The sequence below is a fragment of the Sus scrofa genome, chromosome 4 (genome assembly GCF_054392235.1).
Source record: "Sus scrofa isolate SSC_HxYL_T2T_F1_AM1 chromosome 4, Sscrofa_HxYL_maternal_Yorkshire_Landrace_v2.0, whole genome shotgun sequence".
Lineage (NCBI taxonomy): Eukaryota > Metazoa > Chordata > Mammalia > Artiodactyla > Suidae > Sus > Sus scrofa.
In genome coordinates, this window is record NC_139386.1 from 129,146,906 (window position 1) to 129,378,528 (window position 231,623).

The following is a 231,623-nucleotide window of genomic DNA, read 5'->3' on the forward strand; positions in this document are numbered from 1 at the left end:
AGACAGGGCAAAAAGGAGGGCTTCTGGGATATTCATAACACTGTTTCTTAATCTGAGGGCAGGCAAAATAAGTATGTTTAATTTCTGAAACCTTTATTTGTGTACTCTTCTAAATGTATGGCGTAATTTTAAAAAATCGATGGCTTTTCAACACTTATTAATCTGATAGTCTGCTGGAAAAAAAGACATAAATTCAAGGAAGTGGGGAAAATACTTACTAAACAATAACTTTATTTCTCAAGAACCCTAAAGATTTTGTTTCTCTCTCCAAAAGAGTTTAAAAATTCAACAACATAAAGAATATAATAGTGACTTTTAACTACTAAAAATTAAGCTAAAAGTAAAACACTGCTTAATTAGCTTTGTTATGCCTGCATCCTAGGACTGTAAATTACAAAAATACAAGTAAAACCACATTTTCTGAAGTAACGGTAAACAAAGGAGAAGGTCAAATACTACATACCAAATGATCAAAATGTCTCTTGGACCTAAAATTCTTGAAACTAGTAAAAATGGTAATAAAAGAAATTTCATGCCATTAATCTGTATAGATCATTAAATATAAAAACAATTTATAAAACACATCAGATTTTATTGCTTGAAGAATACAGCATATGAAATCACAAGGATGTCAAAATGAAAAGTCACTAGAATTCAAACATATAATACATTATCAGATGCAGTAAAATATTAATTAACCTGAACTCTGCATCAGGAAAAAAAAAGTATGGAAAACTGCCTAAGTTATTTAAGAAACAGATATACTTAAAACAGAAAGTATAAGGATGTTACAGTACAAATTAGAAAAGTCAACACTTATTAACTTATTTCTTAGACTAGACTACCTTTGGTACTTAAACTTTAAAAAAAAAAAAATCCCTTCTATCTTGTCCAAAAGCACTTCATGGATACAATATCAACTTCAACTCAAAACATTCAGCAAGATTCACCTATCTGTGGCATGGAAGAAGTGTATTTAATACATATATGACAATATTTCACTTTTTCTAAAACTGTAAAATATGATTAAGAAATCTAATACATGTAAACTCTTCAATTTATTTTATTAGCTCTTCAATTAAAATTGAAATCCTGGAAGCTTCAATCTATCTTTAGGCTTGGTGAATATAGAAATTTAAATGTTTGGCAAATGTTACATAGAAATTTTGATTACTTCATACTATCTTAAGTGGTTTTTCCATTCTGTTTCCAAAATGCAAATAATAGGCCATTTCTTCAACACCCCGGATTTCTATAAAAATCACTACCATACTTTATTTATTGGAACCAAATTAAAGCTTTTCCCTTTTAACAAGCAGTTCAAAATTAGGGCTGATCAATTAGGACACACTTCCTTACACAAAACAAAACCAATCATTTTTAAAGGATCACTCAATTATGATGGAGACAATGATGCCATTTCAAAAGGAAGCATTGGACACACTAGGTCATCTAGTCAAGAAATCGTAAAAGTAATGTTAAAAACAAACGAGTAAACTATAACTACAAGTTTAATTACAAAAAAAAAAATCCCTCTTTTATAGCAAGCATGCTCATTAACTTTCGTTTCTTTCCCCCAGCAAATGTCTGAATATTTATGAACTTCAGTTAAACCAACGGAACCTAAGCAACTGTTTCACGAGTTCCAATAAACATGGATGGGCTAAGCAAGTAATACTATTAATAATTATTGAAGTGAAATACTAAGAATCATGACAGTCCTCAAAATAGGGCAGTCTATGAAATGTAATAGTGTAGCTCAGGATGAATTATTCCATAGTAAAACTGTAGTTTTTACTTCTACATAAAACAAAATCAAAGTCAAAAACATAACCTACCAAATTTTACAACTACTATTAAACATACTCCTTCCCAGCTTTTGAATGCCTTGTTTTGAGATTTTTTTTAAACAAGTATATTTACCCGAGCAGAAGTGTTTATTGCCTGCATATATACTCCTTTTAAAGACCAAAAATCCCGATACTACAGAACCGAACTCTTTTGTCACCAACCTGACCCGATGTCTACTGCATCACAAAGCACCTCCACCCTCAGTCATGAACAACTACAGATTTTCAGTGTAGCTAAAAGGGCAGAGGAAATGCAAACGCAGATTTAGAATTTCTGTATAAATTTCACTGTATTTTTATAAACTTGAAGTTTTCTGTAACACTGTTTTATTGACCAAATAAAGGACTCACCGCTATCTAAAATTTCATAAACACTATTAAAAATTCAAAATTGATATTATACTGAATCTTAAATTTTCAATAGTTCAAAGAGACAGTTTTTACATCAACAGCACACAACAGATGAAACTTAACGGCAGACATCCCTAGAATACCAATGGCAAGTCCACCAAGAAGCATACAAAATTACAGATAAGCATTTCGTTCACTGTTTTCTTGTGCAAGGAAAAACATTTATAGAGGAAATAGAAACTCAGCTGGTGAATTTCAGATATCATCATCATCTTCTTCATCCTGAGAAGATCCTGCCTGGTTGGATGCACTTGCTGAGGCAGCAGCAATCTGTGCTTGCTGGGCAGCTTGCTGCATTTGAAGCCATTCCTGTTGGGCCAATTCTGCTTGTTGCTGTCTAGCCTAAACACCAAAAACATCACACACACAAAAGTTAAAAAAAACCTACAATACGCACACTTTGTGTATTAAGCCAACCATAAACTTAGTCATTATCAAATGTGTATACCTCCCAAACACTACACAGTTGTACATTAGGACAACATAAATTCTCTAAGAAAATATAATTAGAGATTGCTTCTCTGACAACTCTTTTTTTTGGGGGGGTGGGTATCTGGCTGCATCTGCGGCATACGGAAGTTCCTGGGTCAGGGATTAAACCCACTCCGCACCAGCAAATGAAGCCACTGCAGTGACCACACCAGATCCTTACCCACTGCGCCAGAGGAGAACTCCCTCCCTGTCAACTTTTTTTTTCTTTTAGGGCCACACTTGTGCAGCATATGTAAGTTGCCAAGCCAGGGGTCAAATTGGAAGCCTCATCCTTAACCCAGTGAGCAGGGCCAGGGATTGAACCCGCATCCTCATGGACATTAGTTGGATTTGCTATCACTGAGCCACAATGGGAACTCCTCTGTCAACTCTCTTAAGGAGAGTTTTCAAGTTTCCATAAAAGCTCCTTTTTATGCTACATAATGGTTCAACTGAAGAACTTTAAAAAGTTTACAGAAAAACAATATTCTCCCTTTAATTCCTTTTTCACGTGTTTCTCTTGATTCTTCTGTCTTAATTTACAATTCTTTTTTTTTTTTTTTCCTTTTTAGGGCCACATCCACAGCATATGGACACTCCCAGGCTAGGACTCGAATCCAAGCTGTAGCTGCTGGCCTACACCATAGCTCATGGCAACACCAGATCCTTAACCCAATGAGCGAGGCCAAGGATCAAACCCACGTCCTCATGGGTACTAGCCAGATTTGTTTCCACTGAGCCGCAACAGGAACAACTACAATTTTGACATAAATATTTTCCATCTAGGAGTTCCCATCGTGGTGCAGTAGAAATGAATCTGACTAGGAACCATGAGGTTGTGGGTTTGATCCCTGGCCTCGCTCAGTGGGTTAAGGATCTGGCGTTGCTGTGAGCTGTGGTGTAGGTCGCAGATGTGGCTCGGATCTGGCATTGCTGTGGCTGTGGTGCAGACCGGCAGCTATACTCCAACTGACCCCTAGCCTGGGAATCTCCATATGCCGCAGGTGGGACCTTAAAAAGCAAATAAGTAAATAAAATAAACATTTTCCATCTAAAAATTATTTCTGTAGTTTGAAAGTTCTCTAGTACTCTACCTCTAACTGTTAGGGGAAAAGGACTAAATGTAAAGGCAATAGCTACCGTGACTATTTAAGTTTCTATCACAGTTCTGTATCCTATACTTCTCTCTTCCTCTATCCCTCTCTTCCATCTCTATAAATATATCTGTGCACTCACGCACGCGCGCGCGCACACACGCACACACACACACACACACACAGAACATATCCTTACCCCATACACACTTGTGAATACTCATACAGTACTGAATTTAAGTGGTGTAGTTAAAATCCATTCATTTGAAACATCCTCTATAAAAACTACCACAGAATTTGAGAAGCCAAGATGCATACATCTGGGTCACATGCCCTATTGCATGAGATAATTTCATCTATTACCAGAAAAATGAATCTGTTTCTCCATTTCGGCCTTTTCTCAGAATTATTTAAGCCTAGCTCATACCCTCCTTTATGAAAGGCTGATTGCTAGTCATCACTTCAAACACAATCAGTTTTTCTTCATCTTTCTAGGTCACATTCTCTGCTTACCTGCATATTCCATAATTCTCTATGCATTCCCATATCTATCCATTTTGTTCTCTGAGTATATATCTTTTTTCCCCACTAGATTTTTTTTTTTTTTTTTTTTTTGCTATTTCTTGGGCCGCTCCCACGGCATATGGAGGTTCCCAGGCTAGGGGTTGAATCGGAGCTGCAGCCACCAGCCTACGCCAGAGCCACAGCAATGCGGGATCCGAGCCGCGTCTGCAACCTACACCACAGCTCACGGCAACGCCGGATCGTTAACCCACTGAGCAAGGCCAGGGACCGAACCCGCAACTTCATGGTTCCTAGTCGGATTCGTTAACCACTGCGCCACGACAGGAACTCCCCCACTAGATTTGAGAACAGAAACTGCTTCACCGTTGCCTTTCCAACATATAAGCACCCCAGTAGTTTCTGAGTGAATGAATGTTTTGTGGGAAAACTACCATGCTCAGTATAATTTTAAGATTAGGATTTTACTACAAACATTCCTACCTTTTCTTAATAATCTGCCATGAATTTACTGTCCATTTTTGGAAATTTTAATTAAAAAATTTATCTGTTACCAATTAAGTCCAAATTTCTCAGCCTAGTGTTCAAATTACTGTCTGTCCCAATCTATTTACCTAATCTTCTTTCATAACATTTATCTTCAACTCCAAAAACAAAAACCTAGAACATAAAATGTTTCCCAAACATACATCATACCCCCCCATTTTACTACCTTTACTCATGCTGATAGTCATTCTATTTGAATTCACCTGATTTTTATTTACTGAAATTCTACTCTTCCTTCAAGTAAAACTGAAACACTGTTTTCTCCGTTAAGTTTGTTACTGATTCCTTTCAGTATCATTCTGGTCTAATTAGGAGACAGAAGTCATGCTAGTTACAAAAATAGAAAGAATGTAATCTAAAAGATTATTAACCCAGTATAAAGTTGGTAACTAGGTAACTGAAAAGGCAAGAAATGAATGCTAAAATATGTGGGTGGCAACTACAGGAAGCAGCCACCAATCCTAAAACTGGGGGGACAGGGGAAGAGGTTTAAATTTTTAAAACTTAGAAGCTTTAAGTGAGCAACCCACTGAACTGAAACTCAGACTTCTGAAGGAGGGGCACAGACCAGTTGGTACTAGCATCTCTGAGCTTAGAGGAGCGCGCCAAGGATTGAGACCCACATCCCTGAGGAAAAGGATGCATGTTCAGTCTGGTTCTGTAAGTACTGGAGAAACTGCAAACCAAATTCAGTTCCTGCTACAGGAAAAAACTGATGCAGCCAGGGTGAAACACTGCTGGGTTGCTCAAAGGAACCTGAAGCCAAGTGGAAGTAAAAGAAAGGAACAAGTGCCTTCTTCCACCCAGCCTTCTAATCTCCCTCTGGAGCCCCTTAGTGGCAGCGGAGTCTAAGGGAAGCCAGCTAGAAAAGCAGAAACATGGTTTGCAGAGGCCTGGGCCCACCTCTAAGCAGGGCATACAGTGAAGTTTCATGCTGGGATAACTGCTTAGTAACTGGCACACGGCTATACCACTAAAATCTAATGTGATGTCTCTGTACTTGAGGATCTCTTTTTATCTTCCTTGTGAGAGTAGTTAGCCTCACACTGCAGTTAATGTCACTGTACTATACCTCCCCTCTCTTACAGACAAAAAAAAAGTTTTGTCAAGAAATTAAAAACCGGGTATTCTAATAACTACCTCCACCCATTTTTATATAGAAATATGGAAAACCTTTCCATAACACACAAGCATATTTACTTTTGGAATACCGGAGTTCAAAACAGACTGTTTCACAGGAAATACTTGAAAATTATAGGACAAACCAAATATATCAATTTAATCAACTTAAGAACCTACTCTGTGGCCTAATCAACTATAGGTAGGTATAATTTCATGGCCTGGGGAGTTCCCATTGTGCCTCAGTGGTAATGAACCTGACGAGTATTCTTGAGGATGTGGGTTTGATCCCTGGCCTCACTCAATGGGTTAAGGATCCAGTATTAACCTAAGCTGTGCTGTAGGTCACAGACGAGGCTCAGATCTGGTATTGCTGCAATTCGACCCCTAGCCTGAGAACTTTCATATGCCACAGGTGTGGCCTTAAAAAGACAAAAAAATCATGGCCCAGGGGAAAAAATAATAATAATTCAAATAATTTCAAGTCTCTACCCAGGTTTTTACTACAAAGTTACTTATCTCAGGTTATTTAAAAATCTGCAAAGACTTGTACTGGTTACATTTAAAATTTAATTGACTTTCAGGTGCCGTGGTCTCATATCAACATTCATACTTTTTTCTCTAAACTTAAAAGCATCCCAATGACTTTAAAATCAAGGTTGACTGGTTAACAGTATTGTACTCATTTCGACCAATTAAAATTTTCAGTGGCATCCATTCTAATTTCTTTTTTTTTTTCCCTCTTACCTCTCACCCCACCCATCCCAGGTATTTTCCTTCTAAAATGGAAGGGAGAAAAAGATGTAAGTAGGCATATACTTTCTAATTACTTCTGGAGATTTTCGTTACGTGGGAAATGAAACATAATGTTCCCATAAGATTCCCACTCCCACATACTAAAATTAATCATTTAAATGTACAGTTAACTTTAATCTCAAAGTATTAGCGATTCCTCCTTTTCAAATATTTGCTGCTTAGCAGTGAAAGACAGCTTCAAATGAGGCTGCCATTTTTTCTGGCCATGTCTACTGCATGTGGAAGTTGCCAGGTCAGGGATCAAACCCGCACCATAGCCGTGGCCCAAGCCACAGCAGTGACAATGTCAGATCCTTTGCCCACTTTGCCACCAGGGAATTCCAAGGCTGTTATTGTGTTAGTATTTAAAATAAAGTCTAAATGATTAAGTGAAATGAAAGTGATGGAAAAGACGTCATAATAACTAACCAATTCCTTCTATATTTAGGACTTTGTTCTCTAGGGGAAGTACTAAGCAGCTGCTAGAATTTTACTTCTTTTTTTTTAATGGTTGCACCCACAGCATATGGAAGTTACCCAGCCAGGGACTGAATCCAAGCCACAGTTGTGTCCAGAGTGGAGCCTGCGACAATGCCAGATCCTTCAAATCCACCGTGTGGGGCCAGGGTTTGAACCCGTATCTCCACAGTGACCCACACCGCTATAGTTGAATTCTTAACCCACTGTGCCACGGCAGAAACTGGTCTGCTGGTTTTTCCCACAAGAGCAAAGAAATAATAGGGTATTTTCATCTATAGTTTGGGGCAAAAAAGGGAGATATGGAAAGGGGGGAAAAACAGATGACAATGGTAGAGAGGTGAAGACAGATTTGACAGGGAATCAATATTTCTTTCATTTGCCTTTTTGCCCTGGAAAGGATAAAGCATGTTCGTACCATTTGAAAGTTCCAAAATAAATTTACGCAAACAAAATAATGACTAGAGTATCTGCATGGTATTGTAGAAAGAACACAGGTTTTATAGTCAGAAGATAAGCTTGGATTTAGACTCTAACACTTTCTAACTGTATGAACTTATTGTTGTTTAAGTCAATCCTTCCCAGTAAACTAAGCTATATAAAGACAGGAACCGTGTCTCTTTTTTATACTATTATAAGCCTGGCACTATATCTGGTAAATAGTGAAGAGTTCAATGACTGTCTGTAAAACAAATGATTTCACGCAAGCTTCTCCATCTTTGAGTCTGTTTCTTAATGTGTAAATAGGTACAGTAAAATCTATATTATTCATGAGAACTTTGCAAAGTACGTCAAGTGCTTAGCAGAGCACCTTTTTCTTTTCACCAAGTATCTACTTTGGCACTCTCCAGGTGATCTGTACTAGTAGAGAGTCGATAAATAATAGCCATTTACCTTCTTTTTTCCCTTGCTAAAATGGGCCGCACCCGAGCATATGGAAGTTCCCAGACTAGGGGCCAAATCGGAGCTGCAGCAGCCAGCCTACGCCACAGCCAGAGCAACACAGGATCTGAGCTGCATCTGCAACCTACACCACAGCTCATGGCAATGCCAAAAACTTAACCCACTGAGCAAGGCCAGGGATCGAACCCACATCCTCATGGATACTATTCAGGTTCGTTACCACTGAGCCACAACGAAAATTCCAATAGCTGTTTACTTTTTTAAAAAATTATCATTCCTCCTTCAATCCCTCATTTTCACATGGATATAACATTGTTTTCATGTGCTCATGCCTGCCTCTACCACCTATGGCTTTTCCTTTTTTAGCACCTATCTCATAGGCTGTTGTGTAGATTTTAAATGAAATAATACTGGTAAATTACGTGCAACGTGATTAACACATGGCTGGAACTCAATAAATGTTAGTCAGCTTTTACCTTCCTTATTAAATGTTATCTGGTGTCTAGTGCTTGATAACATTTAAAATTTAAATGCTTTTTAATATAAACCAAACTGGTTGTTATAACTGCAATAGATCAATTGTGGTGCTAACCTGGAAGAGATGCTCTAAAATGATATTTCTTAACTTTAATGGTAATTACAACTCCTAGCAAATCTCACCTCTTCTATTCAAACCAACCCTGCCTTACAATTTCAAATGTGAAGCCAGAACTTTATATGGAAAAATTAGCCTCACCTCCCTGCCTGCCCCGCCTTTTTTTTTTTTTTTTTTTTTAATGGTGAGTAGGTTCTTTAATCTCCTCAAACCTCAGAATCATAATTTGAAAGATCAAGGTTGAATTAAATGATTTCAAAAGTCTCTTCTACATCTAGAGTTGTGTGCTTCCTTTTCTCATCAACTCATTCAACAAGTATTTACTAAATACTCCCCCTGGGCTAGTTACCATGTTAGGCAGATGCTAGAGATACAAGTTACAATGAGTCCTGCCCTCAGGGAGCTTACAGACATTTTATAAATGACCACACAGCTCTACTCTCATGATAAAATAAGTATCTCTCTGGAACCAAAACACTTCATATTTCATTTCCTTTTTCCCTAACACAATGATTTAGGTCTAATTTTCAGGATCTTCCCACTGGAAAGTGAGTCAAATGGTTTATTTCAAAAAACTATTTTCATACATGGAGTAGATTTTTTTTTTCTTTCTTTCTTTTTTTTTTTTTTTTGCTTTTTAGGGCCATACCCATGGCATATGGAAGCTCTCAGGCTAGGGGTCGAATGGGAGCTACAGGTGCCGGCCTACACCACAGCTGAAGGCAATACAGGATCCTTAACCCACTAAGAGAGGCCAGGAATTGAACCCACATCCTTATGGACACTAGTCAGGTTTGTATCTGATGAGCCACAACAGAAACTCTCCAAATGGTTATTTTTTAAGCTGTTATCATAATTTTTCAAGTTCATAAACCCTTGCCCCTGTCTTTGCAGGGTAGGTGGGGAGAAGATACAGAGAAGAGAAAGTACAAAATACCATTAAGATATCTCAGCCCATGCTAATAAATTTAGCCTTGAACCATGATTTGCCTTCTTAATAATTGGGTTATTAAGCTATCAGTCTTATGTGGAATAAATACTCAGTAACATTCAAGAATCACTGTACTCTGGAGTTCTGCTGTGGCTCAGCAGTAACAAACCCGACTAGCATCCATGAGGTCGCAGGTTTGATCCCTGGCCTTGCTCAGTGGGTTAATGATCTGGCGTTGCCATGAGCTGTGGTGTAGGTTGCAGATGTGACTCAGATCTGGAGTGGCTGTGGGGTAGGCCAGTGGCTATAGCTCCAATTCGACCCCAGTTGAGGAACTTCCATATGCCGTGGGTAAGGTCCTAAAAAGACCAGAAAAAAAAAAAAAAAAAAAAGAGAGAGAGAGAGAGAGAGAGAAAATCACTGTACTTTGCAATTATCTACTGCCCAGCTTCAAGGAACCAAGCAAAGAAGGGAAGGCCAATCTTTCTCAGTTTCTCCCTCATGTTCTTGCCCTACATGTGTGTGGGTATTCTGTGCCCAAGTCATGCCATGCATGAGTAGAAAGGAGTGATGGAGAGCCCTTTTGTGTTGGTCTTTGTCTTCAACACAGAGTATGTGTGCATATTGGCTGTGCTGTCTATCCACTCCATGCGGAAGCCGTGCCATGTGGGCTATTGCGTCCCCTTATCTTCATCCCTTGGTGTTTTTATTAAGTAAATGAATGCTGTGTCTTTGTTGACTCTGCTATAACACCAAGGGATAGTGAACTGGGGCGAACCCAAGGAGTGAGAGACACTGTAGCATTCATCTTTGGAAAACCAGAGCATGGTTCCAAAACAGGTTACAGAGCTTGTTCTATTTTGCCACTGAGGGGACCTGGAAGGGAATGAAGAAGGTATCCGGGACTCTGAGGACGGGCTAAGGCAGGCCCAGAAGATGGCAGCAGTAACATCAGGGAAAATCTGAGAGGCTAAACACAAACTCCACCCAGTCCCACCCTGTGGTCCCTTCGTTTTTTTTTAAATAGAGGGATAAAACGGAGGGGTATTAGCACTCACCGCTCATCCTTCACAGACTATAACAAGTAAGAAAGCATGAGAACTATAACAAGTAAGAAAGGAGAAAAGTTTTCTTCCTTTCTCTGCTCCACTGGCCCTTCAAAGTTTTTTAAGATTAGAGTGTTTAAAAGGTGTATTTAAAGACCTAATTTAACCACAAAGTAGATGTTTCTACCTCAGATTTTTCTTACATGCTATTCCTCTAAAAGTATGATACAGTATTTTCTCACCAGACCATCATTTTAAATCTTAAGAACGTTTAGGTATACTTTTCATGCTTTTATGTGACCATTCTGTCCGAAAAACCATCAAAGTAAAATCTCAGTAGTTATTTGGAGTTGTTCTCCTCAGAAAACAGGTTGCTGCAAATATTTACTTTTATATGAAGTAAATAACTGGTCAAACAGAATCAATCTGGCTAGATCTAACATCACATTACATGATTAAACAATCACCCACAGAAAGAAAGTCCTCTGGCTATATATATTAACTTAGGTAATGATTTCGGGAACTAGTACAGTTAGCAAAAAGGGTTGGATTTAGATGAAAATAATTTAAAACACATTACTTACTTTTGCAAATAGTTCCTGTTGCTGTCTCAATAACTCTTCTTCAGGAATACCAAGGTTTTCCAAACGGGAACTGGCCTTTCTTCTTTTTAACGCCACTGTCTTGCACTCTTGTAAGACTTCTTTTACTTCGCTGATATAAGAGCCAAAGCCCAAACTTTCTAGTGCTAGGGAAATGAAAATTTGAAAAAGTGATAAAACACTTTTCCCTCATCTATGAATCATTGTTTTGTGGGGGTTATTTGGGGATTTTTTGGAGGTGAACATTGTTTTCTAATAATTTTATCTATTTTACAGCTGTATAACAATTATTTCTATTGCTAAGACAATATATTTTATCAACCTTCTTAACACTAGATTGCAAATTAGTTAAAACTTAAGGAACATTTCGAGGCACAGGGCTTCATTTTTCCTTTTCTTTCTAATTTTTTAAAAACCAAAGAATTTCCTGTGTGTGGGGGGGTTTCCAATGTAAGAACACATGGTTTTAGTAAGAAAACATTTTCCCTATACCACTCATAGTAAATCACTCATCAAATCAGTCACTTTCTCGAAAGATACCAAAAAAGCAAATATTTGGAACATACTTATTAATAACACATTTTGTGCCATTTGGCTTAGAAGAAGTAGGCTGGTAACACACGCTTTAATTTTCAGTAAGACAGGATGGAAGAATAGGTAAGTTCCTTTGTCTAAAGTACCAACAGGAAACTATTTTTAGCAAAAGACACTCAAACTGCCAAGTTTAAGAAATATTGGTGGAAATAACTTATGAAATTCAGCATTTATATTCAGCCAAAGTTTCCCTTGAAAATAAAACTTAAGAGGAAAACACTATAAAAATATTTCAAGTGATGTGGCAAAAAAACTGGGATAAAGGAAGACTAGAGGATAGGAGAAACATTAACAAAAAATTATCTCCCTTTATTTCTTTTCACATTTAGAACGAAAAATTTATAAGAAAATAATGCACGCTCCAAATGCCTTCTGCAATCCAAAAAGACAAAGCATAAAATTTCCTTTTGGCTCATGGTATTTAAAGTTATATTTTATAGTTTTCTATATACTGGCTAATACCCTTACGTCATTTTGTTTTCTGAGCCAATGATGAAATACAGGTGGTGAAAAACACATTACATGAACTTAAGTTAGTTCATCAGTTCTTGCAGTCTTTCAACAAGTACGATAAACCAAGTAAAGACACCCTAAATTCTAACTTTGGGAATTTGCTCTTTGGGGCGGAATACCAAGTATCTTTAAAATTCACATTCCCATGTAGGCTGTGGTTTTTAAGACATTTTGAACAATTTACAACTTTAATTATTTCACATGTCAAGCTGTTTTCATCAATCATCTTTAGGAATAATCTGATGCCAAAAAGCAGAGTGCTATTATTTGAATTTTAATTAGCTTACCAACCCCTCCTCTGTCATCCCCCCAAACTCTGATAAGACATTATTCTGAGTTCTGTTTACCAAATTCACCACCATATAATTCCCAGCCTCAATAAGCTTGGGGTACAGGAGAAGATTAAGTGAAAATTAGGCAGCCTGAATTTTTTAGTTGAAATGACAGACATTTTTTAAGTGTCAATGTTAGAAGCCAAAATTTTTGTGTTATCTTTTCTTTTTAAAGGAACAAGCATAATAGCATATTTTCGATAATATTGGCTGGAGACCATACCAAAAGAAACCAAGTAATGACTTACATACAGTGTCCTGCCACATTCTAAGTCTCATTTCCTTAGCACTACAATAAGGTCCTCTAGGATCTAGTCCCACTTACCTCTCCAGCTTTATTTCTGCCATTAAATCCCCACATACTCTGCTAAACCTGACTCTTCAATGTTTCAACAGGTACCAGCTTCCCACAATCATGCTGACAGCAATTCATTCAAGGCCCAGATCATCAAATTCCATCTTCAAATTAAGTCTGCCTGACCCTCCTAGACAGAAGTAATGTTTTCCTTTTGAAATCAGACAGAATTTGAAACCTGGTTGTCACTGTATTTGCATAACTTTGGATATGTTGCTTAATATCTCTAAGCTTCAGTCCTCCATCTCTAAAATGAGAATAGCATCTATTTCATAATATATTTCTACAACCAGAAGCACTAAAGTGGTTAAGCATGTAGCCCCTAGGCTGCCAGGGACTGACTCCTAGCTCTGCCTCCTATTAGCTGTGTGACTCAGGATAAGTTCCTTCAGTTCTGTTCCTTTAAAACAAGAACAACTGTATCTGTATCTCATCAGATCAGGCTGCTGTGAAGAATAAATTAATATAAACAATGAGCTAAGAACAGAGGCCAGCCCATAGAAGGACCAAATATTATTATACATTTTTTTTTTTTTTACTTTAAGAGTTGTAGGAATCAACAAGCAGTTTAAAGCATTTAACACAGCATCTAACACCAAGAGTCACATAACTAACTTGGACTTCGTATTATTCATCTTTTTTCTCTTACATTTGAAAGAGTACTCTATTAAACATATAGGACCTAAATAAACACATTATCACACCATCAAATTCAAGCTGAACAAGTATATTAAATTTACAAAATTAACAAATCAATACATGGAGAGACAACTCTTCAAATGTCAAGAATTACCAGACTAGATATTAAGAAACATCAATCTACCTTAAACCACAGAGGGCATGAAATAAAAATTTAAAAAACAAAACAAAACCAAAAAAGACATCACCTTTAAAGACATCTAAGGTTGAGAACACTGCTTTAAAAAAATTTGGAAGTAAATCCAAGGTTAATATTTAATATTATTCAAAGAGCTGCTATATACAAATACTGTACTCTCAATAAAATGGTTCAACAAGAGCAGCCATAAATTTAATTTCAAAACTGCAATGACTTTAATCCTCATTTTAAACACATTTTGGCTGACAGATATGAATAACTGGATACAATATTTTCTGAGTGGAAACATCTCACATCGTTTATTTTCATGCAGTAGTAATATTCCATCTTACGCCAATGAGAACATTGAAGGATAAGGGAAACAGCTTCTAAGCACGGTCATGGCCACCGGTTAACAGGTGTGCAGGTTGCTCAGTGCACCCCAGTACCGTATCCGAGGAGAGCCATTCATACCGTAAACATGAGAGATTTGTGTGTTTATTTTACAGGCACTTTTCCTGGCAGATGGTAGTAAAGGTTTTTAAGGAAGGATTGCCTTTTTCTAATTTGTATAAACAGATTTTATGGACTCCTGATAGCCCTGGCTCAAAGGATCTCAGAGTAAAGGCTGAAGAAATAAAAAATAATTTAAAAAAACACTTTGTGGGTAAAATACCCATCACTTTTTCAGAGGTCTATCTATACTACCCTGTGTCATCTATCTTAAAACTGTAACTGGAGTTCCCATTGTGGCTCAGCGGAAATGAACCTAACTAGTATCCATGAGGACGTGGGTTTGATCCCTGGCCTCACTCAGTGGGTAAAGGATCCAGGATTGCTGTGGCTGTGGCGTAGATTGGCAGCTGCAGCTCCAATTCAATCTCTAGCCTGGGAACTTCCATGTACCGAGAGTGTGGGCCGCCCTCCAAGCAAAGACAAACAAACAAACAAGAAACCCTGTACTTAGCAGTTCCCTGGTGGCCTAGTGATTAAGGATTCAGTGTTGTCACTGCTGTGACAGGGTTCGATCTCTGGCCAGGAAACTTCTGCATGCAGCAGGTGTGGTAGAGAAGAGAAGAGAAGATTTGCACCCAGAAAAGGGTATGGCATATTAGGGGAAAAAATACTTAGCACATTTTTTTCAATTTGAAAGATATTAACAAGACAGCCACTTTAAAAAAAAAAAAAAAAGTATGTACACCTAACAATTTTAATACAGGTGTATCTTATATTTTGCAAAATAATAATTTGCTCCTCAAAAGTTTTGTTGTAACATAAATTTGTGTGAATTACTTTATACTTCAAATGTATCATGCATGCTTTTCACTTAAAAATCTAAAATACACAAAAGAGCATTCCCAAATTTATCTATTTTCTTTTGTTTACACGTCGGGGGAGGGTGGTGATATAGATCACTTAAAATTCATTAAGAGGATGTAGGCCAAACTGACTTCTTGGCTTACTGGCTTGGCAAAGACCCTTAAAAACCATGTCCTCTATTGTATCACTACTCCTGGGAATCTGGAACAATGAGAGAAGCATGGCAGAGCAAGAATCAAATTATCATTCATTTATCCCTAGCAGTACCTAGCACAATGCCAAGAACATAGAAGATAGTAGTATTCAAAAGTAACTGTCGGGTGGCAGAAGGAAGAGAAAAACAAGATATATCAATTTTAAAGAAAATAATAAAAAATCCAACTTGAAAAGCATCTGGCTGTGTGATAAACCGTGCAATGCACACTACATGTGTCCCTTCAGAAAAAAACATCAGTATGGATGATTATTTACGTGATACAACATCATTCTCATTATTTTTACAACTTTTCTGCAATCACTCAGATCCTCTGATTTCAAAACTACTTCACATCCACTTTCCAAAACAGACTGTGGTTTTTAAGCTTTAGAGCAAGGATACTCAAAATGTGGTCCATGAACTTGTGCCAGAACTACTTGTCATGGTCCACAATGAGTTAAGTACAGAAATTCAGATTAAGCATTTTAAGAACCTTCACAGCAATACACTAACTATGTGATGTGATGGCTAGGTTAACTAATTTTATTATCATTTCATAATATATTCATATATCAAATCATTACATTGCAAACTAACTTACACAATGTTGTATGTCAATTACATTTCAAAAGCTGGGGAGAAAAAGAAACTTCATAGCAATATGACAGAATAATTTTATGTCTGTTGAATCTAATATCAAAATTTTTCATTTTTACTGTTCTCCAGTGATCCATTTTTACTGTATTTTACCAAAGTTACCACTTTGAGAGGGATCAGAATTTTGTTTCAAAGTCCTTCAACATAGATAGCTTGGAGCAATACAACTGCTTAAGAAGTGAACTCTCAAAGACTTTTAACCTTTCACTACTTTCAGTTAACACTATCACTTAAAATATTCTTATTTTCGCTTTGGCTTTACAAATGGCATCAAGATGTAAAGTTAAAAATAAACTTTCAGGAGTTCCCGTCCTGGCGCAGAGGTTAACGAATCCAACTAGGAACCATAAGGTTGCAGGTTCAGTCCTTGGCCTTGCTCAGCAGGTTAAGGATCTGGCGTTGCCGTGAGCTGTGGTGTAGGTCGCAGATGCGGCTCAGATTCCGAGTTGCTGTTGCTGTGGCTCTGGTGTAGGCCGGTGGCTACAGCTCCAATTGGACCCCTAGCTTGGGAACCTCCATATGCCACAGGAGCGGCCCAAGAAATGGCAAGACAAAAAAAAAAATACAATAAAAATAAACTTTCAGCTTTGTATTTTAAACAGGATCACTATAAAGTTTTAAATTATTACTTAATGTAGCATATTTCAGGTAGGTTTCTCAATTCTGATTCTCAATAATTGCTAATTACACCTGAAACCATTAAGTATTATTTATACATAAAAAGGGAAACCTTAGTTAACAGATTTGCCTAAGGCCAAAGACTTCTCAGTACAGAACCTGCAGCTCTCAACTTTCAATGTCAATTCTTTCCCTAATGTAACAGAACATGTTAGAACTCATTTTAAGAACACGTGTGCACAGAAACCCAGCAAGAAAATAAAAGGAACATCTTTTATACTTAGAAGTCACTCTATTTGTGTATATGTAATCTTTGATACCAAGTTCTTAAAATCAAAATAAGCAAAACATTTAGAAAAAAATTTTTAATTTTAACCAGGTTACATAATTTCAGATTTACCAGCAATAAAATTGTTAAAACTTTAGCTTGCATTTTACAGAACTGCCTCAAATGCTTAATTTGCTCTGAGACAAGGTAAAACAAAGTGCCAAGTGAATAAATGAAACTTCCTAAAGCAAGTTCATTAAATAGTTCATTAAACTAAAATAATCCAAACTTCAACATGTGAGAATCAAACCACTTCAAAATGTACGTTACCTTTCCACTTGGATATATCTTACATTCCTAAATAATCAACACTGACAAAACAGCATAAAAAAATGTCATACCCACCTTTCCAGTTAGTCTATAAAAACACACTATAAACACCTAAAAAAAATACACCTTACTAACCGAAGCAAGTCAGAGAAACACAAATATCACATGAGATCACTAATATGTGGACTCTGACAAAAAGTGATACAAAAGAATTTATCCACCAAACTTATGGTTACCAGGGGAAATGTTGGGGGGAACAATAAATTAGGAGGCTGGGATTAACAAATACACACTACTATATATAAAGCAGTTAAGTAACAAGGACCTATTGTATATCACAGAGAAATCTACTCAATAATGAGTAGTGACCTATGTGGGAAAGGAATCTGAAAAGGAATGGATATATGTATAACTAATTCACTCTGCTGTACACTTGATATTAACACAACATTGTTACGTCAACTATACTCCAATAAAATTTTTAAAAATTACACACCTTAAGGATTTCTTTTACTCACTCAGGACAAAAATTTATTTAAATGATTAAGCAATATGAAATTAATAAAGAGATTATAAATGTATAAAGTATATTCCCCTAACTGGTGAAAATTCTGGGTTAAAACGTAGATTCTTATCCACTTAACAGCAATGTTACAAGAGAAAAAAAAAATCTGTAGGACTGTAACAGGTCAATACACGATTTTGAAAAAATAAATCATCTTTAGTGCATAAGGAAATTGCTTTCACTGGAACTTTCTCTGACTCATACATTAAACTGAATTTAGCATATTCCAGAGTTGAGCTATTTAGCATACTGCTAGCTACAGCTGCACTTTTCTTCCATCATGTCAATCAGATATCTAAATATATCCTAGAAAAGAATAAACTCTACCCAAGAAGACAGATTGTGATGTGTTATTAGATTTTTGGAATGATCACCACGTCTGTGGTGTAAACAAGTGTTTAGGCAGATCCTTCTGAAATCTTTTGCAATTTTCATTGGAAAGGCAATGTTGATCAAAGATCCTTTTTCTCTTTTATAAGCTGTAAAAGGAAATTATAGCTATCTGTGTTGAATAATCTTGTGAAAGACTTGTGCCAACAATTGCACATACAATGTAAAAATAAAACACAAGAGGAAAAACAGACAACTTTTGCTTTCATTTTACTTGCCAGAGTACACCAAACAAGTAGAAGAATATTCTAGCTTTAAAATCAAATAAACTTTTCCCTAGGGATTTTCCTTCCTCCATAAGGAAGTACTGAAATGGAAACAGCAGAGTATGTTTTAAACCTACTTTCCACACATCATTAAGGATCAAAAGTGACTCATTTAATCCTTTTGTCAATATTGACAGTGAAATACTACATATGGTTAAGTATGAGATGTGTCCTCTACTTCAGAATAACAAGAAAGTCACCTTTTAAAAAATCGAATTATAAAAAAAGTTGAATTTTATATAAAAGTTGAGTTTTATATAAAACTGTATATAATTCAAAAAGTTGAATTATAAAAATAAAATGGTAGACAACCACCTGCCTACCAAAATTAACCGTGATTTTTTACTTCAAAAGCAATCAAGAAATTGTTAAAAATTTTAATTAGACTATTATAAAAGGTAAAGTCTCACTTCAAATTGAATGCAGTCTTTTCATAAGAATACATGTACAAGTCACAGAAAGTAATTCCTAAAACATAATTAGTGAATGTCTCTTCATTTTTGAAACGAACCATCAGAATACAGTTCCCCAACTCTCTATTACTGAACTAAATCCTTTCCAAGAGAAGAAAGAAGAAACTGTTACACTTCCAGAAGCGCTGCTCAAGAAAAGGTTGCGTGTGTACATCCAAGTGGGGAGGACCGCAGGAAAGGGCAGCGGAATGTCCCGCGAAAAAAAATCTCACAATCTTTCCATCCAAGCTTGGAAAAGCTACCGCCACAAAGCAAAGCAAGTTGCAGAAGAAAAAGGAAGGAAGGAGGGAGGGAAGGAAGGAAGGAAAGAGAAGGAAAGGAGAGGAGGGAGAGGAAAGGGTGCCTTTTCTTACAGAATAGAACTTGAGAGCTCTGGCAACTTGTTGCTGGCCGGCAGGACCATTTTCAAAGCAGAGAACATAGACACTCTCTCCATCCAACCCTAATCCACCGCGCAGCGCTCAACATCCACGTTCCTCCCACTCTCCCCGCGTTCTCAACACGCGTCTTTTCCTCCACACCGGGGCAGGGCTCGGGTGGGAATGAAGGTCCCGTCTGCATTCAAAGCCTCCGCGGGACAACTTCTGGGTTCCTCTCCGTTGTCACGCCCTCGGTCCCCCTTCCGCAGGCTCCTTCTCGCTCCTCACGTCCGGGTTCCACCGCAGGCAGGCAAAACTCCTGCCGCTTCGGCTGGCCCGGCTGTAAACTGAGAGCACCCCTCCCGCTCGAGCCGGGGGCACGCCAGCTGGCCCCGCCGCTGGGCAGCTCTTCCACCATCCGCTGCTTGAAAAGGGCGAGAACCCGCCACGGGGATGTGAAGGCGCCGGCTGCCCCCACGCCCGCGGGGCCTTGTCAGCGACCAGCACTAAGCCACCAGGACCAGCCTGAGGGCTGGGACATGACGGCGTCGCCCACGAGCACGCCGTCCCCGGCCGGCTCCTCTTCGGCAGCAAAAGCCCACAGAGACCACTTACCTTGTATGACGTGCTCCGGCGAGATGGTCTTCTTTTCCGATTTGTTGCAAATCTCATTGGCTTCAGAAGATACAAGGTGAATGAATTCAGTGCAGCAGTTCACCACCAGCTCCCGGGCATCGTTGGCCACCCGGACATTGGGCAGAGTCTCTTTGATCATCTTATTAATAGCAGCTCTGGGTATAGTGAGATCATCGTCGTTGCCAGATGAGGAGGCCATCGTACCTTCCTACCTCTCGTGCCCCGACTTGTAAAAAACTCCCCAGCTCTGGTCCACACTCCACGAAGCTTCTTTCAAAAGGGCGCCTCGGAGAGTGAGCCCGGCGGCGCTCTGAGAATAGGGTGCAGGAGATAAAGGGGGGGGGGTCAAGAGGGCAAGAAACACCCGCGTGCGTGAGATTCAGGGCGAGGCTGGGAACAAAGTTGGGGGCTGAGGATCCTGGGGACAGCACCGCCCAGGTCAGCGAGGGAAAGCAAGGTGGTGCGGAAATCTAAGCCCGGAGAACCACCTTCGTGCCTCCTCAGAGGGGCGTGCGCTGTCGCCTAACCGGTCCCCAACGGCGCCGGAGCAGAGGCAAGGTCCAGGGGCACTGGCCTGGCCGCGGTACCGGGCGGACACCCAGCGGGCCGGGCTCTACAGAGCCGGAGCCCCCGCTGCCGCCGCCAGCAGCCGCTGCCGCTGCCTCGGCCAAACCATCCTTCAGACACCGGCGCCGCCGCCTCACAACATGTCGGCCGCGGCCGCTGCTGGAACCCGGGCGGCCGCCGGGGAACGAAGACGGACAGAGCCGGCACAGGCGAGCGGCAGGGGCGGCCGCTGTGGCCGTTCAGCCCGAACGCAGACCGTGGAAGCCGAAGACGCGGTAACGGTGGTCCCTCCAGAGGCCACAGAAGAAGGTTTGCTGGAAGTCTCTCCCGATACCCTTTGCGCTACCGGAAGTCTCGCCCCCACACGTTTCCCCCCCCTCCAGCCCGACTTCCGGGTGTGGCTGCAGCCCTTCCCCCACCCGCGCCGGCGGGAACCGCCCGTCCTCCCCGCCAGCTGCTTCCGCTTGCCGTGGTCCCGGCACGCGCCTTGGGGTCCCGCCCCTTCCCGGGGCCGTAGCGGCCGGGCGCGCGCCCCGCGGTACCGGAGCGCCCCGGGCAGGCGTCGGACGCGGGCCGGGGTGGCTGCGTGGACTGGCGAAGATGGAAAGCCGCCTCTACCCTCTCAACCCGCTGAGGCTCGGAACCCATTCCTAGCCAAGTTTGCAGACAAAGGGGCGCTGGATTTCGTTTAAACAATTCTAGTTGCTCATCCTAAAGCGCCCGAATTGAGATTGAAAGGAAGAGGAAGGAGGCCTGGGCTCGGCCGTGCAGTATGGGGGAAGTAGAACCCGGTGTGTCTGTATCGTCCACAGGAAGACGCTTTGGATAGTACCTCATAGACGTTATTCGGGTGGAAACTCGGGCGCCCCACCCATTTTCTGGTTTTATGGGAAACATTCAGAAAAGTGACTTTCCCTCGCGGTCACTGCTAATACCTAAACTGGAAACTAGAAATAAGATCCATCGTAGTGGAAACGCCTAGTCTACAATGAGCCAGATTAGAAGGTTCCGATTTAGACATTTTGGATTTTGATGAAGCGAAAAAGAGTGGGCTCTGATTTTTTTTTTTTTTTTTTTGCAAACGTGTATCAAGTTCTTAAGAAAAATTGCACAAGAAATAGCAACAACAACAAAAAGACAAAAAGACCAAAAAAAAAAAAAAAAAAAAAAGGAGTTCCCGTCGTGGCTCAGTGGTTAACGAATCCGACTAGGAACCATGGGGTTGCGGGTTCGGTCCCTGCCCTTGCTCAGTGGGTTAACGATCCGGCGTTGCCGTGAGCTGTGGTGTAGGTTGCAGACGCGGCTCGGATCCCGCGTTGCTGTGGCTCTGGCGTAGGCCGGTGGCTACAGCTCCGATTCAACCCCTAGCCTGGGAACCTCCATATGCCGCGGGAGCGGCCCAAGAAATAGCAACAACAACAAAAAGACCAAAAAAAAAAAAAAAAAAAAAGAAAAATTGCATTATTTCTAAAAGCTAAGTTTGCCATACTGTCATTTTGAAGAAGCAGACTATATTATAAATAGGGAGGTGCAATTTCTAAAAGGCAAACCGGATACCGTTTACATGAGTTTGGGCACTTTAGTTAATCAGCTAAATTGTTCTTAGATTGGACAGCAACTGGCTTGTTTGAAATGTTTTCTTAAAACCTTTTGGTGTATGATCCTAGGTGTAGCACTTTAGGAGACCTTAATTACATTTTTTAAAAAAATTTTTCATTTAGCATTTTCGCCAGTACACTTGCAGGTTTTTTAATTTCTCTAGTTTAGACCCTTTTTCTCAGTGTTACTAAGTTTAGTCGAAACAAAATTTATTTGATAAAGTTTTTCTTTAAAGTGGGAATGTGAAACTCTTGGCTCAGATGTTGGCTATTAAGTATTTTTGTAGGTCAAGGTACTGTTGCATTAAAGGGTTTTATTGCCTAAATTTATCTTGGGCTTACCAAGTTTGCAAGCCTGAAAAAGCTAGCTAGCAAAAAAGGTCCCCAAAATGATCACATTGTCACTGACCCAAAACTTAATATTCTTGAAAAAAATGTAATAATGATAATTTTGCCTTTTCATATAACATTTGTGCTACATAGGCTTGTAGGGTTATGATACATAAAGCAGTAGAGCACACATGTTGTTACTCCAGTAATTTATTACTACAGAGTTCTGTGGTAAAAGAAGCAAGAAATGTGTAGTAAAGAAACTTAGGTTCCAGTCCCAGTTTTTTGTTACTTTAGGCAGGCCACCTTCCAAGTCTCCTTTTTCCTCAACCAGAAATGGAAATATTATATAACTCAGAAGACGCAAAGTCGAATGAGACTGTGTGTAAAAGCACCTTTAACATTATGAATTATTATATAAATGATGGGGTATGGCTGTCATCTTTACCAGGTCTGGGTAGTCTTCAGCCACTGATAACCCATACGTAGTATGGCTGAGGGAAATTTTAAATATAAATAGCAGAGAAATATGTTAATCTGGAGCCCACATTTAAACATTTATAGAACAGTAGATCCCTATTATAAATAGACTTTTGAAAAGACAAGGATAGCATCTCTTTAATAAGCTTTAAGGGTTTTAGAATGCTTGTATATGAAACATGTTTTTCATGGTATCCCAAAATTCATATGAACAGAAACAAAATAGAGCTGTTTCTTAGGATGAGTTAGGCTAACTCTGTAGTAGTTATCTTAAGATGTGTTAATTTGTAGATGCCCAAGCTTTCAGCTAAAATTGCTGACAATAATCTTATACCATTTGTAATTTGGAGCTTAAATGTTTGAAAAAACAAACAAGTACTTCCCATTATGCTCATTTGTTATTACTAACCTGATCGTACCCAAGTACTTTCACCTGTATTATCTCATTTAATCCTCAAGAGCAACCGTATTTTAATCTCTACAGATTAAGGTGCTGATTTAATCTCTACCGATAAGGAAAGCGAAACGATGAAGCTAAATTACTTCCCTGAACTCAGTATAACAGTGGGGATAGGCTGGATTATATTGCAAGAGCAAATAACCCCCAAATCTCAAAAGGTTTATGTTAATGGGTTCATCATGGGTCAGCAAGAAGACTTACCACATGGTTATGCCTCAAAAATCCATTGGCGCTGTTGAGAAGTAATGAAGGAGCTTTAAAATACAGGCTTTTGACTATATTTTGAGGTGGAGAGAAAATAAACTGTCTTCAAAGTAACAACATGAAGTTGTGGAGGCAGAAATTGTTCTGGAAACAGGAGATGGCCGTAATTGACATAAAGCATTTGTGTTGTACAACAGCTCAAGAAAAGTGAGATGGCCAAATGGGTGAGGCAGTGGAACTCACGAACAGAGGCCTAGAGGGTGAGGAGAGAGAAGCCAGTCAGTTGGAACAAGGGCCTTGGAAATAAGCAGAGAAGCTCTAGAGCCTCAAATGCTCGTGCCAGAGAGCCCCCCAAATACCTGGATCGCTAGAGTGTCAGTGTATTCTGCTTTTGCAAAAGACAGAGGGCTTCCATGAAACAGTTTCCTGTGCTTGTTTACTTCCTAAATCCTCCTTTTGTTCTATACAACTTGAAAGAGTTCAGCTCTGGGCTTTAGCTTCAGATCTGGATTTGATCCCCACTCTGACACTTAATTGCCTCTAACCTTGGGTAAAGTATGTCAGCTGTGTCCTGATTTTTCTCATCCATAAAATGAGTCCTTGCCTCCCTGGGATGTTAAAGATTGAATGACATGATGTATGCAAAGTATTTAGCCCAGAACATAAATGCTCAATAAATGGTGATAGTTGTTAAAAATAACCGTCATTACACTGATGGTTATTAATTATTGGAATAGAATAATGGGAGTGAAAAGAAAGGTGGATCCAGTAACTGTTTCACAGAAAGAATTGGAAGAACCTGATAGTTTGCCTCCTTGATGGTCAAGAAAACAAATTAGTCAATTGTTTAGATTGACTAATTGTAAGATTTTTAGCCTCAGAAACAGATTAGGGATTCGGTTAGTATCAAATACAGCGAAATGGAAAAGGAGCAGTTTAGAGATGTAATTGCTTTTGCACACGTTTGGGTTTGAGGCAGCAGCAGGCCCTTAAGAAGTGATGTCCCGCAGGCAGCAGAAAAAGAAAGGCAGCACTGACATTCACTCAACAACCAAGTGTCTCCTGTCCTAATTATGAAGTGAGAGAAATAAAGAGGAATAAATACTCAGCCTTCTTGATTTCAAAGCCCCTACAATCTGTTGGGAGAATCAGGATGTAAACTAGACTGAAAAACAATACTGTGATAAACATACAAGCTAAGAGTGCTCAGAGGAAGGAGCCATTGTGAGATACAGAGGGCTTTAGAGAAGACTCAACATCTCAGCTGAGCCTTGAAGACTGAGTAGAATTTTAATAAGGAAAGAGTATGCAGCTGAGGAAGAAACACAAAAGTGCATCATAGGAACTGAGAAAATCAGGAGGCCTGAAGTGGTTTAGGGGTTTGTGAAGAGGTAGGGTGGGATATGATGTAGAAAAAGTAAATTAGGCCCAAAGGATAGTCAGTCAGTGCCTATGATAAATTATATGCTATGCTAGATCTTTTCATATCCACTATTTCATTGAATTTTCAGATAGCCATACAAAATGGGTATTTTGATAGGTGGGAAAACAGCTTTAGAGAGGTGTACTAATTTGTCCAAAGTCTCATTAGATTGAAGTTCTCATTGTGGCTCACTGGGTTAAGAACCCAACACAGTGCCTGTCAGGATTTGGGTTCATGCAGGTTTGATCCCTGGCCTCGCTTGGTGGGTTATGGATCTGGCACTACCACAAGCTGTGGCATAGGTCTCAGGTGAGGCTTGGATCCACTGTTGCTGTGGCTGTGGTGTAGGCCGGCAGCTGCAGCTCTGATTCAACCCCTAGGCTGGGAATTTCCATATGCTGCAGGTGCAGCCGTAAAGAAAAGAAAGAAAAAGACAAAGTCTTACAGATAATAAGTAATAGAGCTGAATTTGAAAACAGGATGTTGTTTAACTCTGAAGCTCAGTCTGTTTTCAGTATGGTAACTATTTCTAAATAAAGAAAAAAAGAGTTATATTAATTCCAGCACTTTAAAAATAGAGAGCACTTTTAGGAGTTTCCTGGTGGCCTTGTGGTTAAGGATCCAGCATTGTCCCTGCTGTGGCTTAGGTCACTGCTGCGGCTGTGGCAAGAGTTTGATCCCTGGCCTGAGAAAGTCTGTGAGCACAGGCATGACTGAAACACACACACACACACACACACACACACACTTTCATGTGTATTTAGTCTTTATTACCAGTCAGTGATCCCATCCTATAGATGGGAAAATCAAAACACGGCGAGATTATTTAAGGTCACCAAGTGAGTAAGTGATAGATTGGGACTATAATCCAAGTTTTCTGACTCCAAAATCTCAGGTCTCTCCAACATCCTGAAGGAGTCTAGCCTTTCTTCTGTAGGCGGTGGGAAGAGCCAGTGAATGTTTTTGAAAGGGGATGATATAAATGTTTAAAAGCTTAGTCTGGGATAGCATGTGAGATGGACTGGAATAGAGACAAGGATGCTAGTTATGAGGCTGCTGCAAAAACAAGTTAATGATGTAGACCTGAACAAAGAGTATTCAGTGATAATAAGATGGAGGGAACAAATCAGTTATTTAGAAACAGAATTTATGTAGAATTCTCGCTGCATCTGCAAGTGAAAAAGGAGAAGTATTGCAGAGCCATTGAGTGTCTGGCTTGTTCATTTTGTAGCCCCAGGCCTGCACAGCTCTGGGCACATGTAAATACTTGTTAACTCTGGAAGCGAATGAGCACTTTTAAGGAGAGTAGAGTCAAAAAGAAGCCCAAAGACAAAAAGCAAAAAGAAGAAAGTTTGTCAGAGGAGACTGGGTAGAACTCAAGCAAAGCGAACCCTGAGGGGAGACCTGGAAGAGTGTGAGACGCCACAGGGAGCATCGCTGGAAGGGGGTCGAACAGCACTGAAGTAAAAGGTCAGCAGCCGAAGGCAGACGTCAGCGTGCAGAGAGCTAAGGAGAGGAATGCAGGGAAGCACTGGAGCCAAGAGCACAGAGCACACTTTGAAGAAGCTCAGTGGGAAAGGGAAAGGGGCAGTGGCCTGACAGCTTGGGGAAGAAGCAGGGTCAAGGAAGAGCTGCAAAGGCCAGGAGACATGTAGTTCAAGGAAAAGAGGCAGAGGTTGAAAATACAAGCACAAGAGGGTCTTAAGGAAATGGAGGTGGATGAGTACAGCGGAGTGATCAGGATTCGATACACAGATCTGTGCATGTTTCGAAGAGAAGAGAGGCTGAAGACAAGATTGTGAGTGATTATAGGCAGTGATCGCAAAAGGTGGTGGACAGAGGACAAAGGATATCTGGTGAACAGCCACTGGTGAGTGCAAAAGAGGGGTCAGAGAAATAGCAAGAAGGTTGTATAAATTCACTATCACATAAACTGATACATGATGGAGTTTAAGAAAGAAGTAGCCAGAGGGGCTAAGTGTTCCTGAGAAGCGAATAAGGCCTGGGAATAAATGATATTCATCTAGTGATATTTGTATAAGCACTTCATGAATAAAAACCTTGGGATTCCTTCTTCTGTCTACTCTAGGGGTCAACTTTGTAACTAGCTCAACAATTTTAAGGTGAATAGCAAATTCCTTTGTCTATAGGTGATAAATTTAAAATATGATGCAAATAAATTTTTCCTTCAAATGATATGACCTTTACGTCTAATTCAATTAAGCTAGTTTAAAAAACATTTGAAGAAGAACTAGGAAGTCTGTGTAAATCCCATTATCCATTCATGCATTGCATTCATCAGAAAATGTTTGTTGGGTGTCTACTGTATACTTTGCTAGGTACTTGGGATATGGCAGCAAACAAGAAAGACACCCATCCTAGCCTTCATCCCTAGAACAATAACATCAAAGAAAGAAAAAAGCTGTACTTTGCCACCTTTATAGGAAAAAATAAAAGCAATCTAACTAAAATAATAGAGAAATAATGTGTCTATCAGATTAAAGAATTATTACGTAACTATTTAAATAACTATGTATGAATATGGTACTTTCCCTTTCATATTAAAGCAACATACATTACTGTTACTAGAACTATATGAAAATATATATTATGCGGATAAATGCTGGATATAAACATTCAGAAGTTAACATTGTTGTGTTGGAACAGAAAAATTATGGGTGACTACTTTTGATTTCTCCTTTAAATTTTTTAAAAATTTTAAATTAATGTCGTTTTTAACGTCTTATATTAGCAAGTAGCAAGAAATTTTTTTTCTTCTGACTTATAAATGTATCCATTCTTCATATTCACAATGGGACTTGAAAAAGCCGTCCTTATATTTTATTTTATTTTTTGTCTTTTTGCTATTTCTTTGGGCCGCTCCCGCAGCATATGGAGGTTCCCAGGCTAGGGGTTGAATTGGAGCTGTAGCCACTGGCCTATGCCAGAGCCACAGCAACGCTGGATCCAAGCCGCGTCTGCAACCTACACCACAGCTCACGGCAACGCCGGATCGTTAACCCACTGAGCAAGGGCAGGGACCGAACCCGGAACCTCATGGTTCCTAGTCGGATTTGTTAACCACTGCGCCACGACGGGAACTCCCGTCCTTATATTTTAAATCTTTTGTTTAACTAGCAAAGCTCTCAAGCCGGTAATCCCCAGGTGAAATCTAACCCACAGATACTGTGCCAATTATATTTCCCACAAAAAATTCTGCCTAACAAGCTACTCCAAAGGTCAATGGATTAAAACACTAACCATTTATTATTCTTTAGAAGCCTCTATGTTAGTTGGGCAATTCCTCTGGAATTAGCTGGGTTTACTCACTTTCTGAGTCAGCTGTGAGTCTTCCAACTTTGGCTGGACTCCCAAATGTTTGGGGACCAGCTGTCATCAGGTCTAGAAAGGCCTTGGCTTTTTTCCATCGTCTCTCACATTCTTCCAGCAGGTAAGTCTGAGCATGTTCTCCTGATGCAGAAGCTGTTTATTCATTCAGCCATTTACTTCATGGCTCTCCTATGTGCCAGACACTGTAACAAGAAACTGGAGAAATAAAGTCAAATAAGACGTTGCCCCTTCTATCAAGGAGCTTGCCATCTAATGAGAGATGAGGCAAATAAACCAGGACTACTGTGCAGTGTGATATGTGCCTTGATTGTGGCATGACGGGCCCTAAGGGCAGAGTGGAGGACCTTCCAAACCAAAGCAGGTAAATATGGGATGTTGATTGAAAGTGTTAGAGAGGAGGTAATCCTTGAAGAAGTTTTCAGGAAGAAGGGGCCCAGCAAAGGCTCAGTGAGACAGAACGATGGCATTCTTGGTGAGCTGTGATACTTTGGTGGAGGCTGAGGGAAAGGAGCCTGTGAAAGACCAGCATGAGCGAAAGATACTCAGAGAAGCGTCATACTAAGGCTCTCCCGGTTGCAGTGAACAACTCTAGCCACTTAAGCTGACTTTACCAGAAGGATTCTGGTGTATCTCACAGAATCTTGGGAGCTGTTGGATAACCAGGGAAACGCAGCAGTAGGAATCTATAACTAGTCCTCCTCCTGGGCTGGAGGCAACGCCCCATCTCTATGCATCTCAGTTCAAAATGCCAGTTTCCCAAGAGAGCAAGTCTGTTTGGCAGGTTTGGGTCAGATTTCTAGCCCTGTGTCCCGCAGCCATGGCTAGACTCCAGGTGATGCGTGTGGATGTTGCTGCTGTTTGACCCTCTGCAGGGCAGGGAGACGTCCCTGTGCACTGTGTGTGGCCTAAGAGCTGGCCTCTGTGTTTTATGATTTGGTTCCCTTTCTCCACATGTACATGACAAACTGCTTCCAGCCCATCCGATGCGGCCCCTGCGTGCGCCCCTTCCAAGCCCAAAGCTACATCCCCCTGGTTATTGTTCTCTTAGTCCCGCCCTCTGGAGGTCAAGTGGCCATTCTTCCAGTTCCGGCGCAGTCTCATCCAGGTGTGGCTCCTCATGGTCTTGCCATCTCAGCCAGCTGAGAAGCTTGCCCACGAGGGTCATATAAGCCTTCATTTGCAGAGGTCTAAGCCTCTGGTGATCTTCAGGCCAATGGTAGCAGGCAGAACAAAGGCAGTGTAGCAGATCGGAGAAACTCTGAGGTGGATCTGGGAACCAGTGAATGTTTTCCAAGAAGTGACCGCTATTTTACAAGAATGAAACCGAAGCACAGAGAGTTGATTAGCTCACAGCGACGAGAGTCAGATTTAAACCCATGCCGCCTGGCTCCTGATCAACACATCCGCGTAGTTATGTCATCCTGCCTCTGCACTGTGAGTGCGGAGACCGCGTGTGGGCGCTGGCCTTTCCAAACCCGGGATTAGGTCATGTTTTGGCTCTTCAATTTTAACTAGCCTTGTGATCAGGAACATGTTATTTTTCTAAGTTTCAGTGTTTTCTTGAAGAAAATGGACATATCCTTTGTGCATGGCACAAGACCTATCATTTGATAAGTAGAGTTATTAAATGATGGCTATTATTGTTAATTCAGTAAAAATATACTGAGCATTCTGTGGTAGGTACTGTGTGTACACTGGTGCACAAGAGGGACTTAATTCCTGTGCTCGTGGATCTCCCAGTTAAAAGGATCTGCACTAAAGCCGTAAAATGAAAGTAGCCATGTGTGGCCCACACAACTGCCTCCCTCGCCTTGGATTATAAGCACCAGGACTGACCTGGGATAATAATAATGATGGTGCTTGTGAGCTGAAGAGGACAGATCCGGAAAGCGAACAAGCTTAGAACAATCAAGAGTAAAGGGAACGAGACAAGGATGGGGCGTGAAATCAGGAAAACTCCTAAGAGAAAGAGTGGTGCCTGTTTTTCTAGCTCGGAGGTCTGGATTTTACCAAAAAAAATAATGCAGGAATAGAGTAAGAGTTTCTGATGGAACAGGAAGTAGGTGGAATGATTTAGGAGCGACCTGTGGAGATGGAGTGGTAAATGTTCTCTATACACTGGAGAACTCGGGATTAGAGAGAAGGAAGTGAGTTCCCGTCAGGGAGCAGTGGAAACGCATCCGACTAGGAACCATAAGGTTGTGGGTTCCGTCCCTGGCCTCACTCAGTGGGTTAAGGATCTGGCGTTGCCATGAGCTGTGGTGTAGGTCACAGATGAGGCTCAGATCTGGCGTTGCTGTGGCTGTGGCTGGCAGCTGTGGCTGTGGCTGGCAGCTGTGGCTCTGGAGACCCCTAGCCTGGGAACCTCCATGTGCTGTGGGTGCAGCCTTAAAAAGCACAGAAAGAAAAAAAAAGAGACAGAGAAGGAAGTGAGAAACATTAAAAAAAAAATTATCTCCTCTGATTTGGAGAACAGCCATACTTTGTAACATGAGTCAAGAGAGAAAATCAAATTTGTCTCTCAAGGGGGATAAAATAAGCCTTTTTCCCAGGCTAAATTCCCTTGTCACCTGGCTTGTTTTTTCATTGTAAATGAGCACTGGGAAAAGAAGAGGCTTTAGAGATTCTGCACAAGCAATTCATAGACCAATTTCTTGGTAATAACTATGTAGCTCTTTTTTCAGTCAAGCTCACACACAGGATTTAATCTTGGGGTTTTTTGGTTTTGTTTTGTCTTGATTTGTGCTTTTCAGAGCTGCACCTGAGGCATATGGAAGTTCCAGCTTCCATATGTAGAATTTGAGCTACAGCTGCAGGCCTACGCTACAGCCACAGCAACACAGGATCTGAAGCGCATCTGCAACTTACCCCACAGCTCAGAGTAAGGCCGATTCCCCAACCCACTGATGGAGGCCAGGGATCGAACTCACATCCTCATGTATACTAGTCAGGTTCATAATCCGCTGAGCCACAATGGGAACTTCCCAATCTTGGTTTTTTGATAGCAAGTATTTTTTACATTTATCAGATGTACCAAAATAGCTCTAAAAGTGTCTTAGAAAATATGCAGGGGAAGAAAAGTGAATTATGTATCTCAAGCCTTGGAGTGACCTAACATAAAATTCTGCAGATTTACCCTTATGGTTGTGGTTATGTAATGCGACCTAAATATATCTGGGTTAAGGCCAGCATTCATCACAATGAGATAGGAAATGGATTAACTAACCAACTACGGTGTTTTTAGGAGCACCTAATGGTAGGTGGCTTAATTTGTGGCTAAATTATAGGCAAAGTGGTTGAGAAAGTCCTTGTTCCCAAGAAGCTCCTGTTTACAGAGTTCACCATCAAACCTTTAATCTTTACTAAAAGTAGTGTTATTGCTCAGATTAGAAATATATATCTTTGTGATTTTTGTGTTTAGGTGAAAAGGACATCTAAAGCACAAAGATAAATCCATTTTTGTACACAAATGTTTTTCTATGTGTTTGCAGCTTTGATTTAAAGAATTGCAAAGTTGATTTTAATTTCTGTGCTGTAAATATTTTGATAATATTGGAAAAACATGAACCAATATATTTAACTTGAAGATCTGTGAACTTGTTACAGTAAGTTACCCATGTATATGAAATTTTTTAAGTATATCATAAATTCATAAATAATATTTAGCTTCTGAATAGTGATAATATATATTTATGCATATATTACACATAATGCATTAAGATTATTGGCTTGTTGAGAAAAATGTGATCATAAAATATGTCATTACATCCCAGACACATAGAAATGAAATATTTAGAATACCTAACAAGTGTATATTAGCAATAAGAGTATTATAAAATGTGTATAACATTCTTGATTTTTTTTTTTTTTTTGTCTTTTTGCTATTTCTTGGGCCGCTCCCGTGGCATATGGAGGTTCCCAGGCTAGGGGTTGAATCAGAGCTGTAGCCACTGGCCTACGCCAGAGCCACAGCAACGTGGGATCCGAGCCGTGTCTGCAACCTATACCACAGCTCACGGCAACGCCGGATCGTTAACCCACTAAGCAAGGGCAGGGACCGAACCCGCAACCTCATGGTTCCTAGTCGGATTCGTTAACCACTGCGCCATGACGGGAACTCCTGATTTTTTTTTTTTTTTAAGCTAATGATTCACTCAATATCTTTCTGGCATTTGAACAGACATCTCTTCATTTTCCATAGAGCTGCTGATTGAAAAGAAAAATGGTTACATCTGTCAAGCAGTTTTATAGTTTCACATTAAAATTCAATGTTATTCAGACCCAAGGAGCTAGATAATAACAGTGGCATACCTAATCAGCAAGTAAATTATAAATTATACAATAAGTGAGGGAGCCACTGGCCAGTTGATTGGAGGAAAAAAAAATATGCCATGTGCCAAATTAAATTCCTGGTGGATTAAAGATTTTAATATAAAAATGAAACCATAAACTTACTAAAAGGAAATATAGAAAAATAATTATATAATTTTCAAAATGGGAATTATATCACATGAAATGTAAAGCCAAGATTGATTTTTAAAATACATAAAAAACTAAAAAGTGTTTTAGAAATCATCAAAAATTAAAGGGCAGATGCTAAACTGGAAGGGAACAAAAGGGACAAAGAGTTATGAAGTCTTACAAATCAATAAGAAAAAGACAGGAGTTCCCATTGTGGTGCAGCGGAAATGAACCTGACCAGTATCCATGAGGACACAGGTTTGATCCCTCAGTGGGTTAAGGATCTGGCATTGCTGTGAGCTGTGGTGTAGGCTGGCAGCTGTAGCTCCAGTTCGACCCCTAGCCTGGGAACCTCCATATGCCAAAGGTGCGGCCTTAGAAAGACAAAAAGAAAAACAGCCAAATAGAAAAATGGGCAAAGGCCTTCTGCAGGTGAGTCAGAAAAGAAGGAACAAAAAGTGCCAATAAAGATGGATTTTTCGCTTTCATCAGTCATACAAATGCAAATTAAAACAATATCAAAATGCCCTCTTTGCCTAATAAGGATTATTTTCAAAGACAAATCCAGTGTTAGAGAGGGTACTACGCCTGTTCTCAGTTGCTCTTTGACAAAACATCTGAAAAACAGATATTTTTAAAGTAGAAATTTCACGACACTATAATGATGAAATACACGCCAAGGGACTTACTAACGATGTGTGTCACAAGGTATCGGTTGGGGTCTCTTCCTGCGCTCTCCCTCTGCCCACCCCTTTCCCACTCGCCATCTTCTTTTTCCCTTTTGGTTTGTGTTTGGTGTTGGTGAAAATTTGAAAAAATTAAAATGTCCCACAAAAAGAGGGATTGTTACATAAAATACAGTAAATCTGTTCAATAAAACATGTATATTATTCGATCAATAAAAGTGACACCATAGTATAATATTTGAAAAATGTTCACAATAAACTGTTAAGTAAAAAAAGGGGAGGGCATATAGAGCAAAATATATTGGGAAAGAGTCTTCTGTGTGTGTCTGTGTGTGTGTTTGTGTGTGTGCGTGTGTCTGTGTCTCTGTGTCTGTGTGTGTGTCCATGTCTGTGTGTCTCTGTGTGTGTCTGAGTGCGTGTCTGTGTGTGTGTGTGTGTGTGTGTGTGTGTCTGTGTGCATGTGTCTGTGTGTCTCCCACTCCACCACCACAATACCCACATACACAATTACCAGAAAAATATAATAAACTGTGGGGGAGAAGGACTACTGGATTGTTAAATGTTTTTCTTTTTTCCTGTCATTATTTTTAAACTTTGCTACAATGAACAGAAGTTATTTTTTTTGATAAACCAAAATATTTCAAAATTAAACATATAACATTACTTAGTGGTTGCCTTTTCAAAACACATAGGAATCGTCAGTTAGCCACTTAGTTAAGAATGTTTTCATTCCAACATCTTGATAATTGTGATGTAACGTTGAGGAAAAAAATTCTGAGTCTTAAAATGCTGTAGAATTGGCAGACGGTTCTTCATTTCCTAAGGTGTCACTTGTAATCACTAGTTTTTATTGTTCCCATGGCAATGTTGTATAACAAGAATGGCTGCGGTTAGGAATCTGTGCCCTGCAAAACATATCGGGATATAAAATCTGAAGTAAATAATAATTTCCTCCTTTAAATATAACAAAAATGTGGGAAGAAGTGGTAGGCAAGAAGTCTCTGCATTACCACGGGGGTGGCACAAACCCCTCGCTCAGCTTCAGGGTCAGTGACTCACTGGCTCACGGGGGCGTCAACAAATGCTTGAGTGCACACCTACAGTCTGCATGAAATATTTTCATTACCCAGAGAAGTGCTCTGAAATGCTATTCAAACAAATAAGGAGATTCAATCTAAATTAGTATTTTAAAAATTCTAATTGGGGAGTATTTAAGATGCATGAGAAGACAAATTTTTATCCCAGGTCATTCCAGAAACATTATGTAACAGATTAAAAATTGATATGGATATAATTAAAATCATTAAAGCGAAATTACAAAACACTTCTCTTAGTACTTCAATTATTTTTTTTAAAAAATCATTTCTTAAAATGATCCCTGAGATAATCTTGTATTTGTTAATTTTAAGGATCTGTATTAAACTCTGGGGCCAATCAAGCGAACCAAGAGTCTAGCTGAGGCGCCAAGAGAGCCATTTGTCAGGTCATTCATTTGTTCGATAAAACATATTGAGAACCTACTATATGCCAAGCAATGTGCAAGGCATTAAGCATTAAAGGATACCTAAAACATGCCTCCTACTGTCCAAAACACACACTGAGAAGGAGAGAGAAATTTGTAAATAAACCACCAGCTAAGCAAATCTCAGAGCTGGCCATGTCCATTGCTCCTTCTAGCAAAACTCTGGCCACGGCCCCTGATGAATGAACAGTCCTGGGTGGCCATGTGCTGCAGAGAATAACCAACACGCCCTCCTTTTCACCTATTTTTCCCTGCCATAGCTAGGAAAAGAGATTTGGCCCCTAAATTTTCACCCAGAGAGAGACATGGTAGAGGTTGGTCTTTTAAAGTGTTCCAACAAGAGGTACTGTGGGCTAGTTGGTAATTTAAGAGTAGAAACTGAAGATGAAAAGATTCTGAGAGACCATTAAAGGCCGTCAGTGGGACAAAGTGATGAGAAGGCAGAAGACTTGCAGTGTATATTCAAGGCAATGGGGCGGGAGTCAGTGGTAGCAGCAGATGAGGGAGGAGAAAGGAAGAGAATAGTGGTTCCCTTCGCGGCAAACGATCAATGAAATGCAACTGAAGAAGAGCCAATGATGTGACCCAGTTCCTAGGGCTGTCTTGATTCCTGAAGGCTTATTTAATACAAGACAATCCTTATTATATGGCATTAAGGGAGGAAAAATGGGATTCAAAATTTCACAGAGCCTTTTGGTCTGGCCATGACAGAATACATAGTACAAAGGGGTTGGGATGCTAACTCCCACGGAGTCAAAAATCCGCGAATAATTTCTGACTCTCCCAAAACTTAACTTCTAAGAGCCTACTGTTGACCTAAAGCCTTACCAATAACACGGTCGATTGACATATATTTTATATGTTATATGTACTGTATGTACTATATTCTTATAATAAAGTAAGGTAGGGAAAGAACATGTATTAAGAAATTCATAAGTAGGAGAAAATACATTTACAGTTTGTACTCTCTTTATTTGTTTTGTTTGTTTGTTTGTTTTTAGGACTGCATGTGTGGCATATGGAAGTTCCCAGGCTAAGGGTTGAATCAAAGCTGCAGCTGCCAGCCTACCCCACAGCTCCAGTAACGCAGGATATGAGCTGTGTCTGCAACCTACACCACAGCTCATGGCAACACCCAGTCCTTAACCCACCAATCAACACCAGCGACCAAACTGGCATCCTCATGGTTTCTAGTTGGATTCGCTAACCACTGAGACACAACAGGAACTCCAATACTGTATTTATTGATAGGGTAAGTTTGTTGTGTGTTTACAAGATGAATTGTCTGTTTGTCAGTACCTACATCAATAATGTCTTACACGATACAAAACACTGTAGATGTTATATGTATTGCTAACAGTAGACACCAAAAATGAAAAGATAATGTGAAAAAGAAATTCATATTTATTCATAGGTATAAAGATACTTGCATTGATAACAAAGAACACAGTATTGCTTTATGGTAGCCTAGTATAACTGATAGGACTGCTTCAGCCTAGCCTATACCCAATGAAGGAATCTTTTCTTTTCTTTTCTTTTTTTTTAGGGCTGCACCCCTGGCATATGGAGGTTCCCAGGCTAGGGGTCCAATCGGAGCTGTAGCTGAGAGCCTACGCCACAGCAATGCCAGATCTGAGCCGCGTCTGCAACCTACACCACAGCTCATGGCAACGCCAGATCCTTAACCTACTGAGCGAGGACAGGGCTCAAACCTGCATCCTCACGGATGCTAGTCAGATTCGTTTCTGCTGAGTCATGACGGGAACTCCCAATGAAGGAATAGTCATAAAATTTTTATGGCATATGGTATTACAGTCATATTCATAATATAGTATGGAAACGTGGGTATATTTTTTTTAAAAAACCACTTACCTATAATTATAGGCTCATATGCAGTTTCTCCAATTATGAGAGAGAGAGAGGCATACTGTATGGTAATGTATTCTTTAAAAGCAAAGTTATAAAACAATAAGAAAACTTACACATTATTAATTTTATAGTAGATAGCATTCACTTTATGCCTATGCAAGGACAGACTAGTATTTGCATTTATTTTGTGCATTCAGGGAATGTTTCTACACTGTTGGTGGGAATGTAAATTGGTGCAGCCACTATGGAAAGCAGTATGGAGGTTCCTCAGAAAACTAGGGATAGAGTTACCATATGATCCAGCAATCCCACTCATGGGCATATATCCAGACAAAAACAATAATTTGAAAAGTGCATGCACCCCTATGTTCATAGCAAACTATTTACAATAGCCAAGACTTGGAAACAACTTAATGTCCACTGACAGAGGAATGGATAAAGATGCGATACATATGGAGTTCCTGTTGTGGCTCAGCGGAAACCAATCTGGCTCGTATTCACGAGGGCGCAGGTTTGATCCCTAGCCTTGCTCAGTGGGTTAAGGATCCAGAATTGCCGTGAGCTGTGGTGCAGGTCACAGATGCAGCTCAGATCTGGCATTGCTGTGACTGTGGTGTAGGCCAGCAGCTACAGCTCCGATTGGACCCCTAGCCTGGGAACCTCCATATGCCATGGGTGTGGCCCTAAAAAAAAGGCAAAAATATTTCTGAGATGTACATACATATATGTATGTACATATATGGATAAAGATGTACATATATGTACATCTCAGAAATATTGCTCAGCCATAAAAGTGAAATAATGCCATTTGCAGCAACATCAGTGGACTTAAGAGTTTATCATACTATGAAGTAAGTCAGAAAGAGAAAGGCAAATACCATATGAAATCACTTATATGTGGAATCTGAAATATGACACAAATGAACCTATCTGCGGAACAGAAAACAGACCCACAATCGTAGGAAACAGACTTGTGGCCACTGGTGGCGGGGGGAAGAGCTGGGGGAAGGGTAGAGTGCAGGTTGGGGTTAGCGGACTGACGCTATTGTACATGAATTGGAAAACCCCCAAGATTCTACCGTTCAGTACAGAGAGCTGTATTCAATGGCCGATGATAAACCATAATGGAAAATATTTTAAAAGAGTGTCTTTATATGTATCACGGAATCATTTTGCTGTGCAGCAGAAATTAATACAGCATTATACATCAACTCTACTTCAATTTTGTTTTCTTTTTTTTTTTTGTCTTTTTGCCTTTTCTAGAGCTGCTCCCGCGGCATATGGAGGTTCCCAGGCTAGGGGTCCAATCGGAGCTGTAGCCGCCGGCCTACGCCACAGCCACAGCAACGCCAGATCCGAGCCACATCTGCGACCTACACCACAGCTCACGGCAACGCCGGATCCTTAACCCACTGAGCAAGGGCAGGGACCGAACCCGCAACCTCATGGTTCCTAGTCAGATTCGTGAACCACTGCGCCACGACGGCAACTCCTCTACTTCAATTTTTTAAAACTTAGAACAAGTTTTTAAGACTTTGAACAAGAGGAAAAAATGGTGTGGTTAGATTTGAATTCAGTGCTGTGCGGTTCTCCCCACTCTGCGTCCTACCTGTGTTCTCCTCGACCTGCCCAGCAGGACTGAGCCGCTAGGGCGGCTCGAACATCACAAGGCCACTAGAGGAAAACCATCTCACCAGGTGTGTCGGGGCAGAACACACAGCGCTCAGGATTCATCAGGCTGTTACTGTTTACGGAGAGTAGAAACTAACTTGAACTAGGATTTTAAGTAGAAAGAGAGGAAGCTCTGAGAAGGTAGGGGTGTCTCACTGAGCTGAGGGCGGGCGTGTAAGCCACCAGGCGTCAGGAGCACTGACGTGCGAACAGACCGGTCAGCAGAGCCCAGAGACTCACTGTTTCTCGCTTCGTTGTTTTCCTCAGCATCGGGCTTTCTCAGTTATTCGAGCCACATGGCAGCTGGCAGATGGCAGCCACAGCCCTCAATTTACTTTTACAGTTCCAGCCACACGGAAAGAAAGACTCACTCTCTCCTCTCTTCCCCACTTCAGAATTCTCTGGGAGAGAACTCTGGCCTACCCCCAGTCCAGCCTCTGTGGCCAGGGCCTGGGTAATGTACACAGCCAATTAAAGGTTTGTTTTGAGCCACCAAGATATTCCAAAGTGCATCCACTACACAAGGGCCGTGCTATCGCCCTTGTGGACCCTGGCAGGAATGACCTCCCTCCCTTGGAGAAGGCAGATGAGCCGAGGGGCAGACAGGGATGCGACTGTCTGTAGAGACGCAGACATACCTTCTTGATGCATCACTCAACCTTGAAGGTCAGGCAAATGAAAGGTGAGAGGGATGCGGGTATTTTTTTTAAATCTGTGACAACATTCCCTCGATAAATAAGCAATTTCTCTCTCTCTGCAAGTGACAGTGATTGAGTCTGTTCAAAACAATTGATTTCACCGCCTTAACATCTTGCCCAAGTGAATGGATGGTAACAGGTTCGAATGCTTATAAATAGGCTGATTAAAATAATCTATTTACTAGAATTATAGAAGTATATTCTGGCATTTTTATTACTACTCAATGAGAAGTAGTAAAGGTTGGGTTCTTTTTTTTTGTTAAAACAAACAGCTGGCATCCTCACAACATACGTTAGTCAGAAATAGCATTGGAGAAATAGCTTTGGAAGAAAGTCAGAGAAGGGCAGAAGAGATGCAGAGGAGAGGTGGGCTAGCCTTTTAAAAGCCCTTTTTTTAATCCAGAAAGCACTCGACTTAGAGGATATACATAAATAATTCATCCTGAAAATTATACCACCAATAAACACATTGCGGGGCCTAACTGGATATGGGCGTGCGTAGCGAAACCTTAAAACCTTGAGCTGCTCTAACCCAGAAGGGGACTGTATCGGAAGGACACTAATCAAATTACCGAGGAAGTTACCTGGCGGCCGTTTTCTGTCAAATGGGGAAAAAGTGTTTCTGACTTAAACTCTCATTTGAAAGTTACTCTTCCATAAAAGAGTTTAAAAGCACTTCCCTCTATGAGAAGAACACTTTGGAGAAAGACAATGGCCACATCCCAAGAATGAAAGAAGGCGTTTTCCAGAGAGAATTGAATCCTACTGAGCAATGTCGTTGGTATGGACTTGCTGCATAAAGCAAAGCTCACCTTCCGGTTTAAACATCCCTTCTTTCAGGAAGTCTTTTCTCATTTCTTTAGAGTAGATCAAAAACACCTGCTCTCAGCTTCCATGGAGTTACAGGTAACGCGGGATAAACGCATACATTATAATTTATCTGAAATTCAGATTTCACTGAGCGTCCTCTATTTTACCTGACAACTCTACCTATATTCCATGTGGCCTTGTTTGAGCACTGACCGAATTCCACTGTGACTGCTTCTTGAAGAGAAGAGTAACTGTAAGGGCAGGGACTCTTTTTTATCTGATTTACTTTGCATCTCTAGGGCCAGACGTGGTGCTGGTCAAATAACAGGTGTTAGATACAGACACACGCCGTGAAAGAAAGATACTGCATATGAATCCAAAGTAGAGAGCGAGCATTTTTGGTAAATGGTTATTAAAGACTCAGATTCGTCAAGGTACACACAGCAAAGTGGAACAACTGGAGGTTACGCAGAAGAGGATTAACTGAACCTGGATTTGATTAAGGCCAAAAAAGAAGATATCATATTAGACTAGGCTGAAAATTAAGACGCTAGCTTTACTGCCTCCTCACTGAGGAGAAATATAAACCCCCCACTGAACAGTAATTATGATTTGTTGATATATTCTGGAACTGTGCTGAAATGGTCTAGTGAACGGTTTCTAATTTTCATTCCACAGTAGGGATTCAGCCTGTTTTCTGGTCATTGTTGCTACAAAAAGGCCCTCCCGGTGTTGCGCTACATGAATAGAGGAGGCTGCATCAAACACACCTAAATGAGTCTCGAGGTTGGGACTCCCACAGCTCTGAGTCAGAAGACTTGGGGAGCAGCTGACAACAAGCCTCTTCGGTTCAGTGTGGTGTGTTACACGTTTCACTTGCAAGAGGCAAGGGCCTGGCTGTTTCTCAGCTTTCCGGGTGAACATTGGAGCCAAATGAATTGCTCTGATTCCTCAAAGATTTCTTTAGTATATTTACACATCATGTAATTCCAAGCACTCAGACTTTGTTTATGTTGCTCCCTCTTCCTTTCATCTGTGGTTAAAGTCAACTCTGACTACCGCATGCTTCATCCCCAGCTGAACACATACCACGCTCACTGGACCCACTCTATTTATTTTTGTCTTTTTAGGGCTGCACCCACGGCATATGGAGGTTCCCAGGCTAGGGGTCCAATAGGAGCTGTAGCCGCTGGCCTACGCCACAGCCACAGCAACGTGGGGTCCAAGCTGCATCTGCGACCTTCACCACAGCTCTCGGCAATGCTGGTCCTTAACCCACAGAGCGAGGCCAGGGGTGGAACTCATGTCCTCATGGATGCTAGTCGGGTTCATTAACCACTGGCCCACAAGGGGTACTCCTGAACCCACTTTAAATGCATATCCCTTCGTGCTGCCCACAGCCTGCTACGTTTCCTTAATCCCCTCACTCTCCTGCTCCTGCACGCTCCCCCTCTGCTCAAACTTCCAGCACCTCCTCCCCAGCCTCATTCTCAGCAGATGACCTTGCTTCCTATTTCACTGCAAAAGGAGAAGCCATCGGAAGAAAACTGGCACAAAAAGGAGAACCTACAATGTTCTTTTTGGACCTAATTCCTGAAACTCTTTGCTCATTTCCCCTTCACCTTAACTCTGACCAGACTCCTGGTCACTTTGGCCTGAATCTGTTGGACCAAAATTATTCTGATAGAGGAATAGAGAAGAAAAACAATGAAGAACAAATTATGAAATAACAGTACATTTGTTATATTTGTAGTTTATTTCAAACAGCTGATGTGGTCCCCCAGGCTTCCGGGAGATTTTTCTAACACGGTTTACAGGCCACAGGTGAATAGTGCTTTCATTTGAAGTGTGGCAGAATCGTCGTTCTCATCCACCTCAATTCCGAACAGCCTCAGACTCTGGCTGACAGGGCCCCCGAGGTAAACCCAGTGTCATCCTAAGACTACGAGGTGCTCTCCTTTCTACTGTGGCTTTCGGACTTCTTGTTATTTCCTACCGTAAGAAATGTGTTTTACATCAAGACTTGGTCCACATACGCACACAGTCACATACATGACTGAAACCAAAGTTTCCCTAGACGGTACTTATCTTTACAATATATGATGCACTCCTGGAGTTCCCAGTGTGGTGCAGTGGGTTAAGGATCCAGTGTTGTCTCTGGGCAGCATGGGTTCAATCCCCAGCCCAACGCAATGGGTTAAGGATCTGACATTGCTGCAGCTGTGGTGTAGGTTGCAGCTGTGGCTCGAATTAGATCCCTGGCCCGGAATTTCCATGTGCTGCAGATGCAACCAAAAAAAAAAAAAAAAAATGCAATGCGCTATTATATTTTCTAATCTGTTTTCCAAATGCAGGTAGTGATATAATAAATAGATTTCATTACTCACTAATGAGTCAAAGCCCACGGTTTGGAAAATAATTCATGAAGGGATAATTAGAATGTGAGTAGACAAAAGCATTAAGATTTCATGAACAAGTATGTGAATATTAATCTAGAACCCATTCAGCTATCGCCAACTCCAAGGGAGTGGCCACAAGATTCACTGCTTAGCTAAGAATAAACGACTCATGTGACTATTTGTGTGCAAAAAGCAAAGCCGACATCAGAACAAATAAGGAAACTCAATTAGCTCTTTCCTATTGATCTTTTTTGTTCTCTACCAGTGTGAATGCCACCTCTGCATTCCAGGGGGGCTGAAAATAGAGCCCTGGATTGGGGTAAGGGTCTAGACAGATTAGGTGACTTCTAAATTACTTTCTATTCCTAAGACCTTACTCCTTCAAAAAGTAATGACTAATTGCCTACTATATATGCCAGGCACTGTACCAGGAGATAGAGACCCAGCGGTGAATAAGACACGCATCCTGATGCTGTGGAGAAACTAACATTCAAGCTGAGGAGACAGATAATAAACAAACAGATAGACAGGATATAGCTAAGCGATGAAGGAAATGACAACAATCCATGATGGAGAATCTTAGGGGTGACCTGCTAGTCTTCTTACCTATTACTATTAATTATACTACTGCTGTTACTACTGTAGAGGTAGCAGCAATGTAGTAATTATCATTATTGTGGTCAGGGAAGGCCCACCGGGGAAGGTGACATTTAATCTGAAACCTGAAGAGTGAGGCAGGAGAACAGCCTTCTGGGCAGTGGAACAGCAAGTACAAAGGTGCTAATTCAGGAAAGAGCTTGTCAGGTCCTGGCAACTGACAGAGGACTGCATGTTTGAGGACAGTGGGCAGGAGGAGAGTGCATGAGATGAGTTTGGGGAAGTAGGAAGATGAGGGCCTGGGAGGCCAGCATATGGAGTTCAGATTTTATTCTCTGTCAATGGGCAGCCATCAAAAGGCCTCAAGCGAGGAAGTGACATGGTAAGATTTTAAAAGAACACTGGGAATCCTGTCATGGCTCAGTGGTTAAAAAATCCGACTAGGAACCATGAGGTTTCAGGTTTGATCCCTGGCCTTGCTCAGTGGGTTAAGGATCCAGCATTGCCATGAGCTATGGTGTAGGTCACAGATGCAGCTTGGACCTGGGTTGCTGTGGCTGTGGTGTAGGCCGGTGGCTACAGCTCCGATTAGATCCCTAACCTGGGAACCTCCATATACCGTGGGTGTGGCCCTAGCAAAGACAAAAAATAAAATAAAATAAAAGAACACGGGCTATTGTATGGAGAATGTGTTGGAAATAGGGAGATCATTCTAGGAGCCCATGCAAGAGATGATGGGCCTGGATTGCGGTGGTGGAAAACTCTAAAATCCTGTTTTATTTGCAATTAATAGACAATAAGAAGGTAGTTCTGCTTATTTGAAAGTGTTCCTTATTTTGGCTCCAAAGCAAATATTTTTCCATCTTTGCTAAATAATTTAAACCCAAGGGCCCTAAACATGTGTGCGTGTGTGTCTGTGTGTGCATGCAGGGGAATGGTGGTGGCTGTTTTCTGATGGCTTCGTCATCATGGATGTGTGGGAGTTGGCCAGAGAGTGGCAAGACGGGAGTGACCTGAGACTAGTGGAAAGTAGAGGCTGATGCCAAGGGGTGTGCAGAATAAGGCAGAGGCACACATAATAGATCCTCGGGAATTCCATCAAGCCTGGGAAAGTGTTAAAGATGCTGTAGCGGGAGTTCCCATCGTGGCGCAGTGGTTAACGAATCCCACTAGGAACCCTGAGGTTGCGGGTTCGGTCCCTGCCCTTGCTCAGTGGGTTAACGATCCGGCGTTGCCGTGAGCTGTGGTGTAGGTTGCAGACGTGGCTCGGATCCCGCGTTGCTGTGGCTCTGGTGTAGGTCGGTGGCTACAGCTCCGATTCAACCCCTAGCCTGGGAACCTCCATATGCCGCGGGAGCGGCCCAAGAAATAGCAACAACAACAACAACAACAATAACAACAACAACAAAAAAGACAAAAAAAAAAAAAAAAGATGCTGTAGCTACAAGGCCCACCTTGGTCAAACAGGGAAAAGAAAGATGTATAGTCTTCAAATTCACCTGGGAAAGTCTAAGATATCAGATAGAAGCGTCTTATTTGTGTAAGGGTCTCAAAGCCTCAAAGCATCCTGGAGGAAAGGATGTAAGAATTTGAGGCGGATGGTCACTCGCTTAGCATACGGTGATTCCATTTCCTAAACCAAACAATAAGAGGCTTTTCCTAACAATCGTCAGGGGAAAAGGATGGGGCTGCCTGGGAGGACAGGAAATCCATCTTAAGGTAGCAGAAGACCAAGAGACACGCCTGTCTGCCTATAAGAAATCACTTATTATGATGCATATTACTGTTTTTCTGGCCTAGTCTTTGAGAACACCTGTTTTAAATTCTTAACAAAAATTTAAATTCTTGTTTTAAACTCTTAACAATTCAGTGATGCTGAATTTTAAAAGATGACTCTTGGAGGCTTAAACTGTGTTAGCCCTTTAGCCAGTTTGCAGCTAAAAGATCTGCATTATTCACCAGAAGGAAGGGCTTGGGAATCCCCCACCTCATCAGCTTTGAGCCCCAAAACTGGAGTAGCAATGAGCTGCAGAGCCCTGGCTGGAGCACCAGCAGGAGGCTAATTCTGAGCAACAAGAAAAACACTCCCAGAACCTGTGACACCACCTGGGGCCCATGAAAATGAAAAAAAACTTAGGAAGTTGGATGCCTTATGAAGAAACCAGAGTAGGACCTTAGAGCCAGATACCACTGATTTTGTCATGTGCCTAATTAAAAGCCTCCAAGTATGGCCTGAGAAAATGAAGGTTACATTTAGCGGGTTGGAGTAAGCATTGCTGCATCCTAATGCAAACTGTGGAATCTTCTTCGGAAATTCACAATTAATTAAGCCAGTATTTAGTCTAGGAATAGTTTATATCCAGATCTGCTTGGAGGTGAGAAAATAGATCAGGAAAACTCCCAGCTCCGCAACAGCTTTTCAAAAAGAAAATAATCACAGACACACAGAGAGATACTGTGTCCCTTCCTCCGGCATACGTGGTTCACCCAATGTAGACAACTCTGAAAGCAAACTCCCTAATCAAGTTTCCAGATCAGGTGCAGGCTACAAGAGGCTGGAGCCACATTTAATTTCTTCAAGCCCTTTGCTCTGTCAACACACGTATGAGTAGAGGCTTGTTCTTAAAAGTCTGTGTTTGGACAAGGTGCAAGGGCCCCATAGGAGTTTATCTGGCTGCTGACCAGTTATGGTTGCATGTTCAGGTCCATTCTGGTTCTTTTTGTTTTGTTTTTTTGTTTTTTTAGGGCCACACCCGAGGCATGTGGAGGTTCCTAGGCTAGGGGTCCAGTCGGAGCTGTAGCCACAGTGACAGCCACAGCCACACCAGATCTGAGCCGTGTCTGCGACTTACACCACAGCTCTCAGCAACGCCAGATCTGTAACCCACTGAGCGAGGCCAGGGATCGAACCCACAACCTCATGGTTTCTGGTCTGATTCGTTTCCGCTGTATCACTATGGGAACTCCTCCCATTTTGGTTCTTTACTCACACTTGTAAATGGCATTTAGGTCTTTGCAAAAAGGCTAAACAAAAGCTTGCATGAAGTTATTAACATGTGATATTCCACAGAAACATATTTGGCTTTCTGAAATGCCTCAGAAATGACTCACACATGTTGCTTTCTACTTTTGGAATAGACTAGAACTGGTTCAGCATGTCCAGCACGTTCATCTGGTTTCCAAAAGCTGTGTTGTTATGCATATGTGTGCATTTCTCTAAGGAAAAATAATTAACAGTGCTTTCATCTGTCAGAAGTTGTTCTTGGTTTAATGACTCCTTTTATCACCTTCATAAATTCATATTTAGTTCATAGCAACATCGTGGAGGAGTGGTATATATGTGAGCCAATAAAAATGAATTAATGAAAAATGTTTATGAGTCATTTTAAGAAAGCATCATTTAAAAAAGTTGAGCAAGAAAATAAATTTTATCCAGCTATACTTTGAATAGAGCTTTTTGTTCAAGTGTAGAAAATGACAAACACATTTAAGAAAAATATGCCTCGCAAAAGCCATAGACTGCTCATGGGAAAAAGAGAGAGAAGCATGGATACCAAAACATGATTTTTTTTTTTTTTTGTCTTTTTGCCTTTTCTAGGGCCGCTCCTGTGGCATATGGAGGTTCCCAGGCTAGGGGTCTAATTAGAGCTGTAGGCGCTGGCCTACACCACAACCACAGCAACGCCGGATTCTTAACCCATTGAGCAAGGCCAGGGATCGAACTCGCAACCTCATGGTTTCTAGTTGGATTCATTAACCACTGAGCCATGATGGGAACTCCCAAAACGTGAATTTAATTCTTGTGAAACATCTCGGCTTCAGTGAAGCGAAACAGAGATAGGCGTGTGGCATGGGCACATGTGAGGACTCACTTGCCACTATAACGAGAGGCCACATGAATGAATGAAAGCAAGCATTCATACTTACGCTTTTCTGAGTTTGGTCCTGTTTTTTTCAGGGCCAGATAGAGCAGATCCTTTAAAGAGAGGGAGGAAAACAAAAAACAAAAGCAGTGAATTAAGGGAAATCAATTCTAGGCCAGAATTGTAAAAGATGTGAGACTGGTGTTTTTGAAAGCCAGTTCTATCTATCAAGGTAAACAATCAAATTCTTTCTTCCATAAAGTTACTTTTTAGGAAACATTCATCAGCATCAAAACGATAAAGCTTTCTTTTTTTTTTTTTGTGAGAATTTGTAAACCTTTATCAATCCAAATGAAAGTAGGAAAGGTGGGTCAAAGAAAAATTAGGGTAAACTCGATAAAGCTTTCAACTATTGATTTTTTAAGAAAAAAGCACACCTGGAGTTCCCTGATGGCTCAGCAGGTTAAAGATCCAGCATTGTCACTGCTGTGGCACAGGTTCAATCCCTGGCCCAGGAACTCCTACATGTTGTGCGTGTAGCAAAAAAAAAAAAAAAAAAAAAAAAAAAAAAAGAGAGAGAGAGAGAGAAGAAAGAAGCACACCATTTGAACAATGAGAGAAGACTCTAGAATGATTCATTACCTTTCTGAAATTCCTGTCCCATGTGTTTCTAGCGGCCAAACACTTTATGCTCTATACCACAGAGGAAAAGAGGATTTCCCCTCCTCTCCCCACCTTCTCTCAACCTACTTGCAGAATAAAGAAATAGCCAATTTAAATGAACATTTATTGTGTGTCTATTTTGTGGCCTCTATTGTTCTACCTACTAGAAAATCAGCTGTGCATGAGACAGACAGTGCTACCGCCCCCACAGAGCTTATGTTCTAGTGAAGGAGGACAAGCAACAAACACATAAAAAATAAACAAATAGAAAGATTTGGCTCGGAGTTCCCATCCTGGAGCAGTGGTTAACGACGAATCCAACTAGGAACCATGAGGTTGCGGGTTCAATTCCAGGCCTTGCTCAGTGGGTTAAGGATCTGGCGTTGCTGTGAGCTGTGGTGTAGGTTGCAGACGAGGCTTGAATCCCGAGTTGCTGTGGCTCTGGTGTAGGCCGGTGGCTACAGCTCCGATTCGACCCCTAGCCTGGAAACCTCCATATGCCGTGGGTGAAGCCCTAAAAAGACAAAAAAAAAAAAATTGGCTTTTATCATGAATGAAATGGAAAGTCACTAGAGTTTTCAGTCAGAGGAATGACTGAGCTGAATCCTGTTTATAAAGGGGAACTCTGGCTGCTGGTTGAGAAGGGACAAGAGGAAGAGTGAGGATGGAAGCCCAGAGACAGGTTAGGCAGCAGCTGCTGTGACCCGAGGCACTGACAGTCCCTGAATCAGCATTGTAGAATTAAACGTGAAAACCCACACACTAAGTCTTCTAAGCTAAAACACACGCGAAAAACCACACAGTCCCTTGGCACAGACAAAGCATTCTTGGCAGAGCACATAAAGTATTAACCATAAATGAAGAATCGGATGTTTGACTTTATCAAAATTTAAAACTTCAACTTGTTAAAATATATCATTAAGAAAGTAAAAAAGGGGAGTCCCATGGTGGTTCAGTGGGTTAAGGATGAAGTGTTGTCACAGCTGTGGCTCGAATGGCTGCTGTGGTACAGGTTCCATCCCTGGCCAGGGAGATTTCTGCATGCTGTGGGTGTGGCCGGAAAAAAAAAAAAAAGTAAAAAGGCAAACTGCAAACCAGGAGGAAATATTCATTGTGCATATACCTGAAAACTCATATTCAGAGTCCTACAACTCAACACCAAAAAGTGAAAAACAAAACTATAAACATAGGCAAGATTTTAAACCACCATTTCACGAAGAAGATATTGAAATGGCCTAAATCCTGAAAGTGCCAAACATCACTCGTCATCAGAAAAATTCAAATTCAAACCACAGTGAAATCCCACTCTACACCCACCAGTAGGACTCAGATTTGAAGACTGACTCCATAACTCCCTTGGAAAGTTCTAGCCCTTCAGCTCAGTCGTTCACAAGGAGATTGAGGGGACCGGCTGGTGGGACAGAAAGGAGGCCCTGCCCGCTCCATTAATACACGGTGGCAAGAAGGGGGAACAGTCGCAACTACCGTGTGATGCTGGCGGGAATGTCAAGTGGTTCAAACTGCTTGAGGAAAGTGTGTGGCGGTTTTTATTTACTTTTTATTTATTTATTTGTTTGTTTGTTTGTTTGATTATGTCTTTTGTCTTTTTAGGGCCGCACCTGTGGCATATGGAGGTTCCCAGGCTAGGGGTCCAATCGGAGCTGCAACTGCTGGCCTACACCACAGCCACAGCAGTGCCAGATCCGAGCCACCTCTATGACCTACACCACAGCTCACAGCAACGCCAGATCCTTAACCCACTGAGCAAGGCCAGGGATCAAACCCGTAACCTCATGGTTCCTAGTCGGATTCATTCCGCTGTGCCACAATGGGAGCTCCATGCTTGGCAGTTTTTAAAATAAAGGTAAACACACACCTACCTTATAACCCAGCAATTCCACTTTCAGACACTCAAGAGAAAAGTGTCTATCAGCAAAAAGGCAACTGTTTTTAGGAGCTTTATTTACAGAAGCCCAAATCAGAAAACAACCTACCTGGCCAATAAGAGCAAGGAAACAACTGTATCACGGTCACCCAGTGGAATACTACTCGGCAATGAAGCAGGACAAACTACCGATACCTGCAACCACATGGATGGAGCCAAACACCAAACATGACACAAACGGTACAAACTGCATTACTCCCTTTATATGGCATTTCAAGTATAAGCAAACTCCTCTTTGATGACAGAATGTAGAAGATTGGTTTTCTTCGGGTTGGGGTGGCTAGAAAGGGGCACAATGGGACTTTCTGGGGTGATATCTTGATCTGAGTGTTATTTACACTGGTATATACACGTATTAAATATCAGACATGCACATTTTCCTGTTTACAAATTATACCTTACTGAAGAATGGAAGGCATTAAAGGAATGATTCTATAACTCCCTTTTAAAGCTGTCCAGCACTTCAGTCAAGTGGTTTGCATGTACTTTTTGATCTGGCCTAGTGACCTCAGGGGAACTGAGAGGACAGAAGAAAGAACACCAAGAGGGTGCAATGTCTCTGAAGTCAAGCGAAGAAAACATTTCAAGGAGCAGGGAGTGAGCAACTGTGTGAAATGCTGCTGCTATCTCAAGTAATGGGGGATTGACGCTGGGATTTAACATGGAGACATCAGTTTCCGGTGATCCTGACAAAACCAGTGTCAGAGGGATTGTGTCTGAAACGCTTTATTACAGTAGGTTTAGAAAAGAAGGAGAGGAATTATATACGGTGAATACGGACAACCTTTTCAACGGTCTGACTGCTCAGTGCTGTGTGCTCAGTGCCTACCATAATACCTGGCATATATTTAAGAAGGGTTCAAAAATATATTATTTTGAATGTTTGATTACAGAAAAAAACCATGAACCCACCCTAATTTATTTAAAACATCACTCTCGAGTATATGTGGCTTAGTTATTGACCATAATAAGTTACTTTAGAGACATCTCGTAAGTCAGCAGCCTTACCATACACCGAAATATTTGTATATTCAATACCTCCCTGGCTGGTAACACCACTCTCCTAGCTGCTATTGTTGGACCCAAAATATTTCTGTCTTGTTAGGACCTGGATGAGAGGATTAAGGATTGAATGAAATAGTTAATAGGTTAAGGAAGAAGTTTCTGAAATTAAGTTTCCATAAGCTAACCTGGTGCTCTCCTATAGCAAATAAAAAGCTTGATGTGTATTTCAGCTACTCCTAAGAATGTTTTCATTTTTTTGTTGGTGGGTTTTTTTTTTTGCATTTTTTAAAATGATTTTATTTTTTTCCCATTATAGCTGGTTTACAGTGTTCTATCAGTTTTATACTGTACAGCAAGGTGACCAGGCACATTCATATATACATGCTTTTTTCTCACATTATCATGCTCCATCAAGAGTGACTAGATATAGTTCCTAGGGCTATTTTTTTTTAAGGGCCTCACTTATGGCGTATGGAAGTTCCTGGGCTAGGGGTTGAATCAGGGCTACAGCTGCTGGCCTATACCACAGCCACAGCAACGCGGGATCCAATCCCCGTCTGTGACCTACATCACAGCTCACGGCAACACTTGATCCTTAACCCACTGAGTGAGGCCAGGGGTCGAACCTGCATCCTCATGCATAGTAGTCGGGTTTGTTTCTGCTGAGCCACAATAGGAACTCCCTTTTCTTGCATTTCTGATAGGCAAGAAAAATGCTTCTTCTTTTAGGAAAGACACAGCATAATTCTTCTTTTCACCCTTGCTGGGTGACTCTTCAGAGTGGTTGAGGACTAAGTCAGCAAGGATTTCAGGAAGAAGGAGGCCCATGAGTGAGGACTGGGGTAGAGAACAAAAGCAGGAGACGCATGTAAGAGTCTCAGGCAACAGAGAAGATGGACAGTTGCATCAGGAGAGGGGCTAAGTCTATGCATCCTTCAGCGTGTCCTCAGGAAGCAGCTCAATGTCTGGTAGTCACTTAAAAGGCACAGACGAGACAAACGGCTAAGATGCGAATGATAAGGCGGAACTGTCTTTTCAGAAGGATTTAAGACCTAATCAGTGGGAAGCTGGATAAGCCTTGGTTTATGGAATTTATGGGCAGAGGTTAGGGCCTAGGTGTTATCTGATTTTGGGCCTCAGAGCTCTAGAGTTAGCTCCCTGGGGTCCTGCTGTTTAGCCTCTAGTCCTTTTATTTAGAGATTCTTGGACCTTTCCCCTGTGGGACTTGGTGGGACCAGACAGTTTGTGAAAGCCCCTAATTACTCATGCTCTTTTTTTTTATTACTAAATGAACTAATTACATTTATGGTTGTACAATGATCATCACTCATGCTCTTGACAACAAGTTAAATCAAGTGTAGGGTGATTCGTTTAGCCTCAGAGGTTTCTGCATTAGAATGATCCTAATAACTGGACCAGTGACCAAATGTTGACATAGAGTATCTTCAACAAACGGAGAAAAAAGTTACACAGATGCTAACTTTCGTAGGCATAGTTTTTGTTTTTTTGGTTTTTCTCTTTAGGGCTGTACCTGTGGCATAGGCAGGTTCCCAGGCTAGGGGGTGAATCTAAGCTACAGCTGCTGGCCTACACCACAGCCACAGCAATGCTGGATCCGGGCCTTGTCTGTGACCTACACCACAGCTCATGGCAATGCCAGATCCCCCACCCAATGAGCAAGGCCAGGGATCAAACCCAAGTCCTAATTGATTCTAGGCAGATTCGTTTCCACTGGGCCACAATAGGAACTCCTAGTAGGCACGGTTTTGAGGCTTTTTTTTATTTTTTGAAAACTGAAATATCATTGATGTACAATATTATATGTTACAGATGTATGATATGTGAGTCACAATTTTTAACTCATACTCCATTTACAGTTATTATAAAATATTAGCCATAGTTCCCAAGTTGTACAATCTATTCTTATAGCTTATTTTATATATAATACTTTGTACCTCTCAACCCCTTACCCTTATCTTGCCCCTCTCCCATTCCCATTCCCCACTGGTAACTACAACTTTGTTCTCTGCGTCTGCTTCTTTTTTGTTATAGTCACTAGTTTGCTATGTTTTAGATTCCACATATAAGTGATATCATGCAGTATTTGTCTTTCACTTAGGTTATTTCCTTACCTTGACAATTACAAACCTTGTTATGAATCTTGGGGTGCATGTGTTTTTTCGAATTAGTGTTTTGGGGTTTGTTTGTTTTTTAATATACATCCAGGAGTGGAATTGCTGGATTATATTATAGTTGTATTTTTAGCTTTTTGGGAAACCACTACACTGTTTTCCACAGTGGCTGCACAAATTTACATTCCCACGAACAGTGTATGAGGGGAGTTCCCTGGTGGTCTAGTGGTTAGAATTCGGTGCTTTCACTGCTGAAGCCCCAGTTCAATCCCTGGTCTGGGACTTAAGCACATCAAGGCCATTGCACAGCATGGCCAAGAAGAAAGAAAGAAAGAAAGAAGAAAAGATTCCTTTTCCTCCACATTCTCGTAGAAGGCATAGATTTAACTGTCCACCCCATCTATAGCCCCAGCTTATTGGCACTAGACTGTGTGAGCCCTTAACTCTTACCCACCTCTGCCATTAATGACTGGACCCAGGCTAACACTGCTTCTAAGCTGGGCCATCAGAGTCCCTCTCCCTGGAATATGGAGTTAGTGGTGGAAAAACCTAATGGAGTACATTATCTTTGGGGATAAGAAATGTTCTAAGCACTTTGCAGAAGATGGTCAATAATTTTCCACCTGAGATGAAATGCTTTTTGATATCATAAATTACCATAGATCTAGGACACTTACAGGCTCTTCTTCAATTCTGTAGACAATTACTCAACTGTGAAATCTAGCAAATGCCAGTATTTGTGGTTTAGTTGAGCCACAGAAGGAAGAATGAAAAACGATCTTCCCTTGAGATAGAATTGAAGACATTCCAAAGAGGAGGCTCCTTTAGGATGGTCTTTTCAAACTTGTTTGACCCTTACTTACAGTCAGAAAATATTTTACATTGCAACACATACATACACAATTGAAACAAAAGTTTCACAAAACTATTAATCCCTAATATATATGATACATTCTGATATTTTCCATTCTTTTTTTCCCTCCTGTTTTTAAAATGCTGGTCACAACATAACACATTGATTTCACAACTCACTGATGAGTTGCGTCCTTGAGTTTGAACAACACTGCTCCAAGTGTATGTCTTAGTCTGTCTGGGCTGCTGTAACAAAATCACATGAACTGGGTGGCTTACAAACAATAGAAATTTGTTTCTAAAATTCTCAAAGTCCAAGATTAAGGCACTGGCAGATTCAGTCTCTTGTGAGGGGTCACTCTCTAGGGATAGTCCTCTTTTCACTGCAACCTGACGTGGCAGAAAGGTCAAGGGGTCTTATGTGTGGAATCTAAAATCTGATACATAGCACCATGGCTATGAAACAAAAACAGACTCGTAGATGGTGAGAACAACTTGTGGCTGCTAAGGGGAAGCGGGGATGGAGGAGGGGAGAACTGGCAGTTTGGGGGATTAGCAAGGCAAACTATTACATACAGGATGGATGAACAAGGTCCTACTGTATAGCACAGGGAACGATATTCAATATTCTATGATAAAACATAATGGAAAAGCATACGAAAAAGAATACATGTATGTAAAACTGAGTCATTTTGCTGTATGGCAGAAATTAACACAACGTTGTAAATCAACTATATTTCAATAATTTTTTTTTAAAAGAGACATTCAAACCACAGACAGTAAGATTAGATGGGTCATGTCTATTTTGAAAGAGATAAATATCATATCAAAGCCCTCAAGGCTATGATGACAAGGTTGTGGCGCTCTGTGCACTGCCGAAAGCACTAAAAATAGGAGTGAAAACTACCCGGTATTTAACGAGACTCAGAATCCACGATGCCAGGAAAGCAAAAACACAGTGGAGGTAAAACAGGACGTTGAATACCACCTCCATCCCCACCCACGGAGCAGGAGACCGGAGGCCCTACCCGACACGTCTACGTTGTTAGTGGGATTTTGGCTTCTGACAGCAAGAGCTTTGGAAGGAGCTGGCTCTACTACCATGTGGAAGTACCAGCCATGTGCCTTTCACAAACATCTCTAAACGTTTGACTTCTAGGGTGAAAAATGGGGATAATGGCAATAACTGCATTGCGATTACCTAAGGTTATATAAGGTAATGTATTAAAAGCTTTAGCAAAGTTCCTGGCATAGAGTAAACATTCAAAACACTAGCTCTATTATTTCTGAATCACAAAACAAACACTGAGTGGTCGGGTGTCCGAGTGCAAATGTGGTGGGAGGAGAAGGGAGAGCTAAGCAAGGAAATCAAGCAGGTTTAGAACACACGGGGTCAGTGCCTGACGATGGTGGCTTCCACAAGAATCAGAGTGTGAGGGCACATTTCCCACAAGAATAGGGGCTGCTGTTATGGGAAGAACTAACAGCAAAGTCCACAGCATCTAAGAAGCAGCGAACAGCGAACACTGTAATTCATCCATGCTACTCTGGGTCTAAAGTTTGTGTCCTGAATTACCGTATTATTCCATCTTGCGATTTTAACTGAGAAATTGAACACACAATAAAGTGTGTGAAGAGAACCAAAAAATAGATTTGTGAGAGCCTATGTAATTATGTTTCAAAGAGCTTTCAGTAAACTTGCCCTCAGAGCCTTTCTAAAAATAACAGAAAGTTCACACTCCGTTCTTTTACCTGCCCTGTTATTTCCCCTTCAAAAGAAAGCCGAATCTTATTCACCTTAAAATCCATAAGCACATCGAAGAAGCTCAATAAATATGTATTTAGTGAACCCGAGCTGTCTTTCAGAAAACCCTATTTCTGGATATAATATCTCAAAATATAGTCAGAACAGAAAGATATAAAGGAGCAAACAAAGCATACTGCAGTCCCGTAATGAAATACGACTCAGCAATAAAAAGGAACAAGCTACTGAGGCATGCAGTGCGAATGAATATCAAAAGCATTATCCAAAACATCAGAAGTATATATACGATATGATTCCATTCTGGAAAAGGAAAAAACCTAAAGGAACAGAAAACAAATCAGTGGTGGACAGGGGACGGTGGAAGGCGGCTGATTACCAAGACACAGGAGAGAACTCTGAGGTGACGGAGATGGTCCGTAACTTGACTGTGGTGGAGGTCACATGACTGTATCACCCCAATTCATGGACCGGTATATATAAAAGGCGTGCATTTTACTATGTGTAAATTACGCCCTCGTAACCCTGACTGTAAAATAAAAGAAGACCTAAACTATATGATAGTCTTTGATAATTTTCTTAAAATACATTTACTAATTTTGAGGTGACTATCGGGGTGTCCATAGAAGTCTTGAAAACAATTGTCTTGCAGTTAACAAAGTGCAAAACATCACGTAACTATAGCATCTCAAAGATACAGATCATTCCAACTATTCATTTGTTATTGTTTTTGTGAAGAATATGTTGTATAAGACAGAAATGGAGGTGAGAAGTGAGATATGAGCCTTAATTTGGAAAAACCACACGGAGCTGAAACGTAGAAAGGACTTTTTTTCCTGTATGAAAAGTGTTTGCTTTAACTATCTTTAAACAGTCAAGATCTGAAAATACAATAGGGAAAAGACAATCTCTTCAATAAATGGTACTTGGAAAACTGGACAGCTACTTGTAAAAGAAATTAGAACATTCTCTATCACCATATACAAAAATAAACTCAAAATGAATGAAAGACCTAAATGTAAGATTGGATACTATAAAATTCCTAGAGGAAAACATAGGCAGAACATTTCTAACAAGAATTGCACCAATATATTTTTTTGTCTTTCTGTCTTTTTAGGGCTGCACCCATGCCATATGGAGCAATTTTTTTTGCTCCATCTCCTAAAGCAAAGGGAACAAAAGCAGAAATAAACAATGGGGCCTAATTAAACTTAAAAGCTTTTGCATAGCAAAGAAAACTATTGACAAAACAAAAAGATAACCTATGGAATGGGGGAAGATATTTTCAACTAATATGACTGATAAAGGGTTAATATCCAAAATATATAAACAGCTCATACAACTCAACATCAAAAAAAGCCAAAAAACTCGATTAAAAAGTGGGCAGAAGAACCGAACAGACATTTACCCAAAGGAGACATACAGATGACCAACAGGCATATGAAAAGATGCTCAACATTGCCAATCATCAGGGAAATGCAAACCCAAACCACGGTAAGATGACATCTCATACCTGTCAGAATGGCTAGTATCAAAAGGACACAAACAGCAAGTGTTGGCAAGGATGTAAAGAAAACCCTTGTACGCCATTGGCGGGAATGTCAATTGGTTCAGCTTCTGTGGAAAGCAGTGTGGAGATTTCTCAAAAAACTAAAAACAGGACTACCATATGACCCATAATACTCCACTCTGGTGTATGTCTGAAAAAAACAGAAACACTAATTCAAAAAGATGCATGCACCCCAATGTTTAGAGCAGTGTTATTTACAATTGCCAAGGTATGGGAGCAACCTAAATGTCCATCAACAGGTGAATGGATAAAGAAGATGTGGTATAAATACAGTGAATACTACTGAGCCATAAAGAAGAATAACATTTTGTCATCTGCAGCAACATAGATGGGCTCGGAAGGCATTATACCAAGTGAAATAAGTCAGATAGAGAAGGACAAATACTGTATGATATCACTTATATGTGAAGGCTAAAAAATACAGCAAACTAGTGGATACAACAAAAAAGAAGCAGACTCACAGAAGTAGAGGACAGATCCGATGTTTACTAATGGGGAGATGGAAGGGGAGGGGCTACATCCCCCTTAAAAAGGGGTTATTATGGGATACATGAAATTACATGTGTGAAGTTTTGAAAATTGTAAAGCACTGTACAACTTAAAGAATCGTTCAATGGAAAGTTTTTAAAAAGATCTGGACAATAAACGCAATCTTACATTTTCAAGATGTATACACAGTATGTAGCAATTACACAGTTATTTGTCTTCATGGATCATTTCCTTGAGTGGTCCTGCCTGCCACAGTTCATATCACTGGGGGTAGTTATATGTTTTCATGCCTTCCCATTCATTCATTCATTCATTCAACCTTTTATTTAATAATTGTGTGTTAAGCATCTCTATATGCTATATACTGGGGATGCAGGGGTGAGTGAAAGACCAGAGAGCCCTTCCTTGTGCCTTATAGTCTAGTGAGGAGAGAGATCAAAAAGTGTGGAAAATAAATACCTTCAGGTGGTGGTAAGCCTTATGAAAAAATAAAACAGGGTGATGGGGTAGAGAATAACTCTGGGGGTAGGAAGTGGGTGGGCAGAATACTTTGGATGGAGTGATGAGGGGCTCCGAGGAGGCGGCATTTGCAGCGATGGCTCTGGGGAGTGAATGACAAGGAGTCAGCCACGGGAAGAGATCTGGGGGAAGAGTGTTCAGGCATAGGAAACAATCAGAGCTAAAGCTCGAGACAGAAATGCATTTGGCATCAAACGAGGGCTATCCAGCAGGCCCATGTGGTCAGAATGCAGTGACCAAGGTAAGAGGGGTAGCAGATGAGTCCAGAAAGCTTTGCAAGTCTCGGAGGCTTTTGAAAGGCGTTTCAGTTTATTCTAATGGCAATGGGAAGTTGTCAGAGGGTTTTCAGTAGGGCAGTGAAGGGATTTTCTTGTAGTGTCTCTCTGGCTTCTCTAGTGGTGGTCAAGAAGGTAGACCTGGAGAAAGGTCGGATGGCCAGGGCAGTCACCTAGGCCAGAGACGAGGGTGGCCTGGATCAAGATGGCAGCAGCCGTGGTGGTGAGAAGTGGATTCAGGTTCCGACGAGCAGATGGGGCTAACAAGACCTGCTGACAGATGGCCTGGAGGTGGTGAGAAGAACCCCGGGGTGAGCGGGGAAGACGGGACAGGAAAAACATCCTGGAGGGGGACCAACAATTCTGCTTTGTTCCTGCTCTAGTTCAGATACACTAAGAGATGCAAGTGGAGATGTGAGAAGGCAGCCAGATGCTCAAGTGCGGCGACCTAGGGAGAGATCAGAGTGGGACAGACACATGGTTCTGTCATCAGCATACAGACTGTATTTAGAGCACCGAGACTAGACATAACTGCTTATGGAATGAGCCCAAGTGAAGAAGGAAAGAAGGCCCAGACTAGACACTGGGCGCAGGTTAGTATTTAGAGGTGGTGTAAAGGAGCCGTTCCGGCGATACAGGAGGAAAACTGAGCATGTGGCTGAAGCTAACAGTAGAAGGTGTTTTAAGCAGGAAGAAATGGTCACCTCTGCCAAATCCGGCCAAGAGGTCAAATTAGAGAGCGCTGCGAACAGATACTGTATTTGGCAAGGTGAAGCCATCGGTGGCAGATGTGATGGTCATTTCCACAAGCGCAACGAACATCTGATTGGGGTGCACAGAGAAAGAGAAGTGAGAAAGTGGGCAGATCAAGTACAAGCACTGGTGGGGGAGTTTCACTCTGAAGATACAGGGCGGAGGCTGGCGAGGATGTGGACGCGAGGGGGAGTTACTTGAGGCCAACGCTAAGGCATGACGCAGAAAAGAGGTCAGATAATGGCGAGAGGGAATCTTCCACCAGGCAGGCATGCCATCCAGCGCCCGAGAGGGGAGGGTATGTTCTTCACGGTGGGAGGAGGGAGCACAAGCGGTCCCCGTTAGGTAGGTTGGTAGACTTGGCAGAGAGAAGATGAAGTAATTGCTGCCTGATGGTTTCTGTTCCTTCGACAAAGTGTAAAGTGTGATCGCCAGCTGAGGGGGAGGGAAGAGGACGTGAGGGAAGTTTAAGGAGAGGAGAGATGTAAAATAAACAACCTGGAGAGTCAGAGGCAACATCCTATTCATATCTGCATCCTAGCACAGTGCCTGGCACATTGCAGACACATTGAAAAGCGACTGAAGCTTAGAATCAGAAAAGAAAGGAAGAATGGTTATATGCATTAAAGACATATCTCAGAAATAAGAGTGCAGTATTTGTAGATGACTTTGGTTTACAAATGGTATAGAGTCTGCTTACTTATTCTGTAGGTTCTAGAATATTAGAGGAAGAAAGCATCCTTGCAAAAGGTAATTTAGGGCAAGATTATTATTTTATACTTTATTTACAAGGCCATCTTTCCTACTATGCTAATCTTTTCAAGGTTAGGGGATTCTATCTTTTCATCTTTGTATTCTCAGAATGTATATAAAACCATTCCTGGCATGAATTAAGGGCACAATAATATTTTTTAAAATAAATGAATGACTGAACACAAGGAGCTTCTAATCCCTAGAGGATTTGTAAATTGAAATGGAAGACTTGCCAAAAGAATTTTAATACTTCAGGGATGAAAAGCTGTAGTGGATTTTGGAGTTCCTGTTGTGGCTCAGTGGTAACAAACCCGACGAGAATCCATGAGGACTCATGTTGGATCCCTGACCCCACTCAGTGGGTTAAAGATTCAGCGCTGTTATGTCGGTGGTGTAGGTCAGCAGCTGCAGCTCCAATTCAATCCCTAGCCTGGGAACTTTCATACTGCCAAGGGTGCGGCCCTAAACCAAAAAACCAAAACACGAAACAAACAAAAAAAAACTATCATGGATTTTAAAGACCGATGGATGCTTTGGGGACATTTAGAAAGAGTCACAGTATGCAACTATACATTCCCACAAGACTTTCTTTGTGGCATTATTTCAAGAATGAAAAATAATCTTTTTTTAAATGGCCACACCCATGGCATATGGAGGTTCCCAGGCCAGGGATTGAATCTGAGCCACCCCCGCAATCTTTGCTGCAGCTGTGGCAACACCAGATCTTTTTCAAACCAATGCACCTGGCTGGGGATCGAACCTGAACCTCTGTTGCAACATGACCCACTGCAGTCAGATTCTAAATCCACTGAGACACAGCGGGAACACCAAAACTAATATAAACGGATTTTTGGTCTCACCAATGTGGCAGCCCTTGTATTTGCCTGAGTTACAGACTCTTTGGTCTTTTCCTCTGTGACGGTGATGGCTTTGTCTTAGCTAAATGCTGTGCATTATTGTCACGCGCATGCCCAGATGCTGTAGAGCCACCCATCTGCTTATTCTCCTCTGGAAAGACCTGGAGAAATTTCTTTTCTGTTGGGACAATGAGGTACCACCTGCGCCTGTGCCTGCTGTGGGAGACCGGCCTCAAAGGAAGCTGTATCTACCAAGCAGGCCGTTTCTGGCTGCACTTCATGCCTATGTTAGGCTTTTCTTAGTCCTAGAGTCGTGTATGACATGACCTCACCATTTCTTGTAAAACTGCTTTCAGGGGTAAAATATTAGAAAAAATAAAAAAATAAGAGAAAAGTATGCTTCAGAATATATGAGGGGAGGGAGAAAAGCGGGAACAGAGAAAGGGGGGAAAAAAGCTGATCACTGTGAAGTCGGTTAACACACTGAGAGTCATTCAGCTGAGAAAGGTGATGAACCTCACAGCTGAGGGGGGGAGAAAACACTGCAAAACAGCAGGCAAAGAAAAGCTGAGAAAGATGGAGTTCGCTGATGGCCCAGCAGATTAAGGATCTGGCATGGTCCCTGCAATGGCTTGGGTCACTGCTGTGGTGCAAGGTCGATCCTTGGCCAAAAAAGACAACAACAAAAAAGCTGATAAATGTAAATCTGCACCGGGCCTTTTGCCCCATAGTGAGGAACACAGAAGCAATTTTTATGCTGGGGAAAATATACGTGTGGCTATAACTATCTCTTTCTTCATGTTTATACGTCAGTACAAATCACAAAGAACAGAGACTATGAACACATCACGTGAGACTTTTGCCAAGAAGACTTTTCCAACTTAGAAATAGTTCAGAAGGGGAATGTGTTATTTAGTCATTGTGTAAGTGGCTGGCGCCCTCTAGTGGTTATTTTGATTCCCTGCATATGGACCCTAAAATGCCCGTTAGAGGAAGAGAATCTTAGGAAAAAAATAACTAAACATTTTAGGAAGTATTTAGGGAAAACATTTTAGGAAAAAGAAAAAAACCTTCATTTTAATATCCTAACATAGAAGATCTTTCAGGGTGCTCTGGCGGCAAAGGTAAATTTTTTTTTTTTGTCTTTTTGTCTTTTTGCCTTTTCTAGGGCCGCTCCCGCAGCATATGGAGGTTCCCAGGCTAGGGGTCTAATCAGAGCAGTAGCTGCTGGCCTACGCCAGAGCCACAGCAACACGGGGATCCGAGCCGCGTCTGCGACCTACACCACAGCTCACGGCAACACCAGATCTTTCACCCACTGATGGAGGCCAGGGATCGAACCTGCAACCTCATGGTTCCTAGTCAGATTTGTTAACCACTGCGCCACGACAGGAACTCCCAAAGGTAAATTTTTTTAACTGGGGAAGATAATATTTGTCTATAAAACAAATTATTGAAAATAAGCTAAGACTTTGACAAAATGAAATGGCGGTGGACAAAACAATAGCAATTCGTCTATGGGGGAAAGTTTCTACACATCTTAAATGAAGCCATGAGAATGGATGAGGCATTCAGATAAGCCCATCAGAAAGAAAAGAAGAGGTTCAAGGAAATCACAACTTCTAAAGCAATGAGGGAACCCAAGATAAGAAGAATTACCAAAGAAACAAGAAGACCTCAGACAATGGTATCTGATAAGTCAGAGAGGATAGACCATCAAGCCATGGTTGTGAACAGGGTCAAATGGAACAGAGAAGTAAAGCCGACTGCGACGAAACCCAGCCATTGTGCAGCATTATAAGTCAACTGTACTTAAATAAAACTTTTAAAATTAAAAAAAAAAAAAACAACAAACAGCCATTGTGGGGAATGTGGCCCAAATGGCAAAGCAGGAAGCCCCTGAACTCAACTCCTCTCATGGGCACACCACAATTACAACTACTGACAGGGCAACTACCTATGAGAACGACCTGAAGATGAGCAAGAAAGATAAGCACAACTGAAGATATTAAGAAGGAACCACAATAAGATGGGCAGGAGGGGCACAGACACAGTACAGTCAGGACCTGCACCCTCAGGTCAGCAACCCACAAAGTGAAGGGCTGTCACAATTGCAGAAGTCCTCCGGAAGGAGACAGGAGTCTGAGCCCTACTTCACGGCCCCCAACCTGGGGGTAAAGTACCAAGAAGATGTGCCCTCCGAATCTCTGACTTTGAAGGTCTTACCTTTGGGAAAGCCTGAGGATTACGGGAAACAGAGATTCTGTTCTCCTAGGGTGCATGCGAAATCCCACATGCTCTGAGTCCCAGCACACAGGCAGTAGTTTGAAAGGAGATGAAGTCAGACCCACTTGCGGATCTTGGACGGGAGGCACTGGGACTCTGCCTGGGGACGGATACACTGGCAGCAGCCCATGATGGGAGCTCATTCTAACATGAGGACAATGGTGCTCACAAGCACCACCATGGACTACCACCTGTAACCTGTTAGCACTGGGGGCTTACCCACACATCCGCAGGCTGGCAGCAGATTTGTGCCCTCTCAGATTGCAAAGACAGTGCTCAGGGATCTGGTCCCACCCACCGGCACGCCAGAATTAGCCCCATGCCTTACCCCAAGCTATGCATACATCCACTTAGGCACCCTGTCCCACCGTCCAGTGAGCTACCACAAGCTCCATGAGGCTCGATCCAGCCAGGCAGGAAACCTACACTGAACCCCAGCAGGTCCACAGCCACCACATGAGGCAGAACCTTTAGCCAAATGGGCCAGGAGCCAGCCCCACCTACTAACACAGACATAGTAGTTAGCCCTGTTGCAACAGAAGGGCACAAGCATCCTACATAGGGGGTACCTCTAGTGACCAGAGGGGAGTGTGCTCCGAGTGTGTCTCAAAACATGTCTCCCACATGAGACCACAGTTACAAAATCAGGAAAAGTACTTAATCTATGATATACGTGGAATTAAGCAGGGAATTAGGCAAAATGAGGAGAGAGAGGGATATGTCCCAAGTGAAGGACCAAGACCAACCTCAGAATAAGAACTAAATAAAGTGAAGATAAGAAATATACCTGATAAAGAATTCAAGGTAATTATCATAAAGATGCTCAAATACCTCATGAGAAGAATGGATGAGTACAGTGAGAATTTCAACAAAGAATCAGACAATAGAAAAAAGAATCAGACAGAGCTGAATAATACAATAACTAAAATTGAAAATACACCAGGAGGAATCAACATCAGATTAGATGATACAGGGGGAAGGATCAACAATCTGGATGACAGTAGTGAAAGCTGCCCAAGCTGAATAGAAGAAGGAAAAAAGGATTTTAAAAATTGAGGATAGTTTGGAGTTCCTTGGTGGCCTAGCAGGTTAAGGATTTGGCATTGTCACTGCTGTGGCTTAGGTTGCTGCTGTAGCATGGGTTTCATACCTGGCCTGGGAACTTCTGCATGCCATAGGTGCAGCCAAAAAATGAAGGTATGTCAAGAACACTCTCACTTGCACTATAGGGATCCCAGAAGGAGAGAAAGAGATGGGGCAGAGAACTTATTTGAAGACATATGGTTGAAAATGCCCCTAACCTGAGGAAGGAAACAGACATCCAGATCCAGGAACCATAGAGAACACTAAATAAGACAAACCCGAGGAGGTCCGCACAATAACACATTATAATTAAAATGGCAAAAATTAAAAATAGAGGGGTTCCCGTCATGGCACAGCAGAAATGAACCCGACTGGCTACCATGAGGTTGCAGGTTCAATCTGTGGCCTCACTCAGTGGGTTAAGGATCCGGTGTTGCCATGAGCTGTGGTATAGATCGCAGACATGGCTCGGATGTGGTGTTGCTGTGGCTGTGGTGTAAGCAGGCTGTTGCTCCAATTAGACCCCTAGCCTGGGAACCTCCATATGCCACAGATGCGGCCCTGGGAAAAAAAAAAAAAAGAATCTTAAAAGCAGCAAGAGAAAAGTGAACAGTACGTTCAAGGGACCTCACATAAGATAATGTGCTGAGTTTTAAGCAGAGACTTTGCAGGCTGGAAGGGAGCAGCATGATATAGCCAAAGTAATGAAAGGGAAAAATGTACAACCAAGAATACTTTACCCAGAAAGGTTATTCAGATTTGAGGGAGAGACACAGTTTTACAGACAAAGATTAGCTGAGTTCAGCTCTACTAAACCAGTTTTATAAGAAATATTAAAGGGATTGTTCTAAGCAGAAAAGACCGTGTTAGAAATAGGAAAATTATGAAAGGAAAAGTCTCATTGGTAAAGGCAAACATCAAATAAAAGTAGAAGATCGACCATTTATAAAGCTAGTAGGTAGGTTAAAAGCCAAAAGTATTAAATCATCTATATCCATAGTAAGTAGTTAAGAAATACACAAAGCAAAAAGATATAAAACATGATGTCAATAACATTAGACACGAGAGGAGGAGTAAAAATGCAGGTTAGAACGTGCTCACACTTGAGAGGTCATCGACATACACATGTTGTTTACATGACCCTCACGGTATCCACAGATCAAAGATCTATGACAGATTCAGACACAGCACAAAAGAAAAAAGAATCCAACATAACACTAAAGAGAGTCATCAGATAACAAAGGAACAGAGCAAAGGAAGAAAAAGGAACAAAAAAAAAATTACAAAAACAACCAGAATACAACTGACAAAATGGCAATAACTGCACACTTTAAAGGTAAATGGACTATTGGAGTTCCCATCTTGGTGCAGTGGAAATGGAGGAAATGAATTCAACTAGGAACCATAAGGTTGCGGGTCCAATCCCTGGCCTCTCTCAATGCGTTAAGGATCCGGCATTGCCATGAGCTGTGGTGTAGGTCACAGACATGGCTCAGATCTGGCCAGCAGCAACAGCTCTGATTAGACCCTTAGCCTGGGAACCTCCGTATGCTGTGGGTGCAGCCCTTAGAAGACAGAGGACAGAAAAAAAAAAAAAAAAAAAGCAAATGGACTATTAAATCAAATCAAAAGAGTGGTTGACTATGGAGCAGCTAAATGGATTTCAAAAAAAAGATACAGGTAGTATGCTGCCTATGAGAGAGTCACTTCAGGAGTTTCCATCGTGGGGCAGCAGAAATGAATCTGGCTGGGAACCATGAGGTTGCAGGTTCAATCCCTGGCCTCAATCAGTGGGTTGAGGATCCAGCACTGCCGTGAGTTGTGTGTAGGTTGCAGATGCGACTCGGATCTAGCATTGCTGTGGCTCTGGCATAGGCCGGCAGCAGCAGCTCCGAATGCACCCCTAGCCTGGGAATCTTCATGTGCCGTGGGTGTGGCCCTAAAAGGACAAAGGACAAAAAAAAAGGCTCACTTCAGAATCAAAGACACACACATACACTGAAAGTTAAGGGATGAATAAAAGTATTTCATGCAAATAGAAACAAAAAGAGAGTTGTGGCAGTGATACTTAGACAAAATAAACCTTAAAACAAAGACTACAAGAACAGATAAAGAAGAACATTACATAATGATCAAGGGATCAATCCAACAAGATGATATAACAATTTTAAGTTTATATGCAATTAGCATAGGAATACCTAAATGCATAAAACAAATATTAACAAACATAAAAGGAGATATTGACAGTAACACAATAACATTAGGGGACATTAACACCCTACTATTTACATGAATGTGCAGACCATCCAGACAGAAAAGCAATAAGGCAACACTAGCTTTAAATGGCACATTACACCAGATGGAATTAATATATTTATATGACATTCCATCCCAAACCAGCAGAGTCCACATGGAACATTCTTGAAGTGAGATCATGTACCAGGCCACAAAACAAGCCATAGTAAATTTAAGAAGATGGAAATCATACCAAGCATCTATTCTGACCACAGTGGTATGAGAGTAGAAATCAACTACACGAAAAACCTGCAAAAAACACAAACATATGGAGGCTAAACAATATGCTACTCGAAAACCAGTGGGTCATGGAAGTAATCAAGGAGGAACTCAAACAATTCCTCAAACAATTTAAATGAAAGTGGAAACATAAAATTCCAGAATCTTGTATGCAGCAAAAGCAGTTCTGAGAGGGAATTTTATAACAATAGAAGCCAACCTCAGGAAACAAGAAAAACTCAAATCAACAATCTAATTTTATACCTAAAGGAACTAGAAAAAGAACAAAGAAAATCCAAAGTTAATAGAAAGAAATAATAAAGATCAGAACAGAATAAGAGATTAGAGATTAAAAAAATAGAAAAGATCAATGGAACTAAGAGCTGATTTCCTTTGAAAAGATAAATAAAATTGATAAAATTTTAGCCTAATCAAGAAAAAAAGAGAGAAGACTCAAAAATAAAATCAGAAATAAAAGAGAAGTTACAACTGACACCACAGAAATACAAAGGATTATAAGAGATTATTATGAATAATTATATGCCAATAAAAGTGAAAACCTGAAAGAAATGGATAAATCTCTAGAAATGTACAATCCCCCAAGACTAAATCAGGAAGAAATAAAAATTCAAACAGACAGATGATCAGGAATGAAACTTAATCTGCAAAAGTTTTTTAAAAAATTCCTAGAGTTCCCATTGTAGTGCAGTGGAAACAAATCTGACTAGTATCCATGAGGACACAGTTTCAATCCCTGGCCTTGCTCAGTGGGTTAAGGATCCAGTGTTGCCGTGGGCTGTGGCATAGGTCTCAGATACATCTAGGATCTGGCATTGCTGTGGCTCTGGTGTAGGCCACTGACTATGGTTCCGATTTGACCCCTAGCCTGGGAACCTCCATATGTCGCAGGTTTGGTCCTAGAAAGAAAAAAAATTCCCAACAGGAGTCCTCTGGTAGCCTAGCAGTTTAGGATTTGGCATTGTCACTGCTGTGGCTCAAGTTTGATCCCTGGCCTGGGAACTTCCACAGCTGCAGATGTGACAAAAAAAGAAAAAAAAAAAGGAGTTCCCGTCGTGGCGCAGTGGTTAACGAATCCGACTAGGAACCATGAGGTTGCGGGTTCGGTCCCTGCCCTTGCTCAGTGGGTTAACGATCCGGCGTGGCCGTGAGCTGTGGTGTAGGTTGCAGACGCGGCTCGGATCCCGCGTTGCTGTGGTTCTGGCGTAGGCCGGTGGCTACAGCTCCGATTCAACCCCTAGCCTGGGAACCTCCACATGCCGCAGGAGCGGCCCAAGAAAGAGCAACAACAACAACAACAAAAAAAAAACAACAACAAAAAAGACAAAAGACCAAAAAAAAAAAAAAAAAATGTAAAAAAAAAAAAAAAAGAACTCTAACTCCCAACAAACAAAGGTTGGGACCAGACAGCTTCACAGCTGGATTCTACCAAACATTTAAAGAAGAATTAATACCTATTCTCCTCAAATTATTCCAAAAAATTGAAGAAGAAGGAACTTTTGTGAACTCATTCTATGAGGCCAGCATCACCTTGATATCAAAGCCAGACAATGACACCACACACCAAAAAAAAAAAAAAAAAAAAGGAAACTACAGGCTAGTATCACTGATAAACACAGATGCAAAAACGCTTAGCAAGATATTAGCAAAGCAAACTCAACAATACATGAAAAAGATAATATACCACACATCATGACCAACTGGGATTTATTCCAAAGATGCAAGAATTGATATCCACAAATCAATGTGATACACCATCCTATAAAAATCTGAGATTAAAAATCATATGATTATCTCAACCAATGCAGAAAAGTCCTGGCAATATTTAACATCCATTTCTGTTAAAAACAACAACAACAACAAAAACTCTCAACAAATTGAGTATAGAAGGAATATTTCTCAACATAATAAAAGCCATATATGACAAATCCATAGCCAACATCATACACAATAGCATTCCTCTAAGATCAGGAACAAGGCAAGGATGCCCACTTCTACCACTTTTATTCTACATAGTACTGGAAGTCCTAGCCACAGCAATCAGACAAGAAAAAGAAATAAAAGGAATCCAAATTGGAAAGGAAGAAGTAGAACTGTCACTGTTTGCAGATGACATAATACTATATTTATAGAAAAATTTAAAGATGCCACCAAAAAACTATTTAGAATTATGAATTTGATAGTTATAGGATACAATATTAATATAGACACCTGCTGTGTTGCTATACACTAAACAAACAATCAGAAAGAGAAATTAAGAAAACAGCCCCATTTATGGTTGAATCAAGAAGAGTAAAATACTCTAGGGATAAACCTAACCAAGGAGATAAAAGATCTGTACTTGGAAAACTATAAGACATTGATAAAAGAAATTGAAGACAACACAAACAAAAGGAAAGACACACCATGCTCATGGATTGAAAGAATCAATACTGTTAAAATGACTAAACAACCCATTGCAATCTACAAATTCAGTGCAATCCCTACTAAAACACCAATGGCAATTTTCACTTAAATAGAAGAAATAATTTTTAAATTGGTATGGAAGCACAAAAGATCTCAAATAGCCAAAGCAGTCTTGAGAAAGAACAAAGCTAGAGATATCATGCCTCTTGATTTCAAACTATCCTACAAAGTTAAAACTATCAAAACAGTATCTTATGGCACAAAAACAGACATATAAATCAATGAAACAGAATAAAAAGCCCAGAAATAAACCCATACTTATAAGGTCAGTTAATCTACGACAAAGGAGGCAAGAATGTACAATGAGGAAAAGACAGTCTCTTCAATAAATGGTGCTGGGGAAACTGGATGGCAACAGACTCAAAGTGGACTGCTTTTCCTCACCACATATAAAAATAAACTCAAAATGGACTAAAGGCTTAAATGTAAGACCAGAAACCATAAAATCCCTAGAAGAAAATACAGGCAGTACACACTTTGACTTCATTCTTAGTATGGGGGGAAGGCAGAGGGATATATCTCCTCAGGCAAGGGAAACAAGCAAAAATAAACAATTGGGACTAAATACAACTATAAATCTTTTGCACAGAGAAGGAAATTACCAACAAAACAAAAATACTTGCAAATGGTGTATCTGATAAGGGGTTAATATTGAAAATATACAAAGAACTCATATGAATCAACATTAAAAAAAAAAAAAAAACCAGCCTGGGAGTTCTGTGGTGATCTAGGGGTTAGGACTCAGCACTTTCACCACAGTGGCCCGGGTTCAATCCCTGGTCTGGGAACTGAGATCCCACATCAAGCAGCTGCACTTTCTGGAGAAAAAAATCTTAAAAAAACAAAAACAAACCTGATTTAAAAATAGGCAGAAGACCTGAATAGACATTTTTCTAAATAAGACATACAGGTGGCCAATAGACATAAAAAGATGCCAACATCACTAATCATTAGAGAAACGCAAATCAAAATCATGATGCGATACCACCTGTCACCTATCAGGATGTGAGGATGTGGGAAAAGGGAATCCTGTATACTGTTAGTGGGATTATAAATTGGTGCAACCAATATAGAAAACAGTATGGGTGTTTCTCAAAAAATTAAAAAGAGAATTGCCCTATGACCCAGGAATTTCATTTCTGGATTTTTACCCAAAGAATACAAAAACACAAATTAGAAAAAATATATGTATGACTGGATCACTTTGTCATACAGCAGAAACTGACAGATCATTGCAAATCAACTATAATAAAAATAAAAATCTTTTTAAAAATGTAAAAAAAAAACCAACAAAAAAGACATATGTACCCCAATATTCATTGAAGCACTTTTTACAATAGCCAAGATATGGAAGTAACCTACATGCTCAGTGAGAGATGAATGTATAAAACGTGGTATACATAATATCTTACGTACAATGAAACACGAGTACACAAATAAGCAAAGTGAGATCTTGCTATTTTAGACAACGTGGTTGGATCTAGAATGTATTAGGCTAAGTGAAATAATTCAGAGAAAAACAAATATCTATGTTCTCACATATAGGTAGAATCTAAAAAACAAATCAAACAAAAAAAATGAAAACAGACTTATAGATACAGAGAATGAGTAGTGGGTGGCAGGAAACTGGTGAACTGGAGTAAGAGGTACAAACATCTAGTTATAAAATAAATAAGCCAGAGTTCTCCCTGTGGTGCAGCAGGTTAACGATCCAGCTTATCTCTGGGGAGGTGCCCGCTTGATCCCAGGCAGAGTGCAGTGACTTAAGTCTGGCATGTCAAATCACTGTGGAGTACACCTCAAACTAGCAATATTGTACACATATATTTCTTTCTTTTTCTTCTTCTTCTTCTTTTTTTTTTTGGTCTTTTTTTGCCTTTTCTAGGGCCGCTTCTGCGGCCTATGGAGGTTCCCAGCCTAGGGGTCGAATCGGAGCTGTAGCCGCCGGCCTATGCCAGAGCCACAGCAATGCAGGATCCAAGCCATGTCTGCAACCTACACCACAGCTCACGGCAATGCCATATCCTCAACCCACTGAGCAAGGCCAGGGATTGAAACCGCAACCTCACGGTTCTTATTCGGATTTGCTAACCACTGAGCCACGATGGGAACTCCTTGTACACATATATTTCAATAATAATTTTTAAAAATATGTTCAGAAAAAGACTAGAAGGACATAAAACCACATATTAAAAGTGATCTTTCGGTAACAGCTGTTGTGCAATGAATTCAAAGGTTAAAACAAGTTCCATTCAAAAACAGGCAAACAATACTGATTTAAGGTAATGCAATACAGTTAAAACCTAAAAGTGCATCAAAAAATTTTTATTGTCCTAGAATTTAAATATATCAAATACTGTTTGCATGAGCCCATTTTACATACTCACAGACATTTTTCTAGTAACAGAATTTGATCTGTATTCTCATTAAACAGCTTTCATTTCAACAGAGGAAATGGCTTATTGAGCTCTGTATTAAAGGGAAAATGACTTGAATGAAAAGCTTTGTGTCTTCCTAACTACTTTAGACAGAGTATCTATTGTAAAATGCTGAAGCTATTAACTTCTCAAATGAGTCACAATGTATGAGGATATTCAAACTTATTGAGGTAAATGGAATTATGGCCAGAGTACATAAATATTATTAAGAAATATATTTAAAGCATTAAGTATTACCTGATTTGGTTATTAGGTTAAAATGATCCTATTGTTGAAATATTTGTTTAGTCTGTTTAAAGAAGAGAACATTAGCATGTTGTACAGGAAACTACTGAAATGCCTACATTGCAGCAAAACTGTGGCATCAAGAGAGATTTGACTCAGGTTTTAGATCTCAGTTGGGTAAGTTTTGTTTTACAGATTTTTATTCCCTTTACCCCAAATTTACTGAGACAGAGAATTATTTTACATATTGGAAAGAGAGGGTTTTTGTTTGTTTGTTTGTTTGTTTTAAACTGCTAAACTATGATTTAACAGTTAATACTGTTATGCATTGGGATTGTGGGATGGAAATCCTATAAAATTGGATTGTGATGATCATTATACAACTATAAATGTAGTAAATTCACTGAGTAATGAAAAAGTCAATACTGTTAAACTGACTAAACCCAAATAATATGTTTGCTTTATTTTTTAAAATGATAGTGAATAGAATAGTTTTGAAGAATTGGCTAAACTCAAATTATACAATTAAAGCAGTGTTTTAAAACAAATTTTACACAAAACCACATTCTACACAAAGGTTTCTTTTATGGCAGCCACCTGAAGGATTGGCCCCCAAATTATCTCACTCTGAAAGCCAAAAGGACTCAGCATTCACAAGTTCCATGGAATCACATTAAACTAATAGGCAGTTTTACACAGACACACAAGCATGTCTATACCCCTAGGCTGAGCAGAGAGGGAACAGGCAAAAACTCAAGGTTCCCCGTTCTGCCTGGAAGGGGTGGGACTGTGCACTTTCCCAGATGCTTCCCAAGGATCGGGCTTCTAATTAGCTTGCACCTGGGAGCTGATGGGGCATGCACTCAGGAGTCACCTGGGAGCCTGAATGGGTGTGTGGGAACTTCCTGCATCTCCCCCACCCCGCACCCCCACTCCCCACCCTGCACCCATTAAGCCCAGTGATGAAACCAAGTCTACAGCTTCCCCTTAAAAGAGTTTGGACTAAAGTCTAGCAGCCTATATTCTATGGCTGCCACCCAAGGAAATGGCTCCTAAATCACCTAGCTGTGGGACTTGTTGAGACTCAGCATTTGTAAGTTCTTTGGAACCACAGGGAAGAAAGAGGTGGTTCTGTATGGGTGCACAAACACTTCTAGGGGATATTCCCCTGGCTCAGCACAGATTGGTTAGACCAAAACCAACCAGATCCTGATTTTGCCCCAAGAGAGGCTAGACTGCATGCATATCTAACATCCTAAATTTCTCAGCTGCAGCCTGAAGGTCAGGCTTCCAATTAGCCTACATTAGGGGAGCTGAAGAGGCAGGCAATAAAAACAAATTCTCTCAAAAGTTAATTTATCTTTTTTTTTTTTTGCTATTTCTTGGGCCGCTCCTGCGGCATATGTAGATTCCCAGGCTAGGGGTCTAATCGGAGCTGTAGCCATCAGCCTACGCCAGAGCCACAGCAACGTGGGATCCGAGTGGCGTCTGCAACCTACACCACAGTTCACAGCAATGCCGGATCCTTAACCCACTAAGCAAGGGCAGGGACCGAACCTGCAACCTCATGGTTCCTAGTGGGATTCGTTAACCACTGTGCCAAGACGGGAAATCCTCAAAAGTTAATTTTAAAAACTCATTTATAATAACACCAAAAAGAATAAAATACTTAACGATAAATTTAACCAAGTGCAAGATCTGTATGCTGAAAACTACAAAACATTGATGAAAGAAATTGAAGACACAAATAAAAGGAAAGATGTTCAGTGTTCATGGATTGGAAGAATTAATATTGTGAAAAATGTTCATACTATCCAAAGTGATCTACAGTTTCAATGCAGTCCCTACCAAAATTCCAATTGCATTTTTCACAGAAATAGGAAAAACAATCTTCAAATTTATATGTACCTACAAAAGACGCCAAATAGTAAAAGCAATCTTGAGCAAGAAGAGCAAAGTTGGAGGCATCTCACTTCCCAATTTCAAACTACATCACAAAGCTATCGTAATCAAAACAGTACAGGACTGGCATAAAAATAGACAAATAATTCTGGAACAGAATAATGAGTCCAGAAATAAAGCCATGCATATATGGTCAATTAATTTTCAACAAAGGCATTAAAAATACACAATTGGGAAAAGAGAGGCTCTTTGATAAATAATGTTGGGAAAACTAGATATCACATGAAAAAGGATAAAAAGGATAAAACTTATCTTATACCATACATAAATATCAACTCAAAATGGATTAAAGAAAAACTTTGAAACCACAAAATTCCTAGAAGACAAGATAGGGAAATGCTTTGTGACACTGGTCTTGGCAATTATTATATTATTTGGATTTGAAAACAAAATAAAAGGCAAAAAATGGGAGTTCCCATCACAGCGCAGTGGTTAATGAATCCGACTAGGAACCATGAGGTTGCGGGTTCGGTCCCTGCCCTTGCTCAGTGGGTTAACAATCCGGCGTTGCCGTGAGCTGTGGTGTAGGTCGCAGACGCCGCTCGGATCCAGCGTTGCTTTGGCTCAGGCGTAGGCTGGTGGCTACAGCTCTGATTAGACCCCTAGCCTGGGAACCTCCATATGCTGCTGGAGCGGCCCTAGAAATGGCAAAAAGACAAAAAAAAAAAAAAAAAAAAGGCAGAAAATGTATTACCATTTTGTTAATTGCTTTCTGACTGTTTTGTGTTTCATGTTTTCCTTTAATCTTCCTTTACTGTTTGTTGTTGTTGTTGTTGTTGTTGTTGTTGTGTGTGTGTGTGTGTCTGTGTGTGTGTCTGTGTGTGTGTCTGTGTGTGTGTGGTCTTATGCTTTTACTTTTTTCTTTTTCTTTTTTGTGTATCTACTAGAAGTTTTTTTCCTCGTGGTTTACCATAAGTGTTACATAAAACATCCTATAGTTGTAAGAGTCTATTGTGAGGCAGTAACAACTTACCTTCAGTCTCATATAGTGTCCTCTCATATTTTATGCCATTAATGTCACACTAGATTTGTTAATATAGTACATCAGTTAGCAAGTTATTTTGACTGTAATTATTTTAAATACTATTGTCTTTTAACGTTTATACTAGAGTTAAAAGGGACTTGGGCACCACCATTACAGTATTCTGAATTTGGCTACATATTTACCTTATATTTTCACAAGTTTTCTGGTTGCTAATTAGTAGCCTTTTGTTTCAACTTGAAGAACTTCCTTCAGCATTTCTTGTGCTGAACTTGTGATGAACTCTGAGCTTTTGTTTAGGAAAACCTTTATGTCTCCCTCATTTCTGAAGGAAAGTTTTACTGAGCATAGTATTGATTTGGCTTTTGTTTTTTTTCTTTCAGTACTCTGAATATATCATCCCACTCCCTTCTGGCTTGATAGGTTTCTTCTGAGAAATCTGCCCATATCCTTTTGGGGTTCCCTGGTATGGGATGAATTGGTTTTCTCATGATGCTGCTTTCAAAATTCTACTGTCTATGACTTTTAGCAACTTGATCATAATGTGTCTCAGGGTAATCTTCTTTGAGTTGATCTTGCTTTTGACCCTTTGAGCTTCAGGTACCTGGGTGTTCATATCTTTCTCAGGATATGGGAAGTTTTCTGCTATTAGATTTTAAATAAGCTTTCTGCCTCTTTCTGTCTCTCTTCTCCTTCTGGAATCCCAATGATGTTTATTTTCATTTGCTTGAGATTGCCGCATAATTCATGCAGGCTTTCTTCACTCTTTTTCATTCTTTTTTCTGTTTGTTCCTATAACTAGATAATTTCAAACAAGCAGTCTTGGAGTCTGCTGATCATTCCTTTGTATAATCAAACCTGTTGTTGAAACTCTATATTGAATTTTTCAGTTCTGTCATTGTACTTTTCAGTTCCAGCTCTGTTTAGTTCTTTTTTATCTTATCAGATGCTGAATATTGTTTATTCCTATAAATATTATTTATTCTTGAGATTCATTTTTGAACATGGTTGAGTTACTCAGAAACATTTTCTTTTATCCTTTCAGGTCTCATTTTTAATATCTTAATTAGTACCAGGGCAGAATTTAGTCTAGGATCTATTTCCCCATTACTGAGACAAAACTCTTGAGAATTCTACCTGATGCCATGAAAATGAGATTTTTCACTCACTTGTTGGGATAGAAATTATTTTCAGAGCTATCTGAGCTACCTCCATTTAGTTCAGGTGGTTCTTTCCCTGTATTTGTGTAGTTTCCTCACATATATTCACTGATCATTATTTACCTGAAAACTGGATAGGGATCCTTTGCAGATTTCAAGAGCTGTCTCTGGCACAGTTCCCTCCTCTCAGTACTCTTCTGTCCTGTGAATTCCTGGGAACAAATGCAACATAAAATAAATGCATTATGTCATTCTTTTTTATGGCTGAGTAGTATTCCATTGTATATATATACCACATCTTCTGAATCCAATCAACTGTTGACGGACATTTGGGTTGTTTCCACGTCCTGGCTATTGCAAATAGGGCTGCAATGAACACACGGGTGCATGTGTCTCTTTTAAGTAGAGTTTTGTCCAGATATATGCCCAAGAGTGGGATCGTGGGGTCATATGGAAGTTCTGTGTATAGATTTCTAAGGTATCTCCAAACTGTTCTCCATAGTGGCTGTACCAGTTTACATTCCCACCAACAGTGCAGGAGGGTTCCCTTTTCTCCACAACCCCTCCAACATTTGTTATTTGTGGACTTATTAATGATGGCCATTCTGACTGGTGTGAGGTGGTATCTCATGGTAGTTTTGATTTGCATTTCTCTTATGATCAGCGATGTTGAGCATTTTCTCATGTGTTTGCTGGCCATCTGTATATCTTCCTTGGAGAACAGTCTATTCGGGTCTTTTGCCCATTTTTCCATTGATTGATTGGCTTTTTTGCTGTTGGGTTGTATAAGTTGCTTATATATTCTAGAGGTTAAGCCCTTGTTGGTTGTATCATTTGAAACTATTTTCTCCTATTCTGAAAGTTGTCTTTTTGTTTTCTTTTTGGTTTCCTTTGCTTTGTTGTGGAAGATGTGGTATATATACACAATGGAATACTACTCAGCCATAAAAAAGAATGGCATAATGCCATTTGCAGCAACATGGATGGAACTAGAGAATCTCATACTGAGTGAAATGAGCCAGAAAGACAAAGACAAATACCATATGATATCACTTATAACTGGAATCTAATATCCAGCACAAATGAACATCTCCACAGAAAAGAAAATTATGGACTTGGAAAACAGACTTGTGGCTGCCTGATGGGAGAGGGAGGGAGTGGGAGGGATCGGGAGCTTGGGCTTATCAGACACAACTTAGAATAGATTTACAAGGAGATCCTGCTGAGTAGCATTGAGAACTATGTCTAGATACTCATGTTGCACCAGAACAAAGGGTGGGGGGAAAAATGTAATGTATACATGTAAGGATAACTTGATCCCCTTGCTGTACAGTGGGAAAATAAAATAAAATAAAATAATAAAATAAAATAAATGCAAATAAAAATAATAAGAAAAACAACAACAAAAAACTTGTTGCATAAATTTTGTCTGGTCTTCTAGTTATTTCAGATAGGGGGATAGAAAGCTTTTAAGCCTTCCCTGGATTCCTGTTCTGATTCTTCAACTCAAAGAAACTGCTAGACTCTGCTTGCATTCTTCCTTCTTGTGCCATGCTGGAAATTCTCTAGGTAATGAACTGGTGCAAATGTAGGGTTCACTGTGTCTTTTTCTCCCTCTCAGGAATCATTGCCCATTGTTTCCTAGTGTCCAATGTCTTAAAAACTGTCATTTCATGCTTTTCCTTTAAGCAACCTAAGGTGATCTCTGAAAATGGTTCACTATTTACTTGAGCCAGAAAACTCCATAAAATCATGCAAATGAGGTTTGAGACTTTGGGCTCATTTTAAGCTCACAAAATTGCTCAGGCCATCCCAGGTATGTATATCCAAAAAAGCCACCACAGCATGTGCTCTTTTATTACAATTACAGAATTATTGGCTTCTTTTTTACTTGACTAGTTCCACCAGATGTTTCTCAATTGTACCAGTCTTTTGAAAAAAACCAACATTTGGCTTTGTTAATTCTATTTTATACTTGTTTTCTATTCCACTAATTTCTGCTCATACCATTGTCATTTTCGTCTTTCTTCTTTTTTATATTTATTTTGCTGTTCATTTTCTAACTTTTTTTTTTTTTTTTTTCAGGGCTGCACCTGCAGCATATGTAAGTTCCCAGGATAGGGGTCAAATTAGAGCTACAGGTGCTGGCCTATGCCACAGCCACAGTCACACAGGATCTGATCCGCATCTGTGACCTACAACACAGTTCACAGCAATGCCAGATCCTTAACCTGCTCAGTGAGGCCAGGGATGGAACTCGCATCCATGGATCCCAGTCGGTTTCGCTGACCACTGAGCCACGAAGGGAAGTCCCTCATTTTATGATTTCTTTTGCAATGCGAAAGCTTATAAGTTTGAGTAGATCCCATTTGTTTTTGTTTTTATTTCTATCTCCTTGGGAAACTACTCTAAGGAAACATTCATATGATTAAATGACCCTACTATTTAAAAGCAATATTTTTGATCCTTTTATTTATTTATTTGTCTTTTTCGGGCCACACCCACAGCATATGGAAGTTCCCAGGCTAGGGATCAAGTCAGAGCTGCAGTTGCCAGCCTACGCCACAGCCACAACAATGGGGATCCAAGCTGTGTCTGCAACCTACACCACAGCTCATTAGCAACACCGGATCCTTAACCTACTGAACATGGCTAGGGATCAAACCCTTATCCTCAAGGATACTAGTTGGGTTCATTCCCGCTCAGCCAGAGTGGGAACTCCTTGATTCTTTTTTCTTATGAGAACTGAATGATTTTGTAGATCAAGAGCTGAATATAAAGTGCTGGCTATGTCAGTCTTCAAGTAAAGATACAACATATGGCATAGCAGCCATTTGTTTTTTATTTGAAAATCATCTGCTACAATTCATATGGAACCACTCAAGTGAAGTAACGCATGGTGCATCCTTTAAGTTGTTCACTTTGGCACCAATGTCTGTTGTAATTCCACCTAGGTTGCAGTATAGCTTCTGATTTACTCTATTGGTTGGGACAGGGGACAGGTACAGAGGCTTCTATTTGAACTTTCATACCATGATGGCTCTTGGCCAACTGCCAAGTATATGCATTCCAATTGTTTTACATGGGGGCAGAGAAATGACTTCCAGGTGGGTTTGTAGATCTCTGGATCCACTATGTGTGCACTTGGGCCAGGGATCCATTTATCACCTGGCCTTCAGGAGCCACTTTAACCAAGGGGCTAGTGATGGCATTTTGGGTCTCCAGTAATTCTGTTAGTTCATATCCTACATCTAATTGCCCCAGAAAGGTTGACACCAAGTATATAAGTTTTTTTAAGTGTTGGCATTCAGTCTCACAGTACTCTGTTATTACGTCCTCATAATATTTAGAGCTTTCCATGCCTCAAAGATTATACTGTATTGTGGATTTATGAGATTATGCCAGGTTTTTCTTCTAATTTCTGAGGTGTTTTTTCCTAAAACTGAAGGCACATTTCTGGCCATGCCCAACAGGCCCAGATTTTACTAATTCCAAGCTGACACGCTCACATCCACCATTTTCACATCCATTACTTGTCAATCAGAATAAGACCCAAAGTAGCAGTTCTCTACATTATTTACGTCATTACCCTGGCATTCAGTCTGCTTTCTAATCAACTTCTCTGTTTGAGCAGAACAGGATGTCCACTAGCTGACTGGAGAGTTGAAAGCATTCATCACTATTGTACCATGCCTTTGTGCTAACGCCCTGATCAGCATTAAGAAAGAAATGCCCATGAGTGGTTGGTATGGCTTATAGTATCTTCTACAGTCAACTCCATTTATCCCTCCTTTAATTCCCACTCAATTGTGCGCCATCATGCTTCCTTCTCCCAGGTTTTGTTTTCTGTTTTTTTTAATAGCTGTACCTGTGGCATATGGAATTTCCCTGAGCCAGAGACTGAATCCAAGCCACAGCTGTGACCTATGCGGCAGCTACAGCAACCCCAGATCCTTTAACCCACTGCGCCGGGCTTGAGATTGAACCTCTACCTCTGCAGCAACCCAAGCCGCTGCAGTCAAATTCTTAACCCACCATGCCACAGTAGGAACTCCAAAATTCTTTTTTAGGTTGGGCAAGATTTGGGTATGTTTTGATAGAAAAAGTTGGTACACAGGAAAGGACTGACAAGAGCAGAGAGGAAATAAGCGATGAAGGGAAGTCCCCGAGGAGACAGAAAGGGATCCAAAATACAGGTACACAGATTACCTGGAGGGAAAGCTAGTCTTCACTGAGATGACAAACTAAGTTTGTAAATGTAGGGGCAGGAAATTGTAGGGATTTTCTTCTGATGGTTGCCATTCTTTCTTGAAGCAGGAGGTGAAGTCACCTGCTAAAGACGTATCTGTGTGGGTGTCATGAGACTTGAGAAGTAGTGAAGATTTGATCCAGGCGGAAATAAGGATTAATACAAATAATTTTTAGGCAAAATCACAAACGTGTGTGTTAGGGTAAGGTTAAGCTACTTTAAAAAGAGATCCTCAAAATTACACGGCTTAAAAAGACAGAAGTTTATTTCTCTCTCATGCAATAGTCCAAGAAGAATGGTCAGGTCACTTAGGCACCCAGGTTCTTTCTATGTAGTCTTTCTGCCATCTCCTATGGTGTTCTCCTCAGCTACATGACTGAGGTCGGGTTGCAGGTAACTCCAGCCCTAGAGGAAGGGAAAGACCTTGGAGGAGTACATGTGTAATATTTTAATGCCCAGGTCTGAAGCTGGACACATCATTTCTGCTTGTTGTCTTCTGGTGAGAACTTAGTCACTGGAGAAGCTGGGAAATAGAGTGTCTGGCCACTGGCCCAGCTAAAACTCTGTAATTATAGAAAAAGGAAAAGAACTGATTTTGCTGAAAAACTAGTAGTCTTCACCACAGCACAGGTGTATGCTTTTCTCAAGCTATATACAACTTAAACATAGGGAGACAAAAGGGGCAGTTAATGAATTCAGTGAAATTTTGCCATGTTAACTAAAGGACTAAAATTTTCGTAATAATGACAAGGGAGTCATTTGAGGTGACAGACCATCATAACATCTGGGTTGAATACAAAAATGAATAACAGGAGTTCCTGTTGTGGCTCAGCGGGTTAAGAACATGACATAGTGTCCATGAGGATGTGGGTTCAATCCCTGGCCTCGCTCAGTGGGTTAAGGATCCAGCTTTGCTGCAAGCTGCAGTGCAGGTCACAGATGCTGTGGCTGTGGTGTAGGCCTGCCGTTGCAGCTCTAATGTTCCCCCGATCCTAGGAACTTCCACATGCTGCAGGTGTGGCTGGGAAAAGAAAAAAAAAAAAAAAAAAAAAAAGAATAATGGCAGCTAACAGCATTTAATGATCACTTACTATGTGGCAGGTATTAGTCTAAGTGTCTAAGCGTATTTGACTCGTTTTATACTCTTAATAACCATGAGATATGTGCCATTATTTTATTTTCATAATTGAGGAAACAAAGGCACAGAGAGATAAAATAACTCTCCCAAAGTGACACAATAAATTGGTGGCAAAGCCCGGTTCTGAACTCATTCAGAAGTAATGTGGTTCCGGAGCCCGCGATCATGACCTTGTCATTCTACTGTCTCAATGATAGCAGCTATTTTACGTGTGTTATCTCATTTAATCCTCACCATAAGCTTCTGAGGTGGCTACTGCTTCTAGTTTACATTTAAGAAGACTAAAGTTCGGTTATGCAATAACTAGTTCAAGGCCATGTGCTTACAGAAATGGAGAAATCAGGATCAAATTCAGATCTATATGATCTCAAAGCCCATTCCTTCTTGTTAAGTATCTAAATTTTTATTACTACTATAGAACTTATGAACAGTGAAATTCAGCTATATAAGCATATGCTTCAATGAGTTTTGTCAATGTACACACCTGTGTAGCAAACAACCTAATCAAGATAGAAAGCTTCCTCCTGTCCCTTTCCATTCAATTCCCTACCTCTGAGGGACAAGCACTGTTTTGATTTCTATTATGCATCAGTTTTGTGTTCTTCAAATTCACATAAATGGAATAATATTTAGTTTTATGTATAGCTTTTTTCATTCAATATATTTTTGAGATTTATCCATGCTGTTCTGCATAACAGTAGTTTATTCTTTTTATAGCACTTAAATGCATGGATATGTCAAGTTGCCTATTCATTCTCCTACTCATGGACATTTGAGTTTTTTCTGTTTTTGCCTGTAAATGAGAAAAGGCAATACGGACATTAATGCGTCTTTTGGTAGACATATATTTTTATTTCTTTTGGCTAAATACCTAGGACGGATATTGCTGGATCGCATAGTAGATGTATGCAGCAATAAAAAGAACTGTCAAACAATTTTCCAAGGTGATTCTAGATGTTCCATTAAATTTACTGTCATTTTAATTCCCACTGTGGCACAGGGACTTAAGAATCTGACTGAAGTGGCTTGGGTCAATGCGGAGGTATGAGTTTGATCTCCGACCTGGTGCACTGGCTTAAAGGACCCAGTGTTACCCCAGCTGTGGTATAGGTTGCAGCTGTGGCTCAGATTCAATCCCTGGCCCAGGAACTACCATATAATGGGTGTGGTCATTTAAAAAAAAAAAGGCTATTCTAATGGGTAGCCTGTTGTGGTTTTATTTTCATTTTCCTAATGACTAAAGATGTTGAACGCTTTTAACTGTGCACACGACCATTCACACATATTATTCTATGAAGTGTCTGTTTAAATATTTTTATTATTTTATGAGTTTTTATTACAAATTTTGAATACAAGTTTTCTGTCTCATGTATTTATAGGTCTTGCTCTGTAGTACACCTTTTCATTTTCTTTTTCTTTCTTTCTTTTTTTTTTTTTTTTTTTGTCTTTTTGCTGTTTCTTAGGCCGCTCCCGCGGCATATGGAGGTTCCCAGGCTAGGGGTCGAATCGGAGCTGTAGCCACCGGCCTACGCCAGAGCCACAGCAACGGGTGATCCGAGCCGCATCTGCGACCTACACCACAGCTCACGGCAACGCCGGATCCTTCACCCACTGAGCAAGGTCAGGGATCGAACCCGCAACCTCATGGTTCCTAGTCGGATTTGTTAACCTCTGCGCCACGACGGGAACTCCTGCCTTTTCATTTTCTTAATGGTGAGATTTGAGAGAAGTTTTTAATTTGGATCGAATCATTTATAAACTTTTATAATTGGTGCTTCTTTCGTCCTAAGAAATCTGTACATATGCCAAGGTCATGAAGTTATTCTCCCATATTTCTTCTAGAATCTTTTTAGTTTTTATTTTTTACATTTAGTCTATGATCCACCCTGACTTAATTTTAAAATGTAATACAAGATAGAGATTGAGATTATTTTTTCCCCTTGAGTTTTTCCAACAGTTCCGTCATTATTTGTTGGCAATCTCCCTTTTAACATTGAATTACTTTGGTGCCTTGCTGAAAACCATCAAATATATACCATTACATATTATACATGTAGATATATTAAATCATATAAAAGTACAAATACATAATCTGTCCTGTTCCATTGATTTATTCATGAACTCTTTTTAGTTCTACTAATATTGGTAACTTTAAAATACTTCTTAAAATCAGATAGTTTAGTCCAGCTTTGTTCTTTTTCAAGATTATCTGTCTACTCAAGTCCTTGACATTTACAATTAATTGTTAAAATTCAGCTTGTCAACTTCTTTTTAAGAAATGAATTGGAATTTTATTTGGGTTTGTACTGAATCTATACATCAATTTGAGAGAGAACTGACATCATAGCAATACTGAATAATGAATGTGGTGGATATCTCTATCTCTTTAAATCTTTGTCTTGGCAGTGTTTTAAACTTTTTAATATACAGGTCTTCAAGTCTTACATTAAATTTATCCCTAGGTACTTTCTGTTACTTATTGTTGGTATGAAGAAAGCTTTAGCAGTTTGAATAAAAGATCAAAGCAGCCATAATAATTCCCTTAAGCCAAAATCTAATCTAGGGTGAGGCCCTAATTCTCTTCCATTCTGTGAAGGCTGAGAGATGAGGAAGCTACAAAAACAAACAAACAAACACCTGAAGCTAGTAGAGATTGGTTTGTGAGGTTTAAGGAAGGATGCCGTCTTCCAACATAAAAGTGCAAGGTGAAGCAGCAAATGCCAATGTAGAAGCTGCAGCAACTTAACCAGAAGATCTTGCCAAGGTAATTGATGAAGCCGGCCACACCGCACAACAGACTTTCAAAGTAGACAAAATAGCCTTCTGTTGAAAGAAGATGCCATCCAGGGCACTCATAGTTAGGAGAAATCAATGTCTGGTTTCAAAACTTCAAAGACAGTCTGGTTTTCTTGTTAAGGGTTAATGCAGCTGGTGACTTGACGCTGAAGCCAATGCTCATTTACTATTCTGAAAATCCTATGGCCCTCAAGACTTATGCTAAATCTAAATGCAACAATGAATCCTGGATGACAATACATCTGTTTACAACATGGTTTATACAATATTTTAATCCCACTGTTGAGACCTATTGCTCAGAAAAAAAGATTCCTTTCAAAATATTACTGCTTATTTATAATGCGCCTGGTCACCAAGAGCCTGGATGGAGATGTACAAGGAGATTCATGTTGTTTTCATGCCTGCGAACACAACGTCCATTCTGCAGCCCACGGATCAAGGAATAATTTCCATTTCCAAGTTTTATTAATCAAGAAATACATTTTGTAAGGCTCTAATTGCCACAGTGAGGATTCCTCTGATGGATCTCAGCAAAGTAAAGTGAAAACCTGGAAAGGATTCACCATGTTATATAAAAACCTTCTGGGAAGGCTTCACCGGATTAAGAACATCTGGGATTCATGGGAGATCAAAATATCAACACTCACAGGAATCTGGAAGAAGTTAATTCCAACCCTTCTGGATTACGTGCAAGGGTTTTTTAAAAAGACTCCAGCGGAGGAAGTAGCAAGAGAACTAGAATTAAAAGCAGAGCCTGAAGATTTGACTGAATTGCTACAATCTCAGGATAAAACTCTGAATAAATGAGGAGTTACTTTTTTTGAGGGGATAAAGGAGTTACTTCTTATGGATGAGCAAAGAGAGTAGTTTCATGAGACAGCATCTACTCCTGGTGAAGATACCATAAATATTATTGAAATGACAACAAAAGATTTAAAATTATTTTTTTCTTTTTATAGCTACACCTGCAGCATATAGAAGTTCCCAGGCTAGGGTCGAATCACTGCTGCAGCTGCAGGCCTATGCCACAGCCACAGCAACACTGGATCTGTTTCCAAGCCACACCTGCAACCTATGGCACAGCTTGCAGCAAGGCTGGATCCTAAACCCCCTTAGTAACAAAGCCATAGATCGAACCTGGATCCTCACAGAGACTATGCTGGGTTCTTAAACCACTGAGCCACAATGGGAACTCCAACAACAAAGGATTAGGATATTTAGAATATTCTGTAAACTTAGTTGGTAAAGCAGGATTTGAAAAGACTGACTCCTATTTTGAAAGAAGTCTTACTGTGCAAAAAATGCTATCATTTTTGTATGATCCAGAGAATTGTTTGTTAAAAGAGTCAATGTAGCAATCTTCACTGTTGCCTTATTTTAAGAAATTGCCACAGCCACTCCAATCTTCAGCCTCTACCAAGACAGAGGCAAGATTCACCACCAGAAAAAAGATTATGACTTAGACGATTGTTAGCAATAAAGCATTTTACATGTACATTGATATTTTAGTTACTGTATTTAGTATAGTATAAATATAACTTTGATAAACACTGGGAAGCCAAAAAAGTTCATGTGATTTGTTTACTTTGATATTTGTTTTATTGCAGCTGTCTGGAACTGCAGCTGCAATATCTTCTAAGGCATGCCTATAGTAGTTACCTTACAAGACTGTTATGTGGATTAAATGAGTTAACAGATATAAAGAGGCTAAAATAGTGCCTGATAAATGGTAAATACACCACAAAAGCTAGCCACTATTAGTACAAAGCCAGGGCAGAATGACTTCTAAATTCATATTACTAATTTTAAAAATAAAGTATTACTAGAAAAACAAGCAAATAATATGGTAGTCTGATTGAAAATATAAGTTACTCAATGCACATGTTACACATTTTAATGATGACTTCTACATAAAAAATAAAGCCAAGGAGGAGATCCTCAGGGCTCAGCAGGTTAAGAATCTGCTGTTGTCACTGCTGTGGCTCAGGTGACTGCTGTGGTGTAGATTCAATCTGTGCCCTAGAAACTTTCACATGCTATGGGAATGGCCAAAAAATAAAAAAATAAATAAAACCAAGATAATAAATAAAGTGAATTAATTTTCACAAAAAATATAAGTAAGCTTTAAAAGAAAGAACAAGAGTTCCTGTCATAGCTCAGTGGTTAACAAACCCAACTAGTATCCATGAGGACACAGGTTCAATCCCTGGCCTCGCTCAGTGGGTTAAGGATCTGGTGTTGCCATGAGCTGTGGTGTAAGTCCCAGATGCGGCTCAGATCTGGTGTTGCTGTGGTTGTGGTGGTCGCTAGCCTGGGAACCTCCATATGCCGTGGGTATGGCCCTAAAAAGACAAAAGACCAAAATAAATAAATAAATAAAAATAAAAATAAAAGAATTTTCTTTAAAAATATTAAAATATAAAATTTATTCAAAAACAATAAAAGAACAGCTTCTATGAATTATGAACTACATGTAATAAGTAAACACAAGACAGTACCAAAAATTCCATTTTTCATCACATCAACATCTTCTTTTAATTATAAATTTTCTCCCTGGAATAATGAAAAATTATAGATTAGTATTTGAAATACCTGACATATTAATTTAGCATTAAAAGTCCTCTATAATAATCAGGGGCATAATTTATAGCAAGAGTGGAAAATATTTAGTCAGTTGAAAAATACGAACCACGTTTCTGCTGAGCCTCGACAGGAACTCCTAGAGTATAATCCTAAAAAATCATGAATCACTATGTTGAATGCCTGAAACTTATATAATATTATAAATCAACTATACCTTAATCAATCAATCAGTCAGATGGGTAAAAACCCAGTACAATTAAAAAAAAAAAGAAAAATATGAATCAGATAGTAAGAGTCCACGCTGATGGAAAAAGCAAATAATTCTGGTTGAGGGGAGTTAGGATGGAATGCAAGGTTAAACTAAATTGATTTTAAAAACAAAAACAGGTGACACAATAAAACTAAGATATTTAGATATTGGTGTCACTTTTTAGTTCACTTGAGAGCACATTCAAAAAGATAGATGAAAAAAATGGATGAAAAAGAAGAAAGAAAAAACCCAGGAAATGAAAGGAAAAAGATAAGAGAGAAATCTTTACACAAAAGCAGTAGCACAAGAAGTTCCCTGGTGGCCTAATGGTTAAGGATCAGCATTGTCATAGCTGTGGCTCAGGTCACTGCTGTGGCACAGGTTTGATCCCTGGCCTGGAAAGTTCTGCATTTCTCAGGCAAAAAAAGAGGAGGAGGAAGAAGAGGAGGAAGAAGAAGGGGAGGAAGGGGAGGAAGAAGAAGAAGAAGAAGAGGAAGAAGAAGTAGCAGCACAACATAGAAAAGTAAAAAAAATTAGGAAAAGTCTCAAGGGATTCTAAAATTACAGCTCAAATATTCTTGTCATTTTTGTCTTTACTTGGGTCAGGTTATCATGTCTCTAGGTATTTACCTGTACTCCCCCTTCATATTGTTTTTTCCTCACCTTTGTTACCCGATAGCTGATTTTTCTCAATTTTATTTTTCACTTTTTTGCATGGATTTCAGACCATATTTTGTAAACTTCTTTTTGAAAATAAGATGGATAAATAATACTTCTCTATTCTAGCCTAGCCTAGCCTAGCCTATTTTATTTTATTTTATGGCCACACCTGTAGCATATGGAAGTTCCCAGGCTAGGGACCAAATTGGAGCTGTAGCCGCTGGCCTACACCACAGCTCATGGCAATGCCAGATTCTTAACCCACTGAGAGAGGCCAGGGGTCAAACCTGGATCCTCACGGATGCTAGTCAGATTCGTTTCTGCTGAGACACAACAGGAACTCCCCACTTTCTAATAAACTGCGAATTAGCTAATTAATTCACAACACTTCCACTGCTCTAATTTAAAACAGGTTTTTGAAGTCTGTGAACTCCTTGAAATTTTGTTCAAAATTGTGTGCATATGAAATTTTTCGTGAATTCTGAAGCTTTTATCAGACTCTGAAAGCAAAATACTACTGTGTTAGTGGCTTTATTGTGAACGAAATTGCCAAAATAGTTACCCACTAAGAAAATCAGTATCTGGGCTGATTTCTTTTCTTGTACCAAGAAAGGAAATTAACACTTACTTAGCACTTCTCACCTGCCAGTTTCTATGTTTTGCCACATCAGTGGACTTCATAACTGTACTCTCTGGAGCAGGGCTGGATGGATGTCCTAAGCACAGCACAGAGACCCCTGCCATGGCCCTTCTGTTGCTTAAAATAAAGACTTTTACACCTTTACACATATTAGCTGATGAGTTAAATGCTACCAGGACTCAGCCAGCTGGTTTTACTCGCCACAGAAGTGAAACCCACACCATGAGTTCGAAGCAAATATAAATATCTGATGACACCTTCGAACCAAACTTTAAAACTTCAGTCATTCACCATGCCAAAGATTTTTTAACAGTGTGGATTAACTGGAACATGGAAGATAAAGGCAATTACAAAAAAGTCTACTACAGTCAAGTGTGGCAGTGAAAGGGTTAAGGGCACTAGCTAAGGAAAAAGACTGTGGTGTTCCGCTTCCCTTGGTGCCCTGAACTTGTGCCTACTTTCCTTAAAAGTTAACCCAGGGCTGCTCTGCTTTGCATAACCAGTAACTGGGTAAAGCCCAGACTCAAGCCATTCTCAATCAGATAAATTATCTTTGTATCTGTTTGACATATTTGTGTTCCTTTATAATATCTCATCTAAACAATAGTCTCCTTGGCTTTTTAAAAGTCTGCTCTTAAACCAGAGACCAATGCAATGTCACATTTAGTGATGGGTGAAATAAGCTGAAGACCAGAACTAGCTGTAGATCAAAGTTCTACATCCCAGTTTAAAATAATTTATTTCGAGAGGGATCAAGATGACGGAAGAGTAAGACGTGGTGCTCACCTTCCCCCACAAACACTTTAAAAAACCCATCTACATGTAGAATGTTTGCACAGAACATCGACTAAACGCTGAAGACCTTAAACCTCTAAAAAGGGCAAGGAACCCGCCACATAACTGGGTACAACAAAAGGGGAGAAAAAATAGAGGGGGAAGGAATCCGGATAAGACGAGCACTCCTGAGAGGGAGCTGTGAAAGAGGAAAGGAACTCACACTCTGGGAAAGCACCTAATCGACAGGGAGACCAGCAGAGGCACAGGGTCCTCCAAACCTCAGAGAGAAGCACAGCAGCTGGACGGAGGAGGGCAACGCAGAGAGAGAGTGGCACAGACCATTGGTACCACTGCCCCCAGACACCACAGCATGAGACGCTCGGGCAGGGGCTGGGCACTGAGACTCGGGCTCCAGAGGTCAGTTCCAGGGAGAGGACTATGCTTGGTTGTGTGGAGATAGCCTGAGGGGTGAGGGAGCAGTGTGCCAAGGGCTGGGGAGTGGGGCACCACAGCTGAGGGAACCTGGGAGGAAGTCTGGGCCTGCTGAAGAAGCAAGGCGCCTTTGTTGGGGAGGGCAAGAGAAGGAGCGGCAGGACGCCATGGAATGCCAGTGCAAGCTCAGACACCTCTGGCATAGGCTACGGATGGCAAGGCACCACTTGTGCAGTTTACGGGCGATGGGACACCTCTTGTGCAGGTTGAGGGCAGTGGCAGGCTAAGCGCAATGTGGCGCCTCTTGTATGATCTGCAGGAGGTGGAGGCAAACCATAGCAGTCGTCTCAGACAACAGAGGTGGGTGTAGCCCACCACCACCAGGGATCCATGAACAGGCAGCACCCATTGGCCCCAGTCACCTGAGGTCAGCACATAGGAGGGCACTGCAACTGAGCATCATCTGTTGTTACTGTCACTCCCCTGGGAACACACATACCCTGCTGCTGCCACCACCAAATGCTCTAGGCACTCCCCACACTGGCCTGAAGATCTGTCACTTCCCAGGGTCCTCCAACTAGGAGTAGCCTGGGCCACCTTCCCTCAGATCCTTGTCACTGTCAAGGGCCCAGCAACCAGGCACTGGCTTAGCCCATTGCCTCCTTCTCCCTGGAAGAATGCACAATGCCCTAAAAATAAAAAGTAATTCCTCACAAAATACCCAGGATTGTGCATGCACATAAATAGTCCCCCAAGACTACAGTAGTTGTTTTCCCTAAACTCACAGAATAAGAAAAATATAAGCAAAATTAAGAAGCTCAGGAACCACTCCCACTTGAAAAAACATGAGAATTCACCTGAAGGAGCAACAATGAAAAAAACCTCTGCAGTCTAATAGAAACTGAGTTCAAAACAGAGACGGTGAAAATACTGAAGGAGTTAAGAGTGAATATGAAGGAACTAAGAGCAGATATGAACAGTAATGCAGATGACATTAGAAAGGAACCAGAAAATATGAAGAGCCAAGAAAAACTAGAAAATTAACTTGCAGAGACATAAGCCGAGTTAAAGGCACAGAAGAGCAGAATGAATAATGCAGAGGAACGAATTAGTGACTTGAAGACAGAATAATGGAAATCACCAAATCAGGACAGCAGACAGAAAACCAAATGAAAAAACATGAAAGCAACATAAGAGAATTATGGGATAACATAAAGTGGGCCAATCTATGCATAATAGGGATTCCAGAAGGAGAAGAAAAAGAAAAGGGGATTGAAAACATATTTGAAGAAATTATGACTGAAAACTTCTCAAATCTAAAGGAAACAGACATCAAGACACAGGAAGCACAGAAGGCCCCAACAAGTTAAACCCAAATAGGCCTACACCAAGACATATTACAATAAAAATGGAAAAAGTTAAGAGAGGATTCTAAAGGCAGCAAGAGAAAAAGGATTTTAAGGAAACCCCTGTAAAGCTGTCGGCTGGTTTCTCTACACTAGAAACACTACAGGCCAGAAGAGAGTGGCAAGACATATTTGAAATTCTAAAAGGGAAAAATTTGCAGCCCAGAATATTCTACCCTGAAAGAATATCATTTAACATATAAGGAAAAACAAAGAATTTCTCAAACAAACAAAACCCAAAAGTATAGCAATACTAAACCCACTCTAAAAGAAATACTGAAAGAGATCCTCTAAATAAAAAAGAAGAAATAGGATGGAGGAAATCACAACCGGGAAGTAATCACTTAAATAATTCGGTGTACAGATCTAAAAGGAAGAAGAAAACCTATTGTAAAAGTGATGATAAACACAAGGAACATCAAAAGGACAAACATGAAGATGTTAAAAAGGAACTTCAAAATCACAAAATGTGGGGAAGGAAAGTAAGAAAATATAGACTCTTTTTTTTTTAAAGAATGTGTCTGAGGACGGGATTAAGATGGTGGAATAGAAGGACTGGAGCTCAACTTCTCTCCTAAAAACAACAAAATTCACAACTAAAGACTGAGCACTCTTCACCCAAATGGACCAGAAACCTTAAAAAAGATATCCTACTCCAGAAGAAAAAGAGGAGGCCACATCAAGAGGTAGGAAGGGTGATTTTGCGATATAAACAACCCCATACCTCCTGGGTGGGAAGCTCCACAGACTGGAAACTAACTGGTTCACAGAGACTCACCTATAGGAGTGAGAGTTCTGAGCCCCACATCAAACTCTCACATGTGGGGATCTGGCACGGGGAGAAAGAGCCCTGGAGCAGCTGGCATTGAAGGCCTGTGGGGCTTGTGCGCAGGAGCTCCACGGGACTGGGGGAAACGGAGACCCCATTCTTAAAAGGCGCACACAGACTTTCACATGCACTGAGTCCCAGGGCAAAGCAAACTCTCCATAGGAATCTGGGGCAAACCTGACTGCAGTTCTTGGAGGACATCCTGGGAAAACAGGGGTGAATGTGGCTTGTCATAAGGGAAGGACATTGAAGGCAAAGCTCTCGGGACTATCCAGCAGCTGCCTTTCTCTGGAGGGGGCCATTTTGGGAAAATCTGGCCCCACCCATCAGTCAGGCTGAGAAGCCCCACACCCAACAACAATCCAGGTGGGATCACAGCCCCGCCCCTCAGTAAACAGGCTACCTAAAGACCCCTCAGGCACACAGCTGCCTCTAATCCCATCCAGAGACTAAGCCCCACCCACCAGAGGGCTTAGAATCGGCTCCACCCACCAGTGGGCAGGCATCAGCCCCTCCCAGCAGGAAGCCTACAGCAACCCCCCATACCGACTCAGCCACAGGGGGGCAGACATCAGAAGTAAGAGAGGCTACAACTCTCTTATCTGTAAAAAGGTCATCACACCAAAAACCTATAAAAATGAAAAGACAGAGAACTATAACTCAGATGAGGGAGAAAGGAAAAAGCCCAGAAAAACAGCTAAGCGAGGAAGAGATTCTTAGACTCCAGGAAAAAGACTTTAGATTGTTGATGCTGAAGATGTTGCAAGACATTGGAAATAAACTGGAGGCAAAGATGGATAACTTACAGGAAACACTGACCAAAGAGATACAAGATATAAAACTCAAACAGGAAGAGATGCAAAATACAATAACTGAAATAAAAAATTCACTAGAAGCAGCTAACAGCAGAATACAGGAGGCAGAAGAACGAATAAGTGAGGTGGAGGACAGATGAGTGGAAATTATGGATGCAGAACAGAAAAGAGAAAGAAGATTGAAAACAAATGAAGAGAGTCTCAGAGAACTCTGGGACAACGTTAAACGCACAAACATCTGTTTTATATGGGTGCCAGAAGGAGAAGAGAGAGAGGAGACAGAAAAAATATTCCAAGATATAACAGCCAAAAAATTCCCTAACATGGGGAAGGAATCACTCACTCAAATCCAGGAAGCACAACGAGTACCATATAAAATAAACCCAAGGAGGAACACCCCAAGACACATATTAATCAAATGGACCAAAATTAAAGACAAAGAGAAAATCTTGAAAGCAGCTAGGGAAAAGAAACAAGTAACATACAAGGGAACCCCAATAAGGTTATCAGCAGATTTTTCAGCAGAAACTCTGCAGGCCAGAAGGGAGTGGCATGATATACTTAACATGATGAAAGGAAAAAACCTCCAACCAAGATTACTTTACCCAGCAAGGCTTTCATTCAGATTTGAAGGAGAAATCAAAACCTTCATAGATAAGCAAAAGCTGAGAGAATTTAGCAACACTAAACCAGCCTTACAGCAAATACTAAAGGAACTTCTATAGGCAGAAAAGAACAAGAAAGAAGGAAAAAAAAAAAAAGAGCAGCAAAAATAAATCCAAAGTAATCAATAAAATGGCAATAAGAACATACATATCAATAATTACCTTAAATGTTAATGGACTAAACGCCCCAACCAAAAGACGTAGACTGGCTGAATGGATACAAAAACAAGACCCATATATATGCTGTCTTCAAGGGACCCACTTCACTTCTAGGGACACATACAAATTGAAAGAGAGAGGATGGAAGAAAATATTTCATGCAAACAGGGATCAAAAGAAAGCTGGAGTAGCACTACTCATATCAGACAAAATAGACTTTAAAATGAAGAATATTTTAAGGGATAAAGAAGGACATTACATAATGATCAAAGGATCAATCCAAGAAGATATAATAATTTTAAGTATCTACACACCCAACACAGGTTCACCACAATATATAAGGCAACTGCTAACAACCTTAAAAGGAGAAATCACCAATAACACAATCATAGTGGGGGACTTTAACACCCCATTTACAGCAATGGACAGATCAACCAGACAGAAAATCAATAAGGAAACACAGGCCCTGAATGATGCATTAAACCAGATGGACTTAATAGATATTTATAGGACATTCCATCCCAAAGCAACAGAATACACATTCTTCTTAAATGCACATGGAACATTCTCTAAGATTGATCATATCCTGGGCTACAAATCCAACTTTGGTAACTTTAAGAAAATTGAAATCATATCAAGCATCTTTTCCGACCATAATGCTATATGACTGGAAATCAACAACAAGAAAAAAACTGCAAAAAACACAAACACATGGAGACTCAACAACATGCTACTAAACACCCAATGGATCACTGAAGAAATCAAAGAGGAAATTAAAAAATACCTAGAAGCAAACGACAACAAAAACACAACACTCCAAAACCTATGGGATGCAGCAAAAGCTGTTCTAAGAGGAAAGTTTATAGCAATACAAGCCCACCTCAGGAAACAAGAAAAAGCCCAAATAAACAAGCTAACTTTACATCTAAAGCAGCTCGAGAGAGAAGAACAGACAAGACCTAAAGTTAGTAGAAGGAAAGAAATCATAAAAATCAGAGCAGAAATCAATGAAATAGAAACAAAGAAAACCATAGAAAAGATCAATGAAATGAAAAGCTGGTTCTTCGAAAAAATCAACAAAATTGATAAATCCTTATCCAGACTTATCAAGCAAAAATGAGAGAGGACTCAAATCAATAAAATTAGAAATGAAAAAGTAGAAGTAACAACAGACATCACAGAAATACAAAGGATCATAAGAGACTACTATATGCAACTATATGTCAATAAAATGGAAAACCTAGAAGAAATGGACAAATTCTTAGAAAAGTACTATCTTCCAAGACTAAACCAAGATGAAATAGAAAAGATGACTGGACCCATCACAAGAACTGAAATTATTTTAAGTATCTTCTCTGACCACAATGGCATGAAAGTAAAAATCAACCACAGGAAAATAAATGAGAAAAAAACTGACTACATGCAGAGTAAACAACATGCTACTAAAAAACCAATGGTCAATGAGGAAAAAAAACAAAAATTAAAAAATACCTTGAGGCAAATGATAATGAAAACACAACCATTCAAAATCTACGGGATGCTGCAAAAGAAGATTTTAGAGAGAAGTTCATAGTGATATAGGCCTTCCTTAGAGAAGAAGAAAAATCACAAATCAACAACTTAACCTACCATCTAAAAGAATGAGAAAAAGAAGAACATAAATCTAAAGTCAGCAGAAGGAAGGAAAGCATAAAGATCAGAGAGGAAATCAATAAAATAGAGATTCAAAAAGCAACAGAAAGTGAGTTCCCATTGTCGCTCAGTGGTAATGAACCCAACTAGCATCCATGAGGACACAGGTTCGATCCCTGGCCTCACTCAGTGGTTTAAGAACATGGCATTGCCGTGAGCTGTGGTGTAGTTTGTAGATGCAGCTCAGATCTGGCATTGCTGTGGCTGTGGTGTAGGCTGGTAGCTGCAGCTAGATTTGACTCCTAGCCTCAGGGGAACTTCCATATGGCCCAAGCGCAGCCCTAAAAAGACAAAAAAAAAAAAAAAAAAAAAGAAAGAAAGAAAGAAAGAAAAGAAAAAAAAAATCAATAAAACTAAGAGCTGGTTCTTTGAAAGGGTAAACAAAATTGACAAACCTCTCTGGCCAGACTCACCAAGAAAAGGAGAGAAGGAACTCAAATAAACAAAATAAGAAATGAAAAAAGAGCAATCTCAACAGGTACTATAGAAATACAAAAAAAAAAAACCCATAAGAGAATACTATGAAGAATTACATACCAATAAATCTGACAACCTAGAAGAAACAGACAACTTTCTAGAGACATACAGCCTGCCAAAACTGAATCAAGAAGAAATAGATCAATGGAACAGACTCATCACTAGAATGGAAATTGACTATGTAATAAAAACATTCCCTACAAACAAAAGTCCAGGACCAGCTGGCTTCACAGGCGAATTCTACCAAACATACAAAGACTTATACCCATCCTTCTTAAACTTTTCCAAAAGACTGAAGAAGAAGGAACACTCCCAAAGACATTATATGAAGCCACCACCACCCTAATACCAAAACCAAAGATACTAACAGAAAAGAAAATTATAGGCCACTATCTTTGATGAATATAGATGCAAAAATTCTCAACAAAATTTTAGCCAACAGAATCCAACAACATATAAAAAGATCACACACTATGACCAAGTGGGATTCATTCCAAGTTCACAAAGATGGTTCAACATATGCAGATCAATCAACGTTATCATATACCACATTAACGAAAGAAAAGTTAAAAACCATGTGATCATCTCAATAGATGCAGGAAAAGCATTTTCTGCATAATCCAACATCCATTCACGATAAAAACTCTTACTAAAGTGGGTACAGAAGGAACATACCCTAACATAATACAAGCCATTTATAACAAACCCACAGCCAATATAATACTCAACAGAGAAAAGCTGAAAGCCTTCCCACCAAAATCTGGAACAAGACAAGGATGCTGACTCTCACCACTGTTATTCAACATAGTACTGGAAGTCCTAGCCACAGCGATCAGACAAAAGAAATAAAAGGTATCCAAACTGCAAGAAAAGAGGTAAAATTGTCACTCTAAGCAGATGACATGATACTATATATAGAAAACCCTAAGGACTCCACACAAAAGCTACTCAAACTAATCAATGAATTCAACAAAGTGGCAGGACACAAGATTAACATTCAGAAATTGGCTGCATTTCTGTATACTAATAATAAAAAATTAGAAATGGAATACAAAAATACAATACCTTTTAAAATCTCACCTCCAAAAATTAAATATCTAGGAATAAACCCGACCAAGGAAGTGAAAGACTTATACGCTGAGAACTATAAAACATTAATGAAAGAAATTAAAGAGGATTCAAAGAAATGGAAAGATATGCCATGCTCCTGGATTGGAAGAATTAATATTGTTAAAATGGCCATACTACCCAAAGCAATCTACAAATTCAATGAAATCCCTATCAAATTACCCATGACATTTTTCACAGAAGTAGAACAAACAATCCAAAAATTTATATGGAAACATAAAAGACCCAGAATTGCCAAAGCAATCTCAAGGAAACAAAACCAAGCAGGAGGCATAACTCTCCCAGACTTCAGACAATATTACAAAGCTACAGTCATCAAGACAGTGTGGTACTAGTACCCAAATAGACATACAGACCAATGGAACAGAACAGAGAACCTAGACACCTATGGTCATTTAATCTTCAACAAAGGAGGCAAGAATATAAAATGGGAATAGAACAGTCTCTTCAGCAAGTGATGCTGGGAAAACTGAACAGCTGCATGTAAATCAATGAAACTAGAACACACCCTTACACCATGCACAAAAATAAACTCAAAATGGCTGAAAGACTTAAACATAAGACACCATCAAACTCCTAGAAGAAAACATAGGCAAAACACTGTCTGTGACCAACTGTACAAATGCAAGTGTTTTCTAGGTCAGTCTCCCAAAGCAATGGAAATAAAAACAAAAATAGGAGTTCCCATCCTGGCACAGTGGAAGTGAATCTGACTAGGAACCATGAGGTTGTGAGTTTGATCCCTGGCCTTGCTCAGTGGGTTAAGGATCCAGGGATGCCATGAGCTGTGGTGTAGGTTGCAGACGAATCTCGGATCCTATGTTGCTGTGGCTCTGGCATAGGCCGGTGGCTACAGCTCTGATTAGACCCCTAGCCTGGGAACCTCCATATGCTGTGGGTGCAGCCCTGAAAAAAAGACAAAAAATAAAATAAAATAAAATAAAATAAAACAAAACAATGGGACCTAATCAAACTGACAAGCCTTTTGCACAGCAAAGGAAATCATAAAAAAAAACCAAAAAGACAACCTACAGAATGAGAGAAAATAGTTTCGAAGGATGCAACTGACAAGGGCTTCTCTCTAAAATATACAAACAATTCATAAAACTCAAACAGCAGAAATAACAACAACCCAATTGGAAAATGGGTTCTCCAGAGAAGATATATAGATGGCCTACAGGCACATGAAAAAATGCTCAACATCACTAAAGATCAGAGAAATGCAAATCAAAACTACAATAAGGTACCACCTCGCACTGGTCAGAATGGCCATCATTAACAAATCAACAAATAAAAAATGCTGGAGAGGGTGTGGAGAAAAGGGTACCCTCCTTCACTGTTGGTGGGAATGCAAATTGGTACAACCACTATGGAAAACAGTATGGAGGAACCTCAGTAAACTAGATATAGAACTACCATATGATCCAGCAATTCTACTCCTGGGCATATATCTGGACAAAACTTTCATTGAAAAAAATATGTGCACCTCTGTTCATTGCAGCACCATTCACAATAGCCAAGACATGGAAACAACCTAAATGTTCACTGACAGATAAATGGATTAAGAAGATGTGGTATATATAGACAACAGAATATTACTCAGCCATAAAAACAACAAAATAATGCCATTTGCAGCAACATGGATGGAACTAGAGACTTATATTAAGTGAAGTAAGTCAGAAAGAGAAAGACAAATACCATATGATATCATTTATATCTGGAATCTGATATATGGCACAAATGAACCCATCAACAGAAAAGAAAAAAACTCATGGACGTGGAAAACAGACTTGTGATTACCAAGAGGGAGAAGGAGGGAATGGGATGGATGGGGAGTTTGGGGTTAGTAGATGCGAACTAATGGATTTGGAATGGATAAGCAATGAGATCCTGCTGTGTAGCAGAGGGAACTGTATCTAGTCACTTGTGATGGAACATGAGGGAGGATAATATGAGGAAAAGAACATATATGACTGGGTTACTTTGCTGTATAGCAGAAATCAACAGAACATTGTAAATCAAGTATAATAAAAAATAATAGGAGTTCCTGTCATGGCTCAGCGGTAATGAACCCAACAAGTAACCATGAAGTTGAAGTTTGATGCCAGACCCCATTCAGCGGGTGAAGGATCTGGTGTTGCTGTGAGCAGTGGAGTAGGTCGTATACTGCTGTGGCTGTGGTGTAGCTCAGGCCAGCAGGTGTAGCTCAGGCCTGGGAACATCTATATGCTGCGGGTGCAGCCCTAAAAAAAATAATAATAATTAAACATTTAAAAAATAAAATAAAATACCTTATTTTAAATTTCACGTAACAGGAATTTCCTGATCAGAGGAGCTACACTCTACCTTTCCTTTAACACTAGCAATAAACAAAATTATAAGTGCACAGAATTTAACTTGGGCAAATGGGCATCTGAATAAAGATGAAATTACCTGAAAGAACTTTTTATTTCTGCGTGCAACCTATATATATATACATGTTAATTATAATATAAACTGCTTATAAACAATGTTTATATATATTTATATATAGTATTTGCATATATATTTATACATATAAATACTGCTTTTAAAATACTGAGTGTCTGTAAGGTGTCTATACTCGGGATAAAGTTGCCTCTTCGCTATGAAATACTCAAGGAATAGTGAGAGTAGAAAAACCACGTGAGGGAGTTCCTGTTGTGGCGCAGTGGTTAACGAATCCGACTAGGAACCATGAGGTTGCGGGTTTGGTCCCTGCCCTTGCTCAGTGGGTTAACGATCCGGCGTTGCTGTGAGCTGTGGTGTAGGTCGCAGACACGGCTTGGATCCCGCGTTGTTGTGGCTCTGGCGTAGGCCGATGGCTACAGCTCCGATTCAACCCCTAGCCTGGGAACCTCCATATGCCGCGGGAGCGGCCCAAGAAATAGCAACAACAACAACAACAACAACAACAACAACAACAAAGACCAAAAAAAAAGAAAAACCATGTGAATGAGCCACTATGGAAGTCTATGACCAAAAAAAAAGGCTACCTTAATAATCTTTACTAGAATGGTTTCCAGGAAGTAAGGAACACAACTAATTTTTGGAACTCCAAAAAACATTCTCCAATATTCTGAAGTTCAAATACTTTCCTACTATGAAGTAGAACTAGTTTTCAATCAAATATAAATTATATTTAATATATGAGATATTTAAACAAAAATTAATTTTCAAAGCTAAATTTTCAACACTATTGTGTGGGGTAAAAGCATCCTAAACCTACAATGAATTTTTTAATACTTTCAATATTTGCGTACACCACCTAGTGGCATGAATGCTTGCTTCATCTAAATGTATGTTTTTTTCCTGCTAACAATAAAATGATATTCATTGGAGGCAAATTATTATAACTTCTAAGTTATGAAATACATACCTGAGTTGAACCAGCACCTGTTTGCATAGAAGACTTTTTTAATAGTCTCACTTCTTTGTTTATATATCTTAGCATTCCACTAAGAGTACTGAAGTCATTATTCTCAGAATTATCATCTTCTAGGTCATATGTGAGAGGTTTAAAGGAGTCTGACTGGGTATAAGACATATCCTTCTGGCTTTCTTCTAATGCTGAAGGTTGTTCCAGTTGCATTTTTTTTAAGTCCTGCAATAATTCTTCAGAAAGAGCTTCATCGCTACGAGTTTTGAAACTAAGGTCACTGGCACTAATAGAGCGACGTAGTTTTCCACGCTTGAAAAAAGCTATGTGAGAATGCTTAGCAAATTTTGAATCTTGAGTATCAGGTGTAATTTCTACTGGAGATGTAAATGGGGTTGGGAGAAACTTGATGTCTTCTGCCCTTTCATGTCCAGAAATTTTGGCTTGTAATCTGGTTAATTCTGATTCCTGTAGAAAAATTGGTACAGAGTAGGTGCTGATTAAATTTTTGTTAAATGAATGAATTATTTAGAAAATCACAAACTCTTAGAAGTCATCTAACTTAAACTTTGACCCAGCACAGGAATTCTTTTTATAACAACTAGAGAAATTTCCAAGCTTGGAGTTTCCATTGTGGCAGTAAAAATGAACCCGACTATATCCATCCATGAGGATGAAGATTCGATCCCTGGCTTCACTCAGTGGCTTGGGGATCTGGCATTGCCGTGAGCTGTGGTGTAGGTTGCAGCTGTGGCTCAGATCCAGCAATGCTGTGGCTGTGGCATAGGCTGGCAGCTGTAGCTCCTGTTTGACCCCTAGCCTGGGAACTTCCATATGCTATGGGTGTGGCCCTAAAAAAACAAAACAAAACAAACAAAATATATATATATATATATATACAAGCTCTGTTAAAAGCCTTCATTTGGGGACAATACCTATATTAACTAGGAATATGCTTAAACTATACTAAGGAATTCCATGAAAACTATATTTTCCTTATGGAATTTTTTTCTTAGTATTAATAACAATATAAATTTCTATTCAAGACTAAAATCTTACATTTAAAATTTTTTCTGCAAAAGTATAAAAACACACTATAACTTGTTAATCTAACCTATACACACACATAAAAGATTCCCATTTGGAATTTCTAATAGGAAATAAATAAATGTATACTCTGCTTTTTTTTTTTTTTTTTTTTTTTTTGGTCTTTTTAGGGCCACACCCATGGCATATGGACATTCCCAGGCTAGGGGTCAAAGCAGAGCTGTAGCTGCCGGCCTACACCACAGTTCATGGTAATGCCAGATCCTTTAACCCACTGAGTGAGGCAAGGGATGGAACCTGAGTTCTCATGGATACTAGTTGGGTTTGTTAACCGCTGAGCCATGAGGTGAACTCCTAAAACAAGTCACTTTTAAATTGACAGTTTCTTTGTTGCCGTGAGCTGTGGAGTAGGTTGCAGATGTGGCTTGGATCTGGCATTGCTGTGATTTGACCCCTAGCCTGGGAATTTTCACATGCCTCAGGGGTGGCTCTAAAAAAAAGACAAAAAAAAAAAAATTGATAGTTTCTAATATTTACCAAAATACCGTGCTTATAACTAAAACTGTGATAACCACAGTGTGCATTACCAAATGAACGTTTAACATGCATATTTCAGTTCTCTCATGTCTTTATACTACTTTATCTAGATAAAGTTGATTTATCAGTGGGGTCAACAAGTCACTTTTACCTCAGATAAGTAGGAGATACCCATTTATGTACATTTAACATAAATTAAATGTAACACCTAAATTTTACAAAGAAATGTAGTATAATGACTACATTAGACATAATTCAACTTCCTAAGACTCAAAGAAAGTCACTGACTTGATCATCATCGTACCATGCCACAACGCAGTGATGTCCTCAGGTCTCAGAAAATGGACCGAGATTTGCCCTTACTCCAGTGACCCTCAAATACCAGGGTACTTGTTAGGGTACGAAAGGAAGTGAGCTGGAAAGATCAGTCACCTCAGTGTTTTTTCCTCTCTTCTCCTTCACTTTGATTTCTGTTCTCCGTCATTGATTGCTGCTGCTGTTAATGGATTTGCTTTCATTATTTATAGTTACTTCTAATTGTTACTTTCATGCTAGCTTCTGCTCTTCTATTAGCTTTTTTTCTTCCTTTCTGTTATCCTCATTAACTCCTCTTCAATTTAGACTGTAGAGCCAACTCATATTGACTTTAGAGAGCTACTGTCAGAAAGCAAAGAAATTCTACCTTCTGTCTGGCATATGGGCTAATCATGGCACAAGTTCTAAGATCTCTGTATCTACGGTTCATTTAATTGCTGCTATTTTGACAATTTCCTAAAAGTAGCTGAACTTAGAAACTTTTGAATAGGACAAGTGCAATACAATAGTATTTATCTCTGGTAATATCTAATAAGTGAGCAGGGATAATTACTGCGACAAAGCAAACGTAGAATCTTTTTTAAAAAAATCTTTTTTTCTTTTTAAGCCTGCACCTGCAGCATATGAAAGTTTCTAGGCTAGGAGTTGAACTGGAGCTGCAGCTGCTAGCCTCTACCACAGCCATGGCAACACCAGATCTGAGCCACATCTGCAACCTAAATTGCAGCTTGTGCAATGCCAGATCCTTAACCCGCTGAGCGAGGTCAGGGATCAAACCTGCATCCTTGTGGATACCAGCTGGGTTCTTACCACTGAGCCACAACAGGAACTCTGAAAAAAAAAGTCTTTTTTTGGAAGTTCCCAGGCTAGGGAACTACAGCTACAGCTACAGCCACAGCCACAGCAATGTGGGATCTGAGCAGCATCTGAGACCCATAACACAGCTCATGGGCAACCTGGCCAGGGATCAAACCTGCATCCTCAATGATACTAGCTGGATTCGTTTCTGCTCTGCCACAATGGGAAATCCCGAAGAAAAAAAAATTGTTTATTTTAAAATATAATTTATTTATTCATTTACTTATTTATTTTTGGCCATGCCCACAGCATGCAAAATTCCTGGCACCAGGGATCAAACCCACACCACAGATGTAAACAGAGCCACAGCAGTGACAACGCTGAATCCTTAACCTATTAAGCCACAAGGGAATGCCGCACAGCGTTTTATAATTTTGGATAAATGTTGTAAATTCCCAACTAAGTATATTAATGTTTCAGTAAAAGCATAAATAGAGTGTTCAACCAAAACATAATTTTAGATTATGTCTATTCAGCTTTCCTCTAGTACTGTGAATATCAAATATTTTACAAAAGGTATTTAAGTACTCAGCTTAATAATTACAAATATTTCTACTGTATTAATTGAGATTTTTTGCTTTTCAATAACTTCCATTTTGCTATAAAATTATTTATTTCTTCACAACTACCAATGAGGTTGGTTTTTTTTAAGGTCTTAGCTGACAATATTAAATCATACATATTGGCAAAATGAACTAATATTAAACTTTTTATCTCTATGCATCAACACCGAGAGCACTTCCAAATTTCAGAGTAAACTTCCAAGATCAACAGGGGTTAACAGTAGCAAGAGGCTATTTGAAAAATGACATATGGGAGTTCCCATCGTGGCACAGTGGTTAGCGAATCCGACTAGGAACCATGAGGTTTCGGATTTGATCCCTGCCCTTGTTCAGTGGGTTAAGGATCCGGCGTTGCCGTGAGCTGTGGTGTAGGTTGCAGACGCGGCTCGGATCCCGCGTTGCTGTGGCTCTGGCGTAGGCTGACAGCTACGGCTCCGATTAGATCCCTAGCCTGGGAACCTCCATATGCCACGGGAGCGGCCCAAGAAATGGCAAAAAGACACACACACACAAAAGAAAAAAAAAGAAAAAAGAAAAATGACATATGTACCCAATCAAATCCAGCAAAGAATTTTTTTACTATAATCTTGCATCTTTACTTTATGATTTTTAGAGGAACCTATCTGATTTTGAAAAATGCTCCTACTTTTAGAGTATATCAAGTATAAAACCCTCTAAAGTAATCATTTTGATTAAGTTGGTATTTGTTGGTATTTGTACAATTCTGGCTCCTCCTATATCTCCTGCCATGTACAAAACCTCAAATCTACAGACACACAAGGAACAATTTCCTCTGAAAAAAACTAGATGAGAAATATCTATACAATAGGTAAATGAGAAAATGCCCACATCAAAACTAGTACAAAAGCAAGATTCGCTTTTGCCATAAAACCCACACCCAGCCCAGGGCTACACAATGGGAGGGAATACCTCACTCCCAGTTCTTCCTTAAGTACAAAGGGCTTGGATTCCACATCTAGTGCTCCAGCTTTTAAGACTCTCACCTGAGTGATGGGCCCTAAAACACTTAGCCCAACAGGCTTATGCCATGAGATCCATGAGATTTCAGTAAACAAAGAAGTAGTTCTTAACAGGCTTGTAAGGATGTACCACCTATCCCCTTAGAACTCAGTACAAAAGGAGCAGGCAAAAAATGCCCATCTCCCTGTCTTTCCCCCAAAGAGGTCTATTTTCATATTTTCAAAGCTGCTGCCCAGGGATCAGGCTTCTAATTTATCATTTATCTAGGGGCAGACCTGAGAGGCTGGGGAAGCTAGAAGACTCTCCAGCTTCTCCCTCAAGCCTGCTCCAAACCACAAGTTTCTCTCTGAAAGAAGCGTGGATATATGTGTGGTGCCTAAGCTTTTGAAACTGCTGCCCAAGGAAGAGACCCCTGGACAGCATGGCTCTGACAGCCAACAGGGTTTGCATTCACAAGTCCAACAGGACTATCAAACAAAGACGCAGCTCTTAATGGGCACAGGAGCACAGCTTGTGTACTATACCCCCAAGTCCGGTGCTGAGGAAACAAGCAAAAAAGCCTGTCTCCCAGTTTCCCCCTGGAAGGGCCCTAACTATATACTTTCCCAGTTGTTGTCTGAGGGTCCAGCTTCCCATAAGGCTGTATGTAAGTAGTGAAGGAGAACCTCCTCTTTGGGATACTGACAGGTCTTGGCATATCCTCAACTACTGAGAGTCACTATGAACAAAGGCAACTGCTTGGACAGTCACAAAGGTTTGAAAGACAACAGAAGCTCAGGCCAGGCTGATTGATAAGGCACATCTCCTATACCAGCCCACTCCATTGAGAGTGGGAAAGGTGGCTATTTTATCAATGAGCGGAAACCAACAAAGAGAGTCACGAAAAATGAAGAAACAAACAAACAAAAGAACAAGGTAAAATGCCAAAAACAGACTTTAATGAAACAGAGACATAAGATTTAGCTGAAAAAGAGTTCAAAATAATTCACTGAGGTCAGGAGAATAATGCATTCTCACAGTGAGAATTTCAATAAAGAGATATAAATATAAGAGTATCTAAGGAGTATCCTTTAATTTGAGCTAGAGAAAATCACAATGTTAAGAGTACAGTAACTGGAAGTCCCCATTTGTAGCTCAGTGGTAACGAGCCTGACTAGTATCCATGAGGATGTGGGTTCGAACCCTGGCCTCACTCACTGGGTTAAAAGATCCAGCATTGCTATGAGCTGTGGTGTAGGTTGCAGATGCAGCTCAGATCCTGTGTTACTGTGGCTGTAGCTTAGGCTGGCAGCTGAAGCTCTGATTCAACCCCTATCCTAGGAACTTCCATATGCCACAGGTGTGGCCCTAAAAAGCAAAAAAAAAAAAGAATACAGTAACTGAACTGAAAAATTCGGTAGAGGGTTTCAACAGCAGACTACATCAAGGGGAAGAAATGATCAGTAAACTCAAAGAGAGGAAATAGAATTCTTCCAATAACAGGAGCAAAAATAAAAAGGAATAAAGAGTGAAGAAAGCTAAGGAACTAAAGGGACATCATCAGATGCACCAATATACATATTATAGGAGTCTCAGAAGAAGAAGAAGAGAGAGAAAGGGGCATAAAGCTTATTCAAAGAAACAATGGCTGAAAAATTCCCTAATTTGAAGAAGAAACAGACAACCAGATCTAGGAAGCCCAGAGTGTAGCAAGTATGATGAATCCAAAGAGACCCACATTGAGATACATTATTATTAAATCTTCAAAAGTTAAAGACAAGAAGAGAATCTTAAAAGCAGGAAAAGAAAACACCTTGTTATGTACAAGGGAACCCCATTAGATTATCAACAGAAACTGAAAGCCAGAAGGTAGTGGCATGATATATTCAAAGTGTTGAAAACAAGAACACCTGACAACCAAGAATACTCTTCCTGGCAGTTATCCTTTAGAACAACTTTTAGCGAGGTCACGGATGGAGCCTGTGTCCTCAAAGACACAACCCTGCTAAGCTACAAGGGGAACTCCTGAATCAGTAATTTTTAAAAAACAACAAAACCCCCTAACAACAGAAGTCTAGGACCAAATGGCTTTGCTGGCAAATTATACCAAACATTTAAGAATTAATACCAATCCTTCTCAAGCTCTTCTAAAAAAACAAGAGGAGCAAACATTTCCAAACTCATGTTTACAAGCCCAGCATTATTCTGATACCAAAACCAGACAGGGATGCCACAAGAAATGAAAATTACAGATCAATATAACTGATGATGAATATAGACATGAAAATCTTCAAAAAATGTCAAAAAACTGAATTCAATGATACATTAAAAGAATTATATACCATGATCAAGTGGGATTAATTCCAGGGATGTAAGGAAGGTTCAACATCTGCAAATAAATGTAATACCACATTAACAAAATGAAGGCTAAAAACCATCTGATCATCTCAATAGATGCAGAACAAGCATTTGACAGAATTCAGTATCCATCTATGATGAAAACTCACAACAAAGTAAGTATAGGAATAATGTACCCCAACACAATAAAGGCCATATATGACAAGCCCACAGTTAACATGTGAACATTTCATTTAACATTTCAACGTTTCAACAGTGAAAAGCTGAAAACACTTCCTCTAAGATCAGGAGCAAGGCAAGGATGCCTACTCTCACCACTTCTTCAACATAGTATTAGAAGTCCTAGCCAGAGAAATTAGGGGGGGAAAAAGAAAAGAAAAGAAATAAAAGGAATCCAAATCGGAAAGGAAGAAGTAAAATTGTAACTATTTGTAAATGACATATTATGTATAGAAAATTGTAAAGATGCCACCAAAAAACTGTTATAACTAGTAAATAAATTCAGCAAAACAGCAGGATACAAAATCAGCACGCAAAAATCTGTTGTATTTCTATACATTAATAATGAATTATCAGAAACAGAAATTAGTAAAATAATCTCACTTACAACTTCATCAAAGAGAATAAAATGCTTTGGAATACATTTACCAAGGAGGTGAGATACCTGCCCACTGAAAACTATAAAACAATGATGAAAGAAACTGAAGATAAGGTAAACAGAAAGGTATTTTGTGCTTGTGAACTGAAAGAATTAACATTGTGAAAACATCTGTACTATCCTAAGTGATCTACAGATTCAACTCAACCTCTGTTAAAGTTCCAATGGCATTTTTAACAAAAATAGAACAAGTAATTCTAAAATTTGTATGGAACCATAAAAGACCCCAAATAGCCAAAGCTAATCTTGAGAAAGAACAAAGCTGGAGGTATCACACTTCCTGATTTCAAACCATATTACAAAATCATAGTAAAAAAAACAATATGGTACATATTGGTATAGAAATGAACACACAGATTGATGGAACAGAATAGATAGCCCAGAAATAAACACATGCATGTACAGCAAATTAATTTTTGACAAAGGAGCCAAGGATATTCAAAGTGAAAAGGATAGTATCTTTAATAAATGGTGCTGGGAAAACTGGATAGCTGGATCCAAAAGAATGAAACTGAACTCCAGTCTTATACCATACACAAAAATCAACTCAAAAGTTCAATCCCTGACCTGGGAATTTTTATATGCCATGGGCGCAGCTGAAAAAAATAAGTAAAATGAAAAGGAAACCTACAGAATGGGAGAAAATATTTGCAAATCATTTATCTGATACGAGGTTATTATCCAAAATACATAAACAACTCATACAACTTAAGAGAAAAGAAAGAATCTAATTAAAAAATGGACAGAGGAAATGAATATACATTTGTTTAAAGAAGATATACAAAGGGCCAAAAGGTACATGAAAAGGTGCTTAGTATCACTCATTATCTGGGAAATAAAATTCAAAATCAAATGAGGTATCACCTTACATCTGTAAGAATGGCTGTCATCAAAAAGACAAGAAATAATGCTGGCATAGGTGTGACGAAAAGGGAGCCTTTGTATACTGTTAAGGGGCATGTAAATTGGTACAGCCGCTAACAGAAAATAGCATGGAGGTTCCTCCAAAAATTAAAAATGTAACTACCAGACAGTCTAGCAACTTTACTTCATATTCAAAGGGAATGAAAAAAGGATATCAAAGAGAGAGCTGCACTCCTATGTTTACTGCAGCATTATTCACAATACCTCAGCTAAGGCAAAACTTAAGTGCCCATCACAGAAGAATGGATAAAAAATATGTAAATATATATAACGGAATATATAATGTACCCTTTGGGATAACACGAATGGACTTTGCTAACTGAAATAAAATAGAGACTACAAAAACAAATACTACACAGTATCACTTAGTATGTAGAATCTTAAAAAATGAAATTTAGAGTCAAACTCAGCAAAAGTCAGCAGGAAAGTGGTTGCCAGAGGCTGGGAGGTGGGGGAAACAGGAGAGGGTGCTAAAAGGCTACAACCCTCCAGGTATAAGATGACTCAAGTCTGGAGGACTAATGTATAATATGATGACTATGGTTGCTAACACTGTAGAGCATAATGGAAATATGCTGGAAGAGTAGAAATTAAACGTTCTCACACACACACACAAAGACTTTTAAAAAGTTCACATTTGAACGTTTATAAATTATTTCTCTTGTGGTATGAAGATATAACATATTAATAATTCCCAAATTCAGTGTCCTCCAAATAAAGTGCTTTTTATTCAAACAGGTCAACTTGGGGTTATTTGGTCCTCTAAAAACTATAAGGATGGAAATAAGTCAGAAATTTACTTCATTACAGTTTTGCTTTGTGTACTTTTATACACTTACTTACTTTAATAAGTAATGCTTCATTTGTAGCTTCAATTACTTCATTCCTGTCTTGGACTTGTTGATGCAAATTGCTTACAGTGTCCTGAGCTTCTTCTAATTCTAGTTTTGCTTTCTCTAACTGTTCATTCAGCTGCTGAACAGAAGTCTTTTGAGAGTCAGCAGAAACCTTCCACTTCGCATGGTTCTCCTGATGTGAAATCATCTGTATAGCCCCAAAATTTAAAAGGAAAGAAGAAAATAAGGTGAAGTTGGTTTCAACAACATTCTAATATTTTCCATTTCCACTTCAATGAAGGTAAATTCTGCTTATAGTTACAAACATGACTTCTCATAACATACTGGAGGAAAAAAGAGGGATAAAGAATCCATAGTCTTAATATTACTTAAGGAGTTCCCACCGTGGTGCAGTGGTTAACGAATCCAACTAGGAATCATGAGGTTGTGGGTTCGATCCCTGGCCTTGCTCAGTAGGTTAAGGATCCGGCGTTGCCGTGAGCTGTGGTGTAGGTTGCAGACAGGCTTGGATCCCGAGTTGCTGTGGCTCTGGTGTAGGCCGGTGGCTACAGCTCTGATTCGACCCCTAGCCTGGGAACCTCCATATGCTGCGGGTGAGGTCCTAGAAAAGACAAAAAAAAAAAAGTAAAATTACATAGGAACAGTTAACTAAATACAATGGACTGCTTTTGGATCCTGATTTGAATAAATCAACTATAAAGACATTATTGTGATAATTGAGGAAATTTGGTGATATTAAAGAATTAGAGTCAATTTTTAGGTGTGATAAAGGCACGTGGTTATGCTTTTAAAAAACAGCTCTTGGGGAGCTCCTGTTGGGGCTCAGAGGAAACGAATCTGACTAGCATCCATGTAGACGCAGGTTCAATCCCTGGCCTCGCTCAGTGGGTTAAGGATCCGGTGTTGCTGTGAGCTGTGGTGTAGGTTTGCAGACATGGCTTGTATGCCCCCACTGCTGTGTCTGTGGTGTAGGCCAGCTACAGCTCCAATTTGACCCCTAGCCTGGGAACTTCCATATGCTACGGGTATGGCCCTAAAAAGATAAATAAAAATAAAAATAAATATAGCTCTTGAGAGTTCCTGTCTTGGCTCAGTGGTAATGAACCTGACTAGGCTCCCTGAGGATGCGGGTTTGACCCTGGCCTCATTCAGTGAGTCAGGGATACGGCATTGCCGTGAGCTGTGGTGTAGGTCACAGATGTGGCTTGGATCCTGCACTGCTGTGGCTGTAGTGTAGGCTGGCCGCTGTAGCTCCAATTCGACCCCTAGCCTGAGAACTTCTATACCCCGTGGGTGCAGTTCTAAAAAGCTAAAAGTAAAAACAAAAAAACAAAATAAAAATAGCTCTTATCTTTTAGAGATAGTTTTTGAAATGTCTACTAATAAAATAATGGTAATTGGGATTTGCTTAAAAAAATTATGTGATATGCAGGGAGGGAAGAAAGGGAAGTAACTGAGGTTCAGGGTACGGTGACCAGACTTCCAAATTTGCCTACAACTGTCTAGGTTTTATGCCTAGTGTCCTGGCGTAGATAGAAAGAGCACTTTTTCATCTCAAAAGTATTTTCTTTTAGATTAAAATAAATGATCATTGCACTTATAGATTAAATCAAACTGGCCATGAGTTGATAATTATTAAAGTTAAATAATATGTAGGAGGATTCATAGAATTCTACTTTTGAGTATGTTTAAAATTTTCCACAATAAAGTTTTTAAAAATCTTATTCTCATTGAAAAAAATCAGGAATTTTGCAATTATTAAGTGACTTTTTTGACAATTTTATTTTATTTTTGGCCACACCCATAGCATGTTGAAGTTCGCAAGACAGGGATTGAAACTGCACCACAACAGCAACCCTAGCCACAGCAGTCATAACTCTGGATCCTTAATGCACTGTGCCACAAGAGAACTCCCAGGGGTCTCTTTGGTAAACATCAATCATTGCTATTCCCACAACATAGACACCATCTTTTTTTTTTTTTTTTTTTTTTTTGGCTGTTCTGAGGCATGTGGATCAGATCAGAGCCACAGTTGCAACCCATGCCACAGCTGCAGCAAAGCCAGTTCCTTACCCCACTGTGCCTGGCTGGGGATGCAAACTTGCATGCCAGTGCTGAGAGATGCCACTGATCCCACTGCACCACACTGGGAACTCCACGGAAGGCATCTTTACGTTTCTAATTTTTTGAAACTTGAGGGTGTGCCTTGCATAAATTTGTAGGTTTTGCAGGTAATCACTGACTCTAAGAGAACAACCTCCTTGCAGAGGTGGGAACTGGTTCTAGAAGCTTTACTGTCAAGTCATAGATAAACACTTCACAGTAGCCCTGGGCCTTTAATACAGTGTTCCCTGCTAACGCTGGTGTTTCCTAGAGATCCAACGCACTGTATATAAATACTGCATTTCTCTGGAGAGGGTGTCTTTCTGTAAGAATCACTGCTCAACAGTCTTGGGGAAACTCAGCATAGAAGGTGATCCAATCTGATTGCAAATGCAAGGTAATGGGTCCAAACCGATCACTGTCCAGTTGGGAGGCTTCATTTATCAAAAGCTGTTCCATCAGAATCTAATTCATACTGTGACACAAGTGCTGGGTTCTCTGAGAGCTGCTTTTAGTGTCTGTTCAGAGCACTGTACTGTCTGCACAATGAAAGGTCTCTGCCATTCACATCATGTTCCAATGGACATACAGCTTTCATCCTTCCGCTTGAATGGGTTAAACAGCTGTTCCACTATGAGGCTTACAAGGACCAGCGTGTCTAGGCCTGGTGAGAAAGCACTGTGTGAGGTGCCTTCATCCCTGGCAGGCCTCAAAAGCACCAGTGGCAGGCCCTGTGCAAGTGTCCATATTACATACTTTCATATGATACATAGTAAATATTAGTACCAGATACTAAACAGCAATACTAGAATCAATTTTTATAATTTATTTTATGAACTGCTTGTAAATAATTTCAAGAAGTTTATAGAACTAAAAGTAAAAAATTGGATAATTAAAAATAAAAGTAGAATACAGACCATATAATGAAAGCATACTGAGTAGTTTCTGGCAACACATGAAATGAACCAATTATTACTGTTGGTCCCTAGACTAAGCAGCTAATATCAATTAAATAATTATGCTGAACCCATTAGGATTCACATTTGTCTCTGAAGACCAAAGGTTCTAATCTCTTGGCCTGAGGATTGGATTCAGCTTGCGAATGTGTTTTGATGGACAGACACAATATTTTCAAAGGGATCTGACTCCAAATGCATTTAAGCAAGACATGGTGACCAGAAACCTGACATCCCTCACAAAGATGTTACCAAACTCGCTTCAAACAAATTCAATGTAAATGTATTTGCAACTGCTGCCATATAGAAAAATGCTTTATTAGAACTTCATAAGTAATTCTGGATGTCTTCAAATATAGTTTTTAAAAAGACAAAAAATGCTATTCTAATTGATAACACTGCCCATCTCTATAAAGGCTCAAAAAAACAAAGTAGTGCATTGCCTAACTTGTTAATAGAATAAATGTTGGAAATTGCAATGCATTAATGGCTTCACATCACATGAAACTGCTTGTATTGGTTACTAAATACCTCCAGTTAGTTTTGGCAAATGCTACTTTATAACCAATAATGACAGTGATAATGATGTGCCAGGCTCTGGTGTAAGAACTTTAACTACATTAGTTGATTTAATCCTTAACACAGTTCTATGAGTAGGCAGCATCATTATAGCCACTTGAGTCAGAGATGTTAACTGCCCAAGGCCACATAAATGCAAAATTAGGAGCTGAGATTTAGAACCAGGATGCCTGGTTAAAGAATTCAAGCTCTTAACCCTATAGAAAATATCAGTTCACTGGAAATGAAGTGAAAGTTATATATTTAGGCTACCAGAAGTGGAAGGCCACAATGTGATACTCTATAATAAACATTTAAGAGCTAGACTTATAACTGTCAGATAAGTCAACACATGTTAGCAGGGAGTAAAGGAACAAATTAAATTTTTCTTTACCTCTAGATGATAAGCTTCTTTGAGAGATTCTACTTCTGCTGACAATTTCTTGATTTCGGCTTGCATTCTTGCTTCTAAGTGAGCTTCACGTACTTGAGAAGCCCCCAATTCTTCAGCTAAATGGTTTCCATGAGCTTCCTTAAAAATGACATATTGATTAAGTAAAGGCTACATTACTTGTTTATTCGATTAATATAGCTAAACCAATTCACCACATTTATGGAAGTACTTTAAACTTGTATAATATTATATAAACACTCATACACAAATTGATTTTTAAAATTTTTGGCTGTGCCCCAAGCATGCAGAAGTTTTCAGGCCAGGGACTGAATCCCAGCCACTTCAGTAACCTGAGCCAAAGCAGTGACAACACCAAGTCCTCAACCACTAAGCCATCAAGAAACTCCCAAAGTTAACTTCTTAAATGTACACTTATTATTAATCTAGGTTTTAATCTAGATATTTAAGAGACTACTATTGGGAAAGTATTAGTATATTGTTTGTTTTTAAAATTTTTTTTACTATAGTTGATTTACAACATTCTGTCAATTTCTGCTGCACAGCAAAGTCATCAGTTAGTATATTGTTTGTTATAAGAGAAGTTCACTAACCATTACCTTTTGTAAGATAAACTAATAACCACAGCAGAATGAACTTTGGCAGATAATGGTCTACTCTTGGGTATGAACATACATTTTTGCTCAACAAATGTGCGTTTATCTAAACCTATTTATGCTAGTTGTGTTTGAGACTATAATTATGTGATTTTATTATACATTGTAAATATTGCTGAAATATGCATGCGAAAGGAGTATTTTTATATGAAAACCAAGTTACATGGTTTCAGAAAATTCAATGAGTGAGTCACAAACATTTGCTGCCAAATTAGAAGCCATCAAGGAGTTCCCATTGTGGCTCAGTGGGTTAAGAACCCGACATAGTGTCTGTGAGGATGCAGGTTCGATCTCTGGCCTCCTCAGTGAGTTAAAGATCTGGTATGGCCGCAAGCTGGAGCACAGGTCGAAGATGTGGCTTGTATCTGTGTTGCTGTAGCTGTGGCATAGGTCAGCAGCTGCAGTTCCAATTTGACCCCTAGCCTGGGAACTTCCATAAGTCATAGGTGCAGCCATAAAAAGAAAAAGAAAAAAAAAAAAAAAAGGCCAGACAGTTGTAAAATATTGTGGGAACTCTCATAAAAAATACAAGAGATACTATCCTCTGATTAACAAATGTCTTTTAATTCTTTATCCACTTTAAGAAACCAAAATTGGAAACTACAGATGATGGAATATGAATATGGCTTATGCAAGAAAGTCTATGTGGAATTGTAATCAAGTGGCCCTACCTATACACAAAAAACCAAGATTTGGTCCCATATTAAAAGATTAACACGTGAGAACTTCCTTTGTGGTTCAGTGAGCTAAGGATCTGGCACTGTTACTGCACTGGCTCTAGTTACTCCAATGGCATGGGTTTGATCCTTGGCCCAGGAACTTTGGCATGCTTCAAGTGCAGCAAAAAAAAACAAACCAAACCAAAACAAAAACCACACACACACAAAAATGAATGTATACTTAGAGTTTTGAAGAAAAATATATTTAAACTGTCTTTTTTTTTTTTAATCTTTCGTCCTTTTTAGGGCCGTACTCGCGGCATATGGAGGTTCCTAGGCTAGGGGTAGAATTGGAGCTGTGGCTGCCGGCCTATGCCAGAGCCAGAGCAAGGCCAGCTCTGAGCCACATCTGAGACCTACACCACAGCTCACGGAAATGCTGGATCCTTAACCCACCAAGCGAGGCCAGGGATCAAACCTGCAACCTCATGGTTCCTAGCTGGATTTGTTTCTGCTGCGCCACGACAGGAATTCCTAAAGCGTCATTTAAAAAAAATAATTATCCACATTCACTTACTTTTTTGATTAATTGAACTTAGTTTATCAGATATAATTAATTATACTACATTTAGATATCATTGATAAGGACAGAAATAAGATAAATATAGATAGCTTCCATTTTCCTAGTAAACTCCATGTGCCTGACATATTCTAATAAAAAGTTCTTATAGAAGTTCCCGTCGTGGCGCAGTGGTTAATGAATCCGACTAGGAACCATGAGGTTACGGGTTCGGTCCCTGCCCTTGCTCAGTGGGTTAACGATCCGGCGTTGCCGTGAGCTGTGGTGTAGGTTGCAGACGCGGCTCGGATTCCGCGTTGCTGTGGCTCTGGCGTAGGCCGGTGGCTACAGCTCCGATTCAACCCCTAGCCTGGGAACCTCCATATGCCGCAGAAGCGGCCCAAGAAATAGCAACAACAACAACAACGACAAAAGACAAAAAAAAAAAAAAAAAAAAAAGTTAAAATTTTGGTTAATATACATACAACATGAAATTTACCACCTTAACCATTTTTAAGTATAAAATTCAGTGGCATTAAGTACATTCACATTGTTGTGGAACACAATTAACTTTTGTAAGAACTACATTCTACAGTTGAAAAAAACAAATGTCTTAAGATTTTCAGTAAGGTAAAATTAGAACAGGAATTACTTTCTCTTTAGAGAGTTGCTTCACTTCCTCCAGTTCACTTGAGAGCCTTTCTATTTCTCGCTGCGCCTGGACTTGCTGACGATGAGCCTCCACCAGTTCTGCATGAGAGTTCTGCATCTGTTCCCGAGTTAGCCTCAATTCTTGCTCCAAGTCTATGGCCTCCTTGTACTGAGTTGCAATGTACTGTTCCTGCTCTTTCATAACCTGAAATGCACAAGATATTTGAAAGTTTTAAAATAAAATGATACAGATAACCTTCCTTCCTTTTTGTCTCTCTCTCTCCCTCTCTCTCTTTCTTTCTTTCTGGCCATGCCTGAGGCATGTGTAAGTTTCCAGGCCAGGGACTGAACCAGAGCCACAGCAGTGACACCAGATCCTTAACCTCTAGGCACCAGGGAACTCCCCACATAACCTATTTCTTACTCTGATTTCTCTTGTAATAAGTAACTTAACTCCTCCCAATGAAACCTCTACATAATTTAATATACAATGAACAGCATCTGCTATGAAATACATTCAGAAAATGTTTTTTTCTTTTGTAATGCTAAGAAAATGACAAAAGTACTATAATAAACTTGGTACTCACTGGTATATTTCACATGACTTTAATTTGCAAGCTGCATAATCCTTCAACATTATGTGACATGATAAAATACATAATAATATGCAGGGAAGAAAAAAGTTAATGTTTGATTATCTATGTCAAAGATGGAGAATATACTGGCACGAATAATCAAAATTCGCCATTAATCCACACAGCTGGGTTAAGAATGACCTTATTCTCTGTGAAAGGGAAATTTGTCACTGGGATTATTACTCCTGAAATACTTTTATATTCCTCAGTTAAATCCTTAATAAAGTATTATTTCTTGGAGGAAAAAACATCAGTAAAAAGTAAATTTGTTCTGTATTAGCTTGGTGAGGTAGATGGTAGGTAATGTTACTTGATTTTAGGGCTAATAAGAAAGAAAGAAACTAGTACGAATCATTAGGACCCTGATGTTGAGAATGGGGGGGCCCAGGGTCTGGTCCAACTGTGCTGTATATTTATTAGTAGAAATCTCAGATAAATATTTTCAGCCAGTCCTTGTTAGAGAATATGAAATGACTGAGCCGGTAACCATTTTTTTTTTTCTCACTGGGGCCCAAACTTGCTCTCAGAGAACCTGCTTAATTTATGTGTGCAATGCAACAAATACTTATGCCTGTTTACTATGTGACATGTACTATTCCAAGTGTCGAGGATATGGAAGTAAACAAAGGAGACAAAGTGGCTACCCCTGTGCAGTTTGCATTCTACTGGAGGAAACAAAAAAGGCAATTAAACACAATATGGAACTACATATTAAGCTCTAAAGTTCAGCATAGTATTTAAAAATGAGAAAAAGTTACATCCATGAGAACTTTTAGAAGCAAATTCAGGAGTTCCTGTTGTGGCTCAGAGGGTTAAGAACCAGACTAATATTCATGAGGATGTAGGTTCGATCCCTGGCCTCATTCAGTGGGCTTAGGATCTGGCATTGCATGAGCTGCGGTGTAGGTCGTACACATGGCTCGGATCTGGCGTTGCTGTGGCTGTGGGTGATTTGACCCCTAGCCTGGGAACTTTCATATGCTGTAAATGTGACCCTAAAAAAAAAGAGAGAGAGAGAGAAAAAGCAAATTCACTTTTTAGGATGCCAAGTAGGTGGAATGAGTTCACAATAGTCAACACACACATAAACTAATGATATGAAGTCATCGAACAATCGGATGGCTCAATGTACTTGGCCTCAATAATATACAATTATTTATTCACTCATTCTCTGGATAGAGTTCCTCAAGGACAAAGGAGTCCATCCTATTGATATCTGATCTCCAGCTCCATTACATAGCAGGTTCTCAATTTAAAAAGATATACATTTGTTCAACAAGGGAGCATATATCGTGGATTTACTGTGTGAGAGAGATCATCCCAATGCCTGTAGAGAATACAAGGATAGAGAAGACGATGCTCTCACCTATAATTAGAACATCAGAATAAAGTAATCAAGAAGACCAAAGAAACTCATATGTAGGTATCTGGTACAAATAATTAGCCTAAAAATACTTATGGCGCAGTTTCTGTATAATAAAATCAATCAGTTTAAAACATAAAGATTTATATCAATCTTGTTTCTTAGGAGGAAAGTAATTTGCTTACATTTTCCATTTCTTTCATTTTTTGTTGTGCCCGTTCAGTTTCTTTTTTCAGTTGACTGATCTCTTGTTCATTCTGTAGTGTTACAAACTCTTTTTCTCGAAGCTGTTCTTTAGTGTTTTGTAATTTTTCATTCAAACTTTCTATCTGAATTTTAAACAGAGCAATGTTAATATAACTAAAGAAAAATAATTTAATTATAACTTCAGTCCAAGTAAGTTGAGCTTTAAACATGTATATATAAAATAGTAAAATTTAAAAATGTATTTTTAAGACAACCATAACTTTGACATAAACATCAGAATTTTTGTGCCTAATAAGATGATTATATGTATATCTAAAAAATACTAAAAGAAATGAAAGTCTCAATCACATTTTTTTAAGAAAAGAAAATACGGGTATATTAAAACAATAAATGTTACATGACCTTTCAAATAACTTTATAGGTAATATGTGCATGTGATAAAAAACACAATTAGTGAAAACAAAGCCCCCTTCTCACTGTGTTCCCTCCTTAGAAGCAACCATGGTTAACTTTCAATAACTTGCAAATCCTTCCAGTTAACCTGCAATTATTTGCAAATCCTTCCAGAGATATTTTATACATAATCAGACATGCATACATTATAAAAATATGTGCGCACACTGACACACAAAAAAACTACATTCAAAACAACATCAATATTACAAAGCTACAGTAATCAAGACAGTGTGGTACTGGTACCAAAACAGGCATATGGACCAACGGAACAGAATAGAGAACCCAGAAATAAACCCAGACACCTATGGTCAATTAATCTCTGACAAAGGAGGCAAGAATATAAAATGCGGAAAAAAAAAAGTCTCTTCAGCAAGGGTGCTGGGAAAACTGGACAGCTGCATGTAAATCAATGAAACTAGAACACACCCTTACACCATACACAAAAATAAACTCAAAATGGCTTAAAGACTTAAGCATAAGACAGGACATCATAAAACTCCTAGAAGAGAACACAGGCAAAACATTCTCCATACAAATGTTTTCTTGGTCAGCCTCCCAAGGCAACAGATATAAAAACAAAGGAGTTCCCATTGTGGCTCAGTGGTTAATAAACCCGACTGGTATCCATGAGGACATAGGTTTGATCCCTGGCCTTGCTCAACGGGTTAATTATCTGGTGTTGCCATGAGCTGTGGTGTAGGTTGCAGAAGTGATTCGGATCCTGAGTTACCACTGCTGTAGTGTAGGCCAGCAGCTACAGCTCTGCTTTGACCCCTAGCCTGGGAACCTCCATATGTCATGGGTGCGGCCCTAAAAAGACAAAAGACAAAAAAAAAAGAAAAAAAAAAAAAAGAAAGAAAGAAAAGAAAGAAAAACAAAGATAAACCAATGGGACCTAATCAAACCTGCAAGCTTTTGCACATCAAAGGAAACAATTAAAAAAAAAATAGACAATCTACGGAATGGGAGAAAATAGTTTCAAAGGATCCAACTGACAAAGACTTAATCTCTAAAATATGCAAACAGCTTATAAGACTCAACAGCAAAAAACCAAACAACCCAACTGAAAAATGAGCAGAAGACCTAAGTAGACATTTCTCCAAAGATATACAGACGGCCAACAGGCACATGAAAAAATGTTCAACATCACTAATTATTAGAGAAATGCAAATCAAAACTACAATAAGGTACCACCTCACACTGGTCAGAATGGCCATCATTAACAAGTCAACAAATAACAAATGCTAGAGAGGGGGTGGAGAAAAGAGTACTCTCCTACCTTGTTGGTGGGAATGTAAATTGGTACAAGACTGTGGAAAATAGTATGGAGGAACTTCAGTAAACTAAATATAGAACTACCATACGATCCAGCAATCCTACTCCTGGGCATCTATCTGGACAAAACTTTCATTAAAAAAGATACATGTACCTTATGTTCATTGCAGCACTATTCACAATAGCCAAGAAACAGAAGCAACCTAAATGTCCATCGACAGACGAATGGATTAAGAAGACATAGTGTGTGTATATATGTATATATATATATACACACACAAAGTAGTAGATTAAAATGTAGCATGTATACACATATAGATACAATGGAACACTACTCAGCCATAAAAAAGAACAAATGACATTCTCTAGAGACTCTCAAGAGACACTCTTTTTTTTGTCTTTTTTGCCTTTTCTAGGCCACTCCCGCCACATATGGAGGTTCCTAGGCTAGGGGTCTAATTGGAGATATAGCCACCGTCCTATGCCAGAGCCACAGCAATGCCAAATCTGAGCAATGTCTGTGACCCACACCACAGCTCACGGCAATGCCGGATCCTTAACCTGCTGAGCAAGGCCAGGGATTGAACCTGCAACCTCATGGTTCTTAGTTGGATTCGTTAGCCACTGAGCCATGACCGGAACTCCTCGAGAGACACTCTTATACTAAGTGAAGTAAGTCAGAAAGAGAAAGACAAATACCATATGATATCCCTTATATGTGGAATCTAATACATGGTGCAAATGAACCTATCTACAGAAAAGAAACAAACTCATGGATGTGGAGAACAGACTTGTGGTTGCCAACAGGAGGGGGAGGGAGTGGAACAGACTGGGAGTTTGAGGTTAGTAGATACAAACTGTTGGATTTGGAGTGGATAAGCAATGAGATCCTACTATATATAGCACAGGGAACAATATCTAGTCACTTGTGATGGAACATGACAGAGGATGTGAGAAAAAGAATGTATACATATGTATGACTAGGTCACTTTGCTGTACAGCAGAAATTGACAGAACACTGCCAATCAACTATAATAGAAAAAATTAAAATCTTAAAAAAAAAAAAAGACATTAAGAGAGTAAGCATAAGAGAGTTCCTGTCATGGCTCAGTGGTTAACAAATCCAACTAGAAACCATGAGGTTGTGGGTTCGATCCCTGGCCTTGCTCAGTGGGTTAAGGATCCAGCGATGCTGTGAGCTGTGGTGTAGGTTGCAGATGCGGCTCGGATCCTGCATTGCTGTGGCTGTGGTTTAGGCTGGTGGCTACAGCTCCGACTTGACCCCTAGCCTGGGAACCTCCGTGTGCCAAAGTAGTGGCCCAAGAAATCGCAAAAAGACAAAAAAAAAAAAAAAAAAGTAAGCATAAGGACCTACATGTGGGAGTGGGAGAAATGTGGGTCAAAGGGCACAAAGTTTCAGTTATGAAAAGTGAATAAATTCTGGCGATCCAATGTATGGCACAGTGGGTGACTGTGGTAGTAATTTTTTTTTTTTGGTCTTTTTCTTTTTTGGGGGGGCCTTACTGTGGCATATGGAATTTCCCAGGCTTAGGGGTTGCATCGGAGCTGCAGCTGCCAGCCTACACCACAGCCACAGCAATGCCTGATCCCAGCCACATCTGTGACCTACACCACAGCTCAGGGCAATGCTGGATCCTTAACCCACTGAGCGAAGCCAGGGATTGAACCTGTATCCTCACTAGTTGGGTTCATTACCACTGAGCCATGATGGGAACTCCTATGGTAGCAATATTATGTTGTATACTCGACAAGTGTTCTTATCAAAAAATTAAAAAGTAGGGGTTCCCATTGTGGCTCAGCAGAAACAGATCCGACTAGTACCCATGAGGATGAGAGTTTGATCCTTGGCCTCTCTCAGTGGGTTAAGGATCCAGCGTTGACACAAGCTGTGGTATAGGCTGGCAGCTCTGATTCAACCCCTAGCCCAAGAACTTCCATGTGCCGAAAATGCAGCCCTAAAAAAACAAACAAACAAAAAAAGTAACTGTAAGGTGACAGACAGGTTAATGAGCTTGATTGTGGTCATTACTTCACAACGTATACATATATTAAATATCACATTGTATACCTTAAATATATGCCATTTAAAATTTTCAATTATACAATAAAGTTAAGGAAAAAAATTAAGAAAATGAATATAACACAGCTGTACAAGATGATTAAAATTACGTAGAATTTTTATTGTATTCATTCATTAAAAAGCTGTATTATGTGAACAGTTGATTATGGTTAAGGAGTTATTTTTTAAAAAATTTAAAATATGTAGTTTAAAATAATTTACCTGTTTGTTACTTTCTTTAAGTTCCAATTCTGATTTCTCCAGAGTTCCCTCTAATTTAATTATTTTCTGTTCCATTCCTCCTCTGTGCTCACGAATAGTCATATCCAAATGTGTAACCTAAATACAAAAGTAACATCAAACTATCATTCAGTTATATTTTGTGGAAAACTGTATGCTTGGAATGTGTTTTAGAACAGTTTATACTGGCTATAAATGAAGAATAAATGCATCTCAAATAAAAAGAATAAGAAAAAGAATCATTGCTTACTAATACTGGATTCTCGAACCCCTTATATGATTATGTTCATATAGTGTAGTGATAAATGAAATAATTCAAACTTCATTTTATACTAGATAAAAGCTGCTAAATACAACATGATAAAAATTGTGGGATTTAGCAAAAGCACTGCTTGAAGGAAAATTTATAGCACTGAATGCATACATAAGAAGACAGGAGTTCCCTTCGTGGCTCAGCGGTTAACGAACCCAACTAGGATCCATGAGGTTGCGGGTTCCCTGGTCTTGCTCAGTGGGTTAAAGATCTGGAGTTGCCGTGAGCCGTGGTGTGGGTCGCAGACACTGCTCAGATCCAGCGTTGCTGTGGCTGTGGCATGGGCTGGCAGCTGTAGCTCTGATTCGTCCCTTAGCCTGGGTACCTCCATATGCCATGGGTACAGCCCTAAAAAAAGGCAAAAGACAAAAATAAATAAATAAATAAATAAACAACACAAATAATGTCTATTAAAAAAAAGAAAAAGAAAAGAAGACAGACCTAAAATTAATCATCTAAGTTTCTGCCTTGGGAAACCAGAAAAAGGAAAAGCAAGTCAAATTCAAACTAAGCAGAAGAAAAGAAATAATAAGCATTAGATCAGAAATCAATGAAGTTAAAATTGGGAAATCAATAGAGAAAATCACCAAAGCCAAAAGCTGGTTTTAGGAGAAGATTGATTAATTTCAAGAATCCTCTAGCCACATTAACTTAGAGAAGATATAAACTGCTCATACTAGAAATGAAAGAGGAGTTCTACTACAAATCTCAAGAACATTAAAAGGATAACAAAGAACTGTTATTAAAAAAGATAACAACTCTCTGCCCATGAATTTAATAAAACTGGATGAAACAGACTAATTCCTTAAAAGCCACAATCTGCCAAAACTCACACAAGAAGAAACAGATAATCTGAATAAGGCTATATCTCCTAAAGAAATTGAATCAATGATTAATAACTTTCCAAAACAGAAAGTATCAGGTTGGGATGGGCTCACTGGTGAATTCTACCCAACATTTAAGGAAGAAATTACACCAGTTCCCTACAATCTCACTTATAAGATAGAAGCTGAGGAAATACTCATTCTCTGAGGCCAGCATTACCCTAATACAAAAACCAGATAGAGACATTATAAAGAAAGAAAACTACAGACCAATATTTCTCATGAATATAGACGTAAAAATTCTCAACGAAATACTATTGAATCATATCCAACAAAGTATAAAAAAAGATTATACACCACAACAATTGAGATTTTTTTCTAGGTATGAAAGCCTTTTTCAATATTTGAAAATTAATATAGCCAATCACATCAACAGGTTAAAGAAGAATCACATGATCATATCAATAAATGTAGAAAAAAACACCTGACAGAATGCAACACCCATTCATGATAAAGAAAAAAGGACTCTTGGTTAACTAGGAATAGAAGGTAACTTCCTCAACTTGATAAGGAATATCTAAAAAACCAACAGCTAACATCAAATTTAACACTGAGAAACTCGAAGTTTCCCATTAAGATCAGATACAAAGCAAAGATATTCCATCTCACCACTGCTTTTCAACATTGTACAGGATGTCCCAGCTAACACGGTAAGATAAATAAAGGAAATAAAGGTATATAGACTTGGAAGGAAGACACAAAACTGTCTTTGTTTGCAGATGACATGATGATCTACACAGAAAATCCAAAGGATCAGACAAAAAAATTCCTGGACTAGAGTTCCCTGGTGGCCTAGCAGTTAAGGATATGGCATTGTCACTGCTCGGGTGCAGGTTTGACCCCTGGCCTGGAGAACTTGTGCATGACACGAGCACAGCCCCCTCTCAAATTCCTGGAACTAGTAAGTGAGTATAGCGGGGTTGCAGGATACAAGGTCAATACACAAAAGTCAACTGCTTTCCTATATACCAGCAATGAACAAAGAAACTTTAAGTTAAAAACACAAGCATCATTTACATGAGCATTCCCCAAATGCTTAACTATAAATCTTACAAAATATATATAAGATCTATGTATGGAAAACCATAAAACTCCAATGAAAGAAATCAAAGAATTATATAAATGGAGAGAGAATTCATGTTTATGGATAAGAAGACTTAATATTGTCAAGATGTTGTTTCTGCCCAACTTGATGTATATATTCAAGGCAATCCCAATCAAAATCCCAGCAAGGGGAGTTCCCATGGTGGTGCAGTGGAAACGAATCCGACTAGGAACGATGAGGTTGTGGGTTCAATCCCTGGCCCTGCTCAATGGGTTGAGGATCTGGCATTGCTGTGAGCTGTGGTATAAGTTGCAGGAGCAGCTTGGACCTGGTGTTGCTGTGACTCTAGCACAGGCCGGCAACAGCTCCGATTAGACCCCTAGCCTGGGAACCTCCATATGCTACAGACCTAAAAAGACAAAAGAAAAAAAAATTCCCAGCAAGTTATTTTGTGGATATCAACAAACTGATTCTAAAGTTATAGGGAGATGGAGTTCCTGTCGTGGCGCAGTGGTTAACGAATCCGACTAGGAACCATGAGGTTACGGGTTCGGTCCCTGCCCTTGCTCAGTGGGTTAACGATCTGGCATTGCCGTGAGCTGTGGTGTAGGTTGCAGACGTGGCTCGGATCCCGCGTTGCTGTGGCTCTGGCGTAGGCCGGTGGCTACAGCTCCGATTCAACCCCTAGCCTGGGAACCTCCATATGCCGCGGGAGCGGCCCAAGAAATAGCAACAACAACAACAACAAAAAGACAAAAGACAAAATAAATAAATAAATAAATAAAGTTATAGGGAGAGGCAAAAGACCCAGAATAGGCAATTTTGAAAAAAGAACAAGGTCAGAAAATGGACATTACCTGACTTCAAGACTTAAACTATAAAGCTATAATCATGACAGTGGTATTGATGAAACAGGTGAATAAACCAATGGAACAGAATAAAGTGATGAGAAACAAACCCATGTAAGTGAAGTTAACTGATCTTTGGCAAAGGAGCAACGGCAATACAACGGAGAAAAGATAATCTTTTATTAAACAAATGGTGCTTAAATAACTGGACATCCACATGTAAAAAAGTGAATCTAGACACAGACCTTATACCTTTCATAAAAATTAACACAAAGTGAGTCACAGACCTAAATGTAAAACACAATACTATAAAACTCCCAAAAGATAACATAGGAGAAAACCGACATGACCTTGGGTATTGAAGTAAAGTTTTAGATACAACACCAAAAGCACAATCCATTAAATAAATAATTGGTAAGCTGGACTTCCTTAAAACTAAAAACTTCTGCTTTGTGAAAGCCTGTGTCAAAATAATGAGAAGAAAAACCACAGATTGGAAGAAAGTATTTGTAAAAGACACATTTGATAAAGGACTGACATCCAAAATACACAAAGAACTCTTAAAATTCAACAAAAAGAAAACAAACAACCTGATTAAAAAATGGGCCAAAGAGTTCCCATTGTGGGTTAAGAATCTGACTAGAAACTGTGAAGGATGTGGGTTTGATCCCTGGCCTTGCTCAGTGGGTTAAGGATCTGACATTGCTGCAAGCTGCAGCATAGGCCCACAGCTGCAGCTCCAATTCAACCCCTAACCTGAGTACTTCCATGTGCCGCAGGTTCGGCCCTAAAAAGAAAAAAAAAAAAAAAAAAAAAAAAAAAAAAAAAAAAAAAAAGGGCCAAAAATCTTAACAGACACCTTCCCAAATAAAATACACAGATGGAAAATAAGCATATGAGATACGTTCTACATCCTATGTCATCAAGGAAATGCAAGTTAAACAAGGAGATACAACTACAAATCTAGTAGAATGGCCAAAATTGGAAACACCGATAACACGAGCGCTAGTCAGAAGGTAGAGAAACAGAAACTCATTCCTTCCCGGTGAGAATGTAAAATGGTAAAGCCAGCTTCAGAAGACAGTTTGGAAGTGTCTTATAAAACTAAATACTCTTACCATACAGTTCGGCAAGTGCATTCCTTATTATTTACCCAAAGGAGTGAAAAACGTACGCCCATAGAAACCCTGCACAAAAGATGTTTATAGTAGCTTTATTCATAACTGCTAAAACTTGGAAACAACGAAGATACCCTTCAATAGGTGAATGGGTACAGCTTAATATATCCAGACAACGGAGTATTATTCAGTGCTAAAAAGAAATAAGCTACAAGTAATTAAAAGACATGGAGGGAACCTAAATGCATATTACTAAGTGAAAGAAGCCAATTTGAAAAGGCTATATACTCTATGATTCCAACTGTATGACATTCTAGAAAAGGCAAAACTACAAAGACAACAAAAAGATCAGTGGTTGCCAGGGTTAGGGGAAGAGGGAGAGGGATTAATAGGTGGAACAAAGAAGATTTTTTTAGGGCAGTGAAAATATTCTGAATGATACCATAATGATGGATACCTGTCCAAACTCATCAAACATATAACACAAGAGTGAAACTGTAATGTAAATTATGGACTTTAGGTGATTATGATGTGCCAAGGTAGACTCACCAGTTTTAACAAATGTACCACTCTGGTGGGAAACGTTCATAATGGGGGAGGCTGTGCATTTGTCAGGGGCAGGGAGTATATGGGAAATCTCTGTACCTTCTGCTCAGTTTTGCTGTGAATCTAAAACTGCTCTAAAACATAAAGTCCTTTTAAAAAGATGCTGCTAAATAATGCCTTCTGAATATTTCTATTCCTCCAACAAACACTGGTTGAGCAAGGAACTCCTTTAATTCCATTTTCTTCTGATATATAGTAATATGAGATAAAAGGTTTCAGATAATAAGCTAACCTTCATTCCCTCAAATCTGCAAAATAGAGATGTTTTATCTCTAATTTAAAAAATATTAATGTGTGCAGAAAGAAGAGCTATAAATATGTCCATTTTACCAAAAAGAGATGAACTCTGAAAACTTGCATGATTGTATTTTAACAAAAAATTGCATTAAAATATAGTCAAGAAAACTAACTTGAGCTGCTCTCTGCTTTAGCTCCCAATTTCTCTCCTTAAGTGCCTGATCCATTTCAAGGAGTTCTTGTTTTTTATCTTCGTTTTCCATCTTGCATTCCCTGCAATTTATCAAAGTGAAAAAGACCAAAGGAAGTAAGTAGGAATATTATAATTTTTAAAAAATTAAATAAATAGGGTTACCTTTCCTGTAAATTAAAAGTAGTAGGATATATGCAATTATTTCAGATTGAGAGGTCAAATTAAAGGAATAACATGTAAAGAAATTAACTGATATCAACACTATTACTTTATTTTTATTATTTTTTTTGTTTTTGCTTTTTTAGAGCTGCACCCATGGCATATGGAAGTTGCCAGGCTAGGGGTCGAATCAGAGCTACAGCTGCCGGCCTACACCACAGCTCATGGCAATGCCAGATCCTTAACCCACTGAGTGAGCAAACCTTATGTCCTCATGGATGCTAGTCAGATTCATTTCCACCACCCCACGATGGGAACTCCAACACTATTACTTTAAAAGACTGTTTAAACAAGACTGTTTTAACAAGACAAAAGGTAACTCAGATTCTACTACTGTAGACAATTTAAGCTAATTAAAAGCACTCCCAGGGAGTAAGACAGAACCAGTATAAGAATTTTAAAAACATATCTATACTTTTTCATCTATAGGTCCAAGGAATGTTCGAAAATCTTTTATTGGTAACAGCTGCAAGTTTATTATAACTGAACTAAGCATTTATCTCATGGTTGGTGTCCCTGATATTCACAGCTTGGTAAATAACCAATGTATTTTTTACAGGAATTTTACTCAAAATGACACCTTACATTCAGTGAAGTACTGAAGTCTAACATAGAAATATTTTAAATGTGTTCTTTATAAATTCTAACCTTCCTAAAACACTAATTTTTCATAGTTACATATAATAAAAGCAATATGACACAATTTTAAGATTTATACCACTCTGAAGCCTGCCTGTGATCAGAGAATTTTAATTTTGAACTCTAAGCTGTGATATGACAAAGGATGAAAATGTTGTTGATCCTGAAAATCTTCATATGATTTTCCAGCCTAAATATGAAGCAATATAATAAATGTGATTTTAAAAAGCAAATTCTGAACTTCTTTAATGAGCTGTGTGCTATTCTCCTAAAAATCTGAAGAGATAATACAAGGCTAAGTAAACTAAAATTTTAAAAGTAATATAAAATGAATTCTAAAGATAACTCTATGTGAATAGCTGAGCTTCCAAAACTCACCTGCTACCTGGAATTTTAAGATTTTGTTTTTACTTCTTTTATCCACCCATTCACTTAATCATTTAGCAAATATTTAGTGGATGTTTCCTATATGTCAAGGTTCTAGGTACTGTAGATTTAACAGTCAATAGGATAGATGTCCTTTATCACATGGAGCTTACATTCTAATAGGTCCAGGAGAGAAGATGACTATACATGATAAACAATTTGACAAGAAAAATACCCCAACATAAAATGCTAAGTTAGAGCATTAAATACAGTGATGAGATAGTGACAGGGAGGCTGCTTTGGAATAGGTGGTCAGGGAAGGGCCCTCTGAGGTAATGTGAAGCGTATGAAGAAATAGGCCATACACCATTCTTTCCTTTTTTTTTTTTTTTTTTTTTTTGCCTTTTCTAGGGCTATTCCCGCAGCATATGGAGGTTCCCAGGCTAGGGGTCGAATCGGAGCTGTAGCCACCGGCCTACACCAGAGCCACAGCAATGCGGGATCTGAGCCGTGTCTGCAACCTTCACCACAGCTCACCGCAATGCCTTAACCCACTGAGCGAGGCCAGGGATCGAACCCGAAACCTTATGGTTCCTAGTCAGATTTGTTAACCACTGAGCCACGACAGGAACTCCCCAACCATTACTTCTTAGTATTTAACTCACCTAAGTTCAGCTGTGAGATCCTTTATAGTGGTGTATTTTTCCTCTAATGATAATTGAGCCTTCTGTAGAACATCTCTTAATTCCTGGAGTTGCCTTAAAGTACTTTTTAATTCTCCATGAGCATTTTGTAGTTCAGTCTCTAGTGCTTCCCGTTTCTGCAAGGCTTCTGTTAACTCGGTTTCAGTGTGGTGCTGTAACTTTTCTAACTCTTTTACTGTAAAAAGCAGAGAATAACGTTTTAAAATTGTATTGAAATATAGTTGATTTACAATGTTGTGTAAAAGCAGAGCATAACACTTAACTATATATAAACTATTGTTATTCAGAACTTTGTAAATAATTATAATTAAGAATATTCAATTTTATTCATCTATAAGAGGTAAAATACCACTGACTGTCCCTCCCCCCTCATCTCAAATTCTCACTTTATTCCACTTTAAAAAATACATATATGCAGGCAGCTAAGCTCAGCTAACCTGCTGCTTACCAGCATTTGTTTTCTTATCTAGTTCTGTCTTAGTCTGTTCTAATACCATGTCTAACTGAGAGAGATGCATTGCTTTATTTTCTCCATCTCGTTTTAGGTGCATTATTTCTTTTTCCATTTTAGAGAGCTCTTCTTTATACTGATCCATCTCAAGTTTTACTTGCCTAATTAAAAATAAAAAATAATAAAACAAGTAATAAGTAATAAATTGGAAACTCAGAATCAACTGACTTATCTGACTGAACATCTATAAGTTATACAAGGATAAATATCAGCAAAATGTCTAATAAGAACCCTAATCACCGATATTATACTGTTAAAAATGATCCAACTGCAAGACTGCAATCCTGCACCAATTATTACCTACCACTAAATACAACCGTATGGTGTGTTTGCCTAGTATTCTGCCTGGCAGGCACACTGCAGGTGCTCAATGAATTAGTTCTTTCTAACTGAAGATATGTTAATTATAAAACAGATCCACCAAGGAGATACATAACAGATATATTTTAACTCTAATGCCTTTTTAAACTCTAATAACCATTTTATAAACTGTAGTTTCAAAAGTGAAAGAAGCAATAGTTGGAACAGAGGAAACAGAAAAGCTCTGCTTCATGGAGAGAAGATCTTGGAACTAGGATATATCTTTTTTATGAAATTTATTCATCTAGTTCATAAGCTTCCTACTCATAATTAGAACTTATATTTATCATTGAATGTGTCTATTAGCCATAATGAATAAAAGAGTTTTTAACCATAAGTCAAAGAGTGGGAGTGAGAAAAGAAACAATTATTTCGATTTTCTTAGTGAAACAGAAAGCAAGATCATTAGTGACAGCAAGGATTGGGGAGGGATTACTAGTTTTGAAATAAAAGGCAAAAGTGTAAAAGAATGAGTAATATTGTGATTGTGAGCCAGCATTAAGAAAATGCCTAAAGTTTTCTAAGTTATGGATTTAAAGTAAGATTGATCAAAGTAAATGTGGTTATGTTTTTCTCCAGTCTCTGTAAAAATGCAACCATGAATTAGTTTGAGTTGGATTTTTGCTTCTCTGTACCACAAAAGTAAGAGAGATGTAAGGGAGTTGTGGGTATGTGCAAATAAGTGATTTTAATGACTAACCAGAATTTAAGCTAGGTAAAGAGAGGGGAAAAGGGCATGAGGGAACAAGACAGTGGTGAAACTGATTGATTAGAGGTCCTAGTTTGATCAAAGAATTGCTGAATTTGGAGTATTAAAGGGAAAGAGGTAATAATACAGGAGTAGAAGCATAGTATTCAGATTATGTTGAAATACTGGAGAAAAGGGAAATGATAAGATCTAGGGTAAATCAAGTGAGCGAGTGGCTGAGGACCAGCTAGATGGATGTATACTCAAGTCTCCAAGAGTAATGGCAGGTGTCGTGTTGGAGAGTGAAGCAGGAAGTCAGGTAGCCTGCAGGTGTCAGCAATAATGGATGCTGTGATTTGACGACCCGAGATTTACAGTGTACGCTACGCAATTCCACATCTCAGCCCCGCGGGACAAGAGCTGTGGGGAAAAGAGTTTACTTTAGAGGGCTGCAGGGGAAGAAGCAATGTCCTCAGAGGGGAGTAAGATTTCTGTTAGAGCAAGAGAAAAGAATATAGGGGATCTCGCACAGGAAGGACTGAATTCCTAAGGACACAGTGAAAATCTTTCAGAAGCCCAGACCGGGGGCGGGGGGGGGGGTGGGGGGGGGGAGAAGGGAAGAAAATACATGAGGAGATTTTTTGGGACTCGGTATGATGTGAAGGTAAATCGAACGCCTGTAAATTGGATGTTTCATGTGGTGTCTGGCACAAGAAAGGATAAAGTTATAATGGGCTGAGTTTTTGTGGAATTAAGGTACACACCGGTGGTGAGGCTGTGTTAGTGGACAGACAAGTGTCATTGGAAGAAAGAAGGTCTGAGGAACTTTGGTCTTAGCCATAAACACAGGGTATCCTCTTGACCCCACTGAGAGAGGTGGGGACATCCAAGGAAGCAAGCTGCTCCTTCGAGCACAAAGGCCTGCGCTCCTGTCAGAGGGGCAGAGGGAGTCTGAGGATGCTGTGCTTTAAGCTCAAATGCCTAAGTTAACTCGACTCCTGCTGGCTGAATGGTGTGCTAATTAAGAGTATATTATTATGTCAACTCTTGTCTACAAAACAGAAGAGGTCTGGGGAAGCTAGGTATAACTTTCAGCTCACAGTTCCCTTTCTTGATCTATTGATGTCTAGGCCCAACCTAGCCATGTCAAGTCATGATCTTTAGAGATGGAACATAGCCATCAGTATTTTTTAAAGTTCCTCAGGTGATTTTATTTTATTTTTTTTTTTTGCTTTTTAGGGCCACACCTGCAGCATATGGAAGTCTCAGGCTAGGGGCTGAATCGGAGCTACAGCCGCTGGCCTACACCACAGCCACAGCAACGCAGGATCCAAGCTGCGTCTATGACCTATAACACAGCTTATGGCAACACTAGATCCTTGTGTAGGGCCCGGGGTCAAACCCGCATCTCATGGATGCTAGTTGGATTTGCTTCCTCTGCATTACAACGTGAGCTCGTTTAGGGTGATTGTAACGTTCAGTCAATGCTGAGAACCACTGTTTTCTTCTATTAAGTTACTCCTTCCCATAAACATTTAGAACCCACGAAAATATCGTATATTTCATCTTTTCCTGCCAATTTTAATATTATTCACAATGCAACAGTTGCTCAGTGACTATGACATATAAGAAACTATGTTAATTGTTGGGAATTTGTGTAAAATAAACCATATATTATCCTGACCTTAAGGAACTTACAATTATAGTCGGAGGGCAAAGGATACTAAACTATAGTACAAAAAGGCATAATGAGGGATATAGAAACACAAACTGGGGAGAAATTTCCTCACGCAAATGCTTCGCTGAACATTTGCTGATATTGAAATTCAAATACTACTAATGTTGAAGCAGGAAGACAAATAAAAATAACATTCATTTTACCTGGCAGTACCAGTAAGTTCAATAACTTTTTGCCTTTTTAAATCTGCTTCATATGTGGCTGCTTCACATTTCTCCTCCATTTTTCTCAGTTTTTCAGTTGAACTTTCCCTTTGTTTCTGAAGCTCTTGTTCCAGTTTTGATACCTTATAAAGCAATTGTCAGTAAGTACTTTAAATAGACACAGCTCAACATTCTTCAGAAGAAAAATATTTATCTAATTGTAGCCTAGCCTACACTCAGTTTCAAGATGTCATTGCAAAAAGTATAGACCAAGAAGCAACATTGTGGAAATACAAAAGCAAACTTAACTTTTATTTTTTATTTTATTTTATTTTATTTATTTGTGTGTGTGTGCTTTTTTAGGGCCACACCTGCAGCACATGGAGGTTCCCAGGCTAGGGGTCAAATCGGAGCTGTAGCTGCTGGCCTACACCACAGCCACAGCAACACTGGACCCAAGCCACATCTTCAACCTACACCACAGTTCATGGCAACGCCGGATCCTTTACCCACTGAGCAAGGCCATGGATCGAACCTTTGTCCTCATGGATGCTAGTCAGACTCACCAACCGCTGAGCCATGATGGAAACTCCAAACTTAACTTTTAATAATAAGGATATTCCATTCATATGCAAATTTATAGACATGACCATATCATAGCACTAAAATAGGACTTATAAGAACTGTGCCAAATAATGTAAATGTTCCTCTTTTCATTATCCTCGTTTGAAATCTTCTTTCTACTCTTGTCAAACTATGTTGCTTTCCTTCTTCACAAATTGGCTGATTCAGTGAAGGATTCCTCAATTCCCATCTGCCCTCAAACACTGAAACCTGCATTTGCTCCTATTCATTCTTCTTTCTGTTTTACTACATTGAAGGAGGTATTCTTCCTTCTTTGTAAGTCAAATTGCTTCATAGGTGTTCTAGGTGTTCAACTTTCACAGGAACTTCATATTGCTGAATACCTCTATTCTCTGCTGTTACCTTCAATTTCTCTTTCTTCTGGTTTCTTCATATCAGCATTAAAACATGTTCAAGACCTTCCTATCATCAAAAGCTTTGCTTCATACCTCTACCTCCCTCCAACTACTATCTCCTTTTCTTCCCTCCTCTTCATAGCTTAACTTCTCATATTTTTCTATGCTTGTATCATTTTTCTCACTTCTCATTCATTCCTCAACCCACAGCAATCTGGCCACTCTACAGAAACTACACTATGTCACCAACCGTTTCCCTGCTGCTAATTCTATGCTCAGCCCTCGATTTGCTTGACACTCATTGCAGTATCCCATGACTCGGATCATCATCCCTTATTTCATGAAACATCTGCTTTGACTTCCATGTGCTGCATCCTTCAGAACTCTGTCAAAGTCAGTCATCTCACCCCTCATTCCATATTCTCTCCATAGTCAACCTCAGCCACTCCATGTTTTCAATGAACATTTACATGGCTGTGATCTCAAAGTTAGTATCTGACTAATGACTTTAATATCTTCCCTGCTCTTCTAAAGCTTCTCACTGAGGAACTAAGTACAGATTATAAATCATTAAAATCGACATCCTCGCCTCAAGTTCCAAGTATAAAATGACAATAGTACCCACGTAAAAAGGGAAGGGAACCGTGGAAACCCAGTCTGCAGTCTGCAGTGTGTAAATGGCATATTCACAAGCAGAAGGACTCTAAGGAATATGAATGAATCCAACATGGAAACTGTGTGAGCGGAACATGCATAAAAAGTAGAAAAAATACATACTGGAAAATTTGTTCCAAATACTGAAGTAATTTTTAGACATAAACTTTAGACCCTCAAAGAAATTAGAGAAAACCAAAAAAATCTCTTAAAACAAAGATCATAAAGAAAGAAACTCACCAAATGAAAAACACAAATGAACAAACTTAAGGAAAAAAAAAACTCAGAAGAAAACCATAAAACCACTGCAGAAATGAAAACAATTTTAGAAAGAGTAAGAATTATAACCAATACTATAGAAACCAAAGTCAATGACAAAGGATTTAGAAAGTGGGAATCAAACACAGGTGAGAGAAAGAATCCAAGATGAAGCTGTAGATCAAGCACAGCAAAGAGCAGGTCTAGACTTGAACAGAAGAGAGCCACAGGACAGATGTCTTTTTTTTCTGTCTTTTTAGGGCTGTACCCACAGCATACGGAGGTTCCCTCTGATTGGGGTCGAATCAGAGCTGTAGCCACTGGCCTAACCACAACCACAGCAATGCAGGATCTGAGCCGTGTCTGCAACCTACACCAAGCTCACAGCAATGCCATATCCTTAACCCACTAGCGAAGTCAGGGATCGAACCTGTGTCTTCATGGATGCTAGTCAGATTCATTTCCACTGAGACATAATGGGAACTCCAAGGACAGATGTCTTTGAAAAAGAAAATACAGAATACCTGCCTGATATGTTTGCATGTACAGAGAAGAGATCCTTTAGTTCCACTAGAGAGGCCGAAGATGAATTTAGAATACATAAATTAAAAAGGCATCAAGTGACGAAAAGATGAGGTGTAGTGGATTACAGGGAACTATCATTTTCTAGTTTATACTTTTCTATAAAATTTGATAAGAGAAAAATAGAAGAAAAATGTTAAATATCTGTAAGAATAACTTGGTAATGAATGAAAGAGAAAAGATTAGATTCTAGCATAAAATTTCCTCTTTCTTTAGAGTAATAATTTATTTTTGAAAATCAGTAGTTTCTTTTGGGATTTTTCTTTTAGTGCATTGCTTGGCATTTCTTTAAGGGTTATCATGCATGTCCTGATCCAAAAAGAAATTGGGGGCTATGATTCAGATAGGTATTATATCCAGGTCCAAAAAGAAAAGAGAAATTAAATAAAGAAGACAAAATCATAATTAAGTTCTACAGAGCAACAAAATGTGCCCATGGTATTCCATGGTCACATGACATAGAAATAAAACTTTACCCATTTTACAATGTTAGCTTAGATTCTTTCTTAAATGTGGTATCTTTGAGGTTAAATAACAGTTTATATAACTAGCAAAAAAAGTATTACCAATTTAAAAAATTTATATTTCATGAAACCAATAACATATACCTGTTTTTCAAGTTTAGTTTGAAGGTCTTCTAGCTCTCCGTTTCTAATTGTCTCTTGTTGTAACATCTGCTGCTGTTGTTGAAGACTATGCTGCAGAACAACATTTTGCTCAGCAGTCTCTTGAAGACTGTGATTTTTAATCTTCAGCTCTTTCTGTAAACAATATATCTAACAAATATATACATTGTGACATATTTTAAATAAAATGCAACAAAATGTCAATGCTGTCTACCTCACTGTAGCGATAATTATCCTTACTTGCCATGTGGGACAACTGTATTCACAGCTATAATTTATTATGTGGAAGGGCTGGGCTCATATTTCTGATGGGCTTGTAAGCAAGCCTGGCTCTCAGGTGATGTCTGGGAATGTGGCTTTTGAAACATTCCCTAAATGTTGGGATTGTTTTCCCTGGCTAGGGCACTGAATCATACCTTCCTTCCAAGAGTTTGGAATTTTGATACTTACAGGTGTCCCCATAAGACCACCCCCAATCAAAAACCTTGAACTCCCAGTCATAAGCAGGCTTCCCTGGGCAGAAGTACTGCACACACGTGGTCACATTTCACTGCTACAGAAAGGAACATATTCTGTGTGACTTCTCCAGAACAAGAGAGAGAACACAGCAAGCCATGGATTTCTTCACACTCCATCTTTTCCTCTTATTGATAATAAATTATAGCCATGAAAACACGGCACAAATGTTAGGTGCTATTTAGTATATTATTATTGTTGCTATTATTGCCCTTGTTTGTAAAATAATATCCCAGCAAGGCACTCTTAAACATTTATGCTCCAAAAAACACTTAAAAGAGTAATAATAATGGAGTTCCTGATACAGCATAACTGGATCAGCAGAGTCTCTCGAGCATTGGGATGAAGGTTTGGGCCCTAGCCTGGCACAGTGGGTTAAGAATCTGGAGTTCCTGCAGATGCAGCATAAGTTGCAACTGTGGCTCAGATCTGATCTGTGGCCTGTGAGCTTCATATGCCTCAGGGTGGCAAAAAAAAAAAAAAAAAAAAGAAAGAAAAAAAAAAAAGAAGGAGTTCCCGTCATGGCACAGCGGAAACAAATCCAAGTAGGAACAATGAGGTTTCGGGTTTGATCCCTGGCCTCACTCAGTGGGTTAAGGATCCAGCATTGCCATGAGCGGTGGTGTAGGTCACAGACCTGGCTTGGATCTGGCTTTGCTGAAGCTGCGGCATAGGCCGGCAGCTATAGCTCCAATTAGACCCCTAGCCTGGGAACCTCCATATGCTGTGGGTGCAGACCTAAAAAAAAAAAAAAGCAAAAAATTAAAAATTAAAAAAAAGAGTAATAATATCAACTAAGTAATTACACTCATTCATTCCAAATATTTAGGACTTGAATATTCTGGTCCCCAAAATTGTTTTAAATGATACCTTTAAACTTATCTTGGAGAACCTATTAAGAAGGAAAAAAAAATGCTGTTTGTCAAAGCAATCCAAATCCTAAAAGCTGTACAATTTTAAAACTGTATAAAGAATACAGCAAAATTTATTATATATACATACATATATATTTCTTTTTCCCCCCTGTCTTTCTAGGGCTGCATCCAAGGCATATGGAAGTTCCCAGTCTAGGGATTTAACTGGAGCTGCAACTGCTGGCCTATGCCACAGCTATAGCCACAGCAATGCCAGGTCTGAGCCTAGTCTACAACCTACACTGCAGCTTGCAGCAATGACAGATCTTTAATGCACTGAGTGGGGCCAGGGATCAAACACGCATCCTCATGGACATTAGTCTGGTTAGTTACTGCAGAGCCACAACAGGAACTCCTTTTTTTAATATATTTAACATTCTTGGCCTGCTGCTAAAAGTAAGGGGAAGGTTTACTAAATTATGACATATAAATCTGATTTTAGGAGTTTCCGTCGTGGTGCAGTGGAAATGAATCCGACTAGGAACCATGAGGTTGCAGGTTCGATACCTGGCCTCGATCAGTGGGTTGAGGATCCGGCATTGCTGTGAGCTGTGGTGTAGGCTGTGAATGCGGCTCAGATCTGGCATTGCTGTGGCTCTGGCACAGGCTAGCAGCTGTAGCTTCGATTAGACCCCTGGCTTGGAAACCTCCATATGCTGCAGGTGCGTCCCTAAAAAGCAAAGAGAAAAAAAAAATCTGATTTTAAAAGACGCAACCATTTAAAATCATAATTCAAAAGATAATAGCAAATATAAAATCTTACAAAATAAAGTTAATTTTAAAAAAGAACCACATTTCATTAATATAATCATGAAAAACATTCAGGCAAATAGAAAAGTGACAAGTTTTAGAGAGTATTAGTATTAGAGAGTAAATTGTAGGTAAATCTTTAAAAAGTTTCTTATTTTTGCTTATTTAATAACCATTTTGAAAATGAAGGAAAATAAACCCATCCCTTAAAGCAAACTATCTTTCTAATAAATATCACTCCAGAAGAAAGTAATTTTAAACTCCTAAGAAATAGTGAAGGAGAATCCTGATTTGGTCCTTTTTTCTGATTATCCAGCAGCTAAACATTTAGCAGCATTATGAAAGTCTTAAGGGCCAAATATTCTTTGTTTATTATAAGAAGCACTTAAATTTCAAACTTCTTCATTATATGATGACACTGTAAACTCAGAGAACCTTAGATATAACAGTCAACTAACTAATTTCTCTCTTTTTCTTTTTCCTTTTTTGGGTATATCCATGGAATATGGAAGTTCCCAGGCCAGGGATCAAATCTGAGTCGCAGCTGCGACCTATGCGGCAGCTATGGCATTGCTGGATGTGTGGATCAAATCTGTGCTGCCTCAGAGACAACACCATAGCAGGAACTCCCGACCAATTTCCAGTATTATTACTATTATAATACTTTTTAATGCCAATCTGTTTTACTTAATTTTGTCTGAATGAAAATAATTTATTCAGTGCAAATATGTGTCAGTAACATCTATTTTGTTTTTCCACTAGCTCCTAAGAAAACCGCAGATTACATCTCTGCAGAAATTTATTTTATGTAGAACTTACTTGCCTACAAGATAAATTTAAATACTATTCTTTTCCTTTCATGAATGTCTTATACTTACTTTCCTATCAAAGAAAAAAATGGACAAAGTATTAAAATAAGAAAAAACATTAGAAAAAGATAAGGCCTAACCAAAACACTAAGAAAGCCATACCACATAAGGTCAATTTAAAAATGAATTTCAGTAATCCAGCCCCACTAGCATAATAATTTCAGTTAAAAATTCTGAACTGGGAGTTCTTGTCGTGGCTCATCGGAAACGAATCCAACTAGTACCCATGAGGATGTGGGTTTGCTCCCTGGCCCTGTTCAGTGGGTTAAGGATCTGGCATTGACATGAGCTGTGGTGTATGTTGCAGATGTGGCTCAGATCTGGTGTTGCTGTGGCTGTGGTGTAGGCCAGCAGCTACAGCTCTGACCCCTAGCCTGGGAACATTCACATGCCCCAGATACAGCCCTAAAAAGCCAAAAAAAAGAAAAAAAAATTACTCTGAGATCAATAATTTAATTTCCTGATTCCCTAAAAATAATTAGAATCTTAAAGTATCATATTTTATATTTTATACGTCATATAATATCTGTTTCTTAAAGAATATAAAATTCAAATTTAGGTTTTACTGGAAATTTGTTTTGTCTTTTTGTCTTCTTAGGCCCACACCCACGGTATACGGAAGTTCCCAGTCTAGGGGGTTGAAGCAGAGCTGTAGCCACTGGCCTATGCCACAGCCACAGCAACCACAGATCCGAGCCACATCTGCGACCCACACCATAGCTCACAGCAACATCGGATCCTCAACCCACTGCGCGAGGCCAGGGATCAAACCCTCAACCTCATGGTTCCCAATCAGATTTGTTTCTGCTGTGCTACAACGGGAACGCCTGGAAATTTTTTTATATCAACTATACACAAACATACTTTTAAAGTATCTTGAAAATATCTGAAAAAAATCACTTGAAAAATATACTATATTTAAAGGAAATGTTAACTTACCTCTTCAGATTTCTTCTTTAGCTGTTTTTCAAACTTTTCTTTATTTCCTTCCAATTGGTTCAAATGTAAAGCTAGTTCTTCCTTACAAATTTCCAATGCCGAATCTAGCTGTCTGACCTAAGCAGGAAAAAGGCAAAAAAAGGAAAATCAACATATATTAATGAATGCTTATTATATGCTCAATATTTTACAGAGTAATCTCAATGTTACCTCATGGCTTTAAAAAGCAACTATACAGTCCAACTTAGAATATAAAATGCTATTAAAGAAGAGATTTATTTAAAAAACTAATTAGGGGATTTCCGTCGTGGCTCAGTGGAAAGGAATCTAACTAGCATCCATGAGGTCACAGGTTCAATTCCTGGCCTTGCTCAGTGGGTTAAGGATCTGGCATTGCCGTGAGCTGTGGTGTAGGGCACAGACAAGGCTCGGATCTGGGGTTGCTGTGGCTGTGGCATAGGCCAGCGGCTACAGCTCTGATTCAACCCCTAGACTGGGAACTTCCGTATACCATAGGTGTGGGCCCAAGAAGGCAAAAGATTTTTAAAAAATAAAAAACTAATTACAATTGCAAACTAGGAAATCAAAGAGGAAGCCAGATTCTGGAGTCCTAAAGAAAAAATAGGACATGAACTAGTGAAGAAGGGCATTCTAGGAAAGAGGAAGTATATTCAGAGACTAGGTAGTATGAAAAGAATGGTAAGACGTTGGCAGGAGCTTAGGGTACCAAAAGCACGAATTTGTTAAGAGAGAGGTACTAGGGAGATGAGATCGGCAAGATAGACTGGGGTCAATTGTCAAGGACCTGCAGGCCAGGCACCCTAAAATATTGACCTAAAAAGTAGTATTTAAACCTATTCCTTAAGTTCCTTTGATCAGAAAAATAACAGAGTACAAAGTCATGTATTGTGCTAACAATGCTATAGTGTAAATATTCTGAACATGCTGAAGTTACTAAGAAAATGAAACGTTTTGGTCAGCTAGGGAAAAAAAAAACTTTGGAAGGATAAAGGTTGCTTTTGCTTTGAATCAGTGAAAACATTTTCTGAAAGGCAGTGATGTAATTTGGTTCAAGTATTCACAGAGCTGCAAATGCCTCAAGGTACCTTAACATTAAAGAACAAATGAGCAAAGAACAATTTTTTTTTTTTAAAGTGCTTACATGCTCTACATCCCGTCTATTAATAAGTTTCTTGTTCTTTTCTTTATGGTAATTCTGAACTTCTCAGGAGTGTGTTTTTTTGTTTTGTTTTTTTTCTCCTCAGTGCTAACAGTGTTCTAGTGGTGATGTGAGGTGTTTGGTGCGGAAAGCGTGAAAGAAATTTCAAGAAGATTAGGAGAAAAAGAAAAATGATACCTCTTGCAGATACTGTTCTACATCATGAAATTATCTTTGCAACTCTAATTTCTAAAAGGAGAATCTTTAAGATACAGTTTTCAAAGACTGTCCCTATAGCCTCTGAACATAACCGCTAACAGTTTAAAAGTTTGTAATATTGAATAATTATCATTGTTAATAAACTGTTGCCATAATAACAATAATTTTTTAATTGTTTTCTGAAACGTATAAATATTTTCAACTTTTCTTTCTTAAGCATCATAATGAGCATTGGCAGCTGTATCATCTTCCACACAAAGAAAGATAAAATCTATGACTGTCAGAATATTACACCTGATAAAAATTAACAACATGAAAACTCACTCAGGCAAGATTCATCACTAGATGTTAAAACCACTGGTTATAAGTTTGTTGAGGAAGAGGACTTTCAACATGGCCTCAAAAGAACCACCTCACACAGTGCTTATTCACCATAAAGGAAAAAATTGTGCCCTTAAAATGGTGAGTTCTGGCAGTAACAACCATGAATAAGAGGTCAAGACTGGCAATGCCAGTAATGGTGTGGTATGACATCATGTGCTTCTGGATATGAAGCAGTGGAAAGAACACAGTATAATCTACTGAGTGGGTTTACGTTTGCGGTATGTGTGTGTATGGGTGCCGAGACTTTTCCAAAGATTTAGTTTCATGAAGAATAGGAGACAATGGGAGTTTGTTTGCTCAGTGGGTTAAGAATCAACGTAGCGTCTGCAAGGATGTGGGCTGAATCCCTGCCTCAGTGGGTTAAGGATCCAGCACTGCCACAAGCTGTGGCAAAGGGTGCAGATGAGGCTCAGAACTGGTGTTGCTGAGGCTGTGTGGTAAGCCTGCATCTGCAGCTCTGATTCGACCCCTAGCCTGGGAACTTCCATATGCTGCAGGTGTGGCCATAAAAAGGGAAAAAAAAAAAAAAAAAAAAAAAAAAAAAAAGGAGACAGTGAGTTTAGGGGAATCTAAAAAGCCAAATGTAAAATGTGACATGATTGAATCCTCAACTGGGGAAAGAAAAGCAACAAGCTAAAGCAGTGTTTCTCAAGGTTTTAGTGTGTATACAAACCACATGGACACTCCAGTGAAATACAGATTTCTGGGTCTACGGTAAGGCAAAGAGGTATCTGGGGCTCAAAATTTAGGGAGTTACTCCCTCTCAGGACCAGGCCAAGTGCCTACCCTTCGCCTGTACAACCCTGGAAGTAAAGGTCCCCTGAGGCACCTCTAACGCTTTACCTGCGTTTCGGCTCTGTTCAGGAGGTCAGAGGCACAGCAGAAGACTTGTATATTCTGCAAGTCAAACAAGCTCCCAGGGGATGTGGATGCTACTAATCCATAGACCATGCTTTGAGTGGCCAGATTATCAAGAACATTTTTAAATTGAAAATTTCAGTATGGACAGTGTATTGAATGATGTTACTGAATTAATGTTGACTTTCTCTGGTGCATACAGATGGTATAATCAGGTAGGAGAAAGTTTCTGTTCATAGGAGATGCAAGTTTAAGTGTTAAGGGTGTAAAGTATTATGACATCTGCAACCTTCCTGCAGGTAGACTGGATCAAGGAAATGTGTGAGTGGTGGTGTGACTGAGTGGTGCACACACGAGAGGGCACGTGCATGTGCGTGCAGAGAGTGACAAAATGAGTACAACCTGATCTGAATTTACAGACAGTGAAAGGTACACAGATGTTCTCTGCACCATTCTTTCAGTTTTCTGTAGGTGTGAAATCTTTCAAAGTAAAATTTAATTAAAAATAAATTAATTAAAATTAATAAATAATTTTTTTTGGGTCTTTTTAGGGCTGCACTCATGGCATATGGAGGTTCCCAGGCTAGGGGTCTAACTGGAGCTATAGCTGCCAGCCTACACCACAGCCACAGCAACGCAGGATCTGAGCCGCATCTGCGACCTACACCACAGCTCCTGGCAACGCTGGATCCTTAACCCACTGAGTGAAGCCAGGGACCGAACCCACAACCTCACGGTTCCTAGTTGGATTCATTTCTGCTGCGCCATGACAGGAACTCCTAAAACTAATAAATAATTAATAAAACCCCAAATATCTACTACTTTGTTGTATTTATCTGAACAAAAAGCTTGAGAGTTTGAATCTCATACAAATAAACATATATTCGCTATATACAAATTTTTTAAAAATACACACACACACACACACACACACACACACAAATGAATATAATCAAAACACAGACACTGCTCTGCTGAACCAAAGAGCCTCCTCATGGGCATATTCTGGGCATAACCAGGTAGGGCTCTAGGTTACCTATTTTCAACAAAAGCTAAGTCTTTTCTGTTTACTGATTTCCCATTTACGACTTTCTTTGGGAGAAAAATAATAACAAAATTTAGAGTGGAAAATAAAAGCAAAACAAAACAAAATAAATAAAATCTCTAAATCTAATAAGCACCTTCTTGATTTTGTATTTAATAGCAGGTAATTGCTTTAGTTTATTGTTTTTTTGGTTACCTGTTCAGAATTTTCCTATCCATCTTCCAGCTCTCATTAATCATATTTTATAAGTGGTATAACTTTAAACTGATCCTTGTAACTCTCCTACCGACAGAAAACTCAAGAGTTCCCTTCGTGGCTCAGCAGTTAAAGAACCCTAATAGGATCATGAGGATGTGGGTTCAATCCCTCACCTTGCTTGATGAGTTGGGGATCTGGCGTTGCCATGAGCTGTGGTGTAATTCACAGACACAGCTCAAATCCCGAGTTGCTGTGGCTGTGGTGTAGGCTGGCAGCTGCAGTTCCAATTCGATCCTTAGCTTGGGAACCTCTATATGCCACAGGTGTGGCCCTAAAAAGCAAACAAACAAACAAACAAACAATAAATAAATAAAATTCATAGTTTTTTATGTAAAGAACAAACTGAGGCATGTAGAGGGTCATGGCCACAAGTCAGAAAAGGAAGTTGGTAATGACACAATCAAGAAAAAAGAATTAGATTTCAAACTTCTATTTTGTTGTTACAAATATCTGATATGTTAAAAGCGTTTGGTATAGCTTGAGTCACAGGAACTTTGTTTCTATAGTTCTTCCTCATTTTGGCTTTTTTCCCAATAAAACACATCTATTAAAGGTAAGGGAATAAAACCCAACATTATAATTCATTCTTTAGCTGATTTCCTTCTGTTCATATCTGGTTATTAACATACATAAATAACTTAGCAGATGACTGGCTAGATGTGTTAGGTAATTTAATGAAAAGCAGCAGTTAAGTGGCATATGGATTTTATTTAATGAAATAACTTCATGCCTACAAACCTTTGTATAGTAATGATTTTTTAAATATTAATAACCTTAGAAGTCATTTTTACATGAGAAAATGAACCGACATGGCACTAAATGTTAAAGATTTTAGAGAATACTATGGGAAAGTTATAGATAAACACAATTAAGTTTACTTGATTATTTATAGTCACAAAATAGATTGAGAACAGAGTACTCAACAAGGTCCTACTGTATAGCACAGGGCAGTATGTCTGGTCCCTTGGGATAGACCATGATGGAAGATACTATGAGAAAGGGAACGTGTGTGTGTGTGTGTGTGTGTGTGTGTGTGTGTGTGTGAGTGTGTGTGTGGGGGGGGGTCAGAGGTTGGCATAACACTGTAAATCAACTATAATTTAATTTAAAAATAGTGACTAAAAAATCAGAGTACTAGGCAAAAAGTAAATAACATTGACTATTTAAAATATCCTTTATATTTAATTCCTATATGACAGAATGAAGGTCACAGGATGTTTGAAACTATTTTTAACACTAAAAATGCAAAGGAGAAAATACTGAATATATATAATTACTTAATAAACTCTGAGAGTAACTATGTGCCAAGCATTTTATGTACCTCATTTCATTTAATCCTCAAACCCACCTCTTCTAGGGCATTATTATCCCCATTTTACAATGAAGAAATTAAAGTTCAGAGAGTTTAAATAACCTAGCCAAGTTACAGTCAGTAAGCTCTCTGAAACCAGAACTGAAACTCAAGTCAGTTTAGCTCCAAAAGTCCATGCTCTTAAACATAAGGATATATTAGCCGCAGAACTGTATTTTGCCCAGAAATTCTGGATTTGTCCCCTCACTAATCGTATAGCAGAACTGGTAAAAAGAAGCAAACCATACTGTTTGTAGTTTCATCTCTCTTCACTTCCTTTGTTTAGTTTTTACTGGCAATGTTAGTAAGTAGCTATGGTTTTTACTGAAAAATAAATCCTTTTTAAAGCAAAAAGAAAAGAGGTTAGATAATCAACAGACTAGATTATTAACTATCAAATAATTAAAATCATAATTTACAATGAAAAAATATACTACTTAAAGACACTAAGTTCATTGAATCAGGTAAAATTTTTAGCACTTTATTTTTATGTAAATGATTTTATGATTCATAGAGAAATCTAAAAAAAGCCACAGGTATGTCTCCATCAAGAAAAAAAAAAATTTTTTTTAAGTATTAGCATACTAGCCTTGATTGTTTCTTCAGATACTTGGTTCTGTAATGCTTTCAAAGCTTCATCTTTCTTCATATTTTCCTTTTCCATTTCCTAAAAACATATAGATTGGCAGCAAAAATATACATATGTACATAAATATTTAGCATTAGTAATAGGGTTGTTAAACAATTGATTTAATTAGAATTAAGGTATGCTAAAGAAACATAAGCTTAAAAGATTGGTCAGCTTTTAAACAGCATTTTTATAATGATGATTTTACCCCTTTGCTTTCCGTCAAGAGTCTGTCTAGTGATTCAAGATGATGTTGTTTACATATTATATCTTGCTGCAACATGGACATGGTCTTTTCTTGTTCTTTAAATTGTTGTTCTTTTTTCTCCAGTTGAGATTCAAGCTAAGCATAAAAACAAGATTACTGCTGAATTACACAGATTACTGCATTTACCAAATTTCCTTCAGCTTCCCTCCTTTTAGAGAAGAAATAAAATCACATGCCCATGTCTTATCCCTCTCCTCTCTCACCAATACTATGTTGAAATTGGTCTGTATCATTCTCTGATGTGTTGCTTTCTTATACACTTTTTTATGCTTTTAACTACATAATATAGATCCATGAACAATATGTAATGTAAACTTGTTTTGAAAATTAACATATAATATCAACACTTCTGCAAGTTTCAGCAACTTGATTTTTTACTTAGTATTGTTTTAAGTAGTTATCCATGTGTCCCCATGTGGATCTAGTGCATATTTTTATGACACTATAGCGTTCCACTGTAACAACAAACTATAGTTTGTTGACTCTTCCACTAGGGAAGAGTTAGATATTCTGCTTTTTCACTATTACAATAATGGTACAATAATATCCTTTGTATGTATCTCTTTAAGTACATATATTAGAGTTTCTTTAGAACATACCACCTAGAAGTGGACTTACTGATAGGATATGCACATTTCCAATTTCATTAGGTATTTCTCTTTAAAGTGCATCAAAACTAATACTTTCACTAGAAATGTATGAAAGTCTCACTCCCTACAACTTTGCCACTAATTGATTGGTATTACCAAACACCCAAAAAACTTCTGCAAAGACAAGATATGAATAAACTGATATGCTTGTATGTATATATGTGCATATTACATACACATGTATAATAATTATACATATGTGATATATAATACATATTAACAAAATATAGCAGCAACAGGTTAACTAGAAAATATTAAAACTAAGGAACTGTGAAATGAAAACATTTAAAAGAAAATAACACATCAGAAATTAGAGAAACAGCAAGAAAAAAAACTGAAGTGAACAGAACATAAGGGACCTGTTAGACACCAACATGCATATCCTGAGAGCTCCAGAAGGAGGAAGAGAGAAAAAGGGAAAGAGAGAATATCTGAAGAAATGATTGAAAATGTCTCAAATTTAATGAAAAACATCCAATATACTATAAACATCCATGAATCTCAAAAAAAAAAAAAATCCAAATAGGCTGAACTCAAAGAGACCCACAATGAGACACATAATCAAACTGTCCAAAGACAATGACAGAGAATCTTGAAAGCAGTTAAGAGATAAGAAAATTATCACAGAACTCACTAAGATTGCATACAGATTTCTCATCAGGAACTTTGAGAATCAGAAGACAGTGGGCTGATATATTCAAAAGAAAAAAAGAACAGTCCACCCAAGAATCTTTTATCTGGCAGAACTGTCCTTCAAAAATGAGGGAGAAAGTAAGACACTCCCAGAGAGATAAAAGCTGAGGAAGTTATGTGACCGCTGGACATGCCCTGCGAGAAATACTCAAGGGAATTCTGCAAATTAAAAATGAAAGAACACTAGACGGTAACGAAGCCATATGTAGAAATAAAAATCTTAATAAAGATAAATACATGAGCAATTGTAAAAGTTGGTATTGTTACAAAAAAGGATTATAACTTCCACTTTTTATTTTCTAAATGATTTAAGAGACTAATACATTTAAAGGAAAAAAGTTACTAGTGTAAAAACTAATATTACTGTAACTTTGGTTTGTGACTACAAATCCTGTTTTCCATATAATTTAAGAGACAAATCCCTTTGAAGAAATTACATTTGTGTTTTAGGGCATATAATGTATAAAAATGTAATTCTGTGACATTAACAACCAAAAGGGATGGAGATAAATTTTAAAGGAACAGAATTTTTGTATATCATTGAAATTATGGTGGCATAAATTCAAATTAAAGTATTATAACTTTAGGATGTTAAATGTCATCCCCATAGTAACCACAAAGAAAATAGCTATAAAATATACACAAAGGGAAATGAGAAAGGAATTTTAAAATTTCACTACAAAAAAATCAACAAAATTCAGAAAAAGACAATAATGGGAGTTCCTGGTGGCTCATCAGGTTAAGTATCTGGCACTGTCATTGCTGTGGCTCAAGTTACTGCTGTGGTGCAGGTTCTACCAGGAATTTCCACATGCCAGAGGTGTGGCCCAAAAAAAAAAAAAAAAGATAGTAATATAGGAAATGAAGGATAAAAAAGCTATAAGGCATATAGAAAACAAAGACCAAAACGACAGAAGTGCCTCCTTACCAGCAATTACTTTAAAAGCAAATGGAGTAAACTCTCTAAAAGGCATAGATGGGCAGAATGGAGAAAATCACGTATCCAGCTATATGTTGTCTACAAGAGACTCATTTTATTTATTTATTTATTTAATATTTTGGTCTTTTTAGGGTCACACCTGCAGCATATGGAAGTTCCCAAGCTAGGGGCTGACTTGGACCTGTAGCCACCAGCCTACACCACAGCCACAGCAATGCTAGATCCGAGCTGTGTCTGCTATCTACACCACAGCTCATGGCAATGGATCCTTAACCTGCTGAGCAAAGCCAGGGATCAAACCTACATCCTCGTGGATACCAGTTGGGTTCGCTAACACTGAGCCACAATGGAAACTCCCGAGAGACTCATTTTAGATCCAAAGGTACAAACAGATTGAAAATGAAAGAATGGGAAAAGACTCCATGTAAATAGTAAGGAAGAGGGAGCGTAGGTAGCTATGGTAATATCAGACAAATCAGATATAAGAGACAAAGGTAGATAATATATGCTCATAAAAGACTATGATAACAGCAATAAGATATAATAATTATAAACATTTACATGCCGAAGATAGACTTTCAAAATATATGAAACAAAAGCAGACAGAATTAAAATGAGAAATAGCAGTTGTACAATAATAGTTGGAGACTTCAATATCTCATTCTCAGTAATCAATAGAACACTCAGAAAGAGTATGAGGAAGGAAATAGAGGGCTCAATACATTAAACCAATCCTTCTGAACAGACACACACAGCACACTCTACCTCAAAACAAAAGAAGGTACATTCTTCTCAGGTATACACGAGATACTTTCCAGGAGAGACAATATGTTAGGCCACAAATTTGGGTCTCAATGTATTTTACAAAATAGATATCATACAAAGTATTTCCAGCTTATACATTTTTATGTGTATTAGCTGTATTCTGCCATAAAACCCATCCAACTCATCAGTTTTTTATCTAGTCATGTTTTTCTGGACCTGTAGTTTCTTCTTTACTTCCGTTTTCGTTTTTACTCTTCACTTTTAAACCCAAGATTAAGAGAGCTTCTACTCTTAACCAATCTTTAAACAACTGATATCTCTAGAGGAAAAGAGTCTACAGAATCACTCTTAGTTTGACGATGTCAAAAAAAAAATGATCAAAACTGAAATGGCAGCAGTACTAAATAAAAAGCATTGTAAAATGATCCAGAAGTAATGGGATTCTAATTACACTACTTGCCAATAACTTTTCTGTCTTTGCTTTCTCATCTATTAAAATAAGGAAAGCCACACTAGAAATGTTTAAGTTTCTTTTCAGCATTCATATTCTAAAAATGTATTACATCTACTTATTAAAAACATAATTAATGTCTTACTCTCTCAATTTGTTTTTCCATTTCTTTATGCTGGTCAAGATGAATTTTCTTTGCCTTTTCAAAAGCTAAACAAATTTTCTCATGCTCTGTATTGATATTGGTTTCTAGACTTCTAATCTTTTCATTCTTTTCCTAGAAATACAAAAGTACTTTAGAACTAGTTTTGCAGAAAAGTATACTAGTAAAGTATACAATTTATCATACTCTATTTTTCAGAGTTATAGTAGTTGATGCGTCAAATTTCAAAAGCATTGAAATATTTATAAAAAAGAGACAGTGGTTATTTAAACAACTGTATCAAAATGATAAGATTAAACTATTTAAAATTACCGTGAAGCATATCAAAGAACTAATACCATTTCCTTCAATTCTATAAAATAAAAATGAGACAATTTAGGTAACAACTTGCCATATTAACTTAAAAGTATATTAACTTATGTGGCACAGCAAGGCAAGGATCTGGCGTTGTCACTACAACAAGCTTGGGTTGCTGCTGTGGCACAGATTCAGTTCCTGGCCTGGGAACTTCCACATGCCGTGGGCACAGCCAAAAAAATAATAATAAAAATATAGAAATAAAAATTGAATAATCAGAAAAGTTTGGTAGAATTCATACTTTTCCTATAATGGCATATATTAGAATAATGATACTAAAACAAACATGCTACTACAAATTAAGTTCCTTAAAGCCACAGTGAATTCGAAGCAAAAAAAAAAAAAAAGGTAATTTTTACCATAAGTTCCTGTTCTAGTTCTGCATTTTTTGCAGCAATAGAGGAATAAGCAACTATTTTTTCTTCCAGCTGTTTCTCTAGAGTTAAAAGTTGGGAACATTTCTTTGTCATCTGAAAACACAATGAAATGAATAAAAATTATTTTTTAAAAATAAGTGATAATTCAGAGGAAAAACAGTGAAAGGAAGGCCAGAAATATGATATAGCTTATTCCATCTATATAATACACAAGTAATTTAATTCAGACTCATATGTTCAAATAGGACTGAACCCAACCCATTACTTAAAAGTAGCTTTTTCAAAAAAAAGCTGGTGTTAAAGACTGAAATTAGTGTAATAAAATATTAACAGTAGTAATTTCTACAGGTAGAATTACCAACGTTTTATTTCCTTCTCTATCCCTTTCTATATTTTCAACAAGATTGTGCTAAATATTTTAATTTTTTTTTTTTTTTTTTTTTTTTTTGTCTTTTTGCCTTTTCTAGGGCCGCTCCCTTGGCATATGGAGGTTCCCAGGCTAGGGGTCTAATTGGAGCTGTACCTGCAGGCCCATGCCAGAGGCATAGCAACGCCAGATCCGAGCCGTGTCTGTGACCTACACCACAGCTCATGGCAAGGCCGGATCCTTAACCTATTGAGCAAGGCCAGGGATCGAACCTGCAACCTCATGGTTCCTAGTCGGATTCGTTAACCACTGAGCCACAACGGGAACTCCTATTTTAATTTTTTTTAAAAGTTCTTAACCTCAGTTTTTGGCAACTTTCTAAGCAAACGTAAGTTCCTATCTGACAGGTCTTTTCCCTAGTCTTGGCTCAGCCTTTAAGATGAGAAATCAGACATTTAAAAAGTGCCCTCATAATCAAATGCAGCCTCTGGCTTGAAGGTTGAGTACAGTACATACACACGTGGCCCTAGTCCACAATTACCTAAAAAGCATCCCTGTTTGTCCTCAGTGGAAATGAACATCAGATATTCATAAAACATACATTATCCCCTTTTCAGAATGTTCACAAATGCATCAGATTCACATGCAGTTGTTTGAAACTGTAGATTCTGAGAGTTCCCGCTGTGGCACAGTGGATTAATGATGCAGCTTACCTCTGTGGAGGCGCTAGTTCGATCCCCAGCCCAGGACAGTGGGTTAAGGATTCAGCATTGCTGCAGCTGTGGCATAGGTCACAGCTCTGGCTCAGATTCAATACCTAGCCTGGGAACTTCTGTAGGCCAAGGGTGCAGCCAAAAAAGAAAAAAGAAAAAAATCAGATTCCTTATCATTACTTCCTATCTACTAATTCAGAACTTACTCCTTACTAATTTATTACTCCATATCTACTGATTAACAGGCTTTTCAGGTGGTGCTACTGCTTGTTCAATTCTGAAATTCTCTTTTACTACTCCTTTATTTCCAATTACATAATCCAAATTTTTTATCTGTAAAAATGTATTAGCCATGTTAACTTACACTTGGAAGAAATAATAGAGTGCAGTACAGCATAAATTTCACCAAATTTAGTCACTAGAATATTTTCCTACTTTTAACATATATTTCACCAAATTTAGTCACTAGAATATTTTCCTACTTTTAACAAAAGTTTCCAAAAATAATCTTTAGAAAAAGTACTAAATTATGTGGTACCAGTAATTTTTTTAGTGCATAAATCTATATGATACCATATAATCCGACATCAATACTTTTTTCTCATCTCAAAATGGAGTACATATAAACAGCTGACTGAATCTTACTTCACTTTCAAGCTTGCTAGAATTTGAAGCTTTCTCAAGCAGCTCCTCTTGAATCAGCTGAAACTGACTAGTTCTGTGAGCCATGTTAACCTTCAAATCAGAATTCTCAGCTTCTATTTGCATCAACTTATCACGTAATTCTTCTATTCCAGAAGCAAGTCTTTGCCTTTCTCTTTCATATTGCTTGTTCACAGTATATTGACTTTGATCTCTAATATTTTCTGTCAATAAAAAGAAAATTGTTCTGCATAAAACTTTAAAGAATAACACCTATTTCAATGTTGAAAAGATTTAATCATAAGTTTAGCTTCTGATCTAAAAAATACTAAAGAGGATGGAGAATAAAACATATACTAAGGCAAATATAATGAAGGAACACGGTAAGCAAGGTACTTTATATTAGTAAATACAAAACAAAGTAGGAATAAGTTCTTCTGAATCACCCACGTTTCTACTACTGCTTAGTACCACAAAGAGCTCTCCTCCATCTTTAAAAATCTCATTGTTGGGATACAAACTATCATTTAAAAAAAAAATCCAAAACACACAAACAATGTCCTGTATTCTAAAACTGAAGTTTATCATAAATTTATCTGGATAACTTGTGATCTTCAATAATATTTTGATATATTATAGATATAGGTTCAGAAGCCAAAAACAGGGAATCCTTCTTAGTCCAAACTAGCTGATAAGAATTCAGAGATGGGGAGTTCCCGTCGTGGCGCAGTGGTTAACGAATCTGACTAGGAACCATGAGGTTTGCGGGTTCGATCCCTGGCCTCGCTCAGTGGGTTAATGATCCGGCGTTGCCGTGAGCTGTGGTGTAGGGCGCAGACTCGGCTCGGATCCCGTGTTGCTGTGGCTCTGGCGTAGGCCAGTGGCTACAGCTCCGATTGGACCCCTAGCCTGGGAACCTCCACATGCCACAGGAGCGGCCCAAGAAATGGAAAAAAACAAAAAAATTCAGAGATGCTTTTTAAAACTACTGAGGGTTATCAGAGGTTTGGGTACATCTTTTCTCCACTATAGATGAATACACCTATGCCCACCCAAAGGTAAACAAGTTTTCAGGCATGCTTTAAAGTAGATGCATAATGTAGAGATTACATGAGAACACAAAGATGTGGAAACAAGTAGAGATATATGCCTTCAGGGTTGTATAAGTACCATTTCCCACGAATTCTCCAAATTCCTAAAATTCACTTTCTAAGCAATCTATCATTGGCTCTGTTCTTCGATATCAGAAAATCTATGATATATACTACAACCACTTCTAATAACTAGAATTCCCTCCACTGATCTTATTCTCTTCTGTATTCCCTCTAATCATTTAGATATCTGATTTTCTCTGCTGGCATTTCTGCTACTAGCAACTCATTGTACTTTATGATTGAGCATTACAAGGTAGAGATGCCCATGTTAACCACTGAAAAAAATAAAGAGGTATAATCAGTTACTCAGCAGAGGACATTAAAAATGGAATGCTAAAATACAATTCATCCAAAAGAAGGAAAGAAAAAAGAAGAAGAAAGGCCAATAGAATAGCAAACAAATACCAAGATGGTAGATTTAAAGCCAAAAAGGTCAACAGTTACATTGTATGTAAGTAATTTGAACATTCCAATTAAAGAGCAAAAAGACTGGTTATAAAAGCAAAAACCAATTATATGCTTTCTGTTAAAAACCCACTTATATATAAATATATAGGTTAAAAGGATGGAAAAAGTCATACCAGGCAAACACTAATTAAAAAATATCTGGAATGATAAACTATCAGACAGTTGAAAGAAAAAAGCACTGCCTAGTGAGGGTTTCAATGTATGTTAGTGTAATACATTGTACAATAACAATATAAAACAGGAATGGTAAAGGGATATATAATCTTGTAAATTTTCCACATTTCAAGTGGGAAAAATCTTAATCCTTAATAAACTGAACTATCAGAAGGAGAAATTTAGAAAACAATTCCATTTGTTTAAGACAATTGGTATATATACGCAATGGAATACTACTCAATCCTAAAAAAGAATAAAATAATGCCATTTGCAGCAATGTGGATGCAACTAGAGATTCTCATACTAAGTAAGTCAGAAAGAGAAAGACAAATACCATATGCTATTACTTATATGTGGAATCTAAAATGTGGCACAAACAAATCTGGCTACAGAAAAGAAACAGACTCACAGGCATGGAGAGTAGACTTATGGCTGACAGTGGAGGGGGAAGAGGAAGTGGGATGGATGGGGAGTTTAGGGATGCTAGATGCAAACTATTACATTTAGAATGGATAAGCAATGAGGTCCTACTGCACAGCACAGGGAACTATATCCAGTCTCTTATGACAGAACATGCTGGAAGATAACACCAAATAAAAGAATGTATATATATATATATATATATATATATATATATATATATATATATATATATGTATGACTGGGTCACTCTGTTGTACAGCCAAAATTGACACAGCACTATAAATAAACTATACTTTAATAAAAGAATTTTAAAAAAGAAAACAATCCCATTTACGACTGATTCAAAAAGAGTAAAATACTTAGGAATGAATATAACCAAGGAGGTAAAAGATCTGTATACTGGACACTGATGAAAAAAATTGAAGACACAAATAAATGGAAAGATATTTCATGCTCATAGATTAGAAGAATTAACATTGTGAAAATGACCATACTACCCAAAGTGATCTACTGATTTAATTCAACCCATATCAAAATTCCAATGGCTTTTTCCACAGAAATTGAACAATCCTAAAATTTATATGGAACCATAAAAAAGAAAGAAGAACAAAGCTAGAGGATCACACTGCCTGACTTCAAACTATATTACAAAGCTACAGCAATCAAAAAAGTATAGCACTGGCTGGAGTTCCCATCACGGCTCAGCAAGTTAAGGACCTGATGCTATCTCTGTGAGGATGCAAGTTTAATCCCTGGCCTCACTCAGTGGGTTAAGGATCGGTACTGCTGTAAATTGCAGTGTAGGTTGTAGATGCAGCTTGGATCCAGTGTTGCTGTAGCTGTGGTGTAGGACTCAGCTGCAGCTCCAATTCGACGGCTGGCCCAGGAACTTCCATGTGTTGTAGGCGTAGCCATAAAAAAGTACAGTATTGGCATAAAAACAAATAGATCAAAGGAAGAAAACAGTAAGGCGTTGCTTTGGCTGTGGCACAGGCCTACAGCTGAAGCTCTAATTTGACCCCTAGCATGGTAACTTCCGTATGTTGCAGGTCCAGCCATTTAAAAAAAAAATTTGGGGAGTTCCCGTCGTGGTGTAGTGGTTAACGAACCCAACTAGGAACCATGAGGTTACAGATTCGGTTCCTGGCCTTGCTCAGTGGGTTAAGGATCTGGCGTTGCCGTAAGCTGTGGTGTAGGTTGCCAACGCAGCTTGGATTCCGCGTTGCTGTGGCTCTGGCGTAGGCCGGTGGCTACAGCTCCAATTGGATCCCTAGCCTGGGAACCTCCATATGCCGCGGGAGTGGCCCTAGAAAAAGCAAAAAGACAAAAAAATAAATAAAAATTAAAAAAATAAAAAATAAAAAAAAATTTGGGAGGGAGTTCCCTTCCTGACTCAGTGGTTAACAAACCCAACTAGGATCCATGAGGTTGCAGGTTCAATCCCTGGCCTTGCTCAGTGGGTTAAGGATCTGGTGTTGCCATGAGCTATGGTGTAGGTCACAGATGCGGCTTGGATGCCACATTGCTGTGGCCGTGGCATAGGCTGGCAGCTAGGGCTCCGATTCAACCCCTAGCCTGGGAACTCCATATGCTGCGGGTGCAGCTCTAAAAAGAAAAAAAAAAAAGTTTAAAAAAAAATTTTTAATAAATGACTTAAAAATGTGAACATAAGACCAGAAACCATAAAATTCCTAGAGAAAAACATAAACTATACTCTCCTAGCATCAGTCTTGGCAGATTTCTTTGAATTATACACCAAAAGCAAAAACAAATGAGTGTCACTCTATCAAACTAAAAAGCTCCTGTGTAGCAAAAGAAACCATCAACAAAATGAAAAGTCAACCTATGGAAGAGGAGAAGATATTTTCAAATTATACATCTGATAAGGGGTTAATACTCAAGACTGGTAGTTCGTAGATGCAAACTACTGCATTTGGAGTAGATAAGCAATAAGATCCTGCTGTGTAGCACAGGGAACTATATCTAGTCACATGTGATAGAACATGATGGAAGATAATGTGAGAAAAAGAATGTATACATATATATATGTACAACTGGGTCACTTTGCTGTACAGCAGAAATCGACAGAACATTGTAAATAAACTATAATAAAAACTGTTTTAAAAAAGAAAAATATAATTCTACAGCAAAAAGGGGGGGGGCAGAGGATTAGACACTTTTCCAGAGAAGACCCCACTAATCAACAGGTATATGTAAAATGCTTCACATCACTCGTCATCAGGAAAACTTAAATGAAAACCACAATGAGACATCGCCTAACACCTGTTAGAAGAGCTATTATCAAAACTCCTGGCAAGGATGTTGAGAAAAGGGAACCCCTGCACATTACTGGTGGGAATGTAAACTGATGCAGTGAATATAAAGAACAGTATGGAGGTTCCTCAAAAAGTTTAAAGTAGGAATTCTGGCTGTGCTGCAGTGGGTTAATGATCCAGCTTGTCTCTGGAGCTTTGATCCCCAGCCTGGCACAGTGGGTTAAGGATCCAGTGTTGCTGCAGCTATGGCATAGGGTGAAGCTCTGGCTGGAATTCAGTCCCTGGCCTGGGGACTTCCATATGCTGCAGGGGCAGCGGATAAAGAGAAAAAAAATTAAAAAATAAAAATAAGAACTGACATACAATCCAGCAAGTCCTCTTCTGGATATTTATCTGAAGGAAACAAATCTGTATGGGAACACAGAAAACCCCATAGCCAAAAATAGTCTTGAGAAAGAACAAAGCTGGAGGTGTATGTTCCCTGATTTGAACCTATACTACAACAATCAAAACACTATGCCACTGGCATAAAAACAGACATACAGTTCAATGGAACAAAGCAGACAGCCCAGAAATAAACCCCCACTTACATGTTCAGTTAATCTATGACAAAGGAGACAAGAATTTACAATGGGAAAAGGATAGTCCCTTTAATAAATGGTATTGGAAAAGCTGGACAGAGATTGCAAAAGAATCTAACCAGACTACCTTTTTCTTTGCATTTTAAAAACACTTTATTGGCGCTCCTGCTGTGGCTCAGCAGAAACAAAATCTCAATAGACTCCATGAGGAGGCAGTTTTGATCCCTGGCCTCGCTTAGTGGGTTAAGGATACGACGTTGCCTTGAGCTGTGGTGTAGGTCACAGACACGGCTGGGATCCCATGTTGTTGTGGCTGTGGTGTAGGCCGGCAGCTATAGCTCCGATTTGACCCCTAGCCTGGGAATTTTCATATGTTGCGAGTGTGGCCCTAAAAAGAAAAAAAAAAAAAAAAAAAAAAAAAAAAACTTTATTGTTTTTCTTCCAGTTTTTTATGGTATTTTTTTATTTCTTAATGAATGAATTTTACTACATTTATAGTTGTCTTCCAGTTTTACTGAGGAATAGTTGACATACAGTGCAGCAGGTAAGGTGGGTTAAGGATCTGGCATTGCTGCATCTGTGGTATAGGTCACAACTCCGACTCAGATTCAGTCTCTGGCTGGGGAATTCCATACGCCACATTTTGGCCAAAAAAAATAAATAAATAAAAAGGTAACAGATAAAAAGTGTTGACAAGAATGTGGAATAAAGAGAACCCTCGTGCCCTGCTAGCAGGAATGTAAATTGGTGCGGCCACCGTGGAAAACAGAGTGGGGGTTCCTCAAAAATTAAAAATAGAACTACCATAGATCTAGCAATTCCACTTCTGAGTATTTTTCTGAAGAAAACAAGATACTCATTAGAAAAGATACCTGCACTCCTACACTCATCACAGATTATTTACAATAGCCAAGATCATAGGAGCAACCTAAGTGTTCATCAATGGATGAATGGATAAAGAAGACGTATACACAGAATGTATTTATACAAGAGAAAATCAGCCATAAAATAGAAACAAAATTCTGCCATTTACAACAACATGGATGGATCTAGAAGGTATTATGCTAAGTGAAATAAAGCCAGACAAAGACAAATACTGTATGATCTCACTCATAAGCAGAATCAAGAAAAAAAACAAAACAAAGGAACAAACATAACAAAACAGAGACTCATAGATACACAGAACAAACTGGTCATTGCAGTAGGGAATGGGAAAGGAGGAAGTGATAGTGAAATAGGTGGGGCAGATCAAGAGATACAAACTTCCGGTCACAAAATAAATAAGTCACAGGGATGAAAGGTAAAGTATGGGGAATACAGTCGATAATACTGTAACTACATTGTATGGGGACAGATGGTAACTAAGCTTACTGAGGTGATTTTGTAATGTTGAATCATTATGTTGTGCACCTGAAACTAACACAGGGTTGAAGGTCAACTATACTTTATAATAAAGAAAAAAAGGAGAAGAAAGGAAGGAGGAAAGAAAGGAAGAAAGGGTAATACTCAAATTTCTAAGCAATAAACAAGTAAATAAACAAAACCCAAAGGGTCTTAAAATGACTACCTAATAACCTAGATAATCATACATAAAGTATTCAAGTGATTTGCTATTATTACAAATATTGCAAGTTTTCTTCTACACAGTGGTTACTTCATGTTAATTACTGGCTAAGAACCAAGCATATTAAAAGTAAAAGTGAGCCCTAAAGAACAACATGACACTGATTACACTGCTGTATGGTTTATTCGAAAGCTGTTAAGAGAGCAGATCCTACGAGTGCACATAAAAGAAAAAAAAACCTTTTTCCTTTTTTTTGGTATGTACATGATATGACGGATATTAACTAAATTTACTGTGGTAATCATTTCAGAAAACATTTATAATACATAATACGCTTTACATGAACTTATACAGCGCTGTACGTCAACTATATCTCAAAAGAACTGGGGAAAAAAATTTCACCCCATAATTAGAATACAGAATTTTTCAAGTGACTCTGGAATATTCATCAAGATCATATGCTGAGCAATAAACTAAATCTCAAAACATTAAAGAAACAGAAATCAGGTTCATTCATGAATTTGTTTAATAGTAATGATCTAATGTGCATTGCTCTTAATATGGAGATATTTGGAAAATGTCTCAAATGGAAAGAAACACACATAAGAGATATTATAAGATATTTTGAAGTGAATAAAATGAACACATACAAACATATAAAAATTAGTGGGATGCACTAAAGCTCTGCCTGAAGAGAAATTTATACCCTTAAATACTTGAAACGAAGAAAGGCTTAAAGTTAATAATCTGGAGTTCCCACTTGGCTCAGTGAGTTAAGGATCTGGCATTGCCACGCTGCAGCATGCATGCGTACATAGATGGGCGCAGCCGGAGAAAAAAATAATAAAATAAAGTCAATACTCTAAGCTTTAAGAATTTTTTTTTTTTTTTTTTTTTTTTTTTTTTGTCTTTTTGCCTTTTCTTGAGCCGCTCCTGCAGCATATGGAGGTTCCCAGGCTAGGGGTCTAATCAGAGATGTAGCCGCCAGCCTACGCCAGAGCCACAGCAACTCAGGATCCTTAACCCACTGAGCAAGGCCAGGGATCAAACCCGCAACCTCATGATTCCTCATCAGATTTGTTAACCACTGTGCCACGACGGGAATGCCAAGAAAATTTTTTTAAAAAGAGAAAACTCAACACAAAGTAAACTGGAAGGAGTATAAGGATCCTGAGAGAAATATCACACAGCCATCCTCCCTTATCCTCAGTTTCACACTCTGCCCTTTCAGTGACCTGCTGTCAACTGAGGCTAGAAAATAATAAAGGGAAAATTCGAGAAACAAACAATTCATAAGTTTTAAACCACGCGTTATTCCGATTAGCTTGACGAAGTTTCACAATGTCCTTTGCTGCTCAGCTCCACTCTGGCCTATGCCAGAGCCACCCTGCCTAGGATGTGAATAATTCCTTTTTCCAGAGTACCCTTGCCTGTTAGTCACTTAGAAACCATCTAGGTTATCAAATTGGCTGTGGCAGTATGGCAGTGCTTGTGTTATTTCACTTAATAACGGTCCCAGAGTGCAAGAACAATGATGCTAGCAATTCTAATATCCCAAAGAGAAGCCATAACATACTGCGTTTCAGTGAAAGGTGAAAGTTCTAGACTTAATAAGGTAAGAAAATAAAATGTATGCTAAGGTTGCAAAGATCTATGGTAAGAAAGAATCTTCTATCTGTGAAACTGCGAAGAAAAAAAAATTTGTACTAGTTTTGCTGTCAGACCTCAATCTACAAAAGTTACACCCACAATGTGTGAAGATGGAAAAGGCATTAAATTTGTTTAATAAGGTATTTTGAGAGAGATAGGTCACATCCACATAACTTTTATTATAGTATGTCATCATAACTATTCTACTTTATTATGTTATTATTGTTAATCTCTTACTGTGCCTAATTTACAAGTTAAATTTGATCCTAGGTATGTAAGTGTTGGAAAAAAATGTAGCAGTAATAGGGTTCAGTACTATCTACAGCTTCCGGCATCCACTGGGGGTCTTGGAACATTTCCCAGGAAGTTAAGGGGGCTGTTGTACATCTTGATTGTGGTGATGGTAACCAGGTAAACAATACAGGAAAAAAGAAACATTTTCCAAATACTTCGAAAGAATGCATTATGTAAATCAATTTTACTTCAATAAAGTAATTTTTAAAGAATGATGCAAAGTTCAAGAACTCTGAAATAATTTTTGCTGTCTTATCAACACATAAGTAGTAATAACAGATTATCAAGTATGGTTAATAATAGAAACCAAACAGTTGATAATCTACTTTTTTTTTTTTTTTTGTCTTTTTGTCTTTTGTTGTTGTTGTTGTTGCTATTTCTTGGGCCGCTCCCGCGGCATATGGAGGTTCCCAGGCTAGGGGTCGAATCGGAGCTGTAGCCACCGGCCTACGCCAGAGCCACAGCAACGCGGGATCCGAGCCGTGTCTGCAACCTACACCACAGCTCACGGCCACGCCGGATCATCAACCCACTGAGCAAGGGCAGGGACCGAACCCGCAACCTCATGGTTCCTAGTCGGATTCGTTAACCACTGCGCCACTACGGGAACTCCTACTTCTTTTAAAAACTATCACATGTAGGGAACTATATCCAATCACTTGTGATAGAACATTATAGAAGATAATGAGAAAAAGAATGTATATGTATTTATAACTGGGTCACTCAGCTGTACAGCAGAAATTGACAGAACATTGTAAATCAACTATAATTTTTTTAAAAAACTATCATAAAGAATTCTAAAAATAACTTATTAAAAGAATTGAACATAATATACTCACCTACTTGATTACCTCCTAATTTTACAGGTTCTGTTTCTACACTATTTAATTTGCCACTTTGTTGGTTATCATTACAAGCAATGAGATTGTGAGATAACTGATTTGCAGTCAGGTTTGCCTGAAGCTTTTGAATTTCTGCCTCTTTTATTGCAAGCTTAATCCTGGCACAAAAGAAAGTAAACCAAAAATTATTAGAAAGAGACTATAAAAATACCTCAGCTCATTTTTACCATCAAATTAAAAATTTTCAAAATAGAGGAGTTCCCGTCGTGGCTCAGTGGATAACGAACACGACTAGCAACTGTGAGGATGTGGGTTCGATCCCTGGCCTCGCTCAGTGGTTTAAGGATCTGGCGTTGCCATGAGCTGTGGTGTAGGTCACAGACGCTGCTCAGATCCCGCCTTGCTGTGACTATGGTGTAGGCCGGGGGCTACAGCTCAATTTGACCCCTAGTCTGGTAACCTCCATACGCTGCAGGTGCGGCCCTAAAAAGACAAAAAAAAAAAAAAAAAAAAAAAAGACATGGAAAAAAATTTTTTTTCAAAATATAATGTAAGTTAAAACTCCTGATATTAGTCAGCTATTGGCCAGGATATTGAAACTCTTATATACCACTGATGACACTGAAACTGCCAATTTAGAAACTTATAGTATACACCCTATGACCCAGCAATTTTACTTTTAGAAATATTTGCTAGAGAAACTCTCCCATACTGTACAGGAAACATGTATGTGTATATATTTTGCAGTGCTATTTGTAATAGAGGAAAACTGGTAATAAGGTAACTACTTATTATTATTATTATTATTATTATTATTATTGCTTTTTAGGGCTGCACCCGTGACATATGGAAATTCCCATGCTAGGGGTTGAATCAGAGCTGTGGCTGCTGGCCTACACCACAGCCACAGCAAAAAGGGATCTGAGCCACGTCTGTGACCTACACCACAGCTCATGGCAACACTGGATCCTTAACCCACTGAGTGAGGCCAGGGATCGAACCTGCGTTCTCATGGATGCTAGTCAGATTTGTTTCTGCCGAGCCACAACAAGAACTCCTAAGGTAACTACTAATAAAGGAACAGATAAATTGTGACAGAGTTACAGGATAGACTCTTAGATAGCTATCAACACTAAACTAAACACACTAATCCATCCATTGATCAATCACTCCACCTACCTACCTCAACACAGATAAATTTGAAAATTTACAATTAAAAAACAATAAATGAGTGCATAAGAGTGTAAACATACACAAATGAATTGAAGATTATACACCCAACTCATGATAGTGGATACTTAGGAGAATGGGATTAGTGATAAGGATCAAAGGTATTATCCACCCTGTAATGTTTCATTTTTTATTTAAAGAAACAGATTTGAAAAAATATCAAAATATGTTAAGAATCAATTATTAATTTAAAAATATGGATATCTGTTATAACACACATTAGACCTTTCTGCATATTTTTCAACTTCTCAACTAAACATCCTCATTTAATTACCAATTTAAAAATATATTATATTTGCTACAACTTGAGCATCTGAAAACCATACCTCAATTCCGAAATCACCATTTTATTTGTCTCACAGCAGCCAATATAACTGTCTTCCTTGTTTGACAAACTACTGGTCTGGTGCTTATAAAAAGATGATTTAAAACCAAACATCTCTCTTTTTAACTGCAAGTTTAAAAACAAACATATATGAACTTATAATATCTATGATGTAATTTTTTTATGCAGAACTCCAAGTTTAAAAAATTTTGTGTGAATTTAATAGAAACAATCTAACATCATCAATAGGCGAATGTAAAAATTTAAAACATAATGGGAAAACCACAATAGTTGAAATAAACCTGTATTACATACATCATTATGGCGACATCACATAATGTAACAGTGAAAAACAACAGAGGCATGTGTGGTAGTTTTAAAACGCACTAAACTATACATATATATTTTTTCCCCATATACATCCTTATGTGGCAATATTTAAAATATGGACAAAAAGGATACACATGAATTTCAGAACAGGAGCTTCCTCTGAGGAGAGAGGGAGAGAAAGGGCATCAGAGGATACATAGTGAGGATATTTCCCTATAAAACTTTATTCTAAAAATGTCTGAAGTAGATATCACAATACATTTCCCAGATTTAGCAAATGTGCTACAGTGGTCTCATATGTATTCTGTATGTTTTGAATAATGGAGTATTAGTTGAAAAAAGGGAGCAAGGTAAGCACTTAATGACTTTTACGTTCGAACTATATAACCAAACCACACTTTTTAGAAATAGAAAAAAAATCTCCATTTCCAAACCATGTTACATGAGATCAAGCATATATTACTACATCACTTTCAGAACCATATATAAAGTAATTCTCGATACCAAGTCAAATGAAAGTATCAATTTAAAATGAATGCTACCTACAATGCCTTCTAAAGTCACACACACACAAAATTAAATACCTAGGAATAAACCTGACTAAGGAGGCGAAAGACTTATATGCTGAGAACTATAAAACATTAATCAAGGAAATTAAAGAGGATTCAAAGAAAGGGAAAGATATTTCATGCTCCAGGACTGGAAGAATTAATATCATTAAAATGGCCATACTGCCCAAAGCAATCTACAGATTTGATGCAATCCCTATCAAATTATCCATGACATTTTTCACAGAACTAGAACAAACAATCCAAAAATTTATATGGAACCATAAAAGACCCAGAATTCCCAAAGCAATCCCGAAGGGAAAAATCCAAGCAGGAGGCATAACTCTCTCAGACTTCAGACAATATTACAAAACTACAGTTATCAAGACGCTGTGGTAATGGTACCAAAACAGACATACAGACCAATGGAACAGAAAAGAGGACCCAGAAATAAACCCGGACACCTATGGTCAATTAATCTTTGACAATGGAGGCAAGAATATAAAATGGGAAAAAGAGAGTCTCTTCAGTAAGTGGTACTGGGAAAGCTGGACAGATGTATGTAAATCAATGAAATTAGAACACTCACCATGCACAAAAATAAACTCAAAATGGCTTAAAGACTTAAATATAAGACACCATAAAACTCCTAAAAGAGAACATAGGCAAAACATTCTTTGACGTCAACTGTATAAATGTACTCTTAGGTCAGTCTCTCAAAGCAATAGAAATAAAAGCAAAAATAAACTAGTGGGACCTAATCAAATTTAAATGCTTTTGTACAGCAAAGGAAATTAGAAAAAAAAAAAAAAACCCTACAGAATGGGAGAAAATCATTTCAAATGATACAACCGACAAGAGCTTAATCTCCAAAATATACAAACAACTCATAAAACAGCAAAAAACAAAAACTAAAACTAAAACTAAAACAAAAAAACAAACCAATTGAAAAATGGGCAGAAGACCTAAATAGACATTTCCCCGAAGAAGACATACAGATACGGATGGCCGATAGGCACATGAAGAAATCCTTAACATTACTAATTATTAGAAAAATGCAAACCAAAAGTACATTGAGGTACCACCTCACAACAGTCAGAATGGCCATCATTAGTAAGTCAACAAACAGCAAATGCTGGAGCGGGTATGGAGAAAAGGGAACCCTCCTACACTGTTGGTGGGAATTTAAATTGGTACAACCACTGTAGAAAACTGAGGTATGTAGGTACCTCAGAAAACTAAAGATTGAACTACCATATGACCCAGCAATCCCACTCCTGGGCATGTACCCAGGCAAAAACTTTCATTGAAAAAAATAATGCACCCCTATGTTTACTGCAGCGCTCTTCACAATAGCCAAGACATGGAAACAACCTAAATGTTCATCGACAGATGAATGGATTAAGAAGATGTGGTACATATACACAATGGAATATGACTCAGCCATAAAGGAGAACAAAAGAATGCCATTTGCAGCAACATGGATGGAACCAGAGATGCTCATACTAAGTGAAGTAAGTCAGAAAGAGAAAGACAAATATGATATCACTCATATCTGGAATCTAATATACGGCACAATTGAACCTATCTATAGAAAAGGAAAAAACTCATGGACATGGAGAACAGACTTATGATTGCCAAGACGGAGGGGGAGGGACTGGAAATTTGGGGTTAGTAGATGCGAACTATTGCATTTGGAATGGATAAGCAATGAGATATTACTGTACAGCACTGGGAACTATATCTAGTCACGTGTGATGGACCATCATGGAGAATAATATGAAAAAAAGAATGTATATGGATGTACGGCTGAGTCACTTTGCTGTGCAGCAGAAACTGACAGAACACTGTAAATGAACTATAATAAAAATTTTAAAAAATAAAATGAATGCTACCTTCATCCTATTATTACCCAATTTCAAAAGCAAACATTACATTAAAAATCTGGGAGTTCCCAGATGATTCACTGGGTTAAGAATCCAGCATTGTCACTTCTGTGGCTTGGATCACTACTGTGGTGCAGGCTGGATCTGTGGCCCAGGAATTTTCACATGCTATGGGTGCAGCCAAAAAAAAAAAAAAAAAAAAAAATCTAAGCAAACAATCAGCACCCTAGGAAAGTAGATATAACAGAGGGATGGGAACCAGGAATCATACATTCTAGTTTTAATTCTGCCACTAGCAAGCTGGACAAATTATTTACTTTCTTGTGTACATTTTTTCACCAATAAAATGATGGTACTGAATCAGATGATTACAAAGATCCCTTTCAGCTTCATAATTCCTTGACAGTTTAAAATTACTAAGTCTACCATTCAACCATATATGAAACCAATCGTGATACACAGATAAATTTATTGATTTCATCTTTACAGATCTCATCTATCAATAACAAATTTCTGACACAAGCATACTTACCTTATTCCTAATCTCACTTATAAATATGGTCGTATAGGAGGTCCTGTCATGGCTTAGAGGTTAATGAATCTTATTAGCATCCATGAGGACGCAGGTTCGATCCCTGGCCTCACTCAGTGGGTTAAGGATCCGGTGTTGCCGCAAGCTGCGGTATAGGTCGCAGACACGGCTCGGATCCCATGTTGCTGTGGCTGTGGCTGTGGCTGTGGTGTAGGTCTTAGGTCAGCGGCTACAGCTTTGATTATACCTCTAGTCTAGGAACCTGCATATGCCACACTGCAGCCCTAAAAAAGACAAAAAAAAAAATGAATGAATAAAGAAATAAATATGGTCATATACATAACTTATAGAGAAAAGGTGGCTGTCTACTACCATAAAACATCTTGATATTCTGTGTCATTCTAATGCGTACAGAAAAAGTTGCTCAACAGAGCCAATAGGGCAATGTAAACTAAAATCACAATGCAATACCAATTAATATCCATTAAGATGGCTATCATCAAAAGGCAGATAATAACAAACACTGGCTAAGATGGAGAGAAACACAAATCCTCCTATGCTGCTGGTGAGAATATAAAACGGTGCAGCCACTTTGGAAAACAGTTTGGCATAAACTTTCCATATGACTCAGCATTCTACTCCTAGGTATCTACTCAAGAGAAATGTGTGGCCAGAGACTTGTATACAGGTGCTCACAGCAGCATCATTCATAACAGTCCAGAACTGGAAACAACCCAAATGCTTCCACCTGTTGGTGAATCGATAAATAAAATGTGGCATATCCATACGAAGGAAAAATATTTAATAAAAAAAAAAAGAAGGAGTTCCCATCATGGCACAGCAGAAAAGAATCCAACTAGGAACCATGAGCTTGCAGGTTCAATCCCTGGTCTTGCTCAGTGGATTATGGATCCAGTGTTGCCATGAGCTGTGGAGCAGGCCAGCAGCTGTATCTGCAATTCGACCCCTAGCCTGGGAACCTCCATATGCTGCAAGTGCGGCCCTGAAAAGCAAGAAAAAAAAAAAAGGAAATGAGATGCCAATATACATTACGGTAAAAGAGCCTCAAAAACATTAAGAATGAAAAGACCAAATGCAAAAGACTATATATTGTATAACTCATTTATATATAATGTCCAGAAAAGACAAATCACTACAGGCAGAAAGTGGATTAGTGGTTCCCTAGGAATAGGAGTGGGTACAGGGGCTAATTTTTAAATTTTATTTTTGGCTACACCCATGGAAATTCCTGAACCAGGGATAGAACTTGCACCACAGGAGCTCCCACCGTGGCTCAGCAGAAATGAATCCAACTAGGAACCATCAGGTTGCAGGTTCAGTGGGTAAAGGATTCAGTGCTGCCGTGAGCTGTGGTTCAATTCGACCCCTAGCCTGGGAAGCTCCATATGCTGCAGGTGTGGCCCTAAAAAGCAAAAAATAAAAAATAAAAATAAATTAAAAAATAAATATTCTTTAAAAAAAAAAAGAACCCACACCACAGCAGCGATCAGAGCCACTGCAGTGACAACACCAAATCCTTAATCCACTGTGCCACAGAAGAACTCCCAGGGACTAATTTTAAATGGGAACAAGGGGCCTTTTGGAAATGATAAATGTGTCTGAGAGCTGGATTGCGATGACTGTTGGAAAACTTGCAAATTTACTAAAAATTACTGACCAGTAAACTTAAACAGGGTGAATTCTATGGTACGTAGATGTTACTTCAACAAAATTGTTGTTTTTAAAACTGTGCCATCCTTGGAGTTCCCGTTGTGGCTCAGCAGCAATGAAGCCAACTAGTATCCATGAGGATGTGGATTTGATCCCTGGCCTCAGTCAGTGGGTTAAGGATCTGGCACTGCCGTGAGCTGTGGTATAGGTTGCAGACATGGCTCGGATCCCACGTGGGTGTCGCTGTGGTGTAGGCTGTCAGCTGCAGCTTCAATTCCACCACTAGCCTACAACTTCCATAAGCCACACATGCGGCCCTAAAAAAAGCAAAAAAAAAAAAATTGTTTAGATAGAAAAAGATCTGATGACTGAAAGTAGACACGTAAGGAAAAAAATAGAAGGTAATAAAACAACAAAATGATGATCTCTTATAAAGGACTTTTATATACATAAAATTGAGTTGTGATGACTGTTGTACAACTATGTATGTAATAAGATTCACTGAGTAATTTAAAAAAAAATAAGACACTTTGGTAAATATTTTCTTTGTCACACATACTTACTGGTAACTGGGATATAATTTTTTCCAAACTTCTCAGTTCCACCCTTGAACTTTCTATTTCTTGTTGACACAAATCCAGTCTCTCATTCTGTGTTGCAATACGAACTTTTAATTCTCGATTTTCATTCATTAGAGAAAATTTTTCTCTAAGTATTTCCTCTTTGTCCTCTAACTCACTTTCTAGCTTCAAAATACCTTGTCTAGATTCAGTTAGTTGTGCCATGACTTCTGAATTTTTCACTGCCATCATCCTTAATTTTTCTTTTCCATTATTATTTTCTTCTTTTAACTGCCTATGAAGAAAAAAGCATAAAAATGAAAATAAAATACACACTTTTCAATAATCATATTTTCAATAATCATATTTAATCTTACTTTTAAAATATTTTCAAGTCATATTTAGTTAATCTCACTTTTTAAATATTTTAAAACTTAATTCTGAAATAATACCTGCTCACACTTCCTGAGTGCCTCCTTAGAGCATGCTAGGCACCCACCACGTTATGCGGCTAGCACTATTGTTTCTCCCTGCTTAATTACAGATAAGGAAAATGAGGCAAAGAAATGTTATGAAACTTGGCCAGTGTCTCACGGTTTAAGTACTTGGGCAGAATAACTCTATTATCTTGGAAGCATCTCTGCTTCCTTTGTAAAATAGGAGAGCTCACTCCAAATTCCTGACACAAGGAAGCATCAAGACGGTTTTCAACAGTATAAGAAAAAATTGTGAACTATTAGCCACAACTGTAAATGATAAAGTCTAATTAACCATTAACAGTTTACTATGCAGTAATATTTCTGAATATATATGTATATACATGTTTTATAGAACATATATACAAAATACGTCAAAACATGTCAAACATGTCAAAATATTAGAACAATTTAATGTTCAGAACTCTTACTGTATTTCATCAGTTCCCTTTTTCATATTTTTAACATCTCTGAAATGAATAGGTTGGATTAGGTGAGTCTTCATGATTCGAAGAATATATAGTTTACTAACCAGCTAATGCGGTCACACTACAACGACATTCTGTCTCTGTTAATTTTTTCTAAATATATGCAAAACAAATATGTTGATCCTATTATTCTATATTTATAAGTACATTACCATCAACACATGTTTTATTCATTTAAAATTCTAATTTTATAAGAAAACAGTTTCTATCATGAAGCCTATCTTTCTACATAATTTAAGGCCATAATTACAGTATATAAAATATTCTACATTTAAGTGTTTCAGTTTTTTCTCCATTTCCACACAAAAATCCGCTTTCTACAATATGATACTATACCTTAACTTTTCCTTCAGAATTTCAAGTTCACTTTTATATAAACCACACTTTTCCTGTAGCCTTTTATTTTCTTTTTCACAGTTAATTAGATTTTTCTCTAAAATTTCTTCTTCAGCTTGAACCTAAAACAATAATTTGTTTTAAGTGGACACACTAATGTGGTCATAAGTTTTAGGCGTTCAAACTAAAACGCTGTGATTTCACAAAAAAGCAGGAGAGTGAAGTAACTATTCTACAAGGTTAGGTCCCCAGCCTGAGGTGAAAGGAGCAAAGGGAGCTTCCTGGGCAAGAAAGAACGCACAACAGGGCAGGGGATGGGACGACCTGCCTAAAAATGGTTAAGAGCCTGCAGGAGAGCAACCACAGCACTCCTACCTGAAAGCAGAACTGTTCTGGCCTCCCGTGGACAAGGCGGGCTACTCATGTAGGAATTCTTGCACCAAGTTACTAACGGTCAACTTTACCACAAATGTTCCAGAGAAGTAATTTTTGAAATTTCAGCCACAGAATACTCCCAATGAAATCACAGCCCCAAATTCAAAACAGATAAAAGTCAAGCATCCAGGTTTGAGCAGTGGGAATGGAGGACTGGACAGATCTGCCCCACTTCTTTGGTTATGGTTATTTAACTCTACGGCTCTGCTGAGCAGTTTGACATTGATAATCCTAAGAAGTGTGGGGGGAAAAATCATCTCTTACATTTTCTTTCCTCTATAAAGTCTTCCCTCTGCAGGAAGATATTCCCCCTACGAAATACTCTACCTCCCCTCCAGAGTACCTTATACAAAATCCCTTCTACACTGTTTCATTTCCAGAGGCACCTTTTCTAAGGCTTTCAAAACAGTGATTGATTGATTGATTGATTGATTCTATGGCCACGCCCACAGCATATGGAAGTTCCCGAGCAAGGGACTGAATCTAAGCTTCAGCAACACTGATCCTTTAACCCACTGCATGGGGCCAAGAATTGAACCCACACCTCCGCAGCAACCTGAGCCACTACAGTTAAGATTCTTAACCCACTGCACCACAGCAGGAACTCCAAAACGGTGATTTTATTAATTCACACTTCAGACTTCAGTATCTAATGAGGTTGCGGGTTTGGTCCCTGCCCTCGCTCAGTGGGTTAATGATCCGGTGTTGTCGTGAGCTGTGGTGTAGGTTGCAGACACGGCTCGGATCCCGCGTTGCTGTGGCTCTGACCTAGGCCGTAGGCAGGTGGCTGCAGCTCCGATTCAACCCCTAGCCTGGGAACCTCCATATGCCGCGGGAGTGGCCCAAGAAATAGCAAAAATAAATAAATAAATAAATAATAATAATATTTTTATTTTTAATAATAATTTTTCTTCAATCTTTTTATCTTCCTTTGAACAGAATTTATAAATATTATGTAAAGACTTTATATGAACATCCAACATGTAGCCTCCCTCCAAACAAATTTATTATGTGGTATTACTTGAAGATATTCAGTGAATATAATTAAGCCACTATATTACATGTAGAACTGTCCAAGGGCCCTTCCCTCTGAGAGGCAGAAGTGAGCCCTTCTCAGGGTGGTGGGTCTAGGGAGACCAAACGAAGGCTACATCATCAACTCTGACTTCATTTCCATTGAGCTGATGGGAACAAACTGCCAGCTTTTACTTCTAGCTCCAAACTTCTCATTTATCCCATCTTTCTCTATACTTTGCTGCTTCTCTGATTTCCACTTTTTTCCTTCTTTGGATAAAAAAGTTTCTTCCCGTTGCACAGGTGGAAACAAATCTGACTAGTATCCATGAGGATGCAAGTTCAATCCCTGGCCTTGCTCAGTGGGTTAAGGAGCTGGCTTTGTTGTAGCTCTGATTCAACCCCTAGCCTGGGAACTTCCATACGCCACAGGTGCGGCCCTAAAAAAAGAAAGAAAAAAAGTTTCTGCTCACTATAAGAAGATTGTGAATGTTATACTTAACCAATAATTATGACTCTTTATTTCAATGATTTTATTAGGAATGAGATCATAAAAATTACTCCCTGCTTTAACCATAAAGATATTCTATTTACGTCTACCTATTTTCAGAACATGAACAACCCAAAACACTGAATTTGCAAAATTGCCTCTTACCTTTTCCAGTTTTTCAGCCACTTTTTCCTTATAATGTTGGAAAGCTTTACTTAGCTCTTCAGCATTGTATAGTGCTTCATTCCTTTGTCTTTCAGCTCTAAAATTTAAAAAAGGATGACTAATTAAAGAATGCTCTGCACTTGTATATTTAAGTTCCAAAGTAACCTATATTTAATTTTAAGGAATAACTAAAGAGAAGCAGATTTCTCTGTACTAAAAAAGAGTGTAAGGCTTAAACAGCAAAATGAAGAACAAAGATTAGACTACAATAATTTCTTCACTGTATGATATCAATACGAAAAATAAAACTTGGAGTTCCTGTCATGGTTCAATGGTTAACAAACCTGACCAGTATCCATGAGGATGCGGGATCGATCCCTGGCCTCACTCATTGGTTAAGGATCCGGCATTGCTGTGAGTTGTGGTATAGGTTGCAGACATGGCTCAGATCTAGCATTGCTGTGGCTGTGGCGTAGGCCAGTGGCTATAGCTCTGATTTGATCCCTAGCCTAGGAACCTCCATATGCCACAGGTGTGGCCCTAAAAAAAGACTAAAAGGAAAAAAAAAAAGTAAAAGAGAGTGAAAGAAAACTTAAAATACATAAAATACTTATAAACTTTGAAACATACATACATTATCATGTGTTGGCAATTTTTTCTCTGTCTGGAAAAGACAGATTAGGGAAGAAGCCTAAGGTTGTATGAGAAATCTTCAAAGATCAAGTATTATAGAATCAGCCTACCGTATACTACATTGAAATACTCAGTGAATCCTGTCATCTTTGCAAAGGCCAAGTAAATTTTCAAAATGGTATTTCAAATGACAGTAACTTTTAGTGATACAAGATATAAAAACTACACAGCAAAGTCCAACCACTAGCAAGCACTGTCTTAAGCCCAGCTGTGCTGTCTCACCCCTCAGCTGATCCCTCCCTTCCTCATACTTCTTACACTGAACTGAGACTACTGGGCTACACTGCGTCAACTTCATACCTACACCCAAAAACTTTTCTATATTCAAACCTATATTCATCACATTCTTTCGAAGTTAGTTACTCTTTTCTAATCCAAGGTGAATTCCATCTATAATCTGGATCTCAGCCCCTCCCTTACAGGAACTTCTATTTTCTGCACTTTCAGTCTCTTCTCCATTGGCTTACAAATTCAAGTGAAAATATTTCTTACTTCCTGAATATACACGGTTCTTAAGTTTGGACAGCAGCTCTGGATATAACAGATGTCTGTATGGGTCCAAGTTTTGGATAAAAAAATAATTTCAACAATAAGGAATTTATTTGAAAATACAAAAGAATATATTCCATTCCTTAGTTGGCATAGCTAGAATCAGAGAGCAAAGAATACATGCGTTTCTCACTTAAAAAACCTCCATAGATAACGTGCTTGCCTCCATCATCCTTCCAAGTTAAACTTACCCACTTTATACTAACCTACTCTTCCTCATCATGAACTTTTAGAAAGGTCATGACTTTTTCAGTCATGCAGAAGAGAGTGAATAATTATATCCCTATTTATGAATCTTAACTCTTTGCGATTCTTATTTCAAGCAGCCTTTTTTATTTTAAGCAAACAAAACACATTACAGACATTACAGAGTTGAGGTCACTGTGTGTTCCCCTCGTAATCCCGTTCCCCTGACTTCTTCCAGAGGTAATCCTAGTCTATTTTAATATTACCATACATTTTGTACATTCATATGTTAACCTAAAAATCCACAAAGAGTACATCAGAGTTTGTCTATTCTAAGAGGCACACTGTTTTCACATTTTTAAGATCTCTAAAATTGGTACATATTGTACGACTGATGGCATATCATAGCTTCCTGGTGATTTTTTTCCATAATGATTACTAAAATAACTGTGTACTTTAAAATCTGTGGAATCTTACATTCAATGAAATATCATAGTCTATTTTCCATGTTTTTACACTTTATATGAATGGTACCACTATACATATAGATAGATAGATAGATATCTTCTTCCACAAATTGCTGTTTCTCATTATCATTCAAGATCTATACTCATCCATATGACTATAGTTCATTTAAAAAACTTACTATAGGAGTTCCCGTCATGGCGCAGTGGTTAACGAATCCGACTAGGAACCATGAGGTTGCAGGTTCCGTCCCTGCCCTTGCTCAGTGGGTTGACGATCTGGCGTTGCTGTGAGCTGTGGTGTAGGTTGCAGACGCGGCTCGGATCCCGCGTTGCTGTGGCTCTGGCATAGGCTGGTGGCTACAGCTCCAATTCAACCCCTAGCCTGGGAACCTCCATATGCCGAGGGAGTGGCCCAAAGAAATATTAAAAAGACAAAAAATAAAATAAAATAAAAAACTTACTATATACTATTCTGTTGTATTAAAATAATATAACTTTTTTTTTGGTCTATTTAGGGCTGCACCCATGGCATATGGAAGTTCCCAGGCTAGGGGTCGAGTCGGAGCTGCAGCCACTGGCCTACACCATAGATCACAGCAACACTAGATTCAAGCCGTGTCTGCGACCCACACCACAGCTCACCAGCAAGGCCAAATCCTTAACCCACTGAGCAAGGCCAGAGACCAAACTTGCGTCCTCTTGGATGCTAGTCAGACTTATTTCTGCTGAGCCATAACGGGAACTTCTAAAATAGTATAATTTATTCATCCATTTTTTTTTTTTTTTAGTTGATACATGCTGAGGTTGCTTCCAGCTAATACAAATGTAACAATGAACATCCCTCTGCACAGTCTGTTGGCAGTATGTATGAGAGCTTCTTTAAGATAAATAACTAAGGGAGTTCCCGCTGCGGCACAACAGGATCAGCAGCATCTCTGGTGTGCTGGGATGTAGGTTCAATTCCTGGCCAGGCACAGTTAGTTAAGGATCAGGCACTGCCACTGTGGCATAGGTTGCAATTGCGGCTGGGATCTGATCCTCGACCCCGGAAAAACTAGGAACTATCTACCCTAAAGAAGCTTCCAAAAGGTATTTTTCTTTTTTTGTTTTGTTTTGTGTCTTTTTAGGGCCGCACCTGTGGCATATGGAGGTTTCCAGGCTAGTAGTCAAATCGGAGCTGCAGCTGCTGGCCTATACCACAGCAACAGCAACACCAGATCCGAGCCGAGACCTACACCAGAGCTCACCGTAATGCCGGATCCTTAACCCTCTGAGCGAGGTGCCAAGGATTGAACCTGCATCCTCATGGATACTAGTCAGACTCATTAAATGCTGAACCACAACAGGAACACCAGTTATTTCTTGTCTTTCTTTCTTTCTCTCTTTTTTTTCTGGCTGCACCCATGGCATCTACAAGTTCCCAGGCCAGAGACTAAACCAGTGTGATAAAAGTGACTTAAGCCATTGCAGTGACAACACTGGAGCCTTAACCTGCTGTACCACAAGAGAACCCCAGCAAAAGGTATTTCAAAGTTGAAGGCATTATGTAGGTGCACTTTCAGTTTTATTAAATCATTAAAAAAAATTTTGTTCCGCAGCTATACCAATTTACTCTCAACCAGAAATGTGTATGAGAGTTCGTTAGACCATATTCATTCACCCACACTTAGAGAAGCAGTATAGAATAATAAAACAGTAACCCAATCTCAGCCTTCTGACAATCTCTGAGAAAGATACGTGCCAAAAATAAGGAACTGAGAAGTTAAGCAACTTGCCCAAGATATCCCAAGTGACAGTGAGTGTAAACTGTTTCCAAAATCTTTCTACCTAACCACTTTGCTCTACTAGCTCTGGCATGGTGTTTAATCCAGTGGGGCCTAAAACACAGTGTTGGGGTTCAAATTCTACCTCCACCACTCTCTAAATGAGTGACCTTAACTATTCTCTAATTCAGTTTCTTCATCTATTAAATGAGCGCATTATCAAACTCATATGATTGCGGATTAAATCAGTTACACACCTAAAGTGCTTAGAAAAAGTATTTACAAATAAAGGCTCAGTAGGTTATAATTATCAAATTTAAAACTTTTGCCAATCTGATAGTGTGAAATAATTGCAGCTTTATAACCCCAAATTGTTTTTTTGTTTGTTTGTTTACCGGCACACCTGCAGCATATGGAAGTTCTCTGGAGTCAATCAGAGCTGCAGCTGCAGGCCTAAGCCACAGCCACAGCCACACCACCACTGGATCTGAGCCGTATCTGCAACCTATGCTGCAGCTTGTGACAATGCCAGATCCTTAATCCACTGAGGAAGGTCAGGGATCGAATCCACATCCTCATGGACTCTATGTCAAGTTCTTAATCCAATGAGCCACAATGAGAATTTACATTTTTTAGCCTTGCCTGGGGCATGCAGAGGTTCCTGGGCCAGGGATGAAACCCGTGCCACAGCAGTAGCCAGAGCCACAGCAGTGACAATGCTGGATCTTTAACCACAAGGCCATCAGGGAACTCCTTAATTTACATTTTTGGCCACAGTAAGGTTAAGCAACTTTCGTGTGTCATTGGCCATTTGAGTCTCCCGTCCTTTATGTCTTCAGATTCTTTGTCTCTTATTGCTGGATTCCCTTCCCCACCTATTTTAAGCAATTTGTGAGAGTTCTTTACAAATTCTGATTACTAATCTTTGTGAATTACACTATTTGGAAATAATTCCCCAAGCTTTAGACTTGTCTTTTTCACTTAATTGATGTGTTTTATAGACAGAAGATTTTTATTTTCATGGACTTAAAATTTAACAGTCTTTTCCAGTAATATTTATGCTTTCTGGCTCTATCCCTCCAAGGAACTCCTTTGCAAAGGTTTTGATCTTTCAGTTTCAGAATGTCACTCTTCATTCTAGTTCAGCACAAAACTCCAAGTCTTCACATCACATCTTTACTTAAAAATCTCAATTCCATATTTATATTCTCCAGGTTAAACTACAAACCCTTTGGCATGAAACATCGAGCCATTTACACCCTGGACCAAGCCTGTCCTTTCTGCCTTATATCCTCTACATGTGTCCATTTCCAAGTAAACGAAACTCCTAGAGGTCTTCAGCAATAATGTACTTCTATGCTTTTGCATATACTGTCTGGAATGTGTCCATTCCTGCTTGTTTACCTTGTGAAAGCAAAGTCAATACTCTACCCAAAAAATTATCTCTTATCTAAGTTCTGAAGAGAACTTATCGCTTTCTTTGAACAACTTCTTAGCTATAAGGCTGATCTTCATGTATTACTATCTTGTTATTTTAAAAAATACAGGTACAAAAAGCTCATCTAAATAAATAAAGCCTGAATTTCAGAATTTTTTTTTCGTTTTTGAACTCCTTTTTTTTTGGTCTTTTTAGGGCCATACCCTCGGCATATGGAGGTTCCCAGGCTAGGAGTCTAATGGGAGCTGTAGCCACCGGCCTACACCACAGCCACAACAATGCCAGATCTGAGCCTCGACTGTGACCTACACTGCAGCTCACGGCAACGCCAGATCCTCAATCCACTGAGCGAGGCCAGGGATCCAACCCGAAATCTCATGGTTCCTAGTCGGATTCATTTCTGCTGTGCCAAGACGGGAACTCCTTTTTTTTCATTTTTGGCCACACCGGCAGCAGAGGAAAGTTCCCAGGCCAGGGATCAAATCCAAGGTGTATCTGCAACCTATGCAACAGCTGTGGCAATACTAGATCCCTAACCCACTGTGTGGAGCTAGGGATTGAACAGGCAACGCCACAGAGACAAGCTGGATCCTTAACCCACTGTGCCACAGTGGGAACTCCATGAGTTTCAGAATAGTTAGCCACAGAGTTAACAATTACAAAAGCTACAATTGTTAGTGTTTAGTATTTACAAAGCACTTTACCTTTCTTTTTTCATTTTCATTTAATCCTCACATCAAGACAATATCATCTTGACCTAATACATAAACAAGCTGAGGTTCAAGAAGGTTAAATAGTTTCCCTGAGGTAACAAAGTCAGTGCGAGGTAAAAGCTGACTCCAAAACCTAAACATTTCCACTAAGGGACTGCCTACCAAATATATATATTGTCCCCCAGACTAACAAAACACTGCAGGAAAAATGTTTTTCCAAACCCATTTTTATGAAAAATAACAGATGGATTTTGAACAGTTTTTAGAAGTTTAAATAAACATGCAAACAAATATTTAATCTATTTATGACAACCTTTCAAAATATACTTTCTTCAAAACATTATTTATAGCACACTATAAATTTTTTAAATGTATTTTTGTTAAGATAAAAATACAGATTATTTTTACCCTGTGTAAAAGCCGCTAAAATTACATTACTGTAAAAATCTCATTAGAATACAAAATTTTTAATCCTTACTAGTTTAAAAGTTAGTTGACATTCAAAGATAATGATTATATGGTCCAAAAGCTACCTACAAAACTTTATCTTAAGACACGGCTTGTACAAATAGATATTGTATTATATACTCCTAAAGGAAGTCTCTGCCATGCTTTCTCATGAACTGTATTTAATTTCAGAAATAATATCATTACATTGATAATCATTATTAGGCTTTAAAGGATTAATCACAATTCAAAATGCCAATAACATAAAGTCCACATGTGAAAATTTTAATAGAAAAAAATTTTTATATTAATGGACAAAAAAGAATATTAAATTTTCTATTGCTACATTTCCAAAATTTTTCCATTTTAAAAATTAGGTAGAATTTTAAGTAAAAATTTTCCCCTACAAAAACAATTATTTGCTTTAGAAACACATACCTCTTTCCTTGTTTACTTTGTTCAAGTAAGTCAACCTTCAACCTTATACATTCCTCTTGGGACTTCTGCAAACACTGTTCCTTTTCAATCACCATTTTCTGACTCTGCTCTAATTTATCTTCTGCCTCTCTATAAAATAAAGATATTTTTAAAGGTTGTTGAAGAGATTACGCCAGGTATGCACGAATAGTTCTATATCAGGAATTCCATTGGTTTAAATCATTGAGTTAAGAGAAACAAATATTTAGCAAGACACTGAAAAGATATAGTCATTACTTGCCAACTATGAGTTTTTATAAAGAATAAAAGAATACTTTTATTAAAGTTGAACTGTTTTCTGATATAAAAGCTTATATCCTACTTAATGGTCAGATACTAGAAGCATACCATATGTTTCAGAAACTAGATAAGGATGGCTATTATCACCACTATATCCACGATTTTTCAGATAGTTGCAAAAAGAAAAAATGAAAAAGCATAAAATTTTGGAGAGGAAAAACATACTTTTCTTTTTTTTACGGGCACTCCCATGGCATAAGGAAGTTCTAGGGCCAGGGACTGAATCTGAGCCATAGCTGCAACCTATGCTGTAGGCTGGATCCTTAAACCCACTGTGCAGGGCCAGGGACAGAACCAGCATCACCACAGAGACAACAGATCTCAACCCACTGTGCCATAGCAGGAACTCCCAGAATTTTCTTTTTTTTGCTAATAGTATTATTAGCTACTGGGAAAATATTAAAACTATTAGAATTAATGAAAGGTATGACAAATAGTCCAATTACGAAATAATTAAAGTATTATACAAAGTATTATATAATATCAACGAACAGAACAAGAATAAATTCACAACTAAAAATAAAAATACCTAGGAATAAACTTAACATACGTAATACAATGGAAATCATAAAATTGTGACAGTCACAAGACTTCAGTGTGCATCAGAATCGTCTGGAGGACTTGCTAAAACACAGATGCTGGGTCCTTCCTCCTAGAGTCTGCAATTCACTAAGTCTGAGACAGGAAGTGAGATCTGCATTTCTATCCAGTTCCCAGATGATGCTCATACTGCTGGTTCCAGACCTACTCTTTGAGAATCACTAAAATGGAATAATGTGGCTATTTACTACACATATGTCTCTCATTTTATTCAAAGCAGAAGAGGAAGATAAATTATAAAGTGCCTGATTCCTTGTATTTTTTTTTGTGTGTGAACTCCCATTGAAGTATTGAGAATATATTACTATGCAGGGCAACAAATGAACTAGTTCATATTAAAAAAACATATCCAAATTTCCATTGTGGCTCAGCAGGTTAAGAACCCAACTAGCATCCATGATAACGGGGGTTCCATTCCTGGCCTTGCTCAGTGGGTTAAGGATCAAGCCTTGCCACAAGCTGTGGTGTAGGTTGTAGGTGTGGCTTGGATCTGGCGTTACTGTGGCTGTGGTGTAGTCTGGCAGCTGCAGCTTCAATTCAACCCCTAACCTGGGAGTGGGGTATGGGTGTGGCCCTAAAAAGCAAAAACAAACAAACAAACAAACAAAAAAACATATAATTAAGCATCTCAGGTTAGATTTAGTCTTTTTCTCTTTTCTTTTTAGGGCCACACCCACAGCACATGGAAGTTCTCCAGCTAAGGGTGGAATCCGAGCTACAGCTGCCGGCCTACACCACAGCCACCTGGGGTTTGCGCAGGATCTGCAATCCACACCACACTGCAGCTCACAGCAACACCAGATCCCCGACCCACTGAGCAATGCCAGGGATTGAACTCATGTCCTCATGAATACTAGTAGGATTTGTTTCTGCTACACCACAACAGGAACTCCAGATTTAGTCTTTTTCAGCCTCTACCTATGTATCCTGCAGCCAAGAGGTGTTAGGATGGACTGAAAATAAGTCCACTTAGTCCAAACAATCCTAATGATCAAGCTCTAAGACAGTCTATAGACCACTAAAGATTTATTGGGGTGAGGGAAAGAATTGTGTAAGATACGTCAAAAAGTAAAAGTAGAAAAAAAATTTTAAAGCTATAAAAAGTCTATGTACCTCAAAACTTTATCTTGGGCTGAAACTTCTGCTTCCAAATTTATAATCTGTTCTTCTAAGATTGGTACATTGGCTGCCTGTTGTTGAGCAGATTCAAGCATAGAAACCTAAAACAAAAAACAACTTTTAGAGCACTTTCTTCACAAAATAAATTAATCTATTTGGTCATAAATTTCTTTTACTATCTGATAGGAAAAAACAGAATCTCTACTGATACCATCTAAAAAGATAAATTTCACATAAATTAAAAATATCATGGAGTTCCTGTTGTGGCGCAGTGGTTAAAGAATCCGACTAGGAACCATGAGGTTGTGGGTTTGATCCCTGGCCTTGCTCAGTGGGTTAAGGATCCGGCATTGCCGTGAGCTGTGGTGTAGAGTGCAGATGTGGCTCAGATCCCATGTTGCTGTGGCTCTGGCGTAGGCTGGTGGCTACAGCTCCGATTAGACCCCTAGCCTGGGAACCTCCATATGCCACGGGAGCAGCCCTAGAAAAGGCAAAAAAACAAAAAACAAAAAACAAAAAAAAAAATTTAAATATGAAAGACCAAATCATTTAAAATTATATAAAATTCTTATTGAATCTTCTTATGATTTAAAACCTAATTTTACATACATGCTTATTAGAGAAAGTCTAGAAAATACAGAAAAACAGTACTCCTATAATGCTGAAGACAGTGTAGGAGGGCATCCACAAACTACATTGTGTCTGGAAGAGAATACCACTAAGAGAATTACCCACCCAAAAAGGAAGCGGTATAGTACAGGGCAGGGATGAGGACCAGGCTGATAAGACCCTCTTCTTCCCATTCTGAAAACACCAAGTTATGTGATGGGCTTACCAGGAAGAGATAAAAAGTTATTCTCTGGAGAAACTGAACAGGAAAGGTTTGGGCCTCTCAGACATTATGTGGAAATTGAGCAAGGATAAGGTAGAGTTATAAATAAATATGGATTCTTTGCTGGAGAAATTCAAGAGCTCCAAAGGAAAAGGCCTCATATATGGATACTGGATTGGGGGAGGGGACGTCTCCCTACAAGAGAACAACAGATGAAGCCCGCTGGACAATAAACTTTACCTTTGCACAGAGAGCTTCCAAAAGCATTTAAATGCCTCCCTTAAATACAAATAGCCCAAACACAAATGTCTGAAAGCTTCTAACACAAAAGTCAGAGGCCAAAAGAAAAAAGCAATGGCAGCAGCAAGGCAAACACACACACACAAATCATTAAATCTTCAGAGAGCTATGAGGAGATACTGCATCAGGATACTATTAAACACAAAACAATCAAAGAACATGAAAAAGCTCAGGCAAATTCAACAGGATGACAATGTTGAGGAAATCTCCTAAAAAGTACACAGAAAGACAAAAAGATAGAAAACAGCAGAAAAAAAAGCTTGAAAGAGTTGGAGGACAAATCCAGGAAAGAAAACAGAAGAAAATTATCAAAGATTACATAAGAAAAATTTCAGGGAACAAAGAACACAAGATTTCAGCCTGACAGGATCTTCATGTACCCAGCACAATGAATAACAAAGGTTTATTCAAAGACACATCACTGTAAAATTTTAAAATACCAAGGATGCGGAGTTCCCTGGTGGCTCATTGGGTTAAGGATTTGGCATTGTCACTGCTGTGGCACAGGCTCAATCCCTAGCCTGGGAACTTCCACATGCTGTGGATGTGACAAAAAAGTTAAAAAAAAACACCAAGGAAAGAAGCAAGATTTTAAAAACTACCATAATAGAAAAATTATTTTTAAAAAAACACATGCCAAGAAAAGTAATTCACAATGGTATCAGATTTTCAGAGAAGCACTGAAGGATAGAAAACAAGAAAGTAATGTCCTAGAAATTCTGAGGTAAAATAATTTCCAACCCAGAATGATTTTAATCAAGTGTAGGGGAGAAATCAGACATTTCAGACGGACAAGGAAGCTACTGGGAAATATGCTCCAACTGAAGAGTAAACTGAGAAAGACCTGGGGCCCAGGAAACGGTAGATCCAACCTAGAAGAACATGAAAGAGGACTTGCAGGTGGGCAGCTAGACAGCAGGCTGGGAGGCCAATAAGCTTAGAACTATACAAAGACTGCCAAAAGGTAAATTATAAATACACTGATCAATACAATGGGGAATTTCAACAAAAGATTTCCAACGACATATATTCGACATCAAAGCTGAGACCGGGAGTTCCCAGCGTGGCGCAGTGGTTAACGAATCTGACTAGGAATCATGAGGTTGTGGGTTCGATCCCTGCCCTTGCTCAGTGGGTTAGGGATCCGGCATTGCCGTGAGCTGTGGTGTAGGTTGCAGATGCGGCTCAGATCTGGTGTTGCTGTGGCTGTGGTGTAGGCCAGCGGCTACAGCTCCGATTAGACCCCTAGCCTGAGAACATCCATGTACCACAGGAGCAGCCCTAGAAAAAGCCAAAAAAAAAAAAAAAAAAAAAAAGCTGAGACTTGCCCTGAAAAAGGCAGCCTCCCTAAAAAATATTTCATTAGACAATTTAGAAAATGCTGGGATAGGAAGTAAAATAAAAATATCTGTCTTACTGCCTAGAATAAATAACCACTTCCCGCTCAAAACAAGGAACAAAATGCCAGTAGTTCAAAAGTTATTAGAAAAACTCTTTAAATATTTGACATATAATTAAGCCTCTATGACTTTAAAAAGATTCTATAGTTGTGTAAAACATTAAAATGCAATTATTAATAAACAGAAAAGGTAAACAAACAAAACCTAAAAGCAAATAAATACACTGAAAAGGTAAACCTCATGAGAAATTTAAAAAACCAAAAGATTTTTCCCTCAAAGAAATTAAAAAATGTAGAAATGTCAGAGTTTCTGTCGTGGCTCATCGGAAATGAATCTATTATCCATGAGGACACAGGTTTGATCCCTGGCCTTGCTCAGTGGGTTAAGGATCCAGCATTGCCGTGAACTGCGGTGTAGGTTGCAAACACAGTTTGGATTTGGCGTTGCTGTGGCTGCGGTGTAGGCTGGCAGCTGTAGCTCTGATTCGACCCCTAGCCTGGGAACCTCCATATGCCACAAGCACAGCCCTAAAAAGACAAAATAAATAAACAGGAGTGCCCATTATGGCTCAGTGGGAAAGACTCTGACCAGAATCCATGAAGATACAGGTTTGATCCCTGGCCTCACTGAGTGGGCTAAGGATCCAGCGTCACCATGAGCTGTGGTGTAGGTCGAAGGCAGAGCTTGGATCCCAAGTTGCTGTGGCTGCGGTATAGGCCGGCAGCCACATCTCTAATTTGACCCATAGCCTGGGAACCTCCACATGCCGCAGGTGCGGCCCTGAAAAGACAAAGAATAAATAAACAAATAAACAATTTTTTAAATTAAAAATGTGGAAATGTTTTAAAAAATCAGTAGAACATTGACTATAGACAGAGTGCAGTAAATGCATGAAAATTCTTTCCCTGTGATTTGATCATTCTGGAAATCTATCTTAGTAATCTTACTCTATTTTAGTAATCTATCTTAGTAATCTTAAACACCAAAAATGTTTATGTTCAGTGCAGCATTTTTTTCTCCTTAGGCTCAACAGTACTTCTTTTCGTTGGAAAAATACAAAAGAAAAATAAAGACCTCCCATAAATCTACTACTTAAAACAGTATATCCATAAAAGAAAACAGTGAAAGCCTCACTACAACCTTCTAATCCTTCCCGAAGTTATCAACAAACATTGTGGAGCATAGTCTTTTTGTCTTTACATATGTCGTATGTATATAACTATATACACAAACACATAAATTTATAGACATGTGCGCTTTTTGTAAAAAACAAAACAGATTATTGTGTGTCTATAATATTTTTCTGCCACTAATTAAGTAAATTTCGAGTGCTGACTATGCAGACATGGTTCTAAGAGCCTCTCAATGTATCATACCATTTAAACCTCATAATGTTCCATAAAGTCAAATAACTTTGCGTTTTAGTACTAATATATTTACCTTAAAAAAGTAAAACTTGGTAGCAATCCATTACATGGCTATATCATAATTTACTTTGCCATGCCTCTATTATTGGTCATTTCAGTTTCTTCTAAATTTTTTTGGTATGATACCAATCATAAGAGCAAAATATAGGAAACCATTTAAACAGAGGAGTTATTAATTAAATTATAGTATAGTAACGCTACCATAAAAAATGATGGTTGGAAAAGCTAAGTAAATGCATCAAAAAATGCTTAGACAAGTAAGAAGTATAAATACAGGAACAAAGAAAACTATGCAAACATTCTTGATTCAAAAGGTTTCTTACTAGATGGTAAAAACTCTTTCTCCTTTTCCTTTCTTCTATTTCTAAAGTTTTCAACAATGAGAATATAGTATTTTAAAGATGAAGATAAATAAACTATATATTTCCTTTGTAAAAGAAATAAAACCATGCAAATTGGTAATCTTAAGATTTTTAAGAACCTCTGACCTATCCAAAGGCTATACAAGTTTCCCTAAATAATTTTCAGATATTAAATTCACATAAATTTGACTCTACATGTTGATATTAAATTATCACACAAAAAATTATCACATTAAGACAATACAAGGAAAGGAGTTCCTGTTGTGCCTCAGCAGTTAACACCCGACTAGCATCCATGGGGATGCAGGTTCAATCCCTGGCTTCGCTCAGTGGCTTAAGGATCCAGTGTTTTTGTGAGCTATGGCATAGGTCGAAGATGCGGCTCGATCCCAGGTGGCTGTGGCTGTGGCTGTGGCATAGGCTGGAGGCTACAGCTCCAATTGGACCCCTAGCCTGGGAACCTCAATATGCCACAGTGCAGCCCTAAAAAAGACAAAAAAAAAAAAAGGCAATACAAGGACTATTTTCCCAATTATAAATCTTAAAATGATTACAATTACTTTCTGTTGGCATAGTCACCACTTCAATAAACATACTTTTGCTCTTGACTGCGTTAATTCGAAGTGGACAGATTCTATTTTAGTCATTAAAGAATGATTCTGTGAGACCAAACAAGCATTCTGTTGCCTAAGTTTATTAAGTTTCTCACGAAGACTTTTGATCTCCTGATCCACAGGTGTAGAAGATGAAAAAGGCATCTGAAAAATGAAAAGAACAATATATTTTGGATTTCTTCATTAACCATTACCTGTAATTAATGGAAATAATGAACGATTATCAATAAACTAGGTAGCTCAGAAAAATGAGTTAAGATATTTAGTCAGTGTTGCTAAGGATATGTGAGACAATAAGCACTTTCTCCTCCACCGCTGGTGAACATGTACAAAAATCAGTACAGCCTGGAAAACAGTGGTACACTTTGGGAAAGTTCTTTGTATTATCCAGTAAAGTTGAACATGCTAAGACTCAACAATCTTAGTCCTGTGTATATATCTGATAGAAACTTTTGCACCTGAAGATTAAAGAGACAAAAATGGTAAGAACTCAAATGTCCACCACCAACAAAATGGATAAATTATCCTTTAACTGTACATATATTTCTATCATACTCATTGAATATATATAAAGTACCTTAACTTTCATGAGAGCTGAAGTTTTCAAAACATGATTTTTTATTTTTGAATAAGTAATATATTTACACAATTCAAAAGTCAAAACTACAGAAAAGCATATACAGAAGTATCATTCCCATCTTTAATAAGCAACTACTTTGATAAGGTTCTTGTTTATGAATTTTTATATAACATCAATCAGACAGCCAAAAATAGGAAATTTCTAATATCTGAGAGTTGTTAATTAAGTTACGGTCTTAAACATAGTCTTCCAGTGTCTCTAAATCCATATATAAGCAATACAAATTACTCACTCCCACAGCTCTTTATGCAAAACCAGCATAGTGTATACATTGCTTTGCACCTTGCATTTTTCTTTCTTTTCTTTTTTTTTTCTTCTTTTTAGGGCCCCACTCTATATGGAAGTTCCCAGGCTAGGGGTCAAATCGGAGCTGGAGCTGCCAGCATACACCACAGCCACAGCAACACAGGATCTGAGCCCTGTTAGCAACCTACACTACAGCTCATGGCAAAGCTGGATCCTTAACCCACCAAGCAAGGCCAGAGATTGAATCCACATCCTCATGGATCCTCATGGATACTAGTCAGGTTTGTAACCTGCTGAGCCACAATGGGAACCCCCACCTTGCATTTTTCATTTGAACAATATAGCTTCTCAATCTCTCCACAATCATTCAGTAAGATTTTTTTTTTTATCCTCTCATCTTCAGTTTCCATTGCATGTTTATCTAACCAATCCCACTACTAAACACTTGCACTATTTCTAGCCTTCTGTTATGACCAAAAATGCCTCATTTTGTACTTAGGCAAAGTTTTCCAGAAATGGGGTTTCCAAGTTAAGAGCAAACACATTTATAATTTTGGTAAATATTACCAAATGCCCCTCCATATGGATTGTATCACTTTGCATTTCTAGCAGCAATGTATGGGAATGCCTATTTCCCCCTCATATCACCAACAAAATACAGTATCAAATATCTGGATATTTATAATCTGGTAGTGAATTTCTCTTATTATAACTAAAATTGAACATCTTATTACTTGTTTCAATTTCCTTCTCCACTCATGTCTTTTGCCCATATTTCCATTGGGTTGGTGATTTTTTTTCTTCTTTCTAGGAGCTCTTTACATATTAAAGAGATTAGCCCTTTGACTTTAAAAGGCAAAATTTTTTTTCCACTCCCATTTGTCATGTATCTTTTGATTTTGCTTATGGTAAAATGATTCAACTTCGTTAATTGTTAATAAAAACAATCAGCAATTTGAATTAGGATAGAGGAGGATTTCCAAAAAATTACATAATATTTGTAGACATGGAAGTTGACTTCATTTTCTTAAATGTAGACTCAGATAGCTTTACCAAAAAGATTCCTAACAAAAAGAAAATCTCTCAATTTTTGCCTTTCTGAAGTGAGAAGAGCAAATTTTTACCAAAAAAGGTTACGATGTTCATATGCATGGGGGCAGTGGGGTAATAAAGTACAAGAAGAGGAGTTCCTGCTGTGGCTCAGTAGGTTGAGAACCTGACTAGTATCCATGAGGATGTGGGTTCAATCCTTAGCCTCACTCAGTGGATTAAGGATCCTGTGTTGCTATAAGCAGCAGCACAGGTCACAGCTGCAGCTCAGACCCTGCATTGCTGTGACTGCGGTGGAGGCCAGCAGCTGCAGCTTTGATTCAACCTCTAGTCCAGGAACTTCCATATGCCGCAGGTGCAATCATAGAAAGCAAAAAAAAAAAAAAAAAAAAAAGGAGGAAGAGTGGAAAAGGAGATAAAAGAGTTGAGTAAGGAAGAAAAGTATATACAGGTAGATAGATAATATGACTGAATAAAAAAAGAGGTAGAGATGGGAGTTCCCTCTGTGGCATAGCAGGTTAAGAATCCAGCATTGCCTCTGCAGTGGCTCAGATCACTGCCGATGAGAGGGTTTGATCCCCACCCCAGGAACTTCCACATGCCCTGGGGGCGGGGGGGAGTTACAGACCAGGAAAAGCTAACATCATCTACAAAATTTAAAGACAATGAATGGAACACCTGATGGAAGCTAAACAGTAAATGTAATTAACCATTTACTAAACAATGATGACCTATTATGTACATGGCATAGTACTAAAGTCAAGAGGTTTGTTTGCTTACAATTTACTTGAGCAAACAAAATATTTAATTGCAAAAATATAATAAATGTAGAAGTTTAAAAATTGAGTAATACACCAAAATAACTACTCTCTTATCAGGATAGAACAAGAACCATTATTTTTAAGTTTAAAGAGTCTTGAGCATAATAGTAAAAGACTATGGTAAACATGAACAAAGCATTTGAAGAAAAAAATTCAAAGAAAAGTATTTGAAGTAGACAGGTCTAAAAATAATAACCTCATCTCTTGGCTTTTTTTGAAAATCAGCACCACAGTTGGGCATTTTACAAACTTTTTTATAAGGTAAGTAATTCAAAAGTCCAAACTGGCTAGGCTGAGAAAGATCTTCCAGAATGAGTCTTTCAGACTTTGAACGATTAAAGGCATAATCAGAATTTTCACTTGGACTAACACTAGAAAAAAAAGAAAAAAAAAAATTTTAGTTCTTAAGATACTTTAAATGTTCATTCTAAATTACTATACATTAAATAAGAAAACAGAAAGAAAAGCACCTGAATGTCGCTGGATATAATATTCCAGATACAAACTTAAGGCATTTCAATGAAATTTTTAAATAAACTATAATTAGTCTTCAACTAGCGATCTGTGGAGCTCCCATTGTGACACAGTGGTTAACGAATCCAACTAGGAACCATGAGGTTGTGGGTTCGATCCCTGGCCTTGCTCAGTGGGTTAAGGACCCAGTGTTGCCATGAGCTGTGGTGTAGGTTGCAGACACGGCTCGGATCCCATGTTGCCATGGCTCTGGCGTAGGCTGGCGGCTACAGCTCCGATTAGACCCCTAGCCTGGGAACGTTCATATGCTGTGGGAGCGGCCCTAGAAAAGGCAAAAAAAAAAAAACCCTAGCGATCTATGTGTTTCTGAAGCCTCTATGCTATGATTACTTAAGATTTCAAAAACAGTCATAGTAATAAAAGATTAGCCTATACAAATATTTTACACTCTGAATCCTAATGTAGTAAAGGTCCTAACATGTAAACGCCTCTCCAACACGTCTATTCTTTTCCCTAAACTGAAGAGTTACATAAAAAATTAGAGAACATTATTTCCTAATCTGGACACATCAGAAACAAAATGTAAAATAATGAAATTCAAACATTTTACATTCATTAATTAGTCATAACTCAAAATTCTATACGTAATTTTACTTACCTAGATAACTCTTCCCCTAAACTCTGCAAATTCCATTCTGTTATCTTCAGCTCATGTCTTAAGGAAGCAACATTTGCCAGCAAACTTTCTTCTTCATTGTCTTTATTGTAATAGTCTGATGAACTAGATTCCATTTCTTAAAAAAAGAAATCAATTTCTTGTACCGTGCCTGAAAGAATCTGTGGTGTCAGTTAAGATATTCTCACACTAATAAAACTTAACTCATTTTTCTATTTCAAATGTTGCAAAATATTTCATGGTAATTTAAAACAAAGTAAAACCAAACACCTAGCAACAATCAATGTCTCTATAGTGTAAAGCAATAATGGAGAATTCAATAAAATTTCAATGAATCAATTTTTCATTATAGCTCGGGTCTAGTGATCATAGTTGCCCTTTTCTAAGCACCTTTAACCTTTCTAACATTTGTGTAAACCAAGTATTTTTATTCCATGTTAAAGATAAAGAAACTAAGAAGGAAACAAATAACTTGTTCAGGGTCACACAAAGTGTAAATGGTGGAACCAAGATTTGAACCTAGGTCCAAAGATCTTTAAATTATTCTTATTAAATTCTTTTCATTTTATTACACATTAATTCCAATATAAACTGATAGAACATACATAATCAGGTTACAAATTCTATACATCTGACAAGACTGATATCACTACAGTCATTCACATTTTCTTAAAGGTAATTACCAGATAAAGGTTACCCCCTTTTCCCATTTTCTATGGCTATAAAATTTAAAAACCACACACTCATATTCACATCACAACCAGAGATCAAAATGGCATGTAGCGGGCTAACTCATAGAAACATATAAAGATAAGCTTTTGTTTCAACTGATGTTATCTCTAGGGTTGTGAAATTCCCTACTAAGTACTTGTGCACATAAAATGTGCAATAAAGTACCACATGTTATTGTTAATAATTAACGTGTAGTTATTGTGTATTAAAACATATCATTAATAATAATACAATTAAGATGAAAGTTTGATAATCTCTACTACTCCTATACATCTTTTTGCATAATCTTAAAATTACATTTCTCTTTCAGATCCCATTTACCTTTGTCATTGAAGCATCTCTTTCATCACCCTTCTAGAATTCTGACCACATCTCAAGCTCCAAAAGGTTAGGAGTCCTCTGTTATCTTGTGCAGGACTCTAAGGTGCTTAGACAAACTCAGTATTTTCAGGGAATAAATAAATGATGATCACCAAAGTGTCCTTCCTTCCCCTAACCTAGCTGAAATAATACGACAAATTGTTCCTCATTCAAAATTTCTGAGATGTAGGGAGGAAGATTAAAAAGAAAACTCTCACCTTATTAGAGGGAACTGTGGCAGAAACTTAAATGAACTGCTATTGTAATCTTAGCAGAGAAAATGTTTCTCTCCTCTTTCCTCTTTGGTTTCCACAAATTTGCTTCCGCTTAAACAGACGCTCCCAAACAAAAGTCAATGGATCAGGTCCCCATGCTGCTTTTTCTTTTCAATATCTCTAGTTCCCTACAGGATAGTGAAGGTAAAAAGGGTAAAGAAAATTTGGGCAAATTCTACAATGCTATTCGATTTTATGTTTCAACTAAGTCAGGTTTATGTCCAACATCTTGTATACATTTTAATGTAAGAATTCTCTAACCCTTCTGAAGTTATCAATGAAAACGTCTGAAGTTCAAATATATTTTCGTTTTCAGACTGAGCTCTCTATTGTCTTCAAATAAAGCGTCTGCCCCCCTTCAAGTCTATCTTGGAAAAGCACATCATGCTACCTCCAGGCCTTGACGCCTTTCGGCCCAAATAACGGTGCGTTTGTGGATATATCCACGCACACCCACGGCCCCGAAGCACAAGTGTTCACTTCACTCCCGGGATGTAAAACCAGAGACTGGGGTCGAAAAGGCTTCCCCGTTTTGCAAGGGGGCCGTGACCCAAGAGGGCACCGTGCTGTGACAAGAACGCTCAGTCTGACACAAACGCGTCCTTCGTTCTTCTGGAACAAGTGGAGGAAAACTCGACAGCTTGCTTTTCCATCTCTCTTCACCTAAAACACAACCCTGCAGAGCAGCAGCTCAAGCGCAAGGGCGAGGCCCAGGAGAAGCGCCTCAGGGGACCAGAGGGGAAGGAACACAACCCCCTCCGGCAGGCCGCTCGCCACCCAAGCCGCAGTTGGGAGACCCACCGACGCCGGCGCACCCGTCTGCGCTCGGAAACCTCGCCCCTCTCCCGGACCCAGAGCGTGGAACCCCCGACACTGCACGCGGGACACCAGCGAACCCCGGCGGCGTCGCGTTCGAACCGCCGCGGGAGCCGTTGGCGACGCCCCGCCCCCGCCGCAGCCCCGCCCCCGCGCGGGCCCCGAGGCCTGTCGGGAATTGTGGTCTGCGAGCGAGGCCGAGCTCGCTCCCTGAACTACATTTCCCACAGCTACCGCCACGACGCCCATTGGTGTGAGGGCAGCCATGGGAGGCTGCGGTCTTCTGGGTGTCAAGCGGGCCGCGCTCCCGCGGGGCTGGAGGCGCCGAGACCGAGGAGGGTGTGGAAAAGGACTGCTGGCCCCGCCCTCAGCGCCTACGCTCCCCAGGCCGGCGCTTCCTCGTCCGAGGAGCACGCCTCCACCGCGGCCGGCTCCCGGACCTCCTTCAGGCTCCAGCTTTCCCCGCCGCCCACGAGGAGCCCGGGGAGGCGAAGCGGGGCGCAGGCGTCACTAGCCCACCCTTCCCACGCCTCTTCCGGCCCGAGACCGCCCCGGCAGGCATGGGCGACAAGATCCGGCTGCCCTTCCCGGGGGTCCTCTGGGCCGCTCTGCTGCTGCCCGCGGCGGCCGGCTTCACGCCCTCCTTGGACAGCGACTTCACGTTCACCCTTCCCGCCGGCCAGAAGGAGTGTTTCTACCAGCCCATGCCCCTGAAGGCCTCGCTGGAGATCGAGTACCAAGTAGGTGCAGAGGGCAGCCAGCCTCCTTCCGTTCGCCCCGCCGCACGTCGTCGCCTCTCACCGGCGTAGGAAGCCGGGGAGCCGCGGGGGGTGAGGCGAGGGCCGCGGGGGGAGCCGGGCAGCTCTGCGCAGGCGCGGAGGCGAGGTCCTGGCCGCGCAGGGACCGGGAAGTTAGGCGGGACCTAGAATCGACTCCCGCCCTCTCCCCTTTCCTCCGGTCGGAAGGAGGCCAGCCCCGGTGATGTCGGCGGTTTTTCTTTGTGTTTTATAATTCACCTGAGGTTTTTCTAGCCAGTACACGCTCCGGTACGGGGGATTTCACAATACAGGTCTAATACACGTTCTTCTTAATCATTGGACGAAATGATGACACTTTTTTAATCACTTCCACCATCCTCACCCAAATCCGGCTTTGTGAGTCTACGCTGTCATTACTTCTTCAAGGATTTTTGAATTGTGACCCTGTGATTTTTTCACTAAATCTTATTTGAGGATATTTTGAAAGGAGTTACTGATGTGTTTAATGGTACATTGCCTTCTCCGTTATATAACCATCATTTAAAAACCAAATAGGATCTAATTGTTTATTAGAACTTTATAACTTTTCGTCAGCATTCTAAGCGTTTCTCCCATATTGTTTTTTTTTTTAGTGTCTACATAATGTTACAGGGAGTTACCTTAATCTATGTAGTCATTCTGGTAGAGGGTACTTTCTTAGGAGAAATCTTGTTAGCTCCGGTACAGCTGATTTCGATGTTTCTAGGTAGCACTGGAAAAAAAAAAAAAAAAAAAAGCAGCAGCCTTGGTGTGGTTCATCTTTCAATTTTTATACAGGCTACCTAATTTTTAATGTTAATTTTCTATGGTTGATATGGAGAATCTTTCAGTAACAGATATTGTCACATGTACAGTTTTTAAAAGTTATTTAGAATTTTCATCAGAAGGAACTTTAGAATTACTTTATTTATATATAGATGTATAAGGTAAGCATAGAGAGTAAAATATCTAAAGTCTCATAGTTAGCAAAACGGGCTGGAACTCAACATTTCTTGATTTCCAGTCCAGTTAAAAAGTTAATTTACTGAACTTTACATGTTACCCTGTGCCAGTAACGAGTGAATGGAGGCACGGACACAGGGGAGGGGACAAAAGAAAGATCCCTTTTCAAGGATCTTAATATTTAAGGGTTACTGGTTCATAAACAAGTAGTATCAATAAGGTATGGTATAGCTGCTGTGGGAGGAGGGCTTCTTTGGGGTTTCAGAAGAGGCTTCCTGGAGAAGAATAAATTTGAATTTAGAAAGATGCTTAAGTGAAGCAGAAATGCAAGAAAGAAGGGGCATTTCAAGAAAAGGAACAGAAGGAAGAGAGAGTTCTGAAAATGCATAGTGTGAGTGTTTTAGCAGTGGGCAATATGTAGTGGACACTACAAGCGCTGAGTTTTTGTTGGACCTTTAAGACTGTAAAGTCTAGGGTGGGAGTAGAAGAAAAAGGTTGAAGAGGTTAGGAGGCTAGATCATGGCTCATAAATCTTAAGCTTGTGCACCATACTAAGTAGCTTTGACCTTGTTCTATATAAGGGCCGTTGAGGATTAGGCAGCGTGCTAACAGTAAAAAATGTTTTACAGTTGGAGGATAGATTTAAGGAGCAGTGTTAGAGGTAAGGAAACCAACTATGGGGTTAGATAAATAGTCTAGATGAGAAAACAATTTTAATGTTCAAAATTCATCAGTATTTAACAAAGCGTTGGGAAAGAAATCTATTTTAAACTATTGACCTCTTACAATTAAGAGCCCCAACTGTAGAGAAAAAATGGCTGCGTTGAAATCCTGTCTCTTAACTGTTAGCTTGAATAAGTTTCTTAACTCCACACTTGTATAGAGATAATGGTTAAGAGTTGATTTGAAACTGTGAGCTAACAAGTGTTCATCCACCATCCCTGACACATAGTAAATATTCAATAAATGTTAGATTTTTTTGCATTTATACTTAGAGTTACCTAGCTGGTATCATCTAGGTTTATACTTTGCACCTTTAATCACTCTTTGAAAGACTTTTCCACTAAACCATTCTACTTAAATTGTTTAAATTTAAATGTTTTGATTGAGGAGAGAAGTAAAATCATTAAATGTCTGTAGTCCTAGACAGTGTTGGAAGGGTTTGTAGGATAGAGATCATCTTCAGTTCTTTGTTTGCATTTTCTGACTCCATGATTATCCACTAACTACAAGCTACTGGGTTTTGTCTTAGTTTTTTTTTTTTTGTTGTTGTTGTTGTTGTTGTTGTTGTTGTTGTTGCTATTTCTTGGGCCGCTCCCGAGGCATATGGAGGTTCCCAGGCTAGGGGTTGAATCGGAGCTGTAGCCACCGGCCTACGCCAGAGCCACAGCAACGCGGGATCCGAGCCGCGTCTGCAACCTACACCACAGCTCACGGCAACGCCAGATCGTTAACCGACTGAGCAAGGCTGGGGACCGAACCCGCAACCTCATGGTTCCTAGTTGGATTCGTTAACCACTGCGCCACGACGGGAACTCCTTGTCTTAGTTTTTAAAATGTCAAGGAGGGAGTTCCCGTCATGGCTCAGTGGTAATGAACCCGACTAGTATCCGTGAGGACTTGGGTTTGCTCCCTGGCTCTGCTCAGTGGATTAAGGATCTGGCATTGCCATGAGCTGCAGGGGGGGTGGCAGATGTCTCGGGTCCCAGTTGTTGTGGCTGTGTCCTAGGCTGGCTGCTGCAGCTCCAATTCAACCCCTAGCCTGGAAATGACCATATGCTGCAGGTGTGGCCCTGAAATTAAAAAAAAAAAAAAAAAAAAATGTCAGGTGACAGACATTCTACACATTGCCCCTGGCTTACTGTAACATATGGAAAAAATTTAACTGTTTCTAACTTTTCAGGTTTAGAAGGACACTTTTAGGGTAATTGACCAGTCTCACTTTATATTAAGTTCTTGAAATTTTTAAATGTCAGTACATACATCTTGAGAATAAAATAGATCATTCTTGTAAAATTTTGAATCATTATTGAGTGCTTAATTTATGTAAGCTTTATGCTACGTACTGTGGATATAATGGTGAGTAAAAGTATAGTCTGTGAACTCATGCAGTCTTAATAAGGGGATAGACATATTAATCAGACTAATATACAGATAAGTGTGAAATTAGAACTCTAAATAAGTGCCATGAGGCTAAGTGCCTTAGCTATGAGAGTGTTTAAAAGGAGGACTCGATTTCAGGAATTGAGAGAAGAGTCCCCAGAGTGGATTTCAGAGGCAGGAGAACCGGGCTGACTAGGGATAAGAGGGTGAGTGGAACAAGGTGACGGGTAAAGAGAACAGCATGTGGCAGTCTGAGGCTTTGAGGAAGCACCCCAAGAACACCTCTGAGGAACTGAAAAACTTTAGTAAATGCAATTTTTTTTTTTTTAACTTGAAAACTTTGAAGACATGGCTCCATTGTGGGTTTTTGCATCCAGTGAATATGTAAGAATACTGATGCCCATTCCAGTTCTTGTTATTTTGTAGTTCTCTACTACTTCCCTTTGGAAGTTTCTCAGTTGTTCTTTTCACATCCTTTGGAAAAGTCGGTAGGATTTTTTTTTTTAATTTATTTATTTTGTCTTTTTCTAGGGCCACACCCGTGGCATATGGAGGTTCCCAGGCTAGGGGTCTAATTGGAACTATAGCCACTGGCCTTCGCCACAGCCACAGCCACGCGGGATCTGAGCCTCGTCTGTGACCTATACCACAGCTCGTGGCAACGCAGATCCTTAACCCACAGCGCGAGGCCAGGGATCGAACCTACAACTTCATGGTTCCTAGTCGGATTCGTTAACTGCCGAGCCATGACGGGAACTCCTCTGGTAGGATTTTTAGATCTTTTTTCTTTTAGCCTGCTTCACATGTATTAGACTCAGTCTAAAGATTTTTATCTTTTGAAGCAGGACTTTTTAGCCTCTTACTTGGTAACTTCTCTTGTTTTTCTTGGTTCTTTTTGAAGTGCTCATTAGGTAGATATTTGAAATCTTTAGCTCTGTCCTTTATAAAGGTCTTAGCATCCCCCAGACTTTTCGTCAATACTTTTTCACCTTGTGCTGAGAATTCCTTGGCTCCTTCTCATTCTCTGATTTTTAGTTTCCATCCATGTCTATTCTGGTTTTATTGTTATTACTTTTTTTTTTTTTTTTTTTTTTTTGTCTTTTCAGGGCTACACCTGCAGCACATGGAGGTCCCCAGGCCAGGAGTTGAATTGGAGCTGTAGATGCTGGCTTATACCACAGCCACAGCAACACCACATCCAATCCACATCTGTGACCTATACCACAGTTCACAGCAATGCCAGAGCCTTAACCCATTGATCAAGGCCAGGGATCAAACCTACATCCTCATGGATACTAGTCAGGTTTATTTCCGCTGACCCACGATGGGAACTCCGTATTACTTTTCTTAAGGCTTTATTTTGGTAATCACATTTTTGGTTTTTCTAAGAACTTTTTCATATCAGCATCTTCATTTTTTATGGATTTTACATTCTAGAATTCCTATGAGGATATGTATTACATTCATCTGAGGAAACATTTTTAAGTCTGTTTATATTTTTTCAGAATTTGAGCCTCTGAGAAAAACCAATAATGTGAAAAAGAGGACATTAGTTTCAACAAATATTTGGTGTTTCTCTAGTCTATTTTGAGTTTTTTTTTTTTGTCTTTTTGCCACATCTTGGGCCGCTTCCTGTGGCATATGGAGGTTCCCAGGCTAGGGGTCGAATTGGAGCTGTAGCTGCCGGCCTACGCCACAGCCACAGCAACACGGGATCCGAGCCGCGTCTGCAACTTACACCACAGCTCAGGGAAACGCCGGATCCTTAACCCACTGAGCAAGGCGAGGGATCGAACCCGCAACCTCATGATTCCTAGTCGGATTCGTTAACCACTGCGCCACGACGGGAACTCCCCGAGAATTTTGAGATAAATAGATATTGGTAGCCAGATGTGTTCTTTGCTCAGTGGAATGTCTTCTAGAAACTCCTTACTCTTCAAATCTATTAACAGTTTTTGTGTATTTCCAGGGTTGTTTTGGATTATTTGTATTATTATGTTTTCTTCATTTCACTGGGACTTAAAGGAGAAAAAGAATTATGTATTTAGCCAGCCATTTGAAACCAGTTCTGTTGATCAGTAAGTAGAGCACAGGAATAGGGTAATCTTCTGTATCGTTTCATTAGTGCCACCAAGTAAAATAAAATAGAGTTGCATAAGAAAAAGAGTGGCCACGGGAGGCGGATTGCTGACCTCGAGTTCTGACCACATCCACTTATTTACTCTCTCCTTAGTCAGCCTTCTCTGTGCCTCAGTTTTTTGTGGCGTTTTCTGGTTGTGTTTTCTTTGGTGGGGGTGTTTGTTTTGGTTTTGTTGCTAAAATGAGAACAATAATAGGACCTACCTTTTAGAGTTGTTGTGAGGAATAAATTAATCCACATAAAGCACTTAAAACAACGTATGGCATAAACTAATCGTTAGCTGCCATCACCACCATTAGGACATTTTGAGATTGTAAAGGAACAGATTGTATTCTTTGGCCAACAAGTAAGTAGTCTACTTGAAATATATAGTTCACAGGGGGAAAGAGTAGATGATGAGTTAAAGAAGTCAGTTGAAATCAGATCCTAGAGGCCTTGAGTTCCAGGCTTGGAAGTAACTATTGTTTTATTGAGGAGGAAGCAAACTCAGAAAAATTACAAAGCATGCCCTAATTTCCCAAGAAAAAGGATCTACTGATTGAACTCCCTTTTGTATTTCTTTCTACTCTCCAGGGCTTCTCGATGAAGGCACTGTTTTAGGAAGATTATTTCAGTAATACTCATAAGGCCTAAATTTAAGTGATGGCAGCAGGAACTGGCCAAATGGTCTTGCTGCTCCTTTCTAACCCTAACATGAGTATCTTAAGACTTTACCTCCCCTCCTCCCAGGTTTAGAGATGAAATCTTTTCATCATATTATCTACTTAATGTAACTTTTTATTTTCAGAATTTGTAAATTGTGTTCTCTTCTGTGCCTTTCTACAGGTTTTAGATGGAGCAGGATTAGATATTGATTTCCACCTTGCCTCTCCAGAAGGAAGAACGTTAGTTTTTGAGCAAAGAAAATCAGATGGAGTTCACACGTGAGTAGTCTCCGTCTAAATGATGCGATACCAGCGGGCGATCTCCAGAGCAGGGAAATTGAGCACATTTGATACTAAATATTAATATTAAATGCTTCTATATGAACATCTTAAATGGTTCTTAATGGTCTTTTTTTTTCTTTCCCTTTTTTGGCCGCCCTGTAGCATATGGAGTCCCTAGACCAGGAATCCGATCCCAGCAGCAGTTGAGACCTACACTACAGCTGCTGCAGCGCTGGGTCCTTTAACCCACTGTGCAGGGCCAGAAACTGAGCCTGTGACCTGGCACTGTAGAGATGCCGCCAGTCCCACTGCATCACAGCGGGAACTCCAGATAGTGGCCCCTCTTAAATTAAAACATCTTCCATTAACCTTTACCTTTTTATTTAGGCATTTTCTTTTGATAGTCACTAAATTTTTTTTTTGCTTTGGTTAGTGTGATGAGTATCTCCTAAGATACTACATTCAATCTATTGTGGCATTTTAAACCTACCTTTCTGAATAGCGTAGGTTTTTTTCCATTTTAACTATAAATTACTGTTCCGGGTATGTATCTTAAAAGTTTCTTGAGCTGCTGGCTATATCATTTTTGCCCACTGTTTTCTTTCATGAAACAACAGTACAACACATCTTTGTGTATAAATTTTTATTTTACTTAACCTCATTCTTTTTATATAACTATAAGTCCTGCAAGTAAAAGATCTGACTATAGGAAACTATATAGAAAGGAAACACTTTCTATAACTTTTTGAGTTTAGAGTTTGATGAAGGGCCATATATTGTCCTTTTATATCTCAGTTCTCTTTATTCATATCTCACTGCTATTTCCCTATTCCATTCTATGATTTTATTATAATGCTTTCTTTCCTCAGTATTGCTATTGTGTTTAAACTATGAGCTTATAGGTATAAGAAGGACAAATATGAAGTGTTAATATTTGCCATAAACTAGACCTTGCATTTTATATACTTCTAAATTAATCATTCCAACCCACTGTGAGAAAGATTCTTTGATTTCCCAATTCCCATTTTACAGACAAGGAGGCTCAGAGAAGTTAAATAAGTCTGCAGGGATACATATTTATTAAGAGGAGGAGGCAAGAAGAACCAAAATTCTTGCTTTCTACCCTATGATGCTTAGAACATCCCTGACACATAGCCCTATGTAAGTACTAGCTATTATGATAATCATTGGCCTTCATTAAAGCACCTGGCATGTCATTGATACGTAGGAAATACTGACTACATGTATAAGTGAATGAGGGGGGCAAAATATCTCAACCATAAATTTTTAAGATATTCATTTCAAAGTAGTTTTGAAAATGGTGTTTTATCTATGTAGGGCTCAAAAAAGTTGCATAAACTGATAAAATCAGAGGTGGTAATTTTAAGAGTTCCTGTTGTGGCACAGTGGACACGAATCCAACTAGGAAATATGAGCTTGTGGGTTTGATCCCTGGCCTTGCTCAGTGGGTTAAGGATCCGACATTGCCATGAGCTGTGGTGTAGGTCGCAGATGTGGCTCAGATCCTGCGTTGCTGTGGCATAGGCTGGCAGCTGTAGCTCTGATTCAACCCCTAGCCTGGGAACTTCCATACGCTGCAGGTGCAGCCCTAAAAAGCAAAAAAAAAGAAGTGGTAATTTTAAAAGTCAGTTGAGACTGATATACTTGGAATTAACTTTGCTTTCATTTTGATGGACTTTCTGAACAAGAACTAAAAACATAGTTCATCTTTACATTTCAAAATATTAGAAAATATATAGGATTTTGGAGTTCCTGCTGTGGCACAGTGCTTTAAGAATCCACCTGCAGTGGCTTTAATCTCTGTGAAGGCACGGATTAACCCAGCATTAACCCAGCGCACTGGGTTAAAGGATCTGGCATTGCCACAGCTGCATTGTAGGTTGCAGCTGGGGCCCAGTTCAATCCCTGGCCTGGGAACTTTCATATGCCACAAGTGTGGCCATTAAAAAAAGAAAGAAAGGAGGAGGGAAAAGAAAAGCAGATGTATAGAATTTCTCTCAATATTCTGCTTTCATTTAGAGAAAAATTAAAATTAAGCTGGGGAGAAGATATCTTATTGCTTTCTTTTCTCTCTCATTAAGCCATTGGGATGAATGAGTGAGTTCATAAGAGTTCACATTTATTGAGTTCTTTTTGATGTGTCAGGTCACTGTTCTAAGCATGTTAAATGTATCAATTTGTTTTTCTTCCCCACAGTCCTATGAGGTCCATAATATTATTATCATTTTACCAGTGAAGAAATTGAGGAATAGAGCAGTTAAGTAAGTTGTACAGCTAATAAACAGCAAAGCCAGGATTTAAAACCAGTCAGTCCAGGAGTTCCCACTGTGGCTTAGTGGGTTGAGAATCCAACTACAACAGTTCTGGTTGCTGCAGAGGCACAGGTTCAATCCCCAGCCCAGTGCAGTGGGTTAAAGGATCTTGTATAGGTTGCAGCTATGGCTCAGATTCAATCCCTGACCCAAGAACTTCAATATGCCATAGTACAGCCACAAAAATAAATAAATCAGTTAATTAAATAGAATAAGACCAGTCAGTTCAACTCACTCTTCTTCTTTTTTTTTTTTTTCTTTTTCTTTTTTTTTTTTTTTTTCTTTTTTTTTGGCTGCACCTACAGCATGTGGAAGATCCCAGGCCAGGGATGGAATCTGAGCTGGAGCTGCAGCCTATACCACAGCTGCAGAAGCACTGGATCCTTAACCCAGTATGCTGGGGTTAAGGTCAAACCAGCTTCTCCACAGAAATAGGCTGGATCATTAACTCACTGTGTCACAGCAGGAACTCCCAAACTCACTCTTTTTATTTTTCTTTACTTTATACTTATTTTTTACTTGTCTTTTTGTGGCTACAGCTGCAGCTGTGGTTTGACTACTAGGAACTTCCATATGCCTCAGGTGCATCCCTAAAAGGCAAAAAAATTAAAAAAAAAATCTTTGAAACAAATGCTATCCTTCCAGAAATCAGGGTTAGTAAAAATGTTTCCAGACAGAACCTTAAACAGCTTAAGTAATACCTATTTGTCCAGCTCTGCCTGGAATAAGGAGGATTCAAACCATTTTTCTAGGCCACTGAATTAATATCATCCTAACTCACACCAGAACTTACACATTTTGGCTGTGGGTTTAATTGGAGCTGCAGCTGCAGGCCTATGCCACAGCTTGTGGCAATGCCAGATCCATAACCCACTGAATGAAACCAGTGATTGAACCTGTATCCTCAGAGAGACGTCAGGTTTTTAGCCCACTGAGCCACAATGGGAACTCCCTTATGAGCTTTTATTTGTATAATATTTTGTATCATTTGTAGTAATGTTCCTTTCTACTAAAGATAGGCAACAGATTTAGAAAGAGGCTAAAATAGGAATGACTATAAAGTAGTAGACATCTTTTTATATATATATACACATGTTAAAGTTCATACATCTGAGTCAATGCTTTTTAAACTTTTTTCATTTTTACTCCTGTTCCCATGTAACCTTTTCAGGCATTTTATTTACTCGCACCTCCCTCCCATGAAATTTTAATACCAAAGATATACTACATGCCATGCCCTTTTTTATTTTACTGTCTATATATATGCTTTATATGTAAAAACAATAGCTACAAAGCTTATGCTTTTTATCCAATACAAGGTTAAGAATGACTAAATAAAGTCAAGTTAAATGAAGACTAAACAAAATTAAGTTAGATTAAAAAGCTATTAATATTAAATTAACTTTATATTTTTAACAATTTTTAATAATTTATTTGCCTGTGTATTGTGCTAATCACATATGCAAATTAGCAATTTATACAACTATGTGAGAATAGCAGTGTAATTAAAAATTTTTTAATCATTCCAAACATTTTTTCAAGAAAAGTAGAATGACTGAAGAAATTATATCAACTTCAAAAAAAGTACTTTTACTGACCTTAACTTTTAACTTTTACTTGATGTGGGAAAATTATTTCAGCTACTTGATAGTACTTTACATATTTTTGACTTTTCCCCCCAGCATTTGGCATAAGTAGTGAATTAAAATATAAACTAGTTTTATTCAAATTTCCCCTCAAAATACAAAGATTAAAAGATGTATGAAATGTATGAAAGCAGTGTGTAAATTATGAAGGGATATACAAGTATTGGTTATTTTTATTTGTTTATATTTTTATTTATAGTATGTATGTTAAAATCTAATCACATTGTTGAGTAGTTATCTGTTATGTGTAAACAAAAACAGTAAGTCACAAATAAAGGGAAGAAAAAAAAAAGTTTGGCTTAAAAGATGAGGATCACGGAATGCTATAGAAAATAATACAAGCTGCTTCAAAAACTGAAGATCAAACATACGTATCCGCAAGGGAGCCAGTGGCATCAATAGGCATGTGAAGGGCACCTCTTGCCATGAATTCTAGGTCAAGCAGTCACTCAGTAGTCTTCCAGTCACAGCTATCTATTTGCTAGCATTTTGTAGCACTGCTCCTGCACACATTTTGTGTACCTTCTGAGAGCCAGTTGTGATATGCCCAAGAAAACCCAATGAGAAAAAATTAAATACTAAAGAATAAGATTTTGTCAGGTAGGATCTGGCTTTGGTGGGCCACAGAATTATTATATCTAAATTTTTTCACCCAGCTTGAACCAGTTTTCACCACTAGGGGGCAGTATTCCTTCATTGAGAGTGCATAGTCTACATGAATGCTGACCTCCTGAACAGTGGCATTTGGTACTGTGTCAGTGATAGCATTCATCAGAATATAATGGAAAAGTTTCCTCGGGAAATCGCCCACATGTGTTATATTATGAAACAGTCAAGACGTTTTATTTTATTTTGTTCCTGTTAATATTGTCCCCCCCCCCATTCATACCAGTGTTTGCTTCAGGCTCCTTGCAAAGGTTAAATGCCTCCTCAAAAGACAAAGGTTTGTCATGATTGAGGAGATTGCAAAGAATACAGACAGGCTCTAGCAGTATTGTAGAAAGATCAGTCAACCTGCGAGTGTAACATAACAGGCTATGTGATTGTGGGCAAGTAACTTAATCTATGTGAACCTTACTGTACTTGCCGTGACAAGGTCGATTATGAGGCCTGCTTCCAAATATAATAGCCAGGATTAAAAGAGATAAAATATAAGAAAGCAGTGTGTAAATTATGAAGGGGTATTCAAGCATTGGCTGTTTTTATTTATAGTATGTATGCTAACATCGGATCACATTGCTGAGAAGTTCTCTTACAGTTAAAAGAGTTAAGTCAGAAATCAGGGGAAAAAAGATGGAGATTGGCTTAAAAGATGAGAATCACATGTTCAGAAGATTGTAGAAAATAATATAAGCTGCCTCAAAGTTGAAGTGATCCAGCATACTGGAGCTAAGAAACTTCAGAGCCATTTAGAGTAACCTTTGTGAATAGTCACAACAATAACTAGAACACAGTCTGAATTTTATTTTTCTTGACCAGCAGTAGTAAATGTCATTAGCCTAAGCAGTGTTTTGTTTGTTAATGTTTCCCTCCACAAAGAAATTATTAGAAAACTATTTTGGGACTTCCTAGCGTGGCACAACAGGATCAGTGGTATCTCTGCAGTGCCAGGACACAGGCTCAATCCCCACCCCAGCACAGTGGGTTAAAGGATCTGGCAGTACCACAGCTGCAGCTCAGATCCGATGCCTGTCCCAGGAACTCCATATGCCATGGGGCAGCAAAAAAACGAAACAAAACAAAACAAAACAACCTATTTTGGAGTTCCCATTGTGACTTAGCAGGTTAAGGACCTGATGTTATCTTTCTGAGGATACAGTTTTGATCCATGGCCTGGCTCAGTGGGTTAAGGAATCTAATGTTGCTGTGGCTGTGGTACAGGCTGCAGCTACAGCTCCAATTTGACCCCTGGCCCAGGAACTTCCATTTGCTGCGGGTATGGCAATAAAAAGAAAAAAGGAAGAAAACTATTCTGTTAAAATAACTCTGCACAAGCCAATTATCTTGAATGTGAAGGTTATAAGACCAAGATCAGAAGTTTAGTTGTGAGTGGCATTTTTTTCAGTAAAGGTCATGCCACTGCATTAAGCTCTGGTTCTTACCCACTGAAAACTCACTTTACAGATTAATCTCAACTAAAGGGGAAGTCTGTAGTAATATTCCCGTATCAATTGAACTCATTATAAGTTACTTTTTTTTTTTTTTTTTTTTTTTTTGATTTTTAGGGCCACACCCACGGCATGTGAAAATTCCTGGGTTGGGGTCAAATCTGAGCTGCAGCTGCCAGCCACAGCAACTCCGGATCTGAGCCGCATCTGCAACCTACACCACAGTTCATGGCAATGCCAGATCCTTATCCCACTGAGTGAGGCCAGGGATCGAACCTGCATCCTCTAGTTGGGTTCGTAACCAGTGATCCACAATGGTAATTCCATAAATTACTTTTAATAATGTATAAATATTAAAGTTCGTTCTGAGGTATCACATATCTAGGTTTTTAATCCTGTTATCTTATAAAACTTAGGTCAAACTTATTTGCCACAATTTACTGAGTGAATGCTAAGCATATCTAAGTTGCAAGTACTTGAATATATATTTCCAGGTTGTTGCCTACCCAAGAAATTATAAATTATCTACTAACAGTCTTATCAGTAAGCTGTCCAAGGATTTCCCTTGTGGTGCAGTGAGCTAAGGATCCAGCTTTGTCACTGCAGCGGCCTGGGTCTGGTTGCTGCTATGGCACAGGTTTGATCCCCGGCTGGAGAACTTCTGCATGTAGTGGGCGTGGCCAAGCAAATTTTTTTTAATCTACAAAACTGTCCATTTTTTATAAACCATATTATTTCTTCTCTCTTTTTTTTTTTTTTTTTTTTGGTCTTTTTGGTATTTCTTGGTCTTGGGCCGCTCCCGCGGCATATGGAAATTCCCAGGCTAGGGGTCCAATCGGAGCTGTAGCCACCGGCCTACACCAGAGCCACAGCAACGCGGGATCCGAGCCGCGTCTGCAACCTACACCACAGCTCACAGCAACGTCAGATCGTTAACCCACTGAGCAAGGGCAGGGACCGAACCCGCAACCTCATGGTTCCTAGTCGGATTCGCTAACCACTGCGCCACGACAGGAACTCCTCTTTTTCTTTTTTAATGAGACTGACACACTACCTACTGTGCTAATGAGGCACCTCTTTTTTTTTTTTTTTAACATGGCTGCACTCACAGCATATGGAAATTCCCTAGCCAAGGATTGAATCCAGGTGCACCTGCAGCCTACACCAGATCCTTTAACCCACTGGGCCAGGGATCAAACCTGAACCTCCACAGCAACCCAGGCCACTGCAGTAGATTCTTAACCCCCGGTGCCATAAGGGAAACTCCCTTTTTTGGGGGACGGGAGGTGTCTTTTTAGGGCTGCACCCATGGCACATGGAAGTTCCCAGGCTAGGGATCGAATCGGAGCTGTAGCTACTAGCCTGCACCACAGCCACAGCAACCCAGATCCAAGCTAAGTCTGCAACCTATTACCACCAACTCATGGCAATGCTGGATATTAACCCACTGAGCAAGGCCTGGGATCGAACCTGCGTCCTTGTAGATGCGAGTCAGATTCTTTTCTGCTGAGCTACGATGGAACTCCTATAGTAGTTTTTCCTTTGATCCCAGGTGGAAGTACAGATGACTGAAGACATGTCCTTTTTATAATACAGGATAGAGACTGAGGTTGGTGACTACATGTTCTGCTTTGATAATACATTCAGCACCATTTCTGAGAAGGTGATTTTCTTTGAATTAATCCTGGATAATATGGGAGAACAGGCAGAAGAACAAGAGGACTGGAAGAAGTACATTACTGGCACAGATATGTTGGATATGAAACTGGAAGACATCCTGGTCAGTATGGTCTTTTAATAAAATAATAAAAACTACTAACATCCAGAGACCTTATATGTGATAGGCACTTAGCTATGCATTTTATCTGCATTATTGCATTAATCCTTACCTAACTCTCTGAGGATTATCATCTCCATCTTTCCAGTGAGGAAAATTACGGCTATGGGATATTTGGTAATATTTCTGTCACATAACCAGAGAGGGAGAACTAGTACTTCAACACAGACTCTTATGTTCAAAACTCCCTTGGAACATTCATGAAGAGAAGACTTGTAGCACACTTGCACAAAGAATAAAACTAAGTAATTTGTAGACACTTAGGATGTACAGGCGTTTTTTTTTCCCCCATAGCATACTTTTATGAGATGAAATATGAAATTATTTGATTGACTAATTTTGGGAACACTGTTAGCATTACTCAGATCAGACCTTGGAGGAGTTACCAGAAACCAGACTACACTCAGGAGTAAAAACATTTATCAGATTATGGTTTCCTTGTTTGAATTGCTTTATGCTTTATCATAAATATGCGTAACAAAATGTGCATTATAAGAACCTATTTGCTAATAATAGTACTGCCAGTGATGGGGAGAAAGATCATTATGCTTTGGCCCTAGCTAGATGTAATCAAATGATAGAATTTACTCAGTGACACTTGTAAATAACATATATATCTGTATTACCAGAACTTGCTGCATAAAAAATGAGCTTATTCCAAATTTGAAACTATACAACTAATACTTTTATACCGGAACTTTTGTTTGTTTGTTTTTGCCGTTTCTTGCGCCGCTCCCACACCATATGGAGGTTCCCAGGCTAGGGGTCGAATCAGAGCTGTAGTCGCCGGCCTACACCACAGCCACAGCAGCGTGGGATCCAAGCTGCGTCTGCAACCTACACCACAGCTCACGGTAACGCCAGATCCTTGACCCACTGAGCAAGGCCAGGGATCAAACCCACAACCTCATGGTTCCTAGTCGGATTCATTAACCACTGAGCCACGACGGGAACTCCCAGAACTTTTTTTTAGTAATGTGTTATTTTGATGACTTTGAAATTTCTCAGGAAAGCAGCTATTAAATTATATAAGAGGAGGAATTCGCGTTTGGTGCATTGGGTTATAGATCCGGTGTTGTCACTGCAGCAGCTTGGGTTGCTGCTGTGGCTTGGGTCAGTCCCTGTCCTGGGACCTTCCTTATGTCATTGGCACAACCAAAAAAAAAAAATTACAAAGGAAGAGACATACCGTAAGTCAGTTTGCTCATGAAGTCGCAAAATTAAATGACCGTGTTACGATCATGTGAGCCCTCCGAGCCTCAGTTTCCTACCACCCTTGGAGATAATACCTCTAGAGTTGTGAGGATGAAATGTGATACAGCATATATATATATATATATGCTTTAAGCAGTGTTTTGCACACAATAAATGCTAGTTTTCTTACCTTTTGGAGAGGTGTTACTATGAATACAAACTGAAAGGATTCAGTTTGGCAAGAGTTTTTACTATGACAGTTTTTTACCTCATCATGATTTCATATGTACACTAAACTTAAGTTGAACTTTAGAACTAGAAGACTTAGTTATCAGCACAGCTTCAACTTCCCTTTTCTTTTTCTTTTTCTTTTATTAAGAACCACACCCAAGGCATATGGAGGTTCCCAGGCTAGGGGTCCAGTCGGAGCTGTAGCTGCCAGCCTACACCACAGCCACACAGGATCCAAGCCACATCTATGACCTACATGACAGCAACACCAGATCCTTAATCCACTGAGCAAGGCCAGGGTTCAAACCTGCATCCTCATGGATACTAGTTGAGTTTGTTATCCACTGAGCCGTGATGGGGAACTCCTGCCCCTTTTCCCTTTCGTTCCATTTTACAGGTTTGGATGTGATGCATCAATAGTTCCACTACTACTCTAGTCTTCTTCCCATTCATTTTTTAAAATCTCACTCATATTAATATATTCTTCCATTTTAAATTTATATTGCCCAACAAGAGCAAAATAAAAGTAGTTGTAAATTTTATTAGTATTTCACTACATTCTCAAGAGACTGACTTCATTCACAATTAAATAACCAGAAAGTTCAGATTTAAATATGGCTTAAAACACTTAAGTCTTTCTGAAAGAAAAACAGAATGTTTTTGAAGAGGGTTTCCATTTACCACACCTCCAAAAAATTTTATCCCAGCAGCAAACTTGAATAAATTTCATGCTTGACTGTCATCGTCATGATATTGAAGAGAGCTATGCATCATCTTTCTATTTGCAGATCTGAATCCCCTATTTTTCTGGAAAATATTTGCATTACTAGGTTACCACTGCTTTACAGATAAGCTCACATGATATTATTACACTTTGTTATTTTGTAAGTTTAGCAGAGCAGTCTGAAATTTTGTGTATAGTTTTTACATTTAAATGAGGATTTTAAGCAAAGCGACTATTGAGGAAAATGTTTCTAGTATTTTTTTTCTGGTATTTTCTTATTTTTGCCATCATAACTTTGATGTAACCTTTCAAATCTCAGCTTCACCTTATATTCATGTAGACCTTTTACAGTTTTCAAATAACTTCTCACCAAGATCATATTATCAAAATAGTTTTTTTCAGAAGATGTACAACTTAAAATGCATCTTGCTAAGCTTGTTTATTAATGTGATCTGAAACATTTCTGTATTAGAAACATATTTTTTATGGTTTTGAGGGCTAAGATCATGACTATAACATTACTGGCACTGTGCCACTCAGATGTATTTTCATATTACTTATTTTCATTTCACAGTAGCTTTGCTCCTTTTTTAACTAATTTAAATGCATCATGACAACTTAGAAACCTTATGTAAACGGTCTTTAGGTAATCAAGCTGTCCATTAATTAAAGTTGTGTTTGGATGTTAAATTAATATCAGTACTGTGAAGCACGTTTTTAAATTAATTTTTATAATAAAATTATTTTATTTATCTCCAGGAATCCATCAACAGTATCAAGTCCAGACTAAGCAAAAGTGGTCATATTCAAACTTTGCTTAGAGCATTTGAAGCTCGTGACCGAAACATACAAGAAAGCAACTTTGATAGAGTTAATTTCTGGTCTATGGTTAATTTAGTGGTAATGGTGGTGGTGTCAGCCATTCAAGTTTATATGCTGAAGAGTCTTTTTGAAGATAAGAGGAAAAGTAGAACTTAAAACTCCAAACTCGAGTACTTCACATTGAAAAAAATGGACAGAAACATGCAATAAACTGTTATAGTCAAGACCATTAAATAGTCTTTTCCAGCATTTTCAGGTATTACCATTAAGTGTGAGATAAGTATAATTTTAATGTGAAAGGAAAGTCTTTCATCTGTGCAAGTAATCTTACTGTTCAGTTGTACTTAAGTGTGTAACATTTTGCAGGTACAAATGAATGAAGCCATATTAATTAATGGCAGTTTACTAAGTCTGAAAAAATTTTCAAATGTCATACGTAATTTAAATAAAGGAACTTTGGGAGTTCCCTTATGGCATAGCAGGTTAAGGATCTGGTGCTGTCACTGCAGCAGCTTGGGTCACTGCTACGGCATGGGTTCCCTCCCTGGCCCAAGAACTTCCACATGCCACGGGTTCAACCAAATAAACAAACTTTGGGTCTAAATGGGACACTGAACAGTATTTTTAAAAGATTCTGTTACTGAGAAGTTTCTTGAAGTTTCTTTGTAAATGTGGCAGTTACAAATTGTAGAAGTTTTCAATATATTGTTACAAATCATCTGAGAATGACCCAATCATGGATATCTTTAGAAAACATTCAGCTTTTCTCTTTTGCATATGTATTTCCTATAATGTAAATAGAAGCATAGACATCAAAAATAGATTTTTATAGCCGAATATCTTTCATTTTAAAATACTAGCAAAAAGGACTAGTTTTATATACTTAGCCTGTATTCCCCAAAGCTGACATTTTTAATAATTCTTAAAAATGCTAAGTCATACTAAAATTAGGACTGATTTTCTCTTTGAAGAATAAAGATTGCTCTGTCTCCATAGGGATACATTTTGTCTAATCATTAAACTAAGATACAGGATTTTAAAATTAAATATGAGGGGGAGTTACCTTGTTGGCCCAGTGGGTTAAGTATCAGAGTATCTGGCATTGTCACTGCAGCGGCCTGGACTGCTGCTCTGGTGCAGGTTCAGTTGCTGACCTGAGAACTCCTACATGCCACAGGTGCAGCCAGAAAAAAAAAAAATTAAATGTGAGGGAAAATTATTTTTATAATCTCAGCAGCATTATGTTGGTTTTAATGTGTTTACTGACTTGTATCATACATTATCAGCAGCAGTTGTGAAGGAAATACTGCTAAAAGGATCTGGGCCTAATGTAAATAACTATCCCCTTTTCTTGAATTCTCAAAATCAATAAAAAAAAGAATAAAATCAATATAAAAATTAGGGAAGCTTGATAATATCTGATCAAAATAAAGTTTACTTAAACTCTAGGTATCTGGTTGGCTAATCATAGTGATTCAGTCCTCATATAAATCATGAGATTAATTTCCAGTTAACTGGAAAAAACTATGGGTTTTTTACAATTGCTTTATTCTGTTTTGAATTATCTTTTATAAGTATTCAGGTAAATTTTACAAAATATAAGCCCTACTGGCAATATATATATATATATACACACACACACACAGTGTTTATTACAATTTTCACAAAATGAACTGATTATTTATTGACATAAGTACTAGTAATTCACCTACATTATGAATTAAATAGAATTTTTAGAGTATACCCACTTGTAATACTGTTTATGACAAATATGAGTTAGAAACAATCAACTTATAAACTTGAGTATAGAACAAGCTCTGTAGGTTAGTATTATTGGAACTTTTTTTTTTTTTGGCCACAGCATACAGCTGCTTGATGTGGGAATCTCAGTTCCCAGACCAGCGATTGAACCTGGGTAGGTCAATACTGCTGGAATTCTTATTAAACAATAATGATATCCAGAGACAATGGTTTCATTTAATTTACTCAGGAGTGGTACAAAAAAATGTATTTCCCAGAGTTCCAGTTGTGGCTTAGTGGGTAGACCCAGTATTGTCTCTGTGAGGATGCAGGTTTGATCCCTGGCCTTACTTAGTGGGTTAAGGATCAGTGTTGCTACAAGCCTGTGGCATAGGTTGCAGATGCGAGTCAGGTCCAGTGTTGCCACCCTGTGGTGTAGGCTGTGGCTGCAGCTGTGATTTGAACCCAAGCCTGGGAACTTCAGTGTGGATGTAAGAAGGGGAAAAAAAGAAAAAAAAGAAGCTTAGATTTCTCTACTCTGAAGCTTTTTAAAAATGAGATAAATGCTATATCCTTAGATGATCAATTAATTAGCCAATGCTTTAAGTTTCCAGGATAACACCTATAACACATGCAAAACAAAAGCCAGTAAGATCAGTCTCTGATTAAGATTATAATTTTTAAATTATTGCCTATGATTTAAGATTTTAAGATTATATGCCTTTTCCCTTCTGATAAATTCATAATGAGAAATAAACTTAGAACTATAGCTAATAAAACAGTACAGATATTAACTACTGCATCTTTTCTATAAAACTGTGATTAAGAATTCTACCTCTTATGTATGGCTGGTTACTATACTGTACTCTGATTCCTTAGTTTTGAATTTGTTACATTGTTTTCTACCTATGATTTGTACCACTGACTTTAAATCTTTGATTCATTAACTTCTTACTATATAATGGCCTTATTTGGAAAGTGAAGAATTTAGGAATATTAAGGACAATTTTATTTTTATAGACAAAGTGAAAAGAGATTATTTAAGAAGCATGTTGCCTGTATTAACCAAAAAAAAAAAAAAAACAAAAAAAACTGTAAGCAAAAAACTAAATTCTTTAATATTGTTTAATTAATATTCTATAATATTGTTTATCTGCCTCATACGGTTTTTTTAATGTCAGTATTCAGTTTTGAAATTATGCTAAAATTAAGCTATTTGTCACTTAACAGCTAATTTTGTCTTTGGTTTTTAATCCTAAAAACTTTTAAAATACTACAATATTTAATGAAGGCCTAGAGTTTTGCTATGATTTGTATTCAGATCATTAATGATTACTATTCTTTCATGTGAATGTCAAGACATAGAGGATAAGTAAGTGGTTGAAATCGCATTGAAATAAATTATAAACTGAAATGTAATTTTAGGTTTATTTATCATTCTTAAGCATTGTTATTATGTCCTAAAACTGACAAAAACTGAGTACCTATAATTGTATGCCACCCAAAGAAAATTCTGTACCTGCATTTTCAAAGAAGTTGATTTAGCGTGTAATAGATTTCTGTTGGAGTGTAATAACGCACAATCAGTGTTGCTCAACCTGCTTTACATTATGAACAGACACGGCGCCGTATTAAATGAGCAGTGAGTACTGCACTGAATATATATAATAAAAACTACCATCCAAGAATGTATTTATCGACCAGTCACTGTAAATGCTGTCTAATCCTTAAAGCCTTCATTGATTTCACCCGTGTGCTCTCCTTTCCATTTGAAAACCCATACTTCTCTGCACTTTTCACTGTTTATCATTCTGCCCTGCATTAGACTTCTGTTTACGTTAAGTACTTATTTTTCTGTTGTCCCAACATGCATTGTAACTAAAGAATGCTCAAGATACAGAGGCACAGATCAGCGCCCCAAATCTGACATGCTAAATAAGCTCCCAGGGAACTTGCTCCATTCTTCTAACCCACTGCAGAAATGACTGTTCAGCACAGGAATTTGGCTCCAAAATCTTCATTTTTAACACAGTTTGGGATTCTGGTGTCCACATTATCCCGGGACCATGTGCTAACTGGGTGAACTTGGGAAATCAAAATTTATTCATTTGTAGAAATACTTTAAGTAACATCTTAAAATTTAGTTAAAAGCATATAAGAGAGTTTTGAATGCTTGGTGAAGGCTGGTGTATTATTGGTGATTTCCTTCCTACCATTTAGACAAGCCATTCTTCTCCTGCAAGCGGGTAGAATTCCTTTGGCACCTTTCTGATTCTGTGCTCCCATCACTTTCAGGTGTTTGGGCTTCTGGAAGCTTATGTCATTAGAAATGAGCCACCCTACATTTACAGTATTTAATGTCTATCTGGGAGAAGGACACAGAATAAAGAATCTAGATCTAAGATGATGTCATCTGAGAGCAAGCACATCATGGACTCTTGATCCATGCATCTAGAAGGAAAGGGAAAGAAAATGCAAAGCATGAGAAAAAATGAGAGGTCTTCAATGACTGTGAGGCAACACAAAACAGATCAGTTATCCCATAGTAAAATGAACTCCCTTCTATATAAAGAGACTACTCCCCAATCTTGGAACTTTTCAAGTGGCAATAATGATCCATCCATAAAAGGGGTTATTTCCACATCTGCTATAAGATGGCAGGATGGACTAAAAAACCTAAGTTTTCTATTCTTATTTCAATTCTAAAAGCACTAAGTAATCCTACTAGTAGGAAAGAGCTGAAAGAAAAGAACGACATATTTTAGAGTTCTGTTTTCCTGGCCTCTTGCTTGGTATTAAAAAGCAAATTCGAATCAAAATTTAAAACACCAGAATTACCATCATGGCTCAGCAAAAACGAATCTGACCAGCATCCATGAAGACACAGGTTTGATCCCTGGCCTCGCCCAGTGGGTTAAGGATCTGCCGTTGCTGTGAGCTGTGGTGTAGGCTCAGCAGCTACAGCTCTGATTCGACCCCTAGCCTGGGAACCTCAATATGCCACAGGTGCAGTCCTTAAAAAAACAAAAACACCATTTATAATCCCTCCAAAAAAAGGTGACATACTTAAGTGTAAATTTAACAAAAACACAGGATCAGTATAAAAATTACCATATGAATAGCAAAAGGCCTAAATAAATGGAGAAACACATGTTCAAAGTTTGGAAGGCTCAACATAGCAAAAAGTTCAGTCAGTTCTTCCTAAATCTATAAATTTAACATAATTCTTAGTGAAATCCAGGAAGTTTTGTTTTTGTTTTTGTAGATAAGAACAAGCTTATTCTAAAATGTATATGGAATGGAAAGACAAAAGAATAAGACAAATTTGAAAATAAAGTCTGCCTATCTTAAGGCTTACTTGGTAGCTACAGTAATCAACACAGTGGGCTGGAGGAATAGACAACATAGTTCAATACAACAGAGATTCCAGAATATACCAAAACAGGTCCAACTGACTTTTAACAAAGGTGCAAAACCAATTCAATAGGGGAAAGACAGCCTTTTAAACAAATAGTGCTGGAGAAGTGAGACAGACGAAGGTAAAAACACAAACTTGAATTGTTAAAACTATAAAGCTTTTCGGGAGTTCCCTCATGGCTCAGTGGGTTAAGGATCTGGCATTGTCACTGCAGTGACTCAGGCCTGGGAACTTCGGCAAGCTAAGGGCACAGACAAAAGAAAACAAGAAAACAAACAAACTATAAAGCTTTTTGAAAAAAATATGAGAACATCTTCAAGACTTAGGGGTAGAAAAGAGTTTCCACACTTGACAGCAAATATATAACCCATAAAAGGAAAAACTGATAAACTCGACCTCATCAGAAGTAAAAACTTTTGCTCTACAAAAAACCTATTATTTCATCCCTCTATTAAGAACATGAAAAAAAAAAAAAAAAAAAGCTAGTGATGGGAGGAAAACAGATGCAAACCATACACGCCAAAAAAGACCAGAATATACATAGAATTATCAAAACCCAAAAAGGAAAAAAATTCAATTAGAAAATGGGCAAATGATATGAACAGATATTTTACTGAAAAAAAACACAGATAAATACAGATAGACAGACAGCAGATAAGCACATGAAAAAAAGTTCATCATTACCCATTAGGAAATTCAAGTTAAAACCATAATGAGTTATCACTAGACACCTACCAGAAAGTTACACTACCAAATGCTGGAAAGGATGCAAGAGAAATTGGATCACACTCACAGGATGCTAGTGGGATACAAAATGGTGGGGTCATTCTGGAAAACATTTTGGCAGTTTTTTATACAACTACGTGTGCACTTACCATGAAACCTAGCATTTATACACTTGGACACATCCCTGAAAAGTGAAAACATAATGCTCAATTAAAAGCTTGTGCACATATTATCCACAGCAGTTTCATTTGTAATAGCCCAAACCTGGAAATAACCCAAATGTCCTTTAAAGAGTAAATGGTTAAACCTTGGATACATTCATCTATGGACTACTGTGCAGCAATAAAAAAAAAAAAAAAAAAAAAAAGAACTATTGCTACATGGAACAATCTGGATGGACTTCAAAGGACTTATGGTTAGTGGGAGAAAAATCATCAACAGTCATACATTGTATGACTCCTTTTATCTAACATTCTTGGAATAACAAAATTAGAGATGAAAAACAGATTAGTGGTTGCCAGGTATTAAGAATGAAGGGAAGACAGAATGTCGCTTAAAAAGGTAGGTTTGTGGTAAGACAGCTCAGTCTTGATTGTGATGGTTACACCAATTCACACGTAGAACTATATACACACACATACAAATGAGTGCTTGTAAAATTAATGAAAGCTGAATAAACTCTATGGGTTGTACCAATGTCAGTTTTCTGGACTGGACACTAGTATATGCAAGACGTCACCGTTGGGAGAAACCCGTGAAGAGTACATAGGAACTCCCTGCACATTTTCTTTTAGTTTCTTGTGTACCTATGATTATTTCAAAATGAAAATTTAAAACAAAAATGGGGGCGAATGAATTTTATACCTGAAAGAGACAGTGCATTGTAATATACATTACTTATGAATGAGTCCAGGAATGAGTAATTTAACTTCATATTAAATAAAGCCAAAATAGTCTCATGAAAAAACAATGATTTTAGGTACTGGTTCAATTCTTAGGAATTTAGTATTCTTCAATTCATTTAAGGAATTGAGCCTGATGGTTTTTACATAAAATATGAGTCAAAAGTAAACCTTTTTCCCTTTCAGAGCAATTACATTTTCCAAAATATGGTCCAGAGATTGTATTACAACAAAGTGGTTATTGGAATACTGCTTCTTCTTTGTAGAGGATGACACCAACTTCCCAAATGTTGCAAAATCATCATTATGAAATATGCTGAGATTATGCGAATCTCAACAGAGGAGCTATCCTTGACTTTTTCAAATGCTGACTTTTCAGTGGACAATCATAGCATATAGGTATAAGGAAAATAAAACAGTGGATGGTTGATTCCTTCATCTAGAAAGGTAACAAAGTCTTTTTGCTATAAAAGATCTTAGAATTAAGGCATGTACAAGATAACACAACCGAGAAGTAATTTTTAAAGTATAAAACTGGAGTTCCCATCATGGCGCAGCAGAAACGAATCCACTAAGAACCATGAGGTTGCGGGTTCGATCCCTGGCCTCGCTCAGTGGGTTAAGGATCTGGCATTGCCGTGAGCTGTGGTATAGCTTGCAGACGCAGCTCAGATCTGGTGTTGCTGTGGCTGAGGCCGGCAGCTGTAGCTCTGACTGGACCCCTAGCCTGGGAACCTCCATATGCTGCGGGTGCAGTACTAAAAAGCGAAAATAAATAAAATAAATAATGTATAAAACAAAACATTGTAAACTCTTAAATGCCAAATTGATACAAATTTAAAAACAAACGTGCTGGCAAATACCTACTTCACTATCCCTTGGATAAACAGCAAAGGAGAAGTTTGTTTAGACTGAGAACAGGGAAGGCTAGAAAACATTATGCAGGTAGCCTATCCTCTCCTTTAATAATATATTTCCTTTTCGGCCCCAAAGGGAAGATCAGAAATGTAATACTTTTTTTTATCTCCACAGCCTCTAATACAAGATACACTCATCACAATATATCCCAGGCAAGGTTTAATATCTTTAGAATTAAAAAAAAAAAAAAAGAGCATTACTATATCCAGTACTTTGGAGACTATAAAAGCAAAGAATCTGCCTTTAAAGAGTTGACAGTTTAACTGGGGAGGAAGACAAGTCAGTATTCAGGAATTAGCAGCTACCCATTTTTCCAGGTCAGCGTTGTCATTTGTCGTTCCAAGAAGTTTTGTCAGATCCTTCAAACTAAGGTTGTCTTCCTCTCAACATACTGCCCTATATTTCCCTTTCAAATAACTAGTCACACTGTATCAGAATTAACTTACACAAACTCTCTATTAGACTCTAATTTCTGAAGGCAAAGACCAGTCTTTTCTACCAACCTGCACCCAGGCACAAAGCCTAGAACACAGTATTTGTTGATGCAAAGATGAGGCACACCGCTGTTTATTATTAAGTGAAAAGTGAAGTTTCAAAACAACATGAACAATCCTCTTTAAGTAAAAACAAAGAAATAGATAAAAGTCTTGAAGGTTAAGGCTTATATACCATTATCTACAGACTGCAGAATCTGGAGGATTTTCAGAACTATAAACTCTTAGGTTTTGTGTTACCTGAATTTTGTAATGAGAAATATTTTGGTATAAGTTAGTAAATAGTAAGGCTTATTCACTTGGGGAAAAAACAACAGATAAAAGATTTTCATCTGGAGTTCCCGTCGTGGCGCAGTGGTTAACGAATCCGACTAGGAACCATGAGGTTGCGGGTTCGGTCCCTGCCCTTGCTCAGTGGGTTAACGATCCGGCGTTGCCGTGAGCTGTGGTGTAGGTTGCAGACTCGGCTCGGATCCCGCGTTGCTGTGGCTCTGGCGTAGGCTGGTGGCTACAGCTCCGATTAGACCCCTAGCCTGGGAACCTCCATATGCCGCGGGAGCGGCCCAAGAAATAGCAACAACAACAACAACAAAAAAGACAAAAAAAAAAAAAGATTTTCATCTGTTTTTCTCATCTACAGCCTTTGTCCTTCCCAATCATTTGCTCTTTCTTCTAAACCACATCTTTCTTTTCTTTTTTTTTTTTTTTTTGTCTTTTTGTCTTTTTGCCATTTCTTGGCAAAAAGAAAACCTACACCATAGCTCATGGCAATGCCGGATCCTTAACCCACCGAGCAAGGCCAGGAACCGAACCCGCAACCTTGTGGTTCCTAGTCGGATTTGTTAATCACTGCACCACGACGGGAACTCCTATTTTCTTGGAACTATTTCACTAATTCTTTTTGTTTGCCAGCTAATATGCAACAATGTGGAAGTAAGCAGAAAAGCAATGCATTAGAAATTATTAGCATTATTTCCTCCAATTTAAGTTTAGATGAAGAAAGGAGTACTTTTAACCCCAGATGCAAATAATTTCTATTATAAGAAAATCTACATTGTAAAATCAACTATAAAAGAAAAAATAAAAATCTTAAAAAAGAAAATCCATAATTGGAGAAAACTGAAGCTTCCTTATGAAGAGAATGAACTACCTGTTGACTGAAATATTTAGTTTTCAATTATTACTACTACTAGACCACAGCAAATGCTTGTAATTTTCCAAACCTAAATTCATATTTCTCAACACCAAAAACACAAGTAAAATTTAAGAAATTTCAAAAAAGAAGTCACTTTCAGTAACAACCTGAAATATTTTAAATCAGCTTTCCAGAGTTTGCCAAGAAAACCATCTGTCATTTTACTCACCACTCTGAATACCTTGTAATTTTTTTTCTTTTTTTTTTTTTTTGTGGGGGGGCAATGGGCAACACCTGCAGCATATGGAGGTTCCCAGTCTAGGAGTCAAATCGGAGCTGCAGCTGCCAGCCTATGCCAGAGCCACAGCAACACCAGATCTGAGCCCCATCTGAGACCTATGCCACAGCTTGCGGCAACACCAGATCCTTAACCCACTGAGTAAGGCCAAGGATCAAACCTGCACCATTACGGATACTAGTCAGGTTCTTAACCTGCTGAGCCACAACAGGTACTCCACCTTATAAATATTTTAAGAGTTGTTAATTTTTCTTCCCAGGACAGACTTTTTTCCTCATTCTTTTTAAAACATAGCTATTTGCACATTTGTTTTTGGCAATATTCCTTCTTTAAAAATATTTTTGCATTTGATTTTTATTAAAGCTGTTTTTTGTCCAAAACCATTCAAAAGTTTGGACTTCTGAATTTCCAATATAAACTATCCATCTGGAAAACTCCAGGAAGTATTCTCTTGAAAACAAGTAGAAGTGCTTTTTGCTTCAGCATTTTAAATAAAATATCGAAATGGTTTCCCACTATACAGGTATTATCTGCTTCAAAAAAACAAATACTGGAGTTCCCGTCATGGCTCAGCAGTTAACGAATCTGACTAGCATCCATGAGGACACAGGTTCGATCCCTGGCCTCACTCAGAGGGTTATATAGATCCAGTGCTGCGGTGAGCTGTGGTGTAGGCTGCAGACGCAGCTTGGATTCTGTGTTGCTGTGGCTGTGGTGTAGGCCTGCAGCTACAGCTCCATTTTGACCCCTAGCCTGGGAAACTATATGCTGCAGGTGCAGCTCTAAAAAGTAAAACAAAACAAAACAAAAACTTCTTTTGTTCAGCTAACTTTAAATCTGCTCTGTTATCTTTAGTCTTTGATAGTAGATAATATACTCACATTATTAAAATTTTTCTACACACCTGCCACAGTGTCACTATGAAGAAATGTGTTATAGGTCTTTGCTTAAAGAATGGTGATGAATGAGGGTTTAATAAAGAGCAGAAGTTTCTGGGAAATGCCTGACAGAAGCAACAGCTATTAAAAACTAATCTTAGGAGTTCCCATCGTGGCTCAGTGCTAACAAACCCAACTAGTATCCACGAGGACCTGGGTTCAATCCCTGGCCCCACCCCGTGGGTTAAGAATCCAGCATTGCCGTAAGCTATAGCTCGGATTTGGCGTTGCTGTGGCTGTGGTATAGGCCAACCACTGTAGCTCCAATTTGACCCTTAGCCTGGGAACCTCCATATGCCATGGGTGTGGTCCTTAAAAAAGAAAAAGGCAAAAATCTTGTTCTATAATCCAATTCTGCTCTAATTCTTCACTCCATCACTTTCAAGCATCAACCTTTTCTTCCAGACAAGCCTATCTTCCTTCCTTACTGCTCTCTGAATAGGCCTGCTCCCATCTAATGACATCATTTGCCTCCCAGGTCCTCAGTCAAATACTGTCAGCCTATCTCCCTAACCGCTTTCCTAAGTATTCCCAACATCCCTACTGCTTCTACTACCTCAAATTTACCTAGATTTAGATTAGCCCTGGCTGGCTTGGTACCTCCTATCATTTCTGTCTAATTCACCCTATACACCAGTGCCAAATTAATCGTCTAACACACCTCAGCATAGCAGGCTCATCAGAATCCAGATCACTTCCGGCCTAAACTATGCCACACATTGAGAACTGGACCATCCTTTTCTGTGTGGGGCTTAATCCCTTTGCCCACTCTTTCTGCCCTGTGAAAGCCCTGTTCCCTTCTCTACATACCCCTATCATGCATGTTCCAGTTTAAATTCCTTTGAGAAGCCTTCCCGAATAACCAATCTCTTTTTCCCAAATGTGCTCCACAACTAGGCCCCATGGAAAAGTAATCTCTCCCTTTCCTTAAATCCTCTCGCTGTTCCTGATACTTTAAATAGCTACACATATACATTCTAAGCTCCCCAGCAAAGAGGAGGAGGTAAGTGTATTTACTTCACATTTTCCTCCTGGCAGTGTCTTGCAAAACAACAGGTCCTCCCATATTGAGTGAGATGTTCATTCTCAACTCCAGGCCTATTCTTCCTCCGCTCCCTCGTTTGAACTGAGCTTCTCTCTCCCTTAGCTTCTATTCAACCTAACCTATTCTTCAAGGTACAACCTAACGAATATCACAGTCCCATTTAATCTCATTTATCCAGTTAATACAGCACATATTTGGACACCTGCAGTCATACGCTCTTTTCAAATGTTGCTTAATTCTCATGTTTATGTTCTAAACTCAAGACTACCATTCTCTAAAGTATACCCACTGAACCCCCCCTGACCAAAATTCCATCTCTTTGAATTTGTTATTTATCATACACTATTTGTACCCATCAAAAATCCTATCAATCCTCCAAAGCCAAATTCAAATGAGATTCCCTTCAAGTCCTTCCCTAATGCCTCTTAGATTTACTCTAAGTTTCTAAGGAACCCTGAACCAGTATTCTAGTACTTAGCATATTTCAACTCAGATTTACTTCTGTTATATATCTGTGTCTTCCATAATTTAAGAATTCAAGCTGGGCTCCTGGTATTTCATTTTTTCTCTTATAAGCAACTCACAGGCATTCAAAATATAATTGATGCATTTAAATAAACCGTAGCACAAAATAGTTTGAAAAAGCATTTTCAGGAACTGAGGCATACAAAAAAAAAAAAAAAAAAAAAAAATCCTGTAATACTGAAATGGGTTGAACTGTGTCCACCCAAAGATGTTAAGTTCTAACTTCGAGTACCTGTGAGTGTGACTATTTGGAAATAGGGCCTTTGTAGATGTAATTAAGGATCTTGAATTTGGAGTGAGCCCTTAATCCAATGACTGCTGTCTTCATAAGAAACAGGAGAAGATTTGACATAAAGGGTAAGGATAATAAACTGAAGGCAGAAAGAGTTCCTATCGTGGCTCAGCGGTTAACAAATCTGACTAGCATTGGTGAGGACGTAGATCCGATCCCTGGCCTCGCTCAGTGGGTTAAGGATCCGGCGTTGCCATGAGCTGTGGTGTTAGGTTGCAGATGTGGCTCAGAGCCTGTGTTGCTGTAGCTGTGGCGTAGGCCAGTGGCTACAGCTCCAATTGGACCCCTAGTCTGGGAACCTCCACATGCCGAGAGTGCAGCCCTAAAAAGAAAACAAAAACAAAAAAACCTGAAGGCAGAAAATGGAATGAATAGTAGTCTACAGCCAAGGAATGCCAAGGATTGCTTCCTGCTACCAGAAGCTAAGAGAAAGGCATGGACTAGATTCTCCACCAGTGGTTTCAAAAGGAGCCAACCTTGTCACCACCTAGATCTCAGACTTCTAGCCTCTAGAACAATGAGAGATACGAATTAATGCTAATTTGTAACGGCAACCTTAGGAAACCAATACAAGTACCTCAACAGTATAGCTTCCTAAATACCTATTACAGTGAACTTTTTATCTCAAAAAATAAGAGGAATAATGAAGTTCTTAACAGATAAACAAAATTCTTTGAGTTTTATTTAACTAAAATCATATTTTACCTAAACTTATGATGAGGTAGACCTTGCTCATAAATTACCAATGGCTTATCTTTTTTTTTTTTTTCTTAATTTTATGGCCACAAAAAAAAAAACACGAAGTTCTCGGGCCAAGGAATGAATCCCATGCCACAGCTGTAGCAACGCTGGACCCTTTAACCCACTGCCCTGGGCTGCGGATTGAACCTGAACCTCTGTAGTGACCTGAACCGCATCAGATTCTTTTTTTCTTTTTTATGGCCACAGCTGCGGCATATGAAGTTCCTGGGGTAGGGGTCAAAATGGAGCTGCAGCTGCAGGCCTACACCATAGCCACAGCAACACCAGATCTGAGCTGCACCTGCGACTTTATACCACAGATCATAGCAATGCAGGATCCTTAACCCCCTGAGCAAGGCAGGGATCAAACCCACTGGTTCTTAGCCCACTGAGCCACAGGGGAAATCCTGCAATCAGATTCTTAACCCACTGCACCAAAGAGGGAACTCCAGAAGTGGCTTATTTTAAGCTGAGTTCAAGGTAACTTCTCAATATAAAATGTACTGTGTTAGAAATATACAATGATAGGGAGTTCCCATCATGGTTCAGTGGCAACAAACCCAACTAGGCTCCATGAGGAGGTGGGTTTGATTCCAGACCTCACTCAGTGGGTTAAGGATCCAGTGTTGCTGTGGTGTAGGTTGCAGAAAGGACTCAGACCCTGTGCTGTTGTGGCTGCAGCATAGGATGTCAGCTATAGCTCTAATATGACCCCTAGCCTGGGAACTTCCACATGCCACGAGTGCAGCCCTAAAAAAGCAAGAAAATAAAAGTATATAATCCTAAAATATGTAAAACTGAAGTTATACCCATATATACTATAATAAAAAAATTCATGCTACTCCTAAGGACAATATTATTTTATGAAGGTGTTTTCGCTACTATATAAATCTTAATTTTTTTCTTAATGATAAAGGTTCATATTTTCAATGTAACTTGATACTAGGTATGGGTTAATATTTTGTTTTTTATTTTATTTTTTGCTTTTTAGGGCCGCAGGTGCAGCATATGCAAGTTCCCAGGCTAGAAGTCTATTTGGAGCTACAGCTGCCAACCTCCACCACAGCCACAGCAACTTGGGATCCAAGCCATGTCTGTGACCTACACTACAGCTTTTGGCAATGCCAAATCCATAACCCACTGAGTGAGGCCAGGGATCAAACCCACATCCTCATGGATACTAGTCAGATTCGTTTCCACTGGGCAACGAGGGAAATTCCTGTTTATTCTCTATGAAAAAAATTCCCATTGTGGCTCAGTGGGTTAAGAACCGACCAGTATCCATGAGGATGCAGGTTCAATCTCTGGTCTTGCTCAGTGGGTTAGGGATCTACAAGCTGTGGTGTAGGTCACAGATGAGGCTTGGACCTGGAGTTGCTGTGGCTGTGTTGTAAGCTGGCAGCTGCAGCTCCAATTTGAACCCTAGGTCCAGGAACTTCCATATGCTGCAAATGCAACTCTAAAAAGAACAACAACAAAAAAATTTTTAATGCACTACCCACTAACCCTTATGTCATATTTCTAAGTTATACAACTTCAGCTTTAAGAGTGTGCTAAAGTAAAGTTCGGAGTTCCCGTCGTGGCGCAGGGGTTAACGAATCCGACTAAGAACCAAGAGGTTGTGGGTTCGATACCTGGCCTTGCACAGTGGGTTAAGGATTCGGCGTTGCCGTGAGCTGTGGTGTAGGTCGCAGACGCAGCTCAGATGCTGCATTGCTGTGGCTCTGGCTTAGGCCGGCGGCAGCTACAGCTCCGATTCGATCCCTAGCCTGGGAACCTCCACATGCCGCAGAAGCGGCCCTAGAAAAGGCAAAAAAAAGACAAAAAAAAAAAAAAAAGTGTGCTAAAGTAACACAAAAATAATTTAAATGATTCTAAAACATTAACAAAGCCCTGAAATTCCAAATATAATATAAATGTGTATTTGTCTTGCTTATCTGACACTTATATTTTCAGTTAGTAGATAAAATTTGATTATTACACGTTCAACACATTTTCTCTAGAAAGTGCCCCAAAATAAATATAAATTATATTTTAAAACACGAGTCTTTATATTAAGTACTACTTTATAAGTACAAACTTAGTTTTAAAATATTTTCAGGAGTTCCTGTCATGGCTCAGCAGAAACTAATCTGACGAGCACCATGAGGACACAGGTTCGATCCCTGGCCTTGTTCAGAGGGCTAAAGGATCCGGCATTGCCATGAGCTGCGGTGTAGGTCAAAGATGCGGCTCAGGTCTAGCATTACTGTGGCTGTGGTGTAGGCCAGTGGCTACAGCTCTGATTAGACCCGTCGCTTGGGAACTTCCATATGCCATGGGTGCAGCACTAAAAAGACAAAAAATAAAAATAAAAAATTTTCAAATTTTTGGAAATTATTTCAAAAAAATTAAGAGTTTGACCCTGCAGGGATTTTTTTTTTTTTTTTTTTTTTTTTTTTTTTGTTGTTGTTGTTGTTGCTATTTCTTGGGCCGCTCCTGCGGCATATGGAGGTTCCCAGGCTAGGGGTCTAATCAGAGCTGTAGCCACCGGCCTACGCCAGAGCCACAGCAACTCGGGATCCGAGCCGCGTCTGCAACCTACACCACAGCTCACGGCAACGCCGGATCGTTAACCCACTGAGCAAGGGCAGGGACCGAACCCGCAACCTCATGGTTCCTAGTCGGATTCGTTAACCACTGCGCCACGACGGGAACTCCCCTGCAGGGATATTTTAAATTCTACTTTCCACATAAAGGTAATAAACAGCATAGCTAACTTAATTTTACACATTTCCCTGACTTACTTAGCCAATATTATAAAATAAACCAAATTTAGCTAATGTGCAAACATTATATGAAACTGATAAAACAACTGTTTTCATAGAAATTATGAGCTTCTGAAGCTTGACTTTTTTCTTTCTTTTTCTTTTTTTTTTTTTTTTTTTTTTTTGCTTTTTAGGGCCACACCTGTGCCATTTGAAAGCTCCCTGGCCAGGAGTTGAATTGGAGCTACAGCTACTGGCCTATGCCACAGCCACAGCAACGCCAGATTGGAGCCAAGTCTATGACCTACACCACAGCTCAGGGCAACACCAGATATTTAACCCACTGAGCGGGATGAGCAATCACACCCACATCCTCACGGATCAGATACTAGTCAGGCTCCTTACCGTTGAGCCACAACAGGAACTTCAGCAGCTTGACATTTTAAAGTTCAACTGCAATTGCACAATCCCAACACTTAAAGTACTAAAAAGTTAAATTACCACTTATCGATTCTTATAGTAACTTAACGTTTATCATGAGAATTAGTATCAAATTATCATTCTAGTTGAAACACCATCTCCTCTCTTTCCCTTAGACTACTCTCATGACAATTAAATACGTGCATGGCGGAGTCCCCTTGCCATGCAGCAGGCTAAATATCTGGAGCTGTCACTGAAGTTGCCTTGGTTGCTGCAGTGGCTCAGGTTCGCCTGCCTGGGAACTTTCATATGCCGTGAGCGCAGCCAAACAAAAAAAGTGCCCGCAAAAAAACAATGTCAAGTTGCTATTCTCTAAAATGGTACTACTCTTGTATGACAAGTCCAAACTAGACAGAAACTGATTTTCTCTTTCTCACAATGCACAGATGGCATTATCCAGCTCTCCTTATTGGAAAGGAAAAGCCTACTGGCTCATCTAATACTGATGGAGGAACAGTTTTGACTTCTGCAGCCCTTTACCACCAAATCTCCTCCAGAATCCAAGAGCATACGTATAACAAGTCCACTGATTTTTTTTTTGGTATGCAGTTTTTGTCTTAAAATAATCTAAAGATCAACTGACCACAAAACAATCAACTTACTTGAGCCTACACTGCACTCTTATTTCACTTATCCAGCTGAAAAGAATTCAAAAAAATTTCAACCATTTATATTATAAAATATGAAGAAAAATAAAAACTTGTTCATTACACAAAAGAAGGAAGTTGACTGAAAAAAAGCACACAGTCTAGAAGTTAAGAACTGTTTTATTTGGTAGACTTCATAGGGACTTAAGCCCAAGATATCAGCTCTCAGGTATCTCCAAAGGACTGTTTGTTGTGCAGTCAGAGGAGCAAGACACAGAAATGGGACAGGACTAAAGTGCCAGATGAAGGCAACAACTCAAGAACAATGACGCTTCCTTGACTTAAAAAGAAAAAAACTTAACAAAGTTTTCTCGCCACGGATCAAAGTTATTTTCATTACCGCCTTGGCATTTCCTCTATATCCTAAAACTGTACTTTCAGGAGACACATGCAAAATGTCAGACTGAAATGTTCACACATCAGTGACATTTTTGCACCAGAGAAATGGATCCAATCTGTATCAATGGCCGAACTTACTTCAATAAATGTGTTTTCTGCAGTGAAAAGCCAGAAAATAGTGGAAATTTTGAACTTAGTCACTATGATAGTTGCTGACTCCACCTCAGCTACACATTCCTGACTTTTACTGCAATTCTACTTTGCTATGGACTACAACCAATAGGAATCTTCTCAATCAGGGCTTTAAATTCCTAGATACCCAAAGACTTCTACGTCACACAAAATGGAATACAAAATGTTGAAGAATTTTCCCAACTCTTATGCACCTGAAATTAAAATTTTTATTTTCTCCACCCCCCCTCGCCCCCGCTTTTTTTTGGCCACCCTGAGGTATATGGAGTTCCCTGGCCAGGGATCAAACCTGCATCTAAGCTCCCAATACACCAGCAATTCTATTGCACCACAGTGGGAATTCCAAAGATTTTTATTTTCTATGTTCGATTATTTAATGACAGTTGAAAACTTTCTTAATTGTGTGTTTGATAAATAGAAAACCTAATTATGATCAAATATTCAATCAATAAAATGTTAAATAGTAATTGAAAAAATCTTGGAGTTCCCACTGTGGTGCAGAGAGTTAAGAATCCAACTGCAGCAGCTAAGGTCACTGTGGAGGCAAGGGTTCAACCCTCAGCAGTGTTGGCGTTGCCACAATGTGGCATAAGTCACAGCTACAGCTCAGATTCAATCCCCGGCTTGGGAATTTCCATACACCAAATGTGCAGCTATTAAAAAATGTTGTTTTGAGTAATGAATAATATAAAAAAGCCATTTACAGAATTCCTGCTACAGCACAAAAGAACCCACCATGTCTTGGGAACCCTGGAATGCAGTTTCAATCCCCAACCGGGGATAGTGGGTTAAGGATCTGGCATTATCATAGCTGGCCCGGGAATTCCACATGCTGCAAGGCAGCCAAAAGTGGGGAGGAGTGGGGGGAGAGGAAGCCATTTACTTTTTCTCAAAGTAAATCACTCTTGAACCATTACTCAAGAATCTAAGAAAAAATTGGGAGTTCCCATTGTGGCACAGAAGAAAACGGATCCGATTAGGAACTATGAGGTTGTCAGCTTGATCCCTGGCCTTGCTGTGAGCTGTGGTGTAGGTTGCAGATGCGGCTCAGATCTGGTGTTGCTGTGACTGTGGCATAGGCCGGCAGGTACACCTCCGATTAGACCCCTACCCTGGGAACCTCCATATGCTGCAGGTGTGGCCCTAAAATGACAAAAGACAAAAAATAAATAAATAAATAAGAATCTTTAAAAAAAAAAAAAATCAACTGTCGATAGAAAAATTTTTTTAACTTTAAAATTTTATTTAAATGGTTACCTATTTGTTCTAGAAAAGCTCACTTGAATTCTTCCCAGTCTATGATAAATTAATAATGTTTTATAAGCTACAAGGAAGTAAAGGAAAGGGAGAAAGCTCTTCAATACATTGTAAATAAATACGGACTCAACACATTGTAGATAAATATGGACTATTAGCCTAAGTACTTCTACAGAAGAAATGCGAAAAGTAGACAAATATAAAAGCACTACCCAGCCTAAGTCATTACGAGTAAGGAGTAGAGGAGTTCCTGCTGTGGCGCAGCAGGACTGGCGGCATCTCTGCAGAGCCAGTACACAGGTTTGATTCTCAGCCCCACACAGAAGGTTAAAGGATCCAGCATTGCCACAGTGCCACAGCTGCAGTGTAGGGTGCAACTGTGGCTTGGATCTGATCAGTGGCCAGGGAACTACAAATGCCTCAGCGTGGCAAAAAAAAAAAAAAAAAAGAAAAAAAAGACTAGATTCCCCGACCACATCTAGATCCCCAAGAGTACCACCAAATCACAGCAACACACAATCAATGTCCACAACCTCTCAGCAATTACATAAAGATTAACAGGCACTTTTAAAAACAAAGTACTTAGTAACTAGGAAAATCTTCAGTAAGTGTCATTTTAAATGTTTGAGGTTTTTTTTTAACCTTTAATGCTTTAAACATTGTTTAGGAGTTCCCTCTGTGGTGCATGGGCTAAGAACCTGACTGCAATGGCTCAGTCGCTAAGGAGGTTTGATCCTGACACGGTGGGTTAAAGGGTTAAAGGGTCGGGCGTTGCCACAGCTGTGACTCAGATTCAATCCCTGGCCCGGAAACTTCCTCATGGTGTGGATGTGGCCATAAAAATAACAACAACAACAATAGTTGCTTAAAGAGCTAACTATGGTCCATAAAGAGGTATGGAGAATGGGTTTCCTAGCACTTGAGAACTGAAATAGAACGGGTTTCTAATGACATTTCTTCACTGGAAAATTTATATTCAGAGGTTTAAAAAATACATAAAGTCTAAGATATAAGGTTATGCAAAATTCCAAAGGGGAAAGAAAAAATCAATGGAACTGTTTGTTATAGATATGCTCTTGGGTTCTGGAATAGACTGAGTGATACAGGGTTACAGAGACAAACACTGTAGCTCTATCTTAGATGAATCAGTATGCTTTCCCTGCCAAAACCCTCCAAAAAGCTTCATTTCCTTAAACTTTCATGTCTTCTTGAAGAGGTTTAACTTCAGGGATATCTAAGAAACCCAAATTCTCATAACATCTTGTTTTTGTCTCAAACTCTGTACAGGACAAACTTTCTTACCTTCTACTAATTCTGTATAAGAAAACCTAATCCTTCACTAAGCATGTATTATTAGTACTGGATGCTATTATTATAACTTCATTTTCAATAACTTTCAATGTCATTCATTTACTTATATAAACTGATTCTAAAGTTACATGTGCAAATTATCAATTTTATAAACAAATATAACAATAGCAATTAATTAAATATTTTAAAATCGTTCAAAAGTGGTATTTCTCTAGCAAAAGTAAAACATTTAAAAAACTTAATCTTGTAAAAAAAAAAATTATTTTTAGGAATTCCCTGGTGGCCTAGAGGTTAAGGACCCAGTATTGTCACTGTTGTGGCTTGGGTGGTTACCCCTGTGGCTCAGGTTCAATCCCTGGCCCAGGAACTTCAGTATGCTGCAGGCGCAGCCCAAAAAAACCTGTTTTCAGTGAGCTTACTTTGAACTTCTGCTTAGCATGAAAAAATTACTTCTAACTAGCTGCTAGATATTCATTCAGATACTGTCAACATTTTTAAATGATGGGTTAAACAACCCTGAGAACTAAATAACAAAACATAAACTAGTTTTATTTAATTCTCCAAGCCCAGGTCACACACAAAAGCACTTAGGATCAACATCAACAACATCCACACACGGGTCAGTGTGAGCCAACAGGCATGTGCAGACCTACCTCTCACAATGTAAGTTTAAGACTGAACAATCAAAAGGACTCCAGAATAGAGCTATACATTTTCCACAGTTTCAGAGCACTGATCTTCAATTCTGCATATGTTCCATGAACTGAATGCCAGTCCTGCTCCTGTAACATTTAAGAAAACTCAAGGAAAGTCATTAAATACTAAGGAGGAAGGTTTTTGTTAGGTAGAGTTGAGCTCTGGAAGACCAAAACCAGTATCTAAGATTTTTTGCATACACAACCCCCACCTCCTGCCATGAGAACAAGTGTGTACCCATTTAGGGATTATATTCCCCCCAATGGGAAAGCACGTTATAGAGCAAGGGGAGAAAAGGGTAAATACAAGGAACAGAAATTAGACTAATTATTTTAAACAGGAGATATTTCTCCTTTATGCAATAGGTACATTCTACCATCAGGAAGGTTTTATTCATTTGTTTGCTGGCTTAAATCCAGTGGAAAATTTTCTTGAATGAGAAATCACATTCCTTAAAGATTGCTAAAGTGAGGAGTTATTACTAGTCCTTCACTAATTATCTCCAACAAAGAGAAAATAAAAGGGTAACAAGCTAAGAGGGATTTTGCTGGGTAGAAGTGAGGGAGAGGAGAAAAAAAAAAGAGCTGGTTAGCCTGCAGTCTTATTCTAATTTGTAATATAAGGATAGCATAATATTTTGATATAAGGATAGCATAATATTTAATATAAGGATAGCGTAATAGTCATTGATATCATGACTTAAAAGTTACAAATACTATGCTTGTTCTCACCTACTTGGTATTGAGAGAATCAGTTTGCTTTCACAGTGTCTCCCACCTCCAAATTTACATTAGACAGATAGCTAGTTTCTCAACTGCTACTAATTAGAAAAGAATCCCATAAGATAAAATTTTCAATTTACATTTAACTGCCAAGATTTTATTTTCCTGAGAAAAGAACTCAACTGTTCAACGGCCACTGAAGAAACCAAAGGACACTTTTAGGAAAGTATTCAGAGAGGTACTCAAATATAATTCAAGAGGAAAACTTCCCCACACAGAGAAGGCATTTTTGGACTATTTCCCAACATTGCAGCCATCTTCCTTTGCTATTATATCCTCATTCAAACTCTAGAACCAGATTATAAAAGTCTGCTAGAACTATGCAAGTCAGATCATGTTCCAGTCAAAACTTAACAGCACCTGACAGAAATTCAAAAAAGCAGTGCAAAGCACAGAAGCAGGGTAGTGTTGTTCTACCCCAACGCTAATAGACAACTTCTTAATATATTAACAATACAAACCAAACATGCATTGTTGGACATACCTTGCAAAATAAAAGGAAAGAAATACCCTCAACTCACACATCAGTGAACATCCACCTCTGTTAAACATTTAGTAACAAAACATACCCAGCAAAATCTGCCTTTCTAATTCCTATATGAGAATTTATAGATTAACTCTGATAGTTCATTTCACCCAAGGGCCTAAGAATTCATCTTTATCACTGATTATCAGGATATTTATATATTTATATTCTGTTCTGAATAAAAACAGAATTAAAATAAAGTATTATTATTTTTACATCTTTTCTTTCAGTAGTTGAGGGGCAAAGCTTTTTAGGGGGAAAAAGGAAATCCTTTATGTGAAGC

The 231,623-nt window shown here is 38.8% G+C and overlaps 3 protein-coding genes, 1 long non-coding RNA gene and 1 pseudogene across 15 annotated transcripts; 2 read left to right on the forward strand and 3 right to left on the reverse strand.

The window, feature by feature from the left end:
• Positions 1-202: 202 nt before the first annotated feature.
• DR1 (down-regulator of transcription 1) lies at positions 203-20,972 on the reverse strand. 2 transcript variants are annotated; one of them, XR_014844777.1, is made up of 3 exons: positions 19,410-20,265; positions 11,345-11,508; positions 203-2,603 (listed from the first exon to the last, which is right to left on the reverse strand). XR_014844777.1 is itself a non-coding variant. In XM_001928479.6 (3 exons), the coding sequence occupies exons 1-3, from the start codon at positions 20,248-20,250 to the stop codon at positions 2,457-2,459; spliced, it is 531 nt and encodes a 176-aa protein (XP_001928514.1). In that variant the 5' UTR covers positions 20,251-20,972; the 3' UTR covers positions 572-2,456. The 2 variants fall into 2 exon arrangements, 1 of the variants encoding a protein (XP_001928514.1); XM_001928479.6 differs by having other exon boundaries at positions 572-2,603; positions 20,031-20,972.
• On the forward strand, positions 20,578-21,423 carry LOC146404260 (uncharacterized; annotated as a pseudogene).
• Positions 21,424-23,687: 2,264 nt separating this feature from the next.
• CCDC18 (coiled-coil domain containing 18) lies at positions 23,688-190,700 on the reverse strand. 7 transcript variants are annotated; one of them, XM_085023994.1, is made up of 32 exons: positions 190,516-190,700; positions 189,188-189,323; positions 188,252-188,426; positions 185,281-185,442; positions 180,358-180,464; positions 178,306-178,434; positions 171,612-171,708; positions 169,508-169,629; positions 168,211-168,502; positions 162,682-162,806; positions 161,123-161,283; positions 151,721-151,941; positions 149,978-150,088; positions 149,244-149,375; positions 145,540-145,674; positions 145,293-145,370; positions 139,430-139,546; positions 135,424-135,576; positions 132,342-132,484; positions 129,350-129,513; positions 128,863-129,076; positions 126,954-127,053; positions 121,712-121,828; positions 117,657-117,800; positions 115,475-115,678; positions 112,931-113,068; positions 108,906-109,106; positions 99,843-100,310; positions 75,873-75,961; positions 47,036-47,153; positions 28,444-29,603; positions 23,688-23,943 (listed from the first exon to the last, which is right to left on the reverse strand). In XM_085023994.1, exons 2-30 carry the CDS (start codon positions 189,319-189,321, stop codon positions 47,132-47,134), a joined length of 4,455 nt encoding a protein of 1,484 aa, XP_084880120.1. In that variant the 5' UTR covers positions 189,322-189,323; positions 190,516-190,700; the 3' UTR covers positions 23,688-23,943; positions 28,444-29,603; positions 47,036-47,131. The 7 variants fall into 7 exon arrangements, with proteins under 7 accessions (XP_084880120.1, XP_084880121.1, XP_020945854.2 ...); XM_085023995.1 differs by lacking the exons at positions 23,688-23,943; positions 28,444-29,603; positions 47,036-47,153; positions 75,873-75,961 and adding an exon at positions 80,246-80,403 and having other exon boundaries at positions 135,424-135,591; XM_021090195.2 differs by lacking the exons at positions 23,688-23,943; positions 28,444-29,603; positions 47,036-47,153; positions 75,873-75,961 and adding an exon at positions 80,410-80,561 and having other exon boundaries at positions 135,424-135,591.
• A 1,082-nt stretch (positions 190,701-191,782) lies between these two features.
• On the forward strand, positions 191,783-212,623 carry TMED5 (transmembrane p24 trafficking protein 5). Of its 5 annotated transcripts, none has more exons than XM_085020576.1 (4): positions 191,794-192,128; positions 198,196-198,293; positions 205,936-206,163; positions 209,129-212,623. In XM_085020576.1, exons 3-4 carry the CDS (start codon positions 206,005-206,007, stop codon positions 209,345-209,347), a joined length of 378 nt encoding a protein of 125 aa, XP_084876702.1. In that variant the 5' UTR covers positions 191,794-192,128; positions 198,196-198,293; positions 205,936-206,004; the 3' UTR covers positions 209,348-212,623. The 5 variants fall into 4 exon arrangements, 4 of the variants coding, with proteins under 4 accessions (NP_001230624.1, XP_084876702.1, XP_084876703.1 ...); NM_001243695.1 differs by having other exon boundaries at positions 191,783-192,128; positions 205,980-206,163; positions 209,129-209,420; XM_085020577.1 differs by lacking the exon at positions 191,794-192,128 and adding an exon at positions 192,326-192,542.
• Positions 211,557-217,954, reverse strand: LOC146404261 (uncharacterized). The gene is made up of 2 exons (XR_014844779.1): positions 215,225-217,954; positions 211,557-213,382 (listed from the first exon to the last, which is right to left on the reverse strand). It is a non-coding gene; the product is annotated as an uncharacterized LOC146404261 (long non-coding RNA).
• Between the last annotated feature and the right edge of the window lie 13,669 nt (positions 217,955-231,623).

Coding starts and splice junctions, on each gene's coding strand:
- DR1 (XM_001928479.6), bottom strand. CDS start 20,250: ATGGCCTCCTCATCTGGCAACGACGATGATCTCACTATACCCAGAGCT. Junction 11,509..20,030: donor GCCGGAGCACGTCATACAAG/GTAAGTGGTCTC, acceptor TCATTTCCCTAG/CACTAGAAAGTTTGGGCTTT. Junction 2,604..11,344: donor AACAGGAACTATTTGCAAAA/GTAAGTAATGTG, acceptor TTTGGTGTTTAG/GCTAGACAGCAACAAGCAGA.
- CCDC18 (XM_085023994.1), bottom strand. CDS start 189,321: ATGGAATCTAGTTCATCAGACTATTACAATAAAGACAATGAAGAAGAA. Junction 139,547..145,292: donor TATCTGAAGAAACAATCAAG/GCTAGTATGCTA, acceptor TTTCCTGCTTAG/GTCAGACAGCTAGATTCGGC. Junction 47,154..75,872: donor GATCCCTATCCAGTTTTCAG/GTAAATAATGAT, acceptor CTCTCTTTAAAG/GATCTGCTCTATCTGGCCCT.
- TMED5 (NM_001243695.1), top strand. CDS start 191,949: ATGGGCGACAAGATCCGGCTGCCCTTCCCGGGGGTCCTCTGGGCCGCT. Junction 192,129..198,195: donor CGCTGGAGATCGAGTACCAA/GTAGGTGCAGAG, acceptor GCCTTTCTACAG/GTTTTAGATGGAGCAGGATT. Junction 206,164..209,128: donor TGAAACTGGAAGACATCCTG/GTCAGTATGGTC, acceptor ATTTATCTCCAG/GAATCCATCAACAGTATCAA.